We start from the raw sequence: 251,120 nt of genomic DNA on the forward strand, positions 1-251,120 counted from the left end.
TGGGGTGGGCTGGAGCATGAACTATTCAATTGTACTGCAGAGTCGGTGTCACCTATTGTAATACTATGGCAGTCATTGGTTGTGAACTGCCTATGGTGAGGGTGGAGCGTGGGGTGTAACACCCTTAGCAGCTGGGGATAAATGTACTCAGTTAAGGAGCCCAATTAAGGGGATCTAGGCAGAGCATCGGCAGTGTCCACTACAATTTCCCAACTTACCCCATAGCTGAAACCTTACATGACCCTGCACGATCTAGCCCACCCCACCTCCCCACTCCCTTTCTCTCTGAGACCATCTCTGGCTACTCTCCCTCTTTTTCACTCCACTTTAGCCACACTGACCACCTCGCAATTTCTCAAATTCCCAGCATGATCCTGTTTTAGATCCTTTGCCCTTTTCTGTTCCCTTACCTGGCAGATCCCCCTAACTCCTACCATTGGATGGTCCCTTATATATCTTGCAGGTTTCTACGCAAAAGACACCTTCCTAGTAAGGCCTCTTTTAGCCATCCTATCTAAAATTACAACTTCCACCTCGAACTAACACAATCCTTTTATTTTCATTACTTTTATCCTTAGCACTTATCAGTATCTAACATACTATATAATTTTCTCATTTGTCTTGTTACCTGGTTCCACTCTAGAATATAAACTGGGAACACTTAAAACAATGCCTATTATGTTGTAAGTGCTCAGCTAATATTTGTTGAACACATGAATGAATGAATGATTCCTGGCACAAAGTGTGAATCCTCAATAAATATTGTTTGAACTGAACTGAAACAGAAAGTATCTACATAGTCCCCTATGTAAGTACCATAGATGGGAGAGGGCATACATATTGTTATATGCAGGGTTCTCCATAGACTATATGCTCTTTCTTCAATAATACTACGAAAGCCTGCATTTCTCATGTGATGTTATGTATGTGTATGTTAATATAATTTGTACATGCAAATATTAGTGAAAAAAGTAGAAGCACCAAAGCTTTTCTAATTTTATTTGACTCAAACTCTATTTTAGACCTACATACCATATAATAAAGTAAGCTAAAAGCATAGCAAAATTAAAGTAAATACAGGTTGTATGTATAGCTCAATTTCTCTCATATAAAATGTCAATTCAGAGATGACAGTGATAAAAGAAAAATGTCTAGAAAAAAAAAAGCCAAAGATGAAACTATTTAAGCTCTTTACTGCAATGTCATATTCTGATCTCAGACAGTAGAAGAGTAATAAGAAATGTACAATCTCAAGTCTCTCAGTCCTAAAATCTATCAGTGGATGCCAAAAATCTTCAAGACACATTAACATTTTCTAGAAAATGTCTTTTTTTTTTTTTTAAACTAAGTGTACTAAAAACACAAAAGCACTTATCAGACACTCTACGGCATTTGTTGCTGAAATGTCTACCAGCTGGAGATTAGCCTTGAGCGGAAGCAGCCTCAGAGCCAACACTGGCTTCCTCCTGTAAATCATCTCCAGCAGAGGACTCTGACTCAGCTGGAGAATTTTCTTCTTCTAGTTCAGCATATTCATCAGAGCTTTCGTTCTCTGTTGTATCTTTATCATTATCGATGGTGACAGCTTCATCCAGGGCAGCAATTGTAACCTCTGGGGTTGTTTCAGGGTTTACTTCTGCGGTTTCCCTTGCTGCTGCATCTGGCCCAGTTTCAGCACTGACTGCTGTGGTCTCCGGAGCAGCCTCCACGTGACCTGGACAGGCAGATGCCTCTTTTATGACCACAACTGTAGCACCAGGACTTTCTTCAGCATCTACCGCCTCCGCTTCCACTACAAGTACTTCTGGGGCTTCTGAACTTGCTTTCTCAGTTTCCGCAACATTCTCCTTTTCACCTTTAAGAATGAGTCATTAAGCAAGGTATTAATTTAAAGATCGCGGGAAGGCAATGAAACACTGTGGTCATTTAAACACGTAAGACAGAGCTACATGCACCGATGTGTAACAGTCTTCAAGGTAGACTCTCAAGTGAAATAGCAAAAAAAGAACAACGTATACAGTCTGCTACTACTGTTAGGGCAAAATGGGAGGGGAGCCGGAGGGGGGTAAGTTGTATGCCTACATAACTGTATTTGCAAAAACTCTCCAGGAGGATTCAAATAAACTGGTTTTATTGGTTGCCTCTTGGAGGGAAAATGGGGGTTCTGCTTTTCTGTAAACTCTTTGAACTTAAAAAAAAATTCACTTGAATATATTACTTAGGCAAAGATGAAGAATACAAAAATAAGTAGCTACCCTATTCACCTTTCATATGAGATAGCATGGAAGAGTAGCCAAGTTCCCAGCTGGTGACTCAGAAATCACTAATCCTCTCTCAACCTCATTTTTGTCATCTGTAAAACAGGGTATTCATAATATCTACTGCACAGGGCTATTGTAAAGATTAATTACAATATTGTATATGAAAAGGGGATTAAAATAAAAAGTTCTATGCAAATGCTTATTTTATTAGTATTATAAACAATCACATGGTTATATTCAATAATATGTATCGATGATATTCTGTTTCTTATTATTGTCATGACAGGTGAAAACTGGTTCATAAACCCCTAATATCTCTATCCCTAAATAGTGATCATAGTAACTGATAATAATAGCTTGGAAAAAAGTATGGTTTAAAGCAAAGGGGCTAGGCAGAGTGGCTTATGCCTGTAATCCCAGCACTTTGGGAGGCTGAGGCAGGAGGGGATCACAGGAGGCCAGGAGATCAAGATGACCAGCCTGGGCAACATAGTGACACCCTGTCTCTGCAAAACATACAAAATAAGCTTGCTGGGCATAGCGGTGCATGCTTGTAGTTCTAGTTGCTTGAGAGGCTGTGATGGGAGGATTGCTGGAGCCCAGGAGTTCAAGGCTGCAGTAGGCTATGATTGCACCACTGCACTCTAGCCTGGTTGACAGAGGGAGAACCCGTGGAGGGAAGCGGGAAGGGAAGGGGGAAGGGAAGGCAGGAAAGGAAAGAAAGGAGGGAGGGAGGGAGGGAGGGAAGGAAGGGAGGGAGGGAGGGAGAAAGAAGTGTAGGAAGGAAGGAACGAAAGAGTGAAAATGTAAAGTTTCTGTTCCCATGGTCACCATTTTATCAAATGAAGGACTCAATATACACAACTGATCCTATTATGTCAAATGGACCTTGTTTGCACAAAGGCACACAGGTGGTCTTAGCCCAAACTGAAAGATAATTAGTTATATTATTATTTTAAATAATGAGGAAAATGAAAGCTCGTGCCTGCATGGGTGGATGCCTGAGCAGCAGAAAGTAATATTATCACAAGAAGTCAAAAGTCACTGTTCGGCAATATAACTGTAAAACGTTCATTTGTCAAATGCATTCATCCAAAAGGTGTAACAGTGTTCTTCAGGTTTCAGTTGAGTTTTTTCTTTCTAAATGAACTTATACCCAGAGTCATTCTGGATTAAGCTAGGAAAGAAACCAAAAGCAAATAGTGTTCATTGCTAGACTAAGTGAATGGAAATTAGTGCCTCAAAAAAAATTAAAAATAAAAAATTAAGAAATGCATTTACCTTGAAATAGATGTATCTCTGCTTTTGTTTTTTCTTTCAAACTTGTTATATGTTCTGTGTGTTTGGCTTGGTCTGATGTGACTGTCTTGTAAGCCTGAAAGTAAATGTATGCTTAGGTTTATTTCTTGAGCTTTAAGATTTGTCATGCCACATCCCCAAGGTACACTCAAGTCTCCCTGTAATCACCATTAGAAGTTTAAACCATAATCCCAATGTAGCAAAGAAGAGAAACCAGTGCACACCACTTACTCTTTTACTTCCCTTTTGGAAACCTTTGTTATTAAATTGAATGCTCTAAAAAGGAAGAAAGGTGAGACGGGGTTGAGAAGAGAAAAACTACCTGTTGAGTATCATACTTACTACCTGGGTGACAAAACAATCTGCACATCAAACCACCATGGCACACAACTCACCTATTAACAAACCTGCACACGTACCCCATAACCTAAAATAAATTTTTTTAAAAAGGAAAGGAAATAAATGCACTATCTTAGCCAAAGATAACTAAAAACAAGGAAAAAAAGGAAATTATGCTACAACCAGAATATCCTGACAGGCACATACAAATATTCTCTAACATTTATCCTTGAGAAATGGAAATCTAGGTTCACATGAAAACCTGTACACAAATGTTCATGGTACCTTTATTTGTAATAGTCAAAAACTGGAATCAGGCCGGGCGCGGTGGCTCATGCCTGTAATCCCAGCACTTTGGGAGGCCGAGGCAGGTGGATCACCTGAGGTCAGGAGTTTGAGACCAGTCTGGCCAAGATGGTGAAACTCCATCTCTACTAAAAATACAAAACACCCAGGTGCGGTGGCACACACCTGTAGCCCTAGCTATTCAGAAGGCTGAGATGGGAGAATTGCTTGAACCCAGGAGGTGGAGGTTGCAGTGAGCCGAGATAGCGCCATTGCACTCCAGCCTGGGCAACAGAGCAAGACTCCATCAAAGAAAGAAAGAGAGAGAGAGAGAGAGGAGAGAGAGAGAGAGAGAGAAAGAGAAAGAGAGAAAGAAAGAAAGAAAGAAAGATATTTTAATTATAGATGAAATGTGCAGGCTTACTTTCATTTTATATTTAAGTAGTCTTCTTTGGCCTGTGTTCATATTGGAAAATGATATTAAAAAATGAAAATCTAGGCCGGGCGCGGTGGCTCAAGCCTCTAATCCCAGCACTTTGGGAGGCCGAGATGGGTGGATCACGAGGTCAGGAGATCGAGACCATCCTGGTTAACATGGTGAAACCCCGTTTCTACTAAAAAATACAAAAAACTAGCCGGGCAAGGTGGCAGGCGCCTGTAGTCCCAGCTACTGGGGAGGCTGAGGCAGGAGAATGGCGTAAACCCAGGAGGCGGAGCTTGCAGTGAGCTGAGATCCGGCCACTGCACTCCAGCCTGGGTGGCAGAGACAGACTCCATCTCAAAAAAAAAAAAAAAAAAGAAAATCTTATTATTCAGTTACTATTGTTTATATTAATTTAGCTTTTTAAAAAATGTTGGTAGTGGTTTAACTTTTAATGGTAAGATGATAGATTTCTAAAATTTATTTATATATAGTGTCTTCTAAATTTTTAACAATCAGAAACCAAGAACCTTATTTAAAAATTGTACTACTTAATTACAAACAATTTTACAGTATAAAACTTATGCTGTACATGTTCCACTCATAGGTGGGAATTGAACAATGAGAACGCTTGGACACAGAATGTGGAACATCACACACTGGGGCCTGTCATGGGGTGGGGGGGAAGGGGGAGGGATAGCTTTAGGTATATTACATTATACCTAATGTGAATGACGAGTTAATGGGTGTAACACACCAACATGGCACATGTATACATATGTAACAAACCTGCACGTTGTGCACATGCACCCTAGAACTTAAAGTATAATAATAATAAATAATAAATATGCTGTGAAAATAGAAAGTCTGTAATGTCGGGGCACACTGGCCCACACCTATAATCCCAGCACTTTGGGAGGCTGCCGGCAGATCACCTGAGGTCGGGAGTTTGAGACCAGCCTGACCAACATGGAGAAATCCGGTCTCTACTAAAAATACAAAATTAGCCAGGTGTGGTGGTGCATGCCTGTAATCCCAGCTGTTTGGGAGGCTGAGGCAGGCGAATCACTTGAACCCTGGAGGCAGAGGTTGCGATGAGCCAAGATCGCGCCATTGCACTCCAGTCTGGGCAACAAGAGCGAAACTCCTTTTCAAAAAAAAAAAAAAGAAAAGAAAAGAAAAGAAAATCTGGGCCGGGCACGGTGGCTCAAGCCTGTAATCCCAGCACTTTGGGAGGCCGAGATGGAGACCATCCTGGCTAACACGGTGAAACCCCGTCTCTACTAAAAATACAAAAAATCAGCCGGGCGTGGTAGCGGGCGCCTGTAGTCTCAGCTACTCGGGAGGCTGAGGCCGGAGAATGGTGTGAACCCGGGAGGTGGAGCTTGCAGTGAGCTGAGAACGCGCCACTGCACTCCAGCCTGGGTGAGAGGGAGACTCCGTCTCAAAAACAAACAGATAAATAAATAAATAAATAAAATAAAATAAAATAAAAAATAAGTTTCTGAGGATTAGAATATGTATTTTGGTTTGGTTTGGCCATCTTACATAGTCCTATGAAACTGCTTCTAGTTATGACTAAACATCCCCTTATTCATATTTCTTTTTTTTTTTTTTTGAGACAGAGTCTCACTCTGTCACCCAGGCTGGAGTGCAGTGGTGCAGTCTTGGCTCACTGCAACCTCCACCACCCAGTTTGAAGCAAACCTCTGCCTCAGCCTCCAGAGTAGCTGGGATTACAGATGCCTGCCACCAAGCCCGGCTAATTTTTGTATTTTTAGTAGAAATGGGGTTTCATCATTTCTTGGCCAGGCTGGTCTTGAACTCCTGACCTCGTGATCCTGCCTTGGTCTCCCAAAGTTCTGGATTTACAGGTGTGAGCCACCATGCCCGGCCCGCATTTATTCATATTGTTGTAGGACCAAACCAAAATATAGTGACTGTGTACTCACAGTTTAAAAAGAATTTCTGCTTATTCTATTTTTATTCTTTCTTAACATTTTTTGTAGAGATGGGGTCTCGCTATGTTGGCCAGGCTGGTCTCAAACTCCTGACCTCAAGCAATTCTCCTGCCTTAGCCTCCAAAGTGCTGGGATTACAGGCATGAGCCACCACTCCAGGCTCTACTTTTATTCTTTTTCTATTTTTCTTTTTTAAGACAGGGTCTTGTTCTGTTGCCCAGACTTCAGTGCAGTAGTGCAATCTCAGCTCACTGCAACCTTAACTTCCCTTAACTTCTTAAGCGATCCTCCCATCACAGCCTCCTAAGTACCTAGGACCATAGGCGCACACCACCACGCTGGGCTAATTTTTCAATTTTTTTGTAGAAATGAGGTCTCACTATGTTGCCCAGGCTGGACTCAAACTCCTGGACTCAAGCCTCCCAAAGTGCTGGGATTACAGGCATGAGCCACTGCACTAATTTTATTCTTTTTTTTTTTTTTGAGACAGAGTCTGGCTGTCTCGCCCAGGCTGGAGTGCAGTGGCATGATCTCGGCTCGCTGCAAACTCCACCTCCTGGGTTCAAGTGATTCTCCTGTCTCAATCAGCCTCTGGAGTAGCTGAGATTACAGGCGTCTGCCACCACGCCTGGCTAATTTTTGTGTTTTAGTAGAGATGAGGTTTCACCATGTTGGCCAGGCTAGTCTCGAACTCCTGACCTCAGGTGATCCACCAAACTTGACCTCCCAAAGTGCTGAGATACAGGCATGAGCCACCATGCCTGGCCTACTTTTATTGTTAATACAGATTATATTTTGATTTAGAAAGTTTATGACAAAATGGTGAATGACTCAACAGGCTTATCTTAACTAAAAAATATCTGTTATTTTAGTCCCAAAATCTCACTATTAAAACCTTTGTCTTACAGTGGTTACCTGGAGGGAATGAACATGGGACTGGGAAGGAAAATATACTTTTCATTTTATATATATCTATGTTACATTTTTTAAAAACTTATGAACAAATATGAGTTTTTCAAATAATAAAACTGTGTGAAAATTTAAAACTAACAAAAATTATGGAGACAGTAAAAAGATTGGGAGGAGAGAGGGAGAAATGAGTAGGTGGAGTAGAGGGATTTTTAGGGTGATGAAACTACTCTGTATGATACTGTAATTTATTCTGTATGATATTGTAATATATTTATAAAGACAGAACATACAACGTAAAGAGTGGATCCTCATGTAAACCCTGGACTTTAGTTAATAATAATATATCAATATTGGCTTGTCAGTTTTAACAAATATTCCACATCAATGCAAGTTTTAATATGGGAAAGGAGGAGGGGGTGTGAGGGGGTATATGGACGTTTCTGTACTTTCTGCTCATTATTTTGTAAACCTAAAACTGCTCTTAAAAAGGCTATTAATTTTTTAAATAGTTATATTAATTTTTTTTTTTTTTTTTGGGAAACGGAGCCTTACTCTGTCATCCAGGCTGGAGTGCCATGGTGTGATCTCAGCTCACTGCAACCTCAGCCTCCTAAGTTCAAGAGATTCTCCTGTCTCAGCCTCCCAAGTAGCTGGGATTACAGGCATGCACCACCACGCTGGCTAATTTTTGTATTTTTAGTCGAGATGGGGTTTCACCATGTTGGCCAGGCTGGCCTCAAACTCCTGACCCCAGGTAATCCACCTGCCTCAGCCTCCCAAAGTGCTGGGATTACAGGCGTGAGCCACTGTGCCCAGCTCCTATATTAATTTTTAAGTTAATCTTTCAAAATAGTTTTGTTTTGTTTTTTTTTGAGACGGAGACTCGCTCTGTCGCCCAGGCTGGAGTGCAGTGGCCGGATCTCAGCTCACTGCAACCTCCGCCTCCCAGGTTCAGGCCATTCTCCTGCCTCAGCCTCCCGAGTGGCTGGGACTACAGGCGCCCGCCACCTCACCCGGCTAGTTTTTTGTATTTTTTAGTAGTGATGGGGTTTCACTGTGTTCGCCAGGATGATCTCGATCTCCTGACCTCGTGATCCGCCCGTCTCGGCCTCCCAAAGTGCTGGGATTACAGGCTTGAGCCACCGCGCCCGGCCTCAAAATTGTTATTTTAAAATGTTAATAATAGTGTCTACCTTATAGAATTGTTCTAATTATTAAACGATCCAGGAGTCTGGCATATGATAAACACTCAAGTATCAGCTATCACTATTAGCATTTATAATAACATAATTTTTACTGAAAATCATCCATATTAATGATATTAAGAAATGTTGACTTTACACATACAAAAATCTTCATAATTTAGAAAGCTGAGGTTCAAATGAAATAAAATTTAAAAATATACAAAAAAGAAAAACCTTCATAGTAGTCTAGTTAACACATTCTTAGGAAAACCCTGTATTTCTAATGATTGCAAGGTATTTTTCAGATGTATATGCTTAATGACACTTAAATCTATTGCTATGTTGTATATTTAGTTAATCCCATGTCCTGATCTTGACATTGCTTTGAGCTTTACCATGAGTTGTAAAATACATGAATTCTTGAGCACTGCGGTTATATAATCACTTACATAATATCCACCAGCACTGACTGTGACGCCTACAACCAGATAATAAATCATATTTGATCCAGATGATCCAGGCAATCTGTTAGATGACATCCAGCGCAGAGATGCTAGGAAAACAACATTTAAACACAGTTAGCTCTACTACTTGAGCAAAACTATTTTAAATAATTATATCTTTTAAAATTTTTCTCCTCAGTGAACCTAGAATCATTAACATCAAGTGATTTTAGCTTAAGGGAATACGGTATTACAAGGCTGGGTAATAATTCCACTTGACATTCTCCCAATCTAATTTGATAAACACTCATGAAACCTGTCATCTTGATGCTGAGCATCATGCCTTCTTGGAAGGGGTGCAGGTGTGGGTAAGGAGAGATGACAAAAGCACTAAACAATTTTAACAGCCAAATGAAGTGTACATTAGCAAAAGAAAGCCATGTACTATATATGTACTCCACTACAGGATTAAATGAAAATGATTTTTTTTTTAATGAATTCAGTATGTTTATACCTAAAATGTAATACAATTTGTATTTATATGTTAAATCAAGCATTTATGTTGAAATCCATCATATTTCTATAAATCTGTAATACAAATGTAGCTATAGAAAGAATTCTCAATTTTTCTCTTATAAAGCAAAGATGGGCATATAAAGGTTTTTAAACCAAATGTTGCAACAAGGTTGTATCTGAAATAGAAGTACTATTCTGTATAAACTAACAGAAACAGATAAAAGTGGCCGGGCGCGGTGGCTCAAGCCTGTAATCCCAGCACTTTGGGAGGCCGAGACGGGCGGATCACGAGGTCAGGAGATCGAGACCATCCTGGCTAACATGGTGAAACCCCGTCTCTACTAAAAAATACAAAAAACTAGCCGGGCGACATGGCGGGCGCCTGTAGTCCCAGCTGCTTGGGAGGCTGAGGCAGGAGAATGGCGTAAACCCAGGAGGCGGAGCTTGCAGTGAGCTGAGACCCGGCCACTGCACTCCAGCCTGGGCGGCAGAGCGAGACTCCGTCTCAAAAAAAAAAAAACAGATAAAAGTACTATATTGTTATATTTAAACATATTCATTTTGTAGTACTAACATTTGCATATCCTATAATGCCCTGGAATTGAAATTTTTACAATAAACTGAAAGTTGGAAGGAGCTTAAAGTATATACAACTCAAATTCTTTATTTTAAAGATAAAGATGTAAAGACATTTATGTATTCTTTCAACTAACACAACTGAGCATCTACTATGTATTTGGAACTGTTAGAAGCATTAAGAATACAACTGTGAACAAGACAGACAAGGTCCCTAGTCTCAAGTCATTCATAGTCTAGAAGGAGGATATGAACATACAGACAAATAATTGTGATATAGTATGGCAAATGTAATAAGTGCTAAGTCAAGCTACATGCAGAGAAAAAACTCAGTTAGTTGGCCAAGGTAACTGTCATAATAGAAGAGACCTGAGTTTTGAAGGAAAACAAGAGTTTGTCAGATAAATAAGGGAAAGAAGAATGGCACTGGAGGCAGAAGGTGTAACGTGTATGAGCGTTTCGTGACCCAGAAGGTACAAAGTACAGGATGAATATCCCTTATCTAAAATGCTAGCGGTGGGTGCAGTGGCTAATGCCCATAATCCCAACATTTTGGGAGGCAGGGGTGGGAGGATCACTTGAGCCCAGGATTTCAAGACCAGCCTGGGCAATGTAGTGAACCCCATCTCCACAAAAAAATTTTATAATATTAGCTGAGAGTGGTGGTATGTGTCTGTAGTCCAAGCCCCTTTGGGAGGCTGAGGCAGGAGGATCACTTGAGTCCTGCAGTGAGCTGTGATTGTATCACTGCACTCCAGCCTGGGCAACAGAGTAAGATTCTGTCCCAAAAAAATAATTAAAATAAAATAAAATGCTTGGGACCAGAAGTGTTTTGGGTTTTGGATATTTTTTATTTTGGAATATATGCATACACATAATGAGATATCTTGGGGATGGGACTGAAGGCTAAACACAAAATTCATTTATGTTTCATATACACCTTACACACATAGCCTGAAGGTAATTTTATATAATATTTTGAATAATTTTGTGCATGAAACAAAGTTTGTGTTAAGTACTTACATGTAAAATTTTCTACTTGTGGCATCATGTCAGTGCTCAGAAAGTTTCTAATTTTGGAGCATTTTGGGTTTTAGATTTTCAGATTAAGCATGTCCAACCTGCAATTTGATGTGGCCTAACAGAAAGTATAGGGGTGCAGAGACTAGTGGAAGACTATGATTTGCACAGGGCAAATCTTAAGACATTTGCACTGCTTACAAACCTTCACAGTAGCAAAATCACAATGATTTCCTGTTTATGTTCTTAGTTTGGATATAAATGGCCATTTCTTGGAAAAATATTTTTTTTCCTTCAAATGTGCCCCAAAGGCTATGAGAAGAGGTTATGGCTTTGACTTGTGGTGGGACTTCTGATGGCTTAAAAGTATATCTGTGATCAAACAGGGAATATACAGCCTTCATATTTCTCAAACAGACAAAAATATCAGAAATATTTTTTAAATAGAACTAAAATCATCAGAGATTTAAGTAGACTTAAATACAAATATAATGATGGACAAGTTACTTAAAAAGACAACGAAATGAGAAATTTTCAATAAGGATTAATTAGATAAATTTAAGCACATTCATACAATGTGAAACAAATAGACATAACTTGCAGAACAATATTTACTTACGTGAGAAAATATTTACAATGTATTAGGTGAAAAGTCATAGCAAAATACTCTGTATGGGACTATCCCAGATTTGTGGAAATAATGTGCATAAGGAAGGAATGAGTGAAAAAAAAACGGTCTGGAAAACTAAATATATTAAAATGTAACTAGTTGTGTTCACTGAGTGGTAGGATTACAGGTGAATTCCATTTCCTATTTTACCTGTTTTTCCCCAATTATCTATTATAAACTTATTTATTCATTAAAAAGTTACCCTTTTAAGGCTGGGCTCAGCGGCTCACACCTGTAATCCCAGAACTTTGGGGGGCCAAGGCGGGTGGATCACCTGAGGTCGGGAGTTCAAGACCAGCCTGACCAACATGGTGAAACCCCGTCTCTACTAAAAATACAAAATTAGCCGGGCATGGTGGCGCATGCCTGTAATCCCAGGTACTTGGGAGGCTGAGGCAGGAGAACCACTTGGACTTGGGAGGCGGAGGTTGTGGTGAGCCGAGATCACGCCATTGCACTGCTGTCTGGGCAAAAAGAGCGAAAATCCGTCTCAAAAAAAAAAAAAAAAAAAAAAGCCGGGCGCGGTGGCTCAAGCCTGTAATCCCAGCACTTTGGGAGGCCGAGACGGGCGGATCACGAGGTCAGGAGATCGAGACCATCCTGGCTAACACGGTGAAACCCCGTCTCTACTAAAAATACAAAAATCTAGCCGGGCGAGGTGGTGGCACCTGTAGTCCCAGCTACTCGGGAGGCTGAGGCAGGAGAATGGCGTGAACCTGGGAGGCGGAGCTTGCAGTGAGCTGAGATCTGGCCACTGCACTCCATCCTGGATGACAGAGCGAGACTCTGTCTCAAAAAAAAAAAAAAAAAAAAAAAAAAAGTTACCCTTTTAAAAGCAAAAAGGAGGCCGGGCGCGGTGGCTCAAGCCTGTAATCCCAGCACTTTGGGAGGCTGAGACGGGTGGATCACGAGGTCAGGAGATCGAGACCATACTGGCCAACACGGTGAAACCTCGTCTCTACTAAAAATACAAAAACTAGCCGGGTGAGGTGGCGGGCGCCTGTAGTCCCAGCTACTGGGGAGGCTGAGGCAGGAGAATGGCGTAAACCCGGGAGGCGGAGGTTGCAGTGAGCTGAGATCCGGCCACTGCACTCCAGCCCGGGCGACAGAGCGAGACTCCGCCTCAAATAAAAAAAAAAAAAAAGCAAAAAGGAGAGAACAAAATGTGATGAGACACAGTTAAAATTTTTTCCTTCAATGAAACTGAAAAAAATTTATTTTTCATCAAAGTAGAAAGTATCAACAAAAGATTAATTAATGTCCACAACAGAAGACAAATTTGTTTCCAATCAGTAATAGTTCTTACATTTTAAGTGCTGCAAAAATAGTAGTTACATGAAAATTAGAGAAAGACCAGTGCCTTTATAAGCAGCATTGCTAGATACGTATTTAAAAATTTTAAACTACTTCTATTTTGCCGCAAATTGGGAAGAAAATTATTTGGAATTTCTGCAGCTACAAAAAAAGGTGCGTGTGTGTGTGTTTGTGTGTGCGTGCAGGCGTGCATGTTGTCAGTGGGGGAACGCAGACAGATAAAACGAAAGGCCACGGTCAGAGGACTAATCTTTCTCCCCATTCCCTACAGAGCAGTCCCGTTATAGTACGAAGTTTAAAATAAATGGCTTCTCCTACTTCATCAGGATATATATATATATAAAAGCTCTATATTATTTGGTGTAACGGTCTAGAAAAATAAAGACAATAAAGATCTAGGAAAACGAAGACATCTTATTTCTGATACTTGAGGGGTAACTTCCTCCCACCAGCATTTTAAAAGAAAAATAAAGCGAGTTGGTTAGACCTCGTCCTTCTCTCCCACCACCACCAACAGAGGCCTAATCAACGTGAAAAAAATCGGCCCATGGAATTCTCCGCGCACGTCTTTTTCTCGGGCCAGAATCCACCCTCTGGGCTCAAATTACCTCGGAAGCCTCAGAAAGTGAGGGGAAGCGAAGACAGCATCAAGAACGCTTCACTATGTTGTCTAAGAACCGTCCACCAATCGGGAGTGGAAGAGAGAGGGGTGACGGATGGGGACTAGGGAAAAGCGGCTGGGGCAGAACCGCCCCGGAGCGCAAGCCTGGTCCCAGAGCCGCAGGCTGCTGGGAAGAAAAACAATCTTCCTTGCTCACACCTGCTAAGCACCTACTATGTTCCAGGCACTATACGAGGCGCTTTCCTACATGTCGATTTTTATTTAATAAGCTTCCAGTTCACACTGCAACTCCCCCTTTAGTTAATTTCTGAGTATCCTGCTTTTTCTCGCGCATCCCCAGATCCAAAGGTGTCGATATTTGGACAGAGCCAAGCAGCTGCAGGACGACCTGCAACTTCAAAGGAAAGTGCCCCGAAGGCTGCTTCCTTTTTGGGGGTTGTGGATCTCAGAGCCAGGCGCTCGCGGGGTTCAGGCTGCTGAGACCCTGCCAAGGGTTAGGTTTATTTACCCCACGAACATTTGCCCAGTGTCCACTGAGCGGGCCCTGCTTCTCTGCCTCCCAGTGCTTACAGGGCCGGCTCGTGGATCGGCGTCCACCTTCCCACCCTTCCTCTGCTTCCTCAGGAGGCTGGAGAGCGAATGGTGCCTCTAACAATAAAAGTGATATGCTACAACTTTGTCAGCCAGGCACGTTTCTAAGTGCTTTTAACCATACACTAACTCATTAAAAAGCAAAACCATTATCGCCCTCATTTTATAGATGAGGACACAGGTTAAGTCATTTATCCAAGATCAGGATGCGAACCCAGCTAATCTGGACTCAGAGGCACACCGGAAAGTTCCCTACTTCCAAAGCCTGCAGAAGCTTCGGGACGTCTTCCCGGGAGTCTCCTCCATTCTCCTCGACCTCCAATCCAGGCTTCTGCTGCTCTGGGTCGGGTTTGGCCAACTGGGTGCCGGCCGGTACCCGGGTACGGGCAAAATCTGCACCAGAGGCGCCTGTCCTCCTCTCCGGGCTAGACCTCCTTACTCACCGTCCTTCCCGAGCGGTGCGGGGTTGGGGGGCGCCCTCAGCGGCAGCGCCAGGGTCTTGGAGACCGCCCTGCGGAGATACATCGCGCCCGCTGTCCGCCGCGCAGCAGGCTCCGTACCCAGGCGCAGGCTGCCCTTCCACAGAGAGGCTGAGAGCCTGGCAGCGCCCCGCCCGGAGAAGGCACGTCGACCTTCATCCAGCCCCGCCTCCGCGGCCCCCGGGAGGTGGGGAGACCTTTGTAGTCCTCACCATCCTCCCCTAACCCATCTCCAGCTCTGTTGCTTTCCCTGAGGTCTCTAGAGCTGACCGCTGCATCTCAGAAAAGGGATGGGGAACCTGTAAGTCACCGTCGCCCGCCTGACTCGTTCTGTACCACTGAATGTATCTCCTCACAGCACGCTGGAAATGTTTTGAGAATTGGACGAGATTAAGACAAGGACACAGTTTATCATGCTGGTTGTAATCTGAACCCACTTTATCTCACGCATTCCGTTAGCTTTCCTAGGAGAGGGAAGGATAGCGGGAAGTTTCTTACAAATGCAAGGAGCGAAGGGGTAGCCTCAGCCTTCCATTAGCGCACTGCGTGATGCTCAGAATCGTAAGAAAATCTCCAGACAATGCTTGAATTTCTAGACAGTTCACCGTTAAAACGACTTTAATTTATAAACTCCAAAAACACTGTATATTCCTCTATGGGATGTGAAATTAATCTTTCCACATCAGCAGCCTGGCGCAGTGGCTCACGTCTATAATCCCAGCACTTTGGGAGGCCAAGGCAGGCGGATCACTTGAGGTGAGGAGTTGGAGACCAGCCTGGGCAACATGGCGAAACCCCGTTTCTACTAAAAATACAAAAAGTTAGCCAGGCATGGTGGCGCGCGCCTGTAATCCCAGCTACGCTGAGGCAGGAGAATCGCTTGAACCCGGGAGGCGGAGGTAGCGGTGAGCCAGAGATCATGCCACTACATTCAAGCCTGGGTGACAGAGCAAGACCCTGTCTTAAAAACAAAACACTCCAAAACAAAAACAAAACAAAACAAAACAAAACACATCAACTAAAAATATTACATTATTAGTTTCTTCCGTCTCACCGTGGCTACAAGAACTTGTCATGGTTTGAATATGGAAACCAATAATTTATTAAGTTTATAACATTGTCTAAATGATTACTCTTTGGAAGACACCATTTCCTACTACAATAATCCCGTATGTGTGTTTGGCACTTGAAACATTATAAAACACTTTCACATCTATTATCTCTTTTAATTTTCACTGCAACCCTCTGAGGGAGGTGTTAATTATTCCCTTTAGCAAATGACACCACCAGGTGGTGGGTGGGAATGTCCAAGGATTTACTGGTGGTCATAAATTAAAAAAACAAAAAGGACGTGAACATAATACTTCTAGCTTAAAGTTCTGTTGACATGTAACAGGCACAATATTTGTTCATTTGCTATGTAAATAAACATTTCTCAGAAGTTATAGTCTTGAACCCAATTATAATTATATTTAACATATTCTCATATGAAGAGTACAAGCCAATGATCAGATTGGTTTTTTGATACTCAGAAAGAGAGTTAACTAGTTGAATCACTAGGGTGACAAAGTGAGACTCCGTTAAAAAAAAAAAAGTTTACAACATAGATGAGTGTGGTGGTGCATGCCTGTAGTCCCAGCTACTCCGGAGGCTGAGGTGGGAGAACTGCTTGAGCCCAGGAGGTCAAGACTGCAGTGAGCTGAGATCTTGCCAGTGCACTCCAGCCTGGGTGACAGAGTGAGACCCTGTCTCAAAAACAAAAACAAAACAAAACAAAACACATCAACTAAAAATATTACATTATTAGTTTCTTCCGTCTCACCGTGGCTACAAGAACTTGTCATGGTTTGAATATGGAAACCAATAATTATTAAGTTTATAACATTGTCTAAATGATTACTCTTTGGAAGACACCATTTCCTACTACAATAATCCCGTATGTGTGTTTGGCACTTGAAACATTATAAAACACTTTCACATCTATTATCTCTTTTAATTTTCACTGCAACCCTCTGAGGGAGGTGTTAATTATTCCCTTTAGCAAATGACACCACCAGGTGGTGGGTGGGAATGTCCAAGGATTTACTGGTGGTCATAAATTAAAAAAACAAAAAGGACGTGAACATAATACTTCTAGCTTAAAGTTCTGTTGACATGTAACAGGCACAATATTTGTTCATTTGCTATGTAAATAAACATTTCTCAGAAGTTATAGTCTTGAACCCAATTATAATTATATTTAACATATTCTCATATGAAGAGTACAAGCCAATGATCAGATTGGTTTTTTGATACTCAGAAAGAGAGTTAACTAGTTGAATCACTAGGGTGACAAAGTGAGACTCCGTTAAAAAAAAAAAGTTTACAACATAGATGAGTGTGGTGGTGCATGCCTGTAGTCCCAGCTACTCCGGAGGCTGAGGTGGGAGAACTGCTTGAGCCCAGGAGGTCAAGACTGCAGTGAGCTGAGATCTTGCCAGTGCACTCCAGCCTGGGTGACAGAGTGAGACCCTGTCTCAAAAACAAAAAACAAAACAAAACAAAAGCCACACACAGTGGCTCACACCTGTAATCCCAGCACTTTGGGAGGCAGAGGCAGAAGGACTGCCTTGAGCTCAGGAGTTCAGGACCAGCCTGGCAAACATGGCAAAATCTTGTGTGTTTCTTTTTAAGAAAGAAAGAAAGAAAGAGAGAGAGAGAGAGAGAGAAAGAAAGAAAGAAGAAAGAAAGAAAGAAAGAGAGAAGGGAGTGGGGAGGGAGGGAGGGAGGAAGGAAGGAAGGACATTAGATATGAAATGTAAAAAATAAAGTAAAAAAAGAAAAAGGATATAAAATGTGCTCAGCTAGTTGGAGGAGGCAGTGCTAGATTCTGACTTCCAGCCTAAGGTGAAGCTCAAGGCTCTCCTGCTGCCCTCTGCTGCCTTTCAGTGTGGCACATGGTGGGATTGATTGTATCCTACCATCTCTTATTAGATGGTAAGTTCCAGGGGGAGCTTATCACGCTCTCTAGGTTGCATGTGGCCATACCAGCTGGGATATAAAAGAACTGTGAGATAAATAGTGCCGTTTCTCCAGATTATTTTCCTTAGTTAAAAGCTCATGCCTTTTATTTTTATTTTTTTTTATTTTTTATTTTTTGAGGCGGAGTCTCGCTCTGTCGCCCGGACTGGAGTGCAGTGGCCGGATCTCAGCTCACTGCAAGCTCCGCCTCCCGGGTTTACGCCATTCTCCTGCCTCAGCCTCCCGAGTAGCTGGGACTACAGGCGCCCGCCACCTCGCCCGGCTAGTTTTTTTTGTATTTTTAGTAGAGACGGGGTTTCACCGTGTTAGCCAGGATGGTCTCGATCTCCTGACCTCGTGATCCGCCCGTCTCGGCCTCCCAAAGTGCTGGGATTACAGGCTTGAGCCACCGCGCCCGGCCTCATGCCTTTTAAATTGAAGGGAATTTCTATCTAGTCAGCTGCTCCTGTGGCTTTCCATTTTGATGGCAAATTCTTTTCAAATCTTGATGAAATATTTTCCAAGAGAGGGCATGCCCTCGAGTTGTCAAATTCACTCCATAGCAGACTATTTCTTCCAAACCCCAGATAAATTTAACATATTTTTGCTATGGAAGACTCTGTAAGGCTCAGCCAATAGTTTCCTAACTATTAATCATACTGCTCATAATGCTGCCCTTGAGCACATCCTTGAAATTTTTCTTTGTTTGGTTGGAAAAACAAGAATTTAGGGACAGAGATAACTCTGCTTACCTTAGATGACTTCCATCTAACTGTGATTATTGACAAAGATTATATTAGTCTTGAAAACATTATTATAAAGGTCCTCTACTGGCAACATTAAGTATACTTTCAAGGTTTAAGTGCTATATAAATAAAATAAATTTTCAAAGACTGAGTGGTTTCCTGCATTTCACAGAAAAATCAGCTAAGTTTTTCTGAGCACTCAATTCTTAGGCTATTGCCTATATGTTTTGAGAGATAAATACTGACACACATTTAAACAATTTAGAGGAGCAACTAGGAGGACAAATTGGTAAGCAGTTAAGAAAGTCCTCATATGTGTATTTTTCATGGTTTAAACTACTTAAAGTGAGGGAGAAAAGATAATCAAGGTGGTCAATTCTCAGGCTATTTTTTTTTTTTTTTTTTTGAGATGGAGTCTTGCTCTGTCTCTCAGGCTGGTATGCAGTGGTACAATCTAGGCTCACTGCAACCTCCACCTCCCAGTTCAAGCAATTCTCCTGCCTCAGCCTCCCTGGTAACTGGGACTACAGGCGTGTGCCACCACACCTGGATAATTTTTGTATTTTTAGTAGAGATGGTGTTTCACCATGTTGGCCAGACTGGTCTCGTACTCCTGACTTTGTGATCCGCCTGCCTCAGCCTCTTAAAGTGCTGGGATTACAAGCATGAGCCACTGTGCCCGGCCTGACTGTTCTTGAAAGTCACTCAGTACTATCCCCATCTATTAACTATCTCTTCTGTAACAAAATAAACATCAGATTTCCTAAGACTTCTGTATTATTTTCCTAAGGATACAAACTTGGATGGTTTAAAACAATTTATTCTCTAATAGTTTTCTGGAGGATAGAAGTCCGAAATGAAGATGTTGGCAGGGCCATTCCCTCTCTGAAACCTATAGGGGATGTAAATTAAAATTAAATCCTGAGCTCCCTGCCAACTAAATAGACCTCCTCTTGGCCAAGGGGACCCCAGAAAAATCTTAAAAACCGAGTTCCTGGCCCTGAGGGGATGGGAGGTCAGACAACTCTTGTTATACCCGCTCCCTTTTGCACTTCAGATACAATAACTGGCCAGCGTAAATGTTAAAATAGAGATCCTAAAACTGATGGAATAGACTTTGTGGCAATAAGATACCAAATTATAAATGGGAGTTAAGGCCATGCTAGGCAAGGGTTAAGTCACTCACTCCTACACTTAAAGAATAAAGAATTTCTAACTGCCATAGGTTTTTCTTTTTCTCTAGCAGCTAAACAAGCACTGGCCTCCAGATAAGGAATACTAAAACAATTATAGCTCATCACTAGACACTAACTGGCCCCGTTCCACAAGCTATAGCTACAGCTTTGGATGAGAGACTGATTTCAGTAACTTTCTCCTGATAAGACCACCAGGCTGGTGTGGTGGCTCATGCTTGTAATCACAGCACTTTGGGAGGCCAAGGAAGGAGGATCACTTGAGCTCAAGAGTTCAAGCCCAGCCTGGGCAAGATGTTGAGACTCCGTTTCTATTAAAACAAAAAGAAAAGAAAAGAAAATTGGCTGGGTGTGGTAGCACCCACCTGTAGTGGGATACCTTGAGTCCACGAGTTCAAGGATGCAATGACTTGATTGTGCCACTGAACTGCAAGGCCATGTTTCTTTGGTGGGGGAAAAAGAGACCACCTACCAGGGACTGGCTCTGGCCTGTTTACAGTTGCTGAGCACTTGAGTCCTTCATATCCTAAAAAGATCTTTTGATATACAGGGCCTAATTATAATACATTTAAATATTAAGTCTCCACTCCAAAGCGAACATAAGTTGTATATTACATGCATGTTTGGCCAATATGCATGCATCAGGACTACTGATATCATTTGGCTCTGTGTTCTCACCCAAATCTCATGTTGAATTGTTATTTCCAGTGCTGGGGAAGGGACCTGGTGGGAGGTGATCAGATCATGGAGGTGGGTTCCCCCCTCACTGTTCTCATGATAGTGAGTTCTCACAAGATCTGGATGTTTGAAAGTGTGTAGAATTTTTCCCTTCGCTCATCCTCTCTCTCTCTCCTGCTGGCCATGTGAATAAGTGCTTGCTTCCCCTTTGCCTTCCACCATAATTGTTAAGTTTTCTGAGGCCTCTCTGAAGCAGAAGCCTGTACAGCCTGCAAAACCATGAGCAGATTAAACCTCTTTCCTTTATAAATCACCATCACAGGGAGCTCTTTTTTTTTTTTTAAGATGGAATTTCACTCTTGTCACCCAGGCTGAAGTGCAATGGCATGATCTTGGCTCACTGCAACCTCTGCTTCCTGGGTTCAAGTAATTCTCCTGCCTTAGCCTCCCGAATAGTTGGGATTACAGGAATGCTTCACCATGACTGGCTAATTCTGTATTGTTAGTGGAGAAACTTGGTCAGGCTGGTCTTGAACTCCCAACCTCAGGTGATCCACCTGCCTCGGCCTCCCAAAGTGCTGGGATTGTAGGTGTGAGCCACCGTGCTTGACCAACAGGTAGCTCTTTACAGCAATGTGAGAACAGACTAAAACAAGTACCTCTGTGAATATTCATAGCTCCTCCTGTAACCTTTTGAATATGAATGCTTACCCAACCGTTCAGCATAAAGCTCCTACCCCAATCCCTTCTCCTCCAAAGTGCCTGTCTCTGGGCTCTGCTGGAGGTTATACTTTCCAGTCTGCAGGATGGCCACTTTGTAGGCTGTAACCCTTTACAAGAAATAAAGTTTCCATTTCCAAACTTGTATATCTTGTGATTTTTAAGTTAATGGAGAATCCTTCTTTGACTTTTCTAGCTTCTGTTGTTTGCCGGCAATCCCTGGCTGTAGATTCATCCAATCTCTGCCTCTGTCATCACATGGCCATTTTCTCCCATGTGTTTCTTCTCTTAAATACACTAGTCATACTGGATCAGGGTCCACTCTACTCAGTATGAACTCATCTTAACTGATTACATCTGCAATGAACCTATTTTCAATTAAGTCCACTTTTTGAGGTACGAGGGGTTGGGATCTTAACATACCTTTTTTTGGGGAAACAATTCAACCCACAATGTCTTATATCAGAAACTTAGTTTACACAGCCTGTTTTTTCCAAGGCAACTTAATAATTTCAAGTGTGACTACCTAAATCTTGAAGAAAGGTCTACCCGATTTTGATCTATTAAACTACTTGACTATACTTGACATATGATTTTGTCTGCATCTTCCTTTATATGGAAATCTTTTTTTTTTGAGATGGAGTCTTGCTATGTCGCCCAGGCTGGAGTGCAATGGTGTGATCTTGGCTAACTGCAACCTCTGCCTCCTGGGTTCAAGCGATTCTTCTGCCTCAGCCTCTTGAATAGCTGGGGTTACAGGTTGAGTATCACCATGCCCGGCTAATTTTTTGTATTTTTATTATAGATGGAGTTTCACCATGTTAACCAGGATGGTCTTGATCTCCTGACCTCGTGATCCACCCGCCTCGGCCTCCCAAAGTGCTGGGATTATATGTGTGAGCCACTGCATCTGGCCAAGAGCAAGAATCTTAATGACATTTGGGTCCCAGGCTTCAATTATTCCTGGGCTCAGGTACACTCCTATTCTTGGGGTCTGTGAGTCACTCTATCCTCACAATTTTTTCTTTTTTTTTGAGACAGAGTCTTGCTCTGTCCCCCAGGGTGGAGTGTAATGGCTCTATCTCGGCTCACTGCAACCCCCACCTCCTGGGTTCAAGCTATTTTCATGTCTCAGCCTCCTGAGTAGCTGGCATTACAGGCGCTGGCCAGCACGCCTGGCTAATTTTTGTATTTTCAGTAGAGACGGGGTTTTGTCATGTTGGTCAGGTTGGCCTCAAACTCCTGACCTCAGGTGATCCACCCGCTTCAGCTTCCCAAAGTGCTGGGATTACAGGTGTGAGCCACAGCGACTGGCCTATCTTCACAATTTTTTTTTTAGAGCATAATTTGAGTTAGGTTTCAATTATTTAATTTAGGAAGCATTTTTAGCAGCGCCATGTGGCACAACTCTAAATGGTGCGATTCAGTACAGCAGCCACCAGCCCCATCTAGCTAAATTAATTAAAGTTAGGCTGGAGCGGTGGCTCAGGTGTTCATCCCAGCACTTTGGGAGGCCGAGGCAGGAGGACTGCTTGAGCCCAGGAGTGTCAGAACCAGCCTTGGCAAGATAGTGAGATCTTGTCTCTACAAAACATTTTTTTCTTAAATGTATTAACAAATATATATTGAAAATTAATTAAGGCCAGGCACGGTGCCTCACGCCTGTAATTCCAGCACTTTGTGAGGCTGAGGCAGGCGGATTACCTGAGGTCAGGGGTTGAGACTAGCCTGGCCAATGTGGTGAAACCCTGTCTCTATTAAAAATGCAAAAATTAGCTAGGTGTGGTGGTGGGTGCCTGTAATCCTAGCTACTCCGGAAGCTGAGGTAGAATTGCTTGAACCCAGCAGATGGAAGTTGCAGTGGGCTGAGATCACACCACTACACTCCAGCCTGGGTGATAGAGCGAGACTCCATCTCCAGAAAAAAAAAAAAAAAATTAGTTAAAATTAAATAATACTAAACATTCAGTCACACTAATCACATTCCAAATGCTTAATAGCCACAAGGGGCTAGTGGTTACTGTACTGGACAGCACAAACAGAACATTCCATCATTAGAAAGTTCTTTTGGACAGCCCTGGTCTTCCATGAATGGCTCCCTGGAGTCAAAGGGGTATAATTAAGAGGAAGGTCCATCATCAGTTGTGCGAAGACAAGGAAAATTAAAAAAAAAAAAAAAAAAAAAAGAGGAAGGTCCACACAACACAAGGTAGCTATATTCTCAAAGACCAATGTACACTAAGTTCTGTTTATTAAAGGTGTACTTTATTTCCAAGGCTGTAAGTTTCCAAAATTTCAAGTGTTTTTTAATTTTAACATTTATGCTGGCCAGTTATTGTATCTAAAGTGCAAAAGGGAGTGGGTATAACGAGAGCTGTCTGACCTCCCACCCCCTCATGGCCAGGAACTTGGTTTTCTATTCCCTTTAGAGATGTGAAATTTTAAGCGTTTTAGGGAAAAGTGCCCTGAATTGGTAGTTGATACTTGAACTCTTATTCTGTTACTATGTGACAAATCATATTAGCTTCGTATTGTTGCTCTAACAAACCTATTTATTGTAACAACACAAATGTATTATCTTACAGTTTTGTGTGAGAAATCTCACGCAGGTGGGCTAAAATCAAGGTGTTAGCAGGGCTGTGTTCCTTTCTGCAGGCTCTAGGGGGTAATTTGTTTTCTTGACATACCTTGGATGTTAGCTTCATCTTCAAAGAAGCAATGGCAAAGAAGACTCTTTCTCACATCACATCACTCTGACACATTCTTGTGCCTCCCTCTCCCACTTACAGGGATCTTGTGATTACACTGGGCCTAACTACATAATTCAAGATAAATGTTTAAATTACAAATTAAAGAAGTGGCAACTGAAACAAGTTTTAAGTGATTCACAATAAAGGGCTTTGCTGGTGGCTCACACCTATAATCCCAGAACTTTGGGAGGCAGAGGCAGGCAGATTGCTTGAGCCCAGGCATTTGAGACCAGCCTGGGCATCAAAGCAAGACCCCGTATCTACAAAAACTTTTACAAATTGCTGGGCACGGTGGCTCACACCTGTAATCCCCACACTTTGGGAGGCCGAGGCGGGCAGATCAAGAGGTCAGGAGTTTGAGACCAGCCTAACCAACATGGTAAAACCCCGTTTCCACTAAAAATAAAAAAATTAGATGGGTGTGGTGGCACATGCCTGTAATCCCAGCTATTCAGGAGGCTAAAGCAGGAGAATCACTTGAACCCAGGAAGGAGAGGTGGCAGTGAGCTGAGATTGTACCACTGCACTCCAGCTTGGGCAACAGGGTGAGACTCCGTCTGAAAAAAAAAAAAAAGGCTGGGCACAGTGGCTCACGCCTGTAATCCCAGCACTTTGGGAGGCCGACGCGGGCGGATCATGAGGTCAGGAGATCGAGACCATCCTGGCTAACACAGTGAAACCCCATCTCTACTAAAAATACAAAAAAATTAGCCAGGCACGATAGTGGGCGCCTGTAGTCCCAGCTACTCAGGAGGGTGAGGCAGGAGAATGGCGTGAACCCGGGAGGCGGAGTTTGCAGTGAGCCGAGATCGAGTCACTACACTCCAGCTTGGGTGACAGAGCGAGACTCCGTGTCAAAAAAAAACAAAAAACAAAAAACAAACAAAAACTAGCCAGATCTGGCCTTGTAGTCCCAGCTACTTGGGAGGCTGAGACGAGAGGATCACTTGAGCCGAGGAGATTGAGGCAGCAGTGAGCTGTGATCGCATCACTACACTCAGCCTGGGCAAGAGGAGATCCAGTCTCAAAAAAAAGGAAAAGGGCTTTCCTGAGGGTCAAATGAAGTACAGTTCACCCTTGAACAACATGACTTTGAACTACACAGGTCCTTATGCATGGATCCACTTACACAGAATTTTCTTCTCCCTCTTCCACCCAAGACAGAAAGACCAACTCTTCCTCTTCCTCCTCAGCCAACTCAGTGTGAAGACAATGAGGATGAAGACCTTTATGATGATCCACTTAATAAATTACATGTTCTCTTCCTTAAGGAGTGCAGTGGTTTCTTGGCTCAGTGCAACCTCTGCTTCCCAGGTTCAAGAGATTCTCTTGTCTCAGCCCCACAAGTAGCTGGGACTACAGGCATCATCCACCATGCCTGGCTAATTTTTGTATTTATTTTTTTGTAAAGACAGGATTTTGCCATGTTGCCCAGGCTGGTCTCAAACTGAGCAAGTGATTTGCCTGCCTCGGTGTCCCAAAGTGCTGTGATTACAGGCTTCAGTCACCACGCCTGGCCCCTTAAGGTTGTTTTAAAAAAAATTTGTTTTCTCTAACTCACTTTATTGTAAGAATACAGTATATAGGCTGGGCGTGGTAGCTCATGCCCGTAATTCCAGCACTTTGGGAGGCCAAGGTGGGAGGATCACAAGGTCAGGAGTTCGAGATCAGCCTGGCGAAAATGGTGAAACCCCATCTCTTCTGAAAATACAAAAATTAACTGGGCCTGGTGGTGCATGCCTGTAATCCCAGCTACTGGGGAGGCTGAGGCGGGACAATGGCTTGAACCCAGGAGGCGGAGGTTGCAGTGAGCCGAGATCGTGCTACTGTACTCCAGCCTGGGTGACAGAGCAAGACTCTGCCTCAAAAAAAAAAAAAAAAAAAACCAGCATATAATACATATAGCATACAAAATGTGTTAATCAACTGTTATTGATAAGGCTTACAGTCAACAAAAGGCTATTAATAGTTTTTTTTTTTTTTTAAAAGAGATGAGGTCTTGCTATGTTGCTAAGGCTGGAGTGCAGTGACTGTTTACAGGTGTGATCCCTCTACTGATTAGCATGGGAGTTTTGACCTGCTCCGTTTCTGACCTGGGCTGGTTCACCCCACTTTAGGCAACCTGGTGGTCCCCCGTTCCTGGGAGGTCACCATATGGATGTCAAAATTAGTGAGGACATCCTATCAGCATAGTGTACTATATCCTGAGCTCAAGAGATCCTCCTGCCTCAGGTTCCTGAGTAGCTGGGATTATAGGCTCATACCACTGTACCTGGTAATAGTTAAGGTTTTGGGGAGTTGAAAGTTACGGTGCTCCTACTGTGGAAGTCAAATGTATATTTAAAATTGTCTATTAACCCTCCAACCTTTTTAAAAAAAATCAATAGTTGCTAGGCGCGGCAGCTCACGCCTGTAATCCCAGCACTTTGGGAGGCTGAGGTGGGAAGATCACTCGAGTTTGAGAGTTGGAGACCAGCCTGGACAATATAGACAGATCTCCTCTCTACTAAAAACTTTAAAAAATTATCTGGGCATGGTGGCACACACCTGTAGTCCCAGTTACTCAGGAGGCTGAGGTGAGAGAATCACTTGACCCGGGGAGTAAGCCCGTCTCAAAAATCTCCAAACAAAAGCCTCCAAAACAAACAAACAAAAATCAAGTCAGAGTTTCCAAAATCATAGGCTTAAAGTTGTATTAGCAACTTTAAGACAACAAATTTTGTGTTGCTATAACAGTGAGTACAAGTAGTCACCCAAATAAAAATTATTCAAATTCAAGGAGAGAGTCAGAAAAACTCTGGTAACAGGATTCATCCTTCCTTTCTAACCTACCAAAATGACTCTAGAGAAAACAATCTTTGTGATCCTATGTTTTTTGAGTAACAAGGTAGTTCTGCTTTCCTGATATACTAAATAAACGTTCTGATCAGAAATTAAAAGGTGATAACAAGAATAAATCCTTCAGCCCCGATTTTTTTTTTCTTTTTTTTTTTTAGATGGAGTTTCACTCTTGTCGTCCAAGCTGGAGTGCAATGGCACGATCTCAGTTCACCGCGACCTCCGCCTCCCAGGTTCAAGTGATTCTCCTGCCTCAGCCTCCCGAGTAGCTGGGATTACAGGCATGTACCACCATGCCCAGCTAATTTTTTTATTTTTAGTAGGCATGGGGCTTCTCCATGTTGATCAGGCTGATCTCAAACTCCCAACCTCAGGTGATCTGCCTGCCTCGGTCTCCCAAAGTGCTGGAATTACAGGCGTTGAGCCACCGTGCCCAGCCAGTCCTGATTTTTGAATCTATGTTCACAACAACTTTTCTTACCAATGTGTCCTTAATTACTACTGACCTTCTTATCAGGTGGTACCTTCCATATTGAAATACTTCTATTAATATACCTTAGAATTAACATTTTCTACAAGTTGTCATAACATGCTTTATCTGAAGAATACAGAAGTATTTTTATTTCTTTTTATTTAATGATGCAAAATACAAATGCTGACTTGGTATATATTCACGTATCTTTTTCTCTCACATTTACAACTCAACAGATGGTAAATCCAGAGGAACAGCTGAAATCACTATACGGAGCATACCTATAATGAAGAAAAAAAAAAAAACTGTAGCATTAACCAGCAGAAATAATATTAAAATTAAACTACTCTGAATAATTCACCTTAGAACATCAGAAAAAGTCTAGAAAAGACACCCAAAAAGAGTACCAATACTTGATTTTATTTAATTTTAACAAAAAATATTTTGCCTTAACTATGAAAGAATAGCAAAAGCCATCTGGCTTGTATTTAAATGCCTATTTCATTTTTACCCCCTTTTTTTTTTTTTTTGGTAGAGACGAAGTCGCTATGTTGCCCAAACTCCTGGGCATATGCTATCCCACTGCCTTGACCTCCCAAAGTGCTGAGATTACAGGCATGAGCCACCAAGCCCAGCTCATTTTTATCTCTTGATTGGCTGATTGGAATAGTGAAATAGGCAGGGTGCTAATAGAAAAAAGGCAAAATACTTGGATAATCAACCGTAAAGAAGTCAGTTTCAGAGTTATAAAATATGGAAAACAAAGGATAGTCTGTGATCACTATATTTATTATACAGCAGATATAAGTTATTTACTTTAATCAACCCAATCATGAAAGCTGAGATTTTTAAGTGACTTTTCACTTATAAAATGATTAATACAGGAATTTTTAAAAAGGGTTTTCAGAAATACACCACATATATATATATATACTGTATATGGTATACTTATATATATTTGATACATATCTATTAGATGTATATATTATTTATTTATTCATTCATTTATTTTTGAGACAGAGTCTCGTTCTGTTGCCCAGGCTGGCTGGAGTGCAGCAGCGCAATATTAGCTCACTGCAACCTCCCAGCCTCTACCTCCTGGGTTAAAGCAATTCTTGTGCCTCAGCCTCCCAAGTAGCTGGGACTACAGGCACGCACCACCATGCCTAGCTAGTTTCTGTGTATTCTTAGTACTGATGGGGTTTCGCCATGTTGGCCAGGCTGGTCTGTAACTCCTTGTCTCAAGTGATCCACTTGCCTTGGCCTCTCAAAGCATTAGGATTACAGGCGTGAGCCACTACACACAGCCAGGTGTATATATTTTATATATAAAATAATCTCTCTTTTAAATCATGGACCATGCAGAATACGCTATCTTGTTCACAACTAGGTTTTTACCAGGAACTGTCCAATTGGATATTAGCTGAGTTGACAATCATAATGAAATAGTCAGGCTGAAAAATATTTAAAAATTGATTGCCCTGGCCAGGCGCAGTGGCTCACACCTGTAATTCCAGCACTTTGGGAGGCCAAGGCGGGCAGATCATGAGGTCAAGAGATCGAGATCATCCTGGCCAACATGGCAAAACCCCGTCTCTACTAAAAATACAAAAATTAGCTGGGTGTGTATCATGTTCACAACTAGGTTTTTATCACGAACTGTCCAATTGGATATTAGTTGAGTTGACAATCATAATGAAATAGTCATACAGACAAAAATGTAAAAATTGATTGCCCTGGCCAGGCGCCGTGGCTCACGCCTGTAATCCCAGCACTTGGGAGGCCGAGGCGGGCAGATCACGAGGTCAAGAGATCGAGATCATCCTGGCCAACATGGTAAAACCCCGTCTCTACTAAAAATACAACAATTAGATAAAAATTAAAAATAAAAAAAAGAAAAAAAATACAACAATTAGCTGGGTGTGGTAGTGCATGCCTGTAGTCCTAGCTACTCGAGAGGCTGAGGCAGGAGAATTGCTTGAACCCGGGAGGCGGAGGTTGCAGTGAGCCAAGATTATGCCACTGCACTCCAGCCTGGTGGCTCCGTCTCAAAAATAAAAAATAAAATGAATCGATTGCCCTTATACATTCATCACTTCTACAAATATTAAACTCCTAAATGGACCAGATGAGCAAGTTGCTGAATAAATGACAATAAAATAGGTTTCTGTTCTCACGGAATTCACACTCAACTGTACAAGATACCGAACAGATATTAAGAAATACACACACAAAGAATAATAATTTGTCATAAGTGCTATGAAAGCTAAGTGTAAAACACTATTAGATTTAAGAAAATAATATGATTTTGGTTTCATTCTTAAACATATCTTTCTTTAAACAGAGTCAAAGAGTAGTGATTAAAAATGATTATGCTAAAAGATTCTTGAGGCTAGCAAAGTGGCTCATGCCTACAATTCCAGCACTTTGAGAAGCTGAAGCGAGAGTATCACCTGAGGCTAGGAGTTTGAGACCAGCCTGGCCAACAGGTCTACAAACAACAGACAAAAAAACCCAAAACCCCCCAAAACAAAACCAGCTGCTTGAGGCAAGGTATTACAAATTTATAAATTTGTCACAGACAGAAATATGGGTGCTAAAATGAAAAACCTAATACAAAACAAACAACAACTTGTTTTTCAGTATTTAAAAAAGAGGTCAAGTTAATTTGCATAATCCATTCATCCAATAAACTTGTATACTCACTGCATTAGTATTTCAAAAGTTTATTCCAGCCCATTTCTTCTTTTGTACTCTAAAATATCTTCATTGTGTTGTCTGATGAGCTACAAAGAGTTAAACAGTTAAAATTAGAAATGTAATCTTCCTGGATACTTATATTTTGTAAGAGGAATAAGGATAGAAAAATAAGGATAGACAACTATTCTAGTTAGAAATAAAAGGCTAAGCAATCCAAAAGTTCAAAAATCAGGAATGGTATACACTTGCTCACCACAATCTGACATACTAAATTTGAGAAGGGAGATCTTAAATATTTATTTATTTTGAGACGGAATTTTGCTCGTCTCCCAGGCTGGAGTGCAATGGCATGATCTTGGCTCACTGCAACCTCCTTCTCCCGGGTTCAAGTGATTCTCTTGCCTCAATCTACCGAATAGCTGGGATTACAGGTGCCTGCTACCACGCACGACTAATTTTTGTATTTTTAGTAGAGACAGGGTTTCACCATGTTGGCCAGGCTGGTCTCGAACTCCTGAGCTCAGGTGATCCACCCACCCTGGCCTCCCAAAGTGTTGGGATTACAGGCGTGAGCCACTGTGCCTGGCCAAAAATTTGAATTCAACTACTGCCAAAAAATTTTACCTCATTTGGTGGGTAATAAATGTAATGAAATGGCTTATCACAAAGGGGTAAATCAACATGATATAGTAGAACTTGGTTATTAAATGGGATCCAGGCTGGTTGGTGGGTGCGTGTTATGCTTCTAATCTTAGAAGTGTGATACCTTGATTGAATGACCAACCCCACCACAAAACTGTATGTGTATCAATTAGATGTTACGGAGGACAGTCACATTTTTAGAACTACTGTCTGACAGAATATGCAACTGGAAAAACGGTTTATATACGATGACATTCATGGCAATCAAAGATCCAAGTTCAATCACTAGTGCTCTCAGCAGTAATCAAGCTTCTTGTTCGAGAAAACCTTAAATTAAGAATGTATAAAATTCATTATAAGCAACATTATTCAAAAAGATGAGTTACTATTAAGTTGTAAGTGACTCAAAATCTCTCACCCCTTTCCAAGTCAACAATCTGAACCACTTTAACAAGAAAATTTAAAATATCTAAGAGCTGGGGGACAGTGGAGAAAGCCCCAAACCCATCAGATAAAAAACAAAATTTTAAATATTAATATAGCAGATACTTTAACTTTAAAAACAAATTTTATCCCTACAGAGGCAGTGTTTCACAGTGGTTTATAGGATAGTGTGGCCTCTGAAGTCGGGAGAACTGGGTTCAGCAAACTACTTTCTCCAAGTGTGTTTCCTATCTGTAACGGGTCAACAGTATTAGGTACCACATAGTGTTGTTGAAATGATTAAACGCAAGTTTATGTGTAAAGTATACGGCGTGAAAACTTTTTTTTTGAGACAGTCTCGCTGTGTCACCCAGGCTGGAGTGCAGTGGCGATATCTCTGCTCACTGCAAGCTCCGCCCCCCAGGTTCAAGCCATTCTCCTGCCTCCGCCTCCTGAGTAGCTGGGACTACAGGCGCTCGCCACTACACTAGCCTAATTTTTTTTTGTATTTTTGGTAGAGACGGGGTTTCACTGTGTTAGCCAGGATGGTCTCGATCTCCTGACCTCGTGATCCGCCCACCTCGGCCTCTAGCCACTACACACGCCTAATTTTTTTTGTATTTTTGGTAGAGCCTGGGTTTCACTGTGTTAGCCAGAATGGTCTGGATCTCCTGACCTTGTGATCCGCCCACCTCGGCCTCCCAAAGTGTTGGGATTACAGGCGTGAGCCACCGCGCCCGGCCTGAAAAATTTTTTAAAAAGGTAGCTACATACTATGTACAATTTCCAACAATGTATTTATACAAACATTGATTAAAACCTAATGTTGGCCGGGCGCGGTGGCTCAAGCCTATAATCCCAGCACTTTGGGAGGCCGAGACGGGCGGATCACGAGGTCAGGAGATCCAGACCATCCTGGCTAACACGGTGAAACCCCGTCTCTACTAAAAAATACAAAACTAGCCGGGCGTGGTGGCCGGCGCCTGTAGTCCCAGCTACTCGGGAGGCTGAGGCAGGAGAATGGCGTAAACCCGGGAGGCGGAGCTTGCAGTGAGCTGAGATCCGGTCACTGCACTCCAGCCTGGGCGACAGAGCGAGACTCCGTCTCAAAAAAAAAAAAAAAAAACCTAATGTTTTGGAAGTCTATTGGGATTCAATTTGTACAACTTGTACACTGCTGGTTTGACCCTACAGCATCTGGAAAAGGTACCTTTATAAAACTCCAATTAGCCTAAACTCTCATTATGAAATAAAGTATAATTACTATTTAGTAAAACTGCCATTCCTTACAAAACCATGTTAAGGAACAATAACAGAAATTTCAGTCCCATCATACTTTTTCAATGTTGCTGAAATCTTAATTTCTTTTTAGTCCTGGAGATTTCCCTTTTGGAGAAATATGTATCAGCGATTATATAAATATCCTACTGTTATGAGACTTTCACTGCCATACAACAAAACAGCACCATTCAATCTTGCAATGTTATCTCAATCCCTTACCACGCTGGGGTAGTCTCACGACATCCGGGAGTAAAGTACTTACACAGACCCACAAGAAGACGCTGGTGCCCAAGGTCAACCCAACTTTCAGCCAGTCAGGTTTGGCATTCAGCGGCTCTCGCACGTAGAACTTTGACCGCGCTGAAACTGAAAAGGGCAGAGGGTCTGTAAATCTGTAACTTACTGCCTTGTAGGGAAAAAACCCTAACATTTACGTCCGCATTTAATTCTCCCTTTAACTCCCCCATCTCCCACTTAAACAGCCAAGGAAATAGCGGTTCAGAGAGGTCAAGTACTTCGCCCAGGGCCACTGGGAGAGTTAGACAGGTAGCACCTGTCTTGCCCGAGGCCTTCAAGGCCTCATTTACTGGCTTGCGGACCCTCAGACGACTCGGGAGTGGTCATGTAGGAGGCGCCCCGGGAAGGGTGTCTCCTCTCCCAGTCTACGGGACCGAACGTACAGAGGTGGGGAAGGCAGAGACCCAAAGCCCATTTACAAAGGCCAAGAGTGCTCAGGTTGCACTTGGATAAGTGCTGAAGGCGGGTGATGGGGAGCGGAGAGTCTTGCGTAGGGGACAGGCGCGGGCTGGGCCTTGGGTCACCGGCCGGCAAAGGTCACTGCAGGACGAACCCAGGCCGCTGCCGCCTCCTGCACCTGTGGGCTGGGTCCGCCTTAGGAGGGGTAATCTGAGGGTAGAATCGGCCTGCACGAGGATGGACACTCACAGCCGCTCGGGAGCCTGGCAGGGGCCAGCAGCCGGGAGAGGGGACGCAGCAACGCGGACGGCGCCATCTTGAGTGGCCAGGCTCAGTCTCTCCGAGTCGGCAACAGAACCAGCGCCACCTGGCGGGCGGAAGTGCGGGACTCCAGGGCTCTGCAGCCGAGCTCCGTGGGGGCGTCAACGTGAGTTCCAGCACGGAAAGGTTCTCTAGCACCCCGGCCTCAGCCTTCTGTCTATAAAGTGGAATTAGGAAGAAAGTAATTAAAAGAAAAAAGAATTTATCTATTCTCTGTCCCCTGGGGGTTTTTCACCCCATCTCTACGGCTATTCATCAAGAGGTTTATTAAAATTTTCCTACATGAGCCAGAAAAAAGAAAAGTGTCGTGCTGAATAATAACTAGCGCTTGGATTGAATTCTGTGGTCCAGGCACGGTGCATTAATGTATCATATGGTTTACATTCACTGTCTTATTTCATCTTCACAATGAGCACATATCATGCCGTGATTATAAGCCTCAATTTACAGATGAAGCTTAAAGAACACAGCTACTCACCCAAGGTGACATATTTTATACTTGAAAAGATTTCTTAACACTTACCATTTACACTCACGATCATACTGAAGCCTCACAAACCTGTGAAGTAGAATTAGTGCCTTGGATAGGCTCAAGATCACATAGATGGCAGAGGTGGGATACGGTTTGAGGTCTTCTGACCCCAGATCTAGTGATCCTCGTTAGCTCACCTAACAGACTTGGACCACCCTAGACCATAAGCTGTAGAATCAGCGTTCAAAGCCATTCTGTTCACCACTTTTTAGCTCTATGATTTCTAGGCAAATTACTTAACCTCTCTATACCTAAGTTTTACATCTGTAACATAAAACCTATAGGGTTGTTGAGAAGCTTAAACAACTCTCTGGTAGTAGTAAACAATTTATTTGGTTTTGCCTATTAAAGACATTGTTCTGAGGAATAGGTTTTATCTTGCACAATTGAGCCAGATCTTTGTACATTCAATTCAGTTCAATCTGATGTCTAAAGACCAGTAAAAATATTTATAGGTAACAGACAATACATTTTGACCCTTTAAAAGTAATCCATTAAACCTTATGTCATTAATTTTAAAGCCAAAATAAATGTTAGCAAATCTCCTATATTCTCTTTAGCAATGTTATTTTAAAATCTTTTTTTAACCAAAAATTATTGACCAGAAAGTCAATTAATTGTACTGTATTTTCTGGCTCATTTTAACATGCAAATGGTGGCTAAGTGGATTGCTAAATTGTGAGTCACTTTAGTTTGTAACCTAGTGTGAGCCTCCTGGACTCATGCTCAAGTAAGTAAATTAAGCAATGAATGTGCTGAGCCAGTTGTTGGTTCTCAACTTATTGGCTTCTTGTCCACTCAGCAACCTGTCAGTTGTATATCCTTTCTACACCATCCTTTGGAAGCTTGTCCTGACGAAGCTTTTGCTAGTATCCAACAAGTTGAAACAGATGCTACCTTTAGTCAGAGTACACAGAACCAGTAAGCAAATTACTGATTTTGGTACTGCTGTTGGGAAAGACTGCTTTGTTCTTTTTCAGAGCTTTGGCCCTTGTATCCTTTTACTAGTGTGTATTTTGGGAAAGTGATGAAGTATAAGCACATTTTTCTCAGCATATTAGAGCTTATGGGAACTGTACACTTGGAGTATGGAGTATGCAGCTGTGTGTGAAACTCCATCTTGAAAAGAATCCTGATTAAGTAATTCCAGCTAGGAACTAATATCTATAATATTTTGTTAGAAGTTACTTCATAATATTCATGTAAGCATCTTCAGAATTTGAACACTAAGACTTATTTATGATCCAGGTGAAAAGAGAGAGGATTTGAGTTAGCAGCCAGAAATGCAAAGTTTTAGTCCAAGATTTTTTTCACTGGGAAAAAAAAATCACATCTCCCAAGGAAGGTAAAGAAAGAGCAAGAATTGAAAAACTGTATAAAATGCAAAAAAAAAAAAAAAAAAAAAAAAAAACAAAACAACAAAACCCCCCAAAAACCACATATGTTTATTGATATAGCATGCATGAGAATACTATGAATCAAACTTAGGACTTGGGCCAGTCACAGTGGCTCAGGCCTCTAATCGTAGCACTTTGTGAGAACAAGGCAAATGGATTGCTTGAGTCCAGGAGGTCAAGACTGGCCTGTGCAACATAGGTAGATAAACATCTCTACAAAATAATTTTTTAAAAAATTAGCTGGGTGTGGTGGTGTACGTCTGTGGTTCCAGCTACTCCGGAGGCTGAGGGAGGAAGATCACTTGGACCTGGGAGGTTGAGGCTACAGTAGGCCAAGATTGTGCCACTGCACTCCAGCCTGGGTGACACAGTGAGACCCTGTCACAAAAACAAAACAAAAGAAAACAAAAGAAAAGAAAAAAACCAACAACCTCCCACCTCCCCACACACCAAGATGTATCTGTAAGTTTTTATTTTTTAAGACTCAGCAGCAGGCCAGGTGTTGGGGCTCACACCTATAATCCCAGCACTTTGGGAGGCTGAGGTGGGTTGATTGCCTAAGCCCAGGAGTTCAAGAGTAGCCTGGGCAACATTGAGAAACCCTGTCTATACACACACAAAAACACCCAGAAGCAAAGGCAAATTGTTAACATTTGTTAAATCTAAGTGACAAATACATGAATTTCTTTTATGTTGTTTATTTTTTTTTGGAACAACGTCTCAGCTCTGTTGCCTAGGCTGGAGAGCAAAGGTGTCATCACAGCTCACTGCAGTCTTGACCTCTGGGGCCGAAGGAATCTTCCCACCTAAGCCCACCAAGTAGCTGGGACTACAGGCTCACAGCACCACACCTGGCAAATTTTAAAATTGTTTTGTAGAGATGGGGTCTCACTATGTTGCCCAGGTTAGTCTCAAACTTCTGAGCTCAAGCAATCTTCCTGCCTCAGCCTCCCAAAGTGTCGGGATTATAGGCATGAGGCACTATGCCTGGCCTACTTTTTTTTTTTTTTTTTCTGAGAGGGAGTCTCGCTCTGGAGTGCAGTGGTGTGATCTTGGCTCACTGCAACCTCTGCCTCCCAGGTTCAAGTGATTCTCCTGCCTCATCCTCCTGAGTAGCTGGGATTACAGGCATGCACCACCACACCTGGCTAATTTTTGTATTTTTAGTAGAGATGGGGTTTCACCATGTTGGTCAGGCTGGTCTTGAACTCCTGACCTTGTGATCCGCCCGCCTCAGCCACCTAAAGTGCTGGGATTACAGGCGTGAGCCACCACGCCCAGCCATTTTTTTTTTAAGTAAGACCCAAATACTTAATAAGATGTAACAGTCTCAATAGAGAACATCTTACATATATGGAGAAATTTCACTCAACATATCCCTTTTGTAGAATTAAAGTTTGCAAGGTAAATGATTTTCTTTCTTTCTTTTTGGTTAATACTTTTTAGAGTTGGCATTTTGAACATAGTGACATGCAAGCACATGGGGTAAAATGAATTAACTAGCAGCAACAGCAGCAGCCACAGCATATAGCCTTGGATATGTTAACTTTCTGAAAGCATGGCTGTCAAAGTATAACTCAAACGGGATCTCTATTTGTGAAATTGTGGTAATCAGAGTAAATTTTTTTTTTTTTTATTCAGTTCAGGTTACTGTGTGGTCAGACTGTTACCTGTAGGTGCATTTTAACTAGTAAATGAATCAGTTAAATGTTGAATCAGACTAGTATTTGCCAAGCCTTTAAAACTGCCATTTGTTTGTCATCACCCAAAAAGAATGTAATATTTGCCAAATGCTATTTCTGGCTCATCTAATCAGGTACTAAGGTTCTGGTGGAAGCTACTGATTGTTTCAAAGACCAGACATTTTCTTCCTCTGAAGGAAAATAGAATATTCTTTACAGGAAAAATTTAGAGAACTATAGCAAATAGTATTGCTGTGGGGATTTTTGGATATGAAGGCAGAGATTTGGAAATCCAAGCTAAAATTATCAACTACATATAGACTATTTTTCTGTCTTTCAATAGTTCAGACAGTTGAAAGACCTCTTGGGGCAGTGAATTTTACAGGTTATTACTAAATAACAGTTTAAAAATGAATTATAGGCCAGGCGCGGTGGCTCAAGCCTGTAATCCCAGCACTTTGGGAGGCCGAGACGGGCGGATCACGAGGTCAGGAGATCGAGACCATCCTGGCTAACACGGTGAAACCCTGTTTCTACTAAAAAATACAAAAAAACTAGCCGGGCGTGGTGGCGGGCGCCTGTAGTCCCAGCTACTGGGGAGGCTGAGGCAGGAGAATGGCGGGAACCTGGGAGGTGGAGCTTGCAGTGAGCTGAGATCCGGCCACTGCACTCCAGCCCGGGCGACAGAGCGAGACTCCGTCTCAAAAAAAAAAAAAAAAAGAATTATAAGCTTGCCCTTAATTTTATAACGTTAAGGTTAAAAGACTGGCCATATTTCAAACTGAAACATAGTTTCCTGTACATATGATTTTCTCAAAATTTTGAAGACAGATCACAGAATTTAAGGAAACTCCAGGATTTGACTGTGAAAAACCTTATTTATGACCCCGGTGGAGGGAGAGGACAATCAATATAGCAGCTAGAAAACCCACGTTTATATTGGGAAACATATTTCTCAACTCACACGTTTCAGGGACAGTTAAGAGAAGTTTGAAAATTAAAATGTCTTTGTAAATACATTTAAAAGAGTAAAAAACACGCACACAACATATTGTTTAATAATTCGTAATGCAAAGAATGCTACAGAGTGAAATCAGGATTTGGAAAGAGGTAATCAAAAACCAAAGGTTAAAAGTGGCTCATATAACTTGAAAATGTTTAGATCAATGGAATGCCACTTTGACAAAGTTTTACTGTCACCTGTTAATGAAATGACTTACATTTTTGGAAGGGTTCCTATTCGGTATCTAGTCTGACCTCGCCTACTCGAGTAGTTCTCTCTAGTATCCTTGCCAGTCTTTGGCTTCTAAGATCTGAGAATTTCTGGGGATGGGGAGTTCGAGTCACAATATTAAGCACTAGTTTGAAGCCAGCTCCAGGGTAAAGTCAGTGTCTTTAACTCTCCACCACTCCACTCCAAGGTGCCTCATAAGGTTGGTCCGTCAACTCTGCATTATATGGCCTCAACAACGAAATTAAAACACATACTTTAACCTCCAGAGGCTCCTTTAGCAGTGCAAGTATGTCACTTCGGATCTGGCTAACTACCTTTCCAGGCTGATCTTAAGCAGCATTCACCAAATTACCGATACGACAGCCAGGCCCATTTCATTGGTCAAGCTCTTTCACGCTTTTCAGACTCTATTAAGCCCCTTCCTCTCCAGGGCTGTTAACAAGTCTCCACTGCGGAGAAGCTTTTTTCATTTTCCACTCCGCCTCTGCTCCTTAAATTAGGCATTTCGTCCATAATCAACTACGGCGCTTCTCAAATACCTACACCTGTATTTTAGCGCTTTGGGCTCAAACGATTATCACACAGTGTGCGAGACTCTTTCCAATGAATGAAAGGTCAATCTAGCAGGAAGGCGCCAGAGAGGCTATTTTTGATGAGGAGGCGGTCTGAACCGTATTTGCCTAGCCTCCCGTAGCTCCGCGGGCGCTTCGAGGGCACCAAGCCTGAAAGGATGGGCGGGGCTTGCCCGGACCCTCCCGGCCTCCACCGGCGGGCCAGCCTCCAGGTTTCCCGGCAAGCTCCGAAACCCAGAGGAGGTGGGGAAAGGAGGTCACCGCGCCTGCGTGTTAGGAGGTGTGACCCGGGTGGGAAAGCCCTCCGCGTCCGCCATTTTGGCTGCCTCTGTCGGTCTGTTCAGTTACCACGTGAACCGCCGACGGAGACCCGTAGTGGGGGAGGCGGCGGCAGCGTTAAGTGAGAAAGGAAAAAAGACAACGAGGAAAAAGGAGGTGTCCGGGTAGGGCAACGCGGCGACACCCGAGGCCTGGTGGCGGCGGCGGATCGGTATATTCAAGGCTGAAGCAGCTAGGGCACGGCAGCGGCGACGGTCGGACAAACTGACTGACCGAGCCGGGTGGTGGCGGGAGCAGCAGGAGCAGCCGGAACGATGCCGGCCGTGAGCCTCCCGCCCAAGGAGAATGCGCTCTTCAAGCGGATCTTGGTAAGTGTGAGGCTCCAGGCAAGCAGTGGGGAGGATTTAGCCGATAACTGGGCCTGTCACCCCTAACCTCGGCCCGGCGGGCACTGAGCCACTCCCGCCCCGGACCCCGCCTTCATAGTCCTCGTCAGGGCGAAGGCATTGCTTTGCCCCCTCTCTGTGGTTCCTACTATGGCCCGCGCGCCAGGGACCACAGGCTTCTTCTTTGCATCCCCACGCTTGAGGCCCTGGTTCCGGACTAGGCCCCGATCTCCTGGCTTCTAGACTGCCGGTTCTCATTCTCCCCGATCTAGGGGAGGAGAGGCCCGGCCTTTGGCGGGCAAGTGGGCAACACCGGCAGGAGTCGCGGCCCGGTTGGTGTGGGAACCCTGCCGGCAGGCCGGGGTGGCACCCTTGGAAGGAACAGGTGGTGCGGATGCAGCAGGCTCATTCATTGCCTAAACGCGGTTCTCCCTCCATCATCTGTCCCTCCCTCTTCCTCCTCTCTTGGGATTCACCTGTCTCCGCCCGGCCCGGGGTCAAATGACCTGAGAGGAGGGAAGGAAAGAGTTCAGAGAAGGAAAGAAAGCTTTTCAAACGACTACCTCCTTGTAGTCAGTTGCATACTGGAGTCTCCGGTGCCTCTGCCTCCCTTTTTCTCTTGTTCCTGGAGTAGGGATGAGGCATTTATTTTTTAGTTTCCGAGCGGGAAACAGCCCCACCCCGTTACTCTTCTCGGGAGGTGGGGCCCATTGGCGAGGGGGCGGTTCGGTAGGAAGTAAAAAGTTGAGTCTTTAGTTGAAACGTTCCAGACCTAGACTTTTCTTATACACTGAAGTGTATTAACACATGCAAAAACTTAGCAGAGAAAAGAGAATATAAGAACTTTTGAGAAGGATTTTGTTGACGCTAACTCAGACTTATTCCCTACATTTCAAATGTGTGCAGTTTGCATTTTTTTAAACCATAAATGCATTGATGTTTGTTGGGACTGTTTACATTTTAAAATATGTCCTGTAGCCTGGGAACTATAATTAACACATCGTAGTACATTTTTTGTTTGGCATTTAGTATGTGGGTTGCCCCTTTCACGCAAACTTTTCCTTATGATAGAATTAACTGTGTTTGCCAAATTTAAGACTTTTTAAATTTAGGATGTGTGTGAAAGTGTTAACCTTTTCCCCTGCAGTTATAATTTATTTCACCTGTTTGAAAAGTAAAACAATTCTAGGGATTCAGTTTTTCTAGAAATAAATAATCATCCATTTGAACTTTGATTTTACAGAAGTGTCCATATGCCTTACAGATTTAGTGAATTCATGTTGAAAAATGTTTGAACGTCACATCCAGTGTCGGAAAACTGTTACCCTGAAATTCTTATTGGCATTTTGTTTTGTTTTCTTTTAAGACTAAGAGTGTCGTTGGAGCTGTAAAATAGTTTTAGGAAGAAAGTTACTTTTAAACCGTTAAAAAGACTAATTGGTGTGCAGGTAGAACTATAACATAAGTTTATAATAACAATTTATCTTTAACCTCTTCACAATTCTTTATTTTGGAAAAAAAAAATGAAAAGTTGAGAGAACAAGGAACACTCCTAAACCTTTACTTAAATTTAACACTTGATATTTTGCCATATATGCTTTCTCTCTCACTATGTATATGTTTATATACATTTGTATAAAAGTAAGTTGTAGACATAAAACTTATCTCTAGGCTGGGCACGGTGGCTCATACCTGTAATACCAACACTTTGGGAGGCTCAGGTGGATGGATCACTTGAGGTCAGGAGTTCGAGACCAGGCTGGCCAATGTAGTGAAATCCTGTCTCTACTAAAAATACGAAAATTAGTCAGCTGTGGTGGTGTGCGCCTGTAGTCTCAGCTACTAGGGAGGCTGAGGCACAAGAATCGCTTGAACCTGGGAGGTGGAGGTTGCAGTTCCAGCCTGGGCAGCAGAGCGAGACTGTCTCAAAAACAAAAAATTTCATCTCTAAATACTTAAACAAGCATCTCCTAAGAATAAGGACATCGTCTTGTATACTTTTACCAGTCATTCTCTAATATTGTCTAATATCTGCTTCATATTAAGATTTTCTCAAGTGTTAGCACTTTTTAAATAAATCAAACTTTTAATTTTGAGAAGACTGTATAATCACATAGTTTAAGGAATAATACAGTGCACTTTACTCAGTTTTTCCAACACTAACACCTTGCAAAACCATGGTTCATTATTAAACATTGATACAATCCACCAGTCTTATTCACATATCCCCAGTTTACTTGTACATGTGTGTGAGTGCTCGCGCACGCGGGTGCAGTCATCCCTTGATCTGTCGGGGGTTGATTTCAGGATCCCGCGAGATTCCAAAATTTGCAGGTGTTTGAGTCCCTTATATGAAGTGGTGTAGTATTTGCATATAACCTATGCAGATCACCTGTACACTTTAAATATCTCTAGATTACTTATAATACCTAATGCAATATTAATGTTACATAGTTATACTGTATTTTTTAAATTTGTATTTTTTATTATGCTTTTTAAAAATAGTTTTTATCTATGGATGTAGACACCAAGGATAATGAGAGCTGACTGTATTTACTTCTGTGCAGTGTTATCCTATGTATAGATTGCACCACTACAATTAGGCTACAGAACAGTTCCCTCAGTCCAAAGTACCCCTCTGTTGCCCTTTTAGAACCACATCCATCATCTGTCCCACCCCACTCCCATCCCCTCTCGCTGCAGGCTCCAGCAATCAGTACATGTCCTCTATTTGTATAATTTTGCCATTCCCAGTGTGTTTACTAAAAATAATCATACAGTATACAACTTTTTGGGTTTAGAGATAGAGTCTTCCTCTGTTGCCCAGGCTGGAGTGTAGTGACTGTTTATAGGCTCTATCAATAGGGCACTGTAACCTCAAACTACTGGGCTCAAGCACTCCTTCTTCTTCAGCCTCTGGAGTAGCTGGGATCACTACAGGGCTATTACATCCAGCTAATAGTTTATTCCTTTTTATTGCCAAGTAGTATTCCATGATACGGATGTACCACAGTGTGTTTAACCATCCATAGAATAGCAATTTTGATTACACATCTTAAATTTTTTTTTGTGGTAGTGTTAGTGGGGCAAAACCTGTAAGTTCATTGCTAAAATCACAGTGCTGTAGATCTGTTAAGTTATATGTGAGAGAAATGTGAAAATCACTAAATGAAAGAAAAGTAAAGGAGCTAAAATGTCTTTATTGTTCTCATACGTTAGGAATGAAGAAAGTATTATTGACCAAAAGGATAGTATTGGTTTTTTGAAATTGCTTCAGTTTCTTGAGATTCAATAGTAAGTTAGTGCTTTTGATTTTAAGATTTTTTTTTTTGCCCTGATAAAGGAAACGTTGGACTTTTAATGTGATGTGTGTGCTGTATGTAATCAAGTGTTGCTAGGTTGGTAACTTCTTTTTTTTTTTTGAGACGGAGTTTCACTCTTGTTGCCCAGGCTGGAGGGCAATGGCGTGATCTCGGCTCACCGAAACCTCTGCCTCCCAGGTTCAAGCAGTTCTGCCTCAGCCTCCCAAGTAGCTGGGATTACAGGCATGTGCCACCACGCCTGGCTAATTTTGTATTTTTAGTAGAGATGGGGTTTCTCCGTGTTGGTCAGGCTCGTCTCAAACTCCCAACCTCAAGTGATCCAACTGCCTCGGCCTCCCAAAATGCTGGGATTACAGGCCTGAGCCACTGTTCCTGGCCACTTGGTAACTTTTTAAATCATTCCTGCAGCATTCAACTTTTGAGCTGCTACTTTGTTAGTTGTACTGTACTTGTTATGATCAACTTATGTAGGAAATGCAGTTAGTTTGTATTTCAAAATAAACATTTTTTTTCCTTAATTTTTTCATGGAAACCTGGTTTACACATAAGTTTGCAAAAATTTTAGAGTTTCTGCAGCGGATTTGCCTGGCTTGATCTAGTCTAGTTGATTTCCAAAATTCAGTTTTTTTTGTATATTTTTCCCTTTTTTTTTCTCCAATATTACTCTACCGTTTTCTGACTAAAGCATGGTCATAAGTTAGTCAAAATGCTTGCATAGTGTTTCTTGCTGATAATTTGTCTAGAAAAAGGACAGGGTGAATTTAATGTGACATATACTATGTAAGAGTTTATTTTATTTTATTTGTTTGTTTGAGACAGAGTTTTGCTCTGTTGCCCAGATTGGAGTGCAGTGGTGTGATTTTGGCTCACTGCAACCTCTACCTCCTGGGTTCATGCCTCAGCCTCCCAAGTAGCTGAGATTACAGGCATCTGCTACCACCCTCGGCTAATTTTTTTGTATTTTTAGTAGAGATGGGGTTTCACCATGTTAGCCAGGCTGGTCTAGAACTAGTGACCTCAAGTGTTCTGCCCGTTTTGGCTTCCCAAAGTTCTGGGATTACAAGTATGAGCCACTGCGCCTGGCCCTATGTAAGAGTTTAAGGAAGACTTGTGTTTGCCAGATGCTGTTTTTTGTTTTGTTTTGTATTTATAAACTGTTTTAACTTATTTGGAAAATTAAGTCATTAGAAAATTGTGGCCTTTGCCTACTGTTGATGCTGTTTGTTTATGTAAAAGTTTGAGGATGTTACCAGATTTTTACACCACTTTGTTAGGATCTAGGTTAAGGGTAGGAAAAATGAGGTTGCCAGGGTAGAACGAAATCCACACCTTATATTTTAACCCACTTGGAAAAGGTGGACATACCCTAATGCCTTTCAATCAAGTGTTGGTAGGTTGGTTGCTGTTGCTGCTGCTTCCTTCTCTCTTTTTTGCTCTTCAAATGTTAATGTCAGTTATAAGAAAAATTTAAGTTGGGAATAGTTAAAATATTGTACATCAATAAATGTAGTTTTAGACCTTAGCCTGAATGATTTATATTGTTAAAGTGTTAAAGGATAGAATTTTATTTTAATTTTTTTATTATACTTTAAGTTCTAGGGTATGTGTGCACAACGTGCAGGTTTGTTACATATGTATACATGTGCCATGTTGGTGTTCTGCACCCATTAACTCGTCATTTACATTAGGTATATCTCCTAATGCTATCCCTCCCCGCTCCCCGCACCCCAGGACAGGCCCCAGTGTATGATGTTCCTCACCCTGTATCCAAGTGTTCTCATTGTTCAGTTCCCACCTATGAGTGAGAACATGCAGTGTTTGGTTTTTAACGGACAGAATTTTTCTTTCCTAGAAAAGTGGTGAGAGAAGTTAAAATAGCATTATGATTATGTTTGTGATTTGTCACTATTTGCCAGGTAAAATGAGAAATCTACCATTTGCCAGGCTCTGCTCTAGGTGCTTTAGAATAGCACTGCACAGTAGAATTTTCTGTGATGATGGAAATATTTGTTATCTGCTTTAATACGATAGCCATTGGCCATGTGTAGGTTTGTTTTTTGTTGTACTTAAGACAGAGTCTAATTCTATCACACAGGCTGGAGTGCAGTGGTTTGATCATGGCTCACTGCAACCTCCACCTCCTGGGTTCAAGCTGTCTTCCCAGCTCAGTCTCCCAAGTAGCTGTGACTACAGGCGTGCCACCATGTCTGGCTAATTTTCGTATTTTTGGTAGAGACGGGGTTTCGCCACGTTGGCCAGGCTAGTCTTGAACTCCTGGGATCAAGCAGTCCTCCTGCCTCGGCCTCCCAAAGTGCTGAGATTACAAGTGTGAGCTACTGTGCCTGGCCTGGCCACATGTAATTATTGCACACTTGAAATATGGATAGTGCAACTGAGGAAATGAATTTTTAATTAATCTTAATTTAAATTCAAATAGTCACATGTGGTGAGTGATTACCATTTTGGACACAGCATGCTTTAGTTAGAGTCCTTTCTTAATTCTCAAAACTTTTCAAGGTGGGGACATTTTTATTAAGCAAACAGACTGAGATTAAGCTAGTGTTAGTTACAGTCTGGACTAAAACTTTTTTTTCTTTTCAGGGCACTTAACATCACACACCTGCCTAGTGTTTAACTATTTAGGGGAGGGGTATAGGAGGAGAGTGAGGGAATTCTTTGTTAGGCAAAAGAGTAGTAATACTTATTAGGTGGCTGCATATGTTGTATAATAGGTAAATTATTATTATTTTTTTGGGGGGACAGAGTCTCCCTCTGTCGTCCAGGCTGGAGTGCAATGGCGCGATCTTGGCTCACTGCAAGCTCTGCCTCTGCCTCATGCCATTCTCCTGCCTCAGCTTCCCAAGTAGCTGGGACTACAGGCTCCCGCCACCACCCCTGGCTAATTTTTTGTATTTTTAGTAGAGACAGGGTTTCACCATGTTAGCCAGGATGGTCTCAATCTCCTGACTTTGTGATCCCCCCGCCTTAGCCTCCCAAAGTGCTGGGATTACAGTCTTGAGCCACTGCGCCCGGCCCATTGTATAATAGGTAAATTATTTTATGTGATTTATTTTCTCTGGGAAAGTTGCTGTTTCTGCTAGTTAATGATACTTAGTTTAGCTTTAGTTGCTGATGAAATTTAGATTAGGAATTGTTAGCAAGTAGGTGTCCATATGCACATGAAAGTTTAACTGATTAAATTTCTTTGTGACAGAATTCCACTTTTGCAACTAAGAGTGGACAATAACTTTGAAATTGGTTTTAATATACTTTTGCTTGTACTTTGTTTATTTAGAATATAACAAAAAATAAAAAAATGGAAACAAAGTTTGGTCTGTTCTGAAATCCAGTTCTGAACATAGTAGTTAATCATAAGTTTATTTATTTTTTTGAGATGGAATCTCGCTCTTGTTGTCCAGGCTGGAGTACAGTGGTTCGATCTCGGCTCACTGCAACCTCCAGCTCACTGCAACCTCCGGCTCCCAGGTTCTAGTGATTCTCCTGCCTCAGCTTCCCCAGTAGCTGGGATTACAGGTGTCCACCACCATGCCCGGCTAAGTTTTGTATTTTTAGTAGAGACGGGGTTTCTCCATGTTGGCCAGGCTGGTCTCAAACTGCTCACCTCGGGTGATCTACCCACCTCAGCCTCCCAAGTGCTGGGATTACAGACGTGAGCCACCACGCCCTGCTGCCAGTCGTAAGTTTAAACTAGGATAAATTATTCCTTAAAAGTATACCAGAAAACAAAATGCAGTTTTGCTATTTTATATATGTATATATAATGTGTATATAATTATTATAAAAATTACAAAATAATTTTTCTGTAAAAATCTAGTGAGGGTCGGGCGTGGTAACTCATACTTGTAATCCCAGCACTTTGGGAGGCTGAGGCAGGTGGATGACCTGAGGTCAGGAGTGCGAGACCAACCTGGCCAACATGGTGAAACCCCGTCTCTACTAGAAGTACAAAAGTTAGCCAGGTGTGGTGGTAGGCACCTGTAATCCCAGCTACTTGGGAGGCTGAGGCAGGAGAATCGCTTGAACCCAGGATGTGGAGGTTGCAGTGAGCCAAGATCGCGCCATTGCACTCCAGCCTGGGGGACGAGAGTGAAACTTCGTCTCGAAAAAAAAAAAAGACTAGTGAGAAGTGAAAATCTTTTAATAATGTGGTAAATTTATTCTTTGCTTGCTTTTTAAATTTGTGTTTGTGTGTGTGTGCGCATATGCGCGTGGGACCAGAATTTCACTATGTTGCCCAGGCTAGTCCTGAGCTCAAGTGATCCTCCTGCTTCAGCCTCCCAAGTAGCTGAGATTATGGTACATGCTACTGTGCCTGGCCTGTTTGCTTACTTTTTAATTTTTGTTTTTCTGGAATGAGATGTAGTATAAATGAAGAAATAAATATATTTTTTTGTTTTAAACTGACAGCATATATTTTTATTTTTATTTATTTATTTATTTATTATTTTTTTTGAGATGGAGTCTCACTGTCACCCAGGCTGGAGTACAGTGGCGGGATCTCAGCTCACTGCAAGCTCCGCCTCCCAGGTTCACGCCATTCTCCTGCCTCAGCCTCCCGAGTAGCTGGGACTACAGGCGCCGGCCACCACGCCTGGCTAGTTTTTGTATTTTTTAGTAGAGACGGGGTTTCACCGTGTTAGCCAGGATGGTCTGGATCTCCTGACCTCGTGATCCGCCCGTCTCGGCCTCCCAAAGTGCTGGGATTACAGGCTTGACCACCGCGCCCGGCCTGAGAGCATATATTTTAAAAATTCTGTATTGTGTTACAAACCTGAAATGTTTCAAAAAATGATTCTTTTGCGTCAAGAGAGTGGGTTAAAAATACTTGTTTGTGCAGAGTGACCACAGTTCAGTTTTCAGTAGTAGTAGATAGACACTATATTTTCAGAAAAGCAGACTAAAGCTTAAAAGGGAACTGAATTTAATATTCCATTCTTTAGATGTGTCAAAGTGTTGAAGTCCTGGGTCATTATTGGGGCTCAAACTAGTTATCTGATGATAATAGAATTGCCATCCAAACTATTGAAATACTCCTTAAAGAACAGTTTCCAGAGAGGCAGGCATGGTGCTCGGCGTGATTGGGGGACTGGAGAGATACTGTCCAGCTGGCCTCAACTGAAGGGATCTCTCTCCTTAGTGTGCAGTCTTATATCTTTTAATATTTCTGCTTCTGACAATGCAGTTCTGACAGCATTGATTCAGTATATCTTCTTTCTTCATAAAGGCATTTTTGGACATAAAAAGCTAGGTCATATAAAGGGTCATATATATGCAAAGGAGTGTTGAGAATTTTCTCCCCCAGATACCTGCGTGACTCATTTTTCTTATTTGTTTTAGGACTTCTGCTCACGTGTCCTTTATTTATTTTTGATTTAAATTTTATTTTTACTATTTTTTGAGACAGGGTTTCCCTCTGTCACCCAGCCTGGCAGGCAGTGGCACAATTTTAGTTTACTGCAACCTCCGCCTCCTGAGTTCAAGCGATTCTCCTGCCTCAGCTTCCTGAGTAGCTGGGATTCCAGGTGCTTGCCACCAGGCCTGGCTAATTTTTGTACTTTAGTACAGACTGGGTTTCACCATGTTGGCCAGGCTGGTCTCAAACTCCAGACTTCAGGTGATCCACCTGCCTCGGCCTCTCAAAATGCTGGGATTACAGGTGTGAGCCACCGTGCCTGGCCTAATTTTTTAAATTTTTTTTTTTTGAGACAAGGTCTCACTCTGTTGCCCAGGCTGGAGGTCTGGAGTGCAGTAGTGTGATCTTGGCCCACTGCAACGTCCGCCTCCTAGGTTGAAGCCATTCTCCCACCTTAACCTTCCGGGCAGCTGGGACTACAGGCACATGCCACCATGCCCAGCTAAACAGGTGTCCTTTAAATGTTATTTAGAGGCCTTCCTTGGCTAGCAGTCAGTACTTCTCACCTTATTTTCTTATTTCTTACTTTATTCTCATTTATCAGCTTCTTACATTTACTTGTATATTTATCACATATTTTCCGCAATTAAAATGTAGGTTTTATGAAGATAAGGATGTCTGCTAATGGCTCTATTCGCATTAGTTAAAATGATGTACCATAGTAGATGTTTAATAAATATTTGTTATGTGAAGTGAGTGTGAAAACAGTGATTACAGGGCAAGAGAGAAAGATCTTTGGATTGTGTGCTTGCATAAATATTTGGAAAATGGAGTTAAGCTGGGTTTTGGCATTACAGAGTACATTATTATATGAAGTAATTGTAGGATTTTGGGCAGAGCCTGTATTATGTGGTAAGACTTTGAAGTTTAATTTATGAATGAATTATAGTATTTGTTTACATAGTCTTTCTTTCATCACAAAAGCGTAATAAGAGGAAACTTTTATTATTGTTTCTTTGGTTTTGGCATTGGAGGATAAATGGTATCAGGATTAAATAAGTTGGTTGTGAGGAGCCTGCTGCTGTATTAGAATCTTCAGATAGTAGGACTCAGTCATACGTCATTTCATAGAGCTTTACAGCCGATTCTGACACGAAGTCAGGGTTGACGATCACTATATATGATATTAAGAAATGGATCTGTTATAAAATTTAAAATATAAAATGTTGAAGAGCTGGGCACAGGGGTGCATGCCAGTTACTCAGGAGTCTGAGGCAGCAAGATTTGGGTGAGCCCAGGAGTTCAAGGCTATAGTTTGTGATTATTGCCCCTGTGAATTGCTACTGCACTCCAGCCTGGGCACCATAGTGAAACTCAATCTCTTTAAAAAAAATTAGAAGGAAAATAATTGTAGTGTAGAGTTGCTTTGTGTTTTTCAGAAAATTTAAAAATCAAGTTTAATTCTTGGTATGCTGAGAAGCTGATGTGGAAGAGAGAACAAGTCACTTAACAGTGAGCTTAGCCAGCAATCAGCATTCATATCTAAATACAAGTTTGCGCTCTATTTACAGGCAATATACTGTTGAGACAAACGTAAGATTCTTAGTGAAAAATGGTTGTGAAAAGGATGTCAGTTGCCAATTCTGATAGTAAGAAGGGTGAGTGAAGAGGCTTAAATTCAGTGATAGTTATCAGTGTAAATGTTAGGGCATGGAAGGAATTTTATGCTGTGGTTGTATTCTTTTGGAAATTTCCCTGAAATGTCAGCTGTAGGCTTAAACATCTAAGTTGTTTTATGATACGTGCTGTACAAACTTGTATTAAAGTTGTAACTTTAAGAACACTAGTCTAACTTGTTGCATGTGGTTTTTTTCCTCCTAGGTAAGATAGGAAATTATATTGTTCACTACTTAATGTGGCATTGAAATAATCCCTTACACTTTTAATTTAATTAAAGCAATCTTTCCTTTCCTGGTTATTTAGAAGTAAAATAGCTTGTAATCCCAGTGCTTTGGGAGGCCAGTGTGGAAGATCTCTTGAAGCCAGGAGTTCGAGACCAGCCTGGGCAACATAGCAAGGCTCTGTCTCTGTAAAAAATAAAAAAGTTACCTGGGTATGGTGGTGGTGCAAACCTGTAGTCCCAGCTACTTGGGAGGCTGAGGTGGAGGACTGCTTGAGCTCATTGCAGTTCGAGACTGCAGTGAGCTATCATCATGCCGACGCACTCCAGCCTGGGTGACTGAGACCTTGTCTGGGGGAAAAAGAAGTAAAATAAAAATTGCAGTGTAAGAATTAAATGATGGACAGGTTGATGTTTTTGTTATCTGATGGGCTCTACTGCACTTTCTTTGGTTAGTATAATATGAGCAAATCTTCAGTTGAAATAATATGAAATTTCTACTAAAACACCTTGGGGAAATAATATTATTTGAAGCCAGTAATATTTTTAATCTTAAAGATTCCATTTGATTTTATTACTGAGGAGATTGTGTAAACATTCATTCCTGAGTGGCATCTATAAGAGTTGTTTTATCTGATTACATAAAAGGAGAAGTGAAAGTTTGCTTTTAAAAACAATAGACCTAGGGAAAAAAAGCCTGGCCTTGGTTGGTTGTCTGCTTTTACACATGGTTGCTGTTCAAATTCAAATACTTTTTTTTCCTCTCACAATAAAATGGCTTACACTTAAAATGGGACTCTATTTTTCAGAGAGATGTTGTTGGGTAGTACAAGATTACATTTAATTATCAATGCTTGAGGACCAAGTCAGAATTTTTAAGAAGGAGAACATTAAGCAAAGCAGTATTTATTTAGTATCTATTTTGAGCCAGATTTTATGCTCACCTTTTTACTTGTTAGCTGATACAAAGTTTGTGACACTCCCTTAAGGAAATTGTAGGTATAGCCAATACTAAATGACTACATTGTTACAGTATATTTCTTTCTTTCTTTCTTTCTTTTTTTTTATTTTTTGAGACGGAATTTCACTCTTGTTGTCCAGGCTGGAGTGCAATGGTGGCGCTATCTTGGTTCACCGCAACCTCCGCCTCCCTGGTTCAAGTGATTCTCTTGCCTCAGCCTCCAGAATAGCTGGGATTACAGGCATGTGCCACCATGCCCGGCTAATTTTGTATTTTTAGTAGAGACAGGGTTTCTCCATGGGCTGGCCTCTAACTCCCGACCTCAGGTGATCTGCCCGCCTCAGCCTCCCAAAGTGCTGGCATTACAGGTGTGAGCCACCGCACCTGGCCTTTTACAGTATATTTCTAAATGCTTTGTATACAGGTAATTCCACTGTATCGGGATATAGAGATTCCTAAAAGTCTCTGCGCTTTGCAGAGTCATGCAATAAAAACCACAAGGCTTATGGGAAAAATGAGGGTGGCCACAACGTTAAAAATCATTATTAGTGACAGATTAAAAACAAAGATAAGAACTTAAAATGGTAGTACTGTTTTACATATGTTAAATGGTTAACAAATACATAATACTATGATGAAATATTGCACTTTACTTTGGAAAAGACAGTGCTTGCTTGCAGAAGTGGGCATCTGAAGGATTATAGTTTGTGAATCATTGTGAGGTGGAGAAAGGCAGGTTGTCTGAAATCTGATGGAAAGTTGTAACATCACATGTGGATGGGTGTGGTTCATTGTGGCTCACAGCATACAAGGGGAACTGAGGTAGTTGAGGTGTGTGTCTGAGTGCTGCTGTGTATGCCTATGAGACTTGTTTTGGCTAGGTGCTGTTTTCTGTGTTCATCTAAATTTTCTAACAGATGAAACGCACAGAAGCAAACATGAAATTTAAAATGCTCAAAATACTCCCCATCAATTGTGTTGGAGCCAATGTGTGTTTTCAAAACAAGCATTATAACAGAATTTAACTGTACATGATTTCACTTAGAGTTGTAGAGATCATATATCCTGTGTTTGAGTAGTTCTTAACTCTGAAGTGTGGCTGTTTGCCAAGAGCCCTGGTCTTACGTCTAGTACCTGATATAGTGCCACATTCTTTGCCATCTTAGGTTGCCACTGCCACTAAATGAAAACCAAGGAGACTTAAGCATCTTCCAGCTTTTTGTTTGTTAGGGAAACTTTTTTGTTGAGATGGAATCTTGCTCTGTTGCCAGACTGGAGTGCAGTCGCATGATCTTGGCTCACCTCAATCTCCGCCTTCCAGGTTCAAACAATTCTCCTGCCTCAGCCTCCCAAATAGCTGGGATTACAGGTGTGTGTCACCACGCCCAGCAGATTTTTGTATTTTTAGTATAAAAGGGGTTTCCCCATGTTGGCCACGATGGTCTCAATCTCTTGACCTTGTGACACTCCCTTAAGGAAATCGTAAGTATAGCCAATACTACAGAATCATCTAGTAGATTCCTCAGAAATGCTTGTGGAAAAATTTCTTAAATTTTTACTTGTTTAAATTGTTTCCTATATCCTTGATATTTGAAGGACAGCTTGGCTGGATATAAAATATTTGATTCACATCCGTCACCTGTCCTCTCTCTTCTATATGTATGACTTTTGTTTGATTCTTTGAAATATTTCTTGTGCCTCGGCCTCCCAAAGTGCTGGGAATACAGGCATGAGCCACTGCACCCAGCCTAGGGAAGTTTTATTTTATTTTATTTCATTTTATTTTATTTTATTTTTTGAGATGGAGTCTCGCTCTGTCTCCCAGGCTGGAGTGCAGTGGCGCAATCTCGGCTCACTGCAAGCTCCGCCTCAGCCTAGGGAAGCTTCTGATAGAGGCTAATTCATTTTAAAGATTTCTGTGGGGAGTCTAAGTGACATTTTAAAACCCAGGAAATAGGCTAGGGACGATGGCTTATGCCTGTCATCTCAGTGCTTTGAGAGGCAGAGGTGGGAGGATCACTTGAGCCCAGGAGTTCTAGGCCAGCCTGGGCAGCATGGCGAAACCCTATCTGTACAAAAATACAAAAATTAGCCAGGTGTGGTGGTGCGCGCCTGTAATCCCAGCTACTTGGCAGGCTGAGGTAGGGGACTGCTTGAGCCTGGCAGTTCCAGGCTTCAGTGAGCAGTGTTCGTGCCACTGCACTCCAGCCAGAGTGACAGAGTGAGACCACGTCTCCTTGACAACAGCAGCCACAACAAAGCCTCGGCAAATCTGAGTAAAAGAGAAAAACAGTACTTTTCTAAACTACCTCACAGAGTAGGTAGTGAGATATGTATACAAGTGCATGGCAAATGGTAAAGCATGTGTATTATTAGTACTTGCTCTTTTGTAGATGTAGTCTATTTTAAACCTTAGCCTTTTCACTGAATTGATCTCATCTTTGGTTTATGTTATATTTACTCCGGGTCTTGTATTCTGTTTGATGTTTTTATTTGCTTTATTTTATATTTTTTACTTAAGAGAGTTTATATTTTTGTTAGTTACATTTATGTATACTTTTAAAACTCCTCTTAGTCTCCCCCCCCTTTTTTTACATTTAGATTTCTTCTATTTGGTTTATCAGCTTTAAATTAGAACCATTTAGTTTCATTTTCTTATGTGTGAGGTCTTATTACAATTTTTTTTTTCTGTCTCTTTTCCTGTGATTTTTTGAAGTTATATTTACTTAGTGAGAGTATGTCATTTTACATACTGTTCTTTCTCATCAATACCTTTGTTTTAAATTTAGTGCTACAATATTGTTAAAGATTTACAGATCTTTTTTTGAAGTTCTCAATCACTTCTTGGTTGGATAAAGCTCATCATTTAGTAGATTCCTCAGGAATGCTTGTGGAACAATTTCTTAAATTTTTACATGTTTAAATTGTTTCCTATATCCTTGATATTTGAAGGACAGCTTGGCTGGATGTAAAATATTTGATTCACATCCATCACCTGTCCTCTCTCTTCTGTATGTATGACTTTTCTTTGATTCTTGAAATATTTCTTGAAAATATTATCCTGCTTGTATCTTGCTTGTGGTGCTAATGCCAGACTGATTTTATTTCTTAATATATGACTTGGTTTTTTTCTTAGACATCCAATAAATTTTCTTGAGTTACAGTTTTGAGTATTGGTATTTCTGTTCTATTTCATTCTTCAGTAATCTTTGACTATTGAATCTTATTTGCCTCTCTTCTCTTTTTTTTTTTTTTTGAGACGGAGTCTCGCTCTGTAGCCCAGGCTGGAGTGCAGTGGCACGATCTCGGCTCACTGCAAGCTCCGCCTCCCGGGTTCCCGCCATTCTCCTGCCTCAGCCTCCCGAGTAGTTGGGACTACAGGCGCCCGCCATCTCGCCCGGCTAGTTTTTTGTATTTTTTAGTAGAGACGGGGTTTCACCGTGTAGACCAGGATGGTCTCGATCTCCTGACCTCGTGATCCACCCGTCTCGGCCTCCCAAAGTGCTGGGATTACAGGCTTGAGCCACCACGCCCAGCCACTTTTTTTTTTCCCAAGATAGAGTCTGGCTCTGTTGCCCAGGTTAGAGGGGAGTGGTGCCATCTCAGCTCCACCTCCCAGGTTCAAGCGATTCTCCTGCCTCAGCTTCCCAAGTAGCTGGGGTTACAAGCATGCGCCAGTATGCCCGGCCAATTTTTGTATTTTCAGTAGAGACGGGGTTTCACCATGTTGGTCAGACTGGTCTCAAACTCCTGACCTTGAGTGATCCACCTGCCTTGGCCTCCCAGAGTGCTGGGATTATAGGTGTGAGCTATTGCACGTGTCCTCTCTCTTCTATATGTATGACTTTTCTTTGTCTTCACCTCTATTTCTTTTTCATTTATGTGAAAACATTCCTATTTTCTATCTCTTTAGATCATATCTGTTCTATCTGTTCCCTCTAGGGCATCTTTTGTAATTTAGTCTTCATTTAAGTTCAGTTTGTTCATGTTTTACAAGTTCCTGGTATTTATCTACTCTGTTTAAAATTTTGAGTTTCTCATTTGAGGTGTTCTTTTATGTCTGCATTTGTTATTTAATTACTTTAAATTTGCGATGGATATGGTGATATTAATCTTTCCTCTGTAAGGGTTTTTGGTGTATTTTCTTCTGCCCAAGTATTTTACTTTTTATTTCTTATAAGTAATTTGGTATGAATGCTGAGTCCTTTTTTCTGTTCAGGTTGTTTGTGCTGGATTTTACTGTACCAACAATATTGTTATCTTATTTTGTCTTATTTTGGTGATGGGGTTAGGGTGGCCTTCTCAGTCTCTTAGTTCAAGAGCACTCTGATTTGTTGCCACAGTGAAGTGTAGTTTCAAAAATAAATTAACACCTACCCCCACTCCCCCCGCAACCCCCGCCATAGTTCTGTCTTGTTTTAGTAGGCATTTATGCTCTGGTCACTTCCTTTTTTCCCTTTATCATCAACCCTCCAAATGACACCTCCTTCTCTCCCAGAAACTGTGCCTTGCTAAAACTGTTGCCTTTGATCTTACGTACTTTCTAAGTGTATTATTTTTGACTTCCCAGTACCATTGCTCTCACTGTCATGTCTCAGATGAGCCGTCAGTACTTTCTCTCAGATGGGGCCCTCTCCTGATGGTAAATCCTCGGTCATATTACATGTAATTCAGTTACCACTAGGACCCTGCTATACTGCTCTTCTGGACAGTTCCCATTGAAGCTTCTGGTCTTCAGTGTTTATGCTCTTACATGTAAATTGGAGTTTTTAGTCATTTCATCTCCTTATAATGCTGTGGGGTCAGCTATGGATGATTTTATTTGGTCTTATTCTTGGCCTATATAGTTTTTATGAGGATTTGTGGAGTGTGTAGAAATTGGAGGATGGTGGACCGGGCACAGTTGCTCACACCTGTAATCCCAGCACTTTGGGAGGCCGAGGCAGGCGGATCACGAGGTCAAGAGTTCGAGACCAGCCTGGCCAACATAGTGAAACCCGTCTCTACTAAGAATACAAAAATTAGCCGGGTGTGGTGGCACATGCCTGCAATCCCAGCTACTCGGAAGGCTGAGGCAGGAGAATCGCTTGAACCCAGGAGGCGGAGGTTGGAGTGAGCCGATATCATGCCACTGCACTCCAGCCTGGGTGACAGAGCAAGACACTGTCTCGGGAAAAAAAAAACAAAAAAAAAAAACCCAAATTAGAGGATGGCCATTAACCTAGAGGGGACTTAATCCTTGTTTTTTGTGTGCTATGCTTGAAAATATTTGTGTTTGCTTTAAAATAATTTGCAGTTTAGGTTTTATATAATTGGATAATTGGTTATACTTCTGTTTCTGTGTCCCACCGCATTGTTCTCTCTTCAAACTCTCTTGGAAGTATTTGTCATGGAAATAACTATGAGGTTATATTTTATAGCTGTCTGTCAATCGTGTATATAATCCTTGTTTTGCAGATTTCTACTCTTATCAAGCAGGAGTCCGAAATGCCCCTTTAATGTTCTTTCTTCAAGTGACATAATTTCATGCTACAAAACAAATGAAATATAAAATCTGGCACATTTTATGATACATTAACAAGAGTATAGTATTCAGAAAGCGGATGGTGATTGTTACACTCAATTTTGCTTGCTAGTAAGACCATATATGTAATTTTCATTTCTGGGCCCAAAACTTTCAAAGATACAGACCAGTGACACCCTAATGCTTGTACTCCACAAAAATATTGGTGTAAAGTTCCTACAGCTCTTTCTTGTCTTTTTTATTCTGAGACTACGTATTTATTACCTTTATAATATTGAGATGCTTTTTTTGTGTGAAATACGCCAAAAATTTTTTAATGGCTTATTTGCAAAAATAAAAATTTAGCAATTCCATTTCAGTTTCCCAGTTTGTTTTTTTTTTTGAAACACTATTATACTATTTTTTAAAATATAGGGTGCTTCTTTGGCAGCACATATACTAAAACCGGAACAGTACAGAGAGGATTATTAACATGGCCCTTGCGCAAGGATGACATGCAAATTCATGAAACATTCCATATTTTTAAAAATATACAAAAATTAAGTAAAATATAGAAACATGGTAACAATATTATATCATCTTCATAGAGTGGTCTAAAATGTCAAAGGAGGCTGGGCATGGTGGCTCACACCTGTAATCCCAGCACTTCTGGAGGCTGAGATGTGCTGATCACTTGAGGTCAGGAGTTCAAGACCAGCTTGGCTAACATAGCGAAACCCCGTCTCTACGAAAAATACAAAAATTAGCCTGGTGTGGTGGCATGTGCCTGTAATCCCAGCTACCTGGGAGGCCGAGGCAGCAGAATCGCTTAAACCCAGGAGGTGGAGGTTGCAGTGAGCCGAGATCATACCACTGTACTCCAGCCTAGGCAACAGACCGACACTCCATCTCAAAAAACAAACAAACAAAAAACCCCCTAAAACTTTCATATATGGAATAGCTAAAAGAACAAAACTGTTTAGCTTGAATAAAAGAAAACAGAATTCTTACAGAGTTACCCTTATCCAGTTATAGGGCGATAATTTGGATCAGTATATCTAAAAACATTTTTGTAGGCTGGGTGCTGTGGCTCACGCCTGTCATCCCAGCACTTTGGGAGGCCAAGGCAGGTGGATCAGCTGAGGTCAGGAGTTTGAGACCAGGCTGGCCAACATGGTGAAACCCCATCTCTACTGAAAATACAAAAATTAACTGGGCATGGTGGTGCACACCTGTAATCCCAGCTATTCAGGAGGCTGAGGCAGGAGAATCATTTAAACCCGAGAGGTGGGGGTTGCAGTGAGCTGAGATCACACCACTGCCCTCTAGCCTGGCTAAATTTTGTATTTCTAGTAGAGATGGGGTTTCAGCACGTTGGCCAGGCTGGTCTCGAACTCCTGACCTTGTGATCCACCCACCTTGGCCTCCCAAAGTGCTGGGATTACAGGCGTGAGCCACCGTACCCGGCCAAAAGTTGTATTTCTTTTATTTTTGCTTTATTTATTTATTTATTTATTTAGAGACAGGTGCTCACTGTTGCCCACACTGCACTGTAGTGACATGGTCATGGCTCACTGTAGCTTCAGTGTCCCAGGCTCAAGCAATCCTCCCACCTCAACCTCGTGGGCGGCTGGGATTATAGGTGTGCACCACCATGCCTGGAGAATTCTGTATTTTTAGTAGAGATGGGGTTTTGCCATGTTGCCAGGCTGGTCTTGAACTCCTAGGCTCAAGCAGTCTGCCCATCGTGGCCTCCCAAAGTGCTGAGATTGCAGGCGTGAGCCACCACACCCAGCCAAGTTCTGTTTCTTAATATTGTGGGTTTCAGTTGCCATGATCTCATGATATGGTGTTTCAGCTCAGCTGTGGTGCTGATGCACTGTGCCTAACCACTGAGAATGTCTCTGTCTGAAATTCCTCTTACAACAGGTTCCTAAAGCTCTGTTTGTTTCTTTAAACATCTTTCTCTGTGTTTTTCAGATTGGATAAATTTTATTGCACACTAATACTTTTCCTGTTACCTTCTTTCTGTTTTTGAGTCCATACAGTGAGGTATTTTCTCCTTAAAAAAATTGTTTCAAAGTGTTCACTGTTGCTTCCTCGAGCATTTTTATGGCACTGAATAGAAAGTCTTAGATATCTCTTTCATCTTTGCCTTGGTATCTGTTTCTTTTCCCAGGCAAGTTGAGACTTTCCTCTTTGCGTACTATTTTATTAGACCCTGGATCTTACTTAAATCCCGTGGAAAATGTTGATAACTTTGTTTTAGCGATTTGGTTAGGTTCAAGCTTCAAGTACCAACTCCTCTTTGGGATGTTGTTCTAATATCAGTTTATTTTTCAACATCTTTGCAGTCCTGGCCGGGCACGGTGGTTCATACTTGTAATCTCAGCACTTTGGGAGGCTGAGGCAGATGGATCACGAGGTCAGGAGATTGAGACCATCCTGGCTAACATGGTGAAACCCCGTCTCTACTAAAAAAATACAAAAAAATTAGCTGGGCGTGGTGGCGGGCACCTGTAGTCCCAGCTACTCAGGAGGCTAAGGAAGGAGAATGGCGTGAACCTGAGAGGCGGAGCTTGCAGTGAGCCAAGATCGCCTCACTGCACTCCAGCCTGGGCAACAGAGCGAGACTCCATCTCCAAAAAAAAAAAAAAACAAAACCAACATCTTTGCAGCCCTATTTGGGTCTATTCCATCTATGTGCCGCCTCATAGCCAGTCTGGTGCTTGGACAGAGTATGTGTTAGTTCAGTTTTCAAAGTCTTTAATATTGTGAGTAGGGTCATATTCTTGCATGTATAGGTTAGCAGGCAAACCTAGGGATTCATAAGCAACTTTGTGGTGTTGCTTTTCCCAGTTCTTTCTCTGTGATCTTTCTGAATGTTTCCCCAGGTTATTTATTTATTTATTTTTGTTTTGAGACAGAGTCTCACTGTGTCGCCGAGGCTGGAGTGCAGTGGTGCGATCTCGGCCCACTGCAACTCTGCCTCCTGGATTCAAGTGATTCTCCTGCCTCTGTCTCCTGAGTAGCTGGTACTACAAGCGCACACCACCACACCTGGCTAATTTTTGTATTTTTAATAGAGACGGGGTTTTACCGTATTGGGCAGGCTGGTCTTGAACTCCTCAGGTGATCCACCCGCCTTGGCCACCCAAAGTGTTGGGATTATACGTGTGAGCCACCACGCCCGGCCTTGCTGGTGTTTTTTGAGACTGGGTCTCATCGTGTTGCCCAGGCTGATCTTGAACTTCTAGCTTCAAGCAGTCCTCCTGCCTGGGCCTCCCAAAGTGTTGAGGTTACTGGTGGGAGCCACCTCGCCCAGCCGCCTCTTTTTATCCTCTGGCTAGAAAGCTGGGCCTTTAATAAGCTATTCTGTGACTGTGTCTGTCTAGAGATTTATTCATTGTTTTGATCTTCTCAAAGAACCAACTTTTGATTTCACAAATTTCTTCTGTTTTTCTTATTTTTTTGTATTTTTTTTTTTTTGCCAAAGCCAAGTATTTCTGAATGTTTTCTGGTTAATTGATTCTGTTTTTATTATTTGCTTCTGCTTATGTTGGGTTTAATTTGCTCTTGTTTTTTCTAATTTCTTAAGGTGACATCTATTAAAAATTTCCGTTTTTTTTTTTTTTTTTTTTTGAGACGGAGTCTCACTCTGTCGCCCGGGCTGGAGTGCAGTGGCCGGATCTCAGCTCACTGCAAGCTCCGCCTCCCGGGTTCACGCCATTCTCCTGCCTCAGCCTCCCGAGTAGCTGGGACTACAGGCGCCCACTACCTCACCCGGCTAGTTTTTTTTTTGTATTTTTTAGTAGAGACGGGGTTTCACAGTGTTAGCCAGGATGGTCTCGATCTCCTGACCTCGTGATCCGCCCGTCTCGGCCTCCCAAAGTGCTGGGATTACAGGCTTGAGCCACCGCGCCCGGCCAAAAATTTCCGTTTTAAAAATAGTTTCCATTTCTTCATTGAGATTTTCTGTTTCTTCTTAAAAAAAAAATTCATAGCCTTTTACTTATTTTTTTATAGAGATGGGTCTCACTGTGTTTCTCACACTAATCTCAAACTCCTGGCCTCAAGTGATCCTCCTGCCTCAGCCTCCAGAAGCACTGGGATTACAAACTTGAGCCGTAGTGCCTGGCCCTTATTTGTTTTTTTTTTTCTGAGACGGAATCTCACTTTGTTGCCCAGGCTGGAGTGCAGTGGCGCAATCTCTGCTCGCTGCAGGCTCTGCCTCCCGGGTTCATGCCATTCTCCTGCCTCAGCCTCCTAAGTAGCTGGGACTACAGGCACCCCCCACCATGCCCAGCTAATTTTTGTTTTTTGTATTTTTAGTAGAGATGAGGTTTCACCATGTTAGCCAGGTTGGTCTCAATCTCCTGAACTGGTGATCTGCCCGCCTCAGCCTCCCAAAGTGCTGGGATTATAGGTGGGAGCCACCACGCCCGGCCCCATTATTTGTTTTTCTGTTGCATTTTTGTTTTCCTTTAAATCCTTTAGTGTTAGCTAATAGTAATTTTTAAAGTCTCAGCTACTTCCGTCATTGTTATTAATATTTCTGACTTTTTTTTCTTTATCCTGTAGGTCATGGGTTAGTTTCCTGCTTGGAATTTATAGTAATTTTCCTCCCATAATTTTGCGTAGTATGGATCCTAGGATATTTAGTGTCTGGATCCTCTTGCCTTTCTTAATAGAGTTTTGTTTTGGCAGTTAATTTGCTTGTTTATCAGCTTCTTCTTTTTGAGACTTATTTTTAAGTTTTTTTTTTTTTTTTTTTTTTTTTGAGACAGAGTCTCGCTCTGTCACCCAGGCTGGAGTGCAGTGGCCAGATCTCAGCTCACTGCAAGCTCCGCCTCCCGGGTTCACGCCATTCTCCTGCCTCAGCCTCCCGAGTAGCTGGGACTACAGGCACCGCCACCTCGCCCGGCTAGTTTTTTGTATTTTTAGTAGAGACGGGGTTTCACCGTGTTAGCCAGGATGGTCTCGATCTCCTGACCTCGTGATCCGCCCTTCTCGGCCTCCCAAAGTGCTGGGATTACAGGCTTGAGCCACCGCGCCCGGCCTTATTTTTAAGTCTTAATAAAGATGGGTTGATATGGTTTGGCTGTGTCCCCACCCAGATCTTATGTTGAATTCCCACGTGTTGTGGGAGGGACCTGGTAGGAGGTAATCGAATCATGGGAGCAGGTCTTTCCTGTGCTGTTCTCATGATAGTGAATGAGTCTCATGAGACCTGATGATTTTAAAAAGGGGAGTTTCCCTGCCCAAGCTCTCTTCTCTGGTCTGCTGCCATGTAAGACATGGCTTTCATCTTCTGCCATGATTGTGAGGCTTCTCCAGCCTCATGGAACTGTAAGTCTAATAAACCTCTTTGTTTTGTAAATTGCCCGGTCTCATGTATGTCTTTATTAGCAGCACGAAAATGGACTAATACACGGGTCTAGATTAATCTTATTCCTAAGGTGTGAGCTTTCTGGATCTCTGCTGAATTCTGCAGTCTTTAACGTAGTCTCTTAACTTAATACTTGGAATTCAAATGTCTGCCAGCCATGCATGAGCACCAGTAGTTGTTACGCTCATGCTAGTTGGTAATTGTTCTTTGCCCAGCTTTCATAGACCTTTGCTGTGTACTGTTCAGCTTACAGTGTGTGTGTGTGTGTGTGTGTGTGTGTGTGTGTATTTTATTTTATTTTTTTGAGATGGAGTCTTGCTCTGTTGCCCAGCCTGGAGTGCAATGGGGCAATTTTGGCTCACTGCAACCTCCATCTCCTGGGTTCAAGCAATTCTTGTGCCTTAGCCTCCCGAGTAGCTGGGATTACAGGCATGCACCATTATGCCTGGCTAATTTTCACATTTTTAGTAGAGATGGGTTTCACCGTGTTGGCCTGGTTGGTCTTGAACCAAGTGACCCGTGACCTCAAGTGACCCGCCCACCTTGTCCTCCCAAAGCACTGGGATTGCAGGCATGAGCCAGGGCTCCCAGCCTCAGCTTAGTATTTGATGGAGGATTCCTGTGGCAGATTTCTTTTTTTCTTTTTGGATGAAATTTTGCTCTTGTTACCCAGGCTAGAGTGCAGTGGTGTGATCTTGGCTCACTGTCAACTCCACCTCCTGGGTTCAAGCGATTCTCCTGCCTTAGCCTCCTGAGGAGCTGGAATTGTAGGCGCCCGCCACCACGCCTGGCTAATTGTTGTATTTTTAGTAGAGATATGGTTTCACCATGTTGGCCAGGCTGGTCTCGAACTCCCAAACTCAGGTGATCCGCCTTGGCCTTGGCCTCCCAAAGTTCTAGGATTACAGGCACGTGCCACTATGCCTGGCTAAGTTTTGTATTTTTAGTAGAGACGGGGTTTTGCCATGTTGGCCAGACTGGTTTTGAACTCCTGACCTCAAGTGATTTGCCCGCCTCAGCCTCCCTAAGTGCTGGGATTACAGGCGTGACCCACCGTGTCCAACTCCTGTGGCAGATTTCTGAATCCTCTTCTGTATATAGGTCTCTCTAGCACCCTACCCCATAAATTCCAGGCATCCCAGCAGTTTCTGATTCTCATATCTACTCAGGTCAGTGAGACTGCTAAGCTCTGTTTAGGTCCCCCACCCACACACCCACATACCCACACCTCTTACACCTATTCTGCAGACTGGAAGATGCTTCTAGACAGAAATAGGGATTTTCTTGGAATTTACCCTGCTTATCTTCTGAAACCGTAGTCCTGTATTGGCTTTTGTCCAGTAGCTGAAAACCAGCTATTTTATGTTTACTTTCCAGTTTTATAGTTGCTGGGAACTTCATCTAGTGTCAGTTATTCTTATACATTTGGGAGCAGAAGTCTCAGAGGGTATGGTGCCAGAATTTAGCACATGCGACTTTATTATCTGTTAGAACCATTCAGTCGCTGTTTTTTTTTTTTGAGGAAGGTCTTACTGTGTTGCCCAGGCTATAGTGCAGCAGCGTTGTCCTCCCAGATTCGAGCAGTCCTCCCACCTCAGCCTCCCCAGTAGCTGAGACTACAGGGGTGTGCCACCAGGCCCAGCTAAGTTTTGTATTTTTTTTTAGAGACAGGGTTTCACTATGTTTCCCAGGTTTGTCTGGAACTCCTGCTCAAGCAATCTGCCCACCTCCACCTCCCAAAGTGCTGCAATTACAGGCGTCAGCCCAGCCCAGTCTGTTTTAATTATATCCTGGTTTGCTTCTTTGCTTCATTGTTTCTATAGCACAGTGTTAATATTTTAAATGTTAATTCCTGGTGAAAAACAATAGCCTGTATTATTATTCTAGTATTTTTTTAAACTATTACGTTAGATTTTGAACTAAAATATGCAGGTGTTATAGGTAGGAGGACAAATAGTCTGGCATTCCTTCCAAGAACTCCCCAAACACAAGAATTTCAGATGAGGGAATGCAGACCTGTATTCTGTTCAATGCAATGATGCTTCTGTGGAAAGCTGAAAATGTCTGTCTACTGTCATTTTATAAAACCTGTTTTAAGTGAATTGAATGTAAAACATATGTTGAAAGTATACTGTATGTAGTATTTTGCATTTCACTTTTCCTAAATAAAAGTAAAGTAAGTTCCCTAAAAAGTTAGTTTAGGGCTGGGCGCAGTGGCTCACGCCTGTCATCCCAGCACTTTGCGAGGCCGAGGTAGGGGAGTTCAGTATCACCAGAGGTTGGGAGTTCAAGACCAGCCTGGCCAACATCCAAATTGGATATTTTTTCTTACTTCTTCCTTTCTATTCTCATTTGTATTGTAATAAGTGACCTATTATAGAATTAGTGCTTTTGGTGAAAAAAATTGAGATCTGTTTACTTAAATGCATGTTGGTTATTGTTGAGGAGAAATGAATTATTAGTTATTTGGAGGGGCATGCCATTCTGAATTATTTTTACAGCTCACGTTGACAGGAGATAATTGAAATACAGCTCACGTTGACAGGAGATAATTGAAATAATGGCATTGAATATAATTTCAATAAGGACATAGCTGAATTTCATTAATTGAGAACATACTTGTTAGGGTCTAAAATTTAGTTACGATTCTAAGTATGATAAAGTAAAAAGCTAAGTGCTATAATATAAACATATCTCATTCAAAGAGAGGGTCTTTAGTTTTTCATTTTCATCAGTTATTTGGAGGGGATTATCTAGTTTAATTTTGTGTGTTCACTTCTCACTTTATTTTTGACATTTTTATTGTCCATTTGATTATAAGACTGAGTAAACAATGTAACAGTTGAATTTGTTGATTAGAAGATCTTTTAAAAGATAAAAATTTTGGCATTAATAACCTGTATGTTAACATTTAATGTAATTTCTGTATGTGATGGAAAGAGCTTTTAACCAGGAGTCAGAGAGCCTAAATTATAGTCTTAAATTTTGCCACTAGCTAGGTATGTAATGTGGGGTAAGTTACTTGTTTTCTAAATTTTACCTCTACAATAAGGATTAAACTTTTTGTGCTTATAGGATTATCATGCTGATTAAATGTTATCGAGAAGTCTCTGAAAAACATACCATAAACAAATAAAGATTTCCAGTCACACCACCAAAAATACCAACTGGAATCCTGAATATTTTAAAAATCGGCTATGCAAAATAAAGTTACATTGTGCGTGTCAAGTAAGAATATCAATTTTATTTATTTTTTAAGAGACAGTATATTGTTCTGTCGCTCAGGTTGGAGTGCAGTGTTGCCATCACGGCTCACTGCAGCCTTAGACTCCAGGGCTCAAACCATCCTCCCACCTCAGCTTCGTGAGTAACGGGGACTACAGGCATGCCACCATGCCCAGTTAATTTTTAATTTTTTTTTAGAGATGGTGGGTCTCAAACTCCCGCCTCAAGCGATCCTCTCACCTCAGCCTCCCAAAATATTGGGATTACAGGTGTGAGCCACCATGCTCAGCTGTTGTCTGTTTTTATATGCTAGTTTGAATTATATTTGTATAAGTTCACATTTGTATTGTAGAATAGTAAACTATTCCGTAAGTTTTGGGTGAAAACTTTCTTGTTAAAATCAGAATGTTTAATAGCAGTTGTAATGAGATTATGGGTTGATTTTCTTTTTTTTTTAAAGCTTTCTACAATGGCTGTTACTTGTGTTAGCAGTTTTACCTTTTTTTGTAAAATGTTCTAGGCATTTACTATTTCCCTAGATTAGGGAAGCAGTTGTTATGGTTGTGTATCTGTATTGTCTGGTTTCAGATTCTTTTTCCATCACTTAATAGCAGTGTGACCTTGGCCAAGTTATATAACCTCCTGGACCTCAGTTATCTCATGTAAAATGAAGATAGTAAGACTACCCGCTTCATATCATTGTTAAGATTAAATAAATTTTCCCTGTGTAACACTTAGCACAGTGCCTGGGACTCAGTAAATGCTCATTAAATATTAGCTGTTATTATTGCTAAGTGTTTTACATGTCTTTTTCTCATGATTGCTCTCCATGATTTAAAGATTCTTTTGGATACTCAGCAAAGTACCAAATAAGATTATAGAATTAAAGTCTAGAGTCACTGTTTAAAACCAGAGCTATTTGATTCCAAAGGCGGCCCTTTTCACTACTTCGTTAATTCCTCAAAGTAAATTTTTCAGTTCATAATGTTTCTGTTATATAAACATTACCTTGGAATGTAATGCTAGGATTATGACACAATGATGATACTAGATTTCCTTTTATATCATATTTACTGTATTAGTTTTGGTAATTTAAGCCTTTGGCATAAAGGCGATTAATACAAAGTCAATTAAAAGAGATTTTTACTTAGTCTCTTTTAGTTAAAAGAGACTATAAGTTAGTACTTTTAGTTTAGGTATGTCATTAATTTTGGGTGTCCTTCTTGTCATTTTAATTTTTTTTATCAGTTACTAATAAATCTTTTTTCCTTTCTTTTTTTTTTTGAGACGGAGTTTCGCTCTGTCGCCCAGGCTGGAGTGCAGTGGCCGGATCTCAGCTCACTGCAAGCTCCGCCTCCCGGGTTTACGCCATTCTCCTGCCTCAGCCTCCCGAGTAGCTGGGACTACAGGCGCCCGCCACCTCGCCCGGCTAGTTTTTTGTATTTTTTAGTAGAGACGGGGTTTCACCATGTTAGCCAGGATGGTCTCGATCTCCTGACCTCGTGATCCGCCCGTGTCGGCCTCCCAAAGTGCTGGGATTACAGGCTTGAGCCACCGCGCCCGACATTTTTTCCTTTCTTTGAGACAGTGTCTCTCTCTGTCTTACCCAGGCTGGGGTGCAGTGGTGTGACCATAGTTCACTGCAGCCTCAACCTTCTAGGCTCAAGGAATCCTCCTCCTGCCTCAGCCTCCTGAGTAGTTGGGCCTAAAGGCACACACCACCATGCCTGGCTAATTTTTTCATTTTTTTGTAGAGACAGGGTCTCACCATGTTATGCAGGCTGGTCTTGAACTCCTGGGTTCAAGCAATCCTCCTGCCTTGGCCTTCCAAAGGGTTGGGATGACAGATATGAGCCACCGTGCCAGGCCAGTAAATCTTTGTTTGTTTGTTTTTATGAGACAGAGTCTCGCTCTGTCGCCCAGGCTGGAGTATAGTGGTGCAGTTTCGGCTCACCATAACCTCTGCCTCCTGGGTTCAAGTGATTCTCATGCCTCAGCCTCCCAAATAGCTGGTAGTACAGGTGTGCGTCACCACGCCTAGATAATTTAAAATATTTTTAGTAGAGACAGGGTTTCGCCATGTTGGTCAGGTTGTTCTTGAACTCTTGACCTCAGATGATCTGCCCACCTTGGCCTCCCAAAGTGCTGGAATTACAGATGGGAGCCACTGCACCGGCCTGACCAGCAAATCTTATTCTCATTCTTTTTCATATCTTATGGCAAATATTTGTTTCTGTTTCTGTTGGGTGTACAACCTAGGTTGGAAGGATTGGATCAGATAATATGTGTATTTGTTTTTGTTTTGTTTTGTTTTGTTTGAGACAGAGTCTTGCTCTGTTGCCCAGGCTGGAATACAGTGGTGTGAACACGGCTCACTGCAGCTTTACCTCCCTGGCTCAAGCAGTCCTCCTGCCCCACCCTCCTGAGTAGCTGGGACTACATACAGGTGCTTGCTACCATGCCTGGCTGTTTTATTTTTTGTAGAGATGAGATCTCACTCTGTTGCCTGAGCTGGTCTCAAACTCCTCTGCTCAAGTATCTCCTTCCTTGGCCTCCCAAAGTGCTAGGATTATAGGCATGGGAGAATAAACACCTGGCTGTTCACTAGTTTTGTTAGATAACTGCTAAACAGTATTTTTTAAAATTTGGGCTTATTGAGTTACTACTGTTTATGCCATGAAAGTCCTTCTGCCATACTGTTTTGCAAAGTGGTCATACCAATTTTTTTAACCCTACCAGCGATGTATGAGTTCACAGTTGCTTTGCAATTTCTCCAGCCATTGATATTGTCTAATTTAATGACATAGCATTTTTTTAATGTAATTAAAACCTTTTAATGTGTTTGTTGCCTATTAAGACATCCTTTCTTGGGTGTGTTTGTTTAAGACTCTTGCTAGTTGGGTTTTCTGCCTTACTGTTACTGATATTTATGAATTTTAAAGATATTTTCTGGATATAAGATTTTTGTTGGACATATATATTCATTGTAAATACATTTTTCCTGACTTCTCTTTTTTCAACTCTTTATGTTGGACATTTAGAACTTTCCATTTAAGGGATCTTACCTACCTCAACTAATGAAGATATATTTCTTTGTTTTCTTCTAGAAGCTTTTTTTTTTTTTTTTTTTGAGACAGAATCTCTCTCTGTTGCCCAGACTGGAGTGCAGTGGCACAATCTCAGCTCACTGTAACCTCTGCCTCCCGGGTTTAAGAAATTAGTAGCTGGAATTACAGGCATGCACCACCACACCCTGCTAATTTTGTATTTTTAGTAAAGACAGGGTTTCGCCATGTTGGCCAGGCTGGTCTTGAACTCCTGACCTCAGGTGATCCACCTGTCTCAGCTTCCCAAAGTTCTAGGATTACAGGTGTTCTAGAAGCTTTTTCATTTTAACCTACACATTTAGATCTGTAGTGTTTTTAGATTTTTTTGATTGTGAAGAAAGGTCACTAGTTCCACTAATTATTTTTTTCTACATTATCTTTTCTCTCTTTTTCATTGAGGTGGTTTCTGTTGCTACGTCTGTCTTCTCCTGTTTTGTTTTTTTCTTCTGAAGTGTCATAAAATCTGCTTTACTCTTCTCTGGGAAAGGTTTCATTTTTAAAAAATAAAAATAAAAATTTTATTTTATTAGTTTTTTCAGATAGTCTCGCTGTGTTGCCCATATTGAGTACAGTGGCACGATCTTGGCTCACTGCAATCTCCACCTCCCAGGTTCAAGCAGTTCTCCTGCCTCAGCCTCCCAAGTAGCTGAGATTACAGGTGTCTGCCACCACGCCTGGCTAACTTGTATTTTTAGTAGAGATGGAGGTTTCACCATGTTGGCCAGACTATTCTCGAACTCCTCACCTCAAGTGATCTGCCTGCCATGGCCTCCCAAAGTGCTGGGATTATAGGCGTGAGCTACCATACCCGGCTGGTTTCATGTTAAATTCTGTATTTTCTTTTTTCCTTTTCTTTTCTTTTTCTGTTTTTTGAGATGGAGTCTCACTCTGTTGCCAGGCTGGAGTACAGCAGCATGATCTCAGCTCACTGCAACCTCTGCCCCCCGGGTTCAAGCAATTCTCCTGCCTCAGCCTCCCAAGTAGCTGGGACTACAGGCGTGTGCCACCAAGCCCAGCTAATTTTTGTATTTTTAGTAGAGATGGAGTTTCACCAGGTTGGCCAGGATGGTCTCGATCTCTTGACCTTGTGGTCCACCTGCCTCAGCCTCCCAAAGTGAGCCACCGCGCCCAGGCTTCATCTTTTTTATTTTTTTTCTTCCCCCTCAGACAGAGTTTTACTCTCTTGCCCAGGCTGGAGTGTAGTGGTACAATCTTGACTCACTGAAACCTCCACTTCCCAGGTTCAAGCAATTTTTCTGCCTCAGCCTCCCAAGTAACTGGGATTATAGGTGCGCACCACCATGCCTGGCTAATTTTTTTTTTTTTTTTTTGTATTTTTAGTAGAGATGGGGTTTTGCCATGTTGGCCAGGCTGGTCTCGAACTCCTGGTCTCAAGTGATCTGCCCGTCTTGGCCTTCTAAAGTGCTGGGATTACAGGCATGAGCCACTGTGCACAGCCTTAATACTGTATTTTCATCTTTATAAATTCTATTTGTTTTTTAAAATATATTTTCTCTTCATTTGTTTATCCATTGCTTACATTTTGAACACATTTATAATAGTTGGTTTAACTTCTTTATCATAATTCCATCACGTTTTAGTTTCTCCTGATTATGGATCATGTTTTCCTGCTCTTAGCTGTCTAGATATTTTTTATTGGATGTTATACATTATAGGTTTTATGTTATTTTACTAAATTTAACTGTCTTTGAAGAGTGGTGTTGGACTTCGTTGTGGTGCACAGTGAAGATGCTTGTTGTCAACCTGATTTTTTTGAGGGTTTTTTAGGGTGGGTCTAGAGTAATACTCTAGGGCTAGTGTTTGTCTACTCTTAAGGAATGACATTTTTGCAGTATTTGCTGAATTCTACAGCTGTTCGTTGACACTCCATTCTGGCAAGTTGGAACTCTCACTACCTTGTGGGCCATAAGAATTGTTAAACTTAATGCATCCTGATCATTCTTTGTCTGGCCTTGTTATGTTTTACCCTCCATATGCAAAACTTAGTGTACTCAACAGTTTTCAACAACAGACACATGGGGACCTTCTATGGATTTTTGGATCTCTTTCTCAGGGTAGTTCCATCTCTCGCAGAGTACCTCAGCCTCATTGAACATCAGTCTTTGTTTCTTAACTCTGTGGACTCCTGTAGTTTGCTTAGGATCCTTCTTCCTGTGCTGTGATATAGAAAGTGCCTCCAGGTATAAAGTGATGGCATTTCTAGAGCTCATCATGTTTGTTTCCCTTTCTCTTGGTTCACAGTCTTCCGCCACCTGTTAGCACCACCTGTTGAACCTGTTATTTCATATATTTTGTCCCGTTTTGTTTATGATGAAAGAACAAGTTGAGCTTCACTTACTTCATCATGCCAAAAGTGAAAGTCACCTAACTACATTTTTATAAATGTAAAATTTCAGAAAGCTGATGGTTTTATGAACAGTGACACTTAACCCTCTTCTTTATAGGTATATAGTTTTTATAAACAGCAAGAAGTTAATAACATTCCTTTTAATTATGTTAGTCTTTACATCATAGCTTCCTTTAGTGCTTTCTTATTGTAAGAAAAACAAGTTACTTTTAGGCTTTCTGCTAAGTAAATGGGAACACTAAATTTAGCTACTTACTCTTACTATGTTTCTTTGGCTACATATGGTGAATGACAGCTCTCAAGTAACTGCTTCTGCTTTCTCCTCCTCTTGTCCCTAAAATCACTGTGCCTGCTGAATGCATAGTTGATTGTGGGAGACAAAGAAAAATATTCAACTAGTTAGGAAGCTATTGCTGAGAAACTGGGTCTGATGGGACCTACTACAGGACAGAAGTATAAGGGAAGGAGAAGCACCAAAGATGATTAGGTTTTTTTTGCATAATCATCTGGTTGATTGAGTTGAAGGAGGGGCATCAACTCTGTCTTCAGGATGGTGAAGACTTGGTGCAGAATACATTTTGGGCAAGAAAATCAGTTGTATTTGGGTATGTTAGGTTTCAGATGCAAAACAACAGCATTGGAAGGCTGAGACAGGAGGATTGCTTGAGCCTATGATTGAGCTACTGCACTCCAGTCTGGGCCAGAGTGAGATCCTGTCTCAAAGCAACAACAAAGTGGAGATGATGGGTATATAGGTGGTTGTAAAACAACTCTAGTTTGCCTTAGTGTGAACTTAATTAATTGATTTCTTGATACTAAAATGTAAATTTTTACATTTTTATTTTTCTGTTTCTACACATTTTCTGCCATGATTTTTGCCATCACTTGCATTAATTTCCTTCCCAGATTTTAAATATATTGCCTCAAAAATTATGAGCAAAATTTTAAAAATTTACATCAATGTGTTCTGGCACGAATTGTATGTTTTAGATGCACATTTTTTTTCCATAACAAATATAATGCTTTAAAAATAAATTTTCATGTGAAAGCATATGTTGATGTTGATGTCTAAAAGTCAACTAGCACTAAAAGATATATGATGAAACAAATAATGTTCTCTATTTTCTCCCATCCCCTTGGTTTCCCACTCCAGAATCAAGCAACTTCAGTTCTTTATTTTGTCTGGTATTTGCCTTCTTGTTGCTTAGTAATACATCACTATTTCTTCTTGATACATAGCTTTTAGATATTTGTTGACCTCTGGTTTTTGAAAATGAGGACTCAGAACTTATTCACACATTTGCCCACTTTCATTTTCCTCATTCCTTAACATAATTATATCATGAGTTTGTTTGTTTTTTTTCTTTTTTCTTTTTTTTTTTTTTGAGACAGAATCTGGCCCTCTTGCCCAGGCTGGAGTGTGGTGGCATGATCTTGGCTCACTGCAACCTCCGCCTCCCAGATTCCAGTGATTCTCCTGCCTCAGCCTCCTGAGCAGCTGGGATTACAGGCGCCTGCATGCCATCATGCCTGGCTAATTTTTTTTTTTTTTTTTTTTTTGTATTTTTAGTAGAGATGGAGTTTCACCATGTTGGCCAGGCTGGTCTCGAACTCTTGACCTTAAGTGATCTGCTCGCCTTGGCCTCCCAAAGTGCTGGGATTACAAGCATGATCTTCTGCACCCAGCCATATCACAAGTTTTTTATAAACTAGTACAGAGTGTTTGCATTTTTATAACTATGCATGTATTGTTCAGTATTGAGCCAAATTTATACTAAATCCAAGTCTTATACAAGCTTTTGTTTTTTGTGGAGTTAATACCTATTATTTAGGCAGTTGCCTGGTTTTCTGTAGACCTATTGCTCATGTTCTGCAAGTGTGCCTGTATTTCTGTCATGAGCTTATGATTAACATTTTCCATATTAGCAAGCACACTACTTCAATTTTTGCTCTTGCTGGAAACTTATTCCATAGCAGCTTTTGACTTCTGCTCCAGTCTGGAGTGGCTACTCTCTAGTTCTTTTTTCTGTATTAGATTCCCTATTTAATTACTAAGTCCTATAGTGCTTTTTTTTTTTTTTTTTTTTTTTTTTGAGATATAGTCTCACACTATCACCCAGGCTGGAATGCAATAGCGTGATCTCAGCTCACTTACAACCTCTGCCTCCCGGGTTCAAATGATTCTCCTGCCTCAGCCTCCCGAGTAGCGAGGATTACAGGCGCCCGCCACCATGCCCAGCTAATTTTTGTATTTTTAATAGAGATGGGGTTTCACCATGTTGACCTGGCTGGTCTCGAACTCCTGACCTTGTGATCTGCCCGCCTCGGCCTCTCAAAGTGCTGGGATCACATATGTGAGCCACCACGCCCGGCCCTCCGTAGTGCCTTTTTAAAAATTTATCTTAACTTCTTTTAATGGCTTCTTAAGGAAGAATACGTGGACACAAAAGTTTAGCTTTTTGCAAAGCTTTGAAATGTCATTTTGCTCTTATATAGTCTTGGTATTTTGGTTTGTTTGGGTTTTTTTTTTTTTTTTGAGACGGAGTCTCGCTCTGTCGCCCAGGCTGGAGTGCAGTGGCCGGATCTCAGCTCACTGCAAGCTCCGCCTCCCAGGTTTACGCCATTCTCCTGCCTCAGCCTCCTCAGTAGCTGGGATTACAGGCGCCCGCCACCTCGCCCGGCTAGTTTTTTTTTTTTGTATTTTTTTTTTTTTTTAGTAGAGACGGGGTTTCACCGTGTTAGCCAGGATGGTCTCGGTCTCCTGACCTCGTGATCCGCCCGTCTTGGCCTCCCAGAGTGCTGGGATTACAGGCTTGAGCCACTGCGCCCGGCCTTTTTTTTTTTTTTTGAGACGGAATCTCACTCTGTTGCCCAGGCTGGAGTGTGGTGGCACGATCTCCGCTCACTGCAACCTCTGCCTCCCGGGTTTAAATGATTCTCCTGCCTCAGTCTCCTGAGTAGCTGGGATTATAGGTAGCGCCACCAGGCCTGGCTAGTTTTTGTATTTTTAGTAGAGACAGGGTTTCACCATGTTGGCCAGCCTGGTCTCGAACTCCTGACCTCATATGATCTACCCACCTCGGCCTCCCAAAGTGCTGGGATTACAGGTATGAGTCACCGTGCCTGGCCTCTTATATAGTCTTCATGTATGGGAGCAAAATGACATTTTGCGAGGTTGGTTCCAGGATCTCCCTTGGGTACCAAAATCCAGGGATGCTCAAGTCCTTGATATACAATGGCATAGTATTTGCATATAACCTATGCACATCCTCTTGTATACTGTAAATTATCTCTAGGTTATTTATAATACCTAATACAATGTAAATACTGTGTAAATAGTTGTTATACTGTATTGCTTAGACATTAGTTACAAGAAAAAAGTGTACTTTTGTATAGACGCAGTTTTTTTTTTTTTTTTTCTGAATACTTTCTATCTGTAGTTAGCAGAATCCACAGATGTAGAACCCATGGATATGGGGACTGACTGTACTTGATTGATGACTTGGCTGGGTATAGAATTATAAGTTGAAACTTAATTTTCACTCTGAATTTTGAAGGCTGTATATTTGTCTTCCAGATTTCAACAGTATTTCATTTTTACTTTGGAATAAGAGTGCGCTGCCATTCTGATTATAGATCTTTTTTATGTGACTTGTTTTTTTTCCCTCTCTGGAAGTTTTTAAGGACCTTTTTTTTTTTTTTTTTCAGGCTTTGAGATTTCACTGTGATATGTTACAGTCTGGGTATTTTTTCCATGTATTTTGCATGGACATTTTTGGCCCTTTCAGCTCGAAAGCTTCAGTAAAAAGAAAATATTCTTCAGTACAAATAAAATGTTCTTTAGAAAACTAGCTGGGCGTAGTGGCTCATGCCTGTTATCCCAGCCCCTGGGGAGGCCGAGGCGGGAGGATTGCTTGAATGAGTCCCAAAATCGCTTGAGAATCTTGGAGTTTGAGACCAGCCTAGGCAACATAGTGAGTCCCTGTCTCTACAAAAAATAAAAATATTAGCCAGATGTGGTGGCGTGTGCCTGTAGTCCTAGCTACTTGGAAGGCTGAGATAGAAGTATTCCTTGAGCCCAGCTGGATAAGGCCGCTGTGAGCTATGATCACGCCACTGTGCCCTGCCTGGGTGACAGAATGAGTCTCAGTCTTTAAAAAAAAAAAGTTCTATACCATTTATTTTTCTGTTCTCTTTCTGCATTACTCAGTTGTTGGACTTTACTAATCTGTATTCTGTTCCTTTGTCTTTATTTTACTTCCTGTATTTGAACCTATTGTATTTTTTATTGGCATTTCTCTGGGATTTAGAAGCATATGGAAATAACATTCTGTTTTTTTTAAACAGAATAGAGAAATTTAGTGTTTAATTTAATGTTGTTTGCATTCCTTGCTAAACTTAAATTTTTGTTTGTTTGTTTTGACAGAGGTGTTACGAACACAAACAGTATAGAAATGGATTGAAATTCTGTAAACAAATACTTTCTAATCCCAAATTTGCAGAGCATGGAGGTAAGTGCAAGTAGATAAAGCTTTACTACATACCTGTCTGACTCCTCTTACTGGATTGTATTCTTCCTAGCTGCCTTAACTGTTTTCCAGAGAGAACAGACCCTCTCATCTTTGACTTCTGTGAGAAGGTGAAATTTAATACTGAATTTTGAATTTAATATCAAGAAAATGATAACACATTCTACTTGAGTTCTGACTTATTCTTAGTTTGAATATTAGCTCTGTAGGAAAAGAGAAATAACTTAATAGGATAGAATGCCAAAATTTACTTTAGAACTTTGGTTGAGCTGGATAAATTTTATGCTTTATAATAAGTTTATTCAGAAAGTGACCATTTGGTCCTTTGCTCATGAACTATCATATTTTTAATTTATGTTTTTCAGTTTTTCAAGACCTGGTTATGTTTAAGACATGATTTGTATATTGTAATGTTCTGAAAGTGTACAGGCTTTTGCTTGTGTGAAGGTAGATTGTTGGATGGTGAGATATTTGTAGAGCAAGGGGAGAGTGTGTGGCTAAACTTGAGAGGAGGCAAAGGAAAAATAAGTTTTCGCAAGTCTCATTTGTACAGTTAAGAAACATGGCTTTTCAGTAACTATTGATAATATACTCTTAGTATTGAAGACAAAGGAGGAGAGTAATAATTCTCCATTAGATTCCTTGCTTTTTTTTTGGCCTGTGTTTATAGTAATTCTCACTTTCTTTCACTGCATTTCACTTTATACTTTCTTTTACTGTAATTGTTTGGAGACGGAAAACAAAGGAGATAAAAGTATCTAAATTAATCTCTCCGCTGGGTGCTGTGGCTCACTGCTATGATCCCAACACTTTGGGAGACTGAGGCAAGAGGATTGCTTGAGGCCAGAAATTCAAGATCAGCCTGGGCAACATAGTGGGACCGTGTCTTTATTATGACAAAACATATATTTAAAAAAAGACAAATAAATAGAAATAAATTTCTCTCTCTCTTTTTCCATATTATAAATTATTTATTTTTGCTGACCAGCTGAGCATTACGTTGTTTGATATCATTTCTAAAGTAGGCATACTGATAATGTGTCAATATAGAAAAGTATCAGATTTCATTATTTCTGAAATGCAGTGTTCCCTACATTATTTCACTGTTTTTTTCTTCTTCTTTTTTTTTTTTTTTTGAGATGGAGTTTCATTCTGTTGTCCGGGCTGGAGGGCAGTGGTGCAATCTCAGCTCACTGCAACCTCCACCTCCTGGGTTCAAGCAATTCCCCTCCTTCAACCTCTCAAGTCACTGGGATTATAGGCGTGTGCCACCATGCCGGGCTGATTTTTGTATTTTTAGTAGAGATGAGATCTCACCATGTTGGCCAGGCTGGTCTCAAACTCCTGACCTCAGGTGATCCACCCACCTCGGCCTCCCAAAGTGCTGGAATTACGATGAGCCACTGCGCCCAGCCTATTTCTCCGTTTCTGAAATGTGATTCTCCAGCTCCCTACCCTGCCGCTGTAACGTATCTGAAATCAGGTTGCATATAAATTGTCATAATTTCATTGAAAGTTTTGTTGTTTGTTTTTGAGATGGAGTCTCACTCTGTTGCCCAGGCTGGAGTGCAATGGGGCAATTTTGGCTCACTGCAACCTCTGCCTCCTGGGTTCAAGCAATTCTTGTGCCTCAGCCTCCCAACTAGCTGGGATAACAGGTGCCCGCCACCACACTTGGCTAATTTTTGTATTTTTAGTAGAGGTGGGGTTTCACCATGTTGGCCAGGTTGGTCTGGAACTCCTGACCTTAAGTGATCTGTCCACCTTGGCCTCCCAAAGTCTTGAGATTACAAGTGTGAGGCACTGCACCTGGCTGAAAGTATTTTTAAACAGTACATATTGCTTCTTCCTCAGGATTATATCTTTAATCCTTATCCTTTATACCTAATGAATTTCTCTCTAAAGTCTAAATTTTAGTCTAAAAGTTAGACAAATCAATCAAATAAATTAAAAAAGTTAGGCAAATAATATTTTCACTCGCTTTAGGCTTCATAGGATACATATAGAATTAGAATTTATTTTTCCTCTTTTCTGAAAACTTAATATTTCTTTTAACTCTTTTAATCTTTTGGTTGCTAATGAGAGATTTCTGACATCTTTTTCTTGTATATTTAATAGCAATCTCAATCATTTTAAAATAAATTTAGGAAAATAAAAAATGTAGGAAATTTATGTGTATATTTTTAATCACTGAAGAATGAATTTAACCCGTATATAACCTAGGTTCACAGAAATAAAGTATGTTTTCAAGATAAAGTTTTTATATTTTAATGAAGTAGATATATAAGGTTATCCCATGGAATTCCCCTGAAGAATGAATTACTAGATTATCTTTCTAGTCAAATAGCATGTATTTTGTATCTTTTATCTAAAAAAAAAAAAAAAAAAAAAAAGGAGAGTCTCTTTCCGATAATAGAGTCTGGAAATCTGTGTTTACTTGGATTGCCAATTTTAAAAAATGTTTTAAATCTGCAAGAAAGTGGAAAGTATCTTAGTAATCTTGAAATTTTTAGTTCTTAAGGCAATGTAGCATTTGTTTTTGAGATTATGGTTTTGTTGTTATTTTAATATTTAATTTTTTTTAATGTTCCTTTTCTTTTTTGTTTTTAAAAAATAGAAACCCTGGCTATGAAAGGATTAACATTGAACTGTTTGGGGAAAAAGGAAGAAGCTTATGAATTGGTTCGTAGAGGTTTGAGAAATGACTTGAAGAGTCATGTGTGTATCCTTTTTGAGATATATTTAAGGTTTGAGTGGGGTGTTTTGAGCTAAGGCAGCAATTTGAGAGTCAAAGTTTTAGATCTGTCTTATTGTGCAATTACAGAGGAAATTATTCTTTTTAAAATAAGGTAACAGCAAGCAACTGCCTTCATTCAGGAAACATTTTTATATACCTAACCATGTTTTAACATTCTGTTTTCTCACAGACAAATGGGACTTGCCTTTAAAAATATCTATGAAAGCTTTTCTCACTCTTAAAAAGGGGGCATTGCTAAGGTCTGAAAATTTGTGTGGCACTCCCCTACCCCGTTTGTTGAAAGCTCATCACCAATGTGATAGTGGTGGGTGGTGGGTCTCAAAAAGAAAAAGGATATAAAATAAGGAATATTAGAGTGGCATTATAATACCCTAGTTTAGAGCATAAGCTTTTGGAGTATAGGCTTAGAATATGCCTCACTTAGGTTCAAAACCCATTTCAGCTTCTTTCTGTGTGATCTTAGGGCTCAATTTCTTCATGTGTAAAATGGGGTAATCATACTCACCTCACTGTGTTGGTTTACAGATTTAATGATGAGATATATAACATAGCCACTGATAATGCTAAGTACCATATTGGATAAATATTTTATTAAGGGAGAGTAAGAGCAAATAGAAATATCTGAAGGAGGATAGAGAAAATATTGTGGGTTGCTATTTTTAAGATAGACTTTAGCAAATATTTCTGTACCTATTTTGTGGACTGACACAATTTTAAGTGCTGAAATATTTAGCAGTTTTTCAGATGTTTACCAGGCCCTTGGCTTAGTACAGACAAAGAAAAGATAACAGATTTTGCTCTCAAAGAACTTACAGTCTGGTGAAGGAAGATACTGATTAGAAACATTTACGGAACATTTGGGAGTATTACATAAAATGTTGTGGTTTATTCAAATAGTTGTCATTAATCCAGTAAAGTGGAAGTATGTGAATTGAGAGTGACTAGAGGACTAGAAAGATAAGTAAAGGCTTAACTGTTAAGACTGTCGTAGATAGATGTCTTCCCATAATTTTTAATGATTGTATAGTGTTCTGCCAATGTCTTTATTACGATTTATTTGAGTTCCTCTTGATGGACATAATTTTCTTTAAATTTTTGGCGGTGTTAAATTCCGTGGGGATAGGATTTTTAGGAGGTGAAGATGAGAGTCAGTTATGTGGCTGTTGTAATATTTAAGAGAAGTAAAGTCCTGAAATACAGGGTATTAGTGATAGAAATGGGAGGGAGTGGAAAGATAGGTAATGGGAGCTAGATTTTAATGGGTAGTGTTTCCTAGTTTATAAAACCATGATCCAAACAGCCGGGAGGATTTGATCCAGTTATACTTTTGTCATTTATATTGCGGAAACCAAGATTATTTTTCAAATAAAATTTGTAATATTTTGACTTGCTTTAAAAACGCGTAATATTAAATATGTGTTTTTCATTCATGCCTGCCACCCTAAACATTCTGGAATTTTGTTTGTTTGTTTGTCTTTTTTTTTTTTTTTCAGATGGAGTTTCGATCTTGTCTTCCAGGCTGGAGTGCAATGGCACGATCTCAGCTCACTGCAACCTCCGCCTCCCAGGTTCAAGTGATTCTCCTGCCTCAGCCTCCCAAGTAGCTGGGATTACAGGTGCACACCACCAAGCCTGGCTAATTTTTGTATTTTTAGTAGAGACAGGGTTTCATCATATTGGCCAGGCTGGTGTTTTAAACTCCTGACCTCAAGCCATCCACCCATCTTGGCCTTCCAAAGTGCTGGGATTACAGGTATGAGCCACCATGCCCGGCCAGCATTCTGTCTTTTATTGACTCTGTTGAGGACCTCTGGCCTAAAAGTTGTTAGATTGAAGGTTGTTGTTTGTTTGTTTGTTTTTGAGACGGAGTTTCACTCTGTCACCCAGTCTGAGTGCAGTGGTGTGATCTCAGCTCACTGCAACCTCCACCTCCCGGGTTCAGGTAATACTCTGCTCAGCCTCCCGAGTAGCTGGGAATACAGGTGCATGTGACCATGCCTGGGTGTTTTTTGTATTTTTAGTATAGACGAGATTTTGCAATGTTGACCAGGCTGATCTTGAACTTGTGACTTGAAGTGATCTGCCTACCAGTGCCTCCCAAAGTGCTTGGATTACAGATGTGAGCCACCGCACCTGGCCAGATTGAAGTTTGAGCTTGATCTCAGAAAGAAACGTTATAAATTTCTGGAAAGGAAAGACTTCCTTTTTTCTTTTGAGTGTGTTTTAGAAAGATTATTTTGGGCCAGCCACAGTGACTCATGCCTGTAATCCCAGCACTTTGGGAGGCTGAGGCAGGGGGATCAATTGAGGGTAGGAGTTCAAGACTAGTCTGGGCATCATAGTGAGACCTCGTCTCTATAGAAAATAAAAAATTAACTGCATATACTGGTGGCATGTGCCTATGGTCCTAGCTGTTCTGGAGGCTGGGGTAGAAGGATTGTTTGAGCCCAGGAATTTGAGGCTACAGTGAGCTATGAGCATGCCACTGCACTCCAGCCTAGGTGATAGAGCAAGACCTTGTCTCTTTTAAAAAACACAATAAGTGGGAGGCCGGTGGATCACGAGATCAGGAGATTGAGACCATCTGGCCAACATGGTGAAAACCTCTCTCTACTAAAAATACAAAAATTAGCTGGGCGTGGTGCATGCTTGTAATCCCAGCTACTTGGGAGGCTGAAGCAGGAGAATTGCTTGAACCTGGGAGGTAGAGGTTGCAGTGAGCTGAGATCATGCCACTGCACTCCAGCCTAGTGACAGAACGAGACTCCATCTCAAAAACAAACAAAAAACAACAACAAAAAAACTCACAACAAAACCCAGTTACTTTGGTAGGAGAATAAAAGAAGAGAGACTGAAGATAGGTGGATTGAGTAGCTGGTACAGTAATCAAGACCTAAGGTGAAAAAGGGCTGTATTTGGGAAGTGGAATATTTTCCTTCTTTATAGCGGTTTTTACAGCTTACTTTAATTTTGCTTATTTATCTGTCCTTTACTAGACTTTAAGATCTTTGAATATAGGAGGCTGTTTTGATGACCTACATCTTAGTTATTAAGTTTTAGGCTGGGTGTGGGGGCTCATGCCTGTAATCCCAGCACTTTGGGAGGCCAAGGCAGGTATTGCTTGAGCTCAGGAGTTTGAGACCATCTTCGGCAGCATGGCGAGGTCCCATCTCTACCAAAAATACAAAAAATATCTGGCATGCTGGTGTGCGCCTATAGTCGCAGCTACTCAGGAGGCTGAGGTCGGAGGATCACTTGAGCACAGGGATTGGAGGTTGCAGTGAGCAAAGACCACACCACTACCCTCCAGACTGGGTGACAGAGCAAGACCTGTCTCAAAAAAAGGAAAATAAGTTTTAATAATTATGGTTAAATGAACGAATGTTTTTATTTTATATGTGGCTGAGTTTTAGAAACTTTGTATTACACTAAGGGTTGTCCTAAGGATCTTTTGGTTCAAGAAAATAAAATCTTCATGACTTGACATAATTATATTCCATGAAGACCCATTCCTTCTTTTTCCTTTTACTATTAATAATATAGTAACTGCTTAATGTATATAATTGACTTTGTGCCAGCCAGTGAGCAGTTTGTATATGTTATCCCATTTAGTTGTCAGTAGTATGATTTGCTGCATAGACTATTTCTGTTTACATTTTAGTAATGAGGAAACTTAATGAGACTGATTTGTCCAAGGTTACAGAGCTGATCAGGCAGGCTAGACCTAATTTTCTCTGGCTCCAAAAGCTGCGCTCTTTTCCACTGTATTAAACTGCTTTATATCTTTGAAATCAATCTCCCCTTCTCCCTCCCCCTCCCTCTTTTTAAGCTTGTAATTTTATAAATGGCTGTAGTTCTCCAAGTTTCTTGGGAAGTCATTTGGAATAGTAATTTTTGACTTGTAGGTTGTATCCTTAACTAAATTCTTTAGGTTGGCACGTTTATGGCCTTCTTCAGAGGTCAGACAAGAAGTATGATGAAGCCATTAAGTGTTACAGAAATGCACTAAAATGGGATAAAGACAATCTTCAAATCTTAAGGGACCTTTCCTTACTACAGATTCAGATGCGAGATCTTGAGGGTTATAGGGTAAGTAAAATAGACTTTTTTTTTTAATTCTAAGGGGAAAATATGTACAACTTTGAGTACTTTCTGATACAGAAATTTTTTATTTCATTTTGAAGATAACTTAATTGAACTTTTTTCCTCCTACCATAGTGGTTGTGTTTATGATTGGAATAATCAGCTCTTTAAAAATAAATTATTTTATGGTGAGGCAGATTTGGCCTACTGTGTAGGATTGACTTAATTTGATACAAATTAACATCAGGCCGGGCGCGGTGGCTCACGCCTGTAATCCCAGCACTTTGGGAGGCTGAGGCGGGCAAATCACGAGGTCAGGAGATCGAGACCATCCTGGCCAACACGGTGAAACCCTGTCTCTACTAAAAATACAAAAAATTAGCCGGGCGTGGTGGCGGTCACCTGTAGTCTGAGCTACTCGGGAGGCTGAGGCAGGAGAATGGCATGAACCTAGGAGGCAGAGGTTGCAGTGAGCCGAGATCATGCCACTGCACTCCAGCCTGGGTAACAGAGCGAAACTTTTGTCAAAAAAAAAAAAAAAAAATTAACATCAGTACTCCTCAAATAAACAATGCTTTTGTCTGGTATTGACGTGTAACTCTTTAACATTTACTTGCCCCCCCAAATTTTTTTTTTTCTTTTGAAACATTAGAGTCTCACTCTGTTGCCCAGGCTGGGGTGCACGATCTCTGCTCACTGCAGCTTCCACCTCCTGGGTTCAAGCGGTTCTCAGGCCTCAGCCTCCTGAGTAGCTGAGACTACAGCCATGTGCCACCATGCCCAGCTCATTTTTTATATTGTAGTAGAGAGGAGGTTTCACTATGTTGCTCAGGCTGGTCTCGAACTCCTGAGCTCAGGCAGTCCGCCCTGCCTCAGTCTCCCAAAGTGCTAGGATTACGGGCATGAGCCACCACACCTGGCAAAAGCAAATGTTTTGTTTCTTCTTTCTACCTGCTCTGAGTCTAATATATTTTTGTAGCTTCAGTTTTAACCCTTAAATTAGTGTGAGATCTATTTAGTTCCTCTTTCTTATTCTTTCTTTTTTATATGATAGTACCTGCTGAATTTTTCTCCAAATATATCTTAACTCTGTAGTTGGACACTTTATTTTTAAAAAAATTTTTGAATATTTTTCCTTTGTGCTGTTCTTTCCATCCTGTCTCTTTTCTTGGAGTAAGCAGATCAAGAAATAAAGAAGGGTCTTAAGTTTGGTCTTAAGTTTTAAAAACTTAAATCTGGTCTTAAGTTTTAAAAATTTCTAAGATTAGCTTGGAGGCTTCATTATGTTCTTAACAAATATTTCTTTGCCTTCATAAAGCTACACAATATGGACGTTTGAAGTATTTTCTATTATTGTTCCCATCATTGTGTTGTAAAATGCTTAGGGTTGTGGGATAAATTAATATGATCTTTTTCTTTTCTTTTTTGAGACAGAGTCTCGCTCTGTCACCAGGCTGGAGTGCAGTGGCGCATCTTGGCTCACTGCAGCCTCTGCCTCCCGGGTTCAAGTGATTCTCCTGCTTCAGCCTCCCGAGTAGCTGGGACCATGGGCGTGCGCCACTATGCCCAGCTAATTTTTGTATTTTTGATAGAGACGGGGTTTCACCATGTTGGCCAGGACGGTCTCGATCTCTTGACCTCGTGATCCGCCCTCAGCCTCCCAAAGTGCTGGGATTACAGGCGTGAGCCACTGCGCCCGGCCTAATATTAAAGGAGCACTTGCTGTTACTGAAAACCTAAGAAAAAGTGTTTATTATTTTCCAGGAAACGAGATATCAATTACTTCAGCTTCGACCTGCACAGAGAGCATCATGGATTGGTTATGCTATTGCTTACCATTTATTAGAAGATTATGAAATGGCAGCAAAGATTTTAGAAGAATTTAGGAAAACACAACAGGTAATAATAACTAGAAGCCATTTTACTAAGTCTGATTCTAAGTATAACTGAAAAAAGAAAGTGCATTCTCTGGCTTATAATTTTGAAATAGTTTCAAACTTAAAGAAAAGTTGCAAGAATAGCATGAAGAACTCTGCATAGGGGTTCATTCATGCTAAACTAACTGTTAATATTTGGTGCATTTACTTTAAAAATCTGTGTATCTATTTGTCTATTTTAATTTTCTTCCTTAAACTTTTGAGAGTAATTGCAAGACATCATGCTCCTTTACCCCTAAATGCTTTAGTGTGTATTTTCTAAAAGTAGTTGTCAGTTCTCTAGATAGTATTATATGGATAGATTATAAAAATTAGAAAATTTAACATTGATAGATAGACTGTTATCCCCAGCCCATATTCAAAATTTACTAATTGTCCTAGTTATAGCCTTTCTAGCGATTTAATTTCATTGCAGTATCCAATTAAGAATCATACCTTATATTTAGTTATCATTTCTCTTCAGCCTCTTTTAATCTGAAACAGTTTTGAAAACTTCCTTTGTGTATTATGACATAGACATTTCTGAAGAAGGCTGTGCTTTTGTAGGATGTCCCTCAGTTTGGATTTTTCTGATGGTTCCTCATTGTTAGATAGAGTTTTGTAATTTTGGCAGGAAACCACATAAATGATGTTGGGTCCTTCTCAGTTCATTACATCAAGAGGCACATGCCATCAGTTTGTTCCATTTGATTACATGGTGAAAGTTGTATTTGCAACTGTAAACTTATTTTTCTCTCTTTGTGTTTAATATGCAGTTTGAGACTGAATAGCCTGTTGCTCATCAAACTTTCACCCTCTAGTTTTAGCATTCATTGATTATGATTCTTGTGTGAATCAACCATTACTATGATAGTTGCAAATGGTGATTCTCTTAACTCTTGTCATTCCTTGTGGGTTTATTATTTGGCATTCTACTGCTGAGTAAGAGCTTTCCCTTCTTCCCCATATTTATTGTATGTAAGGACTTGTGGATTATTATTTTGTTCAACCTGTTATATCCTAATATTGTCATTATTTACTTGGTTGCTCTATAGACAGATACTTAAGAATATTTTTGAAATTAGTTTTTTCAAGCAGGTATTATCCTTTGACTTCTTACATGTTTTTGAGTATTGTGAACAATTTTCTGATATGAAAATAAAATTCTTACTGTCAGTATTCCTTATATCCATATGCAGACATCCCCTGATAAGGTGGATTATGAATATAGTGAACTACTCTTATATCAGAATCAAGTTCTTCGGGAAGCAGGTCTCTATAGAGAAGCTTTGGAACATCTTTGTACCTATGAAAAGCAGATTTGTGATAAACTTGCTGTAGAAGAAACCAAAGGTATTTTTAAAAGAATGTCATTTATTCTAATATTGAAATATGACGAAGAGCAAGGCTGAAAAATCTAGTTGCTGCTGACAGTTTCATATAATTCAGCTTTTTGATGATAGAAAATCTATTTCTTACTCATATACTTTGAATAATTTGTAATGTGGGAAAATGTACATTTAAACAATATTATAGATAGAGGAGAATTGATTGTGAACAATAAAAAGTAGTTGAATGAAATGACTCATAACATTCTTTAAAATATCTTTGTATTAAAAATATTATGGAATTTAATCAAAACACAAGAGACAATTAGTTTTATAAGACAGAGGATTACATTTCTTAGAAACAGTTTGTTAATTACAGTGTATGTAGTGTGTGCCAGATTTATTGCTAATAATATATATTGATGAATCAGTCTTTACTAAAATACATATAGGATATTTCTGAGAGTCTTTATGGTTAATCTGAATGTCTTTGATGACATAGAAAGAATATGAATTCTGGAAGAAAGGGAGAGCAGAGATTTGGGTTCATAATGTGTAGATTGTGATAGAAGGGGTAGATTCCACTCAGCAGAGGGCTGAGAAAAACAAGTCTTAACAGTTTTAGAAGTTGAGGGTGTGATTATAGAAAATGAAAGAAGAATAACAAGTAATGAAAGGATAAGTGAGTTTTTAAAAAAATTACCTTCTGAAATGTTGCTTTGTCCTTGCTAGTCTAGGGAACTGAAGTTTGCTGGTTTCAAATTCCCTTGGTTCACCTTGAGGTTGAACACTGGAAAAGTTTAATATACATCCACGTGCATAATAGGTATAGCCATTGTTTGCCAGATGAACTTTCGTCAGAGGATATTGCTACCGACAAGAAAAACTGGAAGTCTAAGGCTTCTGTAGGAAGCTCTCTTATGAACTGCAGATCCAAGACAACCTTCTTTCATTTGAAGTAGTCATTCTTTAGTAGTCTGTTAATCATAAAGGAAGGAAATTTCTGACTTACTGGAAAGATTACAAGTCTGGAAAAAACTTGCCTCATTGGCCACTAAGTAGCTCTGTGACCAGGGTCAAGGCTTGGGCCTCAAGTTTCTTTTTTTTTTTTTGAGACGGAGTCTCGCTGTGTCGCCCAGGCTGGAGTGCAGTGGCGCGATCTCGGCTCACTGCAAGCTCCGCCTCCCGGATTCCCGCCATTCTCCTGCCTCAGCCTCCCGAGTAGCTGGGACTACAGGCGCCCTCCACCGCGCCCGGCTAGTTTTTTGTATTTTTAGTAGAGACGGGGTTTCACCGTGTTAGCCAGGATGGTCTCGATCTCCTGACCTCGTGATCCGCCCACCTCGGCCTCCCAAAGTGCTGGGATTACAGGCTTGAGCCACCGCGCCCGGCCCTCAAGTTTCTTTATGGAAATAAATGACAGATTGTTTCATTTGATCCCTTTGATAATTGTATTAATGAGGAAGAATGGCAGATAGGTCAAATTAGATAAAGGACTCACAACTGACCAGTGGATTTTTAGCAATTTAGAAGTCATTGGTGACCTTAACAAAAGCACTTTCTGAGCCTCTAGAAGAAGGATGGTAAAAGCCCAAACATCAAGTCTATTTAAAAGAGATTGAGAGTAGAGGAACTGAAGATAGGAAGCATACGTGACTCAGTTGAGGAGTTTTGCTGTAAAGGAAACAAATGGGGGTGCTGGTAGATGAAATGGGATGCAGGCTCAAAAGAAGTTTTTTTTTGTTTGTTTTTGTTTTTTTCATAGTGTGTATTTGTGCTGACTGGGGAGTGATCCAATAGAGATAGAATATTTGATACGGTAGAGAGGATGTCATGTGGTAGATTGATGTCATGTGAAGGATTAATCTTAGGTAAGAACATGAATAGTTCATCCACATCCACAAGTGGTGGTGGAGTATAAGTGGCAGGCAAGTAAATGTGTAGATATAATGGGTATTTTGGAGTTCCTTCTAATTGCTTCCATTTTCTACATGACATGAGAAATAAGGCTATCCGCTCATTCCACAAAATATGTATTGAATACCTACTTTGAGTTAGGTAATAGGACAGGGTATATAAAGAGAATAGAAGGGAAGTGAGGGTAGAATCAATCTTTGGAAATTCTAGCAATCTTTAGAAATTCAAGGTAGTGTTGTTGGTAGGGATAGTTGGGGAGAAGATAAGATGGTCAAGATGACTCAGGAACTTCTTAGAGTGGATGAATGGGCACAGTTAGGCAAAAAAAAAAGAAAAATTGTTTTTTTTGAGATGGAGTTTCACTCTTGTTTCCCAGGCTGGAGTGCAATGGCATGATCTCGGCTCATCGCAACCTTCACCTCCCGGGTTCAAGCGATTCTCATGCCTCAGCCTCCCAAGTCGCTGGGATTATAGGCATGCGCCCCCATGCCTGGCTACTTTTGTATTTTCAGTAGAGACAGGGTTTCTCCATATTGGTCAGGCTGGTCTTGAACTTCCAACCTCAGATGATCTGCCCACCTCAGCCTCCCAAAGTGCTGGGATTACAGGTGTGAGCCACCGCACGCAGCCAAGGCAAAATTTTTTATTGTTTATTTTTATACCACCAGTTCCTCCTGCTCAGAAAAGGTAGAAGACAGAGGGAAGGAAAAGAGGATGGGTGTAGTGTAGAGGGGAGTAAAGGTGCAGGTTATTTTTATTTTTTATTTTAGAGGTGAGGTCTCACTGTGTTGCCCAGGCTGGACTTGAACAAGGCTCAAATGATCCTCCCCCCAAACCCCATCCCCAGCCTCCTACTGCAGGTGCAAGCCATTGTACTCAGCTGCAGGTTATTTTTAGTGTTTTTGATGAAGTTGACTTTTGGTTAGTATAGTGCAGGCTTTGTTAACCTTGGCACTGTTGACATTTTGGGCCTGAGTTGTTGAGGGTGAAGATCTCTTCTGTGCATTGTAGGATGTTTAGTGGCACTCCTAGCTTATACCCATTAGATGCCAGTAGTACTCAACACCCTTACTGAGACAAATAAAATGTCTTCAGACATTGCTAAATGTTGGTAAAACTGCCCCTGGTTGAGAACCACTGGTACAGATACTAAGCATATGGGCTTGTAAGGCGTGGTGGCTCATGTCTGTAATCCCAGCACTTTGGGAGACTGAGACCAGAGGATCACTTGAGCCCAGGAGTTCGAGACCAGCCTGGGCAACATAAGGAAGCCTCATCTCTACAAAAAATAAAAATAAAAAATTAGCTGGATGTGTTGGCATACATCTGTAGTCCCAGCTATTCAGGAGGCTGCGGTAGGTGGAAGGATTGCTTATGCCCAAGTGGTTGAGGCTGCAGTGAGCCAGGATTGCACCAGTGCACTCCAGTCTGGAAGACAGAATGAGATCCTGTCTTCAAAAAGAAAGAATGAATGAATATCTGCTCTTTCAGATAAATTGCTTGGATTCAAATCCTAACTCCATCACTATCTGCAAGACTCTTAGGAAGTTTACTTAAGTCCTCTCAGTTTTAAAGTGATGAAAGTAATAGTAATCTATCTCATAGAGTTCTGAGAATTGAATTAGTTAATGCACGTGAAACGTTTAAAAGTCACTGGTGGCCGGGCATGGTGACTCACAACTATAATCCCAGCACTTTGGGAGGCCAAGGTGGGTGGATCACTTGAGTCTAGGAGCTCAAGACCAGCCTGGACAACATGGCGAAAAACCATCTCTACAAAACATACAAAAATTAGCCAGCCATGGTGGTACATTCCTGTAGTTCCAGCTACTAGGGAGGCTGAGGTGGTAGGATCGCTTTAGGAGGCCAAGGCTGCAGTGAGCCATGATCGATCGCACCGCTGCACTCCAGCTAGGGTGACAGAGCGAGGCTGTGTCACAAAGAAAAAAAAGTCATGGGCACATGGTAAGTACTCAGGAAGTGTTCATTTTTATTATCAAATGAGAGCGAAAGATGCAACAGAGAGTGAAGGATGCAAGGGTGAAATAGTGGCTTAAAAATAATACCTTGGATGAAAGGAAGCACATTAAGGATAGAGAAAAGGAATCCTGAATATTTGAAGCTTATATGGCTTTGGAGCTCATGTATAATAGTGCAAACACTGTCTCTGTTCATCTGGTTTGTTTCCTTCCATGAGAACGTGTGGAGCAAGTAAACAATTGGGATGATCTGGGCTTTAAAATTAGTAAACAAAAGAGCCTAAGTTTTAAGATTGATTTTTGATAATTGGGGCTGCTAATATCATTCAGGGATGTGATGGGTCATGCAGCCCAGGGAAGGCAAACAGTGAGTCGGCAAGTTGCTGTTAGGCTGATAGTTTTTTCTCTGAAGATGAATGGTAGGATTAGTGAGACAAAAAGAAAGAAAAGCAGTTAAGCTTAAAATAGGGTGCTTATTTGCTTCTTGGAAGACATTAAAAGGTAAAGTCTAGGTGGTTTTGAATGTGACCAGATTGAGGGCTGCTACGGCAAAATTGTTTTGTAGCTGATTAAGGGATCATAAGGTTAGGATATTGGATTGAGTCATTAATTTGGATGCTGAAGTTGTTCCATATGATATCAGGAATAATTGAGCAGTAGAAGATGGCTTGGTGACAGTGTGTTCAGTGAATGTGAGAAACTGGCCTGGTGTTGGACAGATTTTCTGAATAAATTGAGGATGTGAAGAGGATGGCATTTCTAAATAATGTGAACTTCAATAAAGGAAGGAGATGATAAAATAACTTGGTAAATGATCTTAAGGGAACTGGGAACTCAGGAGGATACCAGGTCCATCTACTTAGCAGCATTGATTTATAATAAGATTGTAAGAGAACATGTGAGGAAAAGTTAAAATTAGAAGGTTTTCTCAGATATTTAATTTTTTTTCTATTTTTAATCAGGGGAACTTTGTTGCAACTGTGTCGTTTGGAAGATGCTGCAGATGTTTACAGAGGATTGCAAGAGAGAAATCCTGAAAACTGGGCCTATTACAAAGGCTTGGAAAAAGCACTTAAGCCAGGTAGTATTGTTTAAAACTTACTAAGTTTTATTGTTTCTTTTGTTAATATATATTTTATTTACTCATTGAAAAGTACATCTAGAATAATAGTGGTTAAGAATCGGTTCAAAATCTGAATACAGGCCAGGCGCAGTGGCTCCTGCCTGTAATCCCAGCACTTTGGGAGGCCGAGGTGGATGGATTGCCTGAGCTCAGGAGTTCGATACCAGCCTGGACAACATGGTGAAACCCCGTCTCTACTAAAATACAAAAAATTAGCCTGGCGTGGTGACATGTGCCTGTAGTCTCAGCTACTTGGGAGGCTGAGGCACGAGAACTGCTTGAACCCAGGAGGCGGAGGTTGCAGTGAGCCAACATAGTGCCACTGCATTCCAGCCTGGGCAACAGAGCGAGACTGTGTCTCAAAAAAAAAAAAAAAGTCTGAATCCAAAAGTACACTTGCAAACTTCTATTTCATATGACAGATTGAGCATGTTCTGAAACCTCTCTTCTACAGATTTATAGAATGGTTGAGAAAATAATTTAGTAGCAACTTTAGAAAAAAATTCACAAATGCATAGTAGCATCAAAAACATGAAAGGAGCCCAAGTGTTGGGGCTCACACTTATGATCACAGCACTTTGGGAGGCCGAGGTGGGAGGATTGCTTGAGCCCAGGAGGTTGAGCTCAGCATGGGCAACATGGTGTGAGACTCTCTCTCTTAAATAAAAGAAAATTTCCACGGACAGAAATGGAGATATATTCTTAAAAGCAAGAGTAAGCTCTGTGGTAAGCTGTGGCTGCATCATAGTGACTTGCCAGGGTCACGTAAATGTAGCCAGGCTGAATGAGCATCACTGTTCCTTTGTGGGAAGAGGGGTTAAATTTCTGTCATCAAACTTGGATTCAGACTCTCTGTGCTCCCCCAGTCACTCTGTCCCATAAATGGGATCCACTTTTGGGAACAGGCCCAGAAACAAATAGGCAGGATCCTCAGCAGAGGTGATCTGATTTGTTTCCTTCAAGGCTGGTTGTGAGCCATTGAAATATACAAGAGAAACCTCTTGTTGCAGATTACTTTGTAACAAAGATTCTCAGATTGTTTTAGGAACACCAGTAAGGAATGGTAATCACCACTGTCTGCAAAAGGAAGAGTAGAGATGATGGAGGAATCTAAGATAGAGGTAATTGCTGCCATGAAACATGAATAGTTAGGAGTAGTACCAATTAGGAATCTGAAATGAAAAACCTACTTACTGAAATAAAAATTTTAATAGAATGGAAGAGAAGCCACGACCAAAATCAGAGGAGAGGAGTTAGAGGGGAAAAGCTAAGGAGAATGGTAGGAGAAGCAGCAAAATATGGAAACATCATAACTGAGGCTTTTTCAGAACTAAGGAAGTTCTCAGGTTTTAAAAGCCTACCTAAAGCAGAACAGGGTAAAGATAATTATGTACTTAAGATAAAAAAAATTGAAAAGAAATAGTCTAAATTGTTGAAATAGTAGGTGTAAGGTTACGAATAATTCCAATTTTCTTTTAAATATTAGAATTTTAATATATTTTGAGAAGTTCGTAATTTTCCAAAAAAAAATGCAGTTTATAATTACATATAACAAAGAATTTTTCTTTGTCTGCAGCTAATATGTTAGAACGGCTGAAAATTTACGAGGAGGCCTGGACTAAATATCCTAGGGGACTGGTGCCAAGAAGGCTGCCATTAAACTTTTTATCTGGTAAGTGAGAATAATTTCAAAGGAATAAAAATGCTTTTATGATTTAAAGTTTCTTTTCTTGGTTTTGAGTATGCATATTAAGTTTAAGCTATACATTGTTAGAGTTGTCTAACGACTCTACTAAATGTAAGTTGGTAAATGTAAGTAAATACTTTGGTAAATGTAAGTAATTATGTGATAAATATAAGCCAAAAGGATTTTTCTCTTCCAAGGTGAGAAGTTTAAAGAATGTTTGGATAAGTTCCTAAGGATGAATTTCAGCAAGGGTTGCCCACCAGTCTTCAATACTTTAAGATCATTATACAAAGATAAAGAAAAGGTAAAGTGTAATATGACATTTTCTTTTGGCTACCATTTCTTTGCTCGGTATTTGGAATTACTGATTCTTGAGTATCTGTGCACAGTAGTACATGTTTTGTGAATCTCGTGTCAGTCTTCCCACTTTGCAATTTAAATGCTTCTGATTCCTCTTTTTTTCATTTCATCCTCTTTTTTTTTTCTTTAGCCCAGTGACTTATTCCTTATTTGTTTTCTGTTTCCTTTCTGCTATAAACTTTTAATGAGTCACTGTAGGTTATGAAAAGTTGATAAGGTAATGATTTCTTCAACCTTTTCTTTAATCCTGTTCATAGTCAGAAGCCAGAGTTTTGTTTTGTTTTTTTTTTTTAAGTTTTAGCTTAGTCATCTTTCTCCATTTTAAATTTGATAGACAAAAAGTTCTGTTCAGAAGAGTTTTTTTGATGTTCTAATAAGTCAGCTTACTCTTTCAGCTACATGTTAATAATATTCAGAATGCTTATTTAGAGGTTATTTTAACTTTTTTCTGTTTAGAGACTGAGTCTTGCTCTGTCACCCAATCTGGAGTGCAGTGGCGTGACCTCAGCCCACTGCAACCTCTGCCTCCTGGATTCAAGCAATTCTTGTGCCTCAGCCTTCCAACTAGCTGGGATCACAGGCGTGTATTACCATGCCTGGCTAATTTTTGTATTTTTAATGGAGACAGGGTTTCACCATGTTGGCCAGCTCCTGACCTCAAATGATCCGCCCACCTCGGCCTCCCAAAGTGCTGGGATTTCGAGCATGAGCCACGGTGCCCGGCCAAGGGTATTTTAATCTTAATTTAGAGTATTTTGCTTATAAGTACAGTGTCATCAATACATATTGGTTGGATTCTAAAAAATCAGTTACATTGAAGAGTCAAAGATGGAACAAATGAGACATAAGAAACACTTTAACCAGAATTACATAATGTGCATTTATTTGCCAGTCTTTTGTTGGAGACTCAATGTATGGGCCTTTTTTATTGCTCTTTCACTTTTTTTTTCTTGCATAAATCACATCCATAAAATATCTTTTTTTTTTTTTTTGAGATGGAGTTTTGCTCTTGTAGCCCAGGCTGGAGTGCAATGGCGTGATCTCGGCTCACTGCAACCTCCGCCTCCCGGGTTCAGGCAATTATCCTGCCTCAACCTCCCGAGTAGCTGGGATTACAGGCACATGCCACCATACCAGGCTAATTTTTGTATTTTTAGTAGAGATGGGGTTTGACCATGTTGGCCAGGCTGAACTCCTGACCTCAGGCGATCCACCCATCTCGGCCTCCCAAAGTGTTGGGATTACAGATGTGAGCCACTATGCGTGGCCAAGTAGGATCTTTTGTTTCCAGTTTTGAAAGAGTCAGACTATACTCTTACCTATAGAATCCTATATTTTCATGATTTTCTTCTACTTAAGATATTTTTATTTAGATCTAAACTGGTTAAAAATACCTAACTTATCTTTTTAGTCTTTCCTTGGTATTCAACTTAGGGAACAGTCGTTTTCATTCTCATATCTTAAGTTTACACAATACTGAATTCTGCCATTAGGATAATAAATGCAACTGATGCAAGGAGGTTTGAGAAAACAAAACAGTTTTAGTAGGCATGTAGCTCAACTTGTGGTAGGGAACATGAGTGCACCAGAATAACCTAGCTGCAATTGTGAGTAGTCCTCACAATTTACTGAGGTTTTGGGGAGAGGTGTTATTAGTCTGTTGAGTCAGTTAAGTTGAGGTCATTCAACTTAACTGTGGATGGCCACTCATTCTCCTGGACCTCACAGATTCTCAAAGTATTTTTTGAGTTTTGCTAATGTTTTACCTTGGATTGTGAAATTGAAAGTTGATTACTGTCATCTACTTAGACAATTTCTCTTTTCACAGAGCATTTGATTTTTAAGTGCAAATGTTTATTGTGGGTGTAAGAATCAAGATATAGATCATCCACAATATTGCCTGTCTTTGTCCAACTCTTTTTCTGATTTCTGGTTCAGCTGAAAAGGAGTAACCAATAAGCTTTTATAAAATTACATCTTAATGCACACCTGTACAAAAGTATGATGTATTTTAAAATTTATATCTAGAGGTTAAGATATTTAATAAAGGAGGGTGTGTGTGTTGGAGTGTTTATTTAGTGTTTTAGTAGAAAATAACACATTTTGCATAAGAATAGTAACTGTGTATTTTTTCTATTAAAGTGTGTTTGTGTGTTTGTACTCTAGGTGGCAATCATAGAAGAGTTAGTAGTAGGTTATGAAACTTCTCTAAAAAGCTGCCGGTTATTTAACCCCAATGGTAAGTCCTCAAGTTTTATGTTTTAAAAAATCTTAAAAATTTTAATACATTGTGAAATTCTTAATCAGAAGGTCAGTATTATTACTTAGGCAGGAAGCATAGTGCATTAAATTTTTTTCCCTTTAAGAGGGACATCCATTAATTTGCACATTGTGTGATGATATTTGGTTAGAAGAGAATTACATTATCTTTGTTTTTTGTGTTTTGGGTTTTTTTGGAGACGCGATCTTGCTCTGTTCCCCAGGTTGGAGTGCCGTGGTGTGAACACAGCTCACTGCAGCCTCGACCTCCTGGGCTCAGGCGATCCTCCTGCCTCTGCCCTCTGTGTAGCTGGGACCACAGGCATGCACCATCATGCCAGGCTAAGTTTTAAATTCTTTGTAGACATAGGGTCTCACTTTGTTGCCCAGGCTGGTCTCAAACTCCTGGGCTCAAGTGATCTTCTTGCATTGGCCTCTTAAAGTGTTGAGATTATAGGCATGGGCCACTGTGTCCCACCTCACATTAGTTTATTGAAAAGAATGTTATGTAAAAATTTAAAAACATCTACAAAACCAAATGCAACAGTATAATGATCCTCTCTTTACCCAGCACTCAGCTTCAATAATTTTTAATTCATAATTGAATTTATTTATAGCCTCTCCTACTTTTCTCGACTCTCACATTATTCTGAAGCAGATTCCAAACATCACATCATTTTATCTATGGATATTTCAGTATGTCTAAAGAGAAGGACTTAACCTAAAACGTAACCTAATACCATTCTCATACCTGAAAATCAGTAATTTTTTTTTTTTTTGAAATGGAGTCTTGCTCTGTCGTACAGTGGCACGATCTCAGTTCACTGCAACCTCCGCCTCCCAGGTGCAAGTGATTCTTCTGCCTCAGCCTCCCGAGTAGTTGGGACAGGTGCCCGCCACCACGCCCGGCTAACTTGTGTATTTTTGGTAGAGACGGGGTCTCACCGTATTGGCCAGGCCAGGCTGGTCTCAAACTCCTGACCTCAAGTGATCCACCTGCTTTGGCCTCCCAAAGTGCTGCGATTATAGGCATGAGCCACTGTGCCTGACAAAAATTAATACTTTCTTAATCATAACTATTCAGTCCATGTTCACATTTCCAGTTATGTTATAAATGTCATTTTTTTTTTTTTGCCTTTCTGTTTTTGAAGTTTGTTTGAATGAAGATCCAGATAAGATGTGTACTTTGAATTTGGTTGATGTGTCTCTTAAGCTCTTTTTATCTGTAGGTTTCTGTCCTATCCATTTTCCTGCAATTTATTTGTTGAAGAAATTTTTTTTTCAGTTTTCCCAGTCTAGAGTTTGCTGATTGTACCCCATGTGTTGCTTAACACATTATTCCTTGCCCTCTGAATTTCCTATAAACTGGTAGTTCGATGTAGAAGATTGTTGATAGTATGACAGCCAGTAGCACAGTGGCTAATTAAAATTTTAAAAAATAAAATAAAATAAATTCCAATCCTTGTATTAGTAGGCATACAGTGTTTGTTTTATATGTTAGCAGCTGTTAAGAATTACCAACTGGTGATAGTCTATAATTTTTTTATTATTTTAAAAGAGAAAATTTTCTTCCTCTATTATCTGTTTACACAATGTTTCAGTTTGCATAGGGAAAGCATGATAAATGGATTTTTTCTCCCCACTCTCTGCTTTTTAAAATTTCTTTACCAGTTTTCAAAATAATGAATTGTTGGTTCAATAGCATCCTTCAAAGACAGCAAATACATTTTTAAAAGTATTATGAATGCATGGATTTAAGCATATTTGAATGTTGCATATTCAGCATGATATTAAAATATGTTAAGAATATAATTACCAAATTCTAAATAACCACATTACAAATCTCAAATGGTCCTATTCTTTACATACCATAGTAGTAGTTGATAACTTCTTGGGTGTTAATAAGACAAGATATTCCAGTTTATCGCTGCCACTGCAGATCTGGAATCAATTGTTTTTCCTAGGAGTTCTGGTTCCTGCAGTGGGAAAGCCCAGAATGGGACCCTGGGTGCATATTGCTATTGGGTTGGTCATTGTTTCTAGGTCTCAGATTAATTTAATAGTACTTTTTTCTATGATTTCATTGGTTAATCATCATAATGTTCCTTTGATTATCAGCATTTTCCTACATATTTTACAAATGTGGAAGAGGTTCAATGACATGCCCAAGAATATGCAGCACTTTTGTTGCAGATCTATCAGATGAGGAGTTGGTGAGTTCCACTCCTATTATTTGTCCACTGAGCCATCCTGCTTTCACTAGGAAAAATAAAAAAAAAAAAAGCAATCTATTGCTTTCTTTGAAAGCACGTATCTGTTCTCAGATTTTAGCAATTTGTATTTAAAAAGAATTTTTTAATGTGTGGTTTGTATATTTAACTTACACATTTTCTTGTGAGTATATTAAAATTAAATCATGAACTAAAATATAAAAATTTTTTTGCTTGTCATCCCATTTTTGGGGTATAGTTTTTATTTGACTTAAATTATGCATCTTTGCATATTTAGCATATTAAAATATATTAAGAATATAATCACCAAATTCAAAATAACCACATTACAAGTATATTTATATACAGTTTGGTGCATTAGCTAGAAACTCAATTAAGCAGCCAGGGCTTTTTTTTTTTTTTTTTTTAAACCTCATGAATGGAGAACATTTTTAATTTTTCCCCCTTTGTAAATAACATCCTGATCAGTATGCGCTCATAGTTCTAGTACAGCTTGTCTCCCCTCTACCTGTTTCAGTTTTCTTTCTAGGTAGTTAGACCTTATTTATCTCCCATGTTTGTTCCCTGAAGTTGTTATATGCAAGGGATTGTGCTAGGGGTTGTAAGGATACAGAAAAGAAAATACAGACCTTTCCAAAGATCTTATAAACTTAGGGGGAGTTTTATAGCTAGATACATAAATAAACTCCTTTCATAGTACCTCCCTTATTAATAAACATAGGGACCATTTTGGGGGGTGCTCTTAATATATGTAATGCCTCACCTTGGTTTCTTCTCCCTCTCTCCCTCTTCTCCTAAGATGATGGAAAGGAGGAACCACCAACCACATTACTTTGGGTCCAGTACTACTTGGCACAACATTATGACAAAATTGGTCAGCCGTCTATTGCTCTGGAGTACATAAATACTGCTATTGAAAGTACACCTACATTAATAGAACTGTTTCTCGTGAAAGCTAAAATCTATAAGGTAAAAATCTTTTGTTCTGATTTCTTATGAGGTAATGGGACTTGTCATGAATTTTTTCTCTATATTTTATACATTCTAAATGTAGGAAAAGTGACATAAACTCAAAAAACACGAAATAACAAGTTTAGTACATTTCTCAGTCCAATTACTTTGAGACTTGTCATGGTCATGCTAATTTGGTCATTTATCTATATCCGTATGTACACGCATACTTACGTACATACATTAATGTATATGTATTCACATGTATCTGGTAATTCTCTTGGATTTGGAGAGTAAGAGTGTATAGATAATCCAAAAGAAATTTTGTTTGCTGTGAAATGTATATTTCTGTTAACATTTGAGTATGGTAACATCAGTATCTGGCAATGTTAATGAGGTGAAACTGTAAAGATTCTATTGTGAATTCTATAAGTTATCTCTTTTGACTTCTCAACTCCTGGGCCTTGCTTGAGAATTTTTAGTCATCTATTTTAGCACCATCTTAAAGTAATGTTGGCTTTTCTCTGTCTTATTGAAAATAAAATTTAGTAATGAAAGCTCTTGAGGGACTGACAATAAACCAGTAATTTATTTAGCAAGAAAATAATGAGATTAAATAATACTTAAGAAGTTTTTTTTTTTTTTTTTGAGAGAGAGAGTCTTGCTGTGTCACCCAGGCTGGAGTGTAGTAGCGCAATCTCAGCTCCCTGCAATGTCTGCCTCCCAGGTTGAAGTGATTCTCATGCCTCAGCCTCCGGAGTGGTAGCTGGGATTATAGGCATGCACTACCATGCCCAGCTAATTTTTGTGTTATTTGTAGAGACGGAGTTTTGCCATGTTGGCTAGGCTGGTGTTGAACTCCTGGCCTAAAGTGATCCACCTGTTCTGGCCTCCCAAAGTGCTGAGATTATAGGCATGAGCCGCTGCATCTGGCTAAAGAAGCACTTTTTATTTTTTATTTATTTATTCATTTATTATTACTAATTTTTTTATTTTTAGATTTTTTTAAAATTATACTTTAAGTTCTAGGGTACATGTGCACAACATGCAGGTTTGTTACATAGGTATACATGTGCCAAGAAGCACTTTTTAAAACTAGATTATGGCTCATTAGTTTTGAGGCTTTGCCAGATGGACTAGTTAGGTAACTTAGAATGAGAAACATTGGGGAATGTCTACTGATGGTCCTAATCAGTAATGTTTCCATGGTCCCTTTAGCGTAGAGATTTGGCCATGCCTTTTATGACTTTCACATTTAATTATGTTTTGACTTAAAGATTTGTATTATTGGCTGGGAGCTATGGCTCAGGCCTGTAATCCCAGCACTTTTGGAGGCCAAAGTGAGTGGATCACAAGGTCAGGAGTTCAAGACTAGCTTGGCCAAATATGGTGAAACCGCGTCTCTACTAAAAATTCAAAAATTAGCTGGGCATGGTGGCGCATGCCTGTAATCCCAGCTATTTGGTAGGCCGAGGCAGGAGAATTGCTTGAATCCGGAGACAGAGGTTGCAGTGAGCCAAGATTGCACCACTGCACTCCAGTCTGGGTGACAGAGTGAGACTCCCATCTCAACAACAACAACAAAAAGATTTCTTATTATTATTTATTCTTTTTTACTGAGATGGAGTCTTACTGTCCCCCAGGCTAGAGTGCAGTGGCACAATCTCGGCTCACTGTAACCTGCACCCCCTTAAACGTTTAAGTGATTCTCCTGCCTCAGCCTTCCAAGTAGCTGGGATTATAGGCATGCGCCACCACCCTTGGTTTACTTTTGTATTTTTAGTAGAGATGGGGTTTTACCATGTTGGCCAGGCTGGACTCAAATTCCTGATCTCAGGTGATCCACCCGCCTCGACGTCCCAAAGTGCTGGGATTATAGGAGCAAGCTACAGCTGCCAGCCTTATTTATTCTTTAACAATTATTTTTGAGTATTTTTACTATGTGCCAGGCAGTTTTAGGCAATGGCGATATTAACAGTAGACAAAACTATTAAAATAAGTCTTAACTGTCAGCTTAAATTCTAGAAGGCTGGAAAAAGGAATCAGAACTTATATTATGGAAGAATGCATTATTTTATATTGATTAATATCTGAGAGTCACAAAAATGCCTTTACTTTCATTTGTTTTTAAATTATTTATCAGCAGATAATGAATTACCTGCACAGTAAACTTAGCATACTAACTGGTTTATTTTGCTTTTGTACCTTGTAAGCACGCTGGAAATATTAAAGAAGCTGCAAGGTGGATGGATGAGGCCCAGGCCTTAGACACAGCAGACAGATTTATCAACTCCAAATGTGCAAAATACATGCTAAAAGCGAACCTAATTAAAGAAGCTGAAGAAATGTGCTCAAAGTTTACAAGGGTTTGTATAGCTAGTGTTCTTAATTATGAATAAAGAAGACACGAGCCAGTTCATACTTGTGTACCATGCTTATTTTTCAAAGTTTTTCTTTAATATTTTCGACACCAAAATAGCCAGGATTTTAATTCAATCGCTATATCAGAAGACACTGGAGTTGACATTGGTACAGAGGGTTTTCCTTTTAGACGGTTGTACAGTGGACTTTTAAACTAGTTTATATTGATGTATGTTCAGATGAATTTTTTTAGGGGTCAAGGGAACTAATATTTATTGAATACCTGCTATGTGCTGGTGTTCTTTTTCTTGTACTAATCCCTACCCTCAGTTATGTAGACCTTTTGTTTAATTACTCATGAAACTACAAATTATTTTTAGTGGTTAGAGAATTTCAGTTGCTTTCCCATGTTAACTATTCTTTAAGAATGTTGTAAAATTTTTTTTTGAGAGTCCAAATCAGCTGAACATCTTTGTTTGTTTTTTAAAATTCTGTGGTAGAATGATGTCTTTGATAAAAAATGATCTTGAAAATATTTGATTTTTGTATAGGAAGGAACATCAGCGGTAGAGAATTTGAATGAAATGCAGTGCATGTGGTTCCAAACAGAATGTGCCCAGGCTTATAAAGCAATGAATAAATTTGGTGAAGCACTTAAGAAATGTCATGAGATTGAGAGAGTAAGTACCTTCTACATAAACGTTTTCTCGTTTTATTCTGTTGATGGTTTTGGACAAATTTCATAGTTTTTTTCTCTTCTACCTCTTTATAATTCATAGTAGGTGCTTTTTAAAATCAGTATTCACTTTTTTCAGTTTTCATAATGGAAATATAGACTACATTTTCAGCCAGGGTCTCTGTTATCTTTCTGTAAGAATTCTTTTTTTTTTTTTAAAGAAAAAAGCTTTTTAAAAGAATTTAATGGAAATTTTGTATCTTGGCTATGTTTTTATTGATTTTTGAACCTTTCAAATTGCTGCTGCCGCTTTAGTAGTACATACACAGCTGATTTTTTTTTTTTTTTTTTTTTTGAGACGGAGTCTCGCTCTGTCGCCCGGGCTGGAGTGCAGTGGCCGGATCTCAGCTCACTGCAAGCTCCGCCCCCCGGGTTTACGCCATTCTCCTGCCTCAGCCTCCCGAGCAGCTGGGACTACAGGCGCCCCCGCCACCTCGCCCGGCTAGTTTTTTGTATTTTTTAGTAGAGATGGGGTTTCACCGTGTTAGCCAGGATGGTCTCGATCTCCTGACCTCGTGATCCGCCCGTCTCGGCCTCCCAAAGTGCTGGGATTACAGGCTTGAGCCACCGCGCCCAGCCACAGCGGATTAAATTACTCCTAGGACCCTGTTCATTGTAGAATTTATTGATGATGCCATATACCCTTGGTAAGATATAAATGTTGAAGACTTTTCACAGTATTTCTTCTATAGCATATGTAATTTCATGCTTTTTGATAAAATTGTTTTCTTAATCCTCTTCACTTTTGACTCATTTCCATGACTAGTGGTTGGTTTTTCTTTTTTGTGTTTTACAAAGATAAACATAGTTTATATAACTAATTTCACATTTGTAATATTATCAAGTATAGAATACCAAAGCTTAGTTGAAATGCATCAAGTTCCTGATTGCTTGACTTACTTGCTAATTGATTTTTTTCCACATACCAGCATCACATTGCATAGGATTCAGATTTGTATCCTCAAAAAAAATTACCAAATACATATTATAATCCTTTGCAAATTATTCTGAATATAAAAACTCAATGTTTAACATGTGAATCTACTTTCTTGCACTACTATGTATGTTAATAAATTATGTTTGATGTCACAACAGCTTTAAGTATAATTAAGGAAGGGATAATGAATAAATATAGTTTTAAAGCTTCCTTTTTCAACAAATGATTCAGTGCCTTCAGTATGCCATATCCTGTGCTAGACAATGGCTAACTGTATTTGCTTATTTGAAATGCAAAATATTCCTGTTGAATAATTGTAATTGTTTTTGTTGTTGTTGTTGTTTTTAATTTTACTAGTTTTTTCATGCCAAAGTAACAAGTATTCCAAGCCTTTGATTTTATAGTTTTCTTAGCCATTGCTGTACTTCGGTATAATAATAAAAAGATAATTTTGTTAGCATTTTATAGAAATCACTGATGACCAGTTTGACTTTCATACATACTGTATGAGGAAGATTACCCTTAGATCATATGTGGACTTATTAAAACTAGAAGATGTACTTCGACAGCATCCATTTTACTTCAAGGCAGCAAGAATTGCTATAGAAATCTATTTGAAGCTTCATGACAACCCCCTTACAGATGAGAATAAAGAACACGAAGCTGATACAGGTATAATATTCAGAGTTCTTCTTGTGCTCTGGTGTGTCTATGTGTATTTATGTTTTTCAGTAATATATATTTTTCTTGAGCACCCCGTGGGAAGATACTATACAAGGTTCTCTAAGCAACAAAAGAAAAGTGTTTACTTTTATGCTTCCAAAGTTAAACAAGAATTTAATTTGCAGATATTCATTAGCATTTAAGAAGTTTGCGTATCATGAGTTTTACATTTAATATCTGGTTTACCCAGAATTATAAATTGCTAACTATTTTACAGGTACTAGATTGCTAATTGTATAATTAGTATTATAATTCTACATTAGTGTTGGCTATTAGTATTACTAGTTATTTTTTTGAGATGGAGTCTCGCTCTGTTTCCCATGCTGGAGTGCAGTGCATGATCTCGGCTCACTGCAACCTCGCGCGTTCAAGCGATTCTCCTGCCTCAGCCTCCCGAGTAGCTGGGATTACAGGTGTCCACCCCCATGCCTGGCTAAGTTTGTGTTTTTAGTGGAGACAGGGTTTCACCATGTTGTCCAGGCTGGTCTTGAACTCCTGACCTCAAGTGTTCCGCCCACCTCGGCCTCCCAGAGTGCTGGGATTGGCCTCTTAAAGTGCTGGGATTACAGGCATGAGCCACTGTTCCCGGCCTATTCCTTTTTTAATAGTAATTTATAATTAACTTACTAAAAATGAATATTGCTTGAACATTAAAAACCAGCTTGGGCTAAAGCTAGGAAAATTGCACAGTGACTTATCATTTGACCCATTTTTAATGTACGATTTTTATAGCAGGGTATCAGAATGACTAGGGAGAAGTCTTCCTTAGACAGTTATTTGGGGAAGAACCTGAGAATGAGTGATCTCATATGTAGAAAAATATAAATTTTGTGACTTACTCATGGCAAAAATGTTGTATAAAAACTGTGCTAGATTTTTTTTTCTTCTGAGCTTATTCCTTTTTTGAGGATATGATTGGCTAATTTCTGTATCCTTCCTCCTGCTAAAGAGCTTTTGAATTATTTTGCTAATTTGTCATTAATTTTTACTTCTTGTTGCCTACGGACAGTTCAGAAATTTCTTTTTTTTTTTTTTTTTTTTTGAGGCGGAGTCTCGCTCTGTCGCCCGGACTGGAGTGCAGTGGTCAGATCTCAGCTCACTGCAAGCTCCGCCTCCCGGGTTTACGCCATTCTCCTGCCTCAGCCTCCCGAGTAGCTGGGACTACAGGCGCCCGCCACCTCGCCCGGCTAGTTTTTGTATTTTTAGTAGAGACGGGGTTTCACCGTGTTAGCCAGGATGGTCTCGATCTCCTGACCTCGTGATCCGCCCGTCTCGACCTCCCAAAGTGCTGGGATTACAGGCTTGAGCCACCGCGCCCGGCCAACAGTTCAGAAATTTCTAAGGTCACATACTGAGGCCTTTGTACAGGTATCACTTGAATCTCTTTCTACCTGTTGGTGTTGCTTCAACTTAAAAGAAAACATCAGTAAGAAGAATCTGCTGGACAATTTACAGTTGAAGTTGAGGGCTGTGACCCTCTGGCTTCTTTTGTTTTTCTTTCTTTTTATTCTTCTGCCTCCTTCCTTCTCTTCTTCAAATTACACAAATAATACACAATTAACTTCAAAGCTGAGGCTATTAATACAGAAATATACTTAGCAAATATGAAGATCCCCTTTCACTTTTCTCCCACCCATTATTCATTCCAGCAATTATCCCTGTGAAAGGACCAGTCCCCTTTATGCACAACTACAGTTTCCAGAGCTCTGTGTGTACATATACACATGCATTTCAGGATGGTTCTTTGTAGGGTTTCTTGTTTATTTTTCTTTAGTCCACAATTGGGTTTATATCATACTCAGTATTCTGCAATTTGGACTTTTTACCCCATTTAATAGTATTGCTCCGTGTCTGCAAATCATAATTATTATTTTCACTGATAACATTTTAATGACTATGTAGGAATCTGTGTGAATTTTTTCACCATTATAGTACTATAGTAAATGTCCTTGTACATAATTATGTGCATATTTATTTAGCATGGATTATTAAAAGTGGAAATTGATGGATTGAAAAGTATGAGAATTTGAGATAAAGGGTTCATCAGTTTTTATTACCACCAACATGGATATTGAGATTTTCTTTTATTTTACATTATTGCCAGCTCTGAAAATTACTGTTCCTTTATATTTTTGTATGTTGGGCAAAATATCTAGTTTACAATTTATATATTTTGTTTTGTTTTGTTTGAGACAGGATCTCATACTATTGCCCAGTCTGGAGTCCACTAATGTGATCATAGCTCACTGAAGCCTTGAGCTCCTGGGCTCAAGCAATCCTCCCACCTCAGCCTCCTGAGTAGCTGGCCTCCCACCTCAGCCTTCTGAGTAGCTGGGACTACAGGTACATGCCACTGCACCCAGCTAATTTATTTTTGTAGAGACATGGTCTTGCCGTGTTGCTGAGGCTCGTCTTGAACCCCTTGGCTCAAGTGATTCTCCTGCTTTGGCCTCCCAAATTGTTGGGATTACAGGCATAAGCCACTATGTTTGGCCAATTTCTAGATTTTTAATGGAGTGGATTATATATTTTCTTTTTTTCAGTTAGGTTTTATCCTTTAAGAATAGTACCTTTCATTAGATATAATTTTTAATTTTTAATACTTAGTCTTTTTTTGTGGCTTCTAAGTCTTGCTTAGAAAGGCTTTTTCTACTTAAAAATTTAAAATATATTTATGAATATCTTCTGTGTTTTTCTTCTAATACTTCTGCTTTGCAATTTTTAGATTTGGCTCTTTAAACATTTGGAGTTAATTTTTATATACTTTGTAAGGTGGAGGGTGGCTTTCCACCTCCCTTCTTCCCCAACATAGACTGCTAACTCCTCAGTAATATTTATTGAATAGGTTTTTGTATTCCCCACTGATTTCAAATGCTATCTTTATCATGATAAATTCTGGAAAAATAATTTAGTAGGTCATAGGCATGGTTTCTTGGTCTAACATACATTAAAGATATAATTAAAACTACATGGTATTGACATCAGTACACAGATAGGTTTCTGTTGTTATGATCCATTTTTCTCAATCTAACACTGTCTTTAGAATTTTCGTGTTTTTACATGCAGATTTTTGCTTATGCATACATGGTAGAATTAGCTTGTCTTCCGGAAGGTTTCTGATATTAGATTGATTCATTTTTCAGTTGATTTTTGAAAATTTTCTATGTAGGCCATTATGTTAATCTGTAAATGGCAGTAGTTTTATTTCTTTCAGTGTTTATACCTTTCCCCCTTATGTCTTCTGGTCTGGTTGGAGTTGCTAAAACAGTGGTGAGTAGTAGGAACAAAAGTGTACTTGCTGCCTTTTTTTCTATAGAGGTAGTACTTCTAATGCTTCATGATAAAGTTTAATATTTATTTATTTTTGAGATGGAGTTTCACTCTTTTCACCCAGGCTGGAGTGCAGTACAATCTTGGCTTACTGCAACCTCCGCCTCCTGGTTTCAAGCAATTCTCCTGCCTCAGCCTCCTGAGTAGCTGAGATTACAGTCATGTGCCACCACTCCTGGCTAATTTTTGTATTTTTAGTAGAGACGGGGTTTCTCCATGTTGGTCGGGCTGGTCTCAAACTCCTGACCTCCGGTGATTCGCCCACCTCGGCCTCCCAAAGTGCTGGGATTACAGGTATGAGCCACCATGCCGACCTACATTTGGCTTTTTAATCATCTGGAGTTTAGTATAGCATAGAAGAAGCCTAGACTTTGGAGTCCAAGTGAAGTAGATTTACATCCTTGCTGTGCCTTTTACCATGACTGAGTTATTTTCCTCTGAAACCTCAGTTTTCTCATATGTAAAATAATATTATACTCTAATTCATGAGGTTGTTGAGGACATCAAATGAAATACAATGTGTGGGGTATGGGCTGGGTGCAGTGGCACACACCTGTAATCCTAGCACTTTTGGAGGCCAAGGCAGGTGGATCATTTGAGTCCAGGAGTCCGAGACCAGCCTGGGCAACATGGTGAAACTCTGTCTCTATAAATACAAAAAAAACCCAACCAACCAAACAAACAAACAAACAAAACAGGCATGGTGGTGAGCACCTGCAGTTCTAGCTGCTTAGGAGGCAGGAGTGGAAGGATCATTTGAGCCCTGGAAGTCAGAGCTGCAGTGAACCATGTTCGCCACTACACTCCAGCCTGGGTGACAGAGTGAGATCCTGTCTCAAAGAAAAAAAGAAAGAAAGAAAAAATTCAAGGTATGCATTGTATCTATCATGTAGCAAGGCTACAATTGGTAGCAATTATTTTACCAGTCGTTAAAAAGATCAGTGCTTATGTTGCCATCCATTTATAGTTTTGTGTTTCCAGAATGTAATTTTTTGGTCTCTATCAGAATTTTTTTGTTTTTTGCTTTTTGTTTTTAGTATTACAGGATTCTTTGCTAGGAAAAAGATAAATAATGCATTTGTTTTCGTTGGCTATATGTTATCTATTGCTGCATCATAAATTAATCCCTAAATTTAGCAGCTTAAAATAACCCTTTTTTTGGGTCAGGAATTCAGAAGTGTCTAAGTCACTGACTCAGGGTCTCTCATGAAGTTGTAGTTGAGATTTTGGATGGGCCTGCCATCACTGGAAGGCTTGGCTAGGACTGAAGGGATCCATTTCCTAGATGACTTACTCAACCTGGCTGTTGGCATGAGACCTTAGTTCTTAGTCTCTCTGTAGAGTTTCTAGTTTCTGAAGACATGGTAGCTAATGATGACAGAGAAAGGCAGAAGCTACAACACCTTTTTAATGTTCTGTTCACTTGATATCACGCCATTACTTCCTTCATATTCTAATTGGTCAGAAGAGAGTCACCAAGCACAACCTATTTGAGGGGAGTAGAATGGAAGAATTTGTAGACATAATTTTAACTGTCGTCTGCATTTTGGTTACGTTATCGTTTTGGGTTTTTTGTTTGTTTGTTTTAAATTTTAAGACAGGGTCTCACTCTGTCTTCCAGGCTAGAGTGCAGAGACTCAGTCATAGCTCATTGCAGCCTCAAACTCCTGGGTTCAGCCAGTCCCCCAACCTCAGCCTACCACGTAGGTAGGACTACAGGCACATGCCACTACACCCAACTAATTTAAAAATTCTTTGTAGAGGTGGGGTCTTGCTATGTTGCCCAGGCTGTTCTCAAACTCCTGAGCTCAAGTGATCCTCCTGCCTTGGCCTCCCAAAGTGCTGGGATTACAGGCATGAGCCACCACGCCCAGCTTATATTATTCTTATATGCAAAATATAGTTAGCCTTTTCAAGGCTTTCAGAAGTCTATCCCATTGTAACATTAGCTTAAAGTTCAGAATCTTGTCATGTAAATCAGATACAGGTACTGAAGCAGCTCCTTGAGTATAAGTGTTTTATTTTTTATTTTTAACCTTAAGTGTGGCTTTTCAATTATAGTTCTTTTAATATGAAATCCTGTGAACTAAAATTACATTTATCAACTACACACCCAATATAAAATGAGACAGGCATAGGACAACCACTGTAGACATTATTAGGAGGCACACAGGAGTTACTGCGTCCATCTTCAAGTCCAGTGGGGCATGGCTTAATAGTTCTTTGATGAGGACCCAAGACTGGAATAATTTTCCGTGGCTCTTGGCCCTGCCCTCTGAGTTCCTGCTTCCACTTTCTGAATTATCCTTTTTTTCTTTTTGAAATTAACATTTGTTTGCAACTGAGTAGTTTTTCAGTATTCTTCCAGCCAGTAAAATGTTGTGAGTCTAAAGACCTCTTTTCACTTTGTGCTGTCGTTCTTTTCCATCCAGATTTACTATTTCTGCCCATAGAATAAACATCATGAATCTTTCGTGAGTCTTACTGGAATCCACGTGTACCTTGAGCCTCTATGGAGGGGAGAACACCCTTAAGTTTCTTAGAAGTTTTATTGTTTGAGAGAATCTGTGAGTCATACTCTTAAAATTTTTAGAGAGCCTTTCTTCAGACTAACTAGTGAGGCACCACCATATTCTGAGTAACAAAAGATTGTAATGCCAAGCCCTTTGCCTTCCCTCTTGACATATTTTCCTGACAATTCCCTGGGTTTGATCTTTGCCCAGCAAGCCATTTCTGGAGAGACTCAGAGTTTTCAAAACCATCAAGCCCCTGTCTCTTTTCTTTAGTTTCTTTTTCCTCTTCCATTTTTCCTGGGCACTTTGCCTGAAAATCCCTTCAGTTAGTTAGTTAGCTCACTGAGTTCATTTGACACATTTTATAACACTGTTGCTAAACTTTCTGCTACTCTGTGGCTATAACATATCCTTCACTTCATTTTAAGGACTCACCTGCAGCCTCCTCCAAGTCTAGACTTCTGTGAATAGTCCAAGGCTCTTCCAACTTCCACTAAAGCCCTACTCAAAGTGTCCACCTTTTGCAACTCCCTCACTCCAAAGTTACTCCCACATTTTAGGTTTTTGTTACAGCAGTATCTCCTGTCCAGGTACCAAAATTTATATTGTTTATCTATTGCTGCAAAACAAATTACTCAAAAACATAGCAGCTTTAAATAGCAACCATTTATTATCTGACTGTTACTGTGTGTCAGGAATCCAGAAGTCACTTAGCTGTATGTTTCTGAAGACTCTGGGTCTCTCAGGCTGTTGAAGTCAAGATGTTGGCTGGGCATGGTGGTTCATGCCTGTAGTCCTAATGCTTTGGGAAGCTGAGGCGGGTGGGTTGCTTGAGTCTAGGAGTTCAAGGCCAGCTTTGTCAACATAGACCCTGTCTCTATTTGTGTTTTAAAAAAGAAAGTTGCCAGCTGGAGCATCTGAAGGATCGACTTGGCTTGGAGGATCTCCTTCCATGATGGCTTACTCTCATGGCCAGAGGCATCAGTTCTTGGCCACACATTGGTCTTTCCATAAGATTGATTGAGTTTCCTCATAATGTAGGAGGTGGCGTCCTCTGAATGATCCAAGAGAAAGCAAGGAGGAACCTATAGACCATTTATGTCCTAATATTAATGTTATATACCTTGGTGGATAGTACATGTTATTCCTCACACATGAGTCACTAAATGTAGCCCATGTTTAAGGGAAGGGGAAATAGGGTCTGCCTTTTTAAAGGAAGAACTTGAGGGCATATTTTGAAATCACCACAGTGGTAGTGTATTTTGGAATGACTTTTTTCATTTCTCAATATTAACAGATATTATCCAAATAAATACTAGATGAGCCTGTAGCTTTCAAGTGTGTTCCTTGAAATCAAAATAATATAAATTTTTCACTATATTGTAGCATATTTGTCAGTGATTTCCAGTCTTTTGAGACATTCGGTAGTTTATACTTCTAGGGATATTGTTAATTTTCAATATTAAATTTTTAATTTACTGTAGAGTTATTCATTTATTCTGTTAACAAATATTTGAGTGTTGTTTGTATGTTTCAGCATGCTGCTAGGCCATGAAAATAAAAAGGTTACAAATGACACAGGATCTCCTTTACCAGAGAGCTCATAGCTTAAAAGAGAGACAACTGTATAAACAAACTATTGTGACAAGCAAAATATATTAGCCGTAGTGGCAGCACAGAGAGAATGAATAATTGTTTGGCCAGGTTAGAGAAGGCATAATAAGAGAGCATAGTCCTCTGAAGCCATAGAGATATGCAACAGCTTGTTATATTCATAGATTGCAAATACTTTGATATTGCTGTTTAACTTGTATGTTTTGCTGTGATCATTTGTTTACATGCATATCCCATGTGGCTTCAAGAAAGTTTTCTGAAGTGGTTCCATTGTTTCCTGTCTGATGTTGAACCATTAAAAGGCTACCTACTGCTGGGCGTGGTGGCTCGTGCCTGTAATCCCAGCACTTTGGGAGGCCGAGGCAGGTGGATCAGGGGGTCAGGAGTTTGAGACCAGCCTGACCAACATGGTGAAACCCCGTCTCTACTAAAAATACAAAAATTAGCCGGGCATGGTCACGTGTGCCTGTTAATCCCATGTACTCGGGAGGCTCAGGCAGGAGAATTGCTTGAACCTGGGAGGCAGAGGTTGCAGTAAGCCGATATTGTGCTACTGCACTCCAGCCTGGGTGACAGAGTGAGACTCTGTCTCAAAAATAAATAAATAAAAGGTCTATGTACATATAGGGACATTTACGTCCATACCATGCAACATTTTTTTTAATTTGTTTTTTGAGACAGAGTTTCGCTCTTGTTTCCCAGGCTGGAGTGCAGTGGTGTGTCTTGCTTCACTGCAGCCTCTGCCTCCTGGGTTCAAGCAATTATGCTACTTCAGCCCCCTGAGTAGCAGGGATTACAGGCGCACACCACACCCCACTAATTTTTGTATTTGTAGTAGAGACGGGGTTTCACCATGTTGACCAGGCTGGTCTTGAACTCCTGACCTCAGGTCATCTGCCCACCCCGGCCTCCCAAAGTGCTGGGATTACAGGCATGAGACGCCATGCCCAGCCTCATGCAATATTTTTTAATGGGAGTTTGGTAATATCAAATAATACTTAAAATTACTAATCTGATTAACATGCTTGTTAATTTTATTAACTTTTTGCCTGCAGCAAACATGTCTGACAAAGAGCTAAAGAAGTTACGTAATAAACAAAGAAGAGCTCAAAAGAAAGCCCAGATAGAAGAAGAGAAAAAAAATGCAGAAAAAGAAAAGCAGCAAAGAAATCAGAAAAAGAAGAAGGATGATGATGATGAGGAAATTGGAGGTCCAAAAGAAGAACTTATTCCAGAGAAATTGGCCAAGGTACTTAATAATAGTGTTTAGCACAATTGAGTGACATTTTATGACCACCTGTTGTCACTTTCATACTGCTTTATTTGATCAATGTGATTACAGATTTTAGAGCCAAAAATTATTTTATTTTTTAGTATTTTTCCTTTAATATTTTGTTTCTTATCGTGTTTCACGTTTAAAACTTGAGCTAATGATCCTGTTCCAAAATCTGGGTCCAGATGTTAGCTCTTATATTTTGACTGTGTGCCCTTGGACACTTTGTCTAACCTCTCTGATGGTTTTTTCATCTATAAAATGGAACTAAGAAAATCCTTATTTAGGACTGGAGAAAAAATATATATGTAAAGCATCTAGTGTCTGTTACAGTGGTAACGTGCAAGTTTTTATGTCTAGGCTAAATTGAGTTTGTTAAAAACTGAGGACTATATGTGTATCTCCCACTTACCTGTGTTGTCAGTTTACATTATTTCTTTTCTAGCCTAAGGCTGTAAATATTTTCCCCAGGCCAAAACCTGACCTGCTGGTTTTAACCATTAAGCTGAAACCAAGGTATTCATTGTCACATGAACCATTTTGATTAATAACATTCCTTTGTCCTTTTTTCTGACCCTAGACATCTTCCTGCTTTGTGTGAAAATAATTGCATAATTTGTTATGTTAAAGCAATATAGTAAGCAATCACCCCAGACTTTAATTTTAGCCTCACCAGTAAGGAAAATTATAATGCCAAACAAATTATAAATTATAATGCCACCAAGGAAAATTATAATGCCAAACAAATAGAGTTGGAGAATATGTTTAGAATTCTGTTCACCAGAGCAGGTGGACAGTAATATCACATAGACATAGTAATATTGCTATGTGAAATATAGCCATGTGCCTATAGTTCCAACTGTCTTGGAGGCTGAGGTGGGAGGATCACTTGAATCTAGGAGTTTGAGGCTGCAGTAACGCTGTGAGCTGTGATCATGCCTGTGAATAGCCATTGCACTCCAGCCTGGGAGACACAGCAAGACTGTCTCTTAAAAAAAAAAAGAAAAGAAAAATAGCGCGCACACACACACACGAAATACAGAAAAATCCAGTTGGATTGTACAAGGATTTATTGACATCTTTTTTTTTTTTTTTTTTGAGACGGAGTCTCGCTCTAGCCCGGGCTGGAGTGCAGTGGCCGGATCTCGGCTCACTGCAAGCTCCGCCTCCCGGGTTTACGCCATTCTCCTGCCTCAGCCTCCGGAGTAGCTGGGACTACAGGCGCCCGCCACCTCGCCCGGCTAGTTTTTTGTATTTTTTAGTAGAGACGGGGTTTCACCGTGTTAGCCAGGATGGTCTCGATCTCCTGACCTCGTGATCCGCCCGTCTCGGCCTCCCAAAGTGCTGGGATTACAGGCTTGAGCCACCGCGCCCGGCCTATTGACATCTTTTTACAAATAATTGTATACCTGCTAGGAACAAACACAATACCTTTTTATTCTTGGGAATTTATTGGAAGACTACACAGGGAAGCAAGAAAGCAAAGAAAATGGACCTTTCAGACCTCGGAGAATTTCAGTCATTCAGGGCATAGGACTTAAACTTTAGACTTTCCATCTTTATGCCCCTACTTTCTTTATTACTACTACTTTTACCACCTTCACTGCCTGCCTGCTGCCGTCATCACTTTGTCTACTTGCTTTTCCCTTTATCCCATGACTTTCCTTAATGACATTTTTCATTATACCTCTTCATGTTTTCATGTATTTCTTAAGGAGAGGATCTCTTTTGATTATTTAGTTACTGTTTAATAAAGAGTACACCTACAGAGCGGAATTCTTGTACTAGATTTCCTTAAAGACTGTTAGGTTTTCCTTGTGTCCAGGGTGTCATAATTGCCTTCAAGCCAGACAACAACCTGTGGTCTAATTATTTGTAGCCATATAATTAGATTGTAGAGTCTGAGAACAAAGTAATGGCTACAAACAGTGCTTCTGACTGCTTTGTTTGGAAGAAACTTAGTGAAAGGTACCCTTTTTCATGAACTGCTCCTCAGTACATATTATTCTTACCTGTTAGGTACATAAGATCCTTTTCTTCTTCAGCTGACTTCCTCCAAGATGCCTCTGTCTAAAAGCATCTATACTTACCAAGATCTTCAATGTGGTAACAATGTCAAATTATACCAAGCCATCATAATTAGGAGTGGCTTTGTAGGTTATTTTAAGAGCTGCCTGCCAAGTCTGGCTCTACAGTATATAGTGTCTCCCCCGCCCCTCAACCCCTCCTTTTTTTGGTGATCCTGTATTTCAGCTTTCTTCTATGTGGTAAATGGCAAATTTAGTGTCACCAGTTCAGGATAATATTCAGTCATGCGTCATTTAACAGGGATACATTCTGAGAAATGCATGCTTGGGTGATTTTGTTGCTTTCTGTTGTGTTTTTTGAGACAGGGTCTCACTTTGTCACCTAGGCTGGAGTGCAGTGGCATGATCTTGGCTCACTGCAGCCTCTTCCTCCTGGCCTCAACTGATCCTCTCACGTCAGCCACCAGAGTAGCTGGCACTACAGGTGCTCACCACCACGCTTGGCTAATTTATTTTTATTTTTATGGAGATGGGATTCTACCATGTTGCCCAGGCTGGTCTCAAACTCTTGGGCTCAAGGGATCCACCCACCTCAGCCTCCCACAGTGCTGGGATTACAGGTTTGAGCTACCACACCCGGCTTGGATGATTTTATTGTTATGCGAACATCATAGAGTGTATGTACACAAACCTCGATGGTAAAGTCTGCTACACACTTAGGCTGTATGGTATAGCTGATTGCTTCTAGACTACAAACCTGTATAGCATGTTACTGTACTGAATACTGTAGGCAATTGTGATACATGGTAAGTAGGTGTGTTACTAAAATGCCCTAAAAATAGGGCATTATAATCTTATGGGACCACTTATACAGTTCATTGTTGACCAAAACATCGTTATGTAGCACATGACTATATAAAATAAAATCAAAGCATTATTAAATTAGCAGTAGTTCCAGTAAAGAAGGAGAAAAGGAAAATGGGAATTAGTAAGGTCAGCATTCAGTCAACTGAGTATAAATCTCAGGTCTTGGCAGAAGCTGTATCACTTGTTTCTCCAACTTACCATGAGGCATTAGTTGGTATTTATGAATTCCCTTTTGTAGCAGTCATCCTATGTCCCTCCTTGCCTTCACTCAGCTTTTTTTTTTTTTTTGGTGACGGAATCTCACTCTGTCGCCCAGGCCGGAGTGCAGTAGCGTGATCTCAGCTCACTGCAAGACTCCGCCTCCCAGGTTCAAGTGATTCTCTTGCCTCAGCTTCTCCAGTAGTTGGGATTACAGGCACATGCCAGCACGCCCACTAATTGTTTTGTATTTTTTAGTAGAGATGGAGTTTCACCATGTTGGCCAGGCTGGTCTCGAACTCCTGACTTGAAGTGATATGCCCACCTCAGCTTCCCAAAGTGCTGGGATTGCAGGTGTGAGCCACCGTACCCAGCCTAGCCTTTTTTTTCCCTGTTGTATATACACTTTTCCTTCCAAAGGCTGTGGTTCCTTAGTACAGTATTCTTTCTTTAAAAAGTTGAATCATTTTAAACTTTTTGTTGCTGTGCTGGGAGCTGCTATGCTAGAGAGATATACTCCTTTACAACATATCTAATATGAGGACTAGATTTCAAGTCAGTTTATAAATTTAAAAATTGCATATGATTAAAATTGCCCTTGGAAGTGTCTTAAATTGCCCATTAAGTGCAGTGCAGTCTTATCCTACATGCATTTAACCTAAGTGAATTCAACTCTTCGTGACTGGATGTAATTTTTTCTTTAAGGGAGACAAAGAATAGTATGCATAATGATGGTTAATTCTATCCAGTATTTCTCTCAGTGAACGCTGGACCCCAACTGACTGTGAGATGGGAGGCATGACTGCCACAGTCCATTTCAGTTCTTTTGTGCTTATCTTGGTGTGAACATCTTGCTATGATGATTGTTAATTTGGTATTGAAAACATGGTTTTCATACACGTAATACAAAGTATTTATATTTTTATATCTGCCTTTCTTCAGCTGAAAGGATTTTCAAGGGATATTTTGACTTTTTTTTCCTGAAATACTGATTTTAGACTTGCATTTCTGATTACATGCTTCCATGTATATATAAAACCTTGTTCTGCATGATGTATGAGTAAATATAGAGTGTAAGATTTCTTGTGGTTATCTACATATATTTAAACACTTAGATTTACCCTGACAAAGTCTTATCTATGAGAGGTAAACAGAGACTGAGACTACATATCGCAATATCAAACCCAACCCAGATCTCCTTTGGGGGAATATGTTCTTGTTTATTAAAGTTGGAGACAGAATTAATTTATCTGTTTCCTCTCTCCAAGTTCAAGTACTTGATTTAACTAAATATAAATACTTGTATTGATTCACCTGCCCTATAGTCCTTGTTTACCTTTGTAATAGCAGCCATATCTCTGTGATAGTAAATTACCCTGGTCAATACACTGACCCTCATTTCAATCTGTACCCTAGAGGCATGAGAGCATGATACAGCTAGGTGGCAGGTTTGGTTTCCAGTTCTCTGCCTTTCTCTGATACAAATATTTCTCCCCTTGTACCAGAAATTCCTATATAGTAGAATATGGAGTCATGGGAGCAAGAAGTAAAATATGTGCAAATGTGTGGGGAAGTCATACCTATGAGGGCCTTTATTTTCTCCCCTATCACTTGGTTCCTGAATCCATAGTTACTAGAGTGACAGAGCCATATATTAATTTCTGGTTCTGGTTTAGAACATGTATCCTTCAAAAGAAAACATTCTGGCACTGGAGCTGGGCTTTTAATGGGTTATTTTATTGTCATGTAAGGCCAACTGCTTTACACACTAGGACATGGTGAATCCCATAGAATTCACTTCATTGCTTTTCTTTTTTTTGTTTTTAATGCAGTGAAACAATTTTCTTGCCCAGAAGCTGTTTTGGTTAAACCACAATTACTGTACTGACAGAGGCACATTGACCAGATATGCAAATTCATTTTCCATTAGGGTAAATTGTTATTGCCTCTGTGATGAGAGAAGGCAGATATAGAATCCAGATGTTCAGTGCCCTTCTGATAAATATGGTGGTGGTCTCCAGCCCTACCTGAGATAAGACAGGGAATAATCTTGTCTCAATATTCAGTCCAGGAGTAGAATAGTAGCACAATTGCATTATACCTGCCTAGTAATGATTACAAGTATATAATTACTATGACATTTATGTAATTAATAAAAAATTGGTAGGAACACTGTTCTATAAATATTAATATTTTAAAATGCCACCTCAATATTAATGTCATTTGAATAAATATGAATTCCTGTAGAATTTATAGAACAAAGCAAGACAGAATGGATAGTGTATGATTTTGAATAGCTTGATTATACTTCACTTTGTTTGAATTATAAAGAACATTCACTCATTCTGTCATGGTCTCTATAGTTTCCTTTGTACTTCTCCTATCCTTGTTCACATCTCTTCTTTTTTCCCCCTTGGCTATCTGACCTGTTTCTCTTTCTGTCTTTCTTTCTCTGGTTCTATTTTATCTACTTCCTTCTTTTTGGATAGTTTCTATCCAGCAATAATATAGTATCTGGGGTTAAAAATCAGTTAAGAATTCTAGAATTCAAAATCCCCTTTGTTTAGGTTATGGGAGGTTAAAATATGACAGTATTTTTCTGGGTGACTGGTAAGTGGTTTTATTTTTAAAAAATAAGAATTTTTAGTAGAATAAAATCACATTCCCAAGAACCTTACTTTCATTTGTATAATATCTTTTATTTTTGTTAGGTTGAAACTCCATTGGAAGAAGCTATTAAATTTTTAACACCGTTGAAGAACTTGGTGAAGAACAAGATAGAGACTCATCTTTTTGCCTTTGAGATTTACTTTAGGAAAGGTAGGCAATTAGGGTACAGTGGCCCTGATAAAACTGATCACTGTATTTCTTAGGTATAGTCACCTAACTGTGATAGCCTTACCACTGTACGATTATTTAGCAAATGCCAACACAGCTTTCTCAGAGAAATGCCTGCTATAAACAGAATGTGTAGGGAGATGTAGTGATACGATCACTTCTTTCAGGATATTAGAATCAATGATAGATGTACATACATAACTAGGATTCAGGTCAGATGTAATTACCATGTATATGGTTCAAAGAACTGATAATCGTGTGGATAAAATTAGTTAATACACAGAGCTTAGACCTAGTACCTGGTGTATAGTAAGCATTAAATAAATGTTAGCTATTATTAGCTATTGTTACAAATAGAAGATAAAATGTTGGGTCTGGATCTTGAGGGATGGATTATATTTCTAAAGGAAAAGATACATAGAAGGCAGGAGTATCTGTTAAGAAAACACAGGAGTATGTAAATAATGTTGAGGTTGTCTGAATTGCCTGGAGCAGGTAAAAGATAATGAAGGGTCTTGGTTTCTAGGTTTAGAATGCTTAGAATATATATATATAGTAGATAATAAGATTTTAGAGTACTGAGTTAATATCCAAGTGGTTAATTGAAGAGTTCATCACAAAGGTGATGCATATTAAAGGAAAGGGAAACTGTTTAATAAGATCAAAGAGAAGGTTGTTGCGCTAAGCAATTTACCTACTAAAGGAAATTGAATAACATGGTACATCTCTATATGAGTATCCATTTAAAAAGTCATGTTTGGCTGGGCACAGTGGCTCATGCCTGTAATCCCAGCACTTTGGGAGACTGAGGCAGGCGGATCACCTGAGGTCAGGAGTTTGACACCAGCCTGACCAACATGGAGAAACCTTGTCTCTACTAAAAATACAAAAATAGACGGGTTTCACATGCCTATAATCCCAGCTACTCGGGAGGCTGAGGCAGGAGAATCGCTTGAACCTGGGAGGCAGAGGTTGTGTTGAGCCTAGATCATGCCATTGTACTCCAGCCTTGGCAACAAGAACGAAACTCCATCTCAAAAAAAAAAAAAGGTCATGTTGGCCGGGTGCGGTGGCTCAAGCCTGTAATCCCAGTGCTTTGGGAGGCCGAGACGGGTGGATCACAAGGTCAGGAGATCGAGACCATCCTGGCTAACATGGTGAAACCCCGTCTCTACTAAAAAATACAAAAAACTAGCCGGACGAGGTGTTGGGCACCTGTAGTCCCAGCTACTCGGGAGGCTGAGGCAGGAGAATGGCGTAAACCCGGGAAGTGGAGCTTGCAGTGAGCTGAGATCAGGCCACTGCACTCCAGCCTGGACAACTGAGCAAGACTCTGTCTCAAAAAAAAAAAAAGGTCATGTTTATCAAAAGTAAATGATGTTGGAGAAAAGTTGCTATATTATTCCAAAATAGGATACAGAACTACCTATAAATTGAAATTTTATTAATATATTTACATAGGTGCTTAATATAGAAGTGGCTGGAAAGAAATGGATCAAAAGATAACAAATTGTCTCTTGATAGAATTTCGAGTGATTAAAATATTTACTGTATTTTTTACTTCCCACAATTACTATGTTATAATGTGGAAAATAAGTTTAATAAATAGTCCAATAACTTTCAAACTTTTAACAGTTAATACAACTCCTCCTTTAAAAAAAATTCTTAAATGGAACCCCAAAGTATAAAATTCAAAAGCTGCTCTACTTAAAGTAGGGAAGGGCAATCTAAAGCCCCATTCAGTTGGCTTCTTGGCTGTGTCCTAACCTCTAAAGGACCCCAGCATTTGGAACCCACTGCAGTTGTGTGAATTGGTAATGACAAAGGCATGACAGTATTTTTGGCTTTTTTAGTACTGGGGACAAGGGAAAGGGCATTAGGAGAAGAGACTGGGGTTTTGAACTTTGATATTGGGAAAATGGTACCAAATTAGGAAAGTTTTTATCAAAGAGGTGGTTATAGATAAAACTTGGAAGTGGACTGAGTATTCAAGTGCAAATTTCCATTTAACAGGTGGAGATACTACTGAATCTTGGGAAATACAGGGAATGGGAGTGGGGATAGCATAGGGAAAGATCAGAGAATGACTGAAAATACAACCTTGGTAACTATTCTACCTTTAGAGGAGAAAGGAGGAGTCACAGATTGACAAGAGAGGAACAGTCAAACAGAAGGGAAGCTGTTTCACTTGTCACAAAATAAAAGAACACCTTCAAATATACACAATGAAATTTTCTAAGTAGTGGGAAAGGTTGCTTTGTTTTGAAATTAAGGAGGTTAGGAAATGAAGGCACTTCAAATTTTCTTTGCTTATATGTCATTAAATATTGCTAAATGCCACCTAAATTTTCTACATTTCACAAAACCCTTAAAGAATGTTATGTAAAAAATATTAACTAATGTTGCTAAATTTGAGGAAAATCGTTTGCCTCAATCATATGTTTGTGGTTCTGATGTGATTGACTCTAAATTTACTTTTTCTATTTGTGAAATCTTGGCCCTCCAAAGGAGGCCTCTTATCCAATGATCAAAATATATCTTACTTTCTCTTTTTATAGAAAAGTTTCTTTTGATGCTACAATCAGTAAAGAGGGCATTTGCTATTGATTCTAGTCATCCCTGGCTTCATGAGTGTATGATTCGTCTCTTTAGTACTGGTATGTTTTTGTTTTCCATTACTTAAGTATTTGATACAGTGGTTGATAGTGACGGTATAAGTGGTCTGTACAAGTTTATCATAAACCAAATGATTTTAAAGCTGTCGCATATTAAATTAGCTAAGGGAAAAGCAGGGCTATTTTCTTTATGATGAAGGTTTTTATTTTAAGGATACAAGTATTACCTGATTTTGACATTATTCAGTCCAGATATTTGAGAATCATCTTTGTTTCTGTTTCTAAAAAGTTACATGTAAGTTGAAATTTCGAACCATATTTCGTTATGTAAAACTTCTTAGTAAATTGTTTTAAAATTGAATAATCTCTTTGAAATTGACTGTTTTCTCCTTATTTATCTGTATTGTAGATCTGAATTTGCATGAATTACATTTTCTTAGCACAATTCAAGTCATAACATTTTTTGTTACTTTAAAACAATTATCTGTGTCTTCAAATATTTTGGCAATCAGATCAATTAGTTTTATATTAGTTTTACTGTAAAGTAGAACAACAGAATTTTAGACCTTGAATGGTAGAATGTTACAGTAATTGTCTCTCATGTTATAGTGGGAAAAATCTGAGACCTTAAAAGATGACTTATTTTAGGTATCATAGATAGAAACTTAGTAACACAACAGTGACTACAGCCCACATCTTCATATTGTTCTTTCTACTGTAAAAACTGTAAATTTATAATAAAGTACTCCTGTAGTCAGGTCATATTGTTATTGTTTGGATTTTTAAGTGACTGGTGGGGGAGAAATAGAACCTTTAACAGAATAATCTATAGAATTTGGAAATAATATTAACTATCTCATTGCCAACTCTATACATTTAAAACTGAGGAAATTAAATCAGGCATCCCAATCACCAAAAAAATGCTAAATTATCCCAATTGAGAACATCATTTTGGCTGGTGCAGTGGCTTACACCTGTAATCTCAGCATTTTGGGAGGCTGAGGTGGGCGGATCACTTGAGGTCAGGAGTTCGAGGCCAGTCTGACCAACATAGCGAACCCCCGTCTCTACCAAAAAATACACAAATTAGCCGGCCGTGGTGGCACATGCCTGTAGTCCCAGCTGTTCAGGAGGATGGGGCAGGAGAATCGCTTGAACCTGCGAGGCGGAGGTGGCAGTGAGCTGAGATCACGCTACTGCACTCCAGCCTGGGCAACAGAGTGAGACTCCGTCTCAAAAAAAAAAAAAAAAAAAACATCGTTTTGACTTTCAAGAAAGATAAGACTTAAATTATACTTACACTTATCCAAAAAATAATTTGTTACAAAAACTGAATTGTAGAAGTATTTTTCCTCAATTTTTAAAAATTATGAAAATAATATAACCATATTATAGAAAGTAAAAGAGAATTGGTGTATTTAGTAGTTTGTTTCTCTTTAGTTTTTTTTTGGGAGGGGAGTATAAAAAATAACTTTGCAATCATGGGTCAGAAAATTAAGGATATAAATAATAGTTTAAATTTATTCTCAGTTAAGATGGAGTATATGTAAAGTATTTTCAAAATGAAGCATTTTCAAAAATAACATACACACTGTTATATACTTTATACATATTTTCCTGAAAGGTAGTAAAATAACCTAAATCCTTTTGAGTTAGATACTTTCTTTGGAAATACAAATTTAAAGTGACATATTTAAATGTATTTGCTTATAATCAGTATGTAGATCGATTAACATGAGTGTTTTCTTTCAACAGTTGGTTTCTGAAAATTAAAATACACATGCGTAGAATGATTAATAGTTAGAACTACTGAGTATCTATACTGGCTATTCCCATTGCTCTATGTGTTCAGCTGAAATCGTCATCACTTTACAAAGTGATCTAATTTTGACTGACTTTAGGCAATGAAATTAGGTTGTGATTATTTGCAGTGGTAAAGATCTGTCTCTCAAAAATAAAGGCATACGTGAAAATACAGATATCCAAATAGTAGCATCTTTGTTTTATACCCCAAGGGTTTCTTTAACTAAAATATTTGGTACTTTAAAAAAAATTTAATTTAGAAGTAACTTTTCAGGAATACATTTGTCATGTTAAGATACACTGCTGTAACTGCTTCTTTACAAAGAAACCCTCACAGACAGCTTTCTGGAGAGTATGGAGGAAAACAGTGCCTCCACACCTATTTCATCAGTTGTGGAAACTTTGCTGAATGAATATGGATTTTAGCATGATTACTGGCACCCTCCAAATCTCTAGAATATGTTGTTTTAAAACAATGTGATTACTAAATGCCACATGCAATTATTTACCATATAGGAGCACTGTCTTTTTCTTATTATGAGAATGATTTAATACCCTTTGAAATTTTTTTTTGATTTTAAATTTTAAAGTTTTAGGACTTAAAACAATTAAATTATATTTCTGGTCAGTGCTAAGTAAAAGATAGGCGCTTATATATTCTATTTGTCTTATTATTTTCTTAAATGTTTATATCTCCTAAGTGCTTTTAAAATTAGCACTATTTGACTGCCTTGATCTACAGTGAAACTTAGGTTTTAAACTCATTTTTCTTTTATCTGCAGAGTTTTTTTTTATACTTATGTATCTCTCCTCCAACCTTCTTTAATAATCAAATTTATTGTTTATTATTTAAACCTTGTTTAATACTTATTAAATTATTAATTAAATTTTTTATTTTTTTAAGCTTTGTTTTCTCATTTATTTTGCCATTTTGAGTTGTAATCACTTACTAGGTTGTGCTATAACCTAGTAGTGAACAGTCATTACCTCACACAAAATAAGAACATTTTCTACCCAAATTATTGACAATGCCAGCTAGCCTGAGAACCCTGCACAGTCCCTTTTGCTAAGAATCAGCCACCTTTTCATTGTGTGTTTTAACCATTGGTGCTTGCTTAATCTATTCGTTCTGTTAATAAGCTAATAGCATGAACCAAACATTCCAGTTTAAGATGTCAAAAGACCCAAATCAAAAGCGCCTTAGAAAAAGTTTTATTCCCCTTCTCGCCCATCAGTTATTACTTTTCCTTGATTCTCAAGACTTATTACTCTTTCGTGGAAGGTAATTGAGTTAGTAGGGGATTTTCTACTTTCCTGAGGCCTTGATGTTTTTTGTCAGTTTTATCACGTTCAAAGGCTTTTTAGAGTTTTTCTCCCCTGTCCACTAGTCTTTAGCAGTAAATGGACATCTGATAATCTGTGACATTTTCTTAAAGGTACACGTAAAATTTCATTACACAGAATTCCATAGGACATTCTGGGTTTTACTGCAGTAGAATTTTTTAATCCTTTTTGTAATTGATATTTTCCTGGAAGTTACAATTCTAGTTGTCTGTAACTGTAATTTCCAGGAAAATATCCAGAAAAGTTTAGGAGAAAATTAGTAGGCCTCATATTTTTTGGAATCAGCTATTAGTGAAGTTATTTGCTTCTAATTTTGTAGAGTTTTTTTTTCTCGCAGTTTTAATTTTTCTGGGAGATTGTTTAATCTGATTAAAACAAGTTAAAAAAGATAATGAAAACCATAAAAATCCCTTGCCTATCCCTCTCTTCATCAACTATGATACAAACTATGCAGATACTTTCTACATGTAAAGTATCCTGAAAGCTTTTCAGGCAAACCAACAAGGCCCATGTAAATAATTTTTATTGTACAGAAGATACATACTTTTTGAGATAATTAATGTTCATTGCAGTTGGCTGTAACCTATTTTAATAACTTTTCTTCCTGTTCTCTCTCTATTCCTGCTTCTCCACTGAAAAACAAGTGTTGAGAAATTGTCAAAACCAAGTTGAAAGTACAGCCATAAGTTAAGCTAAAGTATTTCACTATGGCTCATTTACTTGAACCACCCAGTTTTATAGAATAATAGAAGAAATGCTATTTAACCAACAAAGAGCATGTCAGTGAATTATTCAACTAATAATTATGTATAGAATATTTCACTTAGAAGATGTTTCCTACTGAGTTCATTATATTTTTTAAACTTAGATTAATGATCCATTGGCAGGATAGTGGGTCATTACCAGCACTGAGAAACCCAAAATCGAAATAGAATAGTGTAGAAAAAATCAGCATATGTTACGCACAGTACGTGTTCTGTGAAACTTTTGCTTCACATAAGGTATGGATATAGAATATGTATTTGTCTCAGTACAAATACTTGATTGAAGTGAAAATTTGAAAGCTATCACCATAGTTCCCAGCCATAAGGAAAATCTACTTGTTTTCACACTGTGATAAAAATAGTAACTATGATTTATTGACTACACCCCTATTACATAATTAGCACTTTTACACAGTAGCTTTTCCTTACTGTAAACCTTTTAGATTAGATATCACACCAGTTTTATAGATCAAGAAATAGGTTCAGAGAGGTTATGACTTATCCAAGCCTGGATCCATACCGAAGTCTACTAACTTCAAAGCTGCAGACTCTCTATACCAAAATGATAATGAAACAAAGCATAACTTGGATTTAATCCAGAGGAATTAGGGTCTGCTTTCTCTAAATCCCAAGGCCTGGGAATATGATGACAACGGTGCATTTATTTATTTATTTATTTAGAGACAGAGTCTCACTCTGTCACCCAGGCTGGAATGCAGTGGCATGAGCTTGGCTCACTGCAACCTCCGCTTCCCAGGTTCAAGCTGTTCTCCTGCCTCAGCCTCCTGAGTAGCTGGGACCACAGGCGTACACCGCCATGCCAGGCTAATTTTTTTATTTTTAGCGGAGACGGGGTTTCGCCATGTTGGCCAGGCTGGTGTCGAACTCCTCATCTCAAGTGATCCACCCGCCTTGGCCTCCCAAAGTGTTGGGATTACAGGCGTGAGCCACTGTGCCCAGCCTATTTATTAATAGGAAAATGCTTTGGTGGTCGTTGGGAGTTTATTATATAGTGATAGCTCAATTTACATAGTTTCTGAAATAAAGGTCAATAACATCAACCATATTTTGTTTTGTTTTTAATTGAAACACATGTGCCTTACTTGGGTATAGAGGAAGATAGAAAGGGTGAGGAAAATTTGTTGTCTTCAGCATTACATAGTTGCTGTGATACTATTTACCCAGGTAGGTTGCTGCTTTGCAGACCTTAAGGTTGAGGGGGGCAGCTCTAGGGGTTTAGAAGGCTGTGAAACTACATGTTTTTTCATCTACTTTGCTTACAGTTCCTTTTTGGAAATGAATCTTGTGTTAATAAAATTCTTTGAATGCCTTTAGAACACTAGATTGTTCTGCTGACATATATTCTTTTAAATGTATATTGCTGGGCATGATGGTTCATGCCCAACAATCCCAACACTTGGGGAGGCCAAGGCAAACAGATCTCTTGAGCCCAGGAGTTTGAGACCAGCCTGGGCAACATGGCGAAACCCCATCTCTACGAAAAAATAGAAAAGTTATCTGGACATGGTAGCTTGCACCTGTGGTTCCAGCTTCTCAGGAGGCTGAGGTGGGCAGATCACTGAAGCCTGGGAGGTTCAGGCTGCAGTGAGGCATGATGGTGCCACTGCACTCCATCTTGGGTGGCAGTAATCGATCAATCAGTCGATTTATTTAGGTAAGCTCTTTTTGCAAATGTTAAATGATCAGCAGATTGTTTTTGTATATAATTGCCGTGTTTCATTGGCCTCATCATTAATTTAACCCCTGCAGGCCGGGTGTGGTGGTGCACACCTGAAGTACAAGCTACTTGGGGGCTGAAGTGGGAGGACTGCATGAGCCTGGAAGGTTGAGGCTACAGTGAGCCATGGTGGTGCCACTGTACTCCAGCCTGGGTGATAGAGCAAGACCCTGTCTCAGACATAAACAAAAACAAACTTTTGTAAACTTTATCAGAGTATTCAACTGCTAAGATTTTATTTGTAATTTATTCAGCAGTGTGTGAAAGTAAAGATTTACCTGATACAGTTAGAACAGTATTAAAACAAGAAATGAATCGTCTTTTTGGAGCAACGAATCCAAAGAATTTTAATGAAACTTTTCTGAAAAGGAATTCTGATTCATTGCCACACAGATTATCAGGTAATCACTTTATTTTATCCTTTCTTAGCCTTCTAAAACAACTTCAGTAATTTTAATGAATCAACAATAATATAAGGTACACATTTTTAGAATGGAAGTGGGCAATGTGTATATGTTACATTTTGATCCTATGAAAACAAGCAGCTTAAGTAAGCTTCCTAAGCTGGGCACAGTGGCACATACTGGTAGTCCCAGTTACTCAGGAGGCTGAAGCAGAAGGATCACTTGAGCCCAGGAGTTTGAGACCAGTCTGGGCAACATAATGAGACCCTGCTTCAAAGCAAAACAAACACACACACACACACACACACGCTTTCTATACATTTTAAAATTTCTTACGGCAAAATAATGACTACAAATCAAGGTCAGTAGCCTCTTCTGGTTCAGCATTGGCATTACAAAGAAGCAGGTGTAACTGAACTTGAATGTATATCATAAAATGAAGGTAGAGCTTTCTTTAATTTCTTCTTTCATCTTTGGGGTCTTAAAATTCACTCAGATAGGACCATCCTCTTCCATTTCTCATTCTTATGTAGGTATCAGACTTGACAATGCTGAACACCTGAAATTATCTTCACAGTTTGTGAGAAACCTAAGGCAAAGGTCTGTGCCAATGAGCCAAAATCTGACCTTTATGGGACCACATAGGTAGTACTTTTCAAATACCTAGTTTAAGCCCAGCAGCTTTGTATGTCTTTGTGGAATCCTGAATTCAGCATTTTGGCTCACACTGTCAAGACAGGATAGTCCCCCAACCTCCAAACTGCTTATTTCAGAAAGAATACTGTCATGGTCCCACCACAAAAAGACAAGTATTATTAGAATGCTTGTGTTTCTTCATAGTCTCCTTTACTGTGCATGTTTTGCATATACATTCTATTTTATTGGGTAGATATACGTGGTAAAACTCTATCATTCTCTTACTTTGGATGGTTAAGCTAATCCCCTTAGAATTATTATTTTTTGAATAACAGTGTCTCAAGTAGTTGTTCCCATTCTTCTAATAAAGTGGCACACCCTTGGTGCACATGTATCTTGTTTGCCTTTTATATTTAAATAAGTAGAGGATAAGATGTTGGTTTTACCTTGAAATAAATTTCCCATTTCCCTCTCATTTAGCTGCCAAAATGGTATATTATTTAGATCCTTCTAGTCAGAAGCGAGCTATAGAGTTGGCAACAACACTTGATGAATCTCTCACTAACAGAAACCTCCAGGTAAACAGTTTTTCATAATCTCTCTGTAAGAATACTGAACTACTTTTTTCACCAGTGGAAATAATTGGTTATTTATACACACTGTTCTTTAAATCATTATGAATCTGGGTCAGAAACAACTTATCTTAAAATTTATTTAGGCTACTTGGTATTCAGTAACTAGTTTCACATCTGTAGCTTGGAATAACTTTTTAAGAAATATGTTTTAATAAAATCATATATATATATTCCATAGTCATTTTTGGATTTCACCTCATATCTGCATTTCTGAGCAAGCAGTGGTCTCAGTGAAGATTCTAACATGTTTAAGATGTATTTCGGCTAGGCGTTGTTGTTCATGGCCTGTAATCCCAGCACTTTGGTAGGCTAAAGTGGGCAGATCACTTGAGCTCATGAGTTCAAGACAAGCCAGGGCAACATAGTGAGACCGCCATCTCTTAAAAAAAAAATCAGTCAGATGCGGTGGCACTGTATTGCCAGCTACTTGGGGGACTGAGATTTGAGGATCACTTGAACCTGAAAGGTTGGAGCTGCAGTGAGCTGTGATTGTGTCACTGTACTCCAGTATGGACAACAGGGCAAGACCCTTTCTCAAAATAAAGAAAGATGTATTTACTAGGGGCTAAATAAAAATACTTATTTTGTAACTTGTAATACAATATGAGATTAAGTTAAGTAAAAGTTAATATGGGTATATTGTAAAATACTGTAGTTTAAACTAGAAACAAATGGATAGCTACCTCATGTTATAATTTGCCAGATAAACATGTATATGCTGAAAGACAGTTATTAATAAATATATTCATATAATAGCAAATTGAAGGCAGTATCTTTAAGAAAGAAAAATTAGACTTGTTAGTTGTACCATTTAGATTAGAACCTGGATTTAAAATTCTAACCCAGGTCCTTTGTAACCTGGATTTAAGTTGCTTTGTAACCTGGCAAAGTTTGTAGGGATTTTTGTATCTGGAAACTAAGTAGCATTTTCTAAGTGAAAATATTAAGAAAGCAAATAGGAGAAATGCAAGTCAACATGAATCAACAAAAAAGATAAGAAGCAGACTTACTTAGGGGTTTGGTTGAAAGAATTACTCGTTTTCATGAACTAATTTTTCTTGCAAATAATCATTTCATGTTTGAGACACTCTTTTCTGCTTAGTTATTGGATGTGCCTTAAGATGCTCTTTAGCCGGCCGGGCGCGATGGCTCAAGCCTGTAATCCCAGCACTTTGGGAGGCCGAGACGGGCGGATCACGAGGTCAGGAGATCGAGACCATCCTGGCTAACATGGTGAAACCCCGTCTCTACTAAAAAATACAAAAAAAAACTAGCCGGGCGACATGGCGGGCGCCTGTAGTCCCAGCTGCTTGGGAGGCTGAGGCAGGAGAATGGCGTAAACCCAGGAGGCGGAGCTTGCAGTGAGCTGAGACCCGGCCACTGCACTCCAGCCTGGGCGGCAGAGCGAGACTCCGTCTCAAAAAAAAAAAAAAAGAAGATGCTCTTTAATTTGAACACAAGGTTGAATACAGTGTTTGAGTTTGCTAGCTGGTTCTAAGCTTTCAAAAATATTAAAAGGCATATGTGCAGTAATTGATACTGGCATTGTAAATCTAGATGTTTATACCCAGGGCCAGGCTAGGCTGAGGTAACATTGCTGCCTAAGGTCATTCACATGCTGAGAGTGAGTGACTTTTTAAATATAGCACCCTGTATACCTTGCTTGCCTCACCATAGTCCCATTCCTGTTTCTACAGTCATCCCTGCTTAGCCTTTTGTATAAATCCTGCAATTCTGGAGAAATGGTTAAATTAGCCCTTGAAGAACATTCTAATAGAATGTATATCCAGGAGTAAATAGCTAAATATGTGTATTTATTTCTTATTTTAGAAATCTCTTGTTGTTGAAATGTCTAATAAATTCACAGTAAGAACCTTTTTTTGACCAGTTATAACATGACTTGTTTTCTTTCCTTAGACATGTATGGAGGTATTGGAAGCCTTGTGTGATGGTAGCCTAGGAGACTGTAAAGAAGCTGCTGAAGTTTATAGAGCAAATTGTCATAAGCTTTTTCCTTATGCTTTGGCTTTCATGCCTCCTGGATATGAAGAGGATATGAAGATCACAGTTAATGGAGATAGTTCTGCAGAAGCTGAAGAACTGGCCAATGAAATTTGAACATCACTAAACAAGCAAATGGAATGACTTTGGACCATATCTAGTATATAATATTTTTGTCACGCACCTGCTGCATTGCTCTAACTTACACAGAATGAGAGGAGTAAATGTTCTTGCCTTCAAATAGTGTTTTACGTTTTTTATCCTGCTGAAAAAGTATATATAAAATATCTAACATTACAGGATAGAGGTTCAGTTTCTTAAAAAATTAAAGCTGCTAAAATTGAGTGGTTAAAAAAGATACCTTATCCTATTCCTACCCACCCACCCATGTTTTTAAACTAATTTATATAAAATCTGGAGGCTGTTACAGCTAACAAAGCAGGTGTGTGGCAGAAATATTACTTTAAATTTGTCTTGTGAGATTTTACTATATCTCAGACAGCATAAATGCTGTTTTAGCACTGGATTCTTTCACTGAGCACAAAGAGTTGTTGGGGCTTTAGCATCTGACTGATTTTGTTACGGGGTTGATTCTGACCATAGGAAGTATGCAATGTGAATCACTATTTACAGAGAAACCTACAACAGATGCTTGATGTTGTAGAAACTGGGACATATAGATACCAAGCAAAATTATAAGAAACCTATAAGGTGTTCAATACGCTTGTGTTTCCAAAATTCACTGTACATGATCAGTTTGGTGTTCTTGTACCACAGTTTTTAACTGAAGGAACCAGTTGTAACAGTCTCAATTTTAACTAAAACTTGAAGAACTAAAACAACAATGCAAACCTTTCAGCATTGTTTGGCCAAACTTGTTAAAACTGTAATGCAAGAACCAAATGCACTGTGATGTGGCACCAACTAATTAGCAAGCATGAATTTTTCACCCAAGAGTGAAAAAAGGAAAATCTACCATGGCTTGAAGTTAAACAGCAGAACTCCTGACTACCATTCTATGACTGATCAAAAGACTAATAGTTAAAAACCTCAGCAGGCCTTGTTCACGATATGCAGAAAAAAAAGTGCTGCAGTTTAGATACCTCTGGAATTTTTCCACAGTGTCACAGGTTTGTAATACTTGAAGCCCTACATTTCTAAGAATATATTTCTTGCTCAGTCGTTTCAGGCAAGCCCAAGACTTTGTAATTTTTAAAGGGCCCAAGATTTTTTTTTTTTTTCCAAATAACAGACCAGCTTCTTTTTCTTGCAGTTACAGATGTAATTTCCTTTTTGTTGTCAAACATAAGGTACCAAATATGATGCAATAAATTGTTTTGAAAAACAGTTGTGTGAATATTTCAACTAATCTGTGTTGGGCTTCTGTGAAATAGACAGGTGGAAACAGAGGTGCAAGCCAGAGGCAATGTAATAATGCTGTAAGGCTAGTGCAGATGGGAACTTTTTAGAAGGGGCTAAGTGCTGGTGTCAGGGAAATTCCATAATGAAGTAGAATGCTGCTCCTGCATTAAGATTTCATTGAGGGCAAGGATGGTGGCAGGTACTATGAATGTAACTCATAATTTAAAAGGAAAACTAAAAACTATTTTGATTGGGAAAATGAGCCTTAATTTGTTAAACCTATACACTGAGAACTAGCCTCAGGCTTAATATTCTCATTGCATTTGCAAGATCTGAGCAAATAAGATTAAGTAAAATGAATCAATTGTATATATAATTGACCTTTTTGTGGAACATGTAGTTTATAGAAAGTATACTCTAAAGGGAATTTGCCGAAGACCTTTTACTGACTGAACAGTTGTGCTACAATCAACCTTTCATAGTACATGACCTGCATTCCACATCCCAGTCTAACAGTTCAGTAGTGATGTAAAGAGAAGTACAAACTGAACTCCAGTGCTTCGTTATGTTTTATTAACTGGCCCTGTCTCAGGAACATCTTAACAGATGGCAAAAAAACAAAAACTTTTTTTCAACTCCTATGAGTGGCAACTGAAGTTTTTATTGTTGGGAAAGAACACTAGTCCTACCTCTGCCACTAATGAGGTGTTTGGAGGAGGTACCAGCCATATAATAGGGGGTGTATGTGTGAATTTTGTTTAAACTCTACTGTATATTGAAATGAAATTCATCTATTTGTCTTGACAATGTTCAAATGATGTAGATTGTCTCAGAATGAATATTCATAAGTACTCAGACTCTTAAGATGCAGATGCCACCGGCAAGGAACTAAATTCCTAACATGTATATTGTATTCCAACCCAATTTTACTGGAACTATTGAATAAATCTTTTATTTTCTTTCAGGTTTACTTGATAGTGGATACATTGGTGTCAGAGGACCTTGACTGGGTTCATTTTATGTCCAGACATCATCCCTGAAACACTGTACTGTACTACCTTGCTCTGAGTAGTATCAACTGGATCGTCTCATATTTGCCTCATTCATCCTATTAATTTCAAATGATACTGTGGGGGAAAAACAGGGTTAGAAAAACAAGTGGAAAAAATGGAGTGATGTTGTAATCTAAACAAGTGCCTTATGTTTATTGCTAAGAACTGGTGTTACCAACCCTTTTGAGAAGAAAGGGTCTCTTGACCTGTATTAACATAGGAAAGTAAAGTTCTTTTTGTTTTTCTTTATATTCAGCTACTCTTGTCATTTCTCGTTGAAAAACTAAAATCTGACTAGGTTAGTTTACTCAGCTTTAATTAGATAGTTGAGTCATATATTTTCAACATTTTTCTGTATCTTATTTATTATGCACAAAAATAAAGTGTGATCTCTAATAGCATGGCTAAAGGTAATGCCAATATTAGTGAATAGCTTTGCTGTGGGCTTTATCAGGCCCTTGTTTTCCACAGTGTTGTTTGTACTCCCATGTTGTATTGTATTAGAGCTGTGAAATGAAAGCTGTGACTTTATGAAGAGATAAAAAAAAGTGTGGTCCAGATTCAGGTAGGTTGTGATAAGTTCAGGGAAGTCTTTTGTACAATTTCTAAGAATATTTCAGTTACCATGTATAGTATTTGCAAAAAGCTGTAACATCAAATATTGGACTTTGTTGCAAGATAGGTATACACTGGTGTCAGATCATTAAAGCCTTAAATTTTGAAATGAATCTTTGAGAATTCAAAGAAAGACTGACCTTTCAGATAGAAGGCAGTCTATTACAGCCCATGCCCCACTTCTTTATAGACAAAGTTTCACGATACCATTCTGCTGTCATCTAAACTTTGCTGAACTATATTACCAACCTACATTAAAAACAAAGTCCCATGCAATGGCTGTGTTAAACTATAGTGAGCAGAAACTTACATTTTGTTCTAATTTTGATGGTTGAAAGATTTCAACCTGTAGCAATAAAACATTTTTGGAAGAGATTACTGAATTGTACTTTTACCTTTCAGTATGCAATCTGAGATGGATGTTGAAATTAAAATATTGGTAATGTGCAGGAGGTTCTGGAGAAAATAATGCTGGTATTTTTGTTTTGTTTTGTTTTTGAGATGGAGTTTCGCTCCTGCTGCCCAGGCTGGAGTGCAATGGCGTGATCTCGGCTCACCGCAACCTCTGCATCCCAGGTTCAAGTGATTCTCCTGCCTCAGCCTCCAGAGTAGCTGGGGCTACAGGCATGCGTCACCACGCCCGGCTAATTTTGTATTTTTAGTAGAGACAAAGTTTCTCCCTGTTGGTCAGGCTGATCTCGAACTCCTGACCTCAGGTGATCTGCCCACCTCGGCTTCCCAAGATGCTGGGATTACAGGTGTGAGCCACAGCACCCAGCCAATAATGCTGTTTTAATAAATCAGAAGAGTATCTTTTATGTGCTATCTTGGTTATATAGTATATTCAAACCAGCTGCCTCCATCAGGACACACCCCTCTTTTGTTGATGTTTTGTTATAGAGAGGGGATCTCACTATGTTGGCCAGGCTTATTGATTGCAAACTCCTGGCTTCAAGCAATCCTCCCACCTCAGCCTCCTGAACAGCTGCGATTATAGGAACAAGCTACCATGCCCAGCTTAGGACACACCCCCTTTTATGAAAATATATTAAAAGTAGGGAGAGGGAGCAGCATATTATAGGAAAGAAGATCTAAAAGTTTCTAGCGCCTCAGTTTATCCAGTTGCCTTTGAAACAATGCTGTCTTGGGATTGTAACCAGAAGAAAGAAAGAAAACTGGTACTATATAAATTAGAACTTTTACTAACTTGCAGTCTTAAATTCTATGTGCCAAAACCAAAATATAGACTTTGATTCAAGGGTGCTTATACCAAAAGTAAAGTTGATACTTGGCAATCTAATAAAACTATACTGTGGTTCTTACATTTTAAAAATTAGGCCTTTGTCCCTAGTTGAAGGGTCTCCATTATCTAATAAAAGTGGTATAATTCTTCCTAACTGAAAAAAAGTTGGTGGTGGTGAAGATGTGATGGAAAATTTTCTCTGTGATATAAAGGTTCCTGCTGTTGCTAAATCTTCAACTAGGTCTCAATAAGTACAAATTACCCTCTCAATTAGAGGTAGGAAGTGAAGGGATTTTTGGAGTGTGTTCTGGATCCCAAGGCTTGCTTTCTGCTAATAATTACATTTATCTTCCAATTTAGTTACCGTGCATTGTCTAACAAAAACAAGAAGCCTCTCTTCTTATTCTATGGCTGTCTTCCCAATCTACCATGGTTTCCCAACTTTGGGCTTTTATAAGTACTGCTTGTTTACTTTGATCTCCAAGTTTACCAGGTTCATTGTCACGTGCTTAATGCCTTGTCACAAATGGGATAGGAACTGGTTTCTTTCTAAAGTGATCTCCAAAGCTATCTGATATTTCTTTATCAGTAGTGAAAAATTAAATTGGCTGCCACTTCTCATCTCTTTTCGAACTACTTATTTGCCTTCAAGTAATCATACTGTCACTTGATATCTTTAAAAATGAAAAGGGAACCATTTAAAGAAGTAGATAATAACAAACCTGTCTCTTAGATTCTTCCCTTTCCTTTCAAGTTCTGAACTCTAGAGTACTAAATACTAATTCATTCCTTCAGTGACTTAATACATTTACTATGCATTAACAATAAAAGTATTTAGAAACATACTTAGCATTATTGTACAACTAACATTTGTTCGGGAGTTCATAGAAAAGGACCTAAGAATAAGCCAATTACTTCACTTACACCTTTTTATAAACAGTTTTAGTTAAAAGCTTACTTGGTATTTCAAGCATTCCATTTCATGTCGCATTTTTCATTCACCTGCCAGGATGCTTTTTATTTGAGAGAAATATCCATTTATGATATGAAATTAAATGTTTCAGACTCATCCATTTTTAATATGATGTATGAAATCTTAAGGGTTTATCCTGGGTACATTGTGGTATAAAGGTATAGCTACTACGACAGTATATACAGATTGTATAATAGCTGTAAAAGACTAGTAACTTTTAGGTCACCTGCCAAGGCCACAATTTTTTATCCTTTATCTGTTGATGTAGAATATTCCCATTCATCTTCTTGTCCTTCTCTGTTGTTCTTAAGGAATTCCTTCAAAATACTATTGATCCATTATTGTGTATATATGCTAGGAATATATTTCTCACATCTAAATTTTGCTTTTTTCCTATAGTTTGTCAGAGGAATGGCTGTGAATGGATGCCTGGAAGGACCATCCTCTAAATTTCTCAGTTGCCTGTTCTTTGTGGCATTGGTTGGCAGTGAATCTACTCATCCTTTATGTCTTTAGCAACCAGCCACCCAGGTAACATCATGCCATTGGAACTAAGTTACAACAACGATTGTCACTCAGTTTTTCATCTTTCAGACAGTATAAGGATACTAGTAACATACACGCCTACTAGAAGGCTCTGTTTTTTGTAGCCCAGTATCTCCACTTTTAATCATTACAAGTAAGAAGACAAAAGGTAGGGATATGCGATGATTCTTTCTGGACACTGGGCTCACAGTGTCCATCACAACAAATAGCTGTGACCCACGGTTAATCTCTACTGAGGCTAGGCAATTGAATCCTTTAAGTCATAAATTTAACATTGGTTGTGTATTAAAATCTGAGTGAACTGTAGAAAATAAATCTTAATGCCCAGGCTCACCAGCAAAGATTCTGACTTAAATGATCTGGAGTCAGGACTACGCATTGGTCCTCCTTTATTTTCTGTCCTCTCTTTTCCTCCCCTCCTCTACTTCCTTTCCTCCCTTTCCCAGTGATTCTAAGGTACATCTAAAATTGAGAGCTATTGTCTGATGAAGAAGTTAAAAAATACTTTATACTATTGGTTTTTCTCCTCAGAAATATCAGAGGACAGAGAGGCCAGGTGCAATGACTCACGCCTGTAATCCCAATACTTTGGGAGGCCAAGGCGGGCGGATCACCTGAGGTCAGGAGTTTGAGACCAGCCTGATCAACATGGAGAAACCCTGCCTCTACTAAAAGTGTGGTGGCGCATGCCTGTAATCCCAGCTACAGAGGAGGCTGAGGCAGGACCTGGGAGGTGGAGGTTGCTGTGAGCCGAGATTGCGCCAATGCACTCCAGCCTGGGCAACAGGAGAGAAACTGTCTGAAAAAATGATAATAATAATAGTTGTCATAGATAGATGCTTGGGTTTTTAAGTTGAGTATCAGAGCAAGGCAATGAGTCAGCAGGCTTTTAAATAAGGATTAGTGGTAGATAATACTCTCTGAAAATACAGACATAACTGACTCCCAAATATGTCTTCTCTTGCTATCCCTACAAGACTGCATTTTCCATAAGTGAATGAATTACTGTTACAAATCTTACATGTGAAAGGATCCATAATTTTGGGACAGACAGAATTCAAGGTGAACATGTTGGCCTGTTGGTGCCGAACCTGGGAAGGAGATTTATTTGCTACAGAATCATATGTCAAGCTAAAATTTACCTTATGAGATTTGTTGAAATAACATTCTGGATAGAACTCCCAAATATATCCAATCTAGTTTGTTTCTTACTGGTTAAAGAATATTTGATAATGAGTCAGGCTGTGTTGATACTGTTGATCGCCATTCTTGAGTTTATAGACATTGATGGTTTTCTATAATTTTATAAACTGGGAGGTCTACATATTTTAGTCTGTCTTCACATAGGTGCCTTGCCTTATGCTTTAGTTACTTTTCTTTGATCCTTGTGACTTAGCTGCTAAATACCTGGTATAAATACTTGGTGCTTTGGTACAACAGTAGTATAATATAGTTAAAAATAAGCTTTTAGGTCAGACAGAGCTAGGTTTAAATCCTGGCTCAGGTCCCTTGGACAAGATACTAAGAATTTATAGGTCATACAGCTGTTGGAAGGATAAGTAATATACCGTATATGAAGTGATTACCACAACATCTGCACAATGTCGTTATGTTTATAAAAGGTTCCTTTCTGTTTGTCAATGTTATATTTGATTATTCTTTTTTTTTTTTTGAGATGGAGAGATGGAGTCTCACTCTATCACCCAGGCTGGAGTGCAGTGGTGCAATCTCAGCTCACTGCAAGCTCCGCCTCCTGGGTTCACGCCATTCTCCTACCTCAGCCTCCCCAGTAGCTGGGACTGCAGGCGCCCACCACCACGCCCGGCTAATTTTTTGTATTTTTAGTAGAGACGGGGTTTTACCATGTTAGCCAGGATGGTCTTGATCTCCTGACCTTGTGATCCACCCATCTTGGCCTCCCAAAGTGCTGGGATTACAGGTGTGAGCCACCGTGCCCGGCCTTCATTTTTCTTATTTGTCTACTGCAGCACATTTAGCCAGTGTTTCAAGAAGGACTTTTTTTTTTTTTTTTTTTTTTAAGACGGGGTCTCGCTCCGTCACCCAGGCTGGAATGCAGCAGTGCGATTTCGGTTCACTGCAACCTCCACCTCCTGGGTTCAAGCAGTTCTCCGCCTCCCAGGTTCAAGAGATTCTCCTACCTCAGCCTTCCAAGTAGCTGGGACTACAGGTCCCTGCCACCACGCCCGGCTAATTTTTGTATTTTTAGTAGAGGCGGGGTTTTGCCATGTTGGCCAGGCTGGTCTCAAACTCCTGACATCAGGTGATCCACCTGCCTTGGCATCCCAAAGTGTTGGGATTATGGGTGTGAGCCACCAAGCCCAGCCAGGAATACTTTATATTATAAAGTATAAATACTTTTATATTCTTTCCTAGATACTAACAGATCAAATTTGCCTTTTTTATTTTTTAGTAGTCATGCCTTGGGAGATACTGTGGGTTCAGTTCCAGACCACTACAATAAAGTAAATGTTTAATAATGTGAATATCACATTAAAGCAAGTCATACAATTTTTTTGGTTTCCCAATGCATATAAAAGTTATGGTTATACCTATATCATAGTCTGTTAATTGTGTGATCATATTATGTCTAATAAAACATTGTACATAGCTTAATTTTTTTTTTTTGAGACGGAGTTTTGCTCTTGTTGCCCAGGCTGGAGTGCAATGGTGTGATCTCGGCCCGACACAACCTCTGCCTTCCGCCTTCTGGGTTCAAGCGATTCGCCCACCTCAGCCTCTCGAGTAGCTGGCATTACAGGCGTGTGCCACCACACCCAGCTAATTTTGTACTTTTAGTGGAGACAAGGTTTCTCCATATTGGTCAGGCTGGTCTGGAACTCCCGACCTCAGGTGATCTGCCCACCTCGGCTTCCCAAAGTGTTGGGATTACAGGTGTGAGCCACCGTCACCGGCCTTAAAAATATTTTATTGCTAAAAAATGCTGATGATTGTCTGAGCCTTCAGCAAGTCACCTTTTTGCTGGTGGAGGGTCTTGTCTCTAGGCTAATGACTGCTGACTGATCAGGGTGGTGGTTGCTAAAGGTTGGGGTGGCTGTAGCAATTAATATAAAACAATAAAGTTTCCTGCATTAATTGACTCCTCCTTTTATGAAGGAATCTGTAGCATGTGGTGCTGTTTGATAGCTTTTTACCTGCAGTAGAACTTTCAAAATGAGAGTCAGTCCTCCCAAACACTGCCACTGCTTTATCAACTAAGTTTATGTAATATTCTAAATCCTTTGTCATTTCAACAGTGTTCACAGCATCTTCACCAAGAGTAAATTTCATCTCAAGAAACCACTTTCTTTGTTCATCGTAAGAAGTAACTCTTTACTAAAGTTTCATCATGAGATTGCAGCAATTCAGTTGCATCTTTACGCTCCGCTTCTTTTTTTTTTTGAGACAAGAGTATTGCTCTGTCACCCTGGCTGGAGTGTAGTCATGCGATCTTGGCTCACTCCAACCCTCCACCTCCCAGGTTCAAGTGATTCTCGTGCCTCAGCCTCCCAAGTAGCTGGGATTACAGGCATGTGCCACTATGCCTGGCTAATTTTTATAGTTTTAGTAGAGATAGGGTTTTGCCCTGTTGACCAGGTTGGTCTCAAACTCCTGGCCTCAAAGTGATCCTCCCACCTCGGCCTCCCAAAGTGCTGGGACTACAGGCGTGAGCCACCAGGCCCGTGCATGCTTCACTTCTAGTTCTAGTTTTCTCTTTCTCTTGTTTTTTTAACTAAGACAGGGTCTCGCTCTGTTGCCCAGGCTGGAGTGAGTGGCATGATCTTGGCTCAGTGCAACCTCCGCCTTCTGGGCTCAAGTGATTCTCCCACCTCAGCCTCTCAAGACTTAAGACTACAGGCGCATGCCACTACACCTGGCTAACTTCTGTATTTTTAGTAGAGACAAGATTTCGCCATGTTGCCCAGGCTGGTCTTGAACTTCTGAGCTCAAACGATCCTCCCGCCTTGGCCTCCCAAAGTGCTGGAGTTACAGGCATGAGCCACCACGTCTGGCCTTTCTTTTTTGTTTTTGAGATAGGGTCTTGCTCTGCCCCCAGGCTGGAGTACAGTGGCACCATCACAGCTCACTGCAGCCTCTACCTCATGGGCTCAAGTGATCTTCCCACTTTAGCCTCTCAAGTAGCTGGGACTCCAGGTATACACCACCAATCCTGGCTAATTCTTTGCATTTTTTGTAGAGACAGGGTTTCACTCCAGGCTCGTCTCAAACTCCTGGCCTCAAGTGATCTGCCCGCTTTAGCCTCCCAAAGTGCTGGGATTATAGGTTTGAGCTATCACACCCGGCCTAATTCTAGTTATCTTGTAATTTCTACCACATCTGTAGTTACTTCCTCCATTGAAGTCTTGAACCCTTAAAAGTCATCTATGGGGATTGGAAACAACTTCTAAACTCCAGTAAATGATATTTTGCCCTTCTCCCATGAATCATGGATGTTCTTAATGATATCTAGAATAGTGAATCCTTTCCAGAAAGTTTTCAATTTACTTTGCATAGATCCATCAGAGAAATCACTATTTATGGCAGCAATAGTCTTACAACATGCATTTCTTATATCATAAGACTTGAAAGTTGAAATTGCTCCATAGTCTACGGGCTATAGAATGGACATTGTGTTAGCACGCATGAAAACAGCATGTATCTCCTTGTACCTCTCCGTCAGAGCTCTTGGGATACGAGATGATTGTTAATTAGCAGCAATATTTTGAAAGGAGTCTTTTTGCACAGTAGATCTCAATGGTGGGCTTAAAATATTCAGTAAATCATGCAGTAAACAGATGTGCTGTCTTCCAGGCTTTGTCCCATTTATAGAGGACAGGCAGAGTAGATTTAGCATAATTCTTAAGGGCCCTAGGATTTTCAGAATGGCAAATACACATTGGCTTCAATATAAAGTTACCAGCAGCATTAGCTTCTAACAAGTCAGCCTGTTCCTGGAAGCTTTGAAGCCATGCATTGACTTCTCTGTAGCGGTGAAAGTCTAAAAGGTAGCTTTTTCCAATAAAAGCCTTGTTACATCTACATTGAAAATCTGTTACTGAGTATAGCCACCTTTAACAATGGTCTTAGCTGGATCTGGGTAAATTCCTCCAGCTTCTACATCAGTACTTTCTGCTTTACCTTGCACTTTTATTTACGGAGATGACTTCTTTCTTTAAACCTCCTAAACCAACCTCTACTAGCTTCAAACTTCTGTAACTTCCTTGCCTCTCAGACTTCATAGAATTGAAGTTAGAACCTGCTCTAGATTAGGCTTTGGCCTAAGGGAATGTTGTGGCTGGTTTGATTTTCTATCCAGACCACTAAAATTTTCTCCATATCAGCAGTAAGGTTTTCTTAGGTGTTCACTGGAATAACACTTCTAATTTCCTTCAAGAATTAATGGTTTGGCCGGGCGCGGTGGCTCAAGCCTGTAATCCCAGCACTTTGGGAGGCTGGGACGGGCGGATCACGAGGTCAGGAGATCGAGACCATCCTGGCTAACACAGTGAAACCCCGTCTCTACTAAAAAATACAAAAAACTAGCCGGGTGAGGTGGCGGGCGCCTGTAGTCCTAGCTACTTGGGAGGCTGAGGCAGGAGAATGGCGTAAACCCGGGAGGCCGAGCTTGCAGTGAGCCGAGATCCGGCCACTGCACTCCAGCCTGGGTGACAGAGCGAGACTCCGTCTCAAAAAAAAAAAAAAAAAAAAAGAATTAATGGTTTGGCAAAGAGCCTAGCTTTTTTAGCCTGTCTTGGCTTTCGACATGCCTCTTCATTAAGCTTAACCATTTCTAGCTTTTGATTTACAATGAGAGATGTGCAAGTCTTCCTTTAACTTGAACACTGGGAGGCCATTGCAGGGTGATGAATTGGCCTGATTTCAGTATTGTGTCTCAGGGAATAGGGAGATTCGAGGAGAGGGAGAAAGATGGGGGGATGGCTGGTTGGTAGAGCACACACACCATTTATTAAGTTCACTGATGTTATATAGGTACAGTTTGTGGTGCCCACAAACGGTCAAAATAGTAACATCGAAGATCACTGACCACAGATCACTATAACAGAAATAATAATAATAAAAATTTGAAATATTGCAGGAATTACCAAAATGTGACACAGGGGGACAAAATGAGCACATGACTTTGGGATGGCGTTAACGGACTTGTTTGACGGAGGGTTGCCATAAACCTTTAATTTGTAAAAAATGCAGTATCTGCAAAGTACAGTAAAGCAAAATGCAATAAAATGAGGTATGCCTGTGTTTGTGCTTGCTAGTACTTTATACTATTTTACCTTTCCCACAGTCGAGAAAACCACCTATCTGCCACTGTTTTGACATTCAGTGAAACCTTTAGTAGTGTTAACAAGCTTGGCAAACTTCATAATGCCTCCATCCATCCAGTAGTTATTGAGTGCCTACTATCTCTAGGTGCTGTGCTTCACACTGGGGGAACATGACATTGTCCTTGCTCCCACATTTTTCACAAGTCCTAAAGGAGACAGACAAGAAGTGAATGCAACAGCAGTATCTTAACTCCTGGGAGTCCGCACTCATTTCTGTTTGGATAGGCTAGGAAGAGCTTCAGAGAATGTTGAATTTAGGTATGTGAAACAGAACAGTGTATTCAGGGGCTTTCTGTAGCCTAGTGTGAAAAGAATCTGAGAAATGAGACTGGGGCTCAGATTAAAGAATTAGGTGATTTAGGGGCAGGCGCGGTGGCTCATGCCTGTAATCCCAGCACTTTAGGAGGCTGGAGGCGGGCAGATCATGAGATCAGGAGACTGAGACCATCCTGGCTAACACGGTGAAAGATACAAAAAATTAGCTGGGTGTGGTGGTGAGCGCCTGTAGTTCCAGCTACTGGGGAGGCTGAGGCAGGAGAATGGTGTGAACCCGGGAGGCAGAGCTTGCAATGAGCTGAGATCGCACCACTGCACTCCAGCCTGGGTGACAGAGCGAGACTCCATCTCAAAAAACAAAAAACAAAAAAAAAGTGATTTACTTAAAAGGTCGGATTTCGTTTTTTGTAAGCAAATGACAGTTACTGAATTAAAGGGCTGTAAGGGCTGGATGCAATGGCTCACGCCTGTAATCCCAGCACTTTGGGAGGCCGAGGCAAGTTGATCACTTAAGCCCAGGAGTTCAGGACCAGCCTGGGCAACATGGTGAAACTCCATCTCCCATCTCTACTAAAAGGACAAAAAATTAGCCAGGTTTAGTGGTGTGCGCCTACAGGCCCAGCTATTCAAGAGGCTGAGGTTGGAGGATCACCTGAGCCCAGGAAATTGAGGCTGCAGTGAGCTGTGGGTGCCCATGCACTCCAGCCTGGGTGACAGAAATGAAACCCTGCCAACCAAAAAACAAAAAATGTGATTGAAATAATTCTGCTAGTAATGTGATGGTGGGGGAAGGGGAGCAAGATTGGAGGCAGCAAGACTAATCAATACTTAATAGTTGAGCTAATAAATAATAACTATCAGTATCATTCACTGAGCTCTTACTATGTGCCAGGCAAACATTCTACATTTGTTAGCACATTTAATCCTTGGAAAAAAACCACCTGAGGTAGGTATTGTTGCCCTTTAAAGGAAAACTGAGGGTCAAAGAAGTTAGGTTTGTAACTGCCAAAGGTCACACAGGTTATAAGTGACAAAATCTGGATTCATACCTAGGTGTGTCTAACTCCAAAACTGCTTGCTTCTAAAAAGTGGACAATCTAGGTAGCCTCAGGCAAGAAATGGTAAGGATAACAATAGTAAATACAGAGAGAAAAGCAAGAATACAAAGGATGTTAAGGTGGGACAGATCAGCTGACTCCAGGGGGAAAACGGTGGTGAATGGAGAAGGGATAGTTAACAATGATGTCCAGGGTTCTGACTTAAAATGTTTTGTTTTTGAACAGAGTAAGAATTGTGTAGAACAAATTGAGGGAACGAGAGAGATCCATTTCAGACATGAATTTTAGGAGCTTATAAAATCTCTATAAGTGAAGTTGTCTAGTAGGCAGCTAGGTGTGGGTAAAGAATGAGTTGTGTGTGTTATGGCCTGAGCAAGAGTACTCAGAAGGAACAAAGATAGTGACTCTGGCAAATACCAACAGTGGGTAGAGGAAGAAGCTAGCAAGAGATCAAGGGACTGTAGTCAAAATGCTAAGAGAAATAGAAGATAACAGTGTTGAGCAACCAAAGTGTTTCAAGCCTTCAAAATTAAGATGAGATAATTAACACCTATCAAGTTGTTAACATTTTAAAAGTCTGAATATCAAATATTGATGAGGATGTTGTAAAACACAGCAATTATCGGGCACTGTCTTCAGGAGTATACATTGGTGTAACTGTTATGAGAGCTATTGGCAATATTTATATAGTAAAATGAAACATGCGTATCCTGTGAACCAGTAATTCCACTCAGGTATATGCCCTGTAAACATTCCCCACACATTTGCCAGAAGGGCGTGTGCAAGAATGTTCAGTGCAGCATTGTTCATAATAAAATCTGGAAATAAAATGTCAACGTAAGAATGGATACATTGTGCTATGTTCACCTAATGTGCAGTTAATAAGTTAGCATTACCTTCCAAAACAGTGGTACTGCCCAAAGGCAAGTTAAATGGCATTATATTATATATCCTTTATATAAATTTTTAAAATGCAAAACAATACTAAATATGGTTTATAAATATATTCACCTAAAGTAAAACTTTAAAAACAGGCTTGGGAATTATAAACAAAATTCAGAGCAATGGTTCTCTTTAAAGGAGGGAGGGACACATTAGTGGCTTTACCTCTATAATCTTATTTCTTAAACATTTGAGGCAAGTGTGGCAAAATTTTAAGATTTATTCTTTGTTAATTTGGGGTCTGTTTGGGATTTTTTTTAACTTAAATTTTGCACTCCCCAATGACAATGTGGGTGAACAGTAATGGATAATACAAATTCACTCAGAAAGCAGGGAAACTATCTATAATTGAACCAAATAATGACTTGGTTTCTATAGATTCCCAAAAGGTCAAGGGTACTTTTACTGATTTATCAAGAATGGCCAGAAAATGAAAAAAGAGTTTAAAAAAGTATGGGGGAGGGTTACTAGGATGTGTAACATAATTTGTCAGGAGGAAAAAAGGCTCAAATAATATCTAAAACATTACTGCCCTTTGTAATTTCCAAGGTGGTCATATGTAGGTATTATTATTCTTTCCTTATAGATACCTGTCTCAGAAATGTTCAATAACTTGTTAATGGGTGTGCAGATAGCAGTAGAGAGAGCCAGGTCAAAGGATCCATATATACACACACACACACATATATATATACACACACACATACATACACACACACGTATACATATATATACACATACACACTAGTTTTTCCCTGTTGCTCCTTCTGTTATCAGCTGGTTGTTCAAGGTCACTGAACTGTAAATGTTAGAGCAGGAACTTGAAGTCCGTTGTTAGTTTCAAGGCAAAGTAAACTGCACTATGTTCCTGGATCCTATTATTTTGCCTAGGGAACTATAAGTGAAGTTAAATGTGCTTATGCTATTTAGGACTTCCTTAGAAGAAAAGAATGTTGAGATTTTAAATATCAGTATTTAAAAAATTATGTATTACACAGTGTTTGTTTATCCACTTTGATATATACATCATACTTTATGTTGGCACTGCTTTGTGTGTCAAACTTAACTTTTCTTCATAACCTCCTGTTAGGCTGGCATTTAGATTTCCTCTTACATTAGGGAGGTAGTTCTTTAAGATGGTGAATATAAGTGCCTAAGATCACTTACCAAATCTATGAATTATAAATTACAATCCCTGTATCTCTTAAGTGAAGTACAGTGTCCTGCAAAATAAACTATTCCAGTGAATAATATGCCAGTAAGTAACTAAGAGCTGTCTGTTATACATGTATTCATTATTAGAGATTGCTGGGTTGTCTTGCTAAAGTATAATTAGAAACCAAGAAAGTAGGATAGATCTGCATGTAACTTTACCCCAACTACAATGTTATACTCAGGCCAAAGATCAACTCCTCAGTAAGATGAGGGAAAACATTGTTGCAAACTATTATAAACTCACAAATTTTAATGTTTATTCAATTTTGCAATTAGCAAGTCCTTTGTCAAGTTAGCATAGTTTCCACAGAGTAGTGAGAATGGAAGCCAGGCATATGAGTTGAACAGTAAGTGAGAGGTGAAGATAGAGACAGCAAGAGAATACACTTTTCCAAAAAGCTTTAAATAAGATGGTAAGGAGAGGTGGAGGGGAGAAACCAGAAGGAGATATCATAAAAAGAGGGGTCATGATATTTGAGAGGTTTGAGGATGATTGTTATTTGAATGAAAGAAACTAGTACAGAAGGAGGGAGAAAATTGATGGAGTCAGGTCCCAAAAGACACAGGAAAGGTGGTCCTTGAAAAACACACCTTAGGCCAGGCGCAGTGGCTCACGCCTGTAATCCCAGCACTTTGGGAGGCTGAGGCAGGCGGATGACCTGAGGTCAGGAGTTCGAGACCAGCCTGACCAACATGGAGAAATCCCGTCTGTACTAAAAATACAGAATTAGCCGGGCATGGTGGTGGATGCCTGTAATCCCAGCCACTCGGGAGACTGAGGCAGGAGAATCCCTTGAAGCCAGGAGGCGGAGGTTGCAGTGAGCCAAGATCACACCAGTGCACTCCAGCCTGGGCAACAAGAGCCAAACTCCATCACACACACACACACACACACACACACACACACACACACACACACAAGCCAGGTGTGGTGGCAGGCGCCTGCAATCCCATCTACTTAGGAGGCTGAAGCAGAAGAATTGCTTGAGCCCGGGAGGTGGAGGCTGGAGTGAGCCGAGATCGTGCCACTGCACTCCAGCATGGGCAACAGAATGAGACTCCATCTCAAAAAAAAAGAAAGAAAAACACACCTTCACACCTTTTCTCAAAACTAGAAGGAAGTAAGGGAATAGTTATAAGTTTGTAGATGTGAACAGAGAGATTTATATTAGATGTTCTCCAAATTTTTTGTGAAGTAGGAAGTGATAGGTGATATTATTTATGAAGTAGGAGGGGGGAAAAGGTTAGTTTGGAGGCTTGAAGAGAATAGAGATGGTTTGGAATAGAGCTGATGAAAGACAAAAACATTAATGAACAGGGTTAACCATGGTACTGAATTTGGAAATCATGAAAGTATGGTGATTTTGTGATTGTTTCTAGCATCTCATCTGAATGGCTTACAGGGCCAGGTAGATTACAGGACTGATCTAGAATTGTGATTTGGATAACGGATGTAGGAGAAAGACAAGGATAGAAATTGAGAGCATTTGTGCCAGGCAGGATACAGAAATGTGAGTTGGAAGAGATATACCAGGGATGGAAAAATATGGAGGGTAATTGAAAGCACCGACGAGGCCAGGCATGGTGGCTCATGCTGTAATCCCAACACTTTGGAAGGCTGAGGCAAAAGGACTGCTTGAGCTCAAGAGTTCGAGACAAGCCTGGGCAACATGGGGATAAATAACACAAAAATTAGCCAAGTGTGGTGGTTAGCGCCTGTAGTCCCAGCTACTCAGGAGGCTGAGATGGGAGGATGGCTTGAACCTGGGAGGCGGAGCTTGCAGTGAGCCGAGATTGGGCCACTGCACTCCAGCTTGGATGACAGAGCAAGACCCCTGTCTCGAAAAAAAAGAAAAGAAAAGAAAAGCACTGGAGCAGGTCGTATGACCAATTTAAGAGATCCAGGTCAGATACAGAAGGAAGCAGGATCAAGAATAAACTGGAAGAAGAGGTGACATTATAGGAATGGAGGTCTCAATGGGGTTAATGATCAGGCGCACTGTGGGTAGTATGAATAGAAGCATAAGGGTATGAAAATCACCCAGAACCGCTCCATAACAAAGTGGGGAGTGTGACCAAGGGAATGAGGTTGAACTGGCGTTGGAACCGTGAAGGCTGGATGTTCAACCGACATTCCACACGAATGTTGAAATCCCCTAGGAAATGATTAAATGAATTTGGGGTTTAAAGGAATAACACGATGTAGGTATTAGGGACAAAGCAAGGTAAAGGGTGACAAAATTGAATGGAATGAACTTCAAAGGAATTAAAGTTTTTAAAAGCGCTGAGAATAAAGGTGGGTTTATTTATAATAGAATAGGTTGTCAAAGCCCATACTTGAAAGGTTGGAGGGAGGGCATTGTGTGTTGGTGGGATGCTATCCAGTACAGTTTGGAGACAAGAAATGAGAGGGAGCTGCCTTGTGAGCAGTGACCAAGCATAATCGGAATGAAAAGTTTAGATGGTACTAAAGTTTCTCAGCTTTTGGCCAAGTTATTTTGAACAAAACTGAGAAGCTGAAGGTCGCAGGCAGTGTTTGGCCTATCTTTGTGAGGGTGTCTTAGATCCATGGTGTAGTGGTAATTGCTGGCTCCTTGCAAGAGCTGCTGTGCAAAATGGTAACTGGTAGCATTTTGCTTAGTCTACATGAACTTCCTTATAGTTCAGGACATGCAGCCATTTACTTGCTATACTTTCTGGCATACATGGCATGTAACTCCAGGAGACAGAACCCAAGGATTTTCTCCATAGGACTTTACCGTGTTTAGCATAAGGATCACTATCTGTGCCTTATATAAGATGCAATCCCTTTCTTCCTTTTTCTTTTTTTTTTTTTTTTGAGACGGAGTCTTGCTCTGTCGCCCAGGCTGGAGTGCAGTGGCCGGCTCTCAGCTCACTGCAAGCTCCGCCTCCCGGGTTCACGCCATTCTCCTGTCTCAGCCTCCCGAGTAGCTGGGACTACAGGCGCCCGCCTCGTTGCCCGGCTAGTTTTTTGTATTTTTTAGTAGAGACGGGGTTTCACCATATTAGCCAGGATGGTCTCGATCTCCTGACCTCGTGATCCGCCCGTCTCGGCCTCCCAAAGTGCTGGGATTACAGGCTTGAGCCACCGCGCCTGGCCCCTTTTTCTTTAAAGATAGATTTCATTCACCAGTCTGTCGTAGAGAGTATGATATAGTAGAAAAAAAAAAGCATGGACTCATACAGAACCAGGTCTGAATCCTGGAAGCTTCTTGAACAATTCACTTAAGTTTTCTGAGTCTTAATACATCCCGAGTATGATAGACCTTATATATAAAGTGCCTGGAACACAGAAAGTACTCAATGAATTTTTCCTATCATTAGTTATTAAATAAAAGTCTTAGGAAAGACTATCTGCCAAGCACTGTTGTAAGTCCTGGGAATCCAAATATGAGTATGACATGATTCTTGCCCTAAGATCCTTACAGTTTAGTAGAAGGAGAGAGAAAGATAAGTATATGCAATGACATAACAAATGCCTTGGTAGATGCATAGATGGAAAACAGTGGGAGCCCAAGCGGCAACAGTAAGTTCTGCTTGCCGGCCTGAGGTGGAGTGAGAAGGCAGGGAGCCTCCTTAACTATTCCTTCTCAATTTTCTCTGCTCTTCTTCCTTCCACTCTATGTGCATATCTATTTTAAGTCTAGGCACATTTCCTGAAATAGACTCAGTGTGCCTTATGTCTATCCCAGTGTGTCAGTGATAATGTATGTGCTGAAGCGTCCAGATCTCTATAGTGAGCATCACACCATATATTCAGTTGTCAAATAGATGTTTGTTCTTAGATACATCATGAGTGCCTCCAGCTCAACAGGGGTAAAAATGAATTTTATTATCTCAAAACCTGCTCCTCCACTTTTTGGACACCACCATGCACTCAGTTGTCAAGTCAGAAACATGGAAGTCATCTTTAGTGTTTCCGTCTTCCTAATTCTCCACAGTTGGCTTTTAGCAAGTCCCATTTATTATATCTGCAGAACATCTTTCAAACCTTCCAACTTCTCTCCATTTCCATGTTTATAATCCTAGCTTAGTACCATTATCTCTTGCTTAAATTACTCTAACAACCTCTCTCGATGCTCTAATCTTATCTCCTTTTAATCCATTCTCCATACTAAAACCAGAATATCATTTCTAACATACAAATCTAACTACTTCATTTCCTTGCTTAAGATTTTTCAAAAAGTTCAAAGCTTTCCATTGCTTCTAGAATAAAATAGCTTATAGGACACTGCAGAATCTCATCTCCTCTTATCCACTGTTTTCATTTTAGATAAAATTCCCACTAATTTTCCCTAAACCTTTACCTCCTGCTGGTGCTTGTTGGCGCTCACATATTTTCTGTACTTCTGCTCTCGTAGCCCCCACTGCACTATATTCAAACGCTTAGTTGTATGTTTCCCTGACTAGACTAATCTCTGTAGGGCAGGGATCAAGCAGATTGTTTTATTTTTGTTTTGCTTTTGAGTGTGAGTGTATGTGTGTGTGTGTGTAACACGGAAGAGCCTTGAGCATGAGGTAGTCACAGGATATATAATCACCTGCTTGGGTTGAGGCATATAATTACCAGGGGCAGCATGGACTGCACTATGGCAGTCACGTTCACTCTCCTATAAAGGAGATGTAATTGGTTAGGGGCTTCTGTGTGTTCCTTCTAAGTCTACAAAAAAGAGAAATAGAACATTATCAAGAATGTTTCAACAGTATACTCAGTATTCAACAACTAGATGGCAATGTCGTCTCTACAGTTTACATCTAAATGAACAAGTTGATTAGGTTTACTCTCAGTGGGTTGCCTATTTTTACATTATTGCATGAGGTAGTGTATTAATCCATTCTCACACTGCTATAAAGAATATCGACACTGGGTAATGTATAAGAAAAGAGGTTTAATTGGCTTACTTTCTGCAGGCTGTACAGAAAGTATGGCAGCATCTGCTTCTGGGGAGGCCTCAGAGAACTTTGAATCATGGTAGAAGGCAAAGGGGGAGCAAGGCATCTCACATGGTAGGAGCAGGAGCAAGACAGAAGGGGGAGGTGCCACACACTTTTAAAACAACCAGATCTCATGAGAATTCATCATCGCGACAACAGCACCAGGGGGTGATGGTGTTAAACCATGAAAAACCACCCCCATGATCCAATCATCTCCCACCAGGTCCCACCTCCAGCATTGAGGATTACATTTCAACATAAGATTTGGATAAGGACAGAGATCCAAACCATATCAGGTAGCAGGACTGTTTGTTCTATTTTTTACTTATAATCTCAATTTAATGTTCCCTAATTATAAAAATTGAATTATTTATTTTAGAGATAGGATCTCACTTTGTCACATAGGTTGAAGTGAAGCGTTGTGCAGTTCGAACTCCAGGCCTCAGCCTCCTGAGCAGCTAGTACTACAGGTGAGTGAGTGCCACTACACTTGGATAAACGTTTTATTTTAAATTTTTTTGTAGAGATGTGGTCTTGCTGTGTTGCCCAAGCTGATTTTCAACTCCAGGCCTCAAGGGATCCTCCTGCTTCAGCCTCCCAAAGCATTGGGCTTACAGGTGTGAGCCAACATGCCCTCTAATCTATTAATCTCTAATAAAAAGTTGAGCAATTTCAATCTTAGGAATAAAATAATCATTTTGCCTTATGCAGGGTAGTCATTTAACTATGATAGTTTATAGGCAATCATATACATACTTTTGTCTTAATCACCATGATTATCTTATATGTCCTGGAAATTAAGACACATGGGTCTCTGATCTTATTAAAACCTTATACGGATCTTTTAGATTCAACATAAGATGGTTTAAACGACAAAGGTGATGTCTCTCAAAGAGAAGTGTTTTTTTTTTTTAAACAGTTTTATAGGGGCAGAATTTCCATAAAATAAGCCGTTCATATTTAAAATATACCACTGACACGTACAGAGTTGCGACTTCATCCTCACAATCAAAGTAGTAAACGTATCTATCACCCCAAAAGGTTTCCTCATGCCTCTCTGTAATGCCTCCCTCCTAGCCTTCCTAGTACCTGCCCTCAGTTTTCTGTATGTGTAGATTAGTTTGCATTTCCTAGAGTCTTATATAAGTGAGATCATATAGAATTTACCTTTTTCTGGGTCTGGTTTCTCTCAGCACAATTACTTTGAGATTCATCTGTGTTGCTGCATGTATCAATGGTTAATTCCTTCTGATTTCTGAGTAGTATCCTCTAGTGTTGTAGAAAAACCAATTCTGAGCTTCCTCCTGCTAGTGGAAGAAATTACAATTTGGGACTTCTGTCTCTTAAACATTTAAATGAGACTTTCTGACCAACATAGGCTGATATTAATCTATATTAATATTGTGCCTGTGTGTGCTTTCATTGTTGCTAATGAAAATTTCAGGGTTAACTCTACAAATTATGTGGTCAAAAGGATCACACAGAGGCTGTTTGTTAAAAATACATTCTTTGAAAGACAAAAGAAAGGGCTACTTTCATTGTTGTACAGTATCTTTCCCAAGTGGAACATCGGCATTATCATAAAGACTGGAAATCGGCTTTCCATCCACCTGTAGACAAACAAGAACCGGGTTACTCCTAATCCTTTCCCATGCAAAGCCTTTTCTTGTACCTCTCACTCTGGCTGAAATATTATTTCCTCTCTTATCAACTGAGCAAATTCTGCCCATTCTTTAAGGATTTTCTCAGCTGGATATAAGTTCTTTCTTCTCTGATCTTTCATAACACATTCCATCTTTCTTTTAGTCATATGAAGTATTATTATTATTATTATTATTTTTTGAGACAGAGTCTCGCTCTGTCACCCAGGCTGGAGTGCAGTGGCCGGATCTCAGCTCACTGCAAGCTCCGCCTCCCGGGTTTATGCCATTCTCCTGCCTCAGCCTCCAGAGTAGCTGGGACTACAGGCGCCCGCCACCTTGCCCGGCTAGTTTTTTTTTTTTTGTATTTTTTTAGTAGAGACGGAGTTTCACCGTGTCAGCCAGGATGGTCTCGATCTCCTGACCTCGTGATCCACCCGTCTCGGCCTCCCAAAGTGCTAGGATTACAGGCTTGAGCCACCGCGCCCGGCCATATGTAGTATTATCTTAACCTTTTTTGAGTATTTGTCTTATTTTTATATTATTATAAGCTCTTTAAGGGCAAAGTGTCTGCCAAATACATAGTAGGTACTCAAATATTTGCTGCATGAGTAAATAATCCTACCTATAAGAAGCAAGAAAGTTATAGTTCCATTTTTAGCCTACATGAGAACAGTGACAAGATTTCAAAAGGAGCATATCCATTGAACACTTGAATACATTTGGAGCCACAGGAGCTTTACATAAAGCCCCTAACCAACATTAAAAATAAGAGGATGAGAGAATTTTTACCTGTGCAAGGCTAGGTACAGGGATGGGAAGTAAATGACTATATTGTTATATTGCATACTGGCTGGATTCATTTTATATTGAATGATTTTCTTTTTTCATCTTAGATACCCCTGCCATATCAAAAGTACCTATTCTAGTACTTAGGCCACAAACGTGGAATGTGGTGGAGCACAGTATCATGGTAAAACCCAGGGCAAATTTGAGCCAGGTGAACAAGAGCACAAAGGAGTGAGGGTGTTTATGAAAAGTTGGATCATGAAACCTGGATGATGCATCTAGGCTGATTTAAGGAAGGAAGTGGCAGAGGAGGGCTTTTAGTAAGAAAATGGATGAGCTAAAGGAATGGAAGAGATTTAGGATTTAAGAGGTGATAAACCACTTGGCTTGTAACAAACTTAGATTTAGCTATAGAATAGACCAAAGAACAGAATAAAGTGACAAACCACCTAATAGTGGCAAACTTAGGTATAGCCATAGAACAGACCAAGTGGAATGTGTTAAAGGGTATCAAATTGAGAGGATTCAAGGAAATGGAGACTAGGGCTGTTCACATGGACAGTGAAGTCATCTCAGATGATGATGGGACCATAAACCAGAGAGAAGAATAACTAGTAGCTTAGTAGATGTCAGTAACAAGCAGTAGAGAGACGGATTGTTGAAAATAAAAGCTTGAGGCTGGGCATGGTGCCTCACGCCTGTAATATCAGCACTTTAGGAGGCCGAGGTGGGCAGATCATCTGAGGTCAGGAGTTTGAGACCAGCCTGGCCAACACAGCAAAACCCCGTCTCTACTAAAAATACAAAAACTAGCCGGGTGTGGTGGCAGGGTGTCTGTAATCCCAGCTACTCGGGAGGCTGAGGCTGGAGAATAGCTTGAACCTAGGAGGCGGAGGTTGCAGTGAGCCAAGATCACGCATTGTACTTCAGCCTGGGCGACAAGAGCGAAACTCCATCTCAAATAAATAAATAAACAAAAATAAAAGCTTGAAAGGAGAGGGTTTTCTACAAGGGTGAGACAACAACTTCCACCCAAGATAGCAGTAGGATGATAATTTTTCTAATGGAAAACAGGTTTCTATTTTAGGCCAGAGATGGAAAGAATATTCTGTTAAAAGGATGAAAATATGACTAGGCACAGTGGCTCATGCCTATAATCCCAGCACTTTGGGAGGCTGAGGCAGGTGGATTGCTTGAGTTCGAGACCAGCCTGGCCAACATGGTAAAACCCTGTCTCTACTGAAAATACAAAAATTAGCCAGGTGTGGTGGTGCACACCTGTAGTCCCAGCTACTTGGGAAGCTAAGAATCACTTGAACCTGGGAGGCAGAAGTTGCAGTGAGCCGAGATGGTGCCACTGCACTCTAGTCTGGGTGACAGAGTGGGACTCTGTCTCCAAAAAAAATAAAAATAAAAATAAAAAGCAACAAAAAAAGGATGAAAATATAGGTGAGTTTGTTTTGAATAGGCTGGAGTTCCAGAAAGCCTAGGAAAAAGGAGAGCAGTAAGCAGAGGGTTTGGGAGAACTTGCAAAGCTCTCTGGGAGAGGAGAGCCACCTGGAGAGGCTTGTATTTGGAGAAGTGATGAATATGATAGGTAACTGAAGATTAACTGGCCTTAGAGATCTCATGGAATTCATATGAAAAGATGTTTCAGGACTGGTCCAGGCAGAGGCATCAGAATTGTGAGGAAGAGAACAGTTGGCAAGCAGGTCTGGGATGCATTTCTTTCTGCCCTAGCTGGTATAAGAGACATAATGCTATTAGCAACCTTTGTTTAAGGTTTTTTCATTTACTCAGCATATAGTGATTGAGCATCTCTTCTATGCCAGGCACTGTGCTAGATTCTGGGAATGGCGTTACAATGGTAATGGAGATACAGCCCTTCCCAAAGGAAACATGGTGTGGGGTACAGACCAGTGAACAGTGAACAGATAACTATAATATTTTGTATTCTGATGGGGGAGTTCAGGGTGTAATGGGAATATGGGCAGTGAGGGTGGGACATATACCCAGATTTAGAAAGAGTGAGGAATGCTTCTTGGAGGATGTATTGAATAAACTGGGGCCTAAAGTATTAGTATGAATTAGCCAGTTGAGGAGAGGGTCAAAGAGCAAGGGAAAAGAAAGTAGAGTGTTTCAGGCAGACAGCAGTGTGAACAGCATGTGCAAAATCCTGGAGGTAAGAGAAAGAAAGGCTGAGACATTGAAAGAAACCTGTTTTCTATCTTACAGGTTGTTGTGCGACTTAGCCCCTAGAATAGTGGCTGGCATAGAATCAATGCTGAGAAATATCAGAAATTATTACTATGCCTGGACCACAGTATTGAGGGTGAGTGGGGGCCGGGTGCGGTGGCTCACGCCTCTAATCCCAGCACTTTGGGAGGCTGAGGCGGGCGGATCACCTGAGGTCAGGAGACCAGCCTGACCAACATGGAGAAACCCCATTTCTACTAAAAATACAAAATTAGCCGGGCATGGTGTCAGGCGCCTGTAATCCCGGCTACTTGGGAGGCTGAGGCAGGAGAAGCGCTTGAACCTGGGAGGTGGAGGTTGTGGTGAGCCGAGATTGCACTATTGCACTCCAGCCTGGGCAACAAAAGCGAAACTCTGTCTCAAAAACAAGCAAAAAACCCCAAAAAACAAAACCACCACCACCAAAAAACAAACAAACAGAATTGAGGGTGAGTGGGAAAAGAAGGCTACACAAGTAGGCAGAAGGCAAATTATAAAGTCCCATAAACATGATACTAGGTATTTAGACTTAATCCAAGTCACTGGCAAACCACTCACAGATTTTAAATAGTGGAATGAATTTCATGCATTTTAGAAAGATGGGCTGAGACTAGTAGCAAGGAGATGAGGCAGAAGATTACTGTAATCATGATCTGAACTAGTTAGAGGCAGTGATGGTAGAGAAACATAGATGGATTTCAGAGCTAAGAAAATTAATTTCCTGGGACTACCATAACAGATTACTACAAACTTCATGACTTAAAAAAGCAGAATTTATTCTCTTATAGTTTTGGAGGCCAGAAGTCTGAAATCAGGGTGTCAGCAGGGTTGGCAATTCTTGGTGTTCTTTGGCCTGTAGCAGCGTCACTCCAATCTCTCTCTCCAGCCTTATAGGGATCTTCACATGGCATTCTCCCCTGTGTCTGTGTCTCACATCTCCCTCTCCTTTCATGTTTAAGGACACCAGTCATTGGATGTAGAGCCCTCCCTAATCCAGGATAATCACCTCTCAATATCCTGAATTACATCTATAAAGATCCTAAGTAAGATCACATTCATAAGCAGTGGGGGCTGGGACTTTGACATATCTTTCTGGGGGGATACAATTCCTCTCACTGTAATAGAATTAATGGAAGCCAACGGTTGGCTAGATGGGGGAAGGGGGCTGAAGGCAAAGGATAAATCAAGGACAATATCCATGTTTTCTACTTGAGCAACTGGATGATGCTACCACTCACTAAAATAAGTAACACTGGCGGAGAATCAAGTTTGGAGATGGAAGAGGGCATCTTTATTTTGAGGTGCTTGTGGAAACCAAGGTGGATATCAAGTAGACACTAGGTCAAATAAGTCACGAGCTTAGTACAGAGAAATGTGAGTTGGGCATCCAGGTTTGGGTGGTAACTAAAGCAATGGATGTGGTAAGATTGCCAAGGAAGAATCTGGAGAACATGAAGAACTTGTATCAGAATGCTGTGATACACAAAATCTGGCCTGTAGGGACAGGAAAGTAGCAATCAGGGAAGTAAGATAAAAAAAAATGAGAGCAATATCTTGGAAGAGCTCAGGAAAGAAATTGTTTAAAGCAGGAGTGAACAGTTTCTATGGGTTTGGAGAAACTAGAATAAAAGAGAAGTGAGGCAATGCAAAGAGTATAAATAAATATTTCAAAAGTTTGTTAAGAGCAGGAGAGACAGAGACTGGCAGCTGGCAGGGGATGCCCAGAGAGAATTTTCTTTTTTCTTTAATTTAAAATGGGAGAGATGTGTGCTTGCCAGAAAACAAAAAATGTAGCTGGGAAGAATCAAATATAGAAGATAGGCAATATTAAGGAATGCTGAGGAGGCAGGACATGGGGGAGACATTATAATCTCAGACAGGAAGAAAAACATCTCTTCTACTTAAAAGGAGGGGGAGGGGGAAAGGATGGCTGTGGAAGCAGGTAAGTTTGCTCACTTACTTATTCAACGAATATTTTTGAATGCCTTGCAGATGTAAATGCTGATGATACAAAGTGAACAAAACAAAGTATTGAACCTGTATTTCAGGTGGGAAGCTTACATTTCAGGTGGGACTACATATAGAGTCAGGTGTGGTCGTGTGTGCCTATAGTCCCAGCTACTTGGGAGGCTAAGGTCGGAGGATCACTTAAGTCCAAGAGCCTGGGCAACACAGTGAGATTCCTATATGAGGGGAGGGGAGGCGAGGGGAGGGAGGGAGGAAAGAAGGAAGGAGAGAAAGAAAGAAAAAGGAAAGGAGAGAAAGGAAGGAAGGAAGAGAGGGAGGGAGGGAGGGAGGAAGGAAAAAAGAAAAGAAAGAAGGAAGTATCTCAATATCAATGTGGGGTAAGTGCTATGAGGAAAATAAGCATAAGGAGAGAAAGAAAGCCTTGCAGGGGTATCTGTTTAAAATGAGGTACCTAGCTTCAGCCTCTCTGAGTTAGAAAATGAGAAAGCAACGCATTAAAGATCTAGAAAGAGCATTCCAGGCAGAGGGAACAACAGATGTAAAGGCCTCCAGGCAAGAGTATTCTTGGCACCATCAAAGAACAGGAAGGAGGGCTGGGCACGGTGGCTCACGCCTGTAATCCCAACACTTTGGGAGGCCGAGGCAGGTGGATCACCTGAGGTCAAGAGTTCAAGACCAGCCTGGCCAACATGGTGAAACCCCATCTCTGCTAAAAATACAAAAAATTAGCTGGGTGCCTGTAATCCCAGTTACTTGGGTGGTTGAGGCAGGAGAATTGCTTGAACCCGGAAGGCAGAGGTTGCAGTGAGCCAAGATCACACCATTGCACCCTATCCTGGGCAACAAGAGCAAAACTCTATCTCAAAACAATAAATAAATAAATAAATAAATAACAGCAAAGAGGCCAGTGCTGCTGGAGCAGAGTAAGGTAGCAGGAGAGAGGTTTGAAGTCAGAATGATAGACTGGGGTCAAATCACATAGATCTAGTAGGATTTGGTAAGGACTTCAGATATTTAGTCTAAAAGTGATAGGGAGCTCTTGGAAGGTTTTGAGCAGAGAAGTGACATGATCTAATTTATAAAAGAATAATTTTGGCTGCTATGTGAACAATAAATGGGAAGCAGCAAGAGTGGAAGTTGGGAGTCCAATTAGGAAGTGACTACAGTTGTATGAAGAATGATGATGGCCTGGACCAGGGAGGTGGTTGTGGAGGAGCAGGAAATCACTGAGTTACGAATCTAGTCTGAAAGCAGAGCTCACAGTATATATTGAGAGATTGAAAGTGGGGTATGAAAGAAAAAAGCAGAGAACCGCAAACACCTCAGATAGAACACTGGCTAAGATAGAAATGGTTCCTTCAAAGAAATCCTAGCCCATGTGGTTAAGTATATAACAAGGGAGAAGGGAAGGAAATGTGTATTTGCTAGATGCCTCTACGTCCTAGTTTTATGTGTCATCCCATTAAATCGTCTCCACCACCTTTGGTGATATTATTATCCTTAATTTTATATAATAAAATTAAGTAATTAAAATTTAATGTAATAGTTTCCTCATTACAGCTAACATGTGAATTTTAACTCAAGACTGTCTAACAGTTAAGCTCTTTTTACTAACACTGTTCTCCAAAAAATGTAGCTGAAGAATAGGAAATAACACTCTTATAATACTAGTACAAATAAAAAGATTTATTTTGAAGCAAACTAATACTTGAATAAAAGCACCTTTAATTAGACAACGATACAAAAGTACGTATTCATTTTGGGACCAGTTCTGAATGAGACTTTTGGGGTCTTCAAGGGTTTCACAGGCTAACTGCACTCGTTATTTCAGATTTCTAATTTCCCTTTCAAATGGCAGATTTATCCCTAGTACACCTTTTACACTTATTGACATTGATGCCATTTGTTTTTTCTTTTGTAAACTGAGGTAATATATAACATATCATCTTTACCATTTTAGGTGTACAGTTCAGTGGTAATAAATACACTTATATCCTTTTTCCCCCTTCATCTCCTACTCCATCCCCTCCTTTCTGGCCTCTGGTAACCACCAATGTACTCTATGTCATCATGAAATCCACATTTTTAGCTGCCATGTATGACTGAAAACATGCAATATTTGTCTTTATGTACTTGGCTTATTTAACATAGTGGTCTCCAGTACCATCCATGTTGCTGCAAATGAGAAGGTTTCATTATTTTTTATGGCCAATTAACATTTCATTGTGCATATATACCACACTTTATCCATTCATCCATTGATGAGCACTTAGGTTGATTCTGTATCTTGGCTGTTGTGAACAATGCTGCAATAAACATGGTAGTGCGGGTATCTTTTTGATATACGGATTTTCTTTCTTTTGGATATGTACTCAGTGGCGGAATTGCTGGATCATATGGTAATTCATTTTTAGTTTTTTGAAGAACCTCCACACTGCTCTTCATAGTGGTTGTACTAGTATACATTTCTACCAACAGTGTACGAGGGTTCTCTTTTCTCCACATCCTCACTAGCATCTCTTATTATCTGTTTTTCTAATACAAGCCATTTTAACTGGGGTGAAATAACATCTTGTTTTAATTTGCATTTCTCTAATGATTAGTGATGTTGAGCATTTTTTCATATACCTGTTGGCCATTTTTATGTCGTCCTTTGAGAAAAGTCTGTTCGGATATTTTGTCCACTTTTTTTTTTTCTCATAAGACTGAGTCTCGCTCTGTCACCAGGCCAGAGTGCAGTGGCACGATCTTGGCTCACTGCAACCTCTGCCTCCCGGGTTCAAGTGATTCTCCTGCCTCAGTTTCCCAAGTAGCTGGGACAACAGGTGCATGCCACCATGCCCAGCTAATTTTCTTTTTGTATTTTTCGTAGAGATGGGGTTTCACCATGTTGGCCAGGATGGTCTTGATCTCTTGACCTTGTGATCTGCCTGCCTTGGCCTCCCAAAGTGCTGGGGATTATAGGTGTGAGCCACTGCGCCCAGCCTGCCCACTTTTTAAATTTGGTTTTTGTTGTTTGTTTTTGGCTTAAATTGTTTAGTCTCTTTATTCTGGTCATTAATCCTTTGTCAGATGGATAGTTTGAAAACGTTTTCTCCCATTCTGTGGGTTGTCTCCCTAACTCTGTTGAGTGTTTCCTTTGCTGTGCAGAAACTTTTTAGCTTAACATAATCTCATTTGTCTGTTTTTGCTTTGTTGTCTGTGCTTTTGAGGTCTTATAAAAAAAAAATCTTTTGCCCAGACCAAGGTCCTGGAGCACTTCCCCAGTGTGTTCTTCTAGTTTCGTAGTTTCAGGTCTTAGATTTAAGCCTTTAATCCATTTTGATTGGATTTTTGTGTATGGTGAGAGAGAGGAATCTTGTTTCATTCTTCTGCATATAGTTATCTAGCTTTCCCCCACACCATTTATTGAAAAGACCATCCTTTCCTCATTGTATGTTCTTGGCACCTTTGTTAAAGGTGAGTTGGTATATCCGGATTCTCTATTCTGTTTCATTGGTCTATGTGCCTATTTTTTTTAATGCCAGTACCATGTTGTTTTAGGTATCAGAGCTTTGTAGTAAATTTTGAAGTCTGGTAGTGTGATGCTTCCAGCTTTGTTCTTTCTGCTCAGGGTTGCTTTGGCTATTTGGGGCTTTTATGGTTCTGTATATATTTTAGAATGATGCCCTTTGTGTTTGATCCACAAAAAGGGAGATATCCAGAGCTGAAGAGTTTTCCCTGAGAATTTTGTCAAGAGCTAGAAGAGAAAGGGGAAGAAGCACATGAACAACTGCATATGGTGATATACACTCTTAACTCTGCTATACAGAAACTTAAGGGGTGGGAGGAGGGAGGGTTATAGTGTGGAGCTGGGAACCCAAGGAAGCCTATCCATAGTTCCACATCGCTGATGTAAGATTCTTAGTATATGGACACTTGAACAATTCAATATATTAATAAGTCTAAGTTTCTATCTGGACAAGGATCTTGGGGTAAGGCGCTGGGGGTATTTTCTTTCCTTTTATGTTGTGGGAAGTCAGGGACCCTGGAGAGAGGGACCAGGTGGAGCTGTGGCAGAGGAACATAAATTGTGAAGATTTCATGGACATTTATCAGTTCCCAAATACTTTTATAATTTCTGACGCCTGTCTTACTTTAATATCTTGATTCTGTTATCTTCACAAGCTGAGGATGTACGTCACCTCAGGACCAATGTAATAACTGTGTTAACTGTACAAATTGATTATAAAACATGTGTCTTTGAACAATATGAAATCAGTGCGCCTTGAAAAAGAACAGAATAACAGAGATTTTTTAGGGAACAAGGTAAGACAACCACAAGGTCTGACTGCCTGCGGGGTTAGGCAAAAAGAGCCATATTTTTCTTCTTGCAGAGAGCCTATAAATGGACGTGCAAGTAGGAGAGATATCATTAATTATTTTCCTAGCAAGGAATATTAATATTAATACCCTGGGAAAAGAATGTATTCCTGGGGTGAGGTCTATAAATGGCCGCTCTGGGAGTGTCTGTCTTATGCAGTTGAGATAAGGACTGAAATATGCCCTGGTCTCCTGCAGTACCCTCAGGCTTACTGAGATTGGGAAACTCCATCCTGGTAAATTGTTGGTCAGACCAGTTCTCTGCTCTCAAACCTGTTTTTTGTTAAGATGTTGATCAAGACCATACATGCACTGCTGAACACAGACCCTTATCAGGAGTTCTGCTTTGCCCTTGTCCTGTTTCCTCAGAAGCATGTGATCTTTGTTCTGCTTTTTGCCCTTTGAAGCATGTAATCTTTGTACCTACTCCCTGTTTGTACACCCCCTCCCTATTTGAAATCCTTAACAAAAACTTTCTGGTTTTGAGGCTTGGGTGGGCATCATGGTCCTACTGATATGTGATGTCATACCTGGAGGACCAGCTGTAAAATTCCTCTCTTTGTATTCTTTCTCTTTATTTCTCAGCTGGCCAACAGTTATGGAAAATAGAAAGAACCTACACTGAAATATTGGGGGCAGGTTCCCTGATACTTATACTTCTCTCAGTAAATGTTTATACTGTCTTTACTGTCTTTTCCTCCCCTCCCTCCCTCCCTCCCTCCCTCTTGCTTCCTTCCTTCCTTCCTTCCTTCCTTCCTTCCAGACAAGGGTCTTGGGGTATTTTGTTTCCTTATACTTCTCTCAGTAAATCAATCTTTCCTTCCTTCTTTTTTTTTTTTGAGACAGTCTCGCTCTATCCCCTGGCTGGAGTGCAGTGGTGCGATCTCGGCTCACTGCAACCTCCACCTCCTGGGTTCAAGTGATTCTCATGCCTCAGCCTCCCAAGTAGCTGGAATTACTTTAGTAGAGATGGGGTTTTGCCAGGCTGGCCTTGAACTCCTGACCTCAGGTGATCCACCTGCCTTGGTCTCCCAAAGTTCTGGGATTATAGGCATAAGCCACCACACCTGGCCTATACTGTCTTTTCATCCATGAGAAACATAACACAAAGACTGGGCATATGCTAAGAGTTGCCACCAAAATACTGAAGAAAGGGACAAGGAAAGGGCAAGGGCACTTAGTGGAAGGGGCAGGAGCAATTAATGGACTAAGAAGGTATAGTACAGAAGGTTCAGGAGAGGGAGGTAAAACTCAGAATGACTGGCTATATCCCAAGTATACAGCCTTGGGTAAGTTGCTTACTTTTTCTGAGCCTCAGGATCCTCATCCGGTAAGTAGGGATAAGTGAGAGTAAAAATAGGACCAACCTCATAGGCTCCTGTGACAATAAAATGATATAATTCATTTGAAGTACTTAGCAAAACGGCTCAACAAATGTTTGCTACTATCATTAAGTTTCACTAACAGTGCAACTTTAGACAAGTGGCTTAAAGTCTTTCCCCTTTATTTCTTCAGCTACAAAATGATGGATAGAACCAGGTGATACTGAAGATTTCTTTATAACTTTATATAATTATGATGCTATGTGCGTTGTACTCAAGGTGGTAGAAAAGAAATTAGAAACCTCCTTTGGTTGCCACCAGGTGGCAGTAATGAGGAGTTTAAGTACCATCCCATTTTGGGGAAAGCTTATCATTTTTTTCAGTGTACAGATGCAGAACTATTGTTAACATTTTGACATATAATCTCCCATCTAGGTTTTTTCTTCACAGGTATATGCCAATTATTATTTTATAAAAATGTGGATACTATTAGACATCTGTTTTGTAATCAGCTTTTTAAAAAACATAATATATGGCAATCACCTTCCATATCAATTAATGTAGTTCTACATCATGCTTAAGAGCCCTGAGGTATTCCACAGGAATGTGTTTAAACCATACTTTGTTAAAACCATCCTCTACTTGTCAAACAATCAATGTTTTTAATTGGTTTGGCGTTATAACATTATAGACAATGTTTCAATAAACATCTTTGCCATATACTATCTAATTATTTCTCAGGGAAATGTTCCAGAAGTGGAATGTCTGGGCAAAAGGTATGTACTTTAAAAAAAAACTTTTAATATATACCATCCATTTGTCTTTTCCTATATAGGGTTTTGTGTCTAATAGAGCAAGGTGCCTTATCAATGCCTTTATTCAAAATATGAATTGACTATTCTGAAGCATTTATTCTTCATGGTGAAATTTACAATCATTTTGTCAAATTTGCCCCTTCCTTTCCTCCAAAAATTCCACTGGGATTTTTATTGATATTGTGTCCAATTTATAGATTAACTTCAAGAGAGTTTACATTATTACAATATTGTGTCTTTCCATCCAGCAGCATGGTACTCTCCTCCATTCATCCATTTCCTCTGTCGGTAAAATGTGGGTGTTATTTACCATTTAGTTTACTTCTGAATATTTTATATTTTTTATTACTATTACTGCATTGGTTTTTGTTTTGTTTTGTTTTGAGACAGGGTCTCACTCTGTAGCCCAGGCTGGAGTGCAGTGGCGCAATGTCGACTCACTGCAATCTTTGCCACCTGAGCTCAAGTGATTCTCTTGCCTCAGCCTCCCAAGTAGCTGGGATTACAGGCGCATGCCACTACACCCAGCTAATTTTTGTATTTTTAGTAGAGACGGGGTTTCACCTTGATTGCCAGGCTGATCTTGAGCTCCTGACCTCAGATGTTCCGCCCGCCTCAGCCTCCCAAAGTGCTGGGATTACAGGCATGAGCCACCATGCCCAGCAGAATCACTGATTTTTTAATTGGTCACATTACTAGACTTGCTTAATGGTTCTAATATTCTTCAGTTTATCTATTCATCCACTCTACAAATATTTATTGAGTGTGTACAATGTGCCAAATGCTATTCTGGGTCCTGGAAATAGCAGTAAAAAATCTGTTCTCCAGGTCTTTATATCCTACTGAGAGGAAATACTAAACAGAGAAATATATGAAAGGTGGTGATAAGTGCTAAGGAAGTGGTGGTGGGGAAAAGCATAGAAAGGAGGATGGAAAGTGACCAGGAAAGATACTCTTTCAGATAGTGTATTAAAATAAGCCCCCTCTGATGAGATGAAGTTTGAGGAGACACCTAAAGTGATGTTGCTTTCCTTGGGTTTTCCTGGTAGATATTTATTTATATCACTATGCTCTTTCCCAGTCACAGCAGGATTTCCAAGCTCCTGGAGATTGCCTGTCCCGTGGCAGCAACACCAAAGACTTAAGACTGTAAAGAAAGCTTCTAAAATTCCCAGTGTTCCTGGATTTAAATAACACATCCAGAGTTCCTCCCAGTCGTCACAACTCCAACTGGATTTTAGAGGCACACAGAGCTGAGTGTGATCCTGGTAAATCTACCCCCAACCCCATCACAATATCCACCTGCTTTATAAACTGCCTAAGAGAACAATTCCAAGAGATTATAATAACACACCACAAACTGCTTAAAAGAACAATCCCAAGAGGTATAATGAGAACTTCTTTTTTTAAAAAATAGAAAAAACCCTGTCATACCTCATTTGCCTATTTGAGTCTTTTAAACTCCATTGTATAGAATTGTAACACCATCATGCTTTGCTCTAATCTTGCCTAATTTCCTATTCCTTTCTTTTCTCTTTTTTTTTTTTTTGAGACAGAGTCTTGCTCTGTCGCCCACGCTGGAGTGCAGTGGTGTAATCTTGTCTCACTGCAACCTCTTCCTCCCGGGTTCAAGCAATTCTCCTGCCTCAGCCTCCCAAGTAGCTGGGATTACAGGCATGAGCCACCACACCCAGCTAATTTTTGTATTTTAGTAGAGACTGGGTTTCACCATGTTGGCCAGGCTGGTCTCGAACTCCTCACCTCAGGTGATCTGCCTGACTCGACCTCCCAAGGTGCTGGGATTACAGGCATGAGCCCCTGTGCCCAGCCTCCCCTTCCTCTTAATCTGTGTTGACCCTTCCTTTGTATTGTCATCAGTCAAATTCCCTAATCTTTAATACCTTTTCTAAACATTCCTTTCATTTTCTTACTCTAACCAAAACCTAACCATCTCCTAATAATGTTGCTTTTCCTACAATACTCTCAAATTGTGTCTGCTTTTAAAAATTACTCAACCCACTTACCAAAGGAGCCTAGAGATGAGGTAGGTGTCCTGCTTATTTCCCACTGTCAATTCCAGACCTTTTTTCTCCTTTGAAAATTCCAGTTTCCTTGACCATATCCATTCTCCTTTTTTTGTACGGTCATCTATTGTCCTTCTGGTCTTTCACCCTCATCGCAGAAGGGCTTCTTAGCATGCAGTGTCTTGTTTTCCTTTCCACTGCTATTGCTGTCATTATTCTTTTTTTTTTTGGAGATGGAGTCTTGCTCTGTCACACAGGCTGGAGTGCAGTGTTGCAATCTCAACTCACTGCAAGCTCCGCCTCCTGGGCTCAAGCGATTCTCCTGCCTCAGTCTCCCAAGTAGCTGGGACTACAGGCACCTGCCACCATGGCCAGCTAATTTTTTGTATTTTTAGTGGAGACAGAGTTTCACCATTTTAGCCAGGGTGGTCTCGATCTCCTTACCTTGTGATCTGCCCACCTTGGCCTCCTGAAGTGCTAGGATTACAGGTGTGAGCCACTGCGACTGGCCAGCTGTCATTATATTTAACTTTAACAATTCATCTATTACCTTAGCTATGGCTGGTGCTACGTGATTTGCCTTGCCTGCTTCTTCACCTTCACATCCTGCCACTCTCCCCTGTTAAGTCAGAAACTGTGAAGTGTCTTAGATTTTGTCCCTCTTGCACGCTAATAGGTTAGCTTGCCACAGTTTCATATACACATACTGCCAGAAGACACCAGACCACTGGGCCGTAAAAGATTTGTTACTGAAAGCACAAAGCATTTACAACACCTTGTGTCATTTCCCATGCCCCATTTTCCATAAGGCAACAGATGATTCCCGTGCAGTGGGTTGCATCACAGGAGAAGAATCTTAAATTTAGAAGACTCCAAGTTTTTATCAAAGTTGCTGGTGACCTACCCATTCCTCCCATTCAGGAGAGAAATTATTCATTATCTTGAAATGTAAGTGAATTTCCTTTGGGAGGAGGAAGAAGGCCCCTCTAGGTTTATTACCCAGGAATTTAATACACACTGGGGTTTGGGAGGTGGATATGAATATCATTATGTGCTTTTTCACCTAGAGAAGACTAGTCTGAACTTGTGGCAGGAACCTACCCAGCTTGACTGCCTGCTAAAACAAAAATATCAACATTCTTAATAGGATTTAAATCAGATCCAGCATCTCAAAACAGAATATTCGAAATATCCATAATACAGTACAGTCCAAAATTACAAAGCATACAAAAAAAAAAAAACCAGGAAAATCTCAATTCATATAGGGAAAAAAAGGACAATGCTGAGATAACACAGATTATAAAATTATCTGATGAAGGTTTTAAAGCAACTATTAATATTTGTTAGGAGACTATTCTTCATAGGTCTCTTGTATTTCTACATGTGTTCTAGGCAAAGGCATTAACAGCTTTTTCTCTGAACTATCTTTTTTAGCTGTTTGTATAACAAACATCCTTGGAAGATAGAATGTCTTCCTTTGAGAACAAGGACAGATGTTTTTTCCTTCCAGGATTAAAAAAAAGATAATATTTCTCTCCAGGACAAGGCTGGGCAGGTTTGCTGGCCCTTTATCAAAGACTGGTGTTTCCCACAGAGTTCTTCTATAACAAATCCCACAACATATACAGGTATCACCAGGCTTCACAGCATCACTGTGTGGTAACTGAGGCTCAGAAAACTGGGTTAAATGCTGATACTCTGCCTCCTGCTACTTGTGTGGGTAATAAACTGTCCTTTATCTCTGACCCAGAGTCTTGTGTCTTCTGTCACTATTCATGAAATTGTGGCAGCCTAACTTGTTAACTTGCAAGTAAGGTAAAATCTCAGACCCTCCGAAGTTCTTGACTTTGTTGTAACAATTCTCCTACAAGCAATCAGAAGCATTTTTGAAGCCAATATAAAAAATAGAAAGTATCAGCAAAGAAATAGAAGACATAAAGAAGAATCAAATGGATGTTTCAGAACTGAAAAATACAATAGCCAACATTTAAAAAAAAAATTCACTGGATGGTTTCAATAGCAAGGTAAACATGACAGAGTCAATGAACTTGTAAATAGATCAATAAAAATTAACCAATCTTAACAGCAGAGAGAAAAAAGATTTGAAAAAACAATGAGTAGAATCTCAGAGACCTCTCGGATACTGACAAAATGCGCTGAAAAATTTAGAATAATGGAAGAAAAGGTCTCAAATTTGGCAAAAGACAAATCTACAGATTCAAGAAGTTCAACAAACCCCAAACAGGATGAACACATAAATTTATACCCAAACACATCATAATCAAAATGCTGAAAAATGAAGACAAAGAAAAAAACCTTGGAAGCAGCTAGAGAAATTGAAAGTACTACCTACACACAAACAATGTGAATCACAACAAATCTCTCAGCAGGATCCACGCAAACCACAGAAGTGATACAATAATTTTAAAGCTCTGAAAGTGTCAACACAGAATACTACATCTAGTGAAAACATCCATCAGGAATTGAGATGAAATAATGGCATTCTCATATGAAGACAAACTAAAATAATTCATTTCTAGCAAAGCTGTTCTAAAAGAATTGCTAAAGAAAATTCTTCAGACAAAGGGAAATGATACCAGAAGGAAACCTGAAACATCAGGAATGAATGAAGAGCACCAGAAATGGTAAATATCTGTGTAAAAATAGTGGTCTATTCTCCTATTCTCCTCTTTTTTAAAAAAATTATACTTTAAGTTCTGGGATACATGTGCAGAATGTGCAGGTTTGTTACATAGGTATACACATGCCATGGTGGTTTGCTGCACCCATCAACCCGTCATCTACATTGTTTCTCCTAATGCTATTCCTCCCCTAGTCCCCCATCCCCCAACAGGCCCCGATGTGTGATGTTCCCCTCCCCGTGTCCATACATTCTCATTGTTCAGCTCCCACTTATGAGCGAGAACATGTGGTGTCTGCTTTTCTGTTCCTGTGTTAGTTTGCTGAGAATGATGGTTTCCAGCTTCATCCATGTCCCTGTAAAGGACATGAACTCATCCTTTTTTATGGCTGCATAGCATTCCATGGTGTATATGTGCCACATTTTCTTTATCCAGTCTATCACTGACGGGTACTAAGTTCTTTAAAAATATATTTGATGGTTGAAAATAAAAACTGTACCATTGTCTGATGGGGTTTTCAACATATGTAGATGTAATTCATGACAACTCTAATGTAAGGGGTAGAGGATAAGTGGACCTGTATGGTAGTAAGGTTTCTACATTCTACTTAAAATTGGGGGAAAAGACATTCTAAGCAGATTCAAAAAGCTAAATATGTATATTTGCATTATGTGAAACTCATTTTTGCCTCAAGGTCTTTCCAGTTGCTTTTCCTTTTGTCTGAAAAAATGTTCCCCTCAACTAATGTCTTCCTCAACTAATTCATGTGTCCGCATAAATGGCACCTCTTCAAGGAAGCCTTCCCTTAACCACCCTCATAAAATAACCACCTCTTCCCATCAGATTCTACCTTTATATTTGATTTTATTTTCTTCATTCATTTATCATTATCCAAAGCTTGACATTTTTGTTAATTTATCTTCCCACTAGCATGCAGGTGATGGTCTCCCTGTTCACTTCTGTATTCCCAGGTCCTAGACCAACGCACTGGTTTTTGTTTGCTTAACCTATCAAGAACTGAGAGAGCTGCATAGAAATTTGCCACCTCCTATAGTGCTAACATTTTTTGCTGTATATAGCTTAAGTCCATTTTATTAGTTACAAACCGGATTAGAATTATTCTGTTTTTCTGGTGAATTCAACCTCTTATCAGTAGGTAATGACCTTTTTATTCTAATAATCTTTTTTGTCTTAAAATCTTTTTTCTGATATTAATATATGTATGTGAATTCTTTGTATTAAGATCTGCCTAGTATATGTTTTTCTATCTCTTATCTTCTACTGTTTTGCCTATATGTTTTCAGATTCTTGTATATGTCATACAGCTAGATTTTTCTTTTCATTTCAGTCTGACAAACTCTGTCTTTTAATTGGTAAATGTCATACATTTATGTTTACTGTGATTCTTGATATTGTTGGATTTGTTTATACACCTTACTTGTTTGTTTATATTTGCCTTGCTTTCTCTGAGCTACTATTTTTATAGCCCCAATTTTTTTTTTTTTTTTTTTTTTAGACGGAGTCTCCTTCTGTCGCCCAGGCTGGAGTGCAGTGGCAGGATCTCCACTCACTGCAAGCTCCACCTCCCAGGTTCACGCCATTCTCCTGCCTCAGCCTCCCCAGTAGCTGGGACTACAGGTGCCCGCCACCACGCCTGGCTAATTTTTTGTACTGTTAGTAGAGACGGGGTTTCACCATGTTAGCCAGGATGGTCTCCCTCTCTTGACCTCGTAATCTGCCTGCCTCGACCTCCCAAAGTGCTGGGATCACAGGTGTGAGCCACTGTGCCCGGCCTGTTTTTGCATTTTTAAAAAACTGCTTTTATGGTTAGATTTTTAAAATTCCATTTATTCCTTTTTTTTTTTTTTTTTGGAGACGGAGTCTCGCTCTGTCGCCCAGGCTGGAGTGCAGTGGCCGGATCTCAGCTCACTGCAAGCTCCGCCTCCCAAGTTTACGCCATTCTCCTGCCTCAGTCTCCCGAGTAGCTGGGATTACAGGCGCCGCCACCTCGCCCGGCTAGTTTTTTGTAGTTTTTTAGTAGAGACGGGGTTTCACCGTGTTAGCCAGGATGGTCTCGATCTCCTGACCTCGTGATCCGCCCGTCTTGGCCTCCCAAAGTGCTGGGATTACAGGCTTGAGCCACCGCGCCCGGCCTATTCATTTTTTTACAACTGTCCCTGCACTTTACAAGTGTCTAACTTAACAAAATGTAAAGGCAAACATATCTTAACCTTCCTTCCAAACGAAGCAATGATCTTAGAATAATTTTAATTACATTGACCCCTCCCCAAATGCCTACATGCTATTGTTATTGAAGGCATTAGTTCAAAACTTCACAAATCAGACCTTATTTTTCTAGACTGATTAATGTTTGTTTGGACTGACAAGCTTGTTCACCATTTTATTCACTCACCATTCTGTTTTGTACTTCAGACCATTCTTCTATGATAATTTCCTTTTTTAAAGTTCTGACTTAACAAAGCACTTATATTCCAGGTTTGGTTCTAAGTGCTTTATTTTATATTAGTTCATTTAATCCTCATAACAATTCCATGAAGTAAATACAATTATGGTGGCCGGGCGCGGGGGCTCAAGCCTGTAATCCCAGCACTTTGGGAGGCCGAGACGGGCGGATCACAAGGTCAGGAGATCGAGACCATCCTGGCTAACACGGTGAAACCCCGTCTCTACTAAAAAACTACAAAAAACTAGCCGGGCGAGGTGGCGGTGCCTGTAATCCCAGCTACCCGGGAGGCTGAGGCAGGAGAATGGCGTGAACCCGGGAGGCGGAGCTTGCAGAGAGCTGAGATCCGGCCACAGCACTCCAGCCTGGGTGACAGAGCGAGACTCTGTCTCAAAAAAAAAAAAAAAAAAAAAAAAATACAATTATGGTCAAAATTTTACAAGCGAGAAAAAACAAAAAGCACAGAGGTGTTAACTCACTTGTCCAGTGTTCCACAGCTAGCAAATAGTAGAACAGGGATTCACACCTATGGAGTCTCCAAAGTGCATATTCTTAAATCCTGTAAAATACTATCTCTCAACTACAGCCACACATCACTTAATGATGGGATACATTCTGAGAAAGGTGAAATGTGTCCTTAAGCGATTTCATCATTGTGCAGACCACAGAGTATACTTACACAAACCTAGATGGTATAGCCTACCACACATGGCATAGCCTACTGCTCCTAGGCTACAAACCTGTATAGCATATTACTGTACTGAATGGGTAACTGTAATACAGTAAGTATTTATATATCTAAACATAGAAAAGGTCCAGTAAAAATACAGTATTACAGGCTGAGTATCCTTAATCCTAAATGCTTAGGACAAGAAAATTTTGGTTTTGAATTTTTTTTATTTTGGAATATTTGCATGATACTTGGTGTTGAGCATCCCTAACCTGAAAATCCAAAGAAATGCTCCAAGGAACATTTCCTTTGAGTATCATGTTGGCACTCAAAAAATTTCAAATTTTGAAGCATTTTGGATTCTGGATTTTTGGATTAGCAATACTCAGCCAATATAATCTTATGGGACCACCATTGTATATGTGGTCTGTTATAGATCAAAACTTGGTCATGTAGTACATGACTATGTGTCATTTAGGAGTTTCATGCATATCTCTGAGCTAAACTCTCAATTATCACTTATCTTTAAATGTCTCTATTTCACTTTTGTTCTTAAAAGGTAGTCTGGGCAAGTACATAATTCTAGTTGACCATTATCTTTCGGCACTTGAAAGATATTATTCCATTAACTTCTGGTTTCCATCGATGCTGATAATCAATTCACTGTCATTTTCACTGCTGTTCTTTTGCAAGTGATCTGCCCTTTCTAGCTGCTTGTAAGATCTTATGAGTTCTGCCATTTCTTTATATAATATGTCATATATTTCCATTTATGTATCCTGCTTTCATTATGCTGTGATTCCTAGATCTGTTAATTCATTTTTTTCATCATTTTTGCAAAAATCACAGCACTATTTATCTAAATGATACCTCTCATTAGAACACTTCTTACCAGTGGGAGGTAAAGGGCAGGGATTGACTAGTAAGGGGCATAAGGGAACTTTCTGAAGAGCAGTATATATATAGATTTTTGATAGTTTGTGTTACACACTTGTAAAAATTGACCAAATGTTGCACTTAAGATCTGTGCATTTTATTATATGCACATTTTAAATACAAAAAAGCTATAAAACAATATTGAATACTAATGATGAACATAGTAAAATGTTTAGTGGTGATGTCTACAACTTACTCTGAAATGCATACAAAATAGAACTGATGGATGGATAAGTGGATACCTATATGATATAGTAAATATAACAAAATGTTCTAGAATTAATTGGTAAATGTAAAAGTTCACTCTATAATTCTTTCAACTTTTCTGTATGGTTGAACAATTTCACAAAATATTGGGGGGCAGGGAATATTGTCTCTTCTTTTTTCCTTCTTTTCTTTCTGAGATTTCAATTAGTCATATGTGTGACTTTCTTATCCAAGCTTCCATCTCTTAATATTGTTTTCATATTTTTACTTCCTTGCCTCTTCTTAGTATGCTCTGGGTAATTTTTAAAGATATCTTCTCATTTATTTTTTAAGAGACAAGGTCTCACTCTGTCACCCAAGCTGGAGTAATCATAGCACTCTGGCATAATCATAGCACTCTGAAGCCTCAAACTCCTGGGTTCAAGTCATGCTCTGCTTTAGCCTTTTGATAAGCTAGGACTACAGGCATGCACTACCATGCCCAGCTAATTTTTTTGTTTTTTTTTTGAGACGGAGTCTCACTCTGTCGCCCAGGCTGGAGTGCAATGGCCAGATCTCAGCTCACTGCAAGCTCCGCCTCCTGGGTTCACGCCATTCTCCTGCCTCAGCCTCCCAAGTAGCTGGGACTACAGGCGCCCGCCACCTTGCCTGGCAAGCTTTTTGTATTCTTTAGTAGAGACGGGGTTTCACCATGTTAGCCAGGATGGTCTCGATCTCCTGACCTCGTGATCCGCCCGTCTCGGCCTCCCAAAGTGCTCGGATTACAGGCTTGAGCCACCGTGCCCGGCCCATGCCCAGCTAATTTTTAACTTTTTTTGGTAGAGACAGGGTCTCACCATGTCCAAGTTGGTCTCGAACTCCTAGCCTCAAGTGATCGTCTTACCTCGGCCTCTCAAAGTGCTGGGATTATAGGCATGAGCCACTGCAGTGGCTTCATTTATTAATTCTCTCTTCATCTGTATCAAATTTGCTCTTTAACCTTTCCATTGAGTCTTGTTATTCTAACAATTATATTTTATATTTCTAGAGCATCTCCCCATCTCCCACCTACCTTCCAACCTGTCTGTTCATTCCTGGTAATCTCTTGCTCATCTTTATAACATCCTTTACCTTTTAAAACATTTGGAACACAGAAATTCTATACTTTTCATGTCTGTCAATTCCACTACCTATAGTTCTTAGAGTTGCACATCTATTGAAGGTTATTTCTGCAGACACTCATAGCAGTTTGGCTTTCCGGTATATTTTTCTCTGTGTGCTACAGCTTGAATAGCTTCTATTGCTATGCTGCAAGGTCACCAATTTTTCTTCTACATTAAATTTGCTTTAAACTCCTACAGTGATTTAAATTTTTTTCAGATATTACATAAGTATAAAAGTTACATTTGTTTTTCATATCTTCAACTTTTCTTATGTTCATGTTTTCTTGTAAATTCTTAGTTATATTAGTAACAGCTGTTTTAATGGCTTTTTTTTCCCCGCTAATTCCATGATCTCTGTCATTTCTGATCCTGTTTCTATTGACTGATTTTTCTTCTGGTATGGATCACATTTTGTTGAATCTTCATGTGTCTAGTAATTTTTTATTGTATAGCGGTAAATGTTACATTGCTTAGTATCTTGATGTTGTGAGGTTGTTTCCTTCTTTTTTTTTTTTTTTTTTTTGAGGCGGAGTCTCGCTCTGTCACCCAGGCTGGAGTGCAGTGGCCGGATCTCAGCTCACTGCAAGCTCCGCCTCCCGGGTTTACGCCATTCTCCTGCCTCAGCCTCCCGAGTAGCTGGGACTACAGGCGCCCGCCACGTCGCCCGGCTAGTTTTTGTATTTTTAGTAGAGACGGGGTTTCACCGTGTTAGCCAGGATGGTCTCGATCTCCTGACCTCGTGATCCGCCCGTCTCGGCCTCCCAAAGTGCTGGGATTACAGGCTTGAGCCACCGCGCCCGGCCATTTCCTTCTTTTACACAGTGTTGAATCCTGTTTTGCGGGGCAGTTTTTTATTTTTTTTGAAATAGAAGTCATTACTGGTGACATGCCGGATGCCACAGATGGTAGCATTCTGCCTCATGTATGTCTTGAGCAGTGTGTGCACCTTCTCAGCTCTCCAGAAGGTCGGGTGGGTCAGTAGGTCCATGATGCAGGTCCCCATTGTGTCAGGCCCCTGCTGCCCACGAGCTCGTCACAGATCCAGCTATGGCTGGGGCTCAGCAGGCTACCTGAGTAGATGCAGCTGTCGCAGATCATCACCACTCCTGCGTAGTGCTTCGAAATTGGCTGGTTCACGTGCACACAAAGGCAGGTAGCAAATGCAGCACGTTCCCCACCAGGCTCATCAGCTGCAGGCAGTAGCACAAGGCCATCACCATCCAAAAGGCATCCACTGATGTTGCTGTGTTCTTGCAAACCACGTTCTTCCCAATAACCTAATGGACTGTGTATTAGCCCATTCTCACACTGCTATAAAGAAATACCCGAGACTGGGTAATTTATTTATTTTTTCAAGATGGAGTCTTGCTTGCTCTGTCGCCCAGGCTGGAGTGCAGTGGCACGATCTCGGCTCACTGCAACCTCTGCCTCCCGAGTTCAAGCGATTCTCCTGCCTCAGCCTCCCAAGTAGCTGGGACTAAGGCGTGCACGACCACGCCTGGCTAATTTTTGTATTTTTAGAAGAGATGGGGTTTCGCTATTATTAGTCAGGCTGGTCTTGAACTCCTGACCTCGTGATCCACCCACCTCGGCCTCCCAAAGTGCTGGGATTACAGGCGTGAGCCACCGCACCTGGCCCAAGACTGGGTAATTTATAAAGGAAAGAAGTTTAATTGACTCACAGTTCCACGTGGCTGGGGAGGGCTCAGGAAACTTACAATCATGGCCAGAAGGTGAAGGGGAAGCAAGGACCTTCTTCACTTGGTGGCAGGAAAGACAAGGGCAAGCAGGGGAAATGCCAGAAGCTTATAAAACCATCAGCTCTCATGAGAATTCACTCCCTATCATGAAAGCAGCATGGGAGAAACAGCCCCTAGGATCCAATCACCTCCTACTGGGTCCCTCCTTCCACACATGTGGATTATGGGGATTATCATTCAAGGTGAGATGTGGGTGGGGACAGGAACCCAAACCATATCATACCAAGATGGATTCTGTTCACACAGGCTCAGGGGGAGAACTTATCTGGCCAGCTTGCAGCAGAAACAATCATAGACACAGATAATAAATCTAGAGCCTTGACATGTATCTGCTGGGTGAGTGGAGGGGAGATGCTGATGCACACCAGATCCATATCTTGGTGCAGCAAGATGTCATTGGTCCAGCTGACACAGAAGCAGCAAGCTGCTTTGCCTCCTCCTCAGTCTTTCCCCAAAGGGTCTCACCAGTGAACCCTTCTGCCCTCAGCAGCGAGAGCAGAACCTGGGCGGAGCTGCCAGTCCCAAACAGGCCCACTCCTGGAAGCATCTTCATCCTGGCCTCTCTCTTCACCAATTCATCTCCTCACAGGAACCTCCTGCATGGCTATGACCTTCCCAATGTTCTGGTCAAATATAGCTTCTGGCACACTGGCATCACCCACCCTGTATTACATTGGAGACCATGGGTCCGGATGGGTCTCCATGGCCACCCATCTGCCTTCAGGGAGGCTGGTGGGGATGCGAGAGCCCGGAATCCAGCCTGCCACCATTGGGAATATGCAGCCTGGTTTCTAAAGAATGGGAAGCTGTGGAAAGGGTGCTACTTATTTTTGTATGTTGATTTGTATCCTGCAACTTTACAGAATTTATCAGTTCTAATACTTTTCTTGTGGCGTCTTTAGGTTTTTCCAAACGTAAAATCATATTGTCAGCAAACAACAATAATTTGACTTCTTCCTTTCCAATTTGGATGCCTTTTCTTTCTCTTGTGTGATTGCTCTATCTAGGATATACAGCACTGTGTTGAATAACAGTGGTCACAGTGGGCATCCATGTTGTGTTCCAGATCTTAGAAGAAAGCCTTTCAGTTTTTCCCCATTCAATATGACACCAGCTATGGGTCTGTCATATATGGCATTTATTATGTTATGTTCCTTCTATACCCAGTTATTTGAGGGTTTTTATCATGAAGGGATGTTGAATTTTATAAAATGATTTTTCAGCATCAATCGAAATGACCACATGGTTTTGTCCTTCATTCTGTTGATATGATGTTATCATATTATCACACTGACTGATTTGCATTTGTTGAAACACCCTTGCATCCCAGGGATAAATCCCACTTGATCATGATAAATGATCTTTTTAATGTGTTGTTGAATATGGTTTGCTAGTATTTTATTGAGGACTTTTGCAAAGACGTTCATCAGGGATATTGGCCTGTAGTTTTCTTTTTTTGATTCATCTTTGTCTGATTCTGCTATCAGAGTAATACTGGCCTCATAGAATGAGTTTGGGAGTATTCCCTCCTCCTCTATTTTTTGGAATACTTTGAGAAGGATTGGTAATAGTTCTTTAAATCTTTGGTAAAATTCGGCAGTGAAGCCTTCAGGTCCCAGGATTTTTGTTTTTTTTTTCTGAGGCAGAGTCTCTGTCGCCCAGGCTGGAGTGCAGGGCCTGATGTCAGCTCACTGCAACCTCCCCCTCTTGGGTTCAAGCAATTCTCCTGCCTCAGCCTCCCAAGTAGCTGGGATTACAGGTGCCCGCCACCACACCTGGCTAATTTTCTGTGTTTTTTAGTAGAGATGGGGTTTCACCATGTTGGCCAGGCTGGTCTCGAACTCCTGACTTCAGGTGATCAACCTGCCTCCACCGCCCAAAGTGTTGGGATTACAGGCATGAGCCATTGCACCCAGCTTGATCGATTCATTTTTATTGTTCTACTTAAGATATGAGTCATTTACACACCACAATTACAGTTATAATATTCTGTATTTTTCTGTGTATTTACTGTTACCAGTGAGTTTTGTACCTTCAGATGATTTCTTATTGCTCGTTTAACATCATTTTCTTTCAGATTGAACTCCTTTTGGCATTTCTTGTAAGAAAAGTCTGGTGCTGATGAAATCCCTCAGCTTTTGTCTGTCTGGAAAAGTATTTCTCCTTCATGTTTGAAGGACATTTTTGCTAGATATACTACTTGAGGGTAAAAGTTTTTTTCCTTCAGCACTTGAAATATGTCATGCCATTCTCTCCTGGCCTATAAGGTTTCCACCAAAAAGTCTGTTGCCAGACCTACTGGAGTTCCATTGTACGTGGTTGTTTGTTTTTCTTTGAGACAGTCTCACTCTGTCACCCAGACTGGTAGAGTGGCACGATCTTGGCTCACTGCAACCTTTGTTTCCCATGTTCAAATGATTCTCATGCCTCAGCCTCCTGAGTAGCTGGAATTACAGGCACACACCACCATTGCCTGGCTAATTTTTGTATTTTTAGTAGAGACAGGGTTTTGCCATGTTGGCCATGCTGGTCTTGAACTCCTGACCTCAAGCAATCCACTTGGTCTCAGCCTCCCAAAGTGCTCAATTACAGGTGTCAGCCACCATTCCTGGCCTCCACTGTATGTTGTTTCTTTTCTCTTGCTGCTTTTAGGATCCCTTTTTTACTCTTGACCTTTGGGAGTTTGATTATTAAATGCCTTGAGGTAGTCTTCTTTGGGTTAAATGGGCTTAGTGTTCTATAACCACCTTGTACTTGAATATTGTTTTTTTTTTTTTTTTTTTTGAGACAGAGTCTCACTCTGTCGCCCAGGCTGGAGTGCAGTGGTGTGAGCTCAGCTCACTACAACCTCTGCCTCCCGGGTTTAAGCGATTCTCCTGCCTCAGCCTCCCGAATAGTTGGGATTACAGGTGCGTGCCACCACACCTGGCTAATTTTTGTATTTTTAGTAGAGACGGGGTTTCACCATGTTGGCCAGGCTGGTCTTGAACTCCTGAGCTCAGGCAATCTGCCCGCCTTGGCCTCCCAAAGTGCTGGGATTACAGGCATGAACCACTATGCCCGGCCTGAATATTGATATCTTTTTGAAGTTGGGCTGGTGTCTCACTATGTCACATGTCCCCCAAGTCCACTGGTTCTGAGCCCAGCACAGCATTAGAACTTTCTAGGCCAGCTGCGGTGGCTCACGCCTGTAATCCCAGCACTTTGGGAGGGCGAGGTGGGTAGATCACAAGGTCAGGAGTTCAAGACCAGCCTGACCAAGATGGTGAAACCCCATCTCTACTAAAAATACAAAAATTAACTGGGTGTGGTGGTGGGCACTTGTAATCCCAGCTACTTGGGAGGCTGAGGCAGAGAATTGCTTGAACCCGGGAGGTGGAGGTTGCAGTGAGCCAAGATCATGCCACTGCACTCCAGCCCGGGTGACAGAGCAAGACTCTATTTCAAAAATAAAAAATAGAAAAAAAAAAAAACCTTTCTAGGAGGTGCAGTCCTTGTGGTCTAGACTGTCTTGCAGGTTTATTTAGCACTGTAGGGCATGTTAGCCCATGGTGGCAAAGCTTGCTGAAACTCATGTTCTGACCTCTGGGATGGGCAAATTCCTTCTGGCTAGAGCTGGTCTAAATGCTCCCTCTGTGGGTGCTGGCTGAGTTCTGCCCAGTGTTGTTCTCAACTGCAAGAGGGGAGCACTAAATTCCAACACAGTCCCACAGTCACTGTGCTCTCCCTCCTTCAAGTGCAGAGCCTCTCTGTGTGCCACGTGGCCACTGCCGGGGGCTGGGGGAGGGGAGGTGTTAGCAATTCAAGACTGTCTTTCCTACCCTCCTCAGTGCCTCTTCCAGTCATATGAAGTTAAAATCAGGTACTAGGAGTGCTCACCTGATTTTTGGTTCTTATGAAGGTGCTTTTTAATATAGAAAGTGGTTAAATTTGGTGTCCCTGTCAGGAGACACCTCCACAATTGGAGGCTTCCATTTAGCTGTCTTGCTCTGCCTCCTCCATTTTTGTTGTTGTTTTTTTAGACAGACTCTCACCCCGGTTGGAGTGCAGTGGCACAAAGTGGCTCACTGCAGTCTCAACCTCTGGGACTCAAGTGATTCTCCCACCTCAGCCTCCTGAGTAGTTGGGACTACATGCGTGCACCATCGTGCTCATTTGTGTTTTTAATTTTTTTGTAGAGATGATGTCTTACTATGTTGCCCAAGCTGGTCTCAATGTCCTGGGCTCAAGGGATCCTCTGGCCTCAGCCTCCCAAAAGTACCTGGATTACAGGCATGACCTGTTATTGTTTATGAACTGTGTGCTCTTTATGATTTTCTCTTTGCAAGAATTTATTCTTTGATTTAATCCACAATTACTACAACCACTGTCAGTCATAGATTTGCCAGAAATTAGGTAAATATTTTACTTGTTTTTATTAATCTTTCTTAAATGTACATGTAGTTTGTATTTATTTCAGTGTTTAAAGCTGGAGATGTTTTGGGTCTTTCTTTAGGACTTTGATGATGTTTTTGTGACCAAAAACATGCTGTAGGAACTTAATTCTTGTTTAGTCTTTTTTTTTTTTTTTTGAGACAGAGTCTTCCTCTGTTGGCCAGGCTAGAACACAGTGGCTTAACCTCAGCTCACTGCAATCTCTACCTCCTGGGCTCAAGTGATCCTTCTACCTTCTACCTCAGCCTCTCAAGCAGCTAGGACTACAGGCTTTTTTTTTTTTTTTTTTTTTTTGGTAGAGATGAGTCTCACTCTATTGCCCAGGCTGGTCTTGAGCTCCTGAGCTCAAGTGAACCTCCCATCTTATCCTCCCAAAGGGCTGGGATTACAGGTGTGAGGCAGTGTGCCTGGCAAGCCTACGGCAAAATTGGCTTCCTGATGTACCATTTTACTTAGAGTGACAGTTTCCAAGTACCTATCAACATTAAGTGATGACTTAAACTGTATAATCCTTTAACTATACTGCTGAATTCCGTATGCAAGTACCTTTCAGAGGATTTTTGCATCAGTCTTCATAAGGGATATTGGTCTGTAGTTTTCCTGTAGTACCTTTACTGGCCTTGGTATTAGGTCAAGGCAGGCCTCATAGAATGTGTTAAGAGTATGCTCTCATCTTCAATTTTTGGGAAGTCTGAAATGATTGATGCAGTTTTTCTTTAAATGCTTGGTAGAATTCATCAGTGAAGCCATCAGGTTTTAGGGCTTTTGACATGAGATGTTTGATTACTGATTGAATCTCTTTAGTAGTTACAAATCTACTCACATTTTTTATTTCTTCATGGTTTAGCCAGGTAGGTTTAGTGTTTCTAGGAATTTCTCCATTTCACTTGGGTTATCCAATTTGTTGGCACACAATTGCTGATTGTACTCCCCTATAACCCTTTTCATTTCTGTGGAAATGGTAGTAATGTCCTCATTTTCATTTCTGATTTGTCTCCTTTGTCATGAGTAGATCTAGCTAAAGATCTGCAAAGTTGGCCGGGCGCGGTGGCTCAAGCCTGTAATCCCAGCACTTTGGGAGGCCGAGTCGGGTGGATCACGAGGTCAGGAGATCGAGACCATCCTGGCTAACACGGTGAAACCCCGTCTCTACTAAAAAATACAAAAAACTAGCCGGGCGAGGTGGTGGGCGCCTGTAGTCCCAGCTGCTCGGGAGGCTGAGGCAGGAGAATGGCGTGAACCCGGGAGGCGGAGCTTGCAGTGAGCCGAGATCCGGCCACAGCACTCCAGCCTGGGCGACAGAGCGAGACTCCGTCTCAAAAAAAAAAAAAAAAAAAAAAAAAAAAAGATCTGCAAAGTTTTTTGATTTTTGAATAACCAACTTTTGGTTTCATTTTGATTTTTCTGTATTATTTTTCTAGTCTCTATTTCATTTATATCTATTCTAATCTTTACTACTTCCTTTCTACTGCTAGCTCTGGGTTTAGTTTGCTCTTCCTTTTCAGTTCCTTAAATTGGAAAGTCAGATTGGTGATTTGATATTTGTCTTATTTTTTAAAATTATTTTTAATTTTGCTGTCTTCAGACCAGACTCTTATTTTTTAATGTAAGAATTTATAGCTAGAAACTTCCCCCTTGGCACTGCTTTTGCTGTATCTCCTAAGTTTTGGTATGCTGTCTTTTCATTTTCACTTGTCTTTATAAGTATTTTATTATTTGTCTTGTGGTTTCTTTTTTGATCTAATGGTTAAGAGTGTGTTAATTTCCAAGATTTTAAAAATTTTCCAGTTTTCCTTTTGTTTTTGATTTCTAACTTCATCCCACTGCGGTCAAAGAAGACACTTTGCTGTCTTTTAAAATCAATTCACAATTTATGACCTCTCTTGGAATTTATCCTATGTATACTTGAGAAGAATGTGTATTTCATTGTTGGGTGGACTGTTCCGTGTATGGTTGTTAGATCTATTTGGTTTATTGTGTTGTGAAAGTCCTCTGTTTCCTTGCTTAGATTTTGATGGTTCTATCCACTATTGAGATTGGGATATTAAAGTCTCTAACTATTAATACAGAACTGTACTTTTCCCTTCAATTCTGTCCATTTTTGTTTCATATATGTTGATGGTTTGTCATTAGGAGCATAAATGTTTACAACTGTTATACCTTCGTGCTGTATTGAACCTTTTATGTTTTTTATTTTTCTAAGACAGGATTGTGCTCTGTCACCCAGGCTGAAGTGCAGTGGTGTGATCACAGCTCACTGCAGCCTCCAATGCTTTGGCTCAAGCTATCCTTCTGCCTCAGCCTCCTGAGTAGCTGAGACTACAGGCACGTGCTTCCATGCTCAGCTAATTTTTAAATTTTCTGTAGAGACAGGGTTTCCTATGTTGCCCAGGCTGTCTCCAACTCCTGGTCTCAAGGCACCCTCATACTTTGGTCTCCCAAAGTGCTGAGATTACAAATGCATGAGCCAATGTACTCATCCTGAACCGTTTTTTAGTATATAATGTCCTTCTTTGTCATTAGTAACCTTTTTTGCTTTGAAGTGTATTTTGTTGGATACTAGTATCGCCATCCTTAATATTTGGTTATTAGTTTCATGGAATATCCTTTCCTGTCCTTTCACTTTCAACCTGTTTTTGTCTTTGGATCTTAAGTCTCTTACAGACAGCATATATAGTCATGTATCATTTATGTATGGGTACATATTCTTAGAAATGCAGTTATGCAATTTCATCATCATGTAAATATCACTGAAACAAACCTAGATGGTATGGTATAGCCTATTGCTCCTAGGCTACAAAGCTGTATGGCATGTTACCATATTATATACTGTAGGCAGCTGTAACCCAATGGTGTTTGTATATCTAAACATAGAAAATACATAGTAAAAATATGGTATTATAATCTTACCATTATATTACCATCCTATGGGCATTCCATCATTGAAATGTTATGTGGCATGGGAGTCTTGAATCATGGTTTTTTAAACCCATTCTTCTAATCTCTATCTTTTCATTGAAGTTTAACCCATTTACATTTAAAATAATTACTGATGAGGGAATTCTGTCATTTTGCTATTTTCTATATATTGCAGCTTTATTTTGTTCCTCATTTCTTATCTGTCTTCTTTTGTGTTTAGTTGATTTTTGTAATGAAACTTTTAACTTCCTTTCTTATCTTCTTTTAGCTATTTTCTTTGTGTTATCATGGGATTACATTTAACATTCTAAATAAGGAAGCTTCTAACACAAATTTATGGCAGCTTAATTTGAAAAACATACAAAAACTGCTCCTTAACTGCCCTGTCCCCCACCCCTTTCAGCTGCTGATATCACATAATCACATCTCTATACAACGTGTGTCCACAACAAACTAAATATATTAGTCCCTTAAATTAAGTAGAAAATAAAATGTGGAGCTACCTGTTGCGAAAATGTTTTCTGGGTACATGATCACAAAGTGCATTGTAGGATGCAGTGACCTAAAAATGCATACCAGTGCTAAAATAACTGCTGCTGTCTGCAACATCCCTCCTCCCCTTAGGAATGTTGACCAGACTCTACAAAACCCAAACAGTTCCTGTAAGCAGAGAGTAAACAGATTAAGAAAACAACCAGATGGCTTAACATACCATCAGTGACTTCCCCCAGCCCCTCCATTCCCTCTTCATGATATAAAAGACTAGATAGGCATGCGCTCTAAGCACTGAAATCTACCTTGTCTTGCTGCTGCCTGAGGCTGCCTTGTAAATTTCCCCTCAATAAATCTTTGACTACCTGCCAACCTGGAATCATCTGCCTCTTTCTTTGGTCTGATGGCAAATCAGTAATTTGCCTCCACTTGTAGAGGGCAGTTCTCAGTCTTGGCAGGGAGTTTTCCCAACAAAACTAAAGTTACAATAATACTAGCTTTTGGACTAATCATTGGTTTTTGTTAATGTATCGGTCTCAAGTCATGTTGTAAACAAAAAGTGGAGTTACATACCATGTTACAATAATACTAGCTTTTATAATTTCCCATATATTTACCTTTACTTATCTTTATTTCTTTATACACGTTCAGTTACTGTCTAGTGTCCTTTCAACTTGCAGGACTCCATTTAGCATTTCTTGTAGGGGAGGTCTAGTGGTAATGAACTCCCTCAACTTTTGTTTATCTGGAAAGTCTTACCTCCTACTTCAATTTCGAAGGACAGTTTTTGCCAGATATGCGATTCTTTTTTTTTTTTTTTTTTGACACAGAGTCTCACACTGTTGCCCAGGCTGAAGGGCAGTGGCACGAGCTCAGCTCACTGCAAGCTCCACTTCCTGGATTCATGCCATTCTCCTGGAGTAGCTGGGACAACAGGTGCCCACCACCATGCCCGGCTAATTTTTTGTATTTTTAGTAGAGATGGGGTTTCACTGTACTAAACAGGATGGTCTGGATCTCCTGACCTTGTGATCCACCCACCCCGGCCTCCCAAAGTGCTGGGATTAGGGGCATGAGCCACTGTGCCCTGCCAGATATGGGATTCTTGATTGACAGATTAATTTTTTTCTTTTACCACTTTGACTATATTAGCTCATTGTCTTCTGGCCTCCAAAGTTTTTGATAAGAAATCTGCTGATAATCTTATTGAGGATCCTTTGTATGTGAAGAGTCATTTCTCTTTTGCTGCTTTCAAAATTCTTTTGATAGTTTGATTATAATGTATCTCAGTATGGGTTTCTTTGAGTTCATCCTACTTGAAGTTTATGGAACTTCTTAGATATTTATATTCATGCTTTTCACCAAATATGGGAAGTTGTTGGTCATTTCTTCAAATACTCTCACCAGCCTTTTCTCTCTCTTCTCCTTCTGTAATTATCACAATGTGTATGTTGATCTGCTTGAGGTATCCCACAAGTTCCTTAGGCTCCTTTCACATTTCTTCAATCTCTTTTCTTGCTGTTCCTCAGACTCAATAATTTCTGTTATCCTTTCTTCAAGTTTTCTGATTCTTTCTTCTAACTGTTCAATGTGCTTTTGAATCCCTCTTGTGAATTTTTCATTTCAGTTATTGTACTTTTTAGCTCCAGAATTTCTTTTTGGTTTCTTTTAGGTTTTCTGTTTTTGATATTTCCATTTTGTTCATATGTAATTTTCTTGACTTTAAATTCCTTTTTTTTTTTTTTGAGTCTCTTTAGGTTTCATTTGAATGGGTTACACTTTCCTGTTTCTTTGTATCCTTTGTGATATTTTTGTTGAAAACCAGACATTAGAATTTACTAATGTGTTAACTCTGGAAATCAGATTCTTCCTCTTCTCCACAGTTTGCTGTTTTTATTTTTCTTTTTTGATTGTTGTAAGCCCTCTTTTCCTAGGATGAGCCTGAAGTATAAATCTAAGGCCTTCTCAGGTCTTTTCTGAGAAAAGGCCTGCACCATCCCCTAGGCATGCGCCATGACTTTCTGATTTCTCTCATATATGCAATTGTGTTTTTGTCTGGCTTCCAAAAGGGGAAAATAAGAAATATGAATGGGAGTGGAGAGGGAAGCATCAGCTCTTTAATTCTCCTGGAAGTTACTTCAACCAGGTGAGGGGCTTGCAATAATAGAAGTGCAACAATGGCTAATGATTCTCTGCACCTCTGTGATCACAAGTAGCAGTTAGGAATCAGAGCTCAGATCTAATGTTTTGAGGATATTGTCCTTTTTGCCTCCCTAGCTCCTACAAGCTGTGTGCAAACCACTCTAGGAACATGTGCACAGCTGCCTGCCATGAGATTCAGTGGTAGAAGAGGGTTAGCTGCTACTGTGCTAAGAGTGGAAATTAATCAATTTTTTTTTTTTTTTTTTGAGACAGAGTCTCACTCTGTCACCCAGGCTGGAGCGCAGAGACATGATCTTGGCTCACTGCAACCTCCGCCTCCCAGATTCAAGTGGTTCTCTTGCCTCAGCCTCCAGAGTACTGGGACTACAAGCATTCACCATCATGCCTGGCTAACTTTATATTTTTAGTAGCGACGGATTTTGCCACGTTGGCCATGCTGGTCTTGAACTCCAGACCTCAGGTGATCCACCCACCTCGACCTCCCAAAGTGCTAGGATTACAAGCATGAGCCACTGAATCCCACTTCTTTTTCTTTCTTTCTTTTTTTTTTTTTTGGTCTTAAAACAACATGCATTTATTTGGGTCACAATGCTATAGATTGGCTATTCGGGCTGGGCTCTGCTGGGCAATTCTTCTGGTCTCTGCTGGACTCACTCACGCACTTTTTCCCCAGTTGCTAGGTTGGCTAAGTGTTGGCTAGTCTAAGACAGATAGCTCACTGCTGCTCCACATAATCTTATCCTCCAATAGGCTAGCCCAGGTTTATTCTATAGCAGCTGAGCAGGATCCCAAAAAAGCAAGTGGAAGCATGCAAGACCTCTTAAAGGTTACGCTTAAAACATGATCACTTTCACCACATTCCATTGGGCAAAACTTCATAACAAGGCTAGCTCAGACTCAGGGTTGAGGAAATAGATTCCACTCCTTAATGAGAAAAGTTACAGAGACACATTGCAAATGAATGAATATCGGGAGAAACAGAACTGGAGACATTTCTGCAATCCTCTTCAAAGCATTAGCATATAAATTTTGCCTTAGGCTTTATTTTTTAAGGGATTCAGGCAATGACAGTGTCTATCACACTAAGGTTTTTTAAAAAGAAATTGACCAAAATTAACCACAATGTACTGTCCAAGTCTTCCTCTGGAAGCTGCAAGTTTCAATAAATTCTACAGTTCTAAAATACAGATGTTCCTTGACTTATGATGGAATTATATCCCAGATAAGTCTATTACAAGTTGAAAATATCTTAAGTCAAAAACACACTTTCAACATATTATTTTTAACTTACAACAGGTTTATCTGGGACATAACCTCACTGTAAGTCGAGAAGCATATTAAAATCTATAACATTTTTGGACTATTGTAAAGTTGAAAAATAGTAAGTGAAACCATCATTAAGTCAGGTATTGTCTGTACATAAGACAGACTCTGCCAGTGTAATTTTTGTCTAGGTAAGGAGACAGATTTCTTGTGCTTCCTATTCTGCCATTTTCCTAGAATCCTCTATTTGTTTCATTTTCGTTCATTCTATATTAATATTAAACATCTAATATTGTGACTTTATATACTACTTTGGCTGAACTCTCATGTTTCTATTTTTTTGTTCTCATTGTGATTAATTTCTAAATAGTTTATAAATCTGCAATTGCAGTTGTGATTTTCTCCTTGACCCAGATTTAAGGCATTTTTCCCTTTTGCTTCCAATTAGATGAATTTCCTTTTATCTTTTTATCTAAAAAATTATTTTTAGTGCTGTTAACAGACTGTGTAACTTAAAATTGAAATTTTTTTGGTGTAAATTTTAAAAATCAATTTTTATAAATGTTTCCTGATCATTAAAGGTAACTTCTCTATCTGCAAGTTATGAAATTTAATATGGCTGTTAAATCTTGTATAGATACTTAGGTTCTTTTGAAAATTATTGTCTATTACTTCCCTGTTGAGGTTTCAAATACAAAGAATGGTATATAATCAAACAATCTAAAGGTGAGGAGAAAGAGAATGTGATGGTTAATACTGACTGTCAACTTGATTAGATTGAAGGATACAAAGTACTGATCCTGTGTGTATCTGTGAGGGTGTTGCCAAAGGAGTTGAACATTTGAGTCAGTGGGCTGGGAAAGACAGACCCACCCTTCATCTGGGTGGGCACCATCTAGTCAGCTGCTAGCACGACCAGAATATAAAGCAGGCAGAAAAATGTGAAAAGATTAGACTGGTTTAGCCCCCCAGCCTATATATTTCTCCTGTGCTAGATGCTTCCTGTCCTCAAACATCAGATGCCAAGTTCTTCAGGAACTCAGACTGGCTTCCTTTCTTGCAGCTTGCAGATGGTCTATTGTGGGACCTTGTGATGGTATGAGTTAAAACTACTTAATACACTCCCCTTTATATATAAATATATGTATCCATTCCATTAGTTCTTTCTCTCTAGAGAACCCCAATACAGATTTTGGTATCAGGAGTGATTCTAGAGGAACAGAATATTAAGGATAGAGTTCTTTTGTCGGTTTTGGGGTTTCTGGAGTTGGCTGCTTAATATGATTAGACCCCAAAATGCTAAGGAGTCTAATAGTATGGAGAACACTGATAGTCACTGGCATGAACTTTTTAGAGAGTTATGAAAAATAAATGCATTTGACACTCCTGATTCATCACTTGTGAGAGGCAAGGAGTTTAGTGACTCTATACATAATACCTTTGACTGTATATGGAGAACCAAGGAACACAATTAAGTTGGTTGGTTGTTCCTAAGTTCACTGGACAAAGTGAATCCAAAGGGATTCTAAATCCTGGCTTCAGAAGCAGATACTGAGCCTCAAATCTGCTAAGATTGTCCTAAGTGAGAGTCTTATCTCCTGTAGAGAAAGAACTGAAATTGTGGAAAAACAGACACAAACTCTTATCATGCAAGTGGCTGACCTGCAATGAAAGGTGCATGCACAGCCTCGCCAGGTGTCTACTGTTGAAGTGAGAGCATCGATTGGAAAAGAATGAGACGCTGCAAGTTGGAATGGGGACGTGTGGGAGGACCCTGATGAAGTTGGGGACACTAAGCCTGTAAACACTGATGAACTTGTTTTGCCAAAAGAAACAGCTTCCCCTCCCTGACCCACACTGCCATCAGCCTTTCTACCTTTGCCGGAGGAGATAAACCCTACGCTGCCTAAGGCAACACTGATGACCTCCCCTGAGGCAGTTGCCAGGCAAGATAATGTTGATTCTCTTCAGGAGCTACCCCCAACACCCTTGTTTGCTTCCAGATCTATAACTAGACTAAAGTCCCGGCAGGCCCCTAAAGGTGAGGTTCAGAGTGTGACCCATGAGGAGGTGCACTATACTTAAAAATAACTGCTTGAGTTTTTTAATTTATATAAGCAGAAATCTGGAGAATAGGCATGGGAATGGATATTAAGGGTGTGGGATAATGGTGGAAGGAACACAGACTTGGATCAGGCTGAATTTATTGACTTGGGCCCACTAAGTGGGGATTCTGCATTTAATGTTGCAGCTCGGGGAGTTAAAAAAGGTTCTAATAGTTTATTTGCTTGGTTAGCTGAAATATGGATTAAAACATGGCCCACTATGAGCAAGCTGGAAATGCCTGATCTCTCTTGGTTTAATGTAGAGGAACGGATCCAAAGGCTTAAGGATATTGGGATGGTGGAGTGGATTAGTCACTTTAGATATACTCATCCCAGCTGGGAGGGTCCAGAAGATAGACCCAGAACCCCTTGAATGAAGGGGAGGCTGGTCCCCTTGAGGAAGGACCCCACTACATTACCAACAATTTAGGCTGTTAATCTTTCTCCCATTCTTCCCCAAGGAGACCTCCAGCCTTTTACCAGGGTAAAACTGTGCACTGGGGAAAGGGAAATGATCTGACATTTCAGGGACTACTGGACACTGGCTCTGAGCTGACGCTGATTCTAGGGGACCCAAAATGTCATTGTGGTCCTCCAGTTAACATAGGAGCTTATAAAATTCAGGTAATTAATGAAGTTTTAGCTCAAGTCCAGCTGACAGTGTGTCCGATGGGTCCCCAGACTCATCCTATGGTCATTTTCCCAGTGCCAGAATGCATAATTGGCACAGGCATACTTAGCAGCTGGCAGAACCCCCCCCCTCACTGGCTCCCTGACTGGTAGAGTAAGGGCTATTATGGTGGAAAAGGCCAAATGGAAGCCATTAGAGCTGCCTCTACCTAGAAAAATAGTAAATCAAAAACAGTATCACATCCCTGGAGGGGTTGCAGAGATTAGTGCCACCATCAAGGACTTGAAAGACACAGGGGGGGTGATTCCCATCACATCCCTGTTCAACTCTCCCATTTGGCCTGTGCAAAAGACAGATAAATCTTGGAGAATGACAGTGGATTATTGTACGCTTAACCAAGTGGTGACTCCAATTGCGGCTGCTGTATCAGATGTGGTTTCATTGCTTGAGCAAATTAACACATCTCCTGGTACCTGGTATGCAGCCATTGACTTGGCACATGCCTTTTTCTCCATTCCTGTCCATAAGGCCCACCAGAAGCAATCTGCCTTCATCTGGTAAGCCCAGCAATATACCTTTACTGTACTACCTCAGAGGTGTATCAACACTCTGGCTGTGTCATAATCTTATTTGGAGAAACCTTGATCTCTTTTTGCTTCCACAAGCTATCACACTGGTCCACTACATTGATGACATTATGCTGATCAGATCCAGTGAGCAAGAAGTAGCAAACACACTGGACTTACTGGTGACACAGAAGATGGAAAATAAATCTGACTAAAATTCAGGGACTTTCTACCTCAGTAAAATTTCTAGGGGTCCAGTAGTGTGGGTCCTGTCAAGATGTTCCTTCTAAAGTGAAGGCTAAATTGCTGCATTTGGCCCCTCCTACACCAAGAAAGAGGAACAATGCCTAGTGGGCCCATTTGGATTTTGGAGGCAACACATTCCTCATTTCGGTGTGTTATTCTGGCCCATTTACTGAGTGACCCGAAAGGCTGCCAGTTTTGAGTGGGGTCCAGGACAGGCTCTGCAACAGGTCCAGACTGCTGTGCAAGCTGCTCTGCCACTTGGGCCATATGACCCAGCAGATCCAATGGTGCTTGAGGTGTCAGTGACACCTCAAGGGATGCTGTTTGCAGCCTTTGGCAGGCCCCCCATAGGTGAATCACAGAAGAGGCCTCTAGGATTTTGGAGCAAGACCCTGCCATATTCTGCAGATAACTACTCTCCTTTTGAGAGACAGCCCTTGGCCTGTCACTGGGCTTTGGTGGAAACTGAACGTTTGACTATGTCATCAAGTCACCATGCAACCTGAACTGACTATCATGAACTGGGTGCTTTCTGACCCATCTGGCCATAAAGTGGGTCATGCACAGCAGCATTCCATCATCAAATAGAAGTGGTATATACGTGATCGGGCTCAAGCAGGTCCTGAAGGCACAAGTAAGTTACATGAGGAAGTGGCTCAAATGCCCATGGTCTCCACTCCTGCCACCCTGACTTCTCTCTCCCAGCCTGCACCAGTGGCCTCATGGGGAGTTCCCTGTGATCAGCTGACAGAGGAAGAGAAGACTAGGGCCTGGTTCACAGATGGTTCTGCACGATATGTAGGCACTACCCGAAAGTGGACAGCTGCAGCACTACAGCCCCTTTCTAGGACATCCCTGAAGGACAGCAGTGAAAGGAAATCTTCCCAGTGGGCAGAACTTTGAGCAGTGCACCTGACTGTGCACTTTGCATGGAAGGAGAAATGGCCAGATGTGTGATTATATACTGATTCAAGGGCTGTAACTAATGGTTTGGCTGGATGGTCAGGGACATGGAAGAAGCATAATTGGAAAATTGGTGACAAAGAAATCTGAGAAAGAGGTATGTGGATGGATCTCTCTGAGTGGTCAAAAACTGTGAGGATATCTGTATCCCATGTGAGTGCTCACCAATGGGTGACCTCGGCAGAGGATTTTAATAATCAAGTGGATAGGATGAGCCCTTCTGTGCATACCACTCAGCTTCTTTCCCTAGTTACCCCGTCATTGCCCAATGGGCCCACAAATAAAGTGGCCATGGTGGCAGGGATGGAGGTTACATATGGGCTCAGGAACATGGACTTCCACTCACCAAGGCTGACCTGGCTACCACCACTGCTGAGTGCCCAATTTGCCAGCAGCAGAGACCAATACTGAGCCCTCAATATGGCACCATTCCTTGGGGTGACCAGTCAGCTACCCGATGGCATGTTGATGATACTGGACCTCTTTCATCATGGAACGGGCAGAGGTTTGTCCTCACTGGACTAAACACTTACTCCAGATATGGGTTTGCCTATCCTGCATGCAATGCTTCTGCCAGGACTACTACTATCTGTGGACTCACAGAATGTCTTATCCACTGTCACGGTATTCCATACAGCATTGCCTCTGACCAAGGCACTCATTTTATGGCTAAAGAAGTGTGGCAGTGGGTTTATGCTCATAAAATTCACTGGTCTTACCATGTCCCCCATCATCCTGAAGCAGCTGGACTGATAGAACAGAACGGCCTTTTAAAGTCACAATTACAACATCAACCAGGTGAAAATACTTTGCAGGGCTGGGGCACAGTTCTCCAGAAGGCCATGTATGCCCTGAATCAGTGTCCAATATATGATATTATTTCTCTCATAGCCAGGATTCACAGGTCCAGGAATCAAGGGGTGGAAGTGGCACCACTCATCATCACCCTTAAAGATCCACTAGCAAAATTTTTGCTTCCTGTTCCCACAACATTACATTCTGCTGGATTAGAGGTCTTAGTTTCAAAGGGAGGAACGCTGCCGCCAGGAAACACAACAGTGATTCCATTAAACAGAAAGATTGTCAACTGGACACTTGGGGCTCCTCCTACCTTTAAGTCAACAGTCTAAGAAGGGAGTTACAGTGTTGGCTGGGGTGACTGACCCAGACTATCAAGATGAAATCAGTCTACTACTCCACAGCGGAGGTAAGGAAGCAGATGCATGGAACACAGGAGATCTATTAGGGCATCTCTCAGTATCACCATGGCCTGTGGTTGAAGTCAATGGGGAACTATAAGAGCCCAGTCCAGGCAGGACTACAAATGGTGCAGACTCTTCAGGAATGAAGGTTTGGGTCACTCCACCAGGAAAAAAACCACGATCTGCTGAGGTGCTTGCTGAAGGCAAAGGGAACAGAATGGGTAGTAGAAGGCTAGTCATCCATACCAGCTACAACCAAGTGAACAGCTGCAGAAATGAAGATTGTAATTGTCCTGAGTATTTCCTTCTTCTTTTGTTAAAAACATGTTCGTGCATATATACACTTGTACTAAGAAAATATCGTCATTTCATTTCCTTTCTTAAGACAGAGCCCGGCCGGGCGCGGTGGCTCAAGCCTGTAATCCCAGCACTTTGGGAGGCCGAGACGGGCGGATCACGAGGTCAGGAGATCGAGACCATCCTGGCTAACACGGTGAAACCCCGTCTCTACTAAAAATACAAAAACTAGCCGGGCGAGGTGGCGGGCGCCTGTAGTCCCAGCTACTCGGGAGGCTGAGGCAGGAGAATGGCGTAAACCTGGGAGACGGAGCTTGCAGTGAGCTGAGATCCAGCCACTGCACTCCAGTCCGGGCGACAGAGCGAGACACCGCCTCAAAAAAAAAAAAAAAAAAAAAAAAGACAGAGCCTCACTCCTTTTTTTTTTTTTTGAGACGGAGTCTTGCTCTGTCGCCTAGGCTGGAGTACAGTGGCAAGATCTCAGCTCACTGCAACCTCTGCCTCCTGGGATCAAGCGATTCTCCTGCCTCAGCCTCCCGAGTAGCTGGGATTACAGGCTTGCACCACCATGCCTGGCTAATTTTTGTATTTTTAGTAGAGACGGGGTTTTACCATGTTGGCCAGGCTGGTCCTGAACTCCTGACCTCAAGTGATCCACCCAGTGGGGCCTCCCAAAGTGCTGGGATTGCAGGTGTGAGCCACCATGTCCGGCCGTAATATTATTTTTGTGAAAATGTGTTCTGAGGTCTAAACATTCAGCTTACAAATCCCTTTTGCAACATGAGTGTTTGTAGAGTATGTGAGTGTCTTGAATGTGTGCATGTGAGTATACGAATGTGAATGTGTAAGCGCACAAGTGTAAGTGCATGAGTGTTAGTGTGTGCATGTGTAGGAATGTGTGTAAATCTGGTTGTGTGTGAGAGTGTGACTGTGTGTGTGCGGAGGGCTGCAAGTGCTGAGAGCTGTCAAGAATGAGGACTTTTATTTCTCCTCACCAATCTCTAGATCCTGCTTTATTTTATCCTCTCCTAAGCCTTATGCAAACTTAAGACAACTCAGGTTGAGACCCTCTATTACTGTCAAAAGCTATTACTCGCCTCGACCTCCCAAAGTGCTGAGATTACAGGTGTGAGCCACCGCGCCCGGTCTCATTTTATCACGTGATGTAAGATTTACTTCATATCAGCATTTAAGTATTGTTAACTTTATGTAATAGCATCTGGGTTGGGGACTGGTGTGTTTCCAGCTGTACAAAGGATAGCTGTATTAGATGTAATTATGACCTTATTATTGTCATTATTTGAAGATTATGAATGATCTCAGGAGATGTGTATGTGTTCAACTTGACAAGCGGTGGACTTGTGATGGTTAATACAGTCAATTTGACTGGATTAAAGGATGCAAAGTACTGATCCTGAGTGTGTCTGTGAGAGTGTTACCAAAGGAGATTAACATTTGAGTCAGTAGACTGGGAGAGGCAGACCCACCCTTAATCTGGGTGGGCACCATCTAATCAGCTGCCAGCACAACTAGAATATAAAGCAGGCAGAAAAACATGAAAAGACTAGATTGGCTTAGCCTCCCAGCCTACAGCTTTCTCCCATGCTGGATGTTTCCTGTCCTAGAACATTGAACTCCAAGTTCTTCAGCTTTGAAACTCGACTGGCTTCCTTTCTCCTCAGCTTGCATATGGCCTATTCTGGGACCTTGTGATCATGTGAGTTAATACTACTTAATAAACTCCTATTATAGCTATGTGTGTGTGTGTGTGTGTGTGTGTGTGTGTGTGTGTATGTATCTCCTATTAGTTCTGTCCCTCTAGAGAACCTAGACTAATAAAGAGAACGAGATAGAGGAGGAAACAAGAGGCCATGATTGTACTTTTTACATATATCAAATATTTGCAAGTCTTGCTAATTCACAATTTGGGTTTATTAGCTAGAAGAATCCCACTACCACAGGCACACTCATCTTCAGTTTATTGTCCAATACAGGTCTGCCATCCTAGCTTCCTGTTTGCCTACAAGTGGGCAGAGTCATTTTTAACCTTTCTTACTGTGAACATACTTCAATTCATTTAGAATTCTTGAAGTCCAGGCCAAGCACCTCTAGGGTAAAATTTAGCATTCTATTTTATCCAGGTGTTCACTAACGGTTCCATATTAACTTGCTTCTGCAGATACAGTATAAATTCCTCATGGGCTAAAATCACACCTTCTTTCGTATCTTCCCCTGCACCAACCACTAGCATAGTACTGAATACATAGTTCAAATGCTATTAACTCCACAATGATCTTAACTATGAAGATATGACTTGAAAAATTCTGAAACTGGCTGGGCGCGGTGGCTCAAGCCTGTAATCCCAGCACTTTGGGAGGCCGAGACGGGCGGATCACGAGGTCAGGAGATCGAGACCATCCTGGCTAACACCGTGAAACCCCGTCTCTAACTAAAAAAAAAATACAAAAAATTAGCCGGGCGAGATGGCGGGCGCCTGTGGTCCCAGCTACTCGGGAGGCTGAGGCGAGAGAATGGCGTAAACCCGGGAGGCGGAGCTTGCAGTGAGCTGAGATCCGGCCACTGCACTCCAGCCTGGGCGACAGAGCGAGACTCCGTCTCAACAACAACAACGACAACAACAAAAAAAAAAAAAAAAAGAAAAATTCTGAAACTGACTAAGCTAACCTATAAAAGGATACTAATTTGCTACTTACATACTGAAATTAAAGCCCTAGTATGATGTTTGGGGTTACCAAACACAGTGATATGGTAATTCGGTGGAGGCCAGCAAGGCCAATGCCATACTTCTCAGGGTAACTGGAATTGTGTCTTCAAAGGAGAAGTAATTCCCACTATCAACTGGGATACACAGGTTATCAGACTTGTGAGAAGAGCCCTTGTGTAGGCTCAAGAAGTGCCAGTGGCATTCAAGGAGGGAGGGAGAGAGGATTTTTGTCCCCAAGCGGCATCTGGCAACATTTTGAAACAGTTTTGGTTGGTGGTGGGGTGCTACTGGGATTTACTGGGTAGAGGCCAGGGATGCTGATAAACATCCCACAATGCACAGGACAACCTTCCACAACAAAGAATTATCTAGCTTAAAATGTCAATAGTACCAAGGTTGAGAACCCTTTCTTTCGTAGGCAATCAAGGGAATTCTTTGTCCTCTGTGCTCGGACCTGAACTTAAAGAGCAAAATCATCTAAGAGCTGTTTCTAAGACAAGTTAGAAAATTGGCACTGTCATCAGGAGGTGGCATCTCTAGTTAAAAAAAAATGCTGAAATTGAGTAGTCTTATTTTGTATATAAGATTATCCTTACGCTATTCTGTTTTCTACTTTTCTTTTGAGACAGAGTCTTGCTCTTGTCGCCCAGGCTGGAGTGTAATGGCACAATCTTGGCTCACTACAACCTCTGTCTATGGGGTTCAAGTGATTCTCCTGCCTCAGCCTCCTGAACAGCTGGTTTAAAGGTGCCCAGCACCACGCTCAGCTAATTTTTGTATTTTTAGTAGAGATGGGGTTTCGCCATGTTGGCCAGGCTGGTCTCGAACTCCTGACCTCATGATCCACCCTCCCAAAGTGTTGGGATTACAGGCACGAGCCACCGCGTCCAGCCTGTTTTTTACTTTTATGTTTTAGAGATGGGAGTCTCACTGTGTTACCCAGGCTGGAGTGCAGCGGTGCAACTATAGCTCACTGCAGACTTGAACTCCTGGGCTCCAGAGATCCTTCAGCCTCAGCCTCCTGAGTAGCAGCAAGTAGAGGTGTACACAACCACACCCACATTTTTTTTTTTTTTTTTTCCGGAGACAGGAGGTCTCACTCTGTTGCCCAGACTGGAGTGCAGTTTTGCGATTTCGGCTCACTGCAAACTCTACCTCCCTGGTTCAAGCGATTCTCCCACCTCAGCCTCCGGAGTACCTGGGATTACAGGTGTGGGCCATCACACCAGGCTAATTTTTGTATTTTTTGGTAGAGATGGGGTTTCACCATGTTGGCCAGGTTGGTCTCAAATTCCTGGCCTCAAGCAGTCCTTCTGCCTTGGCCTCCCAAAGCATTGGGATTACAGGCATAAGCCACCATACCCAGGTACTACTGTGTGATTTTAATATCCGATGTTTTTTCTTCTATTACAAAAGTATCTTTACATACTTATCTTACCCTAAGCCATTGAAATTGTTCCATTTGAAGTTGTACTGACAAAGGATCCAAATTTACAGTTTCTGCTCAGCTGTGTAGCGAAGTATTAATGAAAGTGTTACATGTTCACACTTTGAGGCCACGTGGCAGTGACTCCAAGGACAAAATGAACTGTCAAAAAACATGGCTGCATAATCCATCCATTTTTCCCAACAGCAGAATCTCCTCCAATTATCAATTCTGGAGATTCTGGGGTTATTCAATTAATAACAGTAGCACATACTTCAGTCACATGAGGACACTCTCAAAATACAAGCTGAAAATACAAAACTCCTTATAACGATATCAAGAGCCAACAATGATTTTTAAAATTTAAGTGGGGCAGAACTGTGTGTAATTGGTGAAATGTTCAAGTTAACAATCCTTACATACAAAATCTCTCACTTTACTGACTTAATTCATTATTTGCTGAAAAAACAATAAACTTCCAGTCAGTAGTCAAGAGTTGGCAATCTAGCTGGTAGGACATAACATATAATCATGAAACAGCAAAAACAGTATTCAAAGATTTAATTAGCAATACCCCAAAAAGTGTGTTAGAGTTAGCGTAAAGAATTTCTGCATAAAGAATTTCTGATGTAGCTTACCAAGATCTAAACTAAAAAGTCCACAATACAAAAAAGAACAGGGGTGCAATGATGCTGAGTTTTTTCACCATCCTTGAAATTCTCCCATTAACCACAGCTTTCAGTTTTCAACTGCTCTTCGTCCTTAAATCTTCAGATTCCCTCCTTTGAATGGGATAGGTAGAGTAGATTAGAAGAAATATACTCCGAGGCTCTCTAATAGTCTCTGGATGATTAACCTTCATGAAAATAACCTCACAGATAAGTAATTAGGATTTTTCACCCCATTTCTATAAACTTGGTAAGTAAACTTTTTTTCTAGCGAACATAATTTGGTATATTAGTGACTGTAGAAAGTCTTTCTACAGCAACAGAAATTACTCTATCTCAAGGCTGTTGCAAATTCCCGGCAACTCCGGGCATGTTTAAGGTCTACCACTCATCTGTTCTGACTACATTTTCTTTTCTTTTTTTTTTTTTGAGACGGAGTCTCGCTCTGTCACCCACGCTGGAGTGCTGTGGCCGGATCTCAGCTCACTGCAAGCTCCGCCTCCCGGGTTCACGCCATTCTCCTGCCTCAGCCTCCCGGGTAGCTGGGACTACAGGCGCTGCCACCTCGCCCGGCTAGTTTTTTGTAGTTTCTAGTAGGGACGGGGTTTCACCGTGTTAGCCAGGATGGTCTCGATCTCCTGTCCTCGTGATCCGCCCGTCTCGGCCTCCCAAAGTGCTGGGATTACAGGCTTGAGCCTCCGCGCCCGGCCTGACTACATTTTCATCTCATCTGATGGAATAAGCAGCTCATCTCCTTTCCTGTAATTTTTAGTGCTCAATTGTCCCCCTCACTTTAGTTAAGGCCTGCCATGTCCTCCTCTCCGACAGTCCTTGACTTTGCCAATGGCATATTCATCTGCTCAAACAGATGTCACTGCAAAACAAAACAAACTTTTAACCAAAAGCAATGTTTGCATATTTGGGACCTTTTGTATGACAATATAGGACGTTTCCTCAGAAGAATTCACGGAGATTCTTTAAGGTTGGGGGTTTAATCTATTGATATTTACCTTAGGTAGACAAAGACAACCTCTAAGTGCGCTCAGTTAATCTTTAACCGCTACATTATCGTCACCCAGGCACTAAGACATAACTAGGGCATAATGAGTTTTATTTCCAACAGAGGCGCCTAGTGACTCCCAGGTTCAATGCTCCCAGGTGGCCGACATGTGATGTGCTCTACTTTTTGGGCTGGGGACATTAACCCAACAAACTGCGGTCACAAGGATCACGCGGATATTCTTGGGGACTTGGGGGATGCCTAGCGAAATGTGCTGTGCCTACGCCTCGAACTCTCGCCTGCTCTCCGGTGGGCGGCCTCGAACTCCAGCCTGCTCTCCGGCAGCCCACAGCAATGCGCCTGCCGAGACCTTAGACTTCAAAACTCAGTGCGGCTCAGAGCTCGCCTCCAAGTGCGCCCCGCACCAGGCAGGCTTTCGGCGATGACTCGCGTCCCACCCATCTAGCCCTGGCCGCCGTCCCAACTCCCGCAGTTCACAGAGGCGGCGGCGGTGGTGAGGGCAGCCGATGCCACATCCCCAGCGGCAAGCTGAGGGAACCTGCCCCCTCTCCGGGGCAACCAAACGATACATCGGTGCCGGAACCGACCCGACGCTGGAGCCCGGCGACATCCTTACCGTCGCTCTCCAGGTACACGCCCCCGTCAAAGGCGGCTCTGAGGCCCTCTCGCGAGAGAGCGCCCATGGTCCCTCCTTCCTCTCAGCTGTCTGTCTCTCCCCGCCCCCGGAGTGATTGCGCGGCTTCCTCCAGAGGGCGGGAACGTCGGACGTGGCGGGGCTGGGTCAGCCGGGGCGTTGGGCCTGGGGCGCTCGGCTCAGCCTCTCGGCAGGCTGGCTTTCCGCGCCGCCGTAAAGCCCCTGACAGGCCCCACGCCTGCCCAGGTAGACCGGCGCCAGCCCGAGTGACGCGTGGCGTGTGGCCGCGAGCAGGCGGCTCAGTGCGGCGGGGTGGGCGGGCGCCACACCTGTGCGGGCGAGGGTGGGGTGGGAAGGTGCGCAGGCGCGCTCGGGGCTGGTGGGCGGTGGCTCCTGGGAAGTTGCGCAGCCGAACTGGCCGGCTGGGCGCGCGAGCTGGAGGTGGCGTAATCTCTCAGCCTTTCTGTGTCTCCTTTCCTCTGCCTCAGTTTGGGGCGGGTCGGGGGAATGGCTGAGGAGATGGAGTCGTCGCTCGAGGCAAGCTTTTCGTCCAGCGGGGCGGTGTCAGGGGCCTCCGGGTTTTTGCCTCCTGCCCGCTCCCGCATCTTCAAGATAATCGTGATCGGCGACTCCAATGTGGGCAAGACGTGCCTGACCTACCGCTTCTGCGCTGGCCGCTTCCCTGACCGCACCGAGGCCACGATAGGGGTGGATTTCCGAGAACGAGCGGTGGAGATTGATGGGGAGCGGATCAAGGTGAGCGGATGGGGAACTGTTGGGGAGGACGGGATGACAGGTGTCCCAGCCTCACCGTGGGCTGGTCGCTGGCCCTGTCTGTGCACGGTGTGTGCGCGCTCCATTTTTTTCTCATGCTGATGAGATTGGAGTTGGGGATTGGAAGGATTCATATACTGCAAACTTCTGAGACACTGTTTTTCAGACTCCAGTGTGCATGCGATTTCCTTGGGGATCTAGTTGTTGAAAATGCAGGTTATGATTTGATAATCTCGCGGATGATGCAGGTGCAGCTAGTCCGTGGACCACACTTTGAGTTCAAGGGTGTAGGGTTTATCTACCGACCCCATTGACTGTGTGTCATGTGCTGGGAGTCAGTGAAACATGAACGAAGGAAAAACAGTGACATTTCGCTAGCATGGAAAATTCACTTAATCTGTAATAGTTATTAAACATTCATTTGAGCAATGCCTTAGGTATTGTGGAAGTAAAGCTCATTGCCTTTGAGGAAGTACTTAGGTATTCTCTTGCATACAGTTTTGCTATAGTAGTTTCTGTATGATACTGATTTTAGAAAAATCTGTTTTCCTGCAGAAATATTCTATATGTGATAGTTCCTACCCAGGTTGCCAAAAGCATTTCTCACGATGCCACCTCAGACACGCTTCTAATTCTTTATTCCCTTTAAGTCGTTATTGATGGTCCCTGGTACTGGGGACAGTGAGTGACAGTAATAGTGGAGAAGGTAGTATAGGCCCCAGGGCAGGTTTGAGGTTCTGAGGGGTTGGAATGTAACAGTGAAATGAGGATCAATGACAAGGCTTAGGCCTCTTGATGGTATAAACCTTAGACACACCTTCATAGCAAGCCACCACTAAATGCCACCTGTTGATGCCACTCCTTAAAACATAGGTGGAACTACCCTGCCTTATACCACTGCTTTAAATCCGAGATCATCTTTACCTCAGTCTCTTGGTGGGGAGTGGTGGGAGAACAGGCTTGCTTCAGACATTCCTACCCTCGTATCTTTGAGGCAAGAACAATTTATTTTTCAGTTCCCTAATCATCGACCCCCACCCCATTGGGTCTGCTAATGATGGTAGAGGTGAAGTAAGCAGGGTTAAAAGAAATTAACCTTTTTTTGGTGCTTTTGTCTTTTAATTTTTCACATTAGTATTTCATGTCCCATATGAGCCCTCAGTGGTGGTTTTGGGGGTGCTTTGTATTAGGGAGTTTAGAAAGATTTGTATACTTGCAGAAGAAAAGATAGAATAAAAGGCTAAATATTTTTCACCAGAATTAGGTTTGGCCCAGAAGCCTTTGGGGTGAAAAATAATGGAGCTTCTGAAGTTCGAAGGGAGTTCAGTTTGGGAGAAGCAGGAATCTGGGAAGTACGTGGGCTTTGGAGCCCAACTAACCTGGATTCAAATCTGAACCTACGAAAGGGTAGGAATGGGCTATGTGTCCTTACTAGGGTGACAAACTTTGCCCAAGACTGTCCAGGTTTTGAAACTGGGTCTCACGTCCCAGGGACTCCCTGTATTGAGCACACCAAAATAGTTGGTCACCATGGACCTTAGGCAGATTCTTTAACCTCTCAGAGTCTGTTTTTTTCTTCTGAAAAACTGGGATCATAATACCTTATTAGGCTGCTGTGAGGATCAGATGAGGGCATATATGAAGCACCTGGTTCGTAGTTGGTACCTTTAAAAAGATTCTTTGTCTTTCCTGGTGGCTTAACATTATTTTTCCTATTTGCCATCATTAGTTCTGCAGTTGTATACCCAAAATTGAAAGCAGAGATAGTGGAGGGCATAGGTAGACAGCTAAGGGGAGAGAAATTTCAGAAACAAAACAAAAACAAAAACGCAAGTAGGAAATTCTTTCAAAAGTGGAGAGAATGAGGGTGGGGGAGGAGTTGGGATTTGAGGGCCCTTTATCTGTTCCTGGGTTGCCGTTTATACTTAAAGATCACAGACGAATCAGGTGCAAATTTAAGAGATAATAGTATTGAAAAAATACAAAGCATGTGCAGTGTATAAAGTCAATTACCTAACTACTGAAGTGAGTGCTGGCAGTGATAAATAAGACAGAACCACAGGTATGACAAATCTGGGAGCACAGAGTTGATAATTCTGGTTGGGAAGACCAAGGAGAAAATATTTTTGGGGGGATTATTTCTACCGAACTTTAGCCTAACCTGTTATATTGATGTGGACTTGGATACTGAGATTGTTTTTCTTCTAAGGCCCTAGCCATTGATTTGTGCCAACAATGGTGAGACTTGAGAGAGATTTTTATTGTGGTTGAAATGACTACAGACATGTTCTGAGGTTTCTATAGTAGGAAAAGACATAACTATGTTGGGCATTTTTTTTTAAAACCATGAGCTTAATTTTTTTTGGTGCCCTTTTTTTCTAAAACTGAAAAGTGATATAAAGAGCTTTATTCTGTGTGCTGCTTCTGCTGCTTTTCTGTTAACCTGTAATACATCTTAAGTGCTGCTGAAATGTTCGTATTATGTCTTTGGAAAATTGTAGCCAGATCTAAAATGACATTTTTCCTAGTTTTTCATCTTAAAGCTGGAAAGGTCTATGTTACTTTACTAGTAAAATGCCATTCTAGACATTATTTGTTTGATAAAAATGAGATATTGTGTTAAATGTTTTGATAATCATGGACTAGAAAATTTTCAGAAAGCATGACTTAAAGACAGTGCCCTTTCAGAATCCGTTGAAATGTTTTATGAAATGTAAGAAAGCCTATATCTGCTAATCCATTCCTAAGCAATACATGCGTGTAATTGAAAGAGGAAAATCTTGTTTGCGAAATTGCGGAAGTCGAATAAAATTATAAAATTAAAATCCTGAAATAAAAATACATTACGCTTTTAAATTGAGACTCCTAACTGTAATCCTTATGCTCCTTCCTCGTGTGTGTATCCCCTTCATGACTAATTGTATTCCTTTTGCACAGTCATTTTCCAGTGACAGACACACACCAACCTATTAAAGCCTGGTGTTGTATTTAATCCAGCCTCCCATTAGAGGTCAGCAGTTCCTACTTGAACATTTTAGTCACTTACTTTTTTGTAGCAGTGGAAATGAAATCTTCCCATGTTAAGTGCAATTTAGTTAATATTAACATATTAACTAAAGGAAAATAATCAGGACCTCTCCCCACACTGGTAAAACAAATATTTAATGAGTAGTTGCTGGAAAGAAGACATTTTGATAAGCACAGAGAATTATGATACAGTACAAGGGTTAGCAAACTATGCTTGAGGGTCAAAAATGGTCTGTTGCCTGTTTTTACATGGCCACAATCTAAGAATGATTTTTTACATTTTTTAATGTTTAGGGAAAATATCATAAGATTTCATGACACATGAAAATCATATGAAATTCAAAATTCACCTAGGTTGTACTGCTGTAATCCTTCTTATCCTTGTAGTGTCACCCCTCTCCTTTGCTCTCTGAGTCCAATTGGTTTTCCACCTGCACACTTTCTGTTAATTGTCTTGTCTTCTACATTCTAGTTCAAGTCCTTTTTTTAACCTCTCTTTGAACTGTTGGAGCAGCTTAACAGTTGAAGCAGCTCACCTGTTCTCCCAGTCCTCAGTTAATCTATTTTGTACATTGTTGCCGAAATGCCAGATGAATGTTGTGCTTTAAAGAGATTTATCTCCCCTAACTCAAGCGCCCTGGGTGGTTCCCCATTATATTATAAAATTCCAGCTGGGTGTTGTGGCTTGTGCCTGTAGTCCCAGCTGAGGTGGGAACATTGCTTGAGGCCAGGAGTTCAAGGGTACAGAGCACTATGATCGAGCCACTCCAACAGAACCTGTCTCTGTCCCCCCCTCCCTTTAACCCTTTTATTTTAGGTTTGGGGGTACATGTGCAGGTTTGTTGTATGGTTAAATTCATGTCACAGGGCTTTGGTGTACAGATTATTTTGTCACCCACATATTAAGCATAGTACCAATAGGTATTTTTTCTGATCTTCCTCCTCCCACCTTCCACCCTTCAGGAGACTCCAGTGTGTGTTGTTCCCGCCTTTGTGTCCATGCAGTATTTGGTTTTCTGTTCCTGCATTAGTTTGCTTAGGATAATAGCCTCCGGTTCCATGTTGCTGCAAAGGACATGATCTTGTTCTTTTTATGGTTGCATAGTGTTCCATGGTATGTATATACCACATTGTCTTTATCCCGTCTGCCACTGATGGGCATTTAGGCTGATTCCATGTCTTTGCTATTGTAGATAGTACTGTAATGAACATACGTGTGTAGATGTCTTTATGGCAGAATGATTTATGTTCCTTTGAGTATATACCCAATAATGGGATTGCTGGGGCAAATGATAATTCTGTTTTTAGCTCTTTGAGGAATCACGCCACTTTCCGCAGGGGATGAACTAATTTACACTCCCACCAGCAGTGTTGTCTTTTCTCTGCAATTTTGCCAGCATATGTTATTTTTTGACTTTTTAATAGTAGCCATTCTGACTGGTGTGAGATAGTATCTCACTGTGGTTTTGATTTACATTTCTTTAATGATTAGTGATGTTGAGCATTTTTTCATATGCTTTTTGGCCACAGGTATGTCTTGTTTTGAAATGTGTCTGTTCATGTCCTTTGCCCCCTTCTTAATGGGGTTGTTTCTATTAGGAACAGATCCCATCTCAAAAACAAAAACAAAAAAAACTTGCAGCCAGCCGGATTCCAGTGGCTCACACCTGTAATCCCAGCACTTTGGGAGGCCAAAGATCACTTGAGCCCAGAAATTCAAGACCAGCCTGGGCAACTTAGTGAAGCCCCATCTTCACCAAAAATTTTAAAAAATTAGCCAAGTGCAGTGTCATGCACTTGTAGTCTGAGCTGCTCAGGAGGCTGAGACAGGAGGATTGCTTGAGCCCAGGAGTCGGAGGCTGCAGTAAGCCATGATCACACCATTGCACTCCAGCCTGGGCAAGAGAATGAGACACTGTCTCTTAAGAAAAAAAAAAAGTCTCCTCACACCTTCACTCTACTTCCTTCTATGAACTCTTTTAGCACCTTACCTGAACGTTTAGATGATCTCTGTCTCATTTCGTACGTACCTGTCTTACCTCCCTTACTAAGTTTTATTCAGGGCAGACTCCATGTCTGGTAATTTCACAGACTTCTTCCAATGTCTAGTTCAGTTCTTTTTTTTTTTCTTTTGAGACAAAGTCTTCCTCTGTTGCCCAGGCTGGAGTGCAGTGGCATGGTCTCAGCTCACTGCAACCTCCGCCTCCTGGTTTCAAGCGATTCTCCTGCCTCAGCCTCCCAAGTAGCTGGGATTACAGGCACCTGCCACCACACCTGGTTAATTTTTTGTATTTTTAGTAGAGACAGAGTTTCACCATGTTGGCCAGTCTGGTCTAGAACTCCTGACCTCGTGATCTGCCTGCCTCGGCCTCCCAAAGTGCTGGGATTACAGGTGTGAGCCACCGCGCCCAACCTAGTTCAGTTCTTAAACCACGTAGTAAGTATTCAGGGAAAAGTGTTGAATATATAGAGGCAGAGAGATCAGTTGGTAGGGTGCTCTGGAAATCCAGAATTGAGGTGACAGGGGAAAATAAAGGGGTGATAAAAGAGGTATTTTGAAGATAAAGCCAAAGGCTTCAGTAACTGGCTTTTGGTGATGAGAAAGCAGAGGACTAGATGAGTGAGGTTGAGTCTGGGTGATGGGAGGTAGGTAGTGGAGCTAAGGGGGACTACGTGAAACATTGAATTTGGACGGACTCTGTAACATTGTGTTTTAGTCATGTGTTTATTAAGATGGTCCTATATTCAAATGGAAATATCTGATTGGCAGCTACAAATAGAGGATTGGCACACAGGAGAAATAATTATGCACATGAAGTTGAAGTTTGGAAGCACAGATAGAACAAAATGTAGCTAACATGCCTAGAGAGAAGAGTAGACATTTTGTTAAATTTTTTTATAGCGTGATGAAGATGACATTCAGTGAATGCTGTATAAATATAAAGTATCAATTAGGTTACTTATCCTAATTTTTGTTCTGTGTTGATCTTCATTAAAAGTAAATTAATGTTTATAAGTCAAAAAATACTTTATATGAAGTCACCTTGTACCCTACCTTAAAACAGAATCAAATTGATACTTTATTTCTTAAAATGTGGTGTTGGTGGTTGGAGAGATACCACATTGATTCTCTTGATTTGATTTGATTTGCATTGAAATTCAGTGAATAAGAATATGAGCAATTAAGGTATCTTAAGAATGCTCAGGAATCTTGTGATCTCGTAGCTCAGAAACTTTTGGGCAGTTGGGTTTGGTCTGAAAAAGACTTTGAATTGCTAGGATTTGGTCCTGGGGCTGGCATGGTGTAAGTAATATACATTTTCACAGACCCAGGTCTTCCTACTATCTGAAGGATCCCAGGAACCAGGTCAGAATTCCTATTGTTCTTCCACCCTGATTTCAGAAGCCTATGATTCTCTTCTATCACTTCTTAGGAAGATGGCAGCATTGGTGTGTACATTCAGAGGTGTTGAGAAGAGAGAGAATTACTTACTTCTCTGGAATCAGTGGTCAAGATCTCTTGCTTTGGAGACTGTGTGAGGACTCTAAGAAAATTAGTTTAAGCAAAATGTAATTTATTGTTTCACATAACTAAAAAGCCTAGGAGTAAATTTCTCTGTCTGCCAGTTCCAACTACAGTCCTACATGCCCATTTCCTAAACTATGGTAGTGACAGGGAGTGGGGGGTGTGATGCTCTGATTGTTCAGACGTAGGTCACACGCCCTCTCTGGGAGCCAGTGGTTCATGTGAATGGAAAGCAGGGGAGGGCTGATTCCCAAGGAAAACAGGGTGCTATTAATAGAAGGGAGAATGAGGGTTAGGCTGGAGAAGCAACATGCATTCTCTACAGAATCAGGTAGTCTAGGTTTAAATTCTGGCCTTAAGACTTACTCATTTTGTGGCCTTGGGTGAATTACTTAAACCTCAATTTCCTTATCCGAAGATTGGGTAATTATTACATAGGGTTGTATATATTAAAATAAGAGCATGTAAAGAATTTAGCAGAGTTCCTGGAGTATACTTGGAATGTGCTAAGCCCCAAATCAGTATTAATAGTTTAAGAGTAAATGCTTATTCCTTCAGGAGAGAGATGGCAATGGGGGGGGAAAAAGAGTGAAAGAATAGGGAGAGAGGATGGATAACCAAGATTACCGTTCCAAATTGTATTTTTTTCCTCTAAGGCAATAAGTAATTGGAAAAAAAAAAAAAAAGATGAGCCCATAGTGTTGCAGAAGTTAGCCTAGGTTTTAAGATTAAAACAGCCTCTTGAAAGGCTAAGTGACTGGATCAAAGTTATACAAGTTGGTAACTGTACTGGGAATACAGGTCTTGCGTCTGTGTCCTTTCTCTCACCGCTTGCTCTCTTCCTTATCACCATTATTATTCTGTAATTAATCTTTCATTTAAAAAAATTTTTCACCGGACGTGGTGGCTCATGCCTGTCATCACTTGAACCTGGGAGGCAGAGGTTGCAATGAGCTGACATCGTGCTACTGCACTCCAGCCTGGGTGACAAAGTAAGACTCCATCTCAAAAAAAAAAAAATTCATATATACGTATACTTCCTTTATATAATACTTCATAAATCTCTAAATTCCAATATCAAGTTTTAACAAAAATGGCAACCTAGCTACTGCTAAATCCTAATAGTAGATTGTTGTTCATGACTGCTCTTTTGGTAGTTTTATTATCCAAAATGAGAAATGATCTGACTTTAAATTGATTTAATACTCTTTTTGCTTGACTTAAAATGTTAAAGGTTTTAATCCAAATTTTCCATCTCTAATTAGCGATCAAATTTCCTTCTCCCCTATTTCTTCAAAGAACACATTTTTATTCTTTCACATGAAAGATCATCTATATAAGAACAACATAAGAGCTTCTGTTAACATTTTAAGTTGTAAAACAACATCATAACTGGTATTAGCAACATCTCAAGAGAACTCTTTTTGCTTTTTGTATGTGGAGTAGAAATTTGTGCGTCTGGTGTACAGAATCAAATGGCAAATCTTTGAAATAAATTTTAGCTTTCTGGAATCTCTCTCAACCTCTACTGGTTGAGTGCTGCCAATTCATACATTGGTCTGTTTTCACTTAAACCCTGTTAAAATTTTAAAATAAATAAATATTAGCTTCCTCAGAAGACAAGTAACAAAGTTTTGTGACTATTTGAAAGGAATCCTGCCTTTAAAATGAAGAATTTGGGCCAGGCGCCATGGCTCACGCATGTAATCTCAGCACTTTGGGAGGCCGATCAGATGAGCCCAGGAATTCGAGACCATCCTGGGCAACATGGAGAAATCCCATCTCTACAAAAAACACAAAACTTAGCTGGGTGTGGTGACACACTCCTGCTGTCCCAGCTACTCGAGAGGCTGAGGTGGGAGGATTACTTGAGCACGGGAGGTGGAGGTTGCAGTGAGCCAAGATTGTGCTGACTGTACTCCAGCCTGGGCGAGAGGGAGGGTCATAAAAAATAATAATATATATATTTTTTGAGATGGAGTCTCTGTCGCGCAGGCTGGAGTACAGTGGCGCAATGTTGGTTCAGCACAACCTCTGCCTCCCAGGTTCAAGCGATTCTCCTGCCTCATCCTCCCCAGTAGCTGGGATTAAAGGCGTGTGCCATCAAGCCTGGCTAATTTTTTTGTATTTTTAGTAGAAATGGGGTTTCACCATGTTGGCCACCCACCTCAGCCTCCCAAAGTGCTGGGATGACAGGCATGAGCCACCGCGCTTGGCCAAGTATATATTATGTTGTCTTTATAATGTTTAAAATGGGAATAAGATTGGTGTGAGCACATATTAGCCATTTTTCCTAAGATATTTAAGTATTAAATTGGGAAAAATTTCTCTGAAAATATTTCCTAATTTAACATTTACCAGATGAAAGCATCTCACTTCCTTGGGTCCAAAAGTGTCATTTTCTCTTCTTTTTTAAACATCATGAACCATTCCACTCATAGCTAAGCCTCAAGAGTTTTCTTTTTTTTTTTTTTTTTTTTTTTTGAGGCGGTGTCTCGCTCTGTCGCCCGGACTGGAGTGCAGTGGCCGGATCTCAGCTCACTGCAAGCTCCGCCTCCCCGGTTCACGCCATTCTCCTGCCTCAGCCTCCCGAGCAGCTGGGACTACAGGCGCCCGCCACCTCGCCCAGCTAGTTTTTTGTATTTTTAGTAGAGACGGGGTTTCACCGTGTTAGCCAGGATGGTCTCGATCTCCTGACCTCGTGATCCGCCCGTCTCGGCCTCCCAAAGTGCTGGGATTACAGGCTTGAGCCACCGCGCCCGGCCTCCTCAAGAATTTTCTAGGCTTTGCTTTTTGCCTACTGTCTGTCTGTCTGTCTCCTTCAAAGTTTTCTCTAGCCTTTTATGACCAACAGTTTTTAATCAGTTGTCCTGTCCTGTAATGGCTGGGTCTCTTGCTGCTCCTTTCCTGTCTCCTCATCTCAGTGTGCAGGCCTGGAAGGCAGCAGGCAGCAGTAGCCCTAAGCCTTCCCATCATTTAGTTATTCCGTGGGAGAAATTTTGAAGCTTTTTAAATATTCCTTTGTAAATGCCTCATCAATTGTTAGTTACTTTTATGGCTCTCCAGTAAAGTGTAAAGAGTTATTTCAGGTTGAGCATGATGGCTCATGACTATAATCCCAAAGCTTTGGAAGGCCAAGGCAGGAGGATCATTTGAGCCCAGGAGTTTGAGACCAGCCTGGGCAACCTAGTGCGACCCCCCGGCCCAGTCTCTACAAAAAATTAAAAGCATAGCTGGGCCTGGTGACACTCCCCTGTGGTCCCAGCTACTTGGGAGGCTGAGGCAGGAAGATTGAGCCTGGTAGGTGGAGGCTGCAATGATCCATGATTGTGCCACTGCATTCCAGCCTGGGGGAGCTGAGTGAGACCCCGTCTCAAAAAAATAAAAATAAAAAAGGGATAATTTCATACCTCTCTGTTCTGGAAGACTTGATATGATTAGAAAGCATAGAATTTTGAACAGGATTGATGGGAAGAGGAATTTTTTTTTGTTTTTGTTTTATTTATTATACTTTACATTCTAGGGTACATGTGCACAATGTGCAGGTTTGTTACATACGTATACATGTGCCATGTTGGTGTGCTGCACCCATTAATTCGTCATTTACATTAGGTATTTCTCCTAATGCTATCCCTCCCCCCTCCCCCCACCCCACGACAGACCCCGGTGTGTGATGTTCCCCACCCTGTGTCCAAGTGTTCTCATTGTTCAGTTCCCACCTATGAGTGAGAACATGTGGTGTTTGGTTTTCTGTCCTTGCAATAGTTTGCTCTGAATGATGGTTTTATTCAGCTTCATCCATGTCCCTACAAAGGACATGAACTCATCCTTTTTTATGGCTGCATAGTATTCCATGGTGTATATGTGCCACATTTTCGCAATCCAGTCTGTCATTGATGGACATTTAGGTTGGTTCCAAGTCTTTGCTATTGTGAATAGTGCCGCAATAAACATATGTGTGCATGTGTCTTTATAGTGTAGCATGGTTTATAATTCTTTGAGGATATACCCGGTAATAGGATGGCTGGGTCAGATGGTATTTCTAGTTCTGGATCCTTGAGGGATGACCACACTGTCTTCCACAATGGTTGAACTAGTTTATAGTCCCACCAACAGTGTAAAAGTGTTCCTATTTCTCCACATCCTTTCCAGCATCTCGTTTCCTGACTTTTTAATGATCGCCATTCTAACTGGTGTGAGATGGTATCTCATTGTGGTTTTGATTGGCATTTCTGTGATGGCCAGTGATGATGAGCATTTTTTCATGTGTCTGTTGGCTGCTTAAATGTCTTCTTTTGAGAAGTGTCTGTTCATATCCTTTGCCCACTTTTTGATGGGGTTGCTTGATTTTTTCTTGTAAATTTGTTTCTTTGTAGATTCTGGATATTAGCCCTTTGTCAGATGGGTAGATTGCAAAAATTTTCTCCCATTCTGCAAGTTGCCTTTTCACTCTCATGGTAGTTTCTTTTGCTGTGCAGAATCTCTTTAGTTTAATTAGATCCCATTGGTCTATTTTGGCTTTTGCTTTTGGTGTTTTAGTAATGAAGTCCTTGTCCATGCCTATGTCCTGAATGGTATTGCTTAGGTTTTCTTCTAGGGTTTTTATGGTTTTAGGTCTAACATTTAAGTCTTTAATCCATCTTGAATTAACTTTTGTGTAAGGTGTAAGGAAAGGATCCAGTTTCAGCTTTCTACATATGGCTAGCCAGTTTTCCCAGCACCATTTATTAAATAGGGAATAGGAAGAGCAATATTGTTTAGTCAGTCTCATCTAAAAACAAAGGGTTTTCTTAAGGTTAAAACTTCTTCTTTTTTTTTTGGAGACAAGGTCTCACTCTGTCGCCCAGGCTAGAGTGCAGTGGCACGATTATGGCTCACTACAGCCTTGATCTCCTGGGCTCAAGTGATCCTCCCATCTCAGCCTCCCAAGTAACTGGAAGCACAGGTGCATGCCACCACTCCCAGCTAACTTTTTTTTTTTTTTTTAAAGAGACAGAGTCTTACTGGTAGAAACAAAGTAGAGACAAGGTCTCACTGTGTTGCCCAAGCTGGTAGAGACAGGATCTCAGTGTGTTGCCCAAGCTGGTTTCAAACTCCAGAGCTCAAGTAATCCTCGCACCTCAAGCTCCCTAAGTGCTGGGATTACAAGTGTGAGTCATTGCACCCGGCCTGGGGTTAACATTTGTCATTACCGCTTACATTTCTTGAGGACATCCACAGTTCTTTGAGGCAGGTCTAAATTCTGTGTAATCATTTTTTTTTTTTTTAGTTTGTTTTTATAAATGACATGCATGTCTGTTAAGGAAAATAGAAAAGTAGAAATAAAGGGAGAAATCACCTTGGAGACAACCATTGTTAATATTTTGGTATATTTCCTTTTTGTGTGCTTTTTATTTTTGATCTTGTGAATATAATTTGCTTAAAACATTGTAAGTCATTTTTCATTGATGAAGTGGTGTTTGAACATCTGAGTTACAGAAAATGTTATTAAAAGAGAAAAAAATTAGCTCTAGTTCCCTTGGATAGCTTTTATATAGGTCATCCAATTTATTACCAAAATATCTTTCTAAATGCTAAATATAGAATTTCAAGGGTCTTTTCCTTTTTTTGTTTTCTGTTTGTTTGTTTGTTTTTTGTTTTTGAGACATAGTCTTGTTCTGTCACCCAGGCTGGAGTGCAGTGACGCGATCTCAGCTCACTGCAACCTCCACCTCCCGGGTTCAAGCGAATCTTGTGCCTCAGACTCCCAAGTAGCTGGGACTACAGGCACATGCACCATGCCCTGCTAATTTTTTGTATTGTTGGTGGAGACGGGGTTTCACCCTGTTGACCAGGCTGGTCTTAAGGAACTCCTGAACTCAGGCAGTCTGCCCGCCTCAGCCTCCCAAAGCGCTGGGATTACAGGCTTGAGCCACCATGCCTGGTCTCAGGTATATTTTATTTGCAGATATTTTCTCCCATTCTGTGAGTTGTCTCTTCACTTTGATAGTGTCCTTAGAAGCACAAACTTTTTTTTTTTTTTTTGGGGGGGCAGGGTCTTGCTCTGTCACCCAGACTGCAGTGCAGTGGCATGATCTCAGCTCACTGCAGCCTCTGTCTCCCAGGCTCAAGTGATTCTCCCACCTCAACCTCTCGAGTAGCTGGGACTACAGACACCTGCCACCACACCTGGCTGATTTTTGTATTATTAGTAGAGATGGGGTTTCACCATGTTGGCCAGGCTGGCCATGAACTCCTGGACTCATGTGATCCGCCTGCCTTGGCCTTCCAAAGTGCTGGAATTACAGGGACGAGCCACTGTGCCTGGCTCTCTGCCCACCCCCAGGAATTTTTTTTTTTTTTAAGAGACAGGGTCTCCCTATGTTGTTCAGACTGGTTTTTGTTTTGTTTTGTTTTGTTTGTTTTTTTAATGAAACAACATTTTGATTTCATTTTTAAAACTTTTAAAAAAGTTTTTGTGGCTACATAATAGGTGTATATATTTATCGGGTACATTATATGTTTTGATACAGGCATGCAATGTGAAATAAGCCTGTCATGGAGAATGGAGTATTCATTCCCTCAAGTATTTATCCTTTGAGTTACAAACAATTCAAGTCAGATGCAGTGGGTCATGCCTGTAATCCCAGCACTTTGGGAGGCTGAAGCAGGCAGGTCACTTGAGCTGAGGAGTTTAGACCAGCTGGCCAACATGGCAAAAACCCATCTCTACAAAAAAAAAAATTAGCTGTGTATGTTGGCTTGCACCTGTAGTCCCAGCTACTCAGGTGATTGAGGCAGGAGGATTCCTTGAGCCCAGGAGGTCGAGGCAGCAGTGAGCTGAGATCGTGCTGCTGCACTCCAGCCTAGGCAATAGAGCAATGTCCTGTCTCAAAAAAAAAAAAAAAAAAAAAATTACATTATTTAAGTTATTAAAAAATATACAATTATTATTGACTATAGTCACCCTATTGCCTATCAAATAGTAGGTCTTATTTATACTTTCTATTTTTTTTGTACCCATTAACCATCCCCATCTCCCCTACCCTGAAACCCCACTACCCTTCCCAGCCTCTGGTAACCATCTTTCTACTCTCTATGTTCATGAAGTCAGTTGATTTGATTTTTAGATCCCACAAATAAGTGAGAACATGTGATGTTTGTCTTTCTCTGTCTGGCTTATTTCATTTAACATAATGATCTCCAGTTCCATCTATGATGTTGGAAATGACTGGATCTCATTCTTTTTTTATGGCTGAATAGTACTCCATCATGCGTATGTACCACATTTTCTTTATATATTCATCTGTTGATGGACATTTAGGTTGGTTCCAGATCTTAGCTGTTATAAATAGTGCTGCAAAAAACATAAGAGTCCAGATATCTCTTTGATATACTAATTTCCTTTCTTTGTGGTATATACCCAGCAGTGGGATTGCTGGATCATATTGTAGCTCCATTTTGAGTTTTTTGAGGAACCTCCAAACTGTTCTCCATAGTGGTTGTACTAATTTACATTCCCACCAACAGTGTAGGAGGATTCCCTTTTCTCTACATCCTCCCCAGCATTTGTTATTGCCTGTCTTTTAGATACAAGCCATTGTAACTGGAATGAGATGATATCTCATGGTAGTTTTGATTTGTATCTCTCTGATTGTTGATGTTGAGCACCTTCTCATATACTTGTTTGCCATTTGTATGTCTTCTTTTGAGAAATGTCTGTTCAAATCTTTTGCGCATTTTTTATTAGATTATTAGATTTTTTGCTATAGAATTTGAGCTCCTAATATATTCTGGTTATTAATCCCTTATCAGAGGGGTAGTTTGCAAATATTTTCTTCCATTCTGTGGGTTGTCTCTTCACCTTTTTATTTACTTTGCTGTGCAGCAGCTTTTTAACTTGATTATGATTCCACTGTCCATGTTAGCTTTGGTTGTCTGTGCTTGTGGGGTAATGCTAAAGAACTCTTTGCCCAGACCAGTGTCCTGAAGATTTTCCCCAATATTTTCTTGTAGTAGTTTCATAGTTTGAGGTCTTAGGTTTAAGCCTTTAATGCATTTTGATTTGATTTTTGTATATGGCGACAGATAGGGGTCTAGTTTCATTCTTTTACATGTGAATACCCAGTTTTGCCAGCACCATTTATTGAAGAGACTGTCTTTTCCCCAGTGTGTTCTTGGCAACTTTGTCAAAAATTAGTTCACTGTAGGTGTGTGGATTTGTGTCTGCATTCTCTATTCTGTTGCATTGGTCTACATGTCTGCTTTTATGCCAGTATTGTGCTGTTTTGGTTACTACAGATCTGAAGTACAATTTGAAGGTAGGTAATGTGATTCCTCCAGTTTTGTTCTTTTTGCTTAGGAGAGTTTGAGTTATTCTGGGTCTTTTGTGGTTCCATATAAATTTTCGGATTGTTTTTTCTATTTCTGTGAAGAATGTCACTGGTATTTTAATAGAGATTGCATTGAGTCTGTAAATTAATCTGGTACTATGGACATTTTTTAACAATGTTGATTTTTCCAATCCATTGACATGGAATATTTTTCCATATTTGTGTGTGTACGCTTTAATTTCTTTCATCAATGTTTTATAGTTTTCATTGTAGAGATCTTTAACTTCTTGGTTAATCCGTAGGTATTTTATTTTACTTCTGTTATTTTGTTATTTGTTTTCTGGTTGTTTTATAGTCTTCCTTCCTTCTTTCTTTCCTTCCTGTCTTCCTCGAGTGAAGGTAATTTTCTCTGGTGATATGATTTAGTTTCTTGCTTTTTATTATTTGTGTATCCATTGTATATTTTTTGGCTTGAGGTTACCATGATGCTTGCAAATACTATCTTATAACCCATTATTTTAACCTGATGTATTAGTCCATTTTTGTGGTGCTGATAAAGACCTGAGACTGGGCAATTTAAAAAAGAAACAAGTTTATTGGACTTACAGTTCCATGTGGCTGGGGAGGCCTTTACAATCAAGGCAGAAAGTGAAAGCCATGTCTCACATGGCAGCAGACAAGAGAAGAGAGCTGGTGCAGGGAACTCCCCTTTTTAAAACCATCAGATCTCTTGAGACTTACTCGCTGTCATGACAACAGCACAGGAAATACTTGCCCCCATGATTCTGTTACTTCCCACAGGGTCCCTTCCACAACACATGGGAATTCAAGTTGAGATTTGGGTGGGGACACAGTCAAACCATATCACCTGATAACAGGTTAACACTCTTTATATAAACAAACAAAAAACTAATAGAAACTGTGTGCCTTAACTTCATCCTTCCCACTTTTTAACTTTTTCTTGTTTCTGTTTGTATCTTATTGTATTGATTATGTCTTGAAAAGTCATCATAGTTATTATTTTTGATTGGTTCATCATTTAGTCTTTCTACTTAGGATAAGAGTATTTTACACGCCACAGTTACAGTGTTATAATATTCTGTGTTTTTCTGTGTACTTATTATTACCAGTGAATTTTGTATCTTTGGGTGATTATATATTGCTCGTTAATGTCCTTTTCTTTCTGATTGAAGTGCTGCCTTTAGCATTTCTTGTAGCAGAGGTCTGGTATTGATGAAACCCCTCAGCTTTTGTTTGTCTGGGAAAGTCTTTATTTCTCCTTCATGTTTGAATATTTTTGCCAGATATACTATTCTAGGGTAAAAGGTTTTTTTCTTCAGCAGTTGGAAATATATCATGCCAGTCTGTCCTGGCCTGTGAGGTTTCCATTGAAACATCTGCTTCCAGACCTATTGGAGCTCCATTGTATGTTATTTGTTTCTTTTCTCTTGCTGCTTTTAGGATCCTTTCTTTATTCTTGACCTTTGGGAGTTTGCTTATTAAATGCCTTCAGGTAGTCTTATTTGGGTTAAATCTGTTTGGCGTTCTATAACTTTCTTATACTGAATTTTGATATCTTCTTCTAGGTTTGGGAAGTTTTTTGTATTATCCCTTTGAATAAACTTTCCATCTCTGTCTCTTTCTCTACCTTCTCTTTAAGGCCAGTAGCTCTTAGATTTGCCCTTTTGAGGCCATTTTCTAGATCCTGTAGGCATGCTTTCTTATTTTTTATTCTTTTTTCTTTTGTCTCTTCTGTGTATTTTCAATTAGCCTGTCTTCAAGCTTGCTTATTCTTTCTTCTGCTTGATCAGTTCTTCTGTTAAAGGACTCTGATGCATTCTTCAAGAATCTCTTCGTTGAATTTATCTGGTAGTGTTCTGAATTCCTTCTCTGTGTTATCTTGAATTTCTTCAAAACAGCTATTTTGAATCCTCTTCTGAAAGGTCACATATGTGTTTCTCCAGGATTGGTCCCTGGTGCCTTATTTAGTTTATTTGGTGAGGTCATGTTTTCCTAGATGATGTTGATGCTAGTAGATATTCTTCTGTGTCTGGACAATGAAGGGTTAGGTCTTCACTGTCTGGGCTTATTTGTAGCTGTCCTTCTTGGGAAGGCTTTTCAGGCATTTGAAAGGACTTAAGTGTCATGATCTAAGCTGTATCTGCCTTAGGTGTTACCCTAAGCCCAGTAACACTGTGGTCCTTGAAGACTTGTAGAGGTACCACCTTGATGGTCTTAGACAACATTCAGGAGAATTCTCAACCAGGCAGAGATGCTTGCTCCCTTCCCTTTCTTCCAAACATACAGAGTCTCTCTTTCTCTCTCTCTGTTCTAAGCCACCTAATACTGAGAGTGGAGTGACATAAGCACCCCTGTGAGCACCACCACTATGACTGCACTAGGTCAAAGTCCCCTTTACTTTTGCCTCTGCACTAGGTCTAGACTGCACTAGACCTGAAGCCAGCATAGCACTGTGTCTCACCCAAGGCCTGCTGTAACCACTCCCTTGCTACTGCCTGTGTTCACTCAAGGCCCTAGGACTCTACAATCAGCAGGTGGCAAAGCCAGCCAGGCCTGTGTCCATCTCTTCAGCGTGGCAAGTTTCCCTAAGTCTTAGATTGGTCAAGAAGTGCCTTCCAGAAGTCAGGGACTAGAGTTAAAAATCTTAGAGGTCCACTTGGTGTTCTGTTGTACTGTGGCTGAGCTGGCACTCAAACTGCATGTCACAATCCTTCCCACTCTTCCCTCCCCTTTCCAAGGAGAGGAGCTTCCCACTTGTAGCCACTGCCACCCTAGGCCATGAGGAGTACTGCCAGACTACCACCAGTGTTCCCTTAAGGTCCAAGGGCTCTTAAGTCAGGTTGTCATGAATGCTGCCTGGCCTGGGCCTTACCCTTCAGAGTAGTGGGGTCCCCTCTGGCCCAGGGCAGGTCCAAAAATGCTGTCCAAGAGTCAAGTCCTGAAATCTGGGACCCCACAGGCCCCCCTGTGTCCATGCTGGTACTTAAGGTACAAGACAAAGTCCCCTTTACTTTTGCCTCTGCTTTTCTCAAGCAGGAGTTTTGCCCTATAGCCGCCACAGCTAATTACGTGCTGAGTCTCACTTGCAGTCAGCAAGTCTCAGAGGTTCACCCAAGGCTGTCAATATAGTGCCTGGGTATGGCTGCTGGTTTTTCAGGGCCCAGGGGCTCTTCATTTAGCAGTGATGAATGCTGCCAGGATTGGGTTTTTTCCTTCAAGGCAGCAGGTTCCCTTCTGCCCAAGATGTACTTAGAAATGTCATCTAGGAGCTAAGGCCTGGAATGAGGACCTCACAACTGACCAGTGCTCTATCCTGCTATGGCTGAGCTAGTATCTAATATCAAGACAGTATCGTCCCCACTCTTCCCTCTCCTGTCCTGTCCTCTCATCTTCTCTCCTTTCCTCCTCAAATGGAAGGAAGTGGTCTTTTTTGGAGCTGTGAGCTGTGCAGCCTGGGGTTAGGGAAGGGGTGATGGCAGCACTCCCTTGGCTGCCCCAGCTGGAGTCTTAGTATGTCTCCTGCCTGCCTCAGGCCACTGTCTCTAGGCCTAGTTTAGCACTAAGACTTGCCTCAGAATTGCAGTGCTTGTGGCCTAGACTGCCTTTCAAGTTTACTTGGAGACACAGAGGGCAAGGTTTGTGGGAACTCATGTTTGGACTGCTGGGATTGGTGGTTCCCCTTTGGCTGGGGCTGGGTTAAATGTTCCCTCTGTGGGTAGACATCAGCTGAGTTTGGTCCGGTTTTCCTTTTTGCTCTAACAGGACAGAACTGAGTTCAATGCCTCACAGTTGCTGTGTTCTCTTTTTCCCAGTGCCCAGAGAAGTTCTCTGTACCACACTGCTGCTGCTGGGGGTGCAGGGAGTGGGTGTCGGCAATTCAGGACTGTTTTTTCTATCTCTTCAGTTCCTTTTTCAGCAATATGAAGTTAAAACTAGGTACTATGAGTGCTCACCTGATTTTTGGTTCTCATGAAGTTTTTTTTTTTTTTTTTTTTCCTGTGTAGATAGTACTAACTTGTTGGGGGCATGATAGGTGGAGCTTTCTATTCTGCCATCTTGCTCCACCCTCCAATTTTATTTGTTCAGGCTGGTCTTAAACTCCTGAGTTCAGGTGACCCTGATGCCTTGGACTCCCAAAGTGCTGAGCCACTACACCTGGCTGCACAAATATTTTTAATTTTGATGAAGTCCAGTTTATTTTTTTCTTTGGTTGCTTGTGCTTTAGATATCATATCTAAGAAACCATTGCCTAATCCAGAGTTACAAAGAATTAAAGTTTTAGCTCTTAAATTTAGGTCTTTGATCCATTTTGAGTTAAGTTTTTATATATGGTGTGAGGTAGGGATCCAGCCTCATTTTTTGCATGTTGTCCAGCACCATTTATTGAAATGACTAATCTTTCCTGCTGTTGCATTGTTTTGGTAATCTTGTTAAAAATCAGTTGACTATAGATACATGGGTTCATTTCTGGATCCACAGTTTTGTTCCATTGATTTATGTGTTTAATCTTAGGCCAGTTTCACAGTCTTGATTACTGTAGCTTTGTAGTAAGTTTTGACATCTATAGTTTTAAGCATTTTAATTGTATGTTGAGTATTTTTATTCTTGCTTTTTTTCTAGCCTTCTTAAATTTTCAAGGGGGCCTGGATTTCATAGACATGCACATACATGTATGTTTGTTTGGAGGCTGGATCTCATAACAACATCTTTCCTAGGTTTAATATTTTAAATTAGACTAGTGAAAGATAAAGAGGAGTATATAGTAACCAAATTTACAGGAACTAAATGCTTAACATGTTAACACCTGTTATGTTTTTCTCAACATTTTAAAATAAAATTTTGAGGTATAATTTTATTTAAACAAATTGGATTTACAGAAATTTAGAAAATCCTGTGTTGAAATATTTGTTCCGACACTTGTATTATAATTTAATTATGAGGTAACTGGTATCATGAAGTCTGGATCCCATAGGTAACACTGAAAAGACATTATGGAAGGGAGAAATCAAAATATTTTAAGTGAAGAGATAATAAAGACAGTGCAAGATGATTACATTTCTTGATATGTATAATTTGAATGAGATTTTCAGTTTTCTTCTTTTTCTTCCCATTTTTAGATCCAGCTATGGGACACAGCAGGACAAGAACGATTCAGAAAGAGCATGGTTCAGCACTACTACAGAAATGTACATGCTGTTGTCTTCGTGTATGATATGACCAACATGGCTAGTTTTCATAGCCTACCATCTTGGATAGAAGAATGCAAGCAACATTTGCTAGCCAATGATATACCACGGATTCTTGTTGGAAATAAATGTGATTTGAGAAGTGCCATTCAGGTACCCACAGACTTGGCACAAAAATTTGCTGACACACACAGTATGCCTTTGTTTGAAACGTCTGCTAAAAACCCCAATGATAATGACCACGTGGAAGCTATATTTATGACCTTGGCTCATAAGCTTAAGAGCCACAAACCATTAATGCTTAGTCAACCCCCTGATAATGAAATTATCCTGAAGCCCGAACCAAAGCCTGCAACGACGTGCTGGTGCTAAATAACAGTCTTTATTGTATTATCTAATTTTGGCTAAAGAAATACTTTTCAAGTATGACAGTAATAAGTCATAAGATTTAATCTCAACTGTAATGGGTCATCTTGACACTTTGCTGTTTGTCATTGTCACGCTTTTGTATTTTGTATCTACTTAAGTTTGTCACTGTGACAACACAGGAAAAGTTGGTTTTCAGGTGAGATTGAAAATGAAGCAAAGATAGGATGAATCTGAACATCTGTCCATCTGGAGCCCAATGAAGGAAGCTTCAAACAAGAACATGATGGAATGTAAAGAATCAGTAACCGTTCCATGTTGTGTTCCTAGGATTGGAATAAAATATTAAAGGTTTAGCACACACCTAATAGTATGTCCTTTAAATGGGAAGTGTTCTTAATAGGGTAACAACTGGTATTTGCCTCTCTCCAGAGTACCTTTTTTGTTTTTTGGTAGAGACAGGGTCTTGCTATGTTTCCCAGGCTGGCCTTGAGCTCCTGGGCTCAAGCAATCCTCCCACCTCAGCCTCCCCAGTGACTGGGACTGTAGGTACTCACCACTGCATCTGGCCTTTCTTTGTTTTACTAACATATTTAGTTTTGTTATTATTGATATGTTTTAGAGCTAACACTTTAGTTCCAGTGGGATAAGAAGGCACAGAATATTTCCTGGTTCCCAGTCCATAAAGAATGACTTTTCCAAGAGTTCTAGATGTTTGATTTTCTAATTAATATTTATCAGATCTACAAAAATCATTGTTATTTTTAAAAGAGTTATTTGAGTTGCCTTTTTTTTTTTTTTTTTTGAGACGGAGTCTCGCTGTCTCCAGGCTGGAGTGCAGTGGCGCGATTTCAGCTCACTGCAACCTCCACTTCCCAGGTTCAAGTGATTCTCCTGCCTCAGCCTCCCGGGTAGCTGGGACTACAGGCCTGTGCTACCACGCCCAGCTAAATTTTGTATTTTTAGTATAGACAGGGTTTCACCATGTTGATCAGGATGTTCTCAATCTCTTGATCTCATGATCCACCCACCTCAGCTTCCCAAAGTGCTGGGATTACAGGTGTGAGCCACCATACCCGGTTGAATTGCTTTCTTACTAAATCCTATTAAAATATGCAAAAATAAGTCAGATTTTAAGGCAAATAAAGTGACATAGGTGCTTTATATTTTATTTTGGTATATTTAAACAGTGTAAAACTAACTGAAAGCATATGAAGAGTTGTAACTTGGGGGAAAATAGGTAAACATAGCTTCTAGCTAACACAGGAGACCTATTCTTACTTGGCCTTTAGTAATTTCAAGCAGTGTATCTGGTATGGTATCTCTTGCTCTCCCTTCAACTCCAATAAATTTAATTACTAACTGCCAAGTTAACAAATGAATTTGCATTTGGATTGTAGCTGTGAAGGCACAACTCTAATTGCTATTAGTGTACATATATTTCTGTAATAGTATTGTGTTGTATCAATTTTTAAGATATCTAAATTTTATGGTCACAAGAAGCTGTTCCTCCTCAGTATGAAAAATAAATTAGATATTGAAAAATGTCTGTCCTTCAGTGATGGAAATAATATTTCAAAAGTTTTTTAACCTACTTTTATTTTGAATTTAAGTCTTTGCACATAAAATATAACAAGCTTACATATTAAACTATTTACGTAAATGGAATGTAAGCCATGACTTTTAACCAAAGTGTTCACATTCACTAATTTTGATAGATTGCTGTCCTTAATAATTTTGGAGGAAATTAAGCCAAAAGATTATTGTACTTAAAGTATTTTCAGAATGTGGAAAATCAATTAAAAATGTAATCTAATTTAGTTTAAGATTTTTGTTTAATCATCATGGTGGTCCTAACTGGATAATTTAAATATAAAGACAAGGTAATTCTATTAAATGAACTAACTGAAAATAATAATTATAGGAAGTGATTATTCCATTTTAAGTATTAGAACTCAAATTGGCTTTATTTGCATTTAGGGAGATCATTTTACTTAATCATGCTGGAATTAAAAATTAAAAATTGTTTTACTTGTATGGAAATTAACCTTGATTTATAACTATTTTTGTAATAAAACAGTGACAGCTGTAGTAACTGTGATGGATGTAACAACTTTTTTTTTTTTAAGAAGGGAATCTGTTTATTGCTTTTCAAAATATTTTCTAAAGTTGGGGAAGAAAGTTTATAGACTTTCCAAGCACATTTATGGTTTTTTATTACTGTTATTATGGTTTTAAAAAGAGTAACTTTATTTCTTTTTGTAAGGAATTAGTAGTATCCTTCACAGTTCTGTGAAAGGACTTATTTTTTAACTTTAATATTTATTAGTTTAAAAATATTTGTATCTTATTTGTAACAATTTGTTTTAATTTTTTATATGTATGTTCTTATTTTTAAAAAGAACCTACCAGTTGAATGGGGATAAAGCTTTCAATATCTTAAAATATTTATAAAACAGTTCATTGACTGTTGCAGATCACTTCCAAAATGATAGCTATCTAACAACCAATTATTAATTTTTAAGGAACAAATCACACATTTTAAAAATCTGCAGAATTTATTTAAACTATGACCTTTAATTGAAAATAATTAAAATATCAGACATGTTTTGGAAAAGTCTTAATTTGAGAACACCAAAGGAAACTACCCCAGATTCTAATATAGTTAGCTATTAATAACTGCATTATTGAAAGTATATTGCAAATACATGTTTCCTCATGAAATCTAAAGTTAAATAATTTTGTTGTGGAATAGTGTCACTGTTACATTTCCCCCATGAAGTTCAATAAACCAGCTTAGCAAAGAAATTGTGTTTTATTTCCTTTGTTTGGTTACTGGGTAGAGTATAAAATAAAACAATCTTTTTTTCCTCCTGGTTTCCAGATAATGTTATATATCTGATACACTTAAAAACAACAAGAAGCCCCAACCCATTGGAAATTTATTTTTTCACGTACATTTGAGGTTAAATGTATATAAGAACTTCAGGAAAAAAACTCAACAGAGTATTAAAAGTAGCTGATAACATAGCTTTTGCATTTGTGTGGTTTAGTAATCCAACTTGTTTTAGAATACTTTGGTGCAAAAAGCAAATGATGCAAGAGGGGTTGATGTGTATTTAGAAGTAAAAGCATTTAACAGAATGAATAACTATAAAAAGTATGAGAAAAGAGAACAAACTACATCTCAGGTATAAGATTGTAGTTACTGATTTAGACCCCATAGGATTAGGGATGTGGGGGCCTCTGATGTTGATTCTGCTCCGCCTGGTTTACGTATAAGTTACCCTTGTTGTGTTCAAACACAAAAATTGACATTATTCATGAAAGACTGCTTTCTTAATCAGATATTAAGACAAGAAGTTGGTCATGTCTTTTGGGAGCACATTTGCTACAGCCCGTGTGGCAAGGGCGAATGCATTTGGTTTGTTGGAATAACCTGATTTATCAAACATTTATCAAGTATGGGTCATGTGTTCTCTATTTGTGTTAGTGGAGCTACATAGACACTGTCCTTGAAGAACTTAAAAAACAGTATATGAACAAATAGGAATTCTACAATATAATGTGATCAGTGTAATCAAAGAAGCATATACAAAGGACAGTGAGCCACAGAGAATGGAGTGGTCTTTTGACTTGGATATGGGAGCAGTAGATAATCAAAAAGCTTCACAATGAGTGGAAGCATTTTTGCAGCATCTCAGGGTAAATGTGAGGCATTCTCCATGTAAATGAGAAGGAATAAAGTCATCCCAGGTGAATGCACTGCAGGGCTCAAGGGTGGAGTTGAATTTGGGGGGAGTGACTGCTAGGTCAGTGTGAGTATATGATAGAATGGAGGTGTGGTCAGAACACGGAAGTGAAGCTAGCAAGGTAGATTGTGGTTAAACTGCCAAGTTGCCATATGCAGTGGGATTAGGACAGACTTAGGTGCAGTATCTGAAACTCAGTCTGAACCAGCCTGTAATGGGGATTTTAATGTAAGGAGTCTGACTTGTCTCGCTGGACTTGAAGACAAGGATGTGACTGGACTCAAAGAAGAGCTGGGATTGAGCACACAATTTCCTAACTGGGTCCAGCTTCTCTGCACATCTTCATTTTCTCTTTCTTTTATAACTAGACTTTTCCATTTTTTAGGTTTAATTAGCAGAAAACATGGCCACTGAGTACTTCTGAACTTTTGGATGCTACAGGCATCCAAAGAGAGATGAACTCTCAGTCCCAAAGTTGAAATTTCCAGCACAGACTGTTAATTGGCCTGGCAAGAGCCAGGTGTCCACCCAAGACCAATAGCCAAAAAAGATAAAATAAGCAATTTCCACATTTAGGAGAGAAGGTATTTTGGGGGAAGGGGAGCAAAAAAAGAAGACAGCCACACAAAAACATTTAAACTTTACTATTTAGGCAATGGGTAACTAACGAAAGCATTTTGCAAGGTAGTGAGACCATTAGATTTATGCCATGAATTCCAGCGGCAATGGGAAGGATATGAGGGATGAAGTCATGGTGACAGTCAGCTTACTGAAATAGCCTAGAAGAAAGAGCTTTAACTGGAACATTGGCAGAAAAAAGTATGGATTTGAGGCACTTTAGAACTAAAATCCCCAGGAGTTAAAGACCAATAGGGTACATTGTTATGTGAAGAAACACCAAATTCAGGGGCTGGGTGGGATGGCTGGCGTCTGTAATCCCAGCGTGGGAATCGGGGCGGGAGGCCAAGGTGAATGGATCACCTTGAATGAAATTCCTATTTCATTGCATGAAACAGTCAGTATTCTTTTCTAGGGCTACTAGTTGCACTCATGTATGTGGCCAAATGTTTTTTTAAAAAAGTCAGGCTTTGGTTTTATTTTTTAGATTATTACATTGCTTTAATTTGCCTTTATCAAAAGGTTGATTCTTGTGATGTTATTTTCATATGTTTTTCAAAGTGTTTTGAGTCAGATGAAACTTGTCATTTGAAATTATTTAAGTTTTATATCCTAAGCTTTTTGATATTTTTCTTGTTCTGAGTAATTTAATTATAGAAGATTCTGTATATTTTTCTTTGAGTCCCAGAACATTCTTCCAATTATGAAAACAATTCAACTTTTGTTTTGGTTATTCATTTCATAGACTTAACAGAGTATATGGAGCCGTTTTATTACTTCTCAACTCATTATTAATCTTGCTGGAAATGGAGAGTTCCATGTTTCAATAAAATGTGATCAGTAATGGGACTCCTTTTTTTAAAGTTAAATTTTTGTATAGGAAATAGATTCACATGGTTCAATATTTGGACCATTCACAAAAGAGTAAATGGTGAATTCTCCTTCCCACTCTTTCTCCCAGCTCCCCAGTTCTTATCACAAGGAACCAGTTTTCATTTTTGTTTTGAGACAGGGTCTCAATCTGTCACCTACGCTGGAGTGCAGTGGTGTGATCTCGGCTCACTGCAACCTCCATCTCCCATGCTAAAGCAATCCTCCCACCTCAGCCTGCCAAGTAGCTGGGACTACGGGTGCGTGCCACAACACCCAGCTAATTTTTTATACTTTTTGTAGAGACAGGGTTTTGCCATCTTACCCAGGCTGTTCTGGAACTCCTGGGCTCAAGTGATCCATTCACCTTGGCCTCCCGCCCCGATTCCCACGCTGGGATTACAGACACCAGCCATCACACCCAGCCCCTGAATTTGGTGTGTTTCTTCACATAACCATATACCCTGGAGATGAATTAATGTTAAAATATGTAAGCTTCATCATTCTCTTTTAGGCATCATGGAGTTCCTTTAGTTGGCCATTATTTAGACAGCCCTCTCTTGATGAACATTTAGGTTGTTTCAAATCTTGCTATTACAAGCATTACCGAAATGAACATCCTTTTACATAAGTCATTTCTCAAATGTGTGAGTATATACAAAGGGAAAATTCCTAGAAGTGACGTTGCTAGATGAAAGGTGTCTGCATTTGCAATTTGGATTTCTAATCGCCCTCCTCCGAGGTTGCACTAGTAATAAAAAGCATGCCTGTTTCCTCACACACTCACAACACAGTCTATTATCAAAGGTTTTGACATCTGGAACATTAATAGGTGAAAAAGAATATCTCACTGTGGTTTTAACTGGCATTTATCTTATGAATAGGGTTGAGCATCTTTATATTTAATGTTTATATTTCATTTTCTGCTGAATTGTCTTCTCATATTCTGTCAGGGTTTTTTTGTTTGTTTGTTTTGCATTTTGTAGGGATACTGAATATTTTGGGAAAGTTAGTGATAAGAGTTTTTTTTTTTTTTTTCCAGTTTGTTTTTTGCCAAATGGCATTTCTCCTAATGGTTTTTGGCATGAAAATAATTTTAATGTAGTGAAACTTAGTAATCTTTTCCATGACTCTAGTTTTGTGTCATAATTATAAAGACTAACCTTGCCTGAGATAATACAAGAATTCTCGGCCAGATGTGGAGGCTCATGCCTGTAATCCTAGCACTTTGGGAGACCCACGCGGGCAGAACACTTGAGGTTGGAAGTTCAAGACCAGCTTGGCCAACGTGGTGAAACCTAGTCTCTACTAAAAATACAAAAATTAGCCAGGCGTGGTGGCAGGCGCCTATAATCCCAGCTATTTTCCTGAGGCAGGAAAATCACTTGAACCTAGGAGGCAGAGGTTGCAGTGAGCTGAGATGGGACTCCAGCCTATGGGACATAGTGAGACCCTGTCTCTCTGTCACACACACACAAGTGAATGTTACCTATGGACTGGATAATTATGATGTCTCAATGTAGGTTTATCAAATGTAATAAATGTACATAGTGAGGGAGGCCTTGTGTGTGTGTGGATGGGCAGGGGCTCTGTGGGAACTCGATGGTTTCTGTTCCATTTTTCTGTGACCCTACACCTGCTCTAAATATAAACCGTATTTCTTCTTCTTCTTCTTCTTCAAGTTCTAGGGCATACGTGCACAACATGCAGGTTTGTTACACATGTATACATGTGCCGTGTTGGTGTGCTGCACCCATTAACTCGTCATTTACATTAGGTATATCTCCTAAGGCTATCCCTCCCCCCTCTCCCCCACCCCACGATAGGCCCCAGTGTGTGATGTTCCCCACCCTGTGTCCAAGCGTTCTCATTGTTCAGTTCCCACCTATGAGTGAGAACATGTGATGTCTGGTTTTCTGTCCTTGCAGTAGTTTGCTGAGAATGATTATAAACCCTATTTTTTTAAATAGATGTGTCAGAGACTGCAGGTTGCCTACCCAATTTTTGTCTTCCCTCTTGTATTAATTTCCTAGGCTGCAGGAACAAAGTACCATAAATTGGGTGGCATAAAAAACAGAAATGTATTGTCTCACAGTTCTGGAGGCTGGACGTATCAGCAGTGTTGATTTCTTGTGAGGGCTGTGGAGAGAATCTGTTCCATTCCTCTCCCAGCTCACTGCAGCCTCGACCTCCTGGGCTCAAGTGATCCACCAACCTCAGCCCGTCAAGTAGCTGGGACCACAGGTGCATGCCACCAGGCCCAGCTAATTTTTTAAACAAAATTTTGGCGGAGATAGGGTCTCCCTATGTTGCCCAGGCTCATCCCAAACTCCTGGGCTCAAGTGATCCTCTAGCCTCAGCCTCCCAAAGTGCTGTGACTACAGGGGTGAGCCACCACACCTGGCCAGATTTTTTCCTCTTCTTTTGTGTGTGTTTTTGTGTGTGTGTGTGTGATGGAGTCTCACTCTGTTGCCCAGGCTGTAGTGCAATGGCGTGATCTCGGTTCACTTCAACCTCTGCTTCCCGGGTTCAAGTGATTCTCCTGCCTCAGCCTCCTGAGTAGCTGGGACTACAGGCATGCACCACCACGCCTGGCTAATTTTTGTATTTTTAGTAGAGACAGGTTTTCACCATGTTGGCTAACCTGGTCTCAAACTCCTGACCTCAGGTGATCCGCCGGCCTCAGCCTCCTAAAGTGCTGGGATTATAGACGTGAACTGCACCACCCAGCCCAGATTTCCTCTTCTCATAGGGACGCCAGTCATACTGGATTAGGGCCCATCCTGATGACCTCACTTTAACTTGATTACCTCTGTTAAGGCCCTATCTCCAAACAAAGTCACATTCTGAGGTACTAGGGATTAGAATTACAATATCTTTTTTGGGGGGAGCAGGGGCACAATTCAGGTCATAACACATCTCCCTCTTTTCTTACTAATAGAACCCTGGTTTCTTTTGGCCTGGCCACATAGCCCACAGGAGAAAACCAGTTCCCAGCCTCCTTTGCAGCTAGGTATGGCCACATGTTACAGTTCTGGCCAAAGAGATATGAGCAGGTACTTACTAGGGATTTCCAGGGAAACTTTGCTTCCCTGTAAAGAGGGCTGCCCTTTCCTCTGGTTGCTTCCTCCTCCTCTGTCCATGGCTGGCACGTGGGAGGGAGGCTATAGCGCTGGCGTGGATGCCTTGGCATTACAAAATGCTCTGGAGAACAGTGTCCTGCAGCTACCACACCAGCTCAGGCTACTTACCTCATGACTTCTGGTGAGAAAAATAATCCCCACTGTTCGGGGGATTTGGATATCTGTAGATGAATGCGATTCTAACTGGAAGAACACTTGAGGTGAAATGTGGAAGAGACTTGGGGACACTGGGACTAAAACTTTTGGATGACGATTGCACTATCTCTGTTTAGGGACTGCTCGTGTGGTCAGGGAGCAATTTGGGGCCCACTCACTGTCCCAGTGCATCAGCCCTTCAAGGGTAGAAACTTGCTGGGAGAGCCTGAGTTAGTGCCTTTCTACCAGCCTTTAAACCTGTCCCAGGGGAAAACACCCTTTTAGGGACTTGGTGAAAAATGGGTGTGCCATGCAGATGTCATTCCTAGGCAACACCCTAGGAGTGGCAGAGCAACCAAAGAGAAGGAACTGGGGTCCCAGGTGCTGTTCTGCTACCATCACAGCCCCAGACAGTTATGCTTGGAAGAGTAAGTGAGAGTCAAGCAGAAGACTTCCATCTTGTTTGAGCCAATGTTATTTGGACGTAACTAATACCTCATCTAAGTTATCCTAGAAAAGTATATCTAGCTTCAAATTGTTAAAATGTGTCAGTCTGTGATAAAATTGATGGTATACAATTTTACTACTGTATGAAAATAAATATGCGTGTAAAGTCTATTATGGAACTGGTATAAAGGGACTGGCCAGGCACGGGGGCTCACACCTGTAATCCCAGCACTTTGGGAGGCTGAGGCGGGCGGATCACGAGGTCAGGAGTTCGAGACCAGCCTGGCCAATATGGGGAGACCCCATCTCTACTAAAAATACAAAAATTAGTTGGGCTAATTAGTGGTGGTGCATGCTTATAGTCCTAGCTACTCGGGAGGCTGAGACAGAAGAATCACTTGAACCTGGGAGGTGGAGATTGCAGTGAGCTGAGACCCCACCACTATACTCCAGCCTAGGCAACAGAGTGAGACTCTGTCTCAAAAAAAAATAAAATAAAATAAAAAAGGAAGAAAGGGACTTAGAGAATTGGGGTAGCTTATGTTATCTTTAGGAGAACCTGGGCCCAAAATTTGGTTGCTACAAAGACAGGAACAATAGTAGCCAAGAGAAATGCCCAGATGGGCCGGGCGCGGTGGCTCAACCCTGTAATCCCAGCACTTTGGAGGCCGAGACGGGCGGATCACGAGGTCAGGAGATCGAGACCATCCTGGCTAACACGGTGAAACCCCCTCTCTACTAAAAAATACAAAAAACTAGCCGGGCGAGTTGGCGGGTGCCTGTAGTCCCAGCTACTCGGGAAGCTGAGGCAGGAGAATGGCGTAAACCCGGGAGGTGGAGCTTGCAGTGAGCTGAGATCCGGCCACTGCACTCCAGCCTGGGCAACAGAGCCAGACTCCGTCTCAAAAAAAAAAAAAAAAAAAAAAGAGAGAAATGCCCAGATGTTGTAGCAGGAAGTTCACTATCACCACTGTCTCTCCTCAGCACCTATGACACTCAGGACTGGCCACAAAATGTCCCAAAAGCTGTCCCAGAAGTACTGAAATCTTCCAACATTATGCTGGCAAGAAAGGCCATTCTCCCTGTGACCCTCTCCCTGCTCACTTCCTAGAACTCAAGTTGCAAATACATCTTGGGAATGACAGGTTTTATCATCCCAGGCTCTGCAGTAGGAAAGCACACTAGAAGAGGATGGAGAGGCGTCGAGTAAGCCAGTCAGCATCTGCCGCAGAAAGTGATACTAGCTTACGCCTCTGAAGCTCTTCACTGGGAAACACAGCATACTGCTATTTTCATGCATTTCTAAAGTACTTCTAAAGTGTGAACTAAAAAATCCTTGCTAATTTGGTGATTTGTTATATTTTTGTAAACTCCTTATGCAAATGTAAGATTAGTAAATGTTGCCTGCTTCTGAGAGTGTATTCTTCCACTGTACATCCAAAGGCGCTATGGAGCACACATTTTTAAATTCTGAAAACACTGGGAACTTAATCACGTAGGATAAGGTGTATGACCAGCTAAACAGGGAGGCACTCCCTGAGCCTTTGTTTTCCATCCTCTTCTGGCTGAACACCCTTTCCTTTATGATCTCACCTTCAGAGGCACTTGATTCCATGTTTAGAGCCTCAAGTTTACCTCTCAGTTCCTGAATTGACAGCTGCATGTGGGCCATCTTTCTTTTGCAGTATCTGTGGACCACTCAAACATGTAATTTAAAATGTATAAACAGTGGGGCACAGTGGCTCACACCTGTAATCCCAGCACTTTGGGAGGCTGAGGTGGGAGGATCACTTGAGCCCAGGAGTTTGAGACCAGCCCAGGCAGTAAAGAGAGACACCATCTCTACAAAAAATTTAAAAATTAGCTGACTGTGGTGGTCTGTACCTGTGGTCCCAGCTACTCAGGAGGCTGAGGTGGGAGGATCGCTTGAGCCCAGGAGATTGAGGCTGCAGTGAGCCGTGATCATACCACTGTACTCCAGCCTGGGCAATGGTGAGACTCAATCTCAAAAAATAAAAATAAAAAATAAAAATGTATAAACTCAATCTTCTTCCTTAAATTTATTTTTCTTCCTGTGTTTCCTCAAATCCTCCAGGTTCTATAAAGGCTTCCCTTCTCCCAATTCCCACATCTAGTCTCCCACCTGGATCTATCACTTCCTCTGCCTTTGATCCTTGCTTCTATCCTCTTTTGCTGAGAGGCAGAGGACTCCACGCTCAAACTGTGGAGTGAGACCACAAAGAAACTGAATCCCAGACGTTCTTTTTTTTTTTTTGAAATGGAGTTTTTCCCAGGCTGGAGTGCAGTGGCGCGATCTTGGCTTACTGTAACCTCCACCTCCTGGGTTCAAGTGATTCTCCTGCCTCAGCCTCCTGAGTAGCTGGGACCACAGGTATTGTGGTCAGATTACAGGCGTGTGCCACCACGTCCAGCTAATTTTTTGTATTTTTAATAGAGACGGGATTTCATCATGTTGGCCAGGCTCGTCCCGAACTACTGACCTTAGGTGATCAGCCCTCCTCAGCCTCCCAAAGTGCAGGGATTACAGGCATGAGCCACTGAGCCTGACCCAGATGTTCTTTTTTAAACACATTATTTTATTTTTTATTTTTTTAGAGACAGTCTTGCTCTGTCGCCCAGGCTTGAGTGCAGTGGTATGATCTCGGCTCACTGCAACCTCTGCCTCCTGGGTTCAAGCAATTCCTGCCTCAGCCTCCTAAGTAGCTGGGATTACAGGAGTGTGCCACCACACCCAGCTGAATTTTGTATTTTTAGTAGAGAGGGGTTTTTGCCATGTTGGCCAGGTTGGTCTCGAACTACTGACTTCACGTGATCCATCTCTCTCAGCCTCCCAAAGTGCTGGGATTACAGGTATGAGTCACTGTGCCCAGCCTAAATCCTAGATGTTCTAACAGTCAAATCTCTCCATTCTTCAATTTCTTCATTTTTAAAAAGGGCTGACACTAACCCACGGGGTTATTGTGAGAATGAAATAATATATGTGTAGTATCTAGTGGTGTATAACAAGCTTCCCCAAAACTGAGTAGATAAGACCACAGTTGTTGGTTGTCTCACCACTGCGTCGAGGCAGGAGTGTGCAGGCAGTGCAGGCTGGAGGTCTCTCCTGAGGCTGCAGTCATCTGAAGGCCAGGTGAAGATGCAGCAGCTGGGGCAGAGCAGCGGGCACTCCTCCGGCATGTCTCTCTCTCTGTGTTGCTCCGTATGGCAGCCTCAAGCTAGCAGGACTTCTTACACAGTGGCTGCAAGCACCCAGAGTAAGTGGCCCAAGATAAACCTGCAAAGCCCTGGGGCGTTTTCTAAATTAGCTCAAAGTTCACTCTGATCCATGTAGAACAGCAATCACAAAATCCTGCTTGAGTTTAAGGGGAGGAGATGTAAATTCTGTGAATGAGAAGCCGGTCAGAAAACCTGTGGACCTTTCCACAAATCATCACAGAGAGTGACTATGAAGATGTTTTGTACTATTTGGATGGCCCACTGTTTATCTCATGACAGAGTAATTAAAACACTTATTAAACTGAAAAAATGTGCCACACATTTTTTTCCCACAGATACCTGATTCAAATTGTTGACCATTTATGTATGTATGTATGTATTTATTTATTTATTTATTTTGAGATGGAGTCTTGCTCTGTTGCCCAGGCTGGAGTGCAGTGGCGCAATCTCTGCTCACTGCAAGCTCTGCCTCCTGGGTTCACGCCATTCTCCTGTCTCAGCCTCCTGAGTAGCTGGGACTACAGGCGCCCACCACCACGCCCGGCTGATTTTTTGTATTTTTAGTAGAGATCGGGTTTCACCATGTTAGCCAGGATGGTCTTGATCTCCTGACCTTGTGATCCACCTGCCTCGGCCTCCCAAAGTGCTGGGATTACAGGTGTTAGTCACAGTGCCCGGCCATTGTTGACCATTTCTATAATGGCAGGTGTTTGAAATATATTTCATAGTAAGGAATATGCTAACTTAATAGTTATTTTTAGATAAACAATCTATCTCTTCCTAGTGGATGTTTGGAAATGTTTCCATCTGATGTGTGTGTTTTTTCTAGTCTGTATCACCTATAAAAATTCTCCTACTCAAGCATTTTAAGAGTTCGAATTTTCCATCCTGTTTAAAATTCTTCCAAACTAAGACTAGGCTTTGGATCTTTTTGTTAAAAATATAAATATAATGCTTAATTGGTTTGCAAGAACAATTTAGGGAGATGGCAATCTAGCAAGTGAATTCCAGTATAAACTTCTGCATAACTTTATACTGAAGTTAAACTTCAGTATAAACATACCACCTTCTGCATAGCTGGTAGGTGGAATTGAAAACTCTGGATCAGGGTTTAACAAGCCTGGCTGATGATGCTTTTCTTCATTTTGGATCTGAGGATCTTTGTAAGGTCATTTGTTTTCACCATTGATAGTTATTAAATGCAAGCATCAACATAAACTGCATTTAGAAACAACCTTCACCTTGCTTCATCATGAAGTAGTGAATCAAAACTTTCAAAATAATGAAGCATATTTAATTTCAAAAAATGACGTTGAAAAATATTATTGGATGGGTGCAGGGGTACAGTGGCTCACGCCTGTCAGCCTGTCATCCCAGCACTTTGGGAGGCCGAGGTGGGCGGACCACCTGAGGTCTGGAGTTCAAGACCAGCCTGGCCAACATGGTGAAACCCCGTCTCTACTAAAAATATAAAAATTAGCCAGGCATGGTGGCGCACGCCTGTAATCCCAGCTACTCGGGAGGCTGAGGCAGGAGAATCGCTTGAACCCGGGAAACAGAGATTGCAGTGAGCTGAGATAGTGCCACTGTACTCCAGCCCGGGCAATAGAGTGAGACTCTGTCTCAAAAAAAAGGAAAAGAAAAAGAAAATATTATCAACAATATAGGCTGGTGTATCTGCGAATAAATAGGTTTTTTTTTTTTTTTTTGGACTGGTAAGTGAAAAATACAAATTATTTTAAAAATTGTTTATTTCATCTTTTCATCCTTTTAAATTTCTATTTTGTAAATGTTTCTTAATCTACTAGCTAGTACGGTTTGTAATTATAATTTTAGGTGAACCAGTGAACATGCACTGGGAGTGTTTGCTGAAACAATTTTTCTGACAAGGGTGTGATCTAAAGAGTGTCAGTGGTCTGTGCAACAGCCCTTTGCAGAGGGACGGTTGTGTCTTCTTCAGCTTTGGGGCTCCATGGCTTCACAGCCTCTTTGCTGCATGGCAAGAGGCAGAGACAGGAGCCACTGCTTGAGGATTTATATTATACTAAGCATCTTCCCTTTGTTCCAGTCCCCCTAGCGTATTTTTGTGGGGAAAAGGAGCACCTACCCTTGTTAATTCTGCTTATATTAGCCTTCATTATGTTGAATAGTCTCCACATCTTTGTGGTCAGTATCTTGTAACTGAATGTCACTTGTTTCCTACACAATAATTCTCTTCCCCAAAGTGTTTGCCATTTGAAAATCACTCATATCCTGAAGTGGTTCCTCTTGATTCTTTAACAATTTGGCTCCAAGAGCTTTACAAGAGGAAAATGTTCCTGACATGATGGTGAGTCATGGTTTGTGAAAATGAGCAATTTATGCCTAGCATGATGCTATGGCCAAATTGCACTAAGACTTTGCCTAGAATATGTGTCTTCTGAGAGTTTTGTTACATGACAGTAAAAATTAAGTCACTTTGCTTGTAATGTCTCTGCGAAGCTTAAGAAAACAAAGCTGCATTTGGGAGGCTAAGGCAGGCGGATCACAAGGTCAGGAGATTGAGACCATCCTGGCCAACATGGTGAAACCTCATCTCTACTAAAAATACAAAAATTAGCTGGGTGTGGTAGCACGTGCCTGTAATCCCAGCTACTCAGGAGGCTGAGGCAGGAGAATAGCTTGAACCAGGGAATCAGAGGTTGCAGTGAGCCGAGATCATGCCACTGCCAAAAAGAAAGAAAGGAAGGAAGGAAGGAAGGAAGGAAGGAAGGAAGAAAGAAAACAAATCTGCATTTCTGAATTTAAAAAATACAATGAACTTAAAATATTGAATTCCTCATCTCTTCTCTTGTATTGTGATAGCAAACAAAATCCAGTTCTGCCAGCCGCATCTCAGCCAAGACTCCTACAAACAGCTGCAACTCTCTCTCAGCCTCAGTTTTCCCACCTGCAAAGTGGGGATGATAACAATACCTTCCTCCTTTTAAGCCTTAAGACACTTATTTATTATCAGATTGACTTACACTAATTAAGTCCTCTTAGCAACATAAGGAGGACTTCATTCTTCTGCAACTGACAAACTAGTTTCTAACACAAACTTTTGTACTTCCTATTGTATTTTGTATTATCTCTCATTATCCCCAATTTACTGCAGCCAGAACCTTATATGACCTTGAATGATTTCTAAATAAATACCCTGCATTTCAGATATACTCCTTAGCAGAAACAAAACAAAATAAAAAAAGTCAGCAGATTCTCCAAACTATGTGCCTCAATCTGGAGTTTCTGACCAGTTTTGCTCAGAAGATGTCCTGTTACCTTCTCAAAGACAATTTCCACCATGGGTGACACAGGCAGAAAAGTGATGTCTCCCAGAAGCCACTTTCACCTTTCTCTCTTTCTTCTCCTCTGAGCGTCAGGACGTCTTACTGCCATCCAGTTTTTAGAACTTAAACCACAGAAACCGCCTTAGTGGGGAGAAAGTGCTGGGCTTAAGTCAGTTTCTATTTCAAATGCCATGCACTGAAAGCTATCTCCCGCCCTCGGCAAGCCCTCTTTATCAAATAGGCAGCTTCTGTACCATGCCTAGGACCAAGGAGCTTTCAGATGGCCTACAAAAATTTTTGAGACCTGAAAAAAAAAGAATTGACCCCAATATGAAAATAAAATAAATAAAACAGAATTAAAGAGCATTTAATTAAATATCTGCAAACTAAAAATTAATGCTGACATTGGTAGTTGATAAAATGTTAGTATTCATAAAAATATAATAGTAATTACATTTGAAAACATTTAGTGGATCAGATTATTTTCCTTCAAAAGAGTTCCCAAGCATGTATTATGCTTGCTGAGAAACTATAACTGATTACAAATTAAGTGGTTTGATTGTAGCTAAATCATTTCAGAAGCAAAATTATCTTTTAAAAAATTTTCAGAAAAAACTTAGGGTACTATGGGTGCATTTCAGTATAACTGATATGATTATGACCTCTCAAAGAAGGAGTACTTGGAAATTCGAATACAGGCTGCATGTTAGATGGTATTAGGGAATGATTGTCAATTGTCTTACTTGTGATAATAGTATTGAGGTTAAGTGGGAGAATCTTAGGAGATACATATGGAAGTATTTGGGGTGAAGTGTCGTGATGTCAACAATCTGCCTTCAGAATGTTCTGCAAAATAACAACAACTATACCTTAAGGGGGAACTAATTTCCTTAATTCTGGTTACGGTAGCCTTGAATATTTATAATAATCTGCACCTCTTCACAGTCAGTATGCTCTATTTGAATGTTATTTGTTTTCTACATAATCATCCTTTTCCCCAAAGTGTTTGCCATCTGAAAATCACTTAGTATGTCAGCTACATACTTTCAAAAGGTTCTGCAAAATAATAACAAATGTGTGTGAATCCTTATGTGTACATATACTATACTATACTACACACACACACACACACACACACACACAGAGAGAGAATAACAGTAGCAAAATGTTAACAAATGCTTTGAAAATGATAACAAAGCAGGTAACAGGCTACAGAATGTTGGAGGCTGAAGGGCATTATTTGGATAGTATGGTCAGAAAAGGCCTCTTAGTAGGGTAACAACTGAACCAGATCTGAATGATGTGAAGGAACAAGCCCCGTGAAGATCTGAAGGTAGAGTATCCTGCTCAGGGAGGCAGCACATGCAAAGGTCCTGAGGCAGGACTTCACAACACTTGATATTATTCAACTAAACGATGTTTTGTTAATCTGGTGAAAGAAAAATGGATTCTAATGATTTTAGTTTGTATTTTTCTGTTTACTAATGAGCAACTTTCATTTCTTTGTTAAATTCTGGTCATGTGTTTGTTTTCTTGAAATTCTTGTCAGGTCTTTTATTTGTCTTTTGGGTTCTTTGTCGTTTTCTTACTGATCTGTAAAGTTCTATATGTTCTGGATATGATTCCTTTGCTGATCATATGTGAGGCAAATAGCTTCTCTCTGTTTATAGATTGTCTCTTCACTCTTTTTACGGTGTCTTTCAAAGAACAGATTTTTTTTTTTTTGAGATGGAGTCTCACTCTGTTGCCCAGGCTGGAGTGCAGTGGTGCAATCTTGGCTCACTGCAACCTCCACCTCCTGAATTCAAGCGATCCTCCTGCCTCAGCCTCCCAAGTAGCTGAGATTACAGGTGCCTGCCACCACACCTGGATAATTTTTGTATTTTTAGTAGAGATGGGGTTTCTGCATGTTGGCCAGGCAGGTGTCCAACTCCTGACCTCAGGTGATCCACCTGCCTCAGCCTACCAATGTACTGGGCTTACAGGTGTGAGCCACTGCAGCTGGCCAGAACAGATGTTCTTAATTTTAATACAACTGAATTTATTGATAATTTTATTTATGGTGTGTGCTTTTGTGTCTTGTTTAATAACATTTTTCTTACTCTGAAGTAAAAAAAACTGTTCCATCTATATATTATTCTAAATGTTCTATGGCTGTATTTTTCACATTAGAAAAATGAAGTATTTAATCCACCCATAACTGATTTTTGTATAGTATAAACTGAAGATCTAATTTTGTATTTTTTATATGAATATCTAATTATCCTGCCACCATTTATTAAGTCACTGTCTCTTTCCCTATTGAACAATAGTGACCACTCTATCATCAATGAAGGCTTCATACATGCCTGGGTCTGTTTCTGGGCAATTTCATTTAATTGGCCTATTTGTCTGTTTCTGGCCAATGCTACACGTCCTTAATTCCTAAAGCTTTCTAACTTGATATTTGGTAGGTCAAGTCCCACATCTTGCTCTTCATCCACAGTTTCGGTAATTCTTGAGCCTTTGTTTTTTACCTAAATTTTAGATTCAACTCATCAAATAAAAAACAATGTTGGGATTTTAATTGGAATGTTTTGAATTTATCAGTCCACTTAAGAGAATCAATATCTTAACAATGTTGAGTTTTCCTGCCCAAGAATATGGTAAATCTTTCCATTTATTTAGGTTTTCTTTAAGTCTTTCTTTTTGAGACAGGGTCTCACTCTGTCGAGTGCAGTGGCCTAATCATAGCTTATCACAGACTTGAACTCCTGGGCTCAAGTAATCTTCCTGGCTTAGCGTTCCAAGTAGCTGGGACTATCAGTGTACCCCACCATGACTGGCTAATTTTTGTTTTTTACTTTTTGTAGAAATAGGGTCTTGCTATATTGCCCAGGCTGATTGCAAACTCCTGGGCTCAAACAATCCTCCCACCTCTGCCTCCCAAAGTGTTGGGGTTAGAGGTATAAGCCACCATCCCCTGCTCTTTAATGTCTTTCAGTGAAGTTTTATAATTTTCTTCTTAAAGGGTTCGATTGATTGAATTCTTTTTTTTTGAGACAGTCTCGCTCTGTCACCCAGGCTGGAGTGCAGTGGCATGATCTTGCCTCGTCTCACTGCAACCTCTGCAGTGTTCAAGTGATTCTTGTGCCTCAGCCTCCCGAGTAGCTGAGATTACAGATGTGTGCCACCACGCCTGGCTAATTTTTGTGTTTTTAGTAGAGACAGCGTTTCACAATGTTGGCCAGGCTGGTCTGGAACTCCTGGCCTCAAGTGATTCTCTTGTCTTGGCCTCCCAAAGTGCTGGGATTACAAATGTGAGCCACTGTGCCTGGCCAATTTGTATATATTAATTTTGTATTGAAGAACCAAGTGAAACATTTATTAATTCTAATTATTGGAGATTCTTTTTGGTGTTCTATAAAAATTATATCACCTTCAAATAAAAATAGTTTTTTTCATTCTTTCCAACTCCTATACATTTTTTGCATTTCTCTTGTTTTATTGCAATAGGCAAGATGTTCAGCATATTATTGAACAAGAGACGTGACAGCTGACATCCATGTCTTGTTCTTTATCTGAAGTAGAATGCTTTTGACATTTCACCATTAAATATGATGCCTGCTGTAGGTTTTTAACAAATACTGTTTTTTTTTTTCTTTTTCTTATTAACCACCCCTCTCCTCCCCAGCCTCACCCTGCTTGTTTTGAAGTTATATAACTTTATTACTTGGCTCCATACTGGGACAGGTGCTTAATATAGTATCTCATTTAATCTTCACAATAACCTTTATGAGACAGGTATTATTGCTTCTTTTAGAGAAGTTAACTTTACTAAAATAATATTGCTAGAAGGAACAGAGCAATGGAATACAGCAAGAATTTAAAGCCAGGCTTGTCTGATTCTGCAGCCTCTGCTCTTCCCAGAAACCTTTGCTGCTTAATCCTTGGATTAAAATTTATCCAATATAGGGAACCTTAAAGGAGATGAATCAGAGTAGCTGGAGGATAGAGAAGGTGGGTAAAGAAAGGAAGTAAAAACAAACAGAAATTCATATGGACAGTGAGAGCCACCTCACCCCTGGCATGTGATTTTGAATTTGCAGGAAGCAGGCATGTCACCTTGACTAGGCTGCCTTCTCCTCCAAATGCCTTCTTCCAAGACCTCCTGAGGTGTCTGTAGCTGTGGCAATCCACCTAGCTATTGGTTGATAATGTAGACACAGCATTTTCCACGACTTTCTCCTCTCATCCAATCACAATTGCCCCCTTCCCTCCCTCCCTCTTTCTCCTTCCTTCCTTCCTTCCTGCCTTCCTTCCTTTTTCTTTCTTTTCCTTTTTCTTTCTTTCCTTTTTTACCACCAAATTGGCTCCTCTGATTGCTTTTTCCTGGAAGTCATCCACCCATCACGCAAGTCCTGTGTTAACACTTGTTATTCCTATTTTGCACTCATGTTTAGCCTTGCATTTCCTTTGATGAAGAGGAATAAATAGGAGATGGAGATTCATAGGGAAGGTTCATTCTTTTATTTTATAAATATTAAACAAGCATCCCTTATGTTTCAGACACTGTGTAAGGGACTAAGGATGTAGCAATAAACAAGACAGGCAAAGGCTGTTCCCCAGTGACGCTTATATTACAGTGTTAGAAGACAGACGAATAACAAATACACAAAATAACTGTGGATTAGGGATAACAATGAAACATTCTGGGTGGTAAGACAGTGGGTAAGTTGAGGAGGCCTTCTGAGACATGAGGGTTGGGGAAGGCATCTCTGATGAGGGCAGTGTGAGTCAAGGGCTGAAGGGTGTGAGAGAGAAGCTGTGCAAAGAGCTAGAGGCAAACAGGCAGAGGAATCAGCAGGTATAAAGGCCTGGAGCCAGAAAAATGCTTGGCAAATTTGAGGAACAGAAGGTCTGGCTGGAGTACAGTGGGTCGGGGAGAACTGACTGAATGATACTGGAGAGGGAGCAGGAGCCAGTCCATTGTAAATAGTTTGGATTTTATTCTAGCTGCAATGGAAAGTCATTGAAGTGTTTCAGCAGGGTGATGGCAAGATGTGCTTTACTATTTTTTTTTTTTTTTTGAGACAGGGTCTCACTCTGTTGCCTAAGGCTGGAGTGCAGTGGCACAATCACAGCTCACTGCAGCCTTGGCTTCCTGTGCTTAAGTAATCCTCCCACCTCAGCCTCCCAAGTATCTGGGACTACAGGCAAGCGCCACCAGGCCTGGCTACTTTTTGTATTTTTTGTAGAGACGGGGTTTTGCTATGTTGTCCAGGCTGGTCTCGAACTCCTGGGCTCAAGTGATCCACCCACCTTGGCCTCCCAGAGTGCTGAAATTACAGGTGGTAGCCACTGCGTCTGGTTGCTTTACTGTTTTACATTACTTTGGTTGCTTTGTGAAAAGTGGGTTGGAGGGTAAGCAATGAAGGCAGCATGCCAATGGACTCTATTTCTTGTACATAACTTTTCTGGAGGCTGACTCAGTGACTGCCTGCCTCCCTTGCCTAACCTCCCGTTGGCCAAAACTGAATCTGGTGGCCAGCCTTAGCTGCAAAAGATCCTTGGAATGTAACTATTTTAGGCACAGGAAGACAAGGGGAAAATGGCTTGTGAATGTCTTTTGGGTAGGCAATCCACAGTGTCTGCCACTAGGGTCATCTGCCCTGTATCTGAAACAAGACTGTGAAATAGATGTGGCAATTCTTATTTGATTAATTTATAAAGGAGGAATGGCACTATAGCCAGAATATGATATTACAGATTGTAAGCAGTAAGTATTTAAAATGGACATATTTTTCTAGATTAATGCACAATCTCTTTCATTCATTCTTTTGTACTTTTTTCCTTTAACCAGTTTGGATGGAAATCTCTCCAAGTAATACCATTTTTACTATGAAAATTAAATGAATTAACAAATGAAAAGTACCCAGTTCAGTGCTTGCTGCAGAGTAAGCCATTCAATAAGTTACAGCTATTGTTTCTCCAGAAATTCAAGGAAGGCAACCGCAAGCTCATGGGGTATTTATTCACCTGGCTGCCTTCTTTTAGAGGTTGCATCAGGACAGATTCAGTACCTTCGAAAATTTTCCTCGGCAATCAGAGAATTGCTTAGTGAGTAGGAAATCAGAACCAGGGGCAATGTCTCAGTCCATTTCCACACTGCCTTAAAGATACTACCGGAGACTGCGTAATTTATAAACGAAAGAGGCTTAATTGACTCACAGTTCTGCATGGCTGGGGAGGCCTCAGGAAACTTACAACCATGGTAAAAGGCAAAGAGGAAGCAGGCACCTTCTTCACAAGGCAGCAGGAGAGAGAGAGAGGAGGGAAAACTGTCACTTTTAAACCATCAAGTCACATGAGAACTCCCTCACTATTATGAGAACAGCATGGGGGAAAACACCCCCATGATTCACTTACCTCCTATCAGATCCCTCCCACCACATGTGGGGATTACAATTCAAGATGAGATTTGGGTGGGGACACAGATCCAAACCATATCAGGGAGTTTTCAGTTATATAAATGTAATGTTTAATGATCTCTGATATATCCACTTTATAATAGGGATTAGTTGCCAGTAGGGCCAGAAAATTCAAGGAGGGTGATTGCTTGGGCAGAGTTATGAAATGTTTGCCTCTGTGACACTGTTTTTTTGCATGTTTATACCTAATAACCTGGGTTAAAATTTTTTTTATAATTTTTTATTGTGGAGATTTCAAAAACATATAAAAACACACATATAAGATCATGAACTCCTTGTACTCATCACCCAGCTGAAATCCTTATCCACATGTGGCCAATCTGGTTTTATCTACAGCTACACTTCACTTCCCTTACCTCCCATATTAGCCTGAAGAAAATTCCAAATATCCTGATTGTTTTAAAAGATATTTTATGTAATCAAGTCCTGCTGGTTGGAGGGTCTTTTTCCCCTCTCTGGTGACTTTATTTATTGATTTCTCTCTTATTAGGTACCTCTTTTCAGATCTTAAAATGGCTCCCAGAGTGTGATTTTGAGTTCCTGAGGGAAGCCTATGTTCTGACAATTGCCATTATCATTAGGCAGAGTACACTCCATTCGCTTTTATCTTTTCTTAATTACTCAAGAACATCATGATGAGCATCAGCCCTCGGGCTGCACTGTAAAGAGGAACGCCAGCTTTTCTGGGTTCTGATCCAGATGTGGGATCTTTGGGAGTGGAGCCCAATCATCTGCATCTTTTACACATTCCCAGGTGTTTCTTCTGGCCACTGAAATTGGAGAAGCAACTGGCTGATAACATTTTCAGAGATTATTAAGGTACATAGATCTCAAGCCATGGTGTTGAAAAGCCAGAAAGGAGACTTTTAGAAACCCAACTGCATTTTTTAAAATCTCCATCCTCTCTCTTTTGCTGCCTCTGACTTTTCACTGGGTCAGAGACTCTAAGGCTGGAACCTGATGTTCCATGGGGACTGTGTTATGGTTGTTCTTCTACAGAGTAAAGTGCATGAACTGAAATAGCTATTGACTGCTCAGAAGTCACTCAGTCTCAGGTTTCTGGCTGTGTTCCACATAGCTGTAGCTTCTGTAATCTTACCTAGATAAGTTGTGTTCCTGTACACACACACACACACACACACACACACACACACACAGAGTCCAAGGCTATAATAATTATGATATGTAAAGAAATTTCAGAGGCCAAGCACAGTGGCTTACACCTATAATGCCCAGCCAGTACTAATAATCTTATAACCCATGTTTTACAGATAACTGTGCTCTAGGCAGAGAGAGATTTTAAAGAGCTGTATGACATGGAAATGCTTCTGTTTGTTTTAAAAGATAAACCAGTTTTGTTCAACTTTGTTTACTGTAGGCTCCAGAAGTTCTATTAGCCCTCTTGAAATTTGGGCTTGTTTAAAAATAAAGCCCGGGTGCAGTGGCTCATCCCTGCAATCCCAGTGCTTTGGGAGGCCAAGGTGGGCAAATCACCTGAGGTCGGGAATTTGAGACCAGTCTGACCAACAGAGTGAAATCCCGTCTCTATTAAAAATACAAAAATTAGCCGGGTGTGGTGGCAGTCGCCTGTAATCCCAGCTACTTGGGAGGCTGAGGCAGGAGAATCGTTTAAACATGGGAGGCGGAGGTTGCAGTGAGCCGAGATTGCGCCATTACTAAATTCTAGCCTCGGCAACAAGAGCGAAACTCTGTCTCAAAAAAAAAATAAAAAATAAAAAATAAAAAAATAAAAAAATCCCTGGAAGTGGTGTCTTAATTTAGCTAATCAAAGTTCAACCTGATGATAGGAAAGAACATCAGCTGAGTTTTCATGTTTTTTTTTTTTTTTTTACAAAGTCTTGCTCTTGTCGCCCAGCTGGAGTGCAATGGCATGATCTCAGCTCACTGCAACCTCCGCCTCCTAGGTTCAAGTGATTCTCCTGCTTCAGCCTCCTGAGTAGCTGGGATTATAGGTGCCTGCCACCACACCTGGCTAATTTTTGTATTTTTAGTAGAGACAGGGTTTCACCATGTTGGCCAGGCTGGTCTTGAACTCCTGAGCTCAGGTGATCCACCCGCTTCAGCCTCCCAAAGTGCTGGGATTTTTTTTTTTTTTGAGATAGAGTTTCACTCTTGTTGCCCAGGCTGGAGTGCAATGGCATGATCTCACTCACTGCAACCTCTGCCTCCCAGGTTCAAGCGATTTTCCTGCCTCAGCCTCCCAAGTTGCTGGGATTACAGGCGTGCACCACCACACCCAGCTAATTTTTGTATTTTTAGTAGAGACAGGGTTTCACCATGTTGGCCAGCCTGGTCTCGAACTCGCGACCTCAGGTGATCCGCCCACCTTGGCCACCTAAAGTGCTGGGATTACAGGCATGAGCCACCAAGCTTGGCCCTCTGCTGGGATTTTTTTTTTTTTTTTTTTTTTTGAGACGGAGTCTTGCCCTGTGACCCAGGCTGGAGTACAATGGCACTGATCTCGACTCACTGCAACCTCCACCTCCTGGGTTCAGATTTTAAAATGTGTTAAATCATCCTTTCCCTAGAGATGTTTGTTTTACAGCATGTCAGAAACAGTATGAGAATAAATCCTCACCACAAGAGGGAGCTAGACCATGAAGAAATTAATGGACTGTTTTGGAAATAGAAATAAAAACTGGGAAAGTGCAGGAGATTTACAGTAAGACCATCGGTATCATCAGTGGTGACCGTTATTTGCACTAAGTGATTACTTCATTCTTTCAGTTGCTCAGATCAAAAAATCCCTGATACCTTACTTCCTATTATATTAAAGCATGTCTTTTAATGCTGACGCTTTGACATCTAGGGCCTTGCGGGCTCTGGAGGGACTGCCCCTACCAGGGCTAGCTGATTCCCAGACATAGCAAAGGGCTGGCGCCCTTCACATGCAACCCAACCAAATCAGCTTCTGTGCCTGCAAGCACTTCCTTCCCAGGCCTCTTCCACTCCATGCCACCATCACCCCAGGGCCAGGTACCAGACAGCTAAAGACAGCTGGTATACCCCAGAATCTATTGAAGTTATTCAAGCTAGCCAATCCCAGGCCTGCTGACTGCCTCTCCATTTCTTCCCGCAGACCCCACAATGCAGGCTCTTGCCCACATTTTCTCTTCACTCCGTCTACCTCCTACTTGATCCTGGTGCTTCCCCATATGGCCCCTGTAACATGGTATGCCTCCTCCTCTTGGAACTGTGAATAACAAACTATTATTGGGTTTCAGAAAACAATACCTGAAAATGAAGGCCTCAGAGGCAGCCTCAGGAGCAAAGGTTTTTCTCTGACTTTCTCTTGCCCTTCTGTCTCTGAGTCCCATCCTTCCCAGAGGCTGCCTATAGACCCCAAGGCAGATCCTGGCAACGAGACCATTTTTCCCCAAAGCCATAAAACCTAAAAATATCACTTGAACTTTCCCTCTGCCTTTCTGTGTAAAAACTGACCATAAAGAAATTATCTCATGCCTGTAATCCCAGCACTTTGGGAGGCCAAGGCGGGCAGATCTCTTGAGGTCAGGAGTTTGAGACCAGCCTGGCCAACACGGTGAAATCCTGTCTCTACTACAAATACAAAAATTAGGCACGAGAATTGTTTGAACCCGGGAGGCAGAGGTCGCAGGGAGGCAGAGGCTGCAGTGAGCCAAGATTGTACCACTGTACACCAGCCTGAGCAACAAAGCAAGACTCTGTCTCAAAAAGAAAAAGAAATGATCTGACCCACCTTGTTTGACTATAGTCAGAAGACCCCCATTCCAGAAAGGGCCCTAAAGCTGCCTTTGCAATATTATGTCAGGGAAATCTGACATAACTGACTATCTTGCTTCCACCAGGCTGACTTGCTTTTGCTCATTCTTGTGTGGAGGCCATAACAGTCCTTTCCTCCAACTGGTCCCCTCCTCGTTCAAAAATGGAAATCGAATTTGTAAAGACTAACCAGAGGACATGAGGTTAGAATTATGGTAGAGGCTTGAACTTTGCTAAAGAATAGGCTGAGTTAAACAATGACCTGCCATTGCCGAGCTTGTTTTTCTGTAAGTTGCTTACTGCCCCAGAGTCACAAGATTTATAACTTCTCCAACTATTCCTGTAGATAACATTACTACTGTGAAACCTGAAGAACCAGTCTTTGAGATATTTTTCAGATTTAGCATTCAGCAGACCAAGAGATGCCACCTGGTCCCAAGACCCCCCCACTCCCAGGAACTGATTCAGCTGCATGAAGACAATTTAGACACCCCTGTGATTTTATCCAAAGCCAATCAATCCTTTCAGTTCCCCAGCCCCCTTCCCACCAAAGTACCCTTAAAAACCCCAGCCTCTAAATTCTCGGGGAGGCAGATTTGAGAAATTTCTCCCGTCCTCCTGCTTGGCTGGCCTTGTGATCATTAAAATTCTTCCTTTGCTGCAACATCTGCTGTTCTCAGTGCATTGTTTTTTTTTCAGGGCAGTGGGCAAGAAGAACCCATTGGGTTGTGACAACCCTGCCCCATACCCAGAAGAAAGGAATGCGTGCTCAGAGAGGCCAAGAGGAATCTAGATGGAGAGGTTTGGCTAGGTTTCCCCACTCAGCCTGTTAGCATTAGATCGTAACCTTTTTGTCCAATCATATTTCATACTTCATTGAACCTAAGCATAAAAATGGCCAATTTCCCCTATATCTTTGGATCATCATTCTAAAGGCTCTTGTGTATATACATTAAATAAATGTATGTGCTTTTTCTCCAGTTAATCTGCCTTCTGATTTTGAGTTGATTTTTCAGCAAATTTCCGAGAGCGGCATTTGTCTCCTGATCTGTTGGCCTCACCATTCCTAAATAATCAGTGAAATGCCTAATGCCACATCTCAGCACATTCTACTGTTTCTTCCTATGATGCACCCCAGTTCAACCACTTCTCCTCACCATGGCCCCTCTGTCCTGCCCACCATCATCATGAACCCCCTGCTTCCACCTGGGTCCCTACACCCACTCCAGCCTACTCTCAGTACAACAGCCTGAGTGATCCTTTTACATGTGGGAGGAAGATCTTGTCATTCTTCTGCTGAGATCCCTCCAATGAAAGGGCTAACAGCAATTACGATTTCAAAAGCATTTTCAGAACCTGCAGTAAACTAAGTTTAAGAAAGCTGGTGGTTTTTGTTTGTTTGTTTGTTTTTTTGAGACGGAGTCTCACTCTGTCATCCAGGCTGGAGTGCCGTGGCACCATCTCAGCTCACTGCAACCTCCGCCTCCCAGGTGCAAGCGATTCTCCTCCTCAGCCTCCTGAGTAGATGGAATTACAGGCACGCGCCACCACACCCGGCTAATTTTTGTATTTTCAGTAGAGACGGGGTTTTGCCATGTTGGCCAGGCTGGTCTCAAACTCCTGACCTCAGGTGATCTGCTGGCCTTGACCTCCCAAAGTGCTGGGATTACAGGTGTGAGCCACCGTGCCTGGCCAGTGTTCTTAAAAACAAACAAAAGTATTTTTACTTCACTGGTTGGCTTCCCCTCGCACTCTGAGTTTAAAACAAAGTCCTTAAAATGGTTTTCGGGGCTCCTGTAGGATTTGATTCTCTTCTCTCCCCACTGGCCGGTCCCCTGGCCTCTTGAGCTTCCTTGAGCATTCCCACCTCAGCTAGTGGCTCTCTGTGGGGCTCCCTCAGCCTGAAATGTTTCCCCTGGAATCTCCATAATTTGTTCTCTCCCTCAGGAAATGAGATCTTCCCTGACCTTCACCCACAAAAAAATAGCACCCCTCTTGGCCCTGCACACCTCCTCGCCCTCTTTATTGCCCTCTCTTTGTCCCACACCACTTACCCGGGCACATACAGTCACTTACTTGCTTCTTATCAGTTTCCCTCACTAAAATGCAAGCTCCACAAAGGCAGGGATTTTGTTTTTATTCACTGCTGATTTGCTAATGACCCAGAAGAGGGACTGCTATGTGGTAAAGCTTAAGAAATTCATGCTGAACTTGGATGAAGCTGGAGGCCATTATTTTAAGTGAAGTAACTCAGGAGTGAAAAACCAAAACCCATTATGTTTTCACTTATAAGTGGGAGCTAAGCTATAAGTACACAGAGGCATTCAGAGTGACATAATGGACTTCAGAGACTCAGATGGGGGAGGGTGGGAGGGAGCTAGGGATAAAAATCTACATAATAGGTACAATGTATGCTTAGTGATAGGTGCACTAAAATTTCAGAATTCACCACTGTATAATTCATCCATGTAACAAAAAAAAATTTGTACCCCAAAGGCGATTGAAATATATATATATTTTAAAAAGTACTCCAAAAAACCCCCCAACTAACTAACTAACTAACTAAATAAATAAAGGTACTCTAGCTCAGTCATTCCCACATCACATGCCTAGAAAGTGCTTTGTGCACATTCAGGAAGATATGCCTAGTGATCCCCGCAAAGCCTGTCATCTAAGGGAGAGGCCGGTTAGATGCTTCACTCATTAAACAATCGAGAACACACAATAATGGTCTGGCAGTGTCCATCCACATGTGGCAGAGCAGCAGGAACAGGGCAGGTCTCGAAGAGTCAGGCCAGGCTTCCTGGGGCAAGGGCTCTTCACGGGGGACTGCTTGGAAGGAGGCAGGCTGTGGCTATGCCTGGAAAGGTGGCATCCCAGAGCAAGCGGGACAAAGTTAGTGAGCTCACTCCATGGGTCAAAATTCAATCTTTCTTCCCCCCAGTTATCATTATAGTTTAATTTTACAAATAGAAAAAAACTGAGGCACAACGAAGTTATGTCACACGGCTAGAAATGGCAAGGCTGGGATTTCAACCTAAGATGGTTACCAAAGTTCTCCTAATCATTACAATCTACTGACTCCCATTCAAACATTCACTCTACAAGTATTTATTGAGTGCTTACTGTGTATCAAATGTTAAGGATACGTTAGTGAATATTCTAGAGGGAGGAGAAAGACAATAAACCATCAACATAATATAACTAAATTCTTCGGTATGCTAGAAGGTAATGAGAAGCATGGTGAAAAATAAAGGAGGGTAAAGTGGCCTTGGAATGCTGGGGGAGGAGAATGTTGCAGTTTAAGTGGGGTGGTCAACGAAGTCCTCATGCAGCAAAGACTTGAAGGGCACAAGAGCAGAGCCTGTGGCTCTTTGGGAGAAAGACATGCCCGAGAGTGGGGCAAGCCTGGCTCTCCTAGACTGCAAGGGGGCGGGTGTGGTTGGAGCACAGGAAGGAAGAGAGAGAGGACATGCAAACAGTCTTCTGAACCCCACAGCAAATCCATATTTGCCAGAGAGCAATCAAAAGCCCAACATCACACAGACAGTGGCAAAGCCGGGTGAAACCAGTCTGACTCCAGATCCCAAGTCCTTTCCACCACACAACCCTCCCTCTGCCACAGCAGAGAGGCAGGAAGAGAGAAGCAGAGGCAGGAAGAGAGAAGCAGAGGCGGGAAGAGGGAAATCCCATAACGGAAGATGCTTCACGTGTTGGAGGCAAAGAATGAGAAATAAGATGGGATGGAGAAGCTATGCTGGAAACCCAGGCAGAGGAGGTGGAAGTTGGGGATCAGGATAGAAATGGGCTGAGTATAAAATTATAAGAAGCTGGTCTTGCCAGGCGCAGTGGCTCACGCCTGTAATCCTAACATTTTGGGAGACTGAGGTGGGCGGATTGCTTGAGCTCAGTTTGAGATCAGCCCGGGCAACACGGTGAAACCCCATCTTTACTAAAATACAAAAAATCAGCCGGGCGTGGCGGCATGCTCCTGTAGTCCCAGCTACTCGGGAGCCTGAGGCAGGAGAATTGCTTGAACTTGGGAGGTGGAGGTTGCAGTGAGCTGAGATCGCGCCACTGCACTCCAGTCTGGGCGACAGAGTGAGACTCCGTCCCAGAAAAAAAGAAAAAACAGAAGCTGGTCTGTGTGTTGCATGGATTGGATCAAAGAGGGACCCAGTCAGAGAGATCAGTTAGTTGGTAGGCTAAGTGGATGATGATCAAGGGCAAGGAAGACACAGGATATTAAAGGTTGGCCTTAACCCATGGAGAGCAAGAAGAGAGAAGGGTAGGAGAGAGAGCTCCCATAAGTATGGTTAGGAGAGCAGCCAGGAGCCCAGCTGCCTGGCTTCAGACTCTGCGTCTATGGCTTCCTAGTTCTGCGACCATGTACCTTAAATCTCTATGCCTCAGTTTTTCTTCCTGTAAAATGGTGTGGTAACAGTACCTATATCATAGAGTTGTTGAAAAGATTAAATGAATAATCTAAAACACGTAAAACTGCCTGATAAACTCTAGATAAATATATCTTTGTATACACTCCTCCACAGCCCCCGCTGATAAATTGATTTGAATTATTTTTAAAAATCCATTTATTTAATTTATTTGAAGAGACTAACCTCTCTTCTTCTCTGAGGAAAATAAGAAAATAAAACTCATGATGCAGATGAGGCAGACACTGTGAGTGGTCAACCCAACTATCATTTCCCTTTCCTACTTGCTGGGAGAGCCCCAAACTGGTTCAGGCTACACAGCCATATGCTTCACTCAGATAATCATAGTGCCCCTGTAGCCATTGCCAGTGATTGGCTTAGGTTTCCTCAGTGAGAGAGGCCATAGAAGAGACTTTCCTTTTCATCCATTGGATGTTGCCAAATTGGCTGTGATGGCTGGAACCCGGGCAGCCATGTTGCGGCTGTGAGGTGAGCTAGCCCCTGAAGACAAAGCAGACAAGCTGAGAATAGTAGAGTGGAAAGATGGGAAGAACTTGGTGGAGCTGCTGAATTAACTGTAGGGATACTCAGCACTTCTTGTTATGTGAATTAGTAAGCCTTCTTTATTACGTAGGCCATACTGAGTTGGGCTTTGATGTTTCTTGAAGCTGGAAGCATTCTGATACTTACAGAAGTAAAAATTTGGTAGCAATCTAGATGGATCCATTAATCGTCTTCTATGTACATTATAAGAAGTGAAGCTCTAAATTCAAAACCCTGGCTTTTGGTTTTTGTAAATAAATAAAACTTTAGGAAAAACACATTTACCGAGCATACCACTATGTTGTGAGGGAATTACCGTGATCTATCTACATCTATCTATCTATCTATCTATCTATCTATCTATCTATCTATCTATCTATATCTATCATCTATCTCTGTCTCTATCTCTATGTCTATATCTATCATCTATATCTATCTATATATATCATCTAACTATATCTATCATCTACCTATATCTACCTATATCTATCTACATCTATATATAATCATCTATATCTATCATCTATCTATGTCTATCTATCTACATCTATCTATCTATATCTATCTATCTGCAAGGTAACAGTCATTTTCTGAAATACTTTTGGAGCAGAACCCCCTTTTCTATTTTTTCTTTTTTTTCTGCTTCAAGAAGAGGAACAGAATTTCCTCTCCTTCCTCTTATTTTTCAACTACAGCCTTTTTATTGAACAACCCCAAATCGTGAGATGCTGAGTTGAAACTAAATGAAACTACAGCATAGTCTTTCGATAGCTGTTACCTAGTTCTAGAGATGACT

The 251,120-nt window shown here is 40.7% G+C and overlaps 4 protein-coding genes, 1 long non-coding RNA gene, 1 other non-coding gene and 1 pseudogene across 8 annotated transcripts; 3 read left to right on the forward strand and 4 right to left on the reverse strand.

The window, feature by feature from the left end:
- Positions 1-982: 982 nt before the first annotated feature.
- MGARP (mitochondria localized glutamic acid rich protein) lies at positions 983-15,116 on the reverse strand. Its single transcript, XM_033215300.1, has 4 exons — positions 14,858-15,116; positions 9,112-9,215; positions 3,543-3,636; positions 983-1,855 (listed from the first exon to the last, which is right to left on the reverse strand). The coding sequence occupies exons 1-4, from the start codon at positions 14,937-14,939 to the stop codon at positions 1,422-1,424; spliced, it is 714 nt and encodes a 237-aa protein (XP_033071191.1). The 5' UTR covers positions 14,940-15,116; the 3' UTR covers positions 983-1,421.
- Positions 15,117-27,432: 12,316 nt separating this feature from the next.
- On the reverse strand, positions 27,433-40,131 carry NDUFC1 (NADH:ubiquinone oxidoreductase subunit C1). Of its 3 annotated transcripts, none has more exons than XM_033215303.1 (5): positions 39,999-40,131; positions 33,282-33,506; positions 32,599-32,702; positions 29,997-30,076; positions 27,433-27,571 (listed from the first exon to the last, which is right to left on the reverse strand). In XM_033215303.1, exons 2-4 carry the CDS (start codon positions 33,346-33,348, stop codon positions 30,017-30,019), a joined length of 231 nt encoding a protein of 76 aa, XP_033071194.1. In that variant the 5' UTR covers positions 33,349-33,506; positions 39,999-40,131; the 3' UTR covers positions 27,433-27,571; positions 29,997-30,016. The 3 variants fall into 3 exon arrangements, with proteins under 3 accessions (XP_033071194.1, XP_033071192.1, XP_033071193.1); XM_033215301.1 differs by having other exon boundaries at positions 33,282-33,510; XM_033215302.1 differs by lacking the exon at positions 39,999-40,131 and adding an exon at positions 38,185-38,991 and having other exon boundaries at positions 33,282-33,510.
- Positions 39,058-131,728, forward strand: NAA15 (N-alpha-acetyltransferase 15, NatA auxiliary subunit). Its single transcript, XM_033215304.1, has 20 exons — positions 39,058-39,417; positions 75,012-75,096; positions 77,732-77,836; positions 81,804-81,961; positions 83,720-83,854; positions 85,071-85,240; positions 90,058-90,176; positions 91,795-91,890; positions 92,103-92,209; positions 94,432-94,504; positions 97,555-97,724; positions 99,920-100,072; positions 100,619-100,747; positions 102,199-102,412; positions 110,976-111,169; positions 116,997-117,105; positions 119,682-119,780; positions 125,642-125,788; positions 126,908-127,005; positions 128,980-131,728. Exons 1-20 carry the CDS (start codon positions 39,364-39,366, stop codon positions 129,178-129,180), a joined length of 2,616 nt encoding a protein of 871 aa, XP_033071195.1. The 5' UTR covers positions 39,058-39,363; the 3' UTR covers positions 129,181-131,728.
- Positions 56,933-57,041, forward strand: LOC117086436. The gene has a single exon (XR_004438349.1). It is a non-coding gene; the product is annotated as a U6 spliceosomal RNA (small nuclear RNA).
- Positions 131,729-173,689: 41,961 nt separating the features above from the next.
- Positions 173,690-175,323, reverse strand: LOC117084951 (annotated as a pseudogene).
- A 9,770-nt stretch (positions 175,324-185,093) lies between these two features.
- Positions 185,094-192,400, reverse strand: LOC117085929. The gene is made up of 3 exons (XR_004438132.1): positions 192,389-192,400; positions 192,124-192,128; positions 185,094-187,757 (listed from the first exon to the last, which is right to left on the reverse strand). It is a non-coding gene; the product is annotated as an uncharacterized LOC117085929 (long non-coding RNA).
- Positions 192,401-198,489: 6,089 nt separating this feature from the next.
- On the forward strand, positions 198,490-222,411 carry RAB33B (RAB33B, member RAS oncogene family). Its single transcript, XM_033215305.1, has 3 exons — positions 198,490-198,640; positions 198,883-199,150; positions 219,172-222,411. The coding sequence occupies exons 2-3, from the start codon at positions 198,902-198,904 to the stop codon at positions 219,610-219,612; spliced, it is 690 nt and encodes a 229-aa protein (XP_033071196.1). The 5' UTR covers positions 198,490-198,640; positions 198,883-198,901; the 3' UTR covers positions 219,613-222,411.
- Positions 222,412-251,120: the final 28,709 nt, after the last annotated feature.

The sequence above is a fragment of the Trachypithecus francoisi genome, unplaced genomic scaffold (genome assembly GCF_009764315.1).
Source record: "Trachypithecus francoisi isolate TF-2019V2 unplaced genomic scaffold, Tfra_2.0 Lachesis_group1, whole genome shotgun sequence".
Lineage (NCBI taxonomy): Eukaryota > Metazoa > Chordata > Mammalia > Primates > Cercopithecidae > Trachypithecus > Trachypithecus francoisi.

Excerpts from the sequence above, each read along its gene's own strand:
- MGARP (XM_033215300.1), bottom strand. The coding sequence starts at position 14,939 with ATGTATCTCCGCAGGGCGGTCTCCAAGACCCTGGCGCTGCCGCTGAGG. Across the intron at positions 3,637-9,111 it reads TCAGTGCTGGTGGATATTAT|GCTTACAAGACAGTCACATC; the intron begins GTAAGTGATTAT and ends ATTTACTTTCAG. Across the intron at positions 1,856-3,542 it reads AGAGATACATCTATTTCAAG|GTGAAAAGGAGAATGTTGCG; the intron begins GTAAATGCATTT and ends TCATTCTTAAAG.
- NAA15 (XM_033215304.1), top strand. The coding sequence starts at position 39,364 with ATGCCGGCCGTGAGCCTCCCGCCCAAGGAGAATGCGCTCTTCAAGCGG. Across the intron at positions 94,505-97,554 it reads CCGGTTATTTAACCCCAATG|ATGATGGAAAGGAGGAACCA; the intron begins GTAAGTCCTCAA and ends TCTTCTCCTAAG. Across the intron at positions 125,789-126,907 it reads ATTGCCACACAGATTATCAG|CTGCCAAAATGGTATATTAT; the intron begins GTAATCACTTTA and ends CCTCTCATTTAG.
- RAB33B (XM_033215305.1), top strand. The coding sequence starts at position 198,902 with ATGGCTGAGGAGATGGAGTCGTCGCTCGAGGCAAGCTTTTCGTCCAGC. Across the intron at positions 199,151-219,171 it reads TTGATGGGGAGCGGATCAAG|ATCCAGCTATGGGACACAGC; the intron begins GTGAGCGGATGG and ends TCCCATTTTTAG.
- NDUFC1 (XM_033215303.1), bottom strand. The coding sequence starts at position 33,348 with ATGGCGCCGTCCGCGTTGCTGCGTCCCCTCTCCCGGCTGCTGGCCCCT. Across the intron at positions 32,703-33,281 it reads TGCCAGGCTCCCGAGCGGCT|TTTCAGCGCGGTCAAAGTTC; the intron begins GTGAGTGTCCAT and ends TGCCCTTTTCAG. Across the intron at positions 30,077-32,598 it reads GCGTCTTCTTGTGGGTCTGT|CTCATCAGACAACACAATGA; the intron begins GTAAGTACTTTA and ends AACTCTTTGTAG.